The following is a 288358-nucleotide window of genomic DNA, read 5'->3' on the forward strand; positions in this document are numbered from 1 at the left end:
ATTCTATAGTGTGGGGTGATGTTCACCCTCTCCAATAATGAATGCAATTTGTTTGTTTCTAATTTTTAACATTATCAGCAATGTTGAAATAAGCAGTGTGTGTGCTATATACATATATGTGTGTATTATGTGTATATGTGTGTGTGTCTGTGTGTATATATATATATAGAGAGAGAGAGAGAGAGAGAGAGACAGAGACAGAGACAGAGACAGAGACAGAGAGAGAAAAAATTGGTTTCCTATTGCAAGTAACAATTTACCAAAAACTTGGAGGCTTACATTTTTTTTTCTCTTATGATTCGACAGATTAGAGGCAGTCTCTGCTGGGGCTGTAGGAGAGAAGCCATTCCCTTGTCTTTTTTAATTTGTTAAAATCTGCGTCCATTCCTTGGTTCATAGCCCTTCCTCACATCACTCCAGCCTCTTGCTTCCACCATCACATCTCCTGTTACTAATTCTGATCCTCCTGCCTGCCTTCTATAAGGACACTTGTGGGTTCACTGGGCCCACACAGATAATCCAGGATAATCTCCCCATCTCAAAAACCTCAATTTAAGCACATCTGCAAAGTTCCTTATACCATGTTAGGTAACATAGTCACAGGTTCCAGGGATTAGGATGTAGACATCTTGGGGCAGGGGAGTTATTCTGCCTTTCACATAGAAGGATGTTCATATTTAATTTCCAAAGGACAGATTCACTGGTGTCAAAATGCTGAGTTGAACAGTGTGGTAGATTCTCTCATTGCTCAGCAAATATTCACTCTCTTCCTTACCACACCTTAGGTTTAAGTGCACTTTTCCACCTCACCAGCTTTGGACTTGCAGTGATGTGACTTTAAGGGGTAAATTCTGGATACTTTCTTGAGTTTTTCTCTATATTATGAGAACAGACCCTCAATCACAGTTGCTTCTTGAGCCTGGTTCCGCAAAAGAGAAAACTCCAACCAAATCCAGCAGAGCTACAGGTGATCCCATAGACCTAGCAAATATGTGTTTGTTGTCTAAGTAACTGTGAGTTAAGAGTTCTTTGTTACTGCAAAAAAAGCTGACTGATACATAGAGTATGAATATATTAAACTATAATAGATATTGTTAAATTGCTCTGCCATAGTCCTGTAGCAATGCAAATTTATATAAACAACAAATAAAAGCATTTTTATCCTGCATCTCTACTAGAAAAAGGTATTATCACTCATTAAGTTTTGCCAATATAGATATAAAGGTGTACTCATTATATGTGGAAATTTTATTTTCTTGACCACAGGAAATATGAATATCTTTTTATATTTTCATTAGCTATCTAGATTTAATATTTATGAGTGTTTACATTTTTTTAGGTTTTTTCTTTAAATTTGCAATAGTTAAATTATGTCAAACTTTTTTTTCTGTCATTAGGTTGCTAAATATTTTATATTTTCCTAGTTCATTGGCTACTTCATATATATATACTTTATATATAATTTACTTATATATATAATTATATATATTTAGAATATGTATAGTCCAATTTTTATACAGATAAATTTTTCTTTTAATCTCATCTCTTTCCTTTTTGGTTTTGAAAGTTACTCATATGCTTAGAATGTTTTGTGATACTTTTGTTATATTTATTTAATCTTTTATTTTTGTATTTAAGCTTCTAAACCATCTGGAATTTATTTTTACTATGATGTGAGACAAGCTCCAACATAATTTTCTTCCAGATGGGTAGCCAGTTGTGCCAGCTCTATTTAGTTTAATCATCCTTTCCCCCACATTGAAATGCTGCTTTTATTACATTTTAAATTCTCATGTAAATATTGTGACCTCTTTCTGGATTCTGAATGTATACTTTCTGCCATGCAATTTTCCAAGTACTGGAGTTATAGCATGGAACAAAACAAAGTCCTCATTTTCCTGCAGTTTATATTCTAACAGAGGAGAATAGAAAATAACTAACTAACTAAATCAATCAATCAATCAATCAGCCAGGCAATCAACCAATCAATGTTTGAAGGTAATAAGGTAAGGCAGAAGATAGTGAAGAACGGTGCTCTTTTTGATAGAAGGCCCAAAGATTTCTTTCTTTATAAAATGGCACTTGAACAGAAACCTGAATGATGCTACAGAGCAATTATGTGTATATCTAATAACAGAGCATTTGAAGCAGAAGAAACAGCAAATGTAAAGACCCTTAAATAGCAGTGCACTTGGCATGTTCTGTCTGAAAAATAGCAAAACTAATGTGGCTGGATAACGTGCTAGAATAGTTAAGCTAGTATGAGCCTCCTCGTATACTGATATATTTTATATTCTTATTCCAATTCTACTGAGTTGAATACAGGGCTGTTATAGCATATTCAGATATCAGTAAGGCAACTCAATCTTCACTGTCCTACTTTTGACACTTTTTCTTGGATATTATTTAGGACTTTATATGAACTTAAAGATGATTTTAATGAGTTATCTTCTTTCCCCAGCAAAGAGTGGATAGATATAAATTTAGATAGATTAAACTTATATGTGGTTAGTCGAATTGGAATTGATGCAATTTTTATATTAATTACTGGAAAGTTGACTCTTTACAGTATTAAATCTCTTCAGCAGGTTTTATTTTGTATTTTTCAATAATATTGTATAGGATTGTATAAGATTGTACTCTGGTTCTTTAATGTTAAATTTATTTTTAAAATTTAAAATTTTGTGTCTACTTTGATTACTTCTCTATTTCTTTTTTCAACTATCTTTTGCTAGAATAGAGAGAATGTGTTTATTTTGTACATTTATTTTATATCCAGCCACCAACCAAATTCTTTTATTTTTGAGTCTTCTACCAGAGATACCAGGTTCTCTCTATATATAACCTTATTTTCAAAAAAGATGGTTTTAAATCTCTTCAAATACTTAACAAAAATTATTTAATCCTCCTGCTTTTAAACATTTGCTAGAATATCTAAGACATTTTTGAATACTAATGTAGACATCAGTCATTTCTTCCAGTTTCCTGATATTTATTGTATTAAAAATGTTTCTTCAATTCTTATTTAACTATATTTTCTTAAGAATTGGTTTTAAATTTATTAAATGCCTTTTTACAATTTTTTGATAGAGTCAACTAATTTTCCCCCTTAATATGGTGATGTAGAGAATTAGGTTGATATGTTCAAATGAACCTTATAGTCAAAGAATAAATCCTACATGGTAATGGTTTTCCAACTTTTTTCTATTATTTTTAAGTTGTTTCCTACTCTAACCATTTGTTTTTGTCCTTTTGAGACTTCTATTATTTGTGTACTCCTGTATTTTTTTATTTGTCACTTATAACTTCATCCTTTATCTTCATTATCTCATATATTATCTTTGTGCTTTGAGATATTTCTTTTCTACATGATCTCTTTTCTCTCTTTCTCTCTCTCTCCTTCCCTGCCTTCCTCCCTCTCTCATATCTCTTCCTCTCCTCTTTTTTTTTTAATTGATTACTGGAAAAGTGACCCTTTATAGTATTAAATTGTCCCATCCAATAAAATCTGGCAGGTTTTATTTTATATATTTCAATAAGATTGTAAATGGTTTACAATCTTAAAAGATTGTCGATTACAATCTTAAAAGAATATATATACACTTTAGTGATGTTTTAATTGTTTAGAGTGATCCCTTTCTCCTTCAACTCTCTATTTTGTTCTCTGTTATTCCTCTCTATCTATCTGCAAGCCCCATTGGGTGTCTTGTTATGGTCCTTTGACTGCTACCTGGGGCAAAGTCAAAACTTTTCAGTCAAGCTTCCAGAAAAACCTTGAGTACCTAAGTCTCATGAGAGATGGGAGGTGCAGCTGGTAGTCCATGCCCTAATGAGGCAGTAGGGTACAGCCCCTCTACTCCGTGGTCTCCTGTCTTTCCACTTCAACTCCTCCTGCCCATGAATGTCAGGAGATATGACATGCCTACTGTAAGCCATGTGAACCTTCTTCTCTGAAGGGTCACAGGTTTTGACAGGTCAGCCGTTTACCAGGATTCCCCACTAATCTCTAGGCTTTCTTTTGATTGAAGGCAAAAGCTGTTCTTCATATTCAATTTCATTAGGATTTCAACAGAAGCTGAGGTTTGACAGCACTCTTTAGCTCCTGCATATCTGCTTGTCCCAGCTCTGCTCAGCACAGTAGCATGTTGAAGAAACCATTTTTTGAGAATCCTCTCAAGGCTTAGTTTGACATCAGTGAGGCATGATGGAAACTAGACCATTTCTGGAAATAGAGTACCTGTGATCTCATCTTTGCCTACTCATGAGATATTGATCAAATTTATTACTGTTAAATATTCATATTTGTATCATCATTATATTGTTATTTAAATCTTGAAGCATCTTTCTCTTTCCCAAAGTTATGTATATCATTATGAACATTTCCAACCCATTCTTGAAAGAGAAAGAGACCCATTTATTAAGAGGGAAAAAAAAAGTGATGAATTACTTACTGCATGTATATTTGTCATTAACAATCATCCCTTTTCTTTACATTCTTTAAAATGTTTATAACTTTTAAGATTCACGATGTCAATTATCTTATTTGATCTCCATCATGATCCAGTAATATAAAGGCATACATTTTTTTAATAATTAACATTTGTGGAATGCTTATTACTTGGTAGACATTATATAAAAATTATCATGTTTAGACTTTACACTAACTCTTTGGAAAGGCAGTATTATTATTGACATTTTATATAGGATTATATTTTACTCTGAAGTCTCAAAATGAATAGTCTAATTGCAAAGGCATGTCTAATTAGTGGTGGAACTAGGAATTTGCACCCTTAAAATCAAATTTTAAATTGTGTACTCTTAACTACCATGTAATCATACAGGATAGATGTTACCATTAATATTTACTGGTCAAGAAGCTGGTTGAATAGGTTGACTTGCTTGTTCATAATCACTCAGCAAGTAAAAGGTGAAACAGAGACCAGAAATCATGTCTTCTCATTTTACATATGTGTTTCTTTCCAGAATATGACATGTAACTAATGTAACCTGTCCCATTGTAGAAACTGATCAGTTTGCAATCATGTGGACCCATGTGAAGATATTATAATACCATTTATTTTTAGCCATGAGTAAACCTAAGAGATTCATATACATGTTTCTTATGCATTTTACTGTATAACCATTTTTATTGTCACCACTGCTGCTATAGATTAATCTAATTATGGCCATTGCCTTTTAACTTCATTTTGAAATTTTGTTCTAATTTTTAATAAAAATTTTAACTAATAAAAGTAAATTCAGTGGCAAAGCTTTTATAAAATGCAAGCTGATTTCTGCTATTGTAAAGAATATGTTAACAGAAAGACAGTTATATAAATTGAGTCGTTTCAGAAATGTAAGTTCATTTGAGTCAATAAATATTCACTGAGTCCCTTATGACATGCTGGGCATGAAGCTAGGCACAGTGGGAGAGAGAGATGATAAAAGCAGTCCCTGCCTTTAGGAGGCTCTAATTCAATGGGAGAGATGGGCATGTACACAAACAGTCTTAATATTAGCCAGAATGTTATAAATGTTAGAACAAAGGGACTGAGAAAGTGCAATAGGAGTATAAAGGAAAGAGATATTAACTCCAACTGGGCGAACTTGAGTAAACAAATAAACTCCACAGCTGGTGCAATTAAATGTGATTTCAAGAAAAAAAATACTTTAGTTTTAATTGCCGTCAGTGTTATTAGGCAAGTTGCCAAGAAATGCTTTCTTCAATATCAAGTTGTATCTCAAGATTATCACTTTTAAAAGGAAAGAACATACCTTCATAGTTAAACTAGTCATTCTAGGATTTGAGAGTAAAATACCCACCCTGAAAAGTAGCTGAGTGGTTAGTTCTAAGAACCTATTTGTTTTTCAGTGATGCAAACTAAGTTTATAGACAAAGGAAGTAACTTTCCAAAGGTCCCATAGGATAAATCACTTAGTCGTTTAAATCAGGGCACAAATCACCGGACTTCCAGTTGAGCTGGTTTCCTATTTCACTGTGGCATTCCTAGCTTTTGTACCTTCGTGTATCCTTCCTTTCAAAAAATATTCATAAACCTTTTCTCTGTGTCATACAGTAGGTTCCTGCACTGTTAAGATCAAGTGGGGCTCTATTTTCTGAGATCATGAAGAACCACGTGAAAATGCAATCACTGGGAGTGATGTCAGCACCATGGCTGAATAAGATGTCCTAGCCCTGGCCACCCCTCAACAACAACAGTTTGGCATCCATCCAAGACAAAAGTGCCTTTGTGGGAGCTGTGGGATCCAGCACCACACACCAAGGAACCCGGAAAAACTCTGGCCCACCTGTGAGTCAGGTGACTGGACATACAGACCTAGGCCAGACTATGGATCCTGCAATGGCCCACGGACAGGCTCCAGTCCCTCTCGACTGTGGTCCTGGAGCCCCTGGAGCCCCTGGAGGTCACTGACTTAGATAATCATCCACAAATGAGAGAGCCTTTATGGAATCCAGTTTTCCAGCAGAGAAGTTCCAACACACCACTGAAGCCAAAAACCTGATTTGGGATGCATTGGAGAAGGTAAGAAAAACAATTTGACTTTATTCACTTCCCCCTTTCCCCAAGGCACACAGCTCAGTGTCAGGGAAGACCATTTTGGCCTGTGATTTCTCCCACAGGGGAAAGTGGGAGTGTGTGAGTGAACAGGGGCTTCCCCAGCTGTGGTGGAACATTGCCAAAAAGGCCCATTTTCCCCCCTCAATCCAGCCAGAGTACAGGATTGCCCTGCTGTGTAAAAGGAGAGTGTTCCTATGGAAATCTTTGTAAGCCAAAATGGTGTAAAATTAAAAATCAATTACAGTGGGCCCTCGGTATCCTCACAGGGATTGATTCTAGGACTCCCTCGGATGGATACCCAAATCCACAGATGCTCAAGTCCCTCATATACAAGGAAATATTTGCATATAGCCTGCATACATCCTACCCTATACTCATCAAATACGTTGTAAATACAGTGGACCCTTGAACAATAGGGGTTTGAACTGCATAGGACCACTTATAGGTAAATGTTTTTTCTCAGTAAATACTACCATTGGTTGTATCCTCAGATACGACAAACTGCGTTTCTAGGGCTGACTGTATGTTATATGCAGATTTTCAGCTGTTCAGAGGGTCGGTGTCCCTAACCTCCACGTTGTTCAACTTTTTTTTTTGTAAAGGTGAAAATTCTTTGACGATTTCTTTCAGTTAGCAAACACAGGTACTAATGTAGGTGGCCACTAAAGTAAGGTGGTGTAAGGCAAACTTTAGAAAAGTAGGGGATACCTGTGCTGAGTTGTGAACTGCATGAGTGTGAGGCAGGAAGAGGCTGGGAGAGTGGAAAATAAGACTCCGGGGAAGGCATTAGCTGGACATTGATCCTACCAATTGCATTCTGTGGACTCCTCAAGACTGTCCACAGGCCACTGGGGATACCTCACTCGTGGAATTCCCCCCTAATGGTCCAAGGTCACCCTCAGCTCTCTGCACACCTCATCCACACTCCCCCACCCCCTGTAGCTGGCTCTCTGTATGTGATTCCCAGTGGCAAATCAGGAAATTCTGCCATTTGTGACAATATCGATGGACCTTGAGGGCATTATGCTAAAAGAAATAAGTCACACAAAGAAAGACAAATACTATATGTTCTCACTTATATGTGAAATCTAAAAAATAAGCCAAACTCATAGAAACAGAGTAGAATAGTGGCTGTCAGGGGCGGGAAGGTGGGGGAAATGGGGAGATGCTGGTCAAAGTTATACAGTGGTCCAGTTATAAGTTGAGCAAGTTCTGGGGAATCTAAAGTATAGCATGGTGATTAGAATTAATAATACTCTATTATATACTTGGAAGTTGCTAAGAGGGTAGATCTTTAATGTCCTTACCATTAAAAAATAGTAATTCTGTGAGGTGATGGAGTTGTTAACTAATTCTATTGTGGTAATCATTTTGCAATATGTTAATGTATCAAGTCATCACACTTACACCTTAAACTTACACAATTGTATGTGCCAATTATGTCTCAGTAGAGCTGGAAAAAAATGCAGTTACTGTCCGTTCATTAGGACCATGAGGTCCTGTCTTTTGTATATTTATTTCTGCTCCATGAGATGTATTCTGTGGTGGTTACATAGGGGTACTGCAATCCCAGACAGACTGGGTTCAAATTACAGATACACCTCTAATTTTAGGCAAATTACCTAAAACTCTCCATGTGTCCATTTCTCTGTAAAATGCTGAGAATAATAGTGCCTGCCTCATAGTTTGTTTAAAGTTTAAGTGATCTGATAGATGTAAACCTTTCAGAACAGTGCTTTGACCATGTTTAAACATAGTAAGGATAATCTATTATTCATTCTATGCTTTGCCTTCCTCCACTTCAGAGGCAAATTGGTAGAAGATGGTACAAGATGACAATGAACATGCATTTGGGGGAGTTGGACGTCTCATTTGAACTTTAAGACCAAAAGTTAATAGCTTTGTTCATTGTTATCTTCTACCATTAGTGCCATTACCTTCCCTTGTTTTTTCCTTTTTTTTTTTTTGGCCACATGGCATGCGGGATCTGCGGGATTTTAGTTCCCGGACCAGGGATGGAAACTGTGCCCCCTGCAGTGAAAGCACTGAGTCTTCACCACTGGACTGCCAGGGAAGTCCCACCTTCACTTTTAAACAGATGAGGAAACTGAAACTCAGAGACATTACTTAACTTGTGTAAGATACACTGACAATTCAGTGGTATTTTTTTCAAGCTTTCTGCTGCTGGATATACACACATATGTCTTCTTGATTATATGTGTGTCACGTAAAATTAAGAAATTTCTAATTCCAGATTCTAGCATTCAATCTAGTGATCTTTTACCATATTGCCTCTAGAAAGATGGGTTGGATTAAGTGAATATTTTAGTATGTAAGAGATATAAACATATGGCTATCAGTTGCTTTCTGCATGGCCCCATTTCTTGCCTCTCCTCAATCTCTACATTTTAGCCATACTTTCTTTATTCCAAACCTTGTATTCAAGGTTTTTGCCATGATCTATCTGACCTTCTAGCTGTACACATCCTTACCTTCTGCCCTCTTCAGTCCTGCCCACTCTTCCACATACACAGAAATAAATCGTTTTCCCCCTCATTTGCCCAACTGGTTCCTATAGCTCGTTCTTTTTTTTTTTTTTGCGGTACGCGGGGCTCTCACTGTTGTGGCCTCTCCCGTTCCGGAGCACAGGCTCCAGACGCGCAGGCTCAGTGGCCATGGCTCACGGGCCCAGCCGCTCCGCGGCATGTGGGATCTTCCCGGACGGGGGCACGAACCCGCGTCCCCAGCATCGGCAGGCGGACTCTCAACCACTGCGCCACCAGAGAAGCCCCCTACAGCTCATTCTTAATTTTAACATCAAATTCTCTAGGACACTTTCCCTGTCCCCATCATCCTCAGTCTATTTAAATGCCCTTCCTTTTTCTTCCCGCATTTCTTTGTTTCCCTTCAGCATAGCATTTATCAAGTTGTATTGTAGTTGTCTAAATATCTGTATCTTATCCTGAAGTATAAGCTCCTTGAGAGGTAAGACTGAGCACATTGCATTTACTTTTCCAATTTTATGTCTAGTGCCATTGACACTAAGTTGTTCCTCAGTGAATATTTGATGAATGAAGAAATGAATGAGTGGGTAAATGAATGAAGGAATGAAAAACTATTGATACTTATTACACTTACATAAAAACAGCTACATCAAAATCCCCATTATTTGAAACAAGTAAAACAGATTTTAAAAGAGTTAAGAATTTATAGATTTGGGGACTTCCCTGGTGGCACAGTAGTTAAGAATCCGCCTGCCAATGCAGGGGACACGGGTTTGATCCCTGGTCCGGGAAGATCCCACATGCAGCAGAGAAACTAAGCCCGTGCGCCACAACTACTGAAGCCTGCGTGCCTAGAGCCCATGCCCTGCAGCAAGAGAAGCCACCGCAATGAAAAGCCCGTGCACTGCAATGAAGAGTAGCCCCCGCTCACCGCAACTAGAGAAAGCCTGCACGCAGCAACGAAGACCCAACGCGGCCAAAAATAAATTAATTAATTTAAAAAAAGATTTTATAGATTTAAAGATGAGTTAAAAAATAATAACTGACATCACGCTTAAAAAGCCTAGTCTCAAATATAAGCCCATTTGTAATGTTCAACATCCATTTTGCCCACATTCTGCTTACCTTGAACTAGAAAGGCACTGAGATGCCATGATTAGGACAGAGCTTGCATCCAGAGATTTGTACGTAATTCATAGTTTAAGTTCTGCAAGTCTGCATAATAAATACTGCATAAATAAATACTGCAGCAACAGAGCTGGAGAGGAAATTAGGATTTTGAATGAAAAAGTTAATTATATTTCCAAGGATTTTTTTTTTTGCAGTACATTAAAAACAAGCTTAGAAGAGTATAATTTAGGCTAAAAAGAGCTGGAAATGTGGGAGATTATGAGAGTGGTGATAACTGACAAGTTATCTTATTAAGTGGGGGTAATTAGAGTAAATTAAGTTTGAAATTGTAGCAGTGGATTCTAGATCAACAATAGCGTAAATAATTTACGAGGCCGATGATCTTGCAGCTGGAGTCATTTCTGTAGATAGACTCTGTTCTTAACATTATTAGCCATTTTCTCCGCTTCAACCGTTCTGTTCGGATAACTCAGGGGGATATAGTTTAAAACTGGAATCCCCACCCTTTTAACCAAGCTGCCAAAGCAAATAAAAGAACAAGAAATCCTCATCAAAGGAAGTAGCTTTTTATAAAAAGATATCATAGGATATTCCCACATACATTTGTATGTCTATTCATCCACCCATCCAAGATATGGATACGACTACTACTGCTGTTTCTAAATAGTACCAATAATTAATTAAGTTTTAGAACTTAATACGTGCATGGATACTGTGTTGAGCATTTCACATGCATTATCTTGTTTATTTTAAACAACAGCCCTGTGAAATGTGTACAGATATTAATCCCAAACTAAGAGCTCAGAGCGATGAAGCAACTTGCCCAAGAACACATAATTAATAAGATCTTTGGTCTGAACCCTAGCAGGGTGGCACGAGAGCCACACTCAAAACTACTACACTGTACCATGCATTTGCCCTGTGACAGTGTCAAGAACAGAAGCTCTCACTTGACGATTTTGTGATTTGAGTAGTAAACATAACAGGGAAAAAATCCAACGTTAAGAATGAATATTGGAGTGTAGTGAAGAAAGAAAGCATAAAGAGGCTGAGGGCTTGGGCTCCAGTCTTATTTAAATCTTGACATAGCTACTTAAACTTGAGTTCATTATATAACCTCTGTAATTATCATACCCCAATCTGCAAAATAAGGCAGGTAAGAAGGTATAAGTTAGTAACGAGGCATACCAATAATGATGACAGTTCATTCCATTCTAAAGGTGTGCTTCCTGATCTTTCTATGGAAATCTATCTCTGTCCACCCGCCTGCTGAAAGGGCATCCTCTTGACTTCCAGCATGGAAGTGGCTCACACAGCCCACCCCCATGCCTGGCTGCTACTGTTGCTCTGGATGGAGTGGCCAATTCATATACCAGCCAGTGGCGTGTGAGAGAACGTGGTAGGAAAAGCTCTACTCAGGGAATCTAACCCCCACTCTTGGAAATGTGTACTGGGAATTCAGATTAAACTAGGCAGGTGAAACCTTGATTTTTCTCCCACTATCGTCCCACAGCCAATTCATCACGAAAAGCTGGCAGTTCTTACTTCAAAACAGACTCCAAATCACCCACTTATCTCCTTTTCTGCTACTACCTTCATTGTAGCCATCAACTTCTCATTGGAATTATTCCACGGTCTTTTGCCCTTGTCTCATATAGATCTATTTGCAATGTAGCAGCCAGAACATCACTCCTCTGTTCAATAGCTCTCCATCCCACTCAAAGTAAACCAACTTTTTTTAGTCTGCACAGCCCTATACAGCTAGGGTCTCTGCCTTACCTTTTTAACTTTATTCCCTTCTACCACTGCCTTCCCTGTTCATCTCGTGCCAATCATTCAGCCTCCTTTTTCCCTTGATATCCCCAATACCTACTCCCATGTAACAGTCTTTACACTCACCCTTTTCTTTATAATGTTCTCGCAGGTGTCTGCATGATTCACTCATTACCTTGACTCCTAAAGGTCTTTGATCACATGTCATCTTCTCCGTGAGACTTGCTCTGAACACTGTTAAAAATGTCAAGGACCCACTACCACCCAGGTAACTTTTCATCCCCCATCCCTGCTTGATTTTCCTCCATCGCTTGGATCATCTTCTGTTCTAATAGGGTTTTTACTCTCTGCCTCTCCTAACTAGAGTGCAGAGTCTCCATGGGATGGGATTATTGTCTGCCTATGACAACACTGTATCACCAGTGTGGCAGACACTGTGTCGTGATAAATATGTGTTGAATATTGGTTGAGTAAGTGAATGAATACATGAATCGAAGGTACAATTGGAAGCAAAGAGACCAGCCATGAGAGGCCATTATCGAGGCATAGAGTTCAGTAAATAGAATCTAGCAGGTAGAAGCTATGGGTGCAGAGAATTCTGAAGAAGAGAATAAGGAAGTAGGTGAAAAACCTGCAGCAATCGTGTGTTTTGGAGGGAGGGACCACAGATTCTTGCTCTAAAATCCAAAGAACCACCTTATACTCAAATTTCCATGAGAGTCTCCTATTGTGGCACAACATTGAGACTTCAGCTCACTTACGGTTACTCTTGAAACCTATCATTTACCTCAGCAGCGTGCCTTAAACTCAGTCTTTGTTCCTTATATTCACAAAACTCAAACCAGCTACTGTTTTTCAACTCTACTGATTCCTTTCTATATGCCAGTTACTTATCTAGCATCTTCACATATATTACCTCATTGACTCTTCCTAGAAATTCTGCCTCATAAACACGGTTATGACCATTTTATAAGTAGCAGAATCTCCATGAAGACAAGTCATTTATCAGAGTCACACATGATGTTCGAGCAGACCTGGGCCTCAAATGCAGATCTTCTGACCCCAAGACCATTTATTTTTCCCACACCACACTGTCTTTTCAGGGTTTTGTAGGTGCCTTTCTGCTTTCGGAGCACAATCAGATAATTGCTTATGTGCGTACTGCCTGATTCTGACACCTTAAAATTCATGTGCCCTCATCCAGCACTACCTCCCAAGAACACTTAATTTTTGATGGCACCACAGAGCTAGGGAAGGATAAATATTTTTGTTCCTCCTTTTATTTTCTGAATGTGCCGCTTTGCTTGACTTGCACACCTCTTCCCTTCCTGGAAGTTACTAGCAGGCTCATAGCCACCAATATATCAGAACACTTAGGAGCCAATTACCCAGGGATGAAATAGAGATCTGACAGGCAAGAGCATCGTTCTGGGCTTGACGGACAGCTGATTGACAATTAAAGGGATGCTTTATGGCTTAAAGGAAAGACTAGCTACCTATCTCGAGAGCACAAACACATTTGTACATATAAAACATGACCTTTCAAAAGCCTTGGAGTCAACCAGAGTTGCCTTAGACTTTCTCATTCTTCCTACACAAATCAGAGAATATAAATGGCTTACCCAAGGGCACAGAGATAATCAAGATTCTAGGTTTCCTGACGTGCTCAGTTGTTCTTTCCCAGGCAGTATGTTGCCTCCCTGCCTTGGAGGATAGAATTCAAAATTGTTGGCTTCATTCCCAAGGCTTTCAGTGGTGTGAACATCTTCAGAGCCATCCTTCCTCTGCATCCCAGCTTAGAAGCCACTTTGTCCATGAAGTCTTTCACTCTCTCCAATCTTAGTTAATTCCTCCCTTTTATTAGCTTTTATTGCATTGCAATATCTCATTGCAGTAATTATCACAGTCTAGAGGATTGTATTTATGACAATGCTTCTCTGACTTCCTGACTCCTTGTAGAAGGAGTCAAGGCTACATGACAAGAGCATTCAACAGGAGGGACCAGAATCTAAGACTTTCCCTCTCTGACCAGTATTATTTCTATTACCCAGATTCTCCAAGTGTCCTGATCCTTTCAGGATACACTGAATATGAACCCAGGTAATAAGATTCCCACTAGCAATAATTTACCCTAACTCGCTTAACGTGGAATCAAAGCTAATCAGTAGAGTTAAGTGGAAACATAATCTCCCCTCAGACACTTTGAAGTGTTCATCCACCAAGCCCCAGGAGGTATTTCAACTGGAAAAGATTAAATAAACAACTACAGCAACAAAAAGCAGCAATCATACTTCAGGATTGAGAGAAGCCTTTCCAGTTGGTTATTCCAGCTCTAATTGTGTTCTCCTTGGTGAAACCTTCCAATTCTGACCTCTATTTGCCCCTGCCTTCAACAGCTTCACCCAGGAGTAAGGATTTGATGAGCGTTCAACCAGTGGTTTTACCACATAGGAGCCAGGAAGGGCAGGATAAGTCCTAAACAAGCAAATCTACAGTTTGGGCTTCAAGCCCTCCCCCATTTTTCCCCAGGCAAATGGGCTTAAAAATAATGATATTTTCCAAAGTCTGGGATCTTCTGTGAGTCCAAACATCCATAGTTTCTCTCTGTTACCTATAATATAGTAAACACTTACCGTGTGCCAGTGACACTGTGGGACTTTGATTTACATTATTTCATTTAACACCTATGCCAGTCAGGTAGAGATTGAGCAGGAAATTGTGAGTCCAACCTGTGAACTAGGCTGTCTGGCTGGAGTCCATGCTCTTGGGCACCAGGATTGGACCTTATCCGTGAACTCCAGCTGGCTTGGCTGAATCAGTGACTTCTGTGTTTGCTCTTTTTTTTTTTTTTTTTTTTTGCGGTACGCGGGCCTCCACCGCTGTGGCCTCTCCCGTTGCGGAGCACAGGCTCTGGACACGCAGGCTCAGCGGCCATGGCTCACGGGCCCAGCCACTCCGCGGCATGTGGGATCTTCCCGGACCGGGACACGAACCCGTGTCCCCTGCACCGGCAGGCGGACTCTCAACTACTGTGCCACCAGGGAAGCCCGATTTTCTTTTATTTTTAAAATACAGATTAACTATATGTGTACATACACTCAACTTATTATTTAGCTTATTTTTGAGCTTTCAATAAATGGTATTGTATTATAGGTAGTCTTCTGAAACTTGCTTTTATTTTGGTTCAATACGTTATGTTTAAAATTGACCTAAATCACTGAGTATACCTATAATTCGTTCATTTTTTGCTACTATATAATATTCCACTGTGTGGAACCATGTAAAAGAATATTCATGGCAACATGGTTAACAGCACAGATTCAATTCCATCAAATCATCCACATTTTTGCAATGACTCAAATCTAGTCACTTTTTTTGCTTCCAGGCTCCTCCACCTCTAAACCAACTCTTGTAATTGGCATGTGAGTTCTCAGCCTGAATTCAGATCTGAGACCCCTACTTTAATTAATACTTCCCCTACTTTAAGGGCTCCACGTTTTCCTTTCTGTTCCGAAGATAAAACCCAAGTTGCTGATCCTGCCATCCTGGCCCATCCAGCCCCACAGCAATACTCCCTCCCTTTTAGTCTCATTTCCAGCTATAAATTCTCCCCATCCCATCTCCTTCTGGTCTACTCTTTCTTTGCTAGACCAAACAGGAGAACCACCACTCCTCAAAATCACCTGTGTTTTTCTGTGCCTTTCCTCATGCAATTTCCTTGGCCAAGAGTTCTTTCTCTTTTCTTTATTGGAACAATAAATACAAGGTATCATTCAAGACCTTGCTTTAAAATCACCTCTTATGTGAAGTCCTAGATCTCTGAAAAAGGAAACTACAGTAATTATTCCCTACACTGAGCACCATAATGATTAGTGAGTTGTTTGTACTTATCCATTTCTTTTACATAACAGTGAATAAGCACATTACCTTTTTGGACAGAGAACTCCGTTAAATCGGGGACCATATGCTTTTTCCTGCTGTATCCTCCCACAACCCACCATCCCCATCCCCACCCCTGCCACGTGGCCCCCATCTCAGTAGCAAATTTAGGGCCTTATACACAGGAAGAGCCTAGTAGACTTTGGCCAACCTGAGTGGAGCAAAGAGCACGGAAACTGCTTCCCAAGGGCTGTGTTTAGAAACCGCTACAATCTTTTCTGATGACTGCATAGCAAATTGGATTTACCTTTTCAATTTTGCATTATTCTTGTGTTATTGGGATTATGACGAATAATAAGATAATAACAACAATTAGCCTCTGGATGACTAGTGGTCCCTTAAACTGATTTTGAACAATCAATTTGAACATCTTCCTGTGGCCAAATTAGAATAGGGCAGGCCACAGAGTGTTCCATAAACATTCCTGAGAATGAAGATGGTAAAATTACGTCCAATGAATACTGATGGTGGCGTAGAAACTCCCTAGGGTTTGGTAACAGGAGTGAGGGGCAATTTAACAAGTCCAGCTGTATTTCTGAAAAGCTGCAGCCTTATTCCAAAAGTTTGAAAGTTGGTTATTTAAATCTTAGCAGTTATTTTCAACATGGAACTCTTGAGCCTATAAATGGCCTGAAGTATACTTGACCTTGACCATAGTTTATTAGACAAAGTCATTGAGGAGAGATGCCTTCACATAAACATTGTCTCTGCCACACTGGACCCCACCCTGACTACATCATCATAAAAGTGGGTCTCACCTAACACCAAGCTGCTAGGGATGGAGTCTTTAGCTTTTGTCCAAGTTCCAATAAGATGGGATAGGAGGAGGAAAGAGGTAGAAAAGAGGGAAAGGAAGATGCTGCCATTTGGGTGCAAAGAGCTGTTATGAAGAGCCTGGCTTCCTGCTGGTAAAATCGCCAAGTTCCTCTTTGAGGCTCCCCTCTTTTTCGTTAGTCTTTCACTTTTTTCTGCAGACTTTGGAGATTTCTTCACACACTGTCACAGTTTCTATCATTCTGGTTATTATTATCATTATTTTTCTGGCTGTGTTGGGTCTTAGTTGTGGCATGCGGGATCTTTTGTTGCAGTGCTCGGGCTTCTCTGTAGTTGTGGTGTGCAGGTTTTCTCTCTCTAGCTGTGGCGCGCAGGCTTAGTTGCCCCATGACATGTGGGATCTTAGTTCCCTGACCAGGGACCTAACCCGCGTCCCCTGCATTGGAAGGCGGATTCTTTACCACTGGACCACCAGGGAAGTCCCTATCATTCTGGTTAGATTGACTTATTTTCCCAGTCCTGAACCAATGCAGGGGTATGTAACCTTTTATTAGGAAGTAAAGGAAAAGCATTTTAAGCAGTTTTAACTCATTGCACAGAACATAGGAGTAATAAAGTTCTAAAGAAATATGAACAAATAGGCATAGCATTGAGGAACTGATTAATGTGAGAGACAGGGACAAACAGCAAAATCCGTAATCACAGGTTCTGTAGAGGCAAAGTTGTGTAAGAGCCTCAAGAAGTAATTATTTTTTCTTGGATGGTATTGGAAGAAGAGTCCATAGGGAAGAAGGCATTTGATCTGGGAAGTGTCAAACCCAAATACTCACTGAGCATTCCTGATCCTTGAGATATATGTAAGACTGGTTTGGGTCCCAAATTTTGTGCCTTTTGGAAGTCAGAACCTCTCATGGCATTTTTGCAGGTTTCTGAGCAGGACTTCATTTATAGTTTGAACTCATATATTCCCCCTTTATGAGTCATCTCAGCATCACATGCATGGTGCCCCGTACCTGGAGACTGCTCGGAGCTGTGTGGACATTCATCTTTAGCCTTCTTTCATTTACACACACACACACACACACACACACACACACACACACACACTCACACACACACACCCCACACCATTCACATATATCCACTTTTAAGTACAGAATATTTATTGAAAAATTTGGGCCCTAAAGGGAGTTTTGTGTCACAGTAATACAAACCAATAATAACAAAATGAGTATTCGATGCTCTTGGTTATAAAAGCCTCTTTGCTGCTCAGCTGGGGATTATTCATGACTGCTTCATCTGACAATGTGTGCAAGCCTCTCACCACTTCTTCCCATGTCACTTCTTCCCTCATCCACATCTTCTCCAGACTCCATTCCTCCCAGATGCCTTCAGGAACCTCCAAATCACATTTATTCTATTTTGCAAGATAATTTAGCTCTTCTTAGCCTCCTACTCCTAGACTCATCTCCATGCCCACCTTTGGCTGCCCAAGTTCATTAAACAATATCTGTCCTGCTTGGAATACATTTATGATTTATAGAGTAATTACTATGTCATTGATTATCCTAGAGTAAAAGCTGTTCTAGGTAAAATGATGACTGGAAAATATTTTAAAGCATTAATTAATATGCTTTTTACCTACCCAGGAACTTATCAAATTTCTTCCCTTGGACCTTGAACCAGTCCTTTATCCAGCATACACTCCTCGACATAATCCCACTCATGCTTTTTTTTCTTTTTTTTTTTTTGTGGTGCACGGGCCTTTCACCGCTGTGGCCTCTCCGTTGTGGAGCACAGGCTCCGGGCACACAGGCTCAGCAGCCATGGCTCATGGGCCCAGCCGCTCCGCGGCATGCGGGATCCTCCCGGACCAGGGCACGAACGCATGTCCCCTGCATCAGCAGGCAGACTCTCAACCACTGCACCACCAGGGAAGCCCCCCACTCATGCTTTGGGTGACACTACAGTTATAGAATACAAAGGCATAAACTGAATCAGACCTAAAAATAAGATAAGATACATGCATGCATAATGGGTCCTCCCACACATACACAATCAACCAAGACTAGATAAGATTCTATGGACTCTTAGGGGCAAGAGGAGAGATGAGGAACCCTCAGGTAATGTCATCCAAAAAAAGATTTCCCTGTTTTGCCTGGGCACAGAGCTCCTGCCACCAGGGCAGGGAGATGGGCAGGCTAAAGACCGTCCCAGCTCTGTTCTAGTAGTGAGCCTACACTTCCCCTGCAGTGAGGAGCTCTACAGGAGGGCCTGTAATTGCCTTCGATAAATCTGGCATCATTGTCAAATGACCAGTGGACTGCAGCTTATGCCCTGATATTTTAACACCCCCAGCATAATTATCCTGCATGGACAACTATCTTCCAACAGCAGGATGGAACTTACAAACTTTGGAAACAGAGACTGAGACCCTGAACACCTAGGGTTGTGCTGGTGATGTGAAAGGAAAGAAGCTCCTAGCACCATCCTCTGACCTCAAACTACCCTTCCCTCCAACACACACAATTAAGACTGAACATAGATGAGCCAAGCCCAAGGATTGCATTAAGATACTGAGGAGATACCATCCCTTTGAGTGTGGGGAAGGGGTGTATGGGGGGTGGGAACAAAGCAGAAAGGGATCAGACAGGTACTGGCGGTTTCTAGACGTGTCATTGAGAAATTGATTTGTGAGCCCGATATCAGGGCCAAAGAGGAAGACCTAGCCTCCTGATGGAGTCAAGGACATGCAATACGGTGGGCTGCTGATAATCAGGTCAGGACTGTAGGATCTGTCAGCAGCAGTGGCAGAAAAAGGAAACAGCTGAAATATCCAAGGAGGAATGACCCTCTCTTCCTCCTTCACTTTCCTCTTGGCTTCCAGCATTCTTAGCAATCTGATCACATATGCATTTGCCTCACCAGATGCCACCTTTAAAATATTAATTTTAATGGCTGATTGGATGTCTACAATATCCTAGGATGTGCTATATGCTTTGGGTGCCTTCTCATATATCTTATTTGATCTTCACTTCAACAATAGGATGTTGATATTTTATTCCCATTTTGCAGATTAAAAAAAAAAACACAGATTAAAGATATGAATTGATTTGCTTAAGGTCACAGAAGTAATAAATGTCAGAACCAGGATTTAAACCTGGCTATCTGATCCCAAGTTCATGATTCTTTCCACAGCAGCAATATATTCCAAAAATATGAGATCCAAAATGGATGCTAGAGATTATTTCAACCAGGAATGACAGATACATTCTAAATGATATGCAAGCTCTAGTTGCTTTAGTGTACGTGGAGTGTGTGCTGAGAAGAACACGGGAACCCATCATAGGCTCAGTGGGAAAAGTACCATGATTGATTCTCGATGTCTACTAGAGGCCCGCAGGCCAGGTGCTTTCCAGTCTCAGCTTAGTTCTCTCCCCCCATTTTTACAGATGGGAAAATTGATGCTGGGAGATTTAAAAATAATTGCCCAGAGTCACGCAGCATGGTACTGGCAGAGCCACAGTAGTTTTCACCTCTCCTGACTCTGTACCCAGTGCCCTTGGCCTAGCCCTGGTCCTTCCCCTGGAGTTCTCACGGGAAACCTGCCAAGTCACTCATTCTCTCTGAATCTCTTTCTGACCTTGTTTTCCTGTCTCGTATCAGATATTCATATCATCTGAGTAAGTGTATTGAAGAGGAATCCAACACGAAATGCTAGTTTGCTATTGTCAATGATACTTCTCAGTCAAGGTTTCTGTTGAGGAATTGCTGAGAGGGACATGTTGCAAATGATGGATGGGCACCGAATTCAGTGTTGAGACCGGATGAGCAAAAGTAGGATGGTCAAGAAAGAACCAGAGCCAACTCAGCATTTAGGAACCGGCTGGTGCTAAATTTTCCTGAACAGTTTTGACCTGATCAGCTCAAAGCACTACGGAATGGTTCATTGGTGCAAGGAAAATGACTGCAGGACCGTGCTTAAATTTAGGAGAAACAACCTGAAGACCATAGTCATTCATTGAAATGAGATCTGTTTCATGACAAAGAGAAAGTGCATATATGCAAAATGAAGTGGAAATTTGAAAAATCTATTCCATATAATTCAAACAGAAAACTATTATACAGTAGCATCTAACTCATGAGTTGTTGGGAAATTAAATGAGACAATGCTCATACATTATTTAGCTAGTGCCTAGCAAACGATAACTGCTCAAAGAACAATAAACCACAATATTTTTTTAGTGAGAAAGGATTATAGGGGTGTGTGTGTGACTGTGAGTGCATGCATGCACCAATGCACGTGTCTGTGCGTTGCCCTCTTTGAATCACCTGCTTGACTAACTCAATTATCTTTGTCTTGTAGACACACTCCAATTCACTCTATGTCTGTAAATGAAGACCAAACCCACTTTGAACTGGAATGTCACGTATCGCTTTCTTCTCACCGAACACAGACATCTTATTAAATCTTCTGCTGATCACGAAATGTGACTAACGAGCATTATTAGACTAGAGTTGCTGTTCATGAAACTGAGTCCCAGAGCGGTTAAGTGATTAGCCCAAGTCGAACAGCTATTGAATGCCTGGGCAATGATGGGGAATGGAGTCTTTTCATTCTCATTTCAGAGTGTTGTGCATTACCTCTCCTTTATATTAGGACCAGAATTCTTCTACTTCTCCCACCTCCTTTTCCCCCCCTCTTCTCTTTTCCTTATGTTTTTTTTTTTTCTATTTCTCACTCGAATTCAAATCAATAACTACTTCTAAAATTTCTTCCGTGTGTCCACTCTTGATCAGTGGACGATGAATAAGGCTTGGACCATATCAATGGCAAATACTGGCAATTTCCTACTCCCTACTTTTCCTGTTGACGGATTTTCTTCAAATCACCACTGCTCCCTTGCATAACACAGGGGCGGATGACTCTGTCCGACTCCAGGAATAAATCCAGAATACCGAGAGCACTCATGGCCTTGCCAGGAATGCGCTTCGTGGGGATCATGTGATCCTCCTTTGGATAATAAGGGGATGTCTTCCCAAGCTTTCTGGGAAAGGTTTCTTGGCCAAGAAGAAGTTCAGTTTCTTCTATTGGGTGTTGGAGTATCTGGATGGGAAGCTAAAATCGCAGCTGCCTTTTTCCCAGAGGGAAGATAGTGTCTGGCATTCCAGGACTGGAAACTCCAGGCTTCCTGGTATGTAAAACAATTTCCCATTTGAGTTAGGATTTTCTCTAACTACTTGCATGAGGGATCTTACATGAAAAAGTGCCCTAAGGAATCTCTGACGTTCTTGTTATCGTGATATAGTCTGTGGTTACTAGCGCACCCTGTGGGTTCAAACTCAAAATGGAACATTGTTTCCGCCCCCTTGCTGGCTGTGCAGTGCTGGGCAATTACTTAATTTCTCTGTGTTTGGGGTGTCTCCTTTCTCCTTCCCTGCTTTGTTTTCCTGACAGCACACATCACCCTCCGACATACTATGCATTTTACTGTATATTCATCTATATTTATTGTCTGTCTTTCCCTTCTTTGATATAAGCTCCATGAAGGCAGGGATTTTTATCTATTTGTTTGCTTCTGAATTCACAGAGTCTGGCATGTTGTAGAGGATTAATAGTTTGCTTAATAAATAAACTAATTAATGAATGAATTAACAAGACGAGTGACAGTTATGTCATAGAATCGTGATGATAAATTTAGATAACATACATGAATATTTCTAAACTGCCTGGCATATTATTATTCTAATGAATAAAGACAACCACTTCTCTTAAGTATTGGCATGATATCTGTAACTAGTTCTAAAATAAATATTTATTGAAAGTCATCTGTCACCTCAGCTACCCTCCAGAGATAATAAATGTTAGTTGTTTTAAGCTGCTAAGTTTAGGGGCAATTAGTTATGTAGAATTAGGTAACTAATATACCTTCTGTACCCCCTACTTTCCCACCTTTTCTCTATGCACTGTGCTCTCTCTCATCATCCTTAGTTTTCCTTTACCCAAATTTTTATTTTCATTCAACAAACATTTATACATGCCAGCTACATGCAGGCATGGTGTTAGATATTGGCAGAACTGTCAGGACCCGTGAGATTTAAGTCACGTCAAACACCACGTGGTTCAGGATGCTTCTCTGGACTTCTGTGAGGTGCACTGGACTCTTGGATTCCCTCGGCACTCCCAGTATGAATTCTGCAGCTTGGCATTAAGTTTAAAGTTTTTCTTATCACATGCTGTTTCAACAATCAGGAATAGAAGTCCAAGCTTCTAATATCCATGTATTCCTTCAGATAGTGTGGAGTTTCCAAATTCACGTGGGTTGTATCTCCACATGACTCTGTGTGGTTATCTCCTAACTCATATTTCTCTTGCAACAATTTCATATACCAGTAATTACATGTTTTTCAATGTTTACTTTGTACTACAGTCTCACCTGTGTTAACTCATTTAACACATTATGACCCACTGTGGAAGATAGTATGATTATAACCCTTGGAAAGAAGGCAAAACAGAAACTTAAATAACCAGTGAAGGAATAGGTAGAACCAGAAACTGAACCCAAATAGTCAGATAGCAGTTTGTATGCCAACCTTTCCTCCATATTGTCACGTGCCCTCACACTCCCTGTGACAGAGATCGTTAGACAGTGAAAGAGGGGCAGCCTAGGAATGTAGAAATTGGGAGTTTAATTCTGGCTTCTTCCTCTAGTACTTGAGTGAGTTTGGCCAAATCACTTAATTGACTGAGTCTCAGTTACCTCATTTTTTAAATAGGAAAATGTCTAACCTTGTTTATTTCCTGGGATTGCTTTGAGAATCAACACAGGAAAATGCATGTGAAAAGACTTTGGAAACTACAGTTCATGACATGAGAGTGAACTCTTCATTCACACCATCAAAATCAAGGATAAGTCTTTCTACATGCTAGACACTGTTGCAAGAACTGGGGACACAAGGCTTAGAAATCGCCTGCCCTAATGGAGCTTCTCATCTGGTAGGGAGTGGGTAGATATGAATACATGAATAACAAATAGATGTCATGGTGTTCGAAAGTTGTTTGTACTATATCAACAGTGATGTATCAATATCAATGACAACAAAAGATTTATGGGGATTCATTTTCTAGGTTAAAAAAAAAATAAGGCAACACATTCAAATGTCCTGAGGTGAGAATGTGTTAGTGTGTTTCTAGAATAACACTAACAATAACAATGTGGCTGAATTACTGGAAGTAATACTAGAGTTCAAAGAAAAGTTGGAATAAGACCCTGTAAGTCACTGTAAGGACTTTGCTTCATGGGCATCCATTGAAGCGATATGGTCTGACTCACCTTTTGGAAGGAATTTTCTGGATTCTGTGTCAAAAGATGATGGTATCTTGAGGTAGGGTGGGAGCAGTGCATAGGTGAGGAGTGGTCAGGTTCTAGGCATACTTTGAAGGTAGAGTGACCAGGATTTGCTGACAAATGAGGTGTGGAGTACACAAGAGAGGGCTCAAGGGTAGCACAGTTTGTATGCTAAGCTGTCCTCCATATTGTCATGTCACTGGGACTGAGCAACTAACAGGATGGAGTCTGTACTACTCAAATATGAGTAAGATTTTGGGGAATAGGTCTGGTGGAGTTAAGATTGGGATATTGGTTTATTTGCTATGCCTGTGATGGAAGAAATTTTCACAATCTAAGGTATGGGGAAGTCATCCTGGATTATACTTGATTTGGCTTGAATTTTATGATAAATAGGACAGCTTGTTTTTGTGGTCTGTGAAACATGCATTGCATATCCTATTTAACCATTAAAGAAAAGAATGCATTTAAAAATCAAAATGGAGTAACTGTGGTTCAGGCATCCAAAATGGAGCCCCGTGGCCCTTCTGGATGTGGTTTCAGACACATTCCTGCATCACTGAGAACTTGAATTTCCTGAACTATATCAAACTCAAGGACACCACCAACCGTTCTCAGAATGGTATTTTTGCTAGCAGCTGCCAGCTGCAACCTTATGGTATCAAGGTCTCCCCTTGGAACTATGCAACCATTTCCGTTCCCAGTCCTTGCTTAACAAGTACCCTTACTTCTTGCCAGCTCAAATTATAATTCGTAATAAACAATTTATGGAATTTTTCAGTTTTTGCCTTTATAAACCTCTCGCATTTTGTAGTCTGGAAAAACACAATTCAAGTGCTTCTTGAATCTGTGTCTCCTGGGATATAGTCCTCAGTCTGGCTCAGATAAAACTCTTTTCTATTCCCTTTATAGATTGTTTATTGATTATTTGCATCAACATCTGTTACATATCCAAGTTGAGATAACTTGTATTGAATATAGCGATTTGCAGCTAGGAGAGACATCTTGGCTGAAGATGTATATTTAGAAGTCATTATTGTAAAACGGCATTTAAAGCCATGGACTGGATAAGATCACAAAAAGGGTGAGTTTAAACAGAGGAAAAAAAGGAGCCCTGGGACATCTAACGTTTAGAAAAGAGAAATAAAAAGATACCAGGGAAAAAATTAAGTGTTAAGTGATATAGGAACAAAAATAAAGGGTATGTATCTTAAAATTAAGTGAAGAAAACATGCTTCCACAATGAGGATGTGATAACTGAGTAACATGTTGCTATTGAGTCAATTAAGATGAAAATTACAAATGGAATATTAGATTTAGCAACAGAAGTTAAGGGAATCTTGAAAAGACTGGTGGTGTTTTCATTGTTATGAAACTTAGCAAGTGGAAAGAATGCTGAATTTGGATACACGGCACTTGGTTTCAAGTAAAAAAGAATAATAATAAAGGAAAGAGACAAAAACATGAATGCTTTCCTCCTAGGGTGATTATGACGATCGAATGATACAATGAAGCTAAACGTACTCTGTAGAACATGAAGGGAAATACCAATGTCAATTCAAAAACATCAAGGTCATGGGGCATGTGTTTTCATTAAGTATATGTAACTATGTACTTTTATGTTCTCAAAGACCAGTAAACCACACACCAGCCCCAACACACACACACACACACACACACACACACACACACACAGTGTACACAGATTCAGACTGAATACGTATCATGAAGCTCCAGAAGGTTTAAAAGTTAAGCCAGCCTGTTGCAGCTCTGGTGCTGCTGACATTACCAGACGGCATTAATTTAATTCCACTCAGTTATGCTTTTAAATTTGATTTGAGAAATGTGTCATAAAATGCTATTGAGAAGTGCAGTGCCGCATTCCTAAGCAGGCTGGGAGCCCGTGTCTGTGCTGGGAATCCTTGAGGGAAACAGATTGCATTCAGGTTGAGCCTCTGGACTTTAGGGAGTTTACTCTTTGCTGGGGTCTGGTGACAGAGGTTTGCTAATCCTGGATTGTTCACTGTTGAGAGGAGATCAGAAGCAAAGTATCAGTCTCTAGGAAATAAGAAAAGGGCTTGCAAAGACTAAGTGAAAGCATACAAAAAATTATAATTTTAACAAATGGGGTAGTTTATAATACTCTGCATATATACGTGAAACTGAGTTTATTTTAAGGCACTTGGGCTCTCTTATTATATTGGGTCATGAGTAGTGCTTTCTGATTTCTCATCTCTGGCCTCAGTTTCTGTGGACTTAAGCTGAAAGCAATAGACTAGATCAGTTGTCGTCAAACAGAGACAAAGCTTCCTCAAAGTGTATGCACAGTGATCCACTGGGGTGAGGAAAGAAAATTCTGGAACTTTTACTTTCATTTATTTCTAGTGCATCTTTTAAAACCTGTATGCTTTGTGTATCTTTTTGGAATGCACATAATATAAATAGCAAGTAAATACATACATAAGTCTATCGTATGTGTATCCTCCCTGTCTACATATGTCTTTTTATTAGTTGATTGGCTAATTGATTGATTTGTATATTCTGATAGAGACATGTAATCAAAATAATCTAGAGAATACTTGCCTGACAGAGCTTTTAAAGCTGTATATTTTTAATGATTTTATGGTCCTGTAACGAGTTTTTCTAATCATTGTGATTATCTTAAAGTAGTGAAATGGCTATTTGCCTATTGAATTGACTGCTCAGCTTTTGGATTTTCTGGAGATTAAAAAAAAAATCAACTCCTTTTATCTGGAATTTAGTGAAGGCTGTAAGCAGTAAGGGCTATCTTAGTTTCCACATGTCAAGAATATTTAAAGTGAAACCTTACATAAATTCCCTGAGTTGTGGCTGTTTGTCTCAGCTATCGTCCTAGCTCTGCCAGTGATTTGCTGTGGGAGCTTGGACTAGTCACTCCCCCATCCTGTTCCTCATGCTCCAGTCTGCGGACTGAAGTTTGGACTTCTGATGTAGATCTCAGCTCGCGAAGCTGGCTTCCTCAGCTAGATCTTCTCTTTCCTCTCCGTCTAATGGATGCTTCTTCCCCTGCCTACAGTAACTCTTACTTGTATGTATTATTTTACTTTCCTCATTAAACAATGACTGTCTAAAATAGTCTATTATTTTGTGCATGAGTTTATTGTCTGTCTTCTCTAACTAGAATGTGAGCTCCTTGGAAACAGCAGGGAGCAGAGGCAGATATGCTAGGAAGCAAATGAAGTTTAAGTTTCAGGTCCCCCGGGGGTTGCCTTAGCAATGTGATCATGTGTTTGGGTTTTTTTTCTTCAGATTTTTCAAAAGGAAAACATTCCATTATATAATTGGTCAAGACCACCATCTCTTTTTACTTTGACTCTCCCCTCATTAAACGTAACTTTTTGTCCAGCGGTGTGGGCCTTCTGGCACCCACATGAAGGGTATTTTAGTTGGGTGTATAACGTGTGAAGTTCAGTGGGGTATGTTTTTGTGTAGTTTGTCATCTCTTCTGTGGCTACTTGAGTTACTGTTAGCAAGATTTCACAGATTAGTAAGGGGCAGAGCTAAGATTCAAAGGGTCATTTGTCTGCTTCTAGTATTGGTGGTCTTGTATGGCACTTCATTGTTTTTTTGTAAGTTTAGTAGTAAATCAACAGGTGCCTGTTTCCAGACTTTAGAAGTATGATGATATGTCTCCAGCCGCTTGCCAATACTTAATACTTTTTCCACACCTACCTTCCTGGCTGCAAGATATGTTTCTAGTCTCATTACCCATTGCTGTCCAGCTTGCTTACTGCACTCTGTCTGAATTAACTTCTTAATTCTGTTGGACCGTACCTTCATCCATTTCTGTCATTGGTTAGAATTGCCTGTGGCCCAATCAAATTATTGTGTGGTCTCACTCAGTTCTTGCTGATTTGACATGAACTACAGACATCAACAAAGTTAGCATAAAAGTCATAATATACCAATCCAATATGGACCTCGCTCATAAACTGGTTAATGAGTATTATCAATGCAAACAGTATTTAAGATACATCACTGGGCAAGAAAACTTGAAATTCTCTGAAATTATAGTGCTCATATGTTAAAGAAATGTGCTACTAGTTTTCCCAAAATGACATCAGTGCTAAATATTAACATACAGATTTCCAGTAATGAGTTGTGAAAATGAATGGACTTTTTCAAAGTGCCAATTAAGAAAAAAATAGGGCTTCCCTGGTGGCGCAGTGGTTGAGAGTCTGCCTGCCGATGCAGGGGACGCGGGTCCGTGCCCCGGTCCGGGAAGATCCCACATGCCGCGGAGGGGCTGGGCCCGTGAGCCATGGCCGCTGAGCCTGCGCGTCCGGAGCCTGCGCTCCGCAACGGGAGAGGCCACAACAGTGAGAGGCCCGTGTACCGCAAAAAGAAAAAAGAAAAAAATAGCACTGGAGAAAAAGAAAACTGAATTAACTTTCTAATCTCTTTATAGAAAATAATATAAAAACAACATCATACGAAAATATCAAAAGTATACAGATAAAATGTAGACAATATTATAGAGATCTGGTATGCAGGTTAAAAAAAAACCATGTTGTTTTTCTGGCTTTTGTGAAATACATGGTAGCAACAGCATCGTCAGCTGATTAGCATTGTAATTTGTTCTGACTTCTTTTCTAATTGTAACCAAAGATTTACTTTTGTGTCTAAGTTTTTACTAGTTATTTCTGTATTCTTTTCCTAAGAGGGGCCTCCAAATTTTATAAGCTACAGACCCACCAAGCATGGGTCTGCCCTGGCTGGAAACTTGTGTTTTTCCCTAAAGCCTCTGTTCCCGGCTTTTAAAATCAGGAGAGCATCAACAAATGTTTAGAAGAATCACAAGATGTTCTCTAAGAGTCCCTTTTCAACTTGATTTGCTGTTTTTCTTGAGAACCATATGATAGAAACTCTGACCTTTATTTCTTAGAAGCCACGGAGAATTGCTCCAGGAAGATCTGCTCCTGGTGAGGATCATGGAACACTTTCAACAAGCACCCCAGTGCATTCATAGGCCCTACTCACTGATCCTCTGAAGGAGGCTCTGCAGACTCCACAGCCACGTCATGCACACTCAGAAAGCTTCTCCCGCCTGTTTGAGCTTCCTGGCTGAGGCATATTTAGGGCTTCCCTGTGGGTAGCATGTCCCAAAGGTCTTGGCTCCCAACAGAAAAGCAGGTTACATGCAGATTCCCTGTCATCATGCCACTGTCTCGTAACACTACACCCTGCCCTGAGTCTGGCTTGCCTCCTTTGCCCCATAAAACATAAATCACAAACTTCTTGTCCTGGGTTGATGCTCTTGATATGCTATACTGTATATTCTGCTCCAATATTTGTCAGTTCATTGGGGAGATCCATAAGGGCATATTACGGCATCCCTCTGTAGGAACAAAAACAACAAAAAGTAAAGCAAACCAAAATATTTTCTTTTCTTTTTCTCTTCATTCCTTGCTTGCAGAATAAATTTCATACACCTAGCATAAAAATCAATGTTCTTCCTCATCAGGCTTCAACTACCTGTCCTGCTGGATTTTAGGAAGATGTAATGCTGAGGATGGTACAGATATCTTGCCAATGTCTTGCCAGCATTATCATCATGTCAGGGACTGCTGGGCCCAAGAAATGTCCAGTCTACATTCATGTTAAGAACAACAGTCTTGTCTGATCATTCTCTAAGTTCCATGGACTGGAGATTTATATGTATTTTTTTCCCTTCCTCAGCATCCATGGTTATCTAAATATGTGTCATAATTTCCTTAGTGGCAAAGACAAAGTCGCCTTGACCTTTGTGTTAACTGCAGGGATTAGGAAAGGGCACTGTACACAGTGGCTATTCACTGAGAGCCTATTAACTTGAATCTGTGTTCACATAGGTACAGTCCAATCTTAGTCTGTCCAGACTTAGCCGAAACATTTTTGTACCTAATACAGTGCCTGGCATACAGTAGAATATATGGGAAAGGAGGGAATGGGTACCAATACTATATTAAGAAAAGTCATCATTATCTTCATCTTTGCCATTCAAGAATCTCCCAATCAGCATCATCACCACCACCATCATCATCGCAATAATAAATCTATAGAGTATTTTGTTTGAGGCATGGACTGTGCTGAACAATATTAAGGGTGTTATCTAATCTTAAAATGGTAGGTTATCTTATTGTCCCCATTTTACAGTTGATGAACTGATATTTAAAGAGGGTAGGTAAATCACTCAAAATCATACAAGCAATAAGGGGCAGAGCCAGTATTTGAACCCAATTTTGACTGACTCTAGAGCTGGTATGCCTTATAGCTATGTTATATCTTGCTTCTCATCTAATTAAGAAAGTCAGAGCAACATGTTTATTATCTGATTTGTATTTTCCTTCTCCTCTCAAAACATTCCCATCTTTGACCTTATGTGTACAACATATTGTCCCCGTCATACTATCTAAGAACTACTTGAGAATTCTTTGCAGTTTTTATTTCCTCTCTCTTTCTCTCCATCTCCATCCTTCTGACACCAGAGGAGTTACAACATCCTTACAGTTTCCAGTCCCAACCAGAACGGAATAAGGCTGTTGGCTCTGCAGGCCAACGCACTAACCTTGGCATAATGAATGACCTGCAGCTTCGGAATGCCTCTGGAATGCCAAATAACAAGAGCTGCACGCCTCTGGAATGTGGAATGGCCCCAGCATTAGTCAGGTGATCCACAGCTGCAGGCTGCTGGAATGAGAAATAGATTGTGACTCCTAGAATACCAAGTACCTGCTCAAGGAAAAAGCAATGGCTAAGCCTTCCTGCTGAGGAAGAAAAAAAGGTAGTTATTGACTTTGCTGCCAGGAGATAACTATCTGTTAATACTAAAAACACCTGAGCCTGAGTCGGGGCAACCTCTTTGAACTGCCTGCTGGAAAATTTCTGACCCTCCACAAGTCAGAGAAGCAGATCTCTTCCCATAGCTAGAAATGTGCTCCCCTCATCTCATGCCTCCTATGCTTTGCCGAAGAGAAGAAACGGAAATCTTGTTTCCAAAATTCATTTCCCAGTGCATTAATTTGGACTTAGAAATCTTTTGAAATCCCTTTAGACAGCATCGGCGTCTACAAAGTTCTATTCGGAGAATGCGATTCCCTGGTGAGGTAGCCTGAACCCTTCCTGGAAGTTGCCTGCAAAGGAGAAAAGTTATAAGGATATTTGCATCCATGATGCTCAGTATCTGGGATTTTAATGAATCACTCTCTCCCTTTTTTCTTTATTGCTTTTTTTCAGTGCCATTGCTCAGTGAATATTTCTTTTTTCCTCTTTCTTTTCCATTGCATTTCAATGCATTGGTTTTAAAAGGAGGGTTTGCAAACTGAGTTTTAAAACTCCAGGGCACTACATCTCCAAAATCTATTAGACCATAGGAAGGTAAGAGGCCAAACCCACTGAAAGTTTCCCTCCTGGTGTCTGTGGAACTCGCAGGCTGGTCTACAATACCCCTAAGCCAAAACAATATGCCCAGCAGCCTTACCCTCCCCCCGCCTGCCTAATGCAGGCAGATAAACTTAGCATTAAAATCCCCACACTTCGGCAAATGAGTACCCAGGAGGCTGCTGACTCAATCAGGGCTTGTTTTACTTACGCTGTAGTACTGAGAAAAGGCCGTAAACTCCAGCCTCACAGATCATAATGCTCATTTCAATATGCTTTCCCTGTGTGCGGGCTTGCTGATGAACTTTCATGTTCCATCAACAAAATACAACAAACATATTAACGACGTGTGGTAAATTGCCATTGCATATACTGGGTCCTGATGACGGAAATAGTTGTGGGTAAATGAGATTGACTGGCTGCCTGATACCACTTTGGGGGTACAAGATGATGTACTGTCCTGGGGGATGTGGGCAGAGGAGGAGGGGTCAGTCAGCTATAGAGGGACACAGATGCCCTTACCCAGGGTAGATGGGCCATTGGAAACCTAAGGCAACAGCATGTCAGAGACAGAAAAGACTATAGACAGTGAGTGTCTCGTTAAACTCATCATCTGATTTTTTTTTTTTTTTTTTTTTGCGGTACGCAGGCCTCTCACTGTTGTGGTCTCTCCCGTTGCGGAGCACAGGCTCCGGACGCGCAGGCTCAGCGGCCATGGCTCACGGGCCCAGCCCCTCCGCGGCATGTGGGATCCTCCCAGACCGGGGCACGAACCCGCGTCCCCTGCATCGGCAGGCGGACTCTCAACCACTGCACCACCAGGGAGGCCCTCGTCATCTGATTTTGATTAAAATCAAGACCCAAAGAGGTGATGCAAAGAGAAGCCCAAAGATGCACAGCTAGTATGAGATTCCTGAATCACAGTCCAGTGCTCTTGTGGTTGGTGGATTTGATTGGTACCTGAAGCTGTCTTAAAAGAGTGGTTGGATGGAAAGAATATAAGAAATGTCCCTGTGACTTTAGTTGGCCCTGCATCCCTGCACTCATCAGGAGTTAGATACACTGCTTGACTTGGCTTTCTCTTACTCTGCAGTGCTTGACCTTTCTTTTGGGTGCATTAAGGGACACTAAGGGGTAATTTAGGTGAGTATGAGGTAGTTTTACTCTACTGCAACCCCATAAGGGCAAGTATAGTTTCCCTATAATTGTCATTAATTTCTAATAACTCGTAATATTCTGACTCCAATTCCAAAGTGTGGATTTTTCCCTCTATGTCACCAAGCAATTCTCCAACACCAGCTGGGTGTCCTACAATTTAATTCTATTCTGACACTATCTACTTGGAGATAGCATCAGATTCCATAGAGTAAGGGCTAAGCTCCACAAGACTGCCCTCCATATCATATGTCAGTTGCAAATCCAGGTTGTTATGTGTGCTTCTGACCCACTGGTCACTTATTTCAGTATAATTTTAAGGTTTCAGGTTACCAAAAACATTCTGTAATCTATTTTTTAAAATAAATTTATTTATTTTATTTATTTATTTTTGGCTGCATTGGGTCTTCGCTGCTGCGTGCGGGCTTTCTCTAGTTGTGGAGAGCGGGGACTACTCTTTGTTGAAGTGCGCGGGCTTCTTATTGCGGTGGCTTCTCTTGCTGTGAAGCACGGGCTCTAGGTGCACGGGCTTCAGTAGTTGTGGCTCATGGGCTCTAGAGCGCAGGCTCAGTAGTGGTGACGCATGGGCTTACTTGTTCTGCAGCATGTGGGATCTTCCTGGACAAGAGCTCAAACCCGTGTCCCCTGCACTGGCAGGCGGATTCCCAACCACTGTGCCACCAGCGAAGCCCTGTAATCTATTTTTAAGTAGACATAACATATATCATAATTATTGCTGGAAAGTTTATTTATAAACTTTTATCTTACATCTATTTAATTCACTTGTTCTCAACAATTAGGTTTCAATTATTCATGAACATTTTACAAGACATTAAACAACTAACCATCATCTTAAGTTACAAATTCTGTAACAGAGATAACATGAGCTTATTTGACTTTTAGTAAACCTAGGTAAAATAATAAAAGTAGTATATTGGATGCTGATAACTCTAGAGACATACCCGTTTTAATTAAACCAACAAACTTAAACTAGCTTTTGTTTACCAAAGATTGTCCTAGATCATGTGAACTTGAAAAACATTTGGGTTAGTTTTTATATTTCCGGCACTATACTTGATTTATATAATGCTTGTTTGTCTTTAAGCCAATTAAATAGAGCTCTTTACAAATTAATTTTGGCAATACCATGTAGAGGTAAAAAAAAATCACATTTATAATGTACATACATAGATATACATAAACATACAAACAGATGTCGACAGAGATCCTATAACTTTTGTTACAAAATTTTAGCCACGAGACAGGTACAATAAAGCAAAACTCAGTAGTTTATAAAAGAACAGTTGGATCCAAATTGTGTTTCTGGCAGGTGGAATATAAGCTTAGCTGGAAACTTTTAAGATGTTTCACAGGCCTGGTTTTCAAAATAGCCTTTCCTTTTCATTTTTGCTGTTACTAATAAGGATTACGTTGGTTCCTGGAGAAGACCAGGTAGAATACTTACACCTTTAAAGGCACCTAGAAAGAATGCAAGTGTTAACAAGAAGGACTTTTGTTCCCTACGTCCAGATCTTTCACAATATCTGCAAGCCTTTTGAGATGAATAGGGGAGGTTTGGGGATTGGTAAAAAGGATAGGTGGACTTTGAATTGTTTCCAGAGCCACATCTCTGTTCTTGTAAAAACTCGATTTTTAAGACAAAGACAGTTGTTTTCAGTTCCACAAAGAATTGGGTTTGCAACCGGAATATCAAGAGGCTGACACATCCGACCAACTATATTATCTCCAATTTGCTTTTTTCTATCAGGAAGGAGATCGTCAACTAAGATGGAAACTAAGGAGATGTCAACTAAGATGGAAACTTTCTATCAGGAAGGAGATCGTCAACTAAGATCCTTATGTTCTAGATTTAGAGCTATGCACCTTTGGAATGATTTAGTAAATCCTTTCACAAAGGCTTCAGAATGTTCTTCTTTCCCTCTGGGTACAGAGTTTCATTCTGCAAAAAAAATTACTGTTAGGCTCTGAATATCAGCTTTCAATTTGTCCAACTTATGACCCTAGAGCTACTTTTAAAAAAAGAAGAAAAATCCTTTTCAATATCTTGTCACGTTTCAGCTGGGACAAACAGTAAATATTCCTGGCAGGATGCAACAACCCCATGGACACAAAAGGCATCCACAGAGATGGTATACAAAAGATACTACCCTCCCAAGATCCAGAGCTGCTCTGAAAGATAACCAAAAGAAAAACAGGCACAGATATTCCCTGAGAGGTGGCAGTAGTTGGTAGGACCCCAGCCACAAATGGAGAGCAACCCACATTTCTGTCCGGCCAAATTTTAGGGGCCCCTCCAATCTGACAGTTGCCAAGTCAAGTTCTCAGGACCCAAAACGAGACAAATAAGGAGGCAATAGCCATCATTGGGAGAGAAAGGAGAGGCAGCCAGTGGGTGCGTGAAAGCAGATTCACAAGTCACGATTCAGAGATCTAATTCCTACCATATTTTCCCTGCCATTTTAAATTTGGAAAGGAAGGGACAGCATGAAACTACTTCTTCTCTCAACCAGGCACCACAGATAGAGATCTGGGAGAGCTGACAGGAAGGAATTCTCACCCTTTGCCGGCTTCGGCCAGTTTTTCCAGGATGTCGTCGGCAGGCTCTGGAGTGAGTGGGGTGTCCCAGTGGGTCTCATCCTGGTCACCAGAAACCGTAGAGGAGGTAACGTAATTTTTCTTCTACCCTCTATGGGGAGTGCCTGGCTGAGACCCCTTTTCCTCTAGGGCACCTTGTAAGCGGATAAGCTTGTCTAAGATGCTTAAATTTTTTTTCACTGTGGTCACTGAAATTCAAGATTATCTTTGGTAAAGTTAACCTACTTGTTCAGCCTTTAAACAAAATTTTAGTCACCAAGACCTCAGACTGGACCCATCCAGCTTAAATCAGACTCCATCTGAACCCAGACCCAGTGCAGTTTTCAGTCCCAGATCCGACCCCTGACCGAGTCCCACCCCAAACACGGTCCAGTTTTTAAGTCGGAACCGCTCCAACTTCGCACCCGGTCCGTTTTTTAGGTCGGACCCAGTCTGGCTGGTTTCCGGACTCAGTCCAGGAAACGCCAACACTCCAGGAAAGGCTGAAAGCTCGTGAGGGAAAAGCTGTGGCCCTGGGGTCCGGACCCGAGAGGAGCTAACCCACCACGTCCAGAGGCAGCGGGGAAGCAGCCGGGAAGCCGGGAGTTCCAGGAGCCCAAAGGTATCTGTGCTTTGTTGCTTGTTACTTCCGGGAGCTGTTGGGACCTCCTTTGGTTCCCTTGTCTGTCACCGGAAGTGTTTAAAGGAAAACTAACGCGTAAATTCTTAAGAGTTTATTTGCTCAAAAATCAATTCGAATCAGGCAGCGTCCAATCTAACAGATAGAAAGGAGCTCCTAGGAGCTGTACAGAACGAAAGTATTTTATAAACAGTAATGAGGGGGAATGAAATTATACTAGGCAAAAAAGCGGGTTGGTTATTGCAAAGTTAGTTTCCTTTGGTGGATGGCAGGGGTCTCTCAGGGAGATGACCTCTCTGGTGCTGATAAGGTGATTCCTGATTGGTTTAAGATTCCGCTTCTGGAGGAGCTGAAGCTGTAACTAAAATCAGTCTCGGTTTGGTGACGTGCGGCTTGGCGTAAACAACTCCATTTGGGGCCTGTTGTCTTGATTTTAACCCTTCCTTCTTGCTTCCTTCCCCCTCTCCTCTCTTCATCAACTTTTACTTAGCATCAGGCACTCAAGAGCATAACAAAGCAGATGTGATTCCTAACCTTTTGTGCAATACACAATTAATTGTAACTCAGTGTGTCATATCCGGTGATGGAAAAGTAAAGTTTGATATGGGAGCCCAGCAGAAAGGCACATAGCATAGCCAGGTGGGGGGGAGATCAGAGAGAGTTCCTGAGGGGGTGACTTCTAAGCTGAAACTGGAAACATTGACAAGAGCAAACCAGACTGGAGGTGAGAGTGGCACTGGGGGAAATTCCAAGAAGGAAGGGCTAGAGATGAAATAGAAATTCAGTGTGGGGAACATCAATTGTGTGCTGTGAAATAAATTAAGATAAACCAGCTCAGAGGGTAGAAGGGAGCTATAAGATGAAGCCATATAATGGGTTTGAAATTTATTCTAAGGGCAAAGGCAATTGAAAGTCATTGAAGGGAGTGACATGGCTGATTTTGTCTTTGGGGGAGAAATTATATGGCTGCAGCAAATACAAGGGCCACTGATAATCACTATTTTATTGATCGCATTATGTTTTTAAAATAAATAAATAAATGTCTATAAATAAGTCAAACAGTGGGAAATGAAATTGCTTCAAGTATACTTTTTAAGAGTAAGTCTCAAAACCCAAAATGAATCATCTCAGTGACAACATAAGGAGAGTTGCCAATGTCTAGTGTAACAGAAGAAGATAGATTTCGATGGAAATTCAAAGCTTTGCAAGTAGTAGTTGCACAGTGTATATTTGGGATTATTAATATTCACTTTACACCAACTCAGCATCCTGTAAGTGTAGAACTTAGAGCTAGCCCCAATCTCTTACTTCATAAAGCTTTTATCCTGTAGGAAAGAAATAATTGGTAGCAACTGGAGAAAAAGAAGTATAAGTGATATAGAATTTCTGCACAGCCAAAATGGCTTAGAAATCTACAGAGACAAAGAGTACCCCGTTAATGTCTAAATTGTGAGTAATGTCAATCTTTTAAATAGCCAGAAAGGTTTGGATGGATGTGAAATCTCAGGACAAAATGAAAGAATTGGATCATTAACTGAGCTAGAAAGTATCCACTACACACTTAAGTACCAAGAAGGAGTGATCTATGATGCAATTCATTTAGAAGTAAGCATTTTATAAATGTTACAATTCTTCCAAAGTTTATCACTAGGCTGGCTAGCTTCATTGGATGGTATCAGTTCAGGTTTGAGCTTAGCTATAACATATGAACAAGGCTAATTAAAGAGTTGTAGAATTTGCATTGGATCAGAGGTGGGTAAAAAGGCACAAATGTAGCTGTTAAGGGATGAGACTGCAATGTCATAATAGGTGAGAGAGGATTTCTAGACAGAACTCACAGAAAGTCAGTTAGAAGCATATTTTATGGTTATGGGTTCACTGATCTATTTATCAATTATCGACTCAGCCATTAAAAGTCAATTAAATTTACTGACTGCCTACTATGTACCGGATACATAATTTTGGGCATGAAGATAAACAGTGTTCCTGCATTCATGGAATTTTCAGCCTATTGAGGGAGACAAATGATAAAAGAGTAAATAATAAAATTACAGATGCAGAAAACAAACTTATGGTTACCAGGGGAGAATGGGGGGGATAAATTCGGAGACTGGGATTGACATATACATACTACTGTGTATAAAATAGATAACTAATAAGGACCTACGGTATAGCACAGGAAACTCTACTCAATACTCTGTAATGACCTATATGGGAAAAGAATCTAAAAAAAGAGTGGACATATGTATATGTATAACTGATTTACTTTGCTATACACCAGAAAGTAACCCAACATTGTAAGTCAACCATACTCCAATAAAAATTATTTTAAAAATAATAAAAATTCACAGGGAGATCAGCTGGGTGCTTTGTGACCACCTAGAGGGGTGGGATAGGGAGGGTGGGAGAGAAACGCAAGAGGGAGGAGATATGGGGATATATGTATATGTATAGCTAATTCTCTTTGTTATAAAGCAGAAACTAACACACCATTGTAAAGCAATTATACTCCAATAAAGATGTTAAAAAAAATAATAATAAAAATAAAATTACATGCAGTTCAAGGAAGAAATTAAAATAGGAGAATAGGATGAAGATGGAAAATGCAAGGAAGAGGTATATGGCATCCATGAGAAAGCACCACTCATATCTCCAGATGTGTGCCATTGCTACCTCTAACATCCGTCACTGCATTTGCACTTAGGCCATGCTTCCCTGAGCCTACTCCCAGTAACTGACTGAACTTGGCAAGGATGCTAAGAATTGGGAGATGTTTGAATCCTCTAACACACAGCTTTGGCCCAAGGACTCCCCTATGGCCATTCCAAACTTCCTTTAGAATTCAGCACCTTAAGAGGCTTTTACCCAACCTTCTTTCCTTCCCTCTCTCCTTCATTCAGAGTCAGAACTGCGTTCCTGTGATAGCTCTTCCAGCTTTTCCTGGGAGGGTGCTTCCCCATTTTTTCTCACAAGCATATCCCTTGATAAATTTCTTGCATGTTTAATTCTGTCTTGGCATCAGTTTCTTCGAGGGCTCAGTCTAACAGTCCTTTAGTTAAAGTGCAGAGCAAGATCTCTAAGAGGAATTAGTATTAAAAAGAAAAAAACCTAAATGATGATAAGGATGTCGTATAAAGTTCTAGGAGGAAAATATTCCAAGCAGAGGGGAGTTAGTGCAAATGCCTTGAGAAAACATACTCAAGTTACAGAAAGGAGGCCAGTGTGACTGTAGCATAGTGGGAGTTGGGGAAGGTGTTACCAGCTCAAAGTAGTTCTAGGAAGTATATATGAGCAGAAGGTTGCAGCACCTTTTGCTATCTGAAAGCAACCTCTTGGCGCTCCTGATGGCAGCTGGAGGGAGTCCTAGGGTATTTTGCATTTATTGTTTCTCCTCTGATTATCCTCATCTCTCTGTACGTAAATTGTAGAGCAGAGTCCCACCTCTGGGGTTGCAGTTCTGGGGCTACGACCTGAGCGTAGTTGTCCCTCTCCATCTACCGCAGTCTCTCATTTAATCAGCCTTTGATTAATACCAGAGATTGGGGGCTAGCACAGTCATAAGATGAAGCTATAATTTCAGGACTCCATGTACATCACAAGGTAGACAAATAAGCAAAGGCTCTGCTTCCTCCTCTTCGTGTTCTGGACTTTAACTGATTGAGCATCAAAGGCAAATGCTGAAGGATCAGGCAGGGAAATGAAGTGTAATGGGGTGTGTGTCTGCAAATCTATATTTGCATATACTCATGTCTTTATATTTTTGCAGTAGGAGGACATCCTCCACTTATTATATTCAAGACTTGGTTTCCTCTTCTGTAAAACAAAGCAGTAATAATGCCAGACACGCTTGTCTCATAACAAAGTTGTTGGGGCATCTGATGGGGCCTAAATAAGAGATTAAATGGCAAATGCTTGTCATTTTCTTTTCCCTAACTCCAAAAGAAAAATATCTTTCTCTCTTCATTTTACTTAACATATTTCAACCCCTAAGGTGAATTTTGTCTTCATCAGCCCATTTTATGATATTAATCCTTGTATTACTCCTGGTATTATTTCCTGGTATTATGACGAATTTGGGTAGGAGTGAGCTAAAATTTACACAAGACAGGGGTAAAATAATGGAAGAAAATGGGGTAAGAAAGATAAGCCCTATACATCCTGGAAGAAAGAACATTCTTTGATCTTCTTTGAGGTCCTCCAGTAAATCTTTTAAATTGTATAATTATCTATTATTGCTGCACGATATATATTTCTTTGAATGTAATGCTATGTCAAGATCGTATCATGTAAATTCAAGTTTTATGAGTTACAAATAAAATTATAAAACAGATGGGAAATTATTTGAGTGTTACAAGAATGAGAGCCATTGCTATCTTGGGAGCTAGTATGTTTGATAGTAAATTTTAGACTTCAGATCAAATAACAAGTTCAACTCCTAGCCCTTCTACTTAATAGTTTTGGAGACTTGGCCACTATGAGGGGTTTCCATGAGGAATTTTAATCACCAGTTTTCTCACAAAAGAGCAAATAATATAAAAATTGCTTATTTCCCAAGTTTGTGATGAAGATCATAACTTAATATGTGTTGCTTTGAAACTATAACTCATTGTGCTGATGTGAGCTTTATGTATAGATGCATACATAAAACCCTTGAAATATTATTACTCTTGACACGTTCCTTAGGGTTAAATGATGTTTTGCATTTTTCAGTGCTAGTTTTATTTTTATTTCCTTATATTCTATATTCAAAACTATATATGATGTTGATAATAAATGGTCAGCATCTATATAAACACACACCACACATGTCTCTAGCTACACGTCTGAGATCTCTTATTTTGTAGTTAGGAGGGGACAAAGAAAAATTCAAGTGAAAAGGAGCTGAAGAGATCCATGGAAAAAAAATTAAAAACTTGGAACTTGATGGAAATATGGGTGTCGCCCAGAATTTGAGCTACCCTGAGCACAAAGCATTAATGTTTTGGATACCAGGTGCTAGAAATATTTGTGTCCCACCCCCAAATGCATTTGTTGAAATCCTAATGTCCAGTGAGATGGTATTAGGAGATGGGGCTTTTGGGAAGTGTTTAAGTCATGAAAGTGGAGCCCTTGTGAATGAAATTAGTGCTCTTATAAAAGAGACTCCACGGAGCTCTCTAGCCCCTTCCGCTATGTGAGGTTACAGCAAGAATTCTGTGATCCTAAAGAGGGCACCCTCAAGTTGAACTTCCAGTCTCCAGATCTACAAAAAAAAATTCTGTTATTTATAAGCCACCTGGTCTGTGGTATTTTATTATAACTGCCTGAACAGACTAAGACAGCAAAAGAAGCCAAAATTTGTTGCAGAACTTGAGAAGAAAGGCTCTCTCCTTCCATCCCTGTCTTTCAGTATCTGTTCTCCAGTCATTGTCATATAGAACCAACCTTCTCTCAGCAGCACAAGGATTGGTGGGTTTGGGAGTACGTGGAGACACTACCCTTGGCAAGAACATCTGCACTCCATTGGTGGAAAATAGCAGCAGAAAGCAGGACTTCTTCTAGTGCAGGTAAAGGTAGAGGCAACTTGAGAGTCTGAGCAGGAAAGAAAAACCATGGAAGGTAACACACGGGGGTGAGTGCATCTCCTGCACTTCTCTGTGTGCACATGTGAGGCACCGCTTTGAGGACCCATTTTGAGAGTGAGGTTTTAATACTAATGCTACTTGGGTGATACTTATTAGTTCCACAGAATTCCGGGCTACACTTCAGTATAATGCATGTGAGAAGAGATGAACATGATAGAGAGAAAGAGATAGAGGGGGGAGGAGAAGAGAGAAAGAGAAGAAACTATGGAAATTTAAAGGAGGGACTTCTCTGGTGGCACAGTGGTTAAGAATCTGCCTGCTAATGCAGGGGACACGAGTTTGATCCCTGGTCCGGGAAGAACCCACGTACTATGGAGCAACTAAGCCCGTGAGCCACAGCTACTGAGCCTGCGCTCAAGAGCCCGCAAGCCACAACTACTGAAGCCTGTGTACCTAGAGCCCATGCTGCACAACATGAGAAGCCACTACAATGAGAAACCTGCGTACAGCAACAAGGAGTAGCCCCTGCTCGCTGCCACTAGAGAAAGCCCATGCGCAGCAACGAAGACCCAATGCAGCCAAAATAAAAAAAAAAAGAGATTTGATCCCTGGTACGGGAGCTAAGATCCCACGTACCTCGCAGCCAAAAAATCAAAATGTAAAACAGAAGCAATATTGTAACGAATGCAATAAAGACTTTAAAAAATGATCCACATCAAAAAAATCTTAAAAAAAAAATTCAAAGGAATAAGAAATTAAAGGGCCATGACAATAGCATTGCATTTATTGTCAGGCACTGTCATGTATATATATATATATATGTATTAATATATATATAATATACAATTATAACATTGTACATATATATTATTATACTTATTGTATGTACATAAGCAGACATATATACGCATATAGACATACATACATAATCATTTATTTCTCACAACACCCTGAGGTGGGTAAATTAGTATCCACATGATATCCTGACTCTGGAAAACTGAGGCCAAGAGAGGCTAAGTAACTTGCCTGAAGTTATACTGTTAGTCCGGCAGCTGGGCTATGAATCCCAGAAGTCTGTCTCTTAGGCTCACACTGGAAATCTTTATATTCTGCTGCCTGGCCTCAAAGAAGAGCGTTGTTCTGTTTGTTTGTTTTTGTTTGTTTTGTTTGTTTTCAGCTAGATCTTAAAAAATGAGAAATGGAGTGGTGAGGGGCTCATCTAGCAGAAGAAAAGCCGTGAGCAGCGTTTGGCACATATAATAGAGTGGTGGAAGGTAATGCTAAGTGGCTGTTTGTAGGCTATGCAGGACAAGTGGTCTGAAAACTCAGGATTTTTTTTCGTATCCTGTCATCTAAGGCTTAAGGGATTATATCATAGGGTAGTAGAAATTCTAATGATGAAAGCTTCCATCAGTTCTTACTTTAATTACAAATGATGAGTTTGAGAGCCCTAGCGACTCACGATAGAAATAGTCATCTATGGTAGCTGTTGCTCTGATGTTTTATCTTCTCACATTTGAATTCCCCAGGGTGGTGGCTCTGGACAGAGTTAATGTGCCCAGACAGTGAAGGTACCTTCCAATGTCTAATATTTCCTGGGAGATCAAACTCCTGTCTCACATCACCTCTCTTCTGCCTGCTGCTCTGGGATTCCCTGCAACCATTTGTCCTTGATCAGAGGTTGGATCATCTTCTCTCTTATTCCCTAAGCACAGGGCCCAGGACTTTGAGGCAGTATGTCAACATGTGACTTGTCAAGGTTCCAAATAGCCCCTCTCTGTGGACTTATTTTCACACTTTCTGGGCTAGGAATGTTTCTCCTTTGCAAGGGCAGATGCCAAAGACTCAATTTCCTGCCAATTTAGTTAACAAGCACTTATTGATCACTTACTGAGTACAGACGCCAAATAAGTTGTATCAGAAGATGCAAAATAAAAAACAAACATGGTACCTGTGGAAGAATAGATACTAATGGGAACAGAAATCATCCCTGGAAGAAAAGTAAAATGGTTATAATTTAACAAGATACAAATGCAAAATGGCTTCTTATATTTCATTACTATTCTGCACCATTTCTTATGATGGGACCAAAGGGAATTGTGATAACTAATGGTCCTAAATGCTGCTCTTGGGATAGTAAACACTCAACACAGACCCACTAAAGCAAAGAGCATAATATGAAGTAAAACCAATGTAGCCTTGATCAAAGCAAACACATGTTTACTTCTCTGAACTGTGGAGACAGATAATCATTCCTGCATCACTTGTGGCTCAGATTTTAAGTTTAAAGACTCCTGATGCAAGTCTTCTAGGAGGAAAATCCACAATTTTATGATTTCAGGATTAAGGGAATTTTTAGTAAAAGTCTAAGATGTTTAGTGAAATGTTTGTGTAGAATGTGTATGTATGGAGCAATGCAGGATAAAAATGATTAGGGCAGTGTTGATCAAGGGCAGATTCTTGGAAAAAGTGTGTTTTGAGTTCCTTTCTGTAAGTAGTGAAAGGTGTACAATAACCCAAAGATGGGAGGACATTCCAGGAAACATTCCAGAAAATCTTGGATTCCCTACAGGCTGATTTGGCTACAGGGCAGGGTTAGAAGATTTAAATATGGAGGCAATAACAATTACCTACAAAAGATGTGTAATTGGCAGATGAAGGAAGGCATTAAATGTTTGGATGATATTTGTTAAGCATATTTACAAAACTAAATAGTTATTCAGAAATTAACACTGGTGCCAAAGTAATTTAGAATGACAGAGTGAGACATGTTTAATTAATAGATATGAAATTGTTCTGATCTCTTCTGAGAACAGAGGAGAGAGAGTTGAAGAACAAGACAGTTTTGTTAACTAATCAGAAAAAATTGATGTCTTTTGAAAGCGAGGAATTAGACCTCCAAGATAAAGGAGAAACAAGTGAGACAGTGGTGAGGGAGACAAATGGAAAAGGGAGAAAGAAAGGAGAAGTTTGAAAGATGGTATAAATGGAAAGAGGGAAAACACAGAAAAGGGTAAAATGGTACAGAGGTAATGACATGTTTAGAAATAAGCTTTGGGGACTTTTCCTCGTGGTCCAGTGGGTAAGACTCCACGCTCCCAATACCGGGGGCCTGGATTAGATCCCTGATTGGGGAACTAGATCCCCCGCACATGTGCCCCAACTAAGGCTCTACATGCTGCAACTAAAGTTCCTGTGTGCCGCAACTAAGACCCGGTGCAGCCAAGTAAATAAATAAATATTTTGAAATAAGCTTTGAAAAAGACCCTTGTTTCAAGAAGTTGTGAGCTAATCTGAGCTATCTGGTCTAGAGAAGCCACACGTGGCATTTTGGAGATGTTGGAAAGTAGCACAGAAGCTATGAAATGGAGAGCGTGTCTCAGCCATACATACTGTTTCTCCTTTCAAATTCACTATTGAGATTACCCATTCCTCCTTCTGTCGGGAGAGTGAGACGGGCTGAGAGAGAGATCAGAAGGTGGTACTAGTGGAAGCCCCTCCATGGAGAGATCCAAGACCAAGAACATGGAGACTCTTGCTTATGACTCTGTCTTGCTAAGGCATTCTCACTATGGGCTGATCACAGTCACTCACCATTTGCTCTGTTGGTTTGAGGTGGAAGGGAATGGGAACCAGGACCAAACACTAAGAAATTCAGGCATTATGGACTCGAGTGCGATAAGAAGTTAAAATAAAAGCTGGGATACAAGAAAATTTAATGTTGTCATCTTTCCAGTCCTAGGTTCATGCTCTTCTTTGTTCTTCTAGAAATTAGTCAGATGAAGTGCTTGCTGCAGTGTGCCCATCACTGAGCCGGGTTTATCAGGGGATTGACACTGAGACTAGGCGTCATCCTTGATTCCCTGCTCCCACATTCAGTCAGCCCCTAGGCTTATCCTACTTTCAAAATATTTGAACTTGTACAGTAATCTCCACCTTTAGTATCTATGTTTTTGTTACACTGTCTTTATTACTCACCTGATCACTGCAGATACCTCCCAAGTGGTCTTTTTATCTTTACTGTCAACTCCCATCCTTAATCTCATCTCTATAATCTGATCTTTCTGCAGCCAGGAGAATCTTCCAAAATACAAATCTGATCAGGTCCTCCCTCTGCTTCGCTAACCATCCAGTGGCTCTCCATTGCCCTCATGTACAAACTCCAGGTACCTTATAGTGGACCTACATAAACTGGCCCCCCTGGCCAACTGGCTAATTGATATATTTTTTTAACTCCAATAGCTTACCCTCCCCCTTGCAATCAGTACCCTAGCCATGTTCAACTTCTCTTGTTTCCTTGAATATGCAAGGTGTCGTTTCCCCTCTAGTCTTTTACCTCCTGTTCCCTCCTCGTGGAACACACCCCTCCATCTCCCTCCACCCTTGCCTAGGTCCTATTTAACTCAATCATTTCCTTCCAAAATTCTCCCTTGCCACAGGGCTCTGTTTAAGGCACCCCTATAACATTTTCACATTTTGCCCTGATGCTTCTTCTCTACTCGCTGTGTCTCCATCTTTCCTGCATGCACATATTCTTCAGCCAGTGACAAAGTAACAGACTATGTTTGGCCTGTTCATCATGTGTCAGAATTTAGCCCAGTGTCTAGCACAAAGCAAGAAATTAACACTTACACGTGGATTTAATACATTTCTACCGGGTATTTCACAAATCCTCTAATGTCTTGTAGATAAGCAAGGATTTTGTGTCTAGATGAATAGCTAGTTGAGTTGATATCCCCGAAGAAAAGAACCCTCCAGAAAAAAGGATATATATATATATATATACACATATATATACTCCCAAATGCCAAAGATCGTTGCAAGTGACTTTAAATATGTCCTGAATGTGGAATCACATTGTCTTATAGAGTTAATGAGCTGTGGTTTATGGCATCGTTACAATATCATGTTACTTGTGGGGGAGGGATGGGGTACCCATCATATAACAATATAGAAGCAAGTTTCATTTAATTCATTTATCTCATTACCACAAGAGTCAACTGGAATAAGTAGAAAATGGGAGGGCGGGCTCTGACTTTGGAGTCACTGAGACTGAGGTGCAGACCCTATGTTTGATACACTTCCCTTGAAAAGCCTCAGGTAAGTTGCTTAAACTTTCCCAGCCTCAGTTTCCTCATTTGTAACTAGAATGAAAATAATTCTTCAAAGAACTAGAGCAAATATGTCTGTATCACCTAATATAGCAGTTGACACATAGAATTTTTAAAGTTAATGAATATTCTAAATGAAACTGGAGTGAAGTGATGGAACATAGCTTATTTTTTATTCAACATGTTTTTATCAAGTTCGTATTGTGTGATAGGCACTTGACTAGACTGGAATACAAAAACAATTGTGTAATTCCATCCTTAGGAAGCACAGGCTAAAAAGAATGACAGAAATGGTGACTTGATAACATGAAGTACAGTGTGCTGTATGTGCCGTAATGTAGAAAGTGCATTGAAAAAAAATGGAAAACCTCAATAATGGCCAATGTTGAGAGGGTTATGAGGATATGATGCAATCATGCACTGTCGGCTGTAAACTAGATTGGTAAGGCATTCTTGCCCAAGAATATTCCAAGTTATACCTAATAGTCAAGTTAAGTTTGGGGATAGTCTTGTTCTGCAGGCCTTCTCTGGGTATATGTTCAAAAGGAATTTTCATTTGTGTTTATAAAGGGATGACTAAGAGGGTGTTCATTGCAGGGTTGGCTGGAAGGAGTGTAGGACCCTCTCTCTGGAGCACTAGGCAGGTAAAATGTGGCAGCCGCACATCTCAGGGTACCAAAAGGTCATGTGACACAGCATCCTAGTTGTACAGCAACAACATGGGTGGGTTTGGAATATAGAAGAACCAGAAGGAGAAGCATAAGTTTTCATTTACATACATTAAAAATATATTAACCACAAAGTAACAATAAACAAAAACTTGCAGAACAAAAGGGTAGTAGGTTAAACACATTAAACTAATCGCCTATAATATGGGGAAGGAAATGGGGATACAAGGGAATAAAATAAATAAAACAAGATTGGTCCTTGTAAGGACAAATCATAAACATTTGTTTTGAAGTGAGGAGTATGTTAGCCAACCCTATCCACTGAGGGGGAAAAAAGTGATAAAGAACACATAGTATTTCTTAGGATGAAGGGGAAAATGCCACAGAACAGCTTTCATTCTTTTAACAAATACTTTTTTTTGTGCCTAGCACTGTTCGCTAAGAAGAAACAAATTGCAAAATATTCCACATCCCTGAACCTAATGGAGCTTAGTTTTTTGGTTTTTTTTTTGTAGTGGGGAGACTATAAAGAGTCTTTATAGTCTATATAGTCTTTATAGAGCTTTTTTTTAGTGGGGAGTCTATAAAGAAGTACACAGATTAATACACACTATGATTTCATGGGTCAGAAATGCTATGAAAAAAAGATAAGGTAAAGAATTAGTGATTGTATGGAAGAGCAAAAGGCACACTCAAAATAAGGAGGCCAAGGAAGGTCTGTCTGAAAAGGTGACATTATGAGCAGAGATGTAAATGAAGTCTGAGAAAGACCCATCTGAGAATCCAGGTAGGGGAAAAAAGGCTTTCTGGTACCAATCCCAACATGGGGGAGGGGTTCCCTACCCCTACATGTAATGTTCAGACACCAGCTGGGTGTCCTACAATTCAACTCAATTCTGACGCTTCCCAAAGATAGCATCAGATCCCATAGGTAAAGGGCTCAGTCATACAAAAGTGTCCCCCTCACCCCCACTTCAGCCTCCAGTAGCAAATTCTGGTTGTTAATTGTACTTCTGACCAACTGGCTATAAATCAGAGTTTCCCACGACCCCCTCCTCAGGTTTGGTTAATTTGCTGGAGTGGCTCACAGAACTCAGAGAAATACTTTACTCACTAGATTAGCAGTTTATTATAAAAGAATATAACTCAGGAATGTCCAGATAGATGAGTTGCATAGGGCAAGGGCTGGGGAAAGGGATCGAAACTTCCATGCCCTCTCCAGGCACACCACTCTCCCCAAATTTCCATGTGTTCACCAACCACCGGGAAGCTCTCCAAAGCCAGCTCTTTTGGTTTTGTTTTTTTTGTTTGTTTGCTTTTGTTTTTTTATGGAGGGTTCATTACCTTGGCATGATTGATTAACTCATTGGCCATTGGAGATTATTTCAACCTTCAACCCCTCCAACCTCCTCGCAAGTTGGGGAGTGGGACTGAAAGTTCCAACACTTATCACAGGTTGGCTCCACTGGCAACCAGCCGCATCCTTATGGGCTTTCTAAAAGTTACCTTATTAACTTAACAAAAAAACACCTTTAGTGCTCTTATCACTTAGGAAATTCAAAGGGTTTTCTGAGCTCTATGCTCTGAGCTTCTTTGGGGACAGAGACCAATATTTCTTACTACTAATTGAAATATCACAGGAAATAAATACAAGTCTCCTAAGGCAATGATGGGTGAGCAGTGAATGAGCCCATGGTCTTAAGACAGAAAGAAGACCAGCATGGCTGGAGTGAAGGAACAAAAAGAGGCTGTGGAAGAAGAGTTCAAACAGACGGCATTACCCAGAACATGTAGGATCTCAGATGAAACGTAAGGGGTTTATATGTTATTCTGAGTATGATGAGAAGACGGTTATAGAGTCTGAGCTGGGCAGTGACAAGATTTGACCTTAAGAAAAATTCTCTTGGGTTGTGTTGGGAGCCCTTTGGGGAGAGCAGGGTCTAGAGGAAAAATAGAAACATCAGGCAAGAGACTGTTTTAATCATCCAGGCAGGAGATGATGGTAGTTTCCATTGGCGTGATCAGGGCTGCAATGGAATATTCACTTTTTTTTCAGCAGGCAAGCTCAGGAAAGGACATTTTAGGATGAGGAACATAATTAGAACTGAGTCAGAGATGTGGTCTTTCCAAGTGATTTAGGGCATAGAGTAAATGAGGGAGAGAGGAAAATACAGATGCAAGAAAGACTGAGGCCAAATTAGGAAGAGCTGCATTGATAAACTAAGGGGTCTGGACTCTTTCCTGCAGGAAATGAGACCACCAGGGGAATGGGCTGATGTAACATCAGCTTTTATAATTATAGGAGCCTTGCAAACAATGGTATAGAAGAGGCGGAAGGCAAGAGGTGAGGAAACAGAGTAAAATCGTAGCAGTTCACAAGAATAAGAAAAAACATGTTCATGTAATTAAGTATCTAAGGTACTTAAATGTTCTATGTAATGGGAATGATAATTATCCCTACTGCATTGATTTCTTGTAGTGTTAAATGAATTAGTGCGTGAAAATTGCTTAGAATGGAATCTGACACGTGTTAATCCCTCAATAAATATTAGCTACTATGTATATAACATAATAGTAACTAGTATTTCTAGGTACTTTTCTATGCACTAGTACCATTTCTATATACTTGGCCTGCAGGAGCTACACAGAGGAATACATAAACATTTGTCACTTGGTTGGGGCAGAAAGTACTATAGGAGCTGGGGTCCCAACTAACTAACTCACAGCAAACCTAAATGCCATAACAGTGATATATATATATATATATATATATATATGTATATCAATATATATATAGATAGATATACATATATGTATGCATATATATACATATATATGTATATATACTGTATGTGTGTGTATGTGTATATATGTATATATATATATACACACACACACACATACAGTATATATACATACATAGTGCTTTGGGAAGGTCTGGAGAGGAGAGAGTAATTTAGAATAGGTCAGGTGGAATGCATTTTGGTGGAGAGGAAGAGGATTTGAGAAGGAACTGGGTGAACATGAATGGGCAGGCACCTTGAGAGAACAAGATATGGTGTGGTATCAAGCTGAAAACAAGGTCTTTGAAATCTACTAGCTGTGACTGAATCCTGGCTGTGCCCTTTCCCGCTTCCTGATTTAGGGCAGCTCCCTCCGTCTAAACCTCAGTATCCTTATGTTGAAAATTGTATCAAAAATCTTATGTGTTGGGCTTCCCTGGTGGCGCAGTGGTTGAGAGTCCGCCTGCTGATGCAGGGGACACGGGTTCGTGCCCCGGTCTGGAAAGATCCCGCATGCCGCAGAGCAGCTGGGCCCGTGAGCCATGGCCGCTGAGCCTGCGCGTCCGGAGCCTGTGCTCCGCAACGGGAGGGGCTACAACAGTGAGAGGCCCGCGTACCGCAAAAAAAAAAAAATCGTATGTGTCTTATGAGAAATCATATATTTCATCTATGATGAGAAAATGAGTGCAGATGAAATGCTTAGCATGGGGCCTGGTACACCTTAAGAAAACAACCAATATTGCTATTATTTTGCTATTATATTTTGCTTCTTATTATGATTCAGCCAACTCAGTGCAGAGCATTACAAGTGTCCGCCCACTAATTTCTGTCTTCTTTTGAAGGCTAAGTCTTTCACTCTGTGTGAAGGGCAAATCCTGGCCTGACATTTGCATTTTGTTTCCTTGGTTTTCCCTGCCTTTGCCTCAGTATCAAGGAAATCTTCCTAACAAATTAAAAGATGATTTAAAGCATAGCTGCCCCCTCTTGCCTTAAGAGTGTGGCATTTTGATGCGATTTGCAGGCTTTCAGAATGGAAGATGCTCTATTGCATTAGCTCATGTGGCAATGAATCAGTGTCAGTATTCCAACCCACTAATGAGTCAGAACATCTGCATTATATGTGGGGATGTTAAGAAATTCTACTGCTGGGGGCTTCCCTGGTGGCACAGTGGTTAAGAATCCACCTGCCAATGCAGGGGACACGGGTTTGAGTCCTGGTCCAGGAAGATCCTGCATGCTGCGGGTCAACTAGGCCCATGCGCCACAACTACTGAGCCTGCGCTCTAGAGCCTGCGAGCCACAACTACTGAAGCCTGCACGCCTAGAGCCTGTACTCCACAACAAGAGAAGCCACTGCAGTGAGAAGCCCATGCACCAGAACAAAGAGTAGCCCCCGCTCGTCACAACTAGAGAAAGCCTGCATGCAGCAGTGAAGAAGCAACACAGCCAAAAATAAAATAATTTTTTTTTAATTATGAAAAGAAATTCTACTGCACAGGTATTTAAGAGTGACAAATGGTGAAGTGGAAACTTGTTTTTAAGGCAACAAAATCAGCTTCCCTGGTCTTCCTTTCCCACCCTTCTGTCTTCTCACCTTAAGACAAGTCAGCACATCTCTGCCCAAAGGCACATTTACATGTGACTATTAATGGGATGTTATAAACTATACTCACAGGGTTGGAGGGAGCTTTAAAATATGTAGTTCGACTCCTACACATTGTTGTGCAGAGTAAGCTTAAGTGAGCCCTGGAGTGAACAGCTTACTACTTTTCTAGGCTTCCCATCCCATTTTTGAACAGCTATGACTGCTCATATATTCTTTTATTTTTTTAATTTATTTATTTTTTTGCGGTACACGGGCCTCTCACTGCTGTGGCCTCTCCCGTTGCGGAGCACAGGCTCCGGACGCACAGGCTCAGCGGCCATGGCTCACGGGCCCAGCCACTCCGCGGCATGTGGGATCTTCCCAGACCGGGGCACGAACCCGTGTCCCCTGCATCGGCAGGCGGACTCTCAACCACTGCACCACCAGGGAAGCCCTATTCTTTTATTTTTATACTCATCTTAAACTGTATCTCCCTGTAGCCTATACCTACTTGGTGAAACTCAACCTTCTAGCCTTCTTTTAATTTGAGCCCCTCAAATATTTTAAAACCCTGAGCACATTGTCTTGAGTCTGTCTTGTCTCAGAATTCTTGCCTGGCTTCTCTTACTCAACCATCTTGTTGGTTCTAAATGTTCACTCACTGTATATTTGGGCACTTACTCTAAAATGTTCACTCACTGTATATTTGGGCACTTACTGTGGGCACCAAACTGAGTGATTTTCAGGTGCCATTCACTCACTTCTTTCAGTTACTCAGAGTAGATAAGGAAGTAAAGGCAGAGGCAGTTTAACCTGTGTAAGCTCATCTCGTAGAAGAGGATATGGAATTCCAATCCATGTCTGCTTGACCCCATAGTGCACAGTGCTGGCAAATATATTGTAATGCCTTCTCATCCCCCCATGATTGAAACTTCTTGTGCAAAATTCAAAACAGAATCAGTGTAATAGTAATAATACTAATCTTACTATTATGGCTTTTGCAAAATTGCTATGATTGATTGAGAGCTAACTGATCTAGTACCTTGACTGTTAACTCTTACCTTCTTCACAGCAACTTTGAAGTGAGTGCTCATTTTACAGATGAGAAAACCAAGGCACAGAAAGATTGAGTCACTTTCCCAGAGTTATGCAGCTGCTGAGTAACAGAACTAAGATTCAAAGCCTGAAAATCTGCCTCAAGAACCTTTACTCCAAAGCCTTATGCTGTAACCCCATATTCCCAAATCTTGATGTTATAAATCTAAATCAACATACATTTGCATCAGCAGTATCAGCACCTCCCTCGTGATGCCTGTTGAACTAGCAAGTGAAATGTGTGTGTGTGAGCGCTTTGATTTATAAGAAAATGTCTCATGCTGTTAAGCCGTGTCTTCCCCATACTGTAATTATCCAGTGGGAGTTTTCTGCATGCCAACCATTTATCCCTATTAAAGACCAGATTTAGGGATTCAACCCATTGGCCTCAGCCTGATGAGACTCCTTTCATTCCCTCGTTGATCATTCCATACCCATTTTCCAAACTTTGTGCCAATTACTAAAATAATAAACACATCTTTAAAGCCTTCATCTAAGTCATTAACAAAATCTTTTGCACAAGGTTGAATTAATACATTCTTAGGAAAAGGATCTTTAGACTTCTAGGAGGGTCTTTAGACTTTAAACATTTGACAGACTCTTATTAAGCAACCACTATGTGACAGGCATCTTAGTAGCCATGGTAAATGCAACTTTCTGCAAAAATAAACTATTTCCTCATGATGGTTTCAGCATACAAGTGAGACAAATACGTTAATCAGATAATATAAATTAATAACTATCCTGAAAAACTTATAAAGGGTCAATAAAAATTGTTTCTCTGAAGAAGTGATGGTTGCATTGTAATCTAAACAGCTGAACTAACTAGGTAAAAAGAGGAAAAAGGCTGGACAGTCTCTTTAATTAGCTCTGGTTATAGGTGAAATTAACTTGGTCAAGCCATTGTCCTCCTAGGATGCAAAATTGACAAAGACAGAGCATTAGTGTTAGAATAAACCTTAATATTCTAGCTGACAGTTGTCCAAACTTGGTGCTTTGTGTGATGCAGGGTTATATCATAAATTAATAGTGCCCTCTTTTAAAAAAGTTCCTGAAACTACGCTTAAGAAATTCTGAGTTAAAGTTAAACTATTTTCTTAACTGTAGAACTTTTCAGATCCTTTGTTGCATTTAAATATTTTGTGAATCTCTAAGAGGGAGTTACAGAATATGGTGTTTCCTAGATTTATTTGACTGATATTCTACTCTTCTATGCTTCAGCTCTTAATTTTTTTCCAGTTTCCAGAATATAGTTTGGGAAACAATGACCTATTTCAACCCAACCCCTCAACCCCCAGTGCTTGACGTCTTTCTAAAACATTCCTATGAAATTGTTACCTTTGTTGAACAGCCTTAATGAATGAGAAACATACCCAGTGATTTTTTTCAAATAAATGAAATACTTAGGACTCTGACTAATTATCTTAGTCCTATGAACTTATGTCGTTCCCTTTGCTTAGTCTATTGGTAGCAGAAGCACAGAAATGGTCATTATATTTTGTGACTCTTAGGAGAAGAACTGTTTATTCCGAAGTTGAACATTAGGTTGGGGCAGAACCATTAGAGCCTGGATTAGTCATATTTTATTTTTATAAGAAAGCCACTTGATGCTCTACAAGAACCACTTTCTAAACTTCATTAATAAATAAAAAATAAAGAGGCTGCATATGAATAAATGATGAAAGTGCCTCCCTTGGTAATTTTTTTAAGTTTCTGAAAATAGTTCCAATCTTCATCTACAAACTTAATGCAGTTAGAAGAGCCACTGAGAATGTCATTATGTTGCATGTTTGTCCGTAGACGTGGGGAGACAGAGGAAAACCTAACACTTGAGATATGTCATCTTTGAATGTGTAGAGCACTTATTCACTGCAAATTATTTACAGTATTTTTCTTGATTGCTGTGGATTGTGGATTGTCAAAAAGGGGCAGGATTTATAAATGAAAAGTGCAGAAGAATCAGATGGCCTACTGGAGTGGAGCTGATCACTTTAATATGCTAATATAGCATCACTGTTCCTAGGATATGCTTCTGTTATTACTCATATATTGCATTAACTTGTTTACATGTCTTTCTCAGTACTAGCCTGAGAGGTTTTTTAGGTCAGGGCCCTGTCTGGTTTTACTTTATAATCCTAATGCTTAGCCTACCTCCTGATATAAAGTAAAGGTTCAAGAATTGTTTGTTAATTTTATTGCAATGAATATCATATTCCTAGAATTGTACCTCTAAGACCCAGTTGAGTTTCAATCATGAAAGTTTAACAAAATCACCCTTCCTGGTGTTACAAGATCAGTGGATAGATTGAAATCAGCCTTTGTATGGGAGTATTTACGCCAGGGAGTTGCATAAGCAATACAAATGACCCCCGCACCCCACCAACCCTGTTGGAAGCTGGCTGCTAAACACAGCACAAACACAACGCTTCCTGTGCCTCCGGTATTTGCTCCCCAGTTCTCTTTCCTTTTCTCTTGCTCTCTGAGGCAAACGGTTGGAGGATCTTGTGTTTAGAGTTTGCCTCTTTAACCTTGACTGATTCTGTGTCTGACCCCAAAAAAAAAAAAATTCTTCCTGACTCTTTACACCTCTCTCTCTCTCCTCTCAAATTTAGGGGTAGCAAGGCTCATTCAGACATTGGCTTTGACTGAAGGAAATCTATTTTGGTTGGAATCTTGCCATTAAGGACCATAGCATGGGGCATAGGGAAAAGCATGGATTTCACAACTGGAGTCGAAATCCTCCCTCCACCTCTTCTCTCTGTGTCTTGGAAGGAGTTACTTAACCTCACTTATTCTCTGTCCTGTAACCTGTGAAGGAGACAATATAACAATTGTACAAATTTACCGGGAGGATTATATGAGATCACGCATCTGAAATCATTGAACAGAGTGCAGAATAAGTAGACGATAAACACAGCCATCTTATTATGCCATGTTTTCCTTTTAGGATTAGAACTGTATCCTTACTCCATCAACAGCACGTCTGTGTTTAAATATGACTTGGAGACAAAGGACCTAGAGCAGATGCCAGGCTTTGCCACCGAAGGGTAGTATGATCTGAGCAGAGCTCCCTGAATCTCAGTCTTCCCACTTGTGAAGGAGGATAACGATGTCTCACTTGCTGCCCTCACAGCACAATTGAGAGAATCAAATGATATAATAAATCTGAAAGAACTTGGAAAACAAATATGAGGACTCCTACCAAGGGGCAGCCTAAAAATGCATGTGTCATGAACAAACAATTCCATTTTTCAGGAATTTAACTAGAAGAAATTCTTAGAAAAAGAATACATACAGAATATTCATAAAGCAGATAATTGCAGTGGTGTTACTGATAAGAAAATTAAAAATAAGCTAAATACTCAATGAGAGTGAATTTTAAAAATAGATTAAAATACATTCATGTAGTGGAATGGTCTGCAATTACAGTCATTTTCTAATAAACTTGAAAGAATGGATACCACGCTGCTTTTAAAGAAGTTGTCACTGAGTGGTAGGATTCTCGGTGACTTTACTTTTCACTTCTTTGTATGTTCTAATCACTCTGTGATTAATATACACCACTTGTGTAATATTAACAATAATAATAATAGTAAATGTCTTAGAAGAATATTATTATCATTGTACGGAGTCCACAACATATTGTTAAGTAATAATAATGATGATAATAATAAAAAAAATTACAAAACAGTACCCAAAGTATGAAGAACATAGTAGCAGTGCCAGTGTGTGAATGGAGAGGGCCGTGAGTAAATGGTTTCATATCTTGTGCATTTTGGTCTCTTAAACATCCATGCATTGAGTATATATACTTGTGTAATTGAGGGAGAAGCACCACAATACATTAAAGAAATATGGGGGACTGATATTTAGATATTGTCATTTTATCATTCAATCAGCAATAGTCACCGTTTAGACAGAGATACTTTTCTGATCGGTTCCAGAAGAGCTGATATTCTAAAAGGATAGTCTAAAGTAGGGGTCCCCAACCCCCGGGAGCACGCAGCAGGAGGTGAGCGGCGCCCAAGCGAGCAAAGCTTGCATTACCACCTGAACCATCCTCCCCATTGCTCGCGTTACTGCCCAAATCATCCCCCCAACCCCGCCGCCCCCCCCTGCCCCCCGCTCCCCGTGGAAGAATTGTCTTCCATGAAACCAGTCCCTGGTGCCTAAAAGGTTGGGGACTGCTGCTCTAAAAGAATCTCTCTTGATCTTCAGTCTCGTATAGTTGTAAGGCCTTAGCCCACACCTTGAAAATTATCTGATATACTTAAGGGTTTCTCTTTTTTATATTAAATGGGGAGTTCTCTTTTCTTTATATTAACTGGAGAAAGGGGGAATAACTCAGTAAGAAATTGGACTTTTCAAGTCAGATCAACTCTTTTTTCCTCCCAGTTACAGAAAAAGAAACTTTCTTCCTTTGGGCACTGCTATTCTTATACATTAAATGTGGTAGTGAAGAAAACATGGCCATGATGGTGGGGAGAAGTGTGTGTGTGTTTGGGGGTGGGAGTAGGCAGCTGAAGTATGGGCCTTATATGAATGCCACTGAAAGGAAGCATTCCTTACATGATTCCCAGATGGGAATGCATTTAATAGAATGTCCTACTCATACTTTACTCTGGCATCCTTCTCAACATAGGGGGACTAGGCCCCAGAAGCTTAGGTTATACTAAGTAATCCTACTTCCCTGGCCCCAGCTTATGGACCATGATGGAGATACATGTCCTGGGATGACTCATATGCAAGTAAAATTCTCAAGACACAGGTTCTAGGCAAACTCTGAAATGTAGTCATAGTATTGGCAGTGTCCTAAGATTCAGGAGCTATCATGGTTGGCTCCTGGGAGGTCGCCTGACTTCTAACTCCTAAGGCCTGATTGTTTAACTCCATCTTCCCTTTTATGAACTATCCTGCCTTCCTTCTAATAAATTACCCCCCTTTTATTCTAAGGAACTGGGCAGAGTCAGTTTCTGTTGCTTATTCTGCAGCCGAAAGAATGTTAACTAATGACATATGTATCTATCCCCTGCACCCCACCCAAAAAGCCATCACTTGGATGAAGAGCATGAGATTCCTCATCTTAATATTAACTATATCATTGATAATGGATATCAATGCACTTGTCCTGAATCTACTTTTAGGAAACAGTACATAGAATGGACTTATACTAAATCTGTAGTTAAATGACCCAAAGTTGCCTGAGAGGGAATTGCTGGAATGGGGGTTATGTAGAAAAAGAAGAATCAACATGCATTAATTGGGAATCATGAATTGAAATGGGCTTGGAAGACAAAGGGGAAAATTGGTGGCTGTGAGAGATGTAGATAGATTAGGACCTGAAGTTTTGTATTTGAGCTGAGCAAGTAGGGAAAAGTGTTATGCTCTGCTACACTTTTTAAAGTGTAAAAAAATTTACTTAACATTGTTCTAATGTTTCCATGTCCTGCATGCATGTTATTTCTAGACCTAATCTAATGTCTGTATGTAGTCTCTCCATCCCTGATTTTCGATTAGGCCATGCCGTCTTCAATTATCTCAAAGTACACTGAAAATTTACCAAAGATTCTTGGGCTTCCCTGGTGGCACAGTGGTTAAGAATCCGCCTGCCAATGCAGGGGACACGGGTTCGATCCCTGGCCCGGGGAGATCCCACATTACGCGGAGCAACTAAGCCTGTGCGCCACAGCTACTGAGCCTGCACTCTAGAGCCCATGCTCTGCAACAAGAGAAGCCATGACAATGAGAAGCCCGCGCACCACAAGGAAGGGTAACCCCCACTTGATGCAACTAGAGAAAGCCCGTGAGCAGCAACGAGCCAAAGATAAAAACAAATAAATAAATTATTTTTTTAAAAAAGAAAATTTATCAAAGATTCTTGAAACAGAATTAAATGTCATACCTGCTAATTATAAAAATAAATGCAGGTAAGAGATAGTTTATGTCATGGAATTAAACTGATGGCTTTTAGATGCTGCACGTTCATGGAGGTTTGGAACTGCTGATTTGGGAACTGCAAGATAGAGCAAATATATCAAAAGATGCAGGCAGAGAAAGCTGTGCTTGTGATGAGGAAAGATTGAGAGCTGGTGACAAAAACTGTTGAGTTGAGAACACCTTGCCACTTACGATAGTTAAGATAGCTTCCTTGCCTTGGGCTCTTTATTTTAATGTAGATGTCTGAGAGTGCGTGGGTGATTGAGGGAAATGGAGAGAGGTTATATGTCTTCACAGGGCAAGATGGCAATTGAATGACTACCAAACCCATCCCCTGTGATGTTAATATATGCACTCATTGTTCCACCCTCTTTTCTAGTAACAGTAAACAACATTTGTCACTGGCAACAGACTACTTTTCACTTCCGAACTGATAGTGAACCAACGTTTGTATTTCAAGTACCAAAGTTCAGGCTGCAGAAGCAGGAGGCCCAGAAAAGATGTATGCGGTGGGTGGAGAGAGAGAACAGGACAAGGTTCACATGTGCAAATAGGCAGATTGTTCATAAGTCTGGCCTCCATGACAGGAGATGGCCTAATGCCTCATTCATTCCTGCAGAGATGACGATGATACATCACCCCTCTCAATCTGAAACTAAGTAATGCATTCCAAAAAAACCTAATTTGCACATGCTTAATGTGTTCATTAAGCTATTAGTCTTTCAACAAGAGATTTAATAGCAAATTAACATTTCTTTTAAATAATTTAAAAAAATCACCCCTTCCCCCAAGCCCCCAGTTAATACAATTATTTTGTGTTTTGAGTAAAATGGGCTACAGGAGAAAGCACTTGGCACTAGATTGGGGGTGAGAAAGACTATATTGGGTTCTTCTCATTTATACACAGTCACCCTGGGGCATTATTTTCTTTGAGTTACAAATATTTCTGGGGAATAAAAAGTCTATTGGAAGTAGATATGAGAAGGTCAAAGACAGAAAATCCGAAAGGGCTAGTTTTGTGAACTGAATCATGAAAAAAAAAAAACTGGCTTTCCCTTGGGCTTCCCTGGTGGCGCAGTGGTTGAGAGTCCGCCTGCCGATGCAGGGGACACGGGTTCGTGTCCCGGTCTGGGAAGATCCCGCATGCCGCGGAGCGGCTGGGCCCGTGAGCCATGGCCGCTGAGCCTGCACGTCCGGAGCCTGTGCTCTGCAACGGGAGAGGCCACAACAGGGAGAGGCCCACGTACTACAAAAAAAAAAAAAAAAAAAAAAAGGCTTTCCCTAATCATAAAGTTTGTGAAACAATAAAATTGACTTTTTTTGGTCAACATTCAAATATCAATATTTACCTAACATTCACTTAGCTCCTGTTACATGTTAGGCACTAGGCTAGGTGATGTAAGAGGCTTAACATATAGAAACAAATAACATGTATTCTTTCTCCCAGTAAGGTTTTGTTGAATATCTATTCGTGTGTCATGTTGAGCAAGATGAATAAATCATGGGCTCTCTTCTTGGGGGAAGTTCCAGATTGCCAACTGAAAAAAAAATTGCACAACCTAAAAGTTAAGAATTATGCTTTATTCGGTGGACAAAACTGAGAACTTAAGCCTGGAAGACAGCCTCTCAGCTCTGAGGGACTGCTTTGAAGAGGTAAGGGAGGAGCCAGGACATATAGGAGTTTTTGCAACAAAGACCAGGTAGTCGGAACATCAAAAGATGACTGTTAATTAAAGAAAACCAGACATCTCAAGTTAATGAATTGAGTGTTTTTTTTTTTTATTTATGAGAAGATACAAGAGTCTGGGCTCAGTGAAATCATTCCTTTGATAGGCACCTTAACTATCTAGGGCCAGTATGTTTTTCTCCATCCTGAATCCCCTCAGGGTACACAGGTGGGGGTGGCTGCAGTGGCTGAAAGCTTGATGGCCACAACATCCTTTGTCTCCTGATATGGCAGGTGACATTCTTAGTCCACAAGATGAATTTGAAAGATAAGCATGTAAGCAAAAAATTCATATCTAACTTGCTAAATCTTAAAAAATATAGGAATAGATAAAGTGCTTTGAGAGCAAAGATAAAGGAAATTCTAACTCTAGTGGGAAATTCAGAGAAAGCTTTATAAATAGAGTGCACTTTAGGCTGGAACTTAGAGATTGGCACGCACTAGACACAAAGAGAGGCGTGGAGAATGTACTCCAAATGCAGTGACGGCACGGGTAAAGGTACAAAAGAAAACGTATAATGCATAATTTTAAAAATGACTTGCCTCACATCCCCTCCGTTCCCTAATTAACAATTGCTTGAATCTGCCCATTGGAACTCAGGGAAGGTCATGGTGACCTAATGAAGCCTATTTCCTGTAATCAAGAAATGGGGGACACAGAAAGGCTTTTGTGCCCAGGATCCCCACAGAGCCTTGCTCGGTATCATTATCACATTGGAGGTTAGGATTTCAACATATAAATTTTATGGTGATGTAAACATTCAGTGTATAACAGCTACTCTACTGGACATTACTCCTATTCTTTCCTCCCTGGCTTTCAAAGCATTTTATTATACGAGTTTGAATCCACTTCTCTAGAAAAGCAGAGAAGACATGGAGAACATATTGATTAGTGTCCACAGATAAATTTATATTGCATTCTGAAAATGGGCTCTACCAAGAAATATAACTATTATGTTCCCGCTGAGAAGAAAGCCTTTTTCACTTTCAGTAATTAACTATCTCTGGGTAAAACAAATTCCTGTGTATTCCATTAAATAAATATGGGATTTTACAGCAGTTTCAACAAATATAGCTCAAGGACATTGCCTCATATCTTCTATTCCCACCCTCATAAAATTTCCTATTTGTTTGTATCATCCATGGAACATTATGCACTTTTTTAATAGACTATCGTATTGCATGTATTCTCTCCCTTAAGTATATGTCTTCAAAATGAACCCAATGAGATTCTCATTTTTACTTTAATGAATTATATTTAAAATTAAAATCTGGAGTAAAATGCACCATATTCCTCAGTCTGTTAATAGCAGCGTGCATTATTCTTCCGTCACTGTGTACATACTGCTTTGGTTTGAGGAAGATCCTTAAATTATTTCTGAGAAAAGACTATGCTGATTGACAACTACACAATACTAGTTATTAATATTATTCCACGTCTGACAGATTTCTTCCACCGTGATATACTTTGCAAGTTCCTGGGGTAAACTTTGATTTGTCACCTTGGGAACCAAAGAAAGAAGAAATGAATCTTGAAAAAGCTCAGAATCCATCTTTTTGGAAAAGAGTAAAGAATCAAATGAGTAAATAACATCAACATCAATATTTGATGTCTACATGCACACCCGAACTTTGAAGAACATCTATCTTCCTGCCACTAATGATTTTGTTCCAGATGTAATCCAAATATGTTTGCAAATGGGGAACAGAGGGGTTAGCACAATTTACTTTGTAAGCAGTTGGTGTTTATTATAGCTATTTTTGTTTCTTTTAAAACATATATACATTTCAAAGTGATATGGCACCCTGCACTATGTTTGAAATGACAGTAGAATAAATCTAAACTTGCCTTTGGCTTTGCTCTGCTGTTCATCTTCTTGAAAGAGAAACAATATGGTGTGATGGCAACAATGTGGGTTTTGGAGTCAAGACAAAGTATCACAAGTAGGGATATGAACAAACTCCCCATTTATGCCTCTGATTTCCTATATGACTTTGAAAAAGCCAATAATGGCAAGAATAGTAAGAATAACTGAGTATGATGTATTGCATATTAGGTGTTCTACTAAGTGATTTACATGAAATACCTCTTTTGTAGTCTTCATATCTTCTCTATAAACAGTGTGCTATTACTATTCCAATTTTAGAAGTGAGAAAACCAAGACATAGTGAGGTGAAATGATTTGCCCAAAGACCCAGAGCTAGAGAGTGAAAAGATAAAATTCAGAACCTCACCTCAAAGCGGTCACATTCTACGCTCTTTTCTTGAGCACTATGTCTGAGACATTACAAAGTACAGGTGACTAAACAATAACAATATCAGTAACAGTAATAATACAAACTGGTTAGGTGCTCACTGTGTGACTGCCACAGTCCTGAAAATGTAATAATTTTAATTTCATAAACTCTCACTGTAAGCCTGTGAGGTAGATCCTCTTATAGAAAAGAAAGGGAAGGCATGAGAAATTAAACCCTAGGTCATATAGTTAATAATGATTAGGAAAAGAATCTGAATCTAGGTATTCTGACTGCAGATGCTACTTTTTTTTTTTAACTGTTAAGGTCCATCTTAAATACTTGTTGAATGAATGAATAAATTTTCCCTTTCTTAGTCCTAATTCTTCATTACAAAATGGCTGTGAATGTAATGTAGCTCCCAATTACACTGGGAGCTACATTACATAGCTCCCAGTGTAATGAAATATATAGATCACAGTTTTGTGAAGGTAGGCATCATTATCATTCTCATTTGGTGAGGATCATATCAGCTTTTATGAGTCTGGAAAAAGGTTTGGCAGTGTTGTCAACTTTACTTATTCAGGAAAGGGTAGAGCAGAGACTTAAACCTGGCTTTCAGAGGCCAGATGCTTTGTTCCTCACCTTCTCCATGTTGCCTCATCTAAAGTGAATGGTCTTGTTGAAAGGTACTTATTTATTGGATGTTTTGTCATTGCAGACTTGTGCTGTTCCTTAGACCACCTGTTCCTTCATTTATTACAACTTGGAAATAACTATATCCAATTTAGTGTTAGGCAGTGGTAGCGGGTAGAGAGCTGAGTCACTGGGTTGTTCAAACGATTTCTAAAAGCCATTTGCAGCCTGAAACATGGAACGTTCAGCCAGAGAGACTTGACACACTGAAATTCAGATCTATCTTTCTGGCAGCAAACTATCACTGGGTCCTGGGAAGCCTGAGTCCGGGTGAGCTGAGGAGTAATGAAGCCCTGCTTTTCATGTCATTGACTCTGGTATTTCAAGCACCACATTCATAAGAGTAGACGCAAACTGCCAGGTCCCTCTCTACTTCACTAAACTGAAAGGGTTCCGCAGGGGAATATGGCAACAGGGATGAAAGAAAAATAACGTTCCATTTTCCACTGTACAAAAAGAAGGTGCTGACAATGTTTATTCAAAAGAGTAACCTCTGGAAATGGTGTTGGGACATGGTGACATTATGCCTAGCCATGCTTCAGTAAAGACATCCAGCATCCTTGGAGGGTGGAGAAAGAGTGTTGTTATTATGGTCTTTTATTTATTTATTTATTTATTTATTTTGAGTGTAAGCAGTGAAGAAATTCAGGACTAAGGAAGTTTTCCCATCTCACCTCAATTCCCTCTGTGTAGCAGCTTGGAGTTTCGGTTGCCATTAATAGAAACTCAGATGCAAATTAGCTTAGATTAAAAAGATTTAATGGATCCCATGATAGAAAATCCAAAGTTACCAGCTTCAGACATGCTGGATATAGGAGCACAAATAACATAATGAAGATCCATTATTTCCCTCCCAAGTGTGTTGTCTCAGCTTCCTCTATTTTGACTCTGTTCTCTTAGTTTTGTTGCACCATGGTTCCAATATTGCTTCCAGTATCTTTCAGGACTACTGCTTTCTTAGTCCCTGTCCAGCAGAGAAAAAAGGATCTCCTTTCTTAATAACATTTAAAAATGTCCCAGAATTGAGTCCCTTTGTCTCTCATTGGCTTTGCTTGGGCCATGTGTCTATACCTGAAACAATTTTGCTATTGAATTACAGTATTTGATTCCCCTAAGCCACCCTTAGAGTTACAGATGGACTCAAACTTCAATGGAACATTTAGACTCAGAATGGAGGAAAGCTATCCATTTCCAAATAAAATATGGGATTTTTACAAAGGGAGATGCAAGGGATGTTGGGTAATAAAACCAAACCATGGAAATAAAGACCAATTAATTTCTAATCAGTCACAGAACTAAAAGAACCTTTACATCTTATCTAGCCAAGAGATTGCAAATTCATGGCTCAAGGAGTCAATTTATCCCCAAAATGGGTTTTATATGACTTGTAAAGGTTGTTTTATTGTAATTTGAGTTAATACATAACATCTAAAAAACAAAAAAATCCAGATTTTCATGGTTTCTCCCATGAAACTGGAAGATTAAATACCTCTGAGCCAACATTCTGGCTTGGCAGTTGTCAGCTGAAGATGAGCAGTTGCTTTCTCCTTTAAGCCAAAGCCAGATGCTCCAGTTTACTGCAGTCTGTACTGTAGTCCAGTTTACTGTAACTATTCTATATCACCTCCTCAACACTGAAGCCTGGTCTGAGTATTCAGAATTGAACACATTTGCCCTGCTTGTATCCTTGAGGCAGAAATATGTTTCTCTATAAAAAGGCAGAGGGTAGCATGAGTGGTTCATGTGTATCAAGAACATGGGAGTAGACTTATAGTTTGGGAAAGCAAGGAATAGCCCTGACAGTTTAGTAAGCAAACACTTTGATACACACAATGTGCTTAGATTAGGAAAAGTAGGCTTAAAAAACCAAACAAACAAAAAAAACAAAAAACCTCATGGCAATTCTCTGAGGTAGGTATTTTTTTGCTTTTGTTTATTGGGCTTTGTTTTCTTTTTGTTTGTTTGTTTTTTGCCTGTGACACCGCACGGCTTGTGGGATCTTAGTTCCCCGACCAGGAATTGAACCCTGTGTCCTTGGCAGTGAAAGCTCAGAGTCCTAACCACTGGACCACCAGGGAAGTCCCGAAAAGTAGACTTTTGCATTTGGAACCCTGGGTCAGTTTCATTCACCATCATTTTACAGATGGTGAAGTTGAGACCAAAGATGACAGAATCTTACTAAGATGCTACAATAAGTAGTGGGTCCACACCTTCTGCCTCGGACCTTTACCTGACACATAAACACACACACACACACACACACACACATACACACTGTAGAAAATTGGGAAAATAGAGGGAAAAGCATTTTATTTATTTAAGTTGTAAAAGTAATGTAAATATTTACAGAAAAAAACTCACCCGTAATCCCACACACTAAAACCAGTAAATTATTTTTCTACCTTTTTTGCCAGTTTTAAGTTAATCCCCATTATTTTGCATTGTAATTATTATATACCTGCAACACTATGCTCTGCTTTGCTAAACATCTCAAGAGCATTTCTTTATTATATAGTGTTCATCATTGTTAAGTATGTAGATAATAGCCTAAGAACAAATGTGCTATAATTTTTGTAACCATTTGTCTTCTCTTTTTTTGGACATTCCTTAAACTATTCTTGTGTTTTTTATTCTGCATTCCGTTCCAATCTCCCAATCAAGTGCACATTGCTTCGCAGAACCCTGTCCTCTTTCCCAAGCATTCAGAGAAACAGTGAGTGGGCAAGCTTGAGGAAGATTTCATAATGGGTGGGAGATCTTAACCTAGGTTTTAGAAATTGGTAAATTAAGAAAAAAAAAAAGCCAAAGGTAAAGTTTCAGATTGGCCACAGGCAAAGAAGTATAAAGGAATAATGTTTCTTATTAGAAATAGCTCTACATGTTGAAGAGGAATTCAAACATATTAAGCCAGTTCCAAGATTCCCATAAATGAAAGTACAGAGGAAAGAGAGCAAGCATGTTCTGATCTAGGGCTCAAATAATTTGTCAATATGCTTGTTCTCACACCTTTTTTCTCTATTTATTGGCTCTTCTATATTATTAAGTGGGTTCCATCCATGGAGCCCTGGAGAGTGCTACTGACACCCTGATTTGCATTCTTCTGGTACCATGACAACCAAGGAAAGATAATATTTCCAGGCAGAAGAGTCCCAGGGACACAAGACTATTTTTGTTCATGTACCCATTCCCCAAATAATTATGGTGGTCAGACAGGTAAATATTCATTCATTCATTTAGTCACTTGTTTGTTTTGTTCAGTCTCGTGTTCCATGATCGCTTTTGTGATCTGAGAGCATGCAGTGAATTAGAAGAGGAAAGAGAAACAGAGAGAAGTACGAAGGCATCTGAAAATACTACCTACCAACTAGCTCAAACCTGAAGTGACAAGGAGTTAACTTTTGAGGGAGTAGGTGAAAGCAAAGGATTAGAAATGGGTAGACCATTCAACAAATGTTTATTGAGTCCTTAAAGTGTTCTAACTCCATTATATGAATTGAAAGAATATGCAAATGAATAAAATGTCATCCTGGCCCAGAGGGAACTGTTTGCTTTTGGAAGCAAGAGGAGAAATGCAGGTGCTACTAAATTGGGTCCTAAAGAGAATGGTGTCAGCTTTAAGTGCTATGAGAGGAAGTGCTGGAGGAATTCATCTTGGGCTGGAGATAGTCAGGAAAGCCTTATGGGAGAAATAAGCCTTTGAAGGATAAACAACTGAATATCAAATGGTAGTGATATGCACAGTGTGTGTTAAAGATGAGGAAGAGCCTTAAAGCTGGAATAGTGAAAAAGAGCAGGAAGTAAGTTTGGAAAAATGAGTAGGACCCATTGCAAGAGAGTCTCAAATGTGAGACCTAGGGCACTGAACTTGATTTTTTTTTTTTTTTTTTCATTATGAGATGCCTTCAAAAGATTTGACCCCAATGGCTTTGAATTGTTTTTTAATTGTGTTATGTGTGGAAGGTAAAATGTACCAGGATGAGAAAACCTAAAGGCATTATATATTCATCAAGAGTACCCTATAAATAACCACAGAAATATGAAAATAGGTTTAGCCATGCTAAAAATAAAAAGAGAGAGAGAAAGACACTTATCAAAAGATTCATAAGGCCAGGTGTTTATCAAGGATGTGGTCAAACAAACATCCTCATACACTTCTTTCTTTTCCTGAGTGTAATTCCCTAGAGGAAAATAAAGCAATACAGATTAACATTAAGTATGCATATTATTTAAATCAAGAATTTGAATTCTAGGAAACTATCCTAAGTATCTGGAGAGATCACTGGTTAAGTATGTTCAATACAACATTGTCTGAAATGAGAAAAAAATGAAAACAGGCAATATAACTAAAATTGGGTTATTAATTTAATAAATGATTTGAAAATCATTCCGTGGGATGCTATATAATATTGGAAAATAATGTGGTTATGTATAAAAATTAATATAATATATTGCATTTTAAAACACAAAGTTGGAAAGACTATACACCAAACTGAACAGTGAGTGTCTAAGGGGCTTGAGGAGTGAGAGCATAAAATAATTTGTATTTTACTTTATACAGAGCAGTAACTTTAAAATATCTTATAACAAGAATTAATTTCATTTAAAATCAGCAAAATATGCACATATGAATTTAGCTAAAAGAAAGGAAATTATGAAAGTATAAGTAAACCAGGCAGAAGCTGATTAAATGACTGACTAGAAAGAATCAGTGAAAAGAAGTAGGAAACAGCCTGGCTGTCTAAAGTCCAGCAGATATTGAGGCAATTAACTAATGAATTTGAACATCAATTTAGAGAACTGAAGTAAAGGTTCCACTTGACAAAATATGTCTGGCTGATCTGTTTGTCAGGTATCAACCTGCATATCACATTATCCTATGGAAGAAATAAAATAGAAATATTTGACTATGCAATAAAGGTAGGCTGAGTGTTAAGAATGCTGGAAAAATCAAAATCTGAGTTTGCAAAAAGTTAATTAAGCCATTAGAATTCATATCACAAAAGGCGCTTGCTATTTATGAAAAGAGTCACCCTGGGGAGCTTTGAAAAAGCACGTGTTTTTAATGCAATTAAGAAGCCACTACATTTATAAACCTTCTATTAACCCAAAGCTTGTCATGACCACTGCAGCTGCATGAGTAGGGTTCATCTGTAGTTTCCCCCTCCATGATACTTAACGTGGTTTCCACTTGGCTGTGGCCTTGTGGACCTGGTGGAAGTACAGTACTAAAAACTAAACTAAAAATGGAATGGTTGACATTTATATGATGAAATTGATCCATGTAGACAGACACTCTGAATAAATCAACCTTTAAAACTCATAAAATCTTGTTTTCTGTAATATTTTGTATACTTGGCAAAAGCATTTTTATAATGCACAGACTTTTAGAATTAAGAGAGCCTCTGACATCCATATAGTTCAATCTCCTCATTTTATATCTTTTTGTTTGTTTTTGGTTTTGTTTTTGCGGTACACGGACCTCTCACTGTTGTGGCCTCTCTAGTTGCGGAGCACAGGCTCCAGACGCGCAGGCTCAGTGGCTATGGCTCACGGGCCCAGCTGCTCCGCGGCATGCGGGATCTTCCCGGACCGGGGCACGAACCCACGTCCCCTGCATCGGCAGGCGGACTCTCAACCACTGCGCCACCAGGGAAGCCCTCATTTTATATCTTTAAGAGATAACCCAAAGGAGTTAGAAAGCTTGTCCCCGACCACCTTTCCCACTTGTGGAAGATGGAGAGCTAGAGAGATGTCCCCTAAGTCCAACTCCAAAATCTTTTCCCACCAAACTGTGTTAGTTACCTCATTCCTTTCTTAGGGTTACAGCTTTACTTTGACACAGGTAAGGCAGGGGTTGTTTTTACTCTAATATTACCACTAGCAACTACCAGTAATTACTAGTTACTCTGGTAAAGGGCTTAGTAAATCTTGCCCTGACCAGATACACACACACACACACACACACACACACACACACACACACCACAAAACAAACGTTGTATCCTGAAAGTTAAGTTCTCACTTTGATCTGGCTCCTTCTTTTCTTCTCTTTAGCCCTGTTACCTTCTTTAAAGAACTCACTCATTTCCACATCGTCAATAATTATCTGTTTCTATGTAGGTGATACTCAGATATTCATCTCCATCTCTGGAATCTCTCCTTAAAATTCAGTAATATATTTCTAATAGTCTTATGCTTCTTTCCCATTCTGGTGAAATACTGAAGCCAGCACAGAGAGAAAAATTTAGGTAACAGAAGGAAAGAGTATGAAGGGTATCTGACTTTCTGGACTTATACTTGAAATAAGCAAAAAGCTGTCCCTGCCCATTCTGTACTTCAGTACCTGAACCAGTACATACTATTTTTAATCATTAGTTAAAATTGAGCTTCTGCTACTTACATGATTGACTGTGATAGAGTATTGTCGAATCCATAAATTAAAAAGAAAAACTATCTATCTGATTCCAGCTAGATAAAGATAACAAAGATTTTCATTTTACAAAGATGGTCACAATGATATCTCCCATTCCACATGCTCTTCTGCAATATGACTTTGCAATGATTCCAACAAGAGATGGAGCCTGTCTCTTTACCTACTTGAATATGGGTGATTGTTTTGACAACTAGAATCCGGCGGAAATGATGCTATGCCAGTTCTTAGGGGGGACTTTAACTGTTTAGGTGACTTCTTTCTGCTTCTTAGAAGCCAGTCACTGTGTAAAAGTTATGACATCCCTGAGACTCCCTTGTTGTGAGTAGCCCAAACCAGTAAAGTTATCTTATATTAGAATGTTGAGATGACATATGGAGAGACAGAAACAGAGAGAAATGCCAAGAAGCTCTGAGGTTCCAGACAAGTGCAATCAGAAGCCATCATCTTGGAAGAGTACTGTCCAGCCATGTCCCACATGGATCCCATGTGGATCAGAGACAAGCTGCCCAAACAAGCCTTTCCAGGTTTCTGACCCCAAAGTCTTGAGAAAAGCCAAATGGCTGTTTTTTAGTACAAAAAGTTAGACAGTAATTTGTTACAGAGAAATAGGTAACTAGGACCAATTCTGTAGACAAAAACACAAAACTAAGAAATGACAAAAAATGTTCCAAAACTAGTGAGAGATCCTTTCATTTCAGTAAGAAATATGAAAATTATAGGAATCAGCCATGTAACAGGAATAGATTATAGGATGGGGTTGATCTGAGAGCTCTCCTAAAAAATAAAGTGGCATTGACTGTACTGTGCGCATAACTTAGATCCCCTGAACATCGTGATTATGGAGGTGATGAACACGATCTGAGCTGTGAGAGTTTAGCGTCCAGACTCCAGAGCCTGAGTCCCTAATGCTTGTCTCTAACCCTGCTCTGCCACCTACGGACTGCTGACCTTGGGAGAATTGCTTTGCCTCTCTGTTTCAGTGTATTTATCCATCCAATAGGTATAAAATATTACTTACATCATAAGGTATTAAGATTAAACGAGCTCTTATTTACGTAGTGCTTAGATCAGTGATCAGCATATAGATGCATTATCTTTGTGTTGGTTAAATTAAAAAAAATAAATTATGCAGATACCACTGGATGCATAGGTAGAATACATTCTCTTGTGGTTTTTTTAGGGTATTTTTTTGTAGTATAATATATACATCATATAACTTACCATTTTAAGCATTTTAAGTGTGATTTAGTGGCACTAAGTGCCTTGGCATTGTTCTCAACCATCATCACCATCCATCTAAAGAACTTTTCATCCTTACAAACTGAAACTCTGTATCCATTAAACAGTTACTCCTTATGCTGTCCACCCCTGACCTGACCAGTTCCTGGTAACCTCTATTCTACACTCTTTCTCTATGGATTTGGCTACTCTAAGTACCTCATGTAAGTGGAGTCATACAAGATTTGTTCTTTTGTATCTATCTTACTTGGCATAATGCTTCAAGTTTCATCCATGTTGTAGCATGTATCAGAATTTCATTCCTTTTAAATCTGAATACTATTCCAGTTTGTGCATGTGTATGTATATATGTCTATATGTGGCTGTGTATACATATATATTACATTATATATATATTCTATATATTATATATGACATTTTGTTTGTCCATTTGTCCACTGATAGTTGTGTATTATTTCCACCTTTTAGCTATTGAGAATAATGCTACTATGTACATTGTTATGTAAATATCTGTTTAAGTCCCTGCTTTTAATTCTTTTGTGTATATAACCAAAGTGGAATCATTGTATGATAAGGTAATTCTGTGTTTAAGTTTTTTGAGGAATGGCTTTACTGTTTTCCACAGTGGATGCATCATTTGACATCTCCACCAGCAATGAAAAAGAGTTCCAATTTCTTCTTGCCAACATCCTCACCAATACTTGTTATTTTCTTCCTTCCTCCTTTCCTTCCTTTCTTCCGTTTCTTCTTTCTTTCTTCTTTTTGACAATAACCATCCTAATGGGTGTGAAGTGAGGTTTCTCGTAATAGGTCATGACAAATTTGAGATCTTAAGAATAAGTAAACCTTAGCTAGGAAAAAACTAGGGGAGGGCATTGGGCATAAGTTAGCTCTGTTCTGGCCAGAGCTTATAGCCTGTGAAAGGCTCCAAGGCAGCAGAGAGGACACAATATAATCAACTTACTTTTAAAAGTTTCGTGTGGCCAGAACGGATAGTATGGAGACAGTTGAGAGACAGAGACTGAGATGTAAGTGGAGGAAATCCTAAAGAGCCGTGTTTTATGGGTTGAATTGTGTCCCCTTCCCCGCCCCCCAAAAAAGATAAGTTCAAGTCTTAAGCCCAGGTACCTCAGAATGTGACAGTATATGGAAGTATAGTGTGGATGTAATTAGTGAAGATGAAGACATAATGGGGTAGGGTGGGTTCCTAATCCAATATGTCTGATATCCTTATAAGAAGACAGCTGTGCAAAGACAGACATTGCAAAAATACCATGTGATGATGCGGGGTTGGAGTGATGCATCTGCAAGCCAAGGATCATCAAATATGATGGGAAATCACCAGAAGCTAGGAAGAGGACTGGGAGGATTCCTCTACAGGTTTCAGGAGGAGCATGGACGCTCTGCTGATATCTTTTTTTTTTTTTTTTTTTTTTTGGTACTCGGGCCTCTCACTGTTGTGGCTTCTCCCGTTGCGGAGCACAGGCTCGGGACGCGCAGGCTCAGCGGCCATGGCTCACGGGCCCAGCCGTTCCGCGGCATGCGGGATCCTCCCGGACCGGGGCACGAACCCGTGTCCCCTGCATTGGCAGGTGGACTCTCAACCACTGCGCCACCAGGGAAGCCCTCTGCTGATATCTTGATTTCATATGTCTAGCCTTCAGAACTGTGAGAAAATTAATTTATGTTGTTTAAGCCACTCAGTTTGTGGTACTTTGCTAAGGCAGCCCTAGGAAATTAATACGTCACGTAACAAAGGATGAGAGCTATCCTAGGAGAAATGGTGTGCCAGTGGAAAGCATCAGAGAGAAGAGAGAAAAGCTGGTGAGGCTAGTTGAGATGCTTCTGGCATGATTTATATAGGAGGGTTAAGAGGGTAGATTCAGATAGAGGTGAAGAATTGAAGAGTTGTTCAGAGGAACGAATACTAGGTCTCAGTCTGGATAATAATACAAAAAAATTTGATGACGATAATGAGAGAATAGGAACAAGTATTTACTTACTGCTTGCTCTTTGTCAAATCCTGAGGTGAAATACTTAATGGTGAATTATTTCATTTATTTCATAAAACATACCCATAATGTAACTACTATTTTTCATGTACTATTATTATAATGAAAGGAGTCTTGAAGAAGAGAACTGTCCAAGGACAGAGATTAAATGTTCAAAACGGGATTCTAACTGATACAATTTTTTTCCCAGAGCCTGTGGTCTGAGCCACTCGGCTGTACTTATCTTGATCAGAAGGAACAGAGTGAGAGAGGGAACATGGAACAAGGGAAACATTTCTATGGAGAAATAAAAAAATGCTTAAACCCTAGATGATCAGGTGAAGGAGAAACAGATGCTATAATTCACACAAAGAGGAATGTTGAAGCTTGGAGCCCCTGCGGGCCAATGAAGAAGGAAAACTGAGTTCCTTTTCGTCAAGGACAGAAAATTGCATCATGTCACCAGGACTGAATGAGCCTGGTCATTTCCTCTGAATGCTACCCCCGATCCAGTCTCAGCCACTCCATGAATGACATGCAGCTGCACCCTCTCCCCTGTGTTCCAGGAAGGCATCTAGAAATAAACAGCACTTAGCCCTGCTGCTGAGACAAAGGCATTGTTTCTTTAATAACATGTCTCTTTGGAAACCGTCTCCAGACCTACTTCAGAAGCTAGGCTGTGCTGACCCTGACATGATGTAGTTCGCTCAGTTCTGCTGGGCGAAGGACTATGTGGGAGCTGTTGTGGGCACCTAAAGAGAACGGAAAATGTGACTTAGTGATGACTTCTGTGAGAGCCCCTTAAATTGCAACAGGCAGGCACTCATTTAAGAATGCAGATGGTGGGACCCTCCGTTTATTTAAATTGGGTGTGTGTTTGTGTGTGTGTGTGTTTGTGTGCGTGTGCACAGGTCATTGGACTAGAGCAGGATTGACTGCTGTCAGCAGTGTGTCTGTGTCAGCAAGCATGCTGTCCGGAAACCCAGCAGAAGTGAAGCTCCACCCCAACCAGTGTAATAATGAGAGCGTGTTCTGAATTGACACCTGCTGATATTTACATCACACAGGTGGCGGTGGTACGGGGAGGAGCTACCGTTTGTTGAACACAGAGTATATGCTCAGCACACTGTTATCTGACTTCAAGCATATGCGTCAATTAGTTGCTGTATATGCAACAGTTACAAAACTGTTGTGAAACAATCAACCACAAACCTTCAGTGATATACAAAATAAACATTACTTTTTGTTGATGAGTCTAGAGCCAGTTGGTCAGTTCTGCTGTCCTGAACTAGACTTGATGGGGCTCACACGGTGTCTCTGGTCAGCACAGTGTTGGCTAGACAACTCTCTAGATCTTAGGAGGACTTCCTCACATGTCTGGAGGCTTGGCTGGGACACCTGGACTGACTGAGCTCTGTTCCACCTGCTTCCTTCTCCAGTAGACTATCCCAGGCGTGTTCTCCTGGGGAAGCCTGCGAGGTAAGAGAGGAAGCTGAAGCACATAAGCACATTTGGGAGTCTCTGCTTGTGTCACATTTTTTACCTCTTTATTGACCAAGGAAAATCACAAGGTCAAGTCACAAGTCAGGGCTGGACAAAAGAGTCACAGGGTGGGAAGGGACAGCAAAGTGTGGAATACAGGAATAGCTTTAATAGGTCCATTGATGCAACTGATGTAGCACAGCATACTTTTCCATTTAATCCTCATAAGAATTCTATGACCATTTTAGAAATGAAGGAGCTTAGGAACCATTTAATGTCACATCTTATTTAATATCACACAGCTATGAAGTTATGAAGCCAGGATTTGAAGTCAAGAGAACTTTATTTATTTATTTATTTTTTTTTGCGGTACACGGGCCTCTCACTGTTGTGGCCTCTCCCGTTGCGGAGCACAGGCTCCGGACGCGCAGGCTCAGCGGCCATGGCTCACGGGCCCAGCCACTCCGCGGCATGTGGGATCTTCCCGGACCGGGGTGGGACCCGTGTCCCCTGCATCGGCAGGCGGACTCTCAACCACTGCGCCACCAGGGAAGCCCCAAGATAACTCTTGTCAGTCTATTTGTTTGTGTTGGTTTGTTTGTTTCCATTACATCAGGGGAACTAGACTCCAACAGAATGAGAGCAGGGAACTCATGAAAGTGAGGAATGCCATGGCAATCCAATGAACTGTAATTCAGGGAATGGCCAGTTAAGAGGCCATACCAGGAATGAGTCAGCTTTGGGTACAAGAAAAATATGAGTTTCAGCTGGACAGTCAGCAAGAACCTATCTAGAGTATTCTTATGAAGGAAGAAACATCAAGAGGAGTTTGCAGGATCTAGGCAGATACAGGAAACACAGCCAAGCAGTTGGGGATCAGGGCTGAGTTTCAAGTCAAGGAAATAATTAAGCACTAGGCAGGGAAAAATCCAGTTTAAAACTAGTCCTTGGGGCTTCCCTGGTGGCTCAGTGGTTGAGAGTCCACCTGCCGATGCTGGGGACGCGGGTTCGTGTCCCGGTCCGGGAAGATCCCACATGCCGCAGAGCGGCTGGGCCCGTGAGCCATGGCCACTGAGCCTGCGTGTCCACAGCCTGTGCTCCGCAACAGAAGAGGCCACAACAGTGAGAGGCCCGCGTACTGCAAAAAAACAAAACAAAAAACCTAATCCTTGACTTCCCCTTGCCTTTTGTATGGAATTGAACATCCTTAAAATGGCCTCTGATACGTTACTTGGGTTGACGTCATATTGGACCATTCTTCCACATATTATCCTTTCCCAGCTTAATGTCAAATGTACCATTTCCTTTCTCATTTTCTGGCATTCACACATAATCTCCCTTTTATCTGGGACACTTTCTCCTAACTTCTCACACTTTCTCTATTTGGCTAACTCTTAATGCATCCTTTCGTTTTGGATTATTTCAGATTAGTTAAATGTTATCCTCTCACTCTAAGACACTTCCAGAGCACCCTGTACTTCTTAATATTTGCACATATTTGTTTCATTCCTTGTCTTTCCTCTAGAGCAAGTGTTAACAAACCTCTTCTGTAAAGAGCCAGATAATATGTATTATATCCTTTGTGGGCTACATAGTCTCCAATGTTTCTACTCCACTCTGCTGTTATAGCATGAAAGTAGCATTAAGGATATGCAAGTGAATGGGCACATCTGCGTTCCAAGAAAGCTTTATTTATAAAAACAGGTAGTGGACTGGATTTGATCCATGGGCTGTGGTTTGCTGTTTCTTGCTCTGGAGTATAAACTCCGTGAGAGCTGGGAGTTAGTCTATGTTGTTCATCACTGGGTCCCAGTAACCAGAGCAGAAATGGTACACAGTACGTATAAAAAACATGTTTGTTGAATGAATTAAGAAGTATAGTCTTGCATTCCGGGCCATGGGAAGAATGGCTATATGGGATGTCTGTGAAGTAGAAAGCTCGACACCTGAGCTCAAGACTAGAACCGCAGCCTCACCAGACTGTGGAGCCCAGGCTGCAGGATCACTCTCCAGATACATTTGTTTCAGAAAGTGGAGTGTATCTCGTCCTCTAGGTAATGCCCATCAAAAGTAAAGGCAAAGACATCTAGGGAGGGTCTGGTTGGTGGAATCAAGTACAAACCTTGACTGGTACAAATGTCGAAATAGTTATGTTTATTAGACTTGCATAACTGTCATAAAAATTACCTCAAACTTGACTTAAAACAATAAAAATATATTATCTTACAGTTCTGTAGGTCAGAAGTCTGACACACAGTCTCACTGGGTTAAAATCAAGGTGTTGGCTATGCTGTATTCCTTTCTAGACGCTCTAGGGCAGGGGTCCCCGGCCCCAGGGCCGCGGGCCAGCAGCTGTCCGAGGCCTGGCAGGCCCTGGGCTGCACAGCACGAGGTGAGCGGCAGGCGGACAGGCGAAGCTGCGCTTGCCGCTCCCCGCCGCTCCCCGCCGCTCCCCGTCGCTCCCCGCCGCTCCCCGCCGCTCCCCGCCGCTCCCCGCCGCTCCCCGTCGCTCCCCGTCGCTCCCCGTCGCTCGCATCACCGCCTGAGCCATCCCCCCCGCTCCCCTGCCCCCCATCCACGGAAAAATTGTCTTCCACGAAACTGGCCCCTGGTGCCAAAAAGTTGGGACCGCTGCTCTAGGGAAGCATTTGTTTCAAGGTCACCTATGTTCCTTGGTTCATGGTGCCCTTTCTTGATCTTCACAGTCAACAGTGTTGCATCTCTCTGACCACTTTCCATCTTCACATCTCTCTCTCTTACCACTGTCAGGAAATATTCTTTACTTTTAAGGACATATGTAATTAGATTAGACCCAGATAAAAATGTGATATTTAACTAGAGAATGGACTTGAGGATATGGGGAGGGGGAAAGGTAAGCTGTGATAAAGTGAGAGAGTGGCATGGACTTATATACGCTACCAAACGTAAAATAGATAGCTAGTGGGAAGCAGCCGCATAGCACAGGGAGATCAGCTCGGTGCTTTGTGACCACCTAGAGGGGTGGGATAGGGAGGATGGGAGGGAGGGAGACGCAAGAGGGAAGAGATATGGGAGCATATGTATATGTATAACTGATTCACTTTGTTATAAAGCAGAAACTAACACACCATTGTAAAGCAATTATACTCCAGTAAAGATGTAAAAAAAAATGTGATATTTAATAATCAAAGGGCATGATTTAAAAGTTTGCATAAATATCTAATTACTACAAAATATCTTTTCAAACAGTCAGTTTTACAAAATTGGCTGAAATGAGCAATTGAATGAGGACCCACTATGTTCTTGATACATTACACATGGTTCTGAATATTTTCCATCTTTATTAAGATATCACTGACGTATAACATTATATAATTTCAAGGGGTACAACCTGTTGATTTGATACACTTATGTATTGCAAAATAATTGCCACTGTAGCCTTAGATAACACCTCCATTCTTTCATAAATTACCGTTTCGTTTATGTTGTGAGAACATTTAAAATCTACTCTCAACAATTTTCAAGTATATAATACAGTATTATTAACTATAATCACCGTGTTATACATTAGATCTCTAGGACTTATTCACCTTATATCTGGAAGTTTGTACCCTTTGGCCAACAGCTTCCCATTTCCTCCACCCTCTAGCCTCTGGTAAACACAAAAGGCAACATTTCCTTCTTTCTCATGGCTGAATAATATTCCTCTGTGTATGTATGTGTGTGTGTGTGTGTGTGTGTGTCCATCCATTCATCCATTGGCAGACACTTAGATTTTGTATTAGATTTTGTATCCATTCATCCATTGGCTGACACTTAGATTTTTTCCATATTTTAGCTGTTATGAATAATGCTGCGACGAACATGAGAGTGCACATATCTCTTTGAAATCCTGTTTTTATTTCCTTTGGATATATACCCAGAAGTGGGATTGTTGTATCATATGGTAGTTCTCTTTTTAATTTTTTTCAGGAATCATCATACCATTTCCCGTAGAAGCTGTATCAATTTATATTCCCACCAACAATGCACAGGGGTTCCCTTTTCTCCACATCCTCACCAACACTTGTTTCTTGTCTTTTTGATAATAGCCATGTGTGTGGCTGAACCACACTAACTCCATTTTTTCAGCTCCATCTTAGGCCCTCAGTCCTATCCCCTCCCTCCCCTTTCTGCATGACTGAGCTTTAGCCTTATCACAAGGAATGTGCCCAAACAAGATAAGTTCTCTATCAGTGTCTCCCCTTGCCTTCATCTGATATGAAACCTGGAAGAATGCCTTTTGCTGAGGACGATGGTTAAGTCATAAGATCCTTGGAGGGGAGGAAAAACCCTTGTTTGCCATTGGTGCAGACATGCTTCTCCAACATCATTCTAAAAGGTGTAAGATAATATCTCAGTGTGGTTTTAATTTGCATTTTCCTAACGATTACTGAGAGAGTACATTTTATCTTGAGAATCCACTCCAGTTGATTGGTGGTGATTTCCTGGAAAGACGTATTGTGAAATCTTCTAAGACCTCATGAGAATATACTCTACTTGATTATAAATATCTGGGCACAGAAAGAGGCATTCTGCATGACATGATTTTACCATTCTTGACTTATTAGGAAATTATATTAAAAAGAAGAAACATGAATTGCCTAAATTCTGGAATTTAATTTCTAAGAAAGCTGGAATACCTTTTTTTTTTTCTTTGCGGTACGTGGGCCTCTCACTGTTGTGGCCTCTCCTGTTGTGGGGCACAGGCTCCGGACGCGCAGGCTCAGCGGCCATGGCTCCTGGACCCAGCCGCTCCGTGGCATGTGGGATCTTCCTGGACCGGGGCACGAACCCTTGTCCCCTGCATCGGCAGGTGGACTCTCAACCACTGCACCACCAGGGAAGGCCTGGAATACTTTTTAACCAGGAAAAGCTGGGTTCAAATCTCAGTTTCTACCTTTGTTATGACCAAGGCTTTATTATCATTACTGACTTCTGTGGACCTCAGTTCTTTCAATTAGAAACTGAGAATGATACTACTAATCCTTACCTCACAGTTCTGTTATAAAAATTTAATAAGGTCATATCTTTTAAGTATTTAGCATCAAATAGTTATTCAATAAATATTGGTTATTCCAATTATATACTAATTGAAAGGCTCAGAGCACCAAGATAACAGAGGAGGCATCCAATTCAGACATTCTGTTTTCTCAGGGGTAGCTTGAAGGTATTTACATTACAAAAGTAAACCACAGAAGGAAAATGCTAAGAAAGTGAAGTAAGCACATTGATAAATAGTTCTAAGTAAAAGCAATTTCAGCCTGAAACCCTAAGGCTGTCTTCTCTCTCTCTCTGGGTGACTCTCAAACCCCAGAGATATGGCTTCTTATAGCAACAGACATAGAGACAAATTATGCTCTGGATAGGTAGGGTTTCCTTTAACTACACTTGAAGTCCAGGTGGCTCGACTTACTGTCAGAATAAAATACAAGAAATCTTGATGGATTTAAAGCAGAAGACAAATTAAGGTGTGAGTGTGTGTGTGCACTTTTTGGCACAAATGCATGCACATATGTGTGTGCGTAGTCCAAGTAAAACAGGTTTATTTTTGGAAGATAAATCCTGCCCTATCTTTCCCTGCTAGTATTTATGAAGTCAACCAGGCACTTTTCCAATTCACTTCATTCTCCATTGCCCATTTATTTCATTTATTGAATCCTTGGGGGATCTCCAGAGAGCACCCACCAGTTGTGCCGATCATGCCTAGGGCTGCAAAACTGTCTATTAAAAACTTGATAGCATAAGCTCCTTTCAAATCCATTATGAAATAGTTCTTTCTTTCCAATGACTTCTGGTGGCAACTGGCTTGAAAGAACAGCTTAGGAGAGGTATTAGTCAATTTCTGAGATTTGAATTTGAAATAAAAGAAAACAGAAAAGCCCCTATTTCTGAGATTAATATTACGCTTTTGATGTACACTCTAACAGTTTATCAAATCAATTAACACTTTGTTGTTTGTAGTAGGTCTCTGGATTTCATGCTGTTTCCCTCACATACATAAAACCAAAGTAAGGAACACAATAACCCTGATTCTAGGTAGAACAGATTCTACAGAAAATTTAATGAAAGAAAAAAGTTTATAACAACATCTATCTGAATATCCAGACAGTACTTTCTACTGACTTCCTTCCTTTCTAAACTTACCCCCACTATATGTGACTCCCTTGCAACCAAGACAGCTTAAGAATTGAATACAGGGTACTTGGGTTTTAACCACACTCCTGGAGTTTACTTCATTAGTTAATTTGAATAAATCACTGCAAGTAGGGATTATCAGTGGTTTTAAATTTAGGATATTAAAGCTTTCCTGAGTGCATATGGAAATGCGTAGGGGTACACATTTCTATATGAACATGTAGTAGTTAACAGGAAATTAGGGCCTGGGGGCTAGGGTTGCTAAACACCTGCAATGTAGGGATAGTACAGTACAAGCAGGAATTACTCTGCCAAGTTTGCCAAAATCATGTTTCTTGAGAGTCACTCAAGAATTTGAAAAAGGTGCTTTGGACTACTGATATATGGTTCTTTAACTTGAGCACTCACTCTCAGTTACAGAGAAGGGTCATTCAGATAAAAACGTAGCCCAGAAGATAAAAGAAAAGGTCAGACTGTAAAGTCCAAAGAAAATACATACTCAGACTAACTCCTTGTTGAAGATGTTAATTGTAAAGTTCACAGAGGTCACCCCTCACATATTAACACTGGTAACTGCTTAATTAGCACATTCTGATTTTAATGACTATTCCTGGCAATGTTACTTTGGGTTTTGTTAGTTTGGTAGAGCGTGTGTGTGTGTGTGTGTGTGTGTGTATTTAGAAATTAAAGGTTAGTGAAATAGCTGGAGGGAAGGAGAGTTTATTCAAATCCTTACAAATGTACCTATGGTAACATATCATGGGGGCTTTCTGTGGTTATGGTGTCCTGGAGGAACAAAGTACTGTGGTCTCCATGGTGCGAGGGCAATGAATTGAAAGAATGATTTAGATCCTGTTAACATAAATGAGGGGAGACAAGCTGGACCTATGTGCAACAGCCTCTCCACAAAGTATAGACAAGGCAAAGATGTTTCTCTTCTCTCACTCATTCTCTCTCTGCAGCCAGCAGGTGAGCATTTCATAGTGGAGTAATTCAAAGTGAAAGAACCCATGGGTAAGGCAGCAACAGTCATCCAACATTCCTTAAGCCATTTGATCTCACTGGAGCATCCACATGCCGTATCTGCCTTTTTGCAGACAAATTCCATGCATTCAATTGGATTTAAACCTTTCTCCTCATTCTGCCTTTCTCCTGTCCCTAGATCCTGATACGATTATCTAGCATTGGGCCAATCACTAGCATAAGTTTTAAAATAGACCCATTCATAGTCTGCATCCGTGTCTCAGTCAGAACCCGATTAGTCCCTTACTCAGAATTCCATATCCCTTTATTTACCTTTGCCTAAGTAGTTGTAGAGTTAAGGATCTTGCAGTCCCGTGCTTTCTCCACAAAAGTATAAGTTTTTTTTAAAAATTAGTATTGACATTTATTGTAACTTTTAAATGTGTGTTCCCAGCAATATATAAGTTGGTACACATATTAGGTCCTCAACAAATGCCTTTGCCATAAGAAAAATCTCTTTGAATGTATGCTTTATTTGACAAGGAAGTCTTAAAAGCTCAGGAACTAAACTTGGAGCTTAATTAATAGGGGAACATTTAATACTTATAAAGCCCAAATGATGGAAATCAAACATTGTATCTGTTGCATTACCTAAATCCAATTATAGAGGAAAAAAACAATGAATAAAACTGTCACATACATCTCAATGCTATAAAATGGCATATACTCTACTCTTAATCTTTGGATGCATTCATTTTTTTTTTTTTTTCTGTTATATATTCCTGACTGGTTCATGTGGTTTGTAGGAATCAAATTCCGTTTGGATTCTTGGACAAGCAATTAATGCCTTGCCATACCCATAGAAAATCACATTCAATACCAGGGACAGAGCAAAATTACTCCTTTCTGAACTACAGCTGTTTCCAGAATTATTTTCCCCTACTAATACATCCAGACACACGTCTGTCTCTTAATTGCAGGAGGAGTTGTTACTAGACATCTTGAATTTTAACAACCTATTTTAAGATGAAGGAAATGGACTAAAAGCAGACTAGGGAAAACTTTAAGTATTTTTGTAGGATCCGAAAATTAACACCCCAGAAGTATGGAAAGGCAAACATTGGTATTATACAGCTGAACAAAATGGGTGAGGGGAGAAAGTACCCATCATTAACAAATAGAAGATATTAGAGGATGTACACAGACAACTATCAGAGAATGGGAGAATGAGCTGGACATTGTCACCATTGTAAATGCATCAAGACATAGTAGAGGAATTGAAATTTACATTTGGGGTAGAAAAAAGGGTTTTGAGAATTTGGTCTTATGGATGGAAAAAGAAGTCCCAATATTTTCTAATAAAGAAGTAACAAATAATACCAGAACTGTGATTAGCTCATCTTTTTTGAAGAAACAGGGAATTTAAAGCAACCACACAGTGCTGTTTTCATAAAGCCTTAGAATTATAAAATATTACAGATTAGTCTGTGACCAACATGTGAATTGATTATCAAAATGTATAATTTTCACCTGTGCTGTGCATTTCCTATGGAGAAGGCAGTCACTTATCTTTAGACTTCTGCTCATCTCTTTATGAATTCTTGTGTTTGTTAAATATTTATTAAATACCACTATGTTTTAAGAATTTTGATAGGCAGTAAGTCTACAAGAGTGGCCAAGACACAGTGCATATCCCATAGGAACTCACAGCTGCTGAAACATGAAGACTGTTATTTTGATCTAGAGCAGGGCATGCCATGTGGAAAGGAGGTGAATAAATACTGGCTTTCTTCTGCTTTTGGTTGGTATGTTTTAGGTACAATACAAAATGCATATTTAATCTATTTTCACTGGGTTCTACCATCTCCATTTGCACACTTGAGTAGCCTTCTAATGTTTGCATAAATATCCTGCTCCAATGAAAATAGAATTTCTTTCTCTTAGAGTCCAGCTTTCAGATAAAAAGAGTATATGTGTATGATCATCTATTTCATGTTTAATATGTTTATCTGTGTTTTAGTTATGATGTTAATGACAGTGGATTATTATGAAAAATATCAGTTGAGGCAGCAGCTCATTTTATTAAAATATGAAATACTCTGTTCATCTGTTTTTATGGCTACTTAGGTTGTTTCTATATCTTGGCTATTGTGAGTAATATAGCTGGATCATATGGTAGTTCTATTCTTAAATTTTTGAGGAATCTCCATACTATTTTGCATAGTGGCTGCACCAACTTACAGTCCCATCAGCAATGTATGAGGGTTCCCTTTTCTCCACATCTTTCCCAATACTTGTTAGTCCTTGTTTTTTTGATAATAGCCATTCTGATTGGCATGAGTTGATATATCATTGCAGTTTTGATTTGCATTTTCCTACTAATTAGTGACGTTGAACATCTTTTTATGCGTCTGTTGGCCTTCTGTATGCCTTCTTAGGAAAAATGTTCATTCAGCTCCTAGAAGATGTGATACACATGCACACACATGCACACGCACACACACACAATGGAATACTTCTCAGCCATAAAAAAGAAAAAAACATGGAATCTTGCTATTTGTGACAACATGGATAGACCTTGAAGACATTATGCTAAGTGAAATAAGTCAGACATAGAAAGACAAATATCATGTGATTTCACTCATACATGGCATATTAAAAACAAACAAAAAAACAAATAAATTTAAAAAAACAAACCAAGCAAAAACAAACACATAGATACAGAAAACAAAGTAGTCATTACTAGGGGGTTGGGGGGAAGGACAAAACAGGTAAAGAGGGTCAACAGTATGGTTACTCATGAAGACTAAACCTTTGGTGGTGAGCATGTTGTAGTGTATACAGAAGTCACCATATGTTGTATACATGAAACTTATCTAATGTTATAAACCAATGCAAATAATAGAAAGTTAAAAATAAATTAAAAACATGAAATACTACAAATTAAAAATGTGTGTTTGTTCAGTGATTTCTTCTAGATAGCTTATGCTTTTCATGATGCCCAAAACCCTCAAATTCAAAGAAATATTGTGATTTTATAAAGATTTATATTACCACTATTGATAGTAGTTATAATAACAAATAATAGAAAACACTGTTTGACCACTATGTATAAGATATAGTACTATGTGCTTTCCTTGGTTTATCTCATTCAATTTTTATTTAATCATCATACTTGGTGAGGTATATATATATATATATATATATTTTTTTTTTTTTTTTTTTTTTCTATACGTCATAGATCTGACAACTGAGACTTGGAAAGGTAATATAACTTGTCCAAAGTCAAGCAGTTGTTATGTGTGTATGTTTTTGTGTACTTTAACAGATACTTTTGTTACATTTACTATTTGCCAAGGATTGTTTTAAACAAATTACAAGAATAAAATTATTTTGTTAGTATTATTATTATATCCACTTTATAGATGTGGAAATGGAAGTTTCATGAGGCAACGTTAACGTACCTAAGACTACACCTTACAAAGTGATGAAATCAAGATTGGAACCCAGACAGGCTGACTTCCAAGTCCACACTCTTAACTAACATCCTAATCCTTTTGCAAATGGTGCTTTAATCCCTTAAACTGTACTTCTTAACTAACTATTAAGTGCTTACATCCATCCTGAATATCCCTTTTAATGTAGGGGACTTTGAACCATCACTTTATCATTTTGTATAATCATTTTTTTTTTGTTACATCCACTTCCCATTTCTTTAGAGACTTGGAAAGCCATTTCTTTACTTCCAGAAGCACTTGGAATATCCATTCATTTGTTCTGAAATCTAAAGGATAATCATCACAGTTTTGCTCTCAGCATGGACATCCTTGCCTACCATCAAAATTCAAGCCCTTTCACCCACTCTTCCCCTGCCACACACATACAGTTCCATATCTTACCATGTACTTTTGTTTATAATAATCTGTGCCTCCTGCTTTCTGAAATATTGATATCTCTTGACTCTTACTTCTGTGCCAGTTATAACCTCAGCTCCATTATAAATGTCTCCTTTATGTCAGAAAACATTCTCAGAGAATGTTCCCTCACCTTCTTTTGTTTCTGAAACCAACTCTCCCCTGACAACACTTCTTCTCTGAAGCTGGTTTATTATTTCTCACCTTACGGTCTCTGAGGTGATGTCACGACTCTGTAGCTTGTTTTTGCTTCTATTACAAATCTTTCTTATGCTCTCTTATAAAAAGCACTCCTTTGTGTCTCACAGTCTCCAACTGTACATTTTATTGATTTATGGACTCCTTTTAGTATCTTATATAAGTGACCCGTTCCTCCCCAAAATGCTCAAATGTTTTTAAAACAATATTTAAGTTCCTAGTTATAAATGTGGAAGTCTCACAGTATCTGCATGGACCCTTTGACCAGAACTCCTGTTTCTAAGCACCCCTTACTACTCATTAATGTCATATATTGAACATTGCTTCATTGCAAAACACCATTTAGGACCTAGGTTCTTGTCTTCCTCTGAACTCTACTTTTCTCCTTCAATACTGAGCTAGATCATCAATACAGCCATACTGCACTCAACATTTCTCAATCTCTTTAAATCAAACAACCTTCAAAGTCACTTCTTTAAGGAACTCACATTAGAGTGTACTATTTTCCAACAATACCAGCATCAAATATTTTTGATCTTCAATTATATATGAGAGATACAATAAAATAATTTATTGATGTAATATGATAGACAATTTACCGAGCAGCTACATCTATCAACTCTTAATCCTCATCATGAGCTCTATTAATATTTCCATTTTTTTTAATGAAGAAAGGAAGCCAAGACTGGTTAAATTACCTGTGCAATTTTTACACCTATATATAGGATGGAAGCTGGGACTTAAACCCAGAAAAATGTGGCCATAGGGCTCATGTTCTCAACTATATGACTATTGTGCAAGCTTTGTGGTCTAATGAGAAATTCACATAAGTAGAGAAGTCAATTGTGTTAGATAAATAAACAACTTAATTGCCATTGGAGGTAGCTGTAGTTATAACACAAAGCCTGAAATATAGAAGGCAATCATAAATATTAGCTACCTTTCTTTCCCCATTCTTCAGACTAGCTTCACATAAGGATTATTCAGGACAAAGAGGAGCTAGCAGCAACTATTTAGACACTGAAGAATAGATTTTAAGTGTTTGAAGATTTTAGATGTGCATAATTTAGATCTTCAAATCTACGTGCAGAGATTTATACACACTACATCGTATCTATGCCAGATGGAAATTTCTCATCCAAGCTCCATTTGTTGAGAACCTGAAATCCAGAGAATGTTTCCTTTGACAAGATCCCAACAGCTCTTAAATCACGTATCTTCAAGGAAAGTAAAAGAGAAGGGACACATTGGAGGCATGAAGGAGAAATATCATTTTGAGAGACAGAATCCCCAGGGAAATTGGGCTGTTCAACTAAAATGAATTTATTGGTCCCTCATGATGCCCCCACCTTACTAACACCATGTATTGTTTACTCTGTTCTTTTATTCCTTGTCCCTGGGAGGAAACTTGGTATTGCACTTGCCTTTTAAATGATTTCAGAACTTCTATTCGCTACTTAACTCTTAACCGTTCTGCTTTCTACTGCCTGATCTGCTATCTCTAAGCACCACTTTATGCTGGCACCTTTTCTTCCCCACAAAGTCTCTCACATAGCCCAGAATACCTACAGAAAACAAAGTTTCTTAGCCTGCCGTTTAAAGCCCTGAAAATCATAAGATTTCAAACATTTTCCATTTTGTTTCACTAGTACCGAATATAAATTTACCATTGAAATAAGACTTACTTATTCATTTGTTTCTTTCTTTACATTGTTTAATCAAATTACCAAAGCAGAAAGGCTTTTCTTTTTCCTGCTTAGATTCTCTTTGTACAGAGATATGAAATCTCCTGACCATCTAAACTGTGATGGCTTACAATTTGACATCTTCAGGCTAGAACTATATTCTGAATTACAGATTCATCTATATACCTGCCTTATTTGTATATCCACTTCCATGATACTTGGCTGTTTCACCTGAGATAGGTTACTTTGACTCTCTTTACTTTGACTTCCTCCTTTGTCAAATGAGGAGAGGGGTCACATCTCTCCCACAGGATTGTCCTGAAGATTACAACACCCAAAGGCTATAAAAGGCATCAAAGAGTGTGCGATATATACTGAGTGCTATGTAAGCTATTGCTGTTTTCATGCTTAATGTTGCAGTTGTACTGTGTCCAGCCTGTAGTCCTCAGCCATCACCAACAACACACACAAGCATCTTTTTTACCTCAATCTTCCCTATTTAAACAATATAGTACTTCCTACACTCAATTCCTGTGGCCAAACTTGGATATTATCTTGAGTTTTCATTTTCCCTCACCTTGCAAATTTAATTTATCACAAACTCCTGTCTATCACAACTCAGAAAAACCTCTCAAGTCCATTTACTTCTCTTGTTTTCGACTTCTGCCACCATATGGACATCATCTTCACCTCTCACATGGACCACTGCTCTAGCTTACTAACAGGCTTCTGTTCCACTCTTTTCCATTTCTCTTCATGAAACAGCCAGAGCGATGATTTAAAATATAAATTTAAATTTAGAAAATTCATCCACTGTTTTTAGAATAAAAATCCATACATTTTGCCATGGCTTAGAGAATGTTCATGATTTGCTTCTGTGTTTCTCCAGCTTTGTTTGGTTGCCATTTTTCCTGAATCTCACTGGATTCTAGACTCACTGACCTCTTCTCTGTCCCTCTAACATGCAAGGTCTCTCCTACATCTGAGACCTTGCATATTGTGTTTCATTTGTTTGGAAAGTGATTTTATACAGTTTTTTATATATCTGCCCACTTTTCGTAATAGCTCATAATTACGGAAGCTCACAATTATACCCTAATTTCATATAAAATGCCACCTCAGAGAGGATTTGTCTGATCATTCTATCTAGAGTGGACACTCCACATTATGCTTTATCTCATCCTCTTACTTACTGTTTTCGTAACACATAGCTCAGTTGTAATGATCTTGTTGATTTTTTGTATACCTTCCCGTCTAGAATATAAGTTCCATTAAGGCAGGAGTCTTGTCTGTCTTACTCACTGCTACATCCCTACCATCCTGTCTTCAATGAATACTTATTGAGTAAACGAAAGACTCATGTGCCTTTTTTTAAAAAAAACATCCTTTATGCCATTCAACTGACAAAATAATTTCTTACAATGTGTGATGCATTAAAATTTCCCTCAGTTTTAACTTACAATTTACTTTCTTATTCCTCTTCTAGATTCTAAGGCTCCTGATAGCATAGGCTGTTCAGACTTACCATTATATTACCAGTGAGAAACACATGGTCTCATATATCATGATGCTTACTAAGGGACGAATCAGCAAGCGAATGGCCTGTGTTAGGAGTATGGTGTATGTCATCATCCAACTACTCATTTAATCAATATCCATTAAACACAACCCGTGTTAAACAAACTTTAGATCCTGGAGAAACAGAAATGTTTAAGACAGGCATAGTTTCTGCCTGTGCCATGAAGCTTATAGTCTATGGCAGGGTGTCTCAACTACTGCCATTTGGAGCTGGGTAATTCTTTGTTGCGGAGAACTGTCTTGTGCACTGCAGGTTGTTTGGCAGCATCCCTGGCCTCTACCCACTACATGCCTGTAGTATGCCTCCACCCCTCCCAGGTTTCACAACCAAAAGTATCTTCAGACATTACCAAATGTCCCTTGGAGGGCAAAATCACCTCTGGTTGATAACCATTGGTCTAGTAAAAGAGACATACGTTGCTATGTAGGCTGATACGTGTGTAACTACAAATTGTAATCAACGCTATGGAAAAAAGTAAAAAAATAAAGACTGAAATGTTAGAATATAACTGGGGAGACATTTAAATTGGTGGGTGCAGGTTGTCAATGGAGTCAATGTTACTGATGATAAAGTGATGTTTAGGCTTTGGCCTGTGGGATGAGTAGGATGACAGGTAAAGAGTTGGAAGAAGAAGGTTTCAGGCAGAAGGAATAGCATGAGTGGAGGTCCTTCCTGAAGCCTGACAAAGCTTGGGTTATGTGGAGAACTGGTGCATGCTGACCGAGGTGCACAGTGTAATGTGAGGGAGCTGGGAAGGTGGGCAGAGGCAAGGTTGTGCAGAGTACTGGGAGCCATTAGGAATTTAGGATTCTATCATTAAGATTAACGGAAAAAAGCTAAAGTTCTAAGCAGCAGTGGTGAAATAGGGGGATCCAAACTAGAACTGGATTTCTCCAAACCAAATTTTGTGATTGCATAATGGAGAAGGAGGCTATTACTGGAATTAGGGTGAGAGATGGTGCTGATTTAATCTGGAGGAATAGTGTTGGACATTGAGAAATGTGGATGGCTGATAAAATCACCTTGCTTGTAAGGATGAAGAGAGGGGTGGATTCATATGCTTCCCAAGGGGAAATATCCTCTAATGGGAAGGTATTCTGTGTTGGGAACACCAAGGTGATGTTTCCTTAGGAAGCTTTGGAGCATATTTATCTACTTCTTTCCCACTCAGTCCAGCTCCTGCGTCAGTCTAAAGGTTTCTCTCTTGCAAACATCACAGATGGTTCCCACTCTTTCTCCCCTCTGGAGAGGCCACTCCTTCTTCTGCCTGAGGTGTGAGCATGTGGGTATGTGCTCAGTGTGGAAAGTGGGTGGGGCAAGGCAAGCAGACTGAGTTCCAGAGTCCAGACACCTGAAGTACAAATGATCACAAGGAAAATTGTGGGTTGTTTCCTTGTTTCCTCCGCCGGGCTGTTCACCTGCTTTGAGTGGTGCAGTTAATTAGCAATGCGGGCGCAAGCTGACAGCTTCAGAAGGGAGGAATAATGCAGTGGGAGGGGAGGGAAGACAGTCTTGCTGGGGAAGTTGTTTCTGATTTATAAATACACCTGATTATTACGGCGCCACCTGTTTGTGATTTCATAGTTAAGGGTCTGTCCATTGTCCTCATTCAAACCCCTTGTTTTCACAGACTTCTAACACAATGAACAAAATTCACTCCAGCTTCATACACAGCATACAAACCAAGTCTTGTTTTCAAACATTTTAAAAAAATTGATTAGATTCTCATTCACAAGGAAATAAGGACAGTTGACTGAATTAGCTCAGCTACAGATTATTTATAATGCTTTTGTTTGTTTTTAAGCACAGACCACATAGTGTCTTTATTGGAATGGACACTAACAATCACATGCTTCAGCCCTCTTGTTAAAAGATGGGTACACTGAGGCTCACTGCTGAGATTTTAGAAAATGCTCTCATTGATGTTTACATCCATCCAACAGGCATTTTTTTGGGACAGTTGTTTAGCTTTGGGAATTGGGCCAGGAAAGGAGCAGGCAGAAAAAAAGAGTATGCCTTGGAGTAACTTAAAATTTTGAAGAATACAAATTGAATCATTACAACCACGGTAAAAACCCCAAACAAACACACCAAACCCAAATACAGAGATGTGTATAAAGTATTGTGAGAGTGTCAGAGAGAAAAGTAATGGGCATCCAAGAAAGGAAAAAGTAAAAAGAAAAACCCACAAAACAAAGATTTGAAGGAAGAAAAGAAAGAAGAAAGGGAAAGTGAGAGTAATCCATTTCTGTTTCTATAGTATTGAACCCAAAGTAGTAATAGTGAGGAAGAATTTGAATTTTCAGCCTGTTTTGATGAAGAAACTTAACTATTTCATAGAAGTCATGGGGGATTGGAAATGAGCAGGGAACTTACCCAGGACAGAATTCAGGTCTCCCTCCTTCCCTCTCCCCAAGAAGCACAGATCAAACTTTTTTTTTTTTCCTTTAGTGTAACCCAGCCAACCCCTGGAAGAAGAGGGAAACCACTTTAGTTGTTACTAATTATTTGAACTTAGTTTATATCCAGCATCATTCTCATATTCCACCAAGGGCAATTTTGAGAAGAAAAAATAAGGTTTTTTTTAAATTAAGAGTGTTATAGCCAAGAAGCCTGGTGAGGCTAGAGAGGGATATTTTAAAAGTCTGAATATCAGGGAGGTGTTCAGAACTGAGAAAATAGCCCCCAGCTGGGATGGCTGTCCACAAAGAAATGAGCATAGAAGTGGGCACAGGAATGTCTGGAAAGTCTGTGATTTGTGCTTAGCATCTTTGTTGGCTCCACATCCTTGACAGCTGGTGGCTCCCCTCTTATGAAACTAGGATGTTTGCAACTCAGAAACCTGCTTCTTTTTCTAGTTAGATATTTAGACTTCCCATATGAACACCTTATTCAATTAACATCAATCACCTTTACTATCCAAAAGCCAAGAAGGAAAATGATACCCAGTCCATGAGCTTTACTCTGGTAGCCTTGGTCTATCTTGTACAGAAGTCTCCTTATAATACCCCTAAAGATGACAACAGATTAAAGGGAAACCTTGGACATCATGTGGCGAAGAGCTCCCTCACTTGAACTTAGAGACAGGAGGCTGAACTGAGAATGCCAGAGTACCTGAGACAGTGGGGAAAGTTAGAATTATTGCAACTATTACCATCAATCAAGCTCTTATTATGTGCAAGGCACTGTGTTCGTCATTACAAGCATTATCTTATTCAATAGTCTTAAATTCCTTTTTTATCCTAATCATATACTTAAGAAAACTGAGATGCACAGAGAATAATAAATTTTCTGAAGGTCATATGCCTACTTAGTGGTAGATAATTCAAACTGACTGTTCAACTTCAACATCCGTATTTTTTTCATTTTCTTTGCTGTAACTTATTCTTCCAGTATCATTATATTTACTTTGTAAAATGAGAAAATCGAGTATGCTTGTGTCTTATTTCTTAGTCTTTGTTATAAGGGCTTCTCTTTTCCTAGAGCAGTGATTTCCCAAAGTGTTTTCCTTAGAACATTTGTTCAAAAGGATATTAATAACCATTCCATTTGTAGTTGGAGTAGGTGAAAAGGTATCTGTGATCAAAAAAGCTTAAAACATGGTAGAGTAAGGAATCACATTTTTGTAACTAAAGGATTCCTCAGAACATTTAAAATTCTAAAGTGAACGGAACATCTATAGAAGAGATAGAGGCTGAGAATGTAAAATGTAACATTAGCAAACATATTTGAGTCCACAGAATCATTTTTAAAAATCATTTCGTGTACTTATGACATTTATTTGCTGTGGAATACATTTAGGGACAAACTGGCACAAAGGATCGAGTCCACATTTATTAGCCCAGTCTATCACTACTTTTCCTTCAAACTCCAGCCCTTGCCCACCTCTCTTCCCCAAACCTTCCCTTGGCACACACAAATACACCTTGACATAGCCCTCCTTCTTTTATTCCCAACTCTCCCCAGCACAAACCACACAGGACCTCTGAGTTCCTTGAAAACACTGGACTCTTTATCATGCCCAAGTGTTTTCACAGAATGCAACTTCTTCCTAGACTGCCTTTTAAAACTTACATTACCATCTCTGTAACAAGTGTGGATTCAGCTATCCATGTCTCTACTCAAATGCCACCTCCTCTTGAACCCAGTTTTGAGAAAAGTTTATAACACTATCTCAACCCTTCCCTTTCCCCAGTGTGCATTTCTTTACATCTCAGTAACACACCAATGAAGACCTTAACTCTGCTGGGAATTAAGGGCTTGGATTAATAGCTGACCTATTGGGGGCTACTGGTCCAGATCCCACATACATTCTGGAAAGCAGTTTCTGCATATAAAAGCATTAGAGACTAAAATCCTGCAGCCTGTGGAACAAAAACCACATTCACAGAAAGACAGACAAGATGAAAAGGGAGAAAGCTATGTACTGGTGAAGGAACAAGATAAACCCACAGAGCAACAACTAAATGAAGTGGAGATAGACAACCTTCCAGAAAAAAGAATTCAGAATAATGATAGTGAAGATGATACAGGACCTCAGAAAAAGAATGGAGGCAAAGATCGAGAAGATGCAAGAAATGTTTAACAAAGACCTAGAAGAATTAAAGAAGAAACAAACAGAGATGAACAATACAATAACTGAAATGAAAACTACACTAGAAGGAATCAATAGCAGAATAACTCAGGCAGAAGAATGGTTAAGTGACCTGGAAGACAGAACGGTGGAATTCACTGCTGTGGAACAGACTAAAGAAAAAAGAATGAAAAGAAATGAAGACAGCCTAAGAGACTTCTGGGACAACACTAAACGCAACAACATTCACATTATAGGGGTCCCAGAAGGAGAAGAGAGAAAAAGGAACTGAGAAATTATTTGAAGAGATAATAGTCGAAAATTTCCCTAACATGGGAAAGGAAATAGCCACCCAAGTCCAGGAAGCGCAGAGAGTCCCATACAGGATAAACCCAAGGAGAAACATGCTGAGACACATAGCAATCAAACTGGCAAAAATTAAAGACAAAGAAAAATTATTGAAAGCAGCAAGGGAAAAACAAAAAACAACATACAAGGGAACTCCCATAAGGTTAACAGCTGATTTCTCAGCAGAAACTCTACAAGCCAGAAGGGAGTGGCATGATATACTTAAAGTGATGAAAGGGACAAACCTACAACCAAGATTACTCTACCTGGCAAGGATCTCATTCAGATTCGATGGAGAAATCAAAAGCTTTACAGACAAGCAAATGCTAGAACTCAGCACCACCAAACCAGCTCTCCAAGAAATGCTAAAGGAACTTCTCTAAGTGGGAAACACAAGAGAAGAAAAGGACCTACAAAAGCAAATGCAAAGCAATTAAGAAAATGGTCATAGGAACATACATATCGATAATTACCTTAAACGTGAATGCATTAAATGCTCCAACCAAAAGACACAGGCTTGCTAAATGGATACAAAAACAAGACCCATCTCTATGCTGTCTACAAGAGACCCACTTCAGACCTAGGGACACATATAGAGAGAAAGTGAGGGGATGGAAAAAGATATTCCATGTAAATGGAAATCAAAAGAAAGCTGGAGTAGCAATACTCATATCACATAAAATAGACTTCAGAATAAAGAATGTTACAAGAGACAAGGAAGGACACTACATAATGATCAAGGGCTCAATTGAAGAAGGTATAACAATTATAAATATACGTGCACCCAACATAGGAGCACCTCAGTACATAAGGCAACTGCTAACAGCTATAAAAGAGAAAATCAACAGTAACACAATAATAGTGGGGGACTTTAACACCTCACTTACACCAGTGGACAGATCATCTAAAATGAAAATAAATAAGGAAACAGAAGCATTCAATGACACAATACACCAGGTAGATTTAATTGATATTTATAGGACATTCCATCCAAAAATAGCAGATTACACTTTCTTCTCAAATGTGCACGGAACATTCTCTAGGATAGATCACATCTTGGGTCACAAATCAAGCCTCAGTAAATTTAAGAAAATTGAAATCATATCATGCATCTTTTCTGACCACAATGCTATGAGATTAGAAATGAATTACAGGGGAAAAAAACGTAAAAAACACAAACACATGGAGGCTAACCTATATGTTACTAAATAAACAGGAGATTACTGAAGAAATCAAAGAGGAAATCAAAAAATACCTAGAGACAAATGACAATGAAAACACGACGAGCCAAAACATATGGGATGCAACAAAAGCAGTTCTAAGAGGAAAGTTTATAGCTATACAAGCCTACCTCAAGAAATAAGAAAAATCTCAAATAAACAATCTAACCTTACACCTAAGGGAACTAGAGAAAGAAGAACAAACAAAACCCAAAGTTAGCAGGAGGAAAGAAATCATAAAGATCAGAGCAGAAATAAATGAAATAGAAACAAAGAAAACAATAGCAAAGATCAATAAAACTAAAAGCTGCTTCTTTGAGAAGATAAACAAAATGGATAAACCATTAGCCAGACTCATCAAGAAAAAGAGGGAGAGGACTCAAATCAATAAAATTAGAAATGAAAAAGGAGAAGTTACAACAGACACCACAGAAATACAAAGCATCCTAAGAGACTACTACAAGCAACTCTATGGCAATAAAATGGACAACCTGGAAGAAATGGACAAATTCTTAGAAAGGTATAACCTTCCAAGACTGAACCAGGAAGAAATAGAAGATATGAACAGACCAATCACAAGTAATGAAATTGAAACTGTGATTAAAAATCTCCAACAAACAAAAGTCCAGAAGCAGATGGCTTCACAAGTGAATTCTATCAAACATTTAGAGAAGAGCTACCACCCATCCTTTTCAAACTTTTCCAAAAAATTGCAGAGGAAGGAACATTCCCAAACTCATTTTATGAGGCCACCATCACCCCGATACCAAAAGCAGACAAAGATACTACAAAAAAGGAAAATTACAGACCAATATCAATCATGAATATAGATGCAAACATCCTCAACAAAATACTAGCAAACAGAATCCAACAACACACTAAAAGGATCATACACCATGATCAAGTGGGATTTACCCCAGGGATGCAAGGATTCTTCAATATATGCAAATCAATCAATGTGATACACCATATTAACAAATTGAAGAATAAAAACCATATGATCTTCTCAATAGATGCAGAAAAAGCTTTTGACAAAATTCAACACCCATTTATGATAAAAAAAAAAACTCTCCAGAAAGTGGGCATAGAGGGAACTTACCTCAACATAATAAAGGCCATATACGACAAACCCACAGCAAACATCATTCTCAATGGTGAAAAGCTGAAAGCATTTCCTCTAAGATCAGAAACAAGACAAGGATGTCCACTCTCACCACTCTTATTCAACATAGTTTTGGAAGTCCTAGCCACAGCAATCAGAGAAGAAAAAGAAATAAAAGGAATACAAATTGGAAAAGAAGAAGTAAAACTGTCACTGTTTGCAGATGCCATGACACTATATATAGAGAATCCTAAAGATGCCACCAGAAAACGACTAGAGCTAATCAATGAATTTGGTAAAGTAGCAGGATACAAAATTAATGCACAGAAATCTCTTGCATTCCTATACACTAATGATGAAAAATCTGAAAGAGAAATTAAGGAAACACTCCCATTTACCACTGCAACAAAAAGAATAAAATACCTAGGAATAAACCTACCTAGGGAGACAAAAGACATCTATGCAGAAAACTATAAGACAGTGATGAAGGAAATTAAAGGTGATACCAACAGGTGGAGAGATATACCATGTTCTTGGGTTGAAAGAATCAATATCGTGAAAATGACTATACTACCCAAAGCAATCTACACATTCAGTGCAATCCCTATGAAGTTACCAGTGGCGTTTTTTATGGAACTAGGACAAAAAAAATCTTAAAATTTGTATGGAGACACAAAAGACCCTGAATAGCCAAAGCAGTGTTGAGGGAAAAAAGCAGAGCTGGAGGAATCAGACTCCTTGACTTCAGACTATACTACAAAGCTACAGTAATCCAGACAATATGGTACTGGCACAAAAACAAAAACATAGATCAATGGAACAGGACAGAAAGCCCAGAGATAAACCCACGCACCTATGGTCAACTAATCTATGACAAAGGAGGCAAGGATATACAATGGAGAAAAGACTGTCTCTTCAATAAGTGGTGCTGGGAAAACTGGACAGCTCCATGTAAAAGAATGAAATTGGAACACTCCCTAACACCATACACAAAAATAAACTCCAAATGGATTAGAGACCGAAATGTAAGACTAGACAGTATAAAACTCTTACAGGAAAACATAGGAAGAACACTCTTTGACATAAATCACAGCAAGATCTTTTCTGATCCACCTCCTAGTGTAATGGAAATAAAAACAAAAATAAACAAATGGAACCTAATGAAACTTCAAAGCTTTTGCACAGCAAAGGAAACCATAAACAAGACGTAAAGACAACCCTCAGAATGGGAGAAAGTATTTGCAAATGAATCAGCGGACAAAGGATTAATCTCCAAAATATATAAACAGCTCATGCAGCTCAATATTAAAAAAACAACCCAATCCAAAAATGGGCAGGAGACCTAAATAGACGTTTCTCCAAAGAAGACATATAGATGGCCAAGAAGCACATGAAAAGCTGCTCAGCATCACTAGTTATTAGAGAAATGCAAATCAAAAGTACAATGAGGTATCACCTCACACCAGTTAGAATGGGCATCATCAGAAAACCTACAAACAACAACTGCTGGAGAGGGTGTGGAGAAAAGGGAACCCTCTTGCCCTGTTGGGAATGTAAATTGATACAGCCACTCTGGAGAACAGTATGGAGGTTCCTTAAAAAACTACAAATAGAATTACTATATGATCCAGCAATCCCACTACTGGGCATATACCCAGAGAAAACCATAATTCAAAAAGACACATGCACCCTAATATTCATTGCAGCACTATTTACAATAGCCAGGTCATGGAAGCAACCTAAGTGTCCATAGGCAGATGAATAGATAAAGACGATGTGGTACATTTATATGATGGAATATTACTCAGCCATAAACAGGAACGAAACTGGGTCATTTGTTGAGATGCGGATGGATCTAGAGACTGTCATACAGAGTGAAAGTAAGTCAGAAAGAGAAAAACAAATATTGTATATTAATGCCTATATGTGGAACCTAGAAAAATGGTACAGATGAACTGGTTTGCAAGGCAGAAGTTGAGACACAGATGTAGAGAACAAACATATGGACACCAAGCGGGGAAAGGGGCAGGGGGTGGGTATGGTGGTGTGATGAATTGGGCGATTTGGATTGACATGTATACATTGATGTGTATAAAATGGATGACTAATAAGGACCTGCTGTATAAAAAAAAAATAAAATTAAATTTTTAAAAAAACCTTAGAGTATTAGAAGTGCTAAGGATGCAAGTGAAGTCTAATTAGATTCTCGTTTTCTCATTGCCATCAAACACAGGACACTTTTCATAACCCTATAACCCACCTATTATGATCATAGCTGACCTCTTCTCCAAATTTAATCCTATCCACATAACCTTGTCCGCAGACTAATGCTAAACTAGACATTATATCACCAAACCAATCCCAGCCTCATAACTCATTGGCCCATTAAATACTTCTAATCATTCCTTTATAAAACATAACCCACCCATACAACCCTATAACCTTTCTAATGGATTCAGAGCCAGCCAATTACCAAACTTGATCTCATCTGCATAGTTCCTCTCACCTCTTAATGAGCTCTAACTGGCCCTGTAAGTTTGAGCATTAACAAAAGCTATTTCATTCAATTTGTGGCCTTTTGTTTGATTTTTTTAAACATCAAGTACGGTACTGTTTTTTAAGTCCATTTTTTTCCAACTCATCCAACTCTCTTTTTTCCTGCTTGAGAAAATTAGAATATTCCTTGCCATTATAGTTCATTATCTTTTCCAAAAGAATTTGAGAGAAGTAATATAAAATAAATATTTTTTTGTGTTCTACCACTACATTTTCATTCTCAATTGGATTTAATGGAGGCATTTTCATGTGTGACTGAGGACAGGCCCTGAATTATTTATTTTAGTGGATTTATAAGGAACCGATTTTAGGGTTGCACATAGACCCACAGGTCTTTCCATATGGGATTAGATGGAACTGAACTCAGAGTATTCCTTGAGAAATATTCCTTCCACTAAGTTATCATAACAAACCTGATAGAGCTAAGAAAAAGGAAAAGAAGAAAAAGCAGATGGCAAGTTAGTATCCTTGTTGAAAACTCTATTTTCCTAGAATTTGCATTAAAACTATGGATTTCCACTTAGGAGGATGGGGGTTGCCATGGGCTCTTTTTGTTCATTTATTCATGTGACAAACGTTCACTGAGTGCTAGCCTTCTGTTAATGGGGCTGTGTGAGCTTGGGGCAAAGGATTCTCACTCAGCTAAATCCATAGCACATCCTTATTACTTGACCATGTTTTTTATCTTCTCTGGATTTCATGGGGGGTTATGTGCATAGATGTAAATATTTGATTATTTGATTATGCACATATTGGTGTATAGTAAATTAACATATATAAAATTCAGCCATGCAGCAAGTATTCATCAAGGGCTCTTGCCAGCTAACATACCCAATACCCTGAAGAGAAGGTAGCATCTTCAGCTGAGGGAAGTAGTTCTAAGAGAGCTCAGTAAACTTGCTCAAGGTTTCACAAGTGGCTGTGGTAGAATTTGAATCCAGGTCTCTCCGACTTAAAAGGCCAAGTTCCTTCTCTCATATCATACTACCTGTCACGCAGAGTTGCCTCAGAGACATTTGTCTATCTGTTCCAAATCCCTTATATTATAACTGAGGAAACTAAGGCTAGAGAAGAGAGGTCATTTGCTCTAGGCTTCATAGCTACCACTGTACAAAATCTAGAGAAATATGGAGAAGATAGTTGCCCTATATACACAGCATCCTAGCAATTCAGATTGGCTCTGTCCCTGAGCACAACAAGAAGGGAGAATAAGTACCCCATCACCCAGCCCCAGCAAATGGCCCTTCTGGCATTGATTCACTGCGGCATAGGCCTCCTGAGGGAAGAATGCGTTGTTCATCCTGCTGGCCCAGCCACATTATGCTTATGGATATGAAGACCCACACATCAAAATTAGCATTTGTGCAAATGAGCACGCAATCCCTTCAGGCCTGCTGTGTCCCTTTAATAGTCCCATCTTTCAATTATGAAGTGACGATCAGTCAGTGTTCTTCCATTATCTCATTATTTTTGTTTTGTTGGCAGTATAGAAGGTTTTTTTTTTTCCTTCCACTTGAAGCCAGGACCATCAACATGAGATGGTTATTGAACCAACAGAGGGATAAAAGGACATTTTAAAGTCTTACTTATCCCTAGAATAGGAACATCTTTGATATATTCATGAGTAAGAATAAAAAAATCCATATTTAAGACTCCACCTTCTTGAGTAGAATCTCAAGGAGCTACTGATTGAACTAATTAATTCCACCTTTCATTGCTCAAGGGATTATAGATGTTAAGTATTTCAGTTTGAGATTTTAGATATCGGGTAACTTACCCTTTCCCCCCACATCATTTACCTCTTCTGCCACATCCTTAACAGGTCATCACACAGACTTGGCTTGATCAGATCTAGCTTTGGGGAACTCACTACCTCACAAGGCAGTGCCTTTCTTCAGCAGCATTCATCATAAGGTTATTACTTCTCAAATCAAAATTGGAACCTTAATCTTCCAACAGTTGGTTTCTCTTCTGTGCCTGCAGAAATAAATGCAACCACTCTTCCATTAAAAAGTACTTAAAATATTTAAAGATGTAACCATAACCTCATTTTCAATGCATATTAGGCAACTTTAATGATTTTTTCCTCTTTATTAAATGCCCAGTACACTCAATACAATGTGGTATGGCTCACTAATATTTATTCATATAAAATCAAGCAAATTACCAAAGTATCTTGTGCATGAGAATGGGCTTGTGTACATGTACAGTCTGGGAGAGCTAGTCAGCTCTCAACTGCCCCCATTCTGTAACTAGATGCCATCAAGCCATGCTCTAGTTGACTTGGGATTACTAGAGAAAGTATCTGTGTAACTTGCCCTCTATTTAAGAACATTTTTAAGAAGTAGTTTCAAACTTACAGAAATTTGCAACAATAGTAGAAAGATTATTTTTTAACTCCCTGCAGCACTTGAGAGGGAGTTGTGAACATAGTGTCCCATCACCCTGAAAACATCAGTGAGTAAGTCCTATGAACATGAACTTTATCCAGCGTCACTGCAATACAACCTCCAAAATGAAGAAATTAATACTGGTGCATTACTAACACCTAATTTAAAAAACCCTTTCCAAGTATCTCTAATTTCCGTAAATGTCCTTTATAGCAAAAAGGTCCATTCCAGAATCACATGTCACATTTAATTGTCATACATTTTCTGTATCCTTTAATCAGGACGGGTTCCTCAGCTGTCCTAGTCTTCAACAACTTGGATACTTTCTAATATCACAGGCCAATTGATTTGTGGAATGTCATTCAATATTAATGTTTGGCATTTCTTCATGGTCAGGTTTAAATTATAGATTTTCTGGCAAAAACATAAAATTGGAGACAGTGTTTTTCGCATTGTATCCTATCAAGTGGCACACAGTTTCAGTTTGTCCCCCTACGGGTGATGTAAACTTTGATCACCTGATTAGGGTTGTGTCTACAAGGTTTCTCCACTGTACAGTTAGTTCTGTAATTAATAAGTATTATGTGAGGAGTTATTTTGAAACTAGGTGAATATTCTATTCCTTATCAAACTCCCACCCACTAGTTTCAGCACCATTAATGTTGATTGGAGATATTAATTACTATGTTTACCCAATGGTGATTTTCTCTCACCATTGTTCCTTCTCCATTTATTAGGTGGCATTCTAGTACAAGGAAAAGTGTTTTATTCTCCCCATTTGTTTATTTCTGTATATTAGAATGGACTCATGGGTCCCTACTTTATTCAATGGGTTATAATACATCGCAACTTCTAACTGAATTGGAAGCCTAGCTCATTCCAGTGGGAGGTCCTTCTGGCTGGTTTCTGTGCCTTTTTTACCCGTCCACATTATGCTTCGTATTCACCTTCTTTCCGGTGCACCAAGCTGTATCAGGCTCATCTCGAACTTTAGTCCCCACAACCCTGAAATCAGCAATTTCTCTCAGGATTCCTGGTTCCTTTTAGTGGAGAATATTTTGTAGACAAAGATCTGGGTGTCAGATGTGTTCATTGTTGTGAGGTGCCACTGTTCCCAGGCCCTCTCAGTGGACAGCCTCACCCATTCAGGCTTCAGTAGGAGCCTCTTAGGCATTGACCTCCTTCTCTGAGGGATGCAAACCTTGATACAGCTCACCTAATGGCTTTTGCATTAAGTGATTTAGGAGGGAGTGGATGAAGGAAAATAGAAGGAAGGAAAGAAGGCAGTGAAGGGAAGGAGGAAGGGAAGGGGGGAAGAAGGAAGGAAGGAAAGCTCTCCTATTCAAGTTTAATTTTACTACAATTTCTGCATGAAACAGACAGTGTGAATAGTTTTTGACAAAGAAAAAGTAGGGATGAATCAGTCAATAGTCTCATGCTGAACATAGGGGTCTTAAGTTAACCATTATTACTGTTTATAGTAAACTTTTGGCTGCCATTGTGTTTGTTTCAAAATGTGTGACCTCATCTCAAAGGAATATTTCCCCCCTTGATGCCCTGGTGTCCGGCGGATAACTGCCAGGACGTGTCAAAAAATAAATAAACCTGGCATCGCCATGAACTTTGCTCTTGCTGAACTTAGTCTTGGAAATACTTGTTTGCCAATGGCACTCTTAAAATGTGGCATTATAAACTGCACGTATGTGTGTGTTTCTCTAAGAATAATATGATGGTATTATGACTACACTACAGGGAATGCTGCCCTTCCTAACAACATGGCCAAGTACTATATTAGCAGCTTTCTATATGTAACAGAATGTTAGAATGGAAATTTGGACTGAGGCATATTCTAAAATGAGATTCTAGACCAAGAAGCAAACATGTCAAAATAGTGGATAATAACCTGACACCTTTTCAACCCTTATCTCTCATCAGGGGTACAAGACAGTAATCAATTGGAGAGTGAAGAAGGAATTCTGGAAACAGCACTGCATATGCTTTAAGGGTACAATTGGGGAGGGTGTCCCTGTTCACATCACATCAAGACATGGACTTTAGGGAAACCATTTGAAGAGCTTATTGAATATTCCTCTTGCATTCTACTGTCTGAGTCATGGCTGAGAAATATAAAAGTCAAAAGCCTGGATAAAGTGATCAGGGACAATTGTGGTTTTAGAAATAACTATCCTTCCTGTTTGACAGAGCAAAGTATGTATGGCCTTTACCCTAAACCAGATATAAGCCATGCAATAAAGAACACTGGTTTAGAGTTATCTAGAATTGTTTAAGAGGTTTGCATGGATGGGCATGAGGACCACGGTATAGCTGAAGACAGTGGGCTGAATAGCAAGAAGTGGGTTGGCATAGAGACGCATCACAAAAATTCAGGTGAGAGATACTCAGGAGTTGGGGGTGGTAGTGCCAGAAGGACCCACGATGGACATGGATAGCATGAAACATCTTTCAGGCACAAAGAGCACTGAAGCTACGTCCCCAGCCAGTGTCAGTCAAGGAGGAACTTACCTACTGACTCCCTTTCCTCCCCTCTGACCCTTACTCTGATCATAGATCCCAGGGTCTTTGGAATGAATGAAGCAGATGCTGTCAACGTACACTTTTGCCTCTATAGGGTGTGAGACTGAAGCATGCCTAGAGGGAAGGGGTGGGGGAGAAGCTTTAGTTTTATATCAAGTTCCACGTTGTGAGGATTATATGGGACAGGGCATATTAATTATTACATTGAGACAGAGTTTTATAACTTAGTTACCTTAAAACTTTTTCTGTGGTGACCAGAGTAGATGAGGTGCCTGTCTGAGAGCACGGAAGCACCTCATGTACTAGAATGGATTGTAAATTGCTTTACGGTCACATCTCACAAGACATACTTGATCAATGAAATATAAAACATCGTGTCACTGAGTCTGCACAGAGACATCCCAATTTTCTAGATGAGGCAAACAACTCTCAGAAAGGCAAATAGCTTTTATTCAGAATTGCACAGCTCTTTAGGCAGAAAAAGGATTTGAATTTATGTTTAACTAGAACTTAAATCCAAGTTCCTAACTATCGGGAGCCTTGTGAATTTGTGTCATCTATGCACAAATACGTGGACACTTCATCAAGTTTTGCTGTGAGGATTTGAGACAGAAATCCATGAGACACAAGCCCTTTAGAAGCTGAGAAAGCCCTCTCTTCCTATGAACAGAAAACAAACAACAAAAACAAACAAGAGCCATCTTGTTTAAGGAGCTCTTAGCCCTACTTAATAAGGAAATGTTCAACAGATTAGGAACTCTAAAGCTACTATATTTATATGTAACATTCCGATTTTTAAATTTAGATGTCCTTTAAAAAAATGCATCATTGCAATCCGCGTGCACCACCTCCTTGTTGCTCCCCAATCAATCAGTAAACCCGATTATATTAACAACAACCACGAAAAACAACTGAGCATTCATCCTCTTACTCAAATGAGACTCAGGTTTTCAGTATCCTGTACTCTCCATCTAATTTCCACCTTCACAGCTTGCTTTCTCTTCCTTCCTCCTTCCTCCCTCCTTTCCTCTCTCCCTCCATCTTTCCTTTCCTGCCCTCACCTTTTTCTTCCTTTCATTTTTTCCATCCCCATGCCATGCAAACATAAGAATTTTTTTTGGAGAAAGACAGAGAAAGCTCTTTTATTCCACTTGGAAAATAATGTTAATAGTGATTATTCAGTAATATTTATAAAGTACCTACTTAGGTGATGGCAAAAATCTCTAAATATTGTCCCTACTTTCAAAACACAAGCCTTTAGGGAATTCCCTGGTGGCGCAGTGGTTAAGAATCCGCCTGCCAATGCAGGGGACAAAAATTTGGTCCCTGGTCCGAGAAGATCCCACATGCCATGGAGCAACAAAGCCTCTGTGCCACAACTACTGAGCCTGCGCTCTACAGCCCGTGAGCCACAACTACTGAGCCCATGTGCCACAACTACTGAAGCCCGTGCACCTAGAGCCCATGCTCCGCAACAGGAGAGACCCGCGCACCGCAGCGAAGAGTAGCCCCGGCTCACCACAACTAGAGAAAGCCCGCGCGCAGCAACGAAGACCCAACGCAGTCAAAAATTAATTAATTAATTAAAAACAAAACACAAGCCTTTATAGATACTAAATGGTGTAACGTGTGTACCTGGTACACGTAGTATTGGAAAACATGGAGACTCCTCTCCACATATGCATATGAACTTATATTTCTATCACACCCATCCTTCAGTGGCAAGTTTGTCTCCTGTTCTCCCTGAGACCTTCTCTAGTAAGTAAGTACTGCCCACAGAAATTAGTCTCCCTCTTGATGTTCCTTCTCATTCTTTTTAATTAGCATTTAGTTATTTTTGAAAAATAGGCTTTCTTCTGCATTGTATTATTTTAAAGATTCACAGGAACTTATACAGCATTTTATTCAACTCCTCGATTTAACCGTTTAGGACCTCAGGCCAAAGGAATTAAGAAACTTTCCCCAAATCACAGTACATTAGAGACAAAACAGTTGCCCTAATCCATCATTAGTCTTTAATTATTTTACTGAAAGCTCCACAAGGGCTAGAATTATGCTACATTCTTTCATGATCTTTACTCCCTGAGGCTAACAGCAGTGGTAGGATCACCAAGTGGGCACTCAGTACATTCTTGCCGTGTTAAATTTGACTGATTCTTGCGTACACAAGGGTTTTTCAAATACAGCTGTGCACAAGACTCACCGGGGCCTTGTTGAAGTAAATCCTGTTCCTCTACCCGGAGACCGTGGCTCTGGAGGTCTGAGGTGTGTGTGTCCCAGGAATCCGTATTTGTAAGAGAGACTCCAAGCGACTTGACCTTAATGGTCTAAGAAGTAGTGCTTGGGAACTACTGGCAAGCATAGACACCCTATTCTGGAATATTTCCAGGGGAAAAGTCTCTAATTTTGCTTAGTATCGTATTTTGGTGTCTAAGAGACCTTATAGCTAAAGGAAAAAAATAAGTTCTTCATAATGCTGTAACTAAATTCTCACTACTGCATTTTCCTCCCTACTATCCTGGGTGGAAATGGATAACAGCTGGTCTTTAAATAATCCTTGCAGATTATTAAGTTACTCATCCACCTTCCCTTCTCCCAGCTAAACAGTCCCAACCTTTCTAAGCTATCCTGTAGGCCCTATTTCCCAAACCCTCCTTCTCTCCCATAGTTGCCTAACTTTCGAAGCAAGACTAACAGTCTGTTATTGTGCTGTGTTACATGAGGTGTAATGAAAAGCCATTTAAACATTTTGAGAAGAAGCCCCATGCAAGTGGTAGGCTTTGGATTCGAGAGTAATATTCTTGTATGTCTTGTCGGCCCGTGTTTATTGGAATTTGCCATCTCTAGGCAGATAGAGGGGCAGTACAGTGCCAGGGGTAGAATCCCACACAGCCAGGCAGAGCACCGTGGATTGCGTGGCCAGTGCTTCCTACTCACTGCGTAGCGGAGCAAGCCGTTTTCTCTTTCTGTTGTTTACTTCCTTATAAGCAAGACTATATATATTCTTCCTAAACTCCAACAGTCGTTATAAAGCTCCAACCAGTGTAGTCCATGAAACTTTGGAAAGTATGAAGTTCATTCTATAGGTAGACTTCAGGGTTTTATACATAGGAGGCTGGTTTGGTGGAAAGTGACAGAGCATCAGTAGGGCACCAGTAGCTTGGGGATAAAAATTGTAAGATTACAAAGTCCAATGTCTTAGACACAAGTAGAACAAACCAGCAGGGACATTCACAGCAAACTGAACCAAATGTCAAATGGAATGCTCCTCATCCAGGAAAACAACCAGTGATTTTCTTGGAAGGCAGGTGCTTCTCTGAGTTCTGATACCTGTCTCTGACCACCCTGCACCTGATTTCTCAGCACGATCTTCCTCATGATGCCCAGCTATTCTGTCATTCCTGTTGTGGTATCTCCACTGCAGTCCTGCCAAAGCCATCATATTTTATACCATGATGGTTTAGACATAGATTCATGGCATAGCCATACCCACAGTCAAAGAGGAAATTGGATGTAGGGTATCCGCTGTAGGAGAAAGACTGATAAACCATCATCATCACCAACCACATAGGTTGATTATTTATTCAGTAATAACTATAGCATTTATTGAGCATTACTGAGTAACTGATTGACCTTGGTACTAGGTGATGATGATGCCAGGCTCTGTTCTAAATGATGCAATGTATTATCTCATTTAATCATTATGTACTACTACTATGAGTTAGAGATCATAATAGTCTCATTTTACAGATGAAGAAACTGAAGTAGAAAGAGGTGAAAAAACTCGCTTGAGTTTCTACAGTAACATGAGCCTCAAAGCAGACCACTGAACATCAGAACCAATGTCTTTGAACACACACTATGCACATTTAAGGTTAGAGGTGGAACTGTGCCCTGATGAAAAGAAATGATGACATTTCCCTCCTGTGCCAGAAAACCATCAATGCCAACTTTATAACTGAAGATTGAAGTCCTAACTTATTGGCTTAGCAGCTAAGACTTTTAAGGTCTGGAATCAAAGTTTTCTCAGTTTTATCTCTAACAATCCCTGTCTCCACACACCATAATCAAAGACAAATGCAACAGCCCCCTGTTTGTTGCTTGTGCTCCAAGCTTTCCCACTTCCTCACCTTTGTTCTCACTGTTCCTCCTGCCTATAACAGTCTTTACAAAATTAGCATGGCCAAACTCTAACCTTTATCAATAAATAATTTAAATGTTCCCACTTAATTTCCTAATTCCTGATCCAAGCAAAGAGATGTCATTTTTGAGCTCCAAGACCATCTCAAAAGCTATCTTTTTACTCCTAGAATTTTCTCTTATAATGTTATGTGACAATATCTTATCACTCTTAAAAATCAGTGATGTTTGGGGCACATACAATGTGCTAGAGATGATGTCATATGGTTTCCTAACCCTAACTGAACCCATGTCAGTCTGATAGTGTTGACATTAAAACTTCCATTTTACAAGGCAGGAACTGAGATTCATATAGGCCACTCAAGGTCATACCACTGGATTTTACATCCACATTTTTCTAAATGCAAAACCTCTATTCTTAATAACCAAACTATACCACTTTATTAGTCTGTGAACTTCTTGAAAGCAATGTTTGCATCTTATATTTGATTTCTAAACACATTGCAGATGGTAGTCATCATGGATCCTTTTTTCCTTTTTCTTAATTTCTTTGCAAATTGATTTAAGCTGAATTCTGTCTTAGATACTGGCTTTTGTGAAGTGGCACACTAGCTCCAAACAACACAACCTGAAACTTTCTTTCCCTTTGTTCATTGTTGATGAGCGTTTTGCTTATTCTCCGTACGTTACTCTTTTATTCACTCTTTGCTTTAAGCTGGCTTTCATGTTCTTGCCGCCGAGCTGACAGTTCCTCATTTCAGCTGTTTGACAACTTGCATGCTCTGCCTGCTGGCATCAGTATTTACTAATGGACCCTTTCTCTGACAAAAGCTGTTTGCAATAAGGAAAGATAATGAAGAAATTACTTGACCCCAGACACGCATCTAGCAGTAACAATGGCCTGTGTCAGTGGGCCTCTCTGCCATCTGTGTCCAAGCAAGGGGGCAGGGCAGGGAAAAGATGGAGAGGCTGAGATGGTGGAGGAGAACTCCAAGGAGAGAGAAGGTTGATGATTCAGAAGCTGAAAGGGAACAAACTTTTGTAAGCCTGCTTCTATGGCCCAGGCATTTTACATGCACAGTCCCATTCAATTCTCAAAACAATGTGCTAAGATCATTGTGGCTGATACTTTTGAATTGTTCTTAAAAAAAACAACAACTGAGAGTCAAAGAAAGTAAGGGAAGAGAGGCAGAAAGTAAAGGAAACGATGCATTATACCAGTTTAAGTCTGAAATTTGGGATTGTCCAAGAATGTATTTGAATCTAGTCTTCTGCAATAGAAATTGTGTGACCTTGAGCAAAGGCTGTGTGTGTGTGTGTGTGTGTGTGTATGCACACAAAGTGCCTGGCAGATTCTCAATATTCATTTTCCATGAGTAGAATGAGAATAATAGCAGGATAAACCTTGATGTGTTACTCTAAAAGTTAAGTGAGATAATGGACATAAAGTTCTTAGCCCAGGCACAAAATGACTGCTATATACATGATAAGCTTTCTAGTTTTGTTCTTCTTGTTAGTACTCCAGTAAAATGATAAAATGGTGGGTCCAGCACTCAAATGCAAGCCTGTTTCCTTCTGAATTCTATGCTCTTTCCCCTCCAGGACAAGGCTCAACAAGTCAATAGTAAAAGCAAGTAGAAGGGGCAAGAATAAAGTATTGAATGGTTCTCTTTGTCATTGTAATACACCTCTTTATGTTGATGGGGGTAGAGCCCTCTGGCCCAGATTTGTAATTTCAAATTTTTAGAGCCTACAGAGGTTAGCCATCTTTCTGGGTGGAATAATGATAACTTACTGTCATGCTCAAGTTGATGCCTTTATATTCATACCACAGATTTGTAGTAAAATTAAATATTTATCAGTACATAAGATTTATCACAAAAATGGCAGAATACAGCATACTTCAGTGAGAGAAAAGAAGCTCTTTTTTCATACTACTATGAATTCGCAGATTCCTCCATTTTTATAGTCTTCATATGAAAGAGAATGGGTGTGATCTGGCTGAGAAGCTGGAAGAAAGCAAATGAGGTAGGGGAGCCTCAGTGGATTGGTCATGAGAGATCACAGCACAGTGGAAAGCTCTCTGCACCACTCTTGCAGAGTTCTATGACCTTGATAGGCACTAATTGTCTACAAGAACCAAATGTGCTATTCTCCATCTTCTCATTGGCAATTTCCCCTGAAACACCACCTCTCCTCCCTCTCTCCAAGTCATGTACTTTCATGGATCAGAGACTCTGAACCTAGGCTCCAGCTCTTTCTCTATATTGAATTTCAGGATCTTTTTAATGGCCTCTCTCCCAGATGAGATGGTTTCACAGATGAGACGGAATCTCTGAATTGCTGTAGGGACCAGTTAAGAGTCATAGAGTCATTAGTGGAAGAATATGCTGGTTTTCTTCTGGGTCTTTTCTTGACCATCCCTCAGGAATAATTTCCCGCCCTCTTGTGTATTACTTCATGGCCCCCACTGGACTTCATGACCTTTATTCCTGTAAACACCTGCCTCCCCTACTCTACAACCTGGACCAGATGGACAGACTTCTAACTGTATGCAAAGCATGATGCTGAAGGTCTGGCATATAGTTGCAACTACAAAATAAATGAAGAATGAATACAGGAAAAGATGAAAAACTGAATAAATATATGCACATATACCTTATACCATGCTTAGAATACAGAAAAAGCTTGGTAAATAACACTTCCACAAAGAGGTCTACCTTTACCATATAATGTAGCATTCACAGGAGATTATAGTTGTATTTTTGTGTTTATTCATTTGTTTAATAAGTTTCTCTATTGTAAACTACACAAAGGAGGTTCATTGCTGGAACAAGCCCAGTACCTGAAACAAATGTCAATCCTCAACATACACGAATAGAACAAATGAGTCTGTCATCTCTCCTTCCTTTCTTCCCTTCCTACTTTATTTTCTTCTCCATCTTTTCATTTGTGCTTACAGTATTTCTCTTACTTTAGTTCTCATACTTATCGCTTCTCTTTCTTCTTCACTCATTTATTTTTCTTTTTTAAGCTTCCTTTCTTCTTCTCTGCAACAAAAAGACAAGAATACATTTGATGATGACGATGATGCTATTCATAGTAATCACTTTTGGAGGGCATGTTATTTGCCAGACACTGTTCTAAGCACTTAACCTAAATTACTTAATGGCTCCCCTAAATCTTATGAAACAGATGCTACTCTAATCCCCAGTTTGCAGAAGTGGAAACAGTTCTTGAGGAATGAACTTGCTATTACAGGTCATGGAGCCAGTAAGTGACAGAGATGGCTGCAAACCAGAGGCTCTGACTCCAGACATCATGGTCTTTAACTTCTGAAATGCACTGCCTCCCCAAAGCCTCAAGAGCCTCAAGGTATATATTATAGGAATCTTTGGAGAGCTTTGGATTTAAAGACTGATATAGGGGGCTTCCCTGGTGGCGCAGTGGTTGGGAATCCGCCTTCCAATTCAGGGGACACGGGTTCAAGCCCTGGTCCGGGAAGATCCCACATGCTTCAGAGCAACTAGGCCCGTGAGCCACAACTACTGAGCCTGCGCTCTAGAGCCTGTGAGCCACAACTACTGAGCCCACACGCCGCAACTACTGAAGCCCGCGTGCCTAGAGCCCATGCTCCGTGACGGGAGAGGCCACCGCAATGGAGAGGGGTCCGCACACCACAATGAAGAGTGGCCCCCGCTCGCCGCAACTAGAGAAAGCCCACGCACAACAATGAAGACCCAATGCAGCCAAAAACAAATAAATAAAAATAATTTTTTTAAAAAAACAAAACACTGATATAGGATTGGATGGTTCTTGAATTTTCTCTGTTACTCTTTCACCAGTTTCTTGGAAAATTCACTTCAAATTATCAACCTGAAAATGGATCTGACTGGGTTGAAAGTCTGAACCATTCTGGCCTCCCCTGCTGTCACAGACAACCTGACAGCCTCCATAGTTCTTGATCTGGGGAATTACGGGAGAATCTTGAACCTGTCAGGATGCTTGACCAGGCCCTTGTCCTGTGGGTGAAAGACAGCAGCACCGCTTCTATCTCTATGTGATTTTCTCTCTGGGAGTAGCCAATTCTTAGAGCTCTACGCAGAATATATGCAAGTGAGGCCCCCGTTAAAATACTTATGTCGTGAAAACATAGGGTCAGAAAGAGGGCACTGGCTGGGAGTCAGCATACCAGAGTTACCTGAGTTACAATCCTTCCTCGAGATCCCCAGCTGGTATGGGGCAAGTCACTTACGATTTCTAGACCTCCATTTTTCTAACTGTTGTCTAAAGGGATTGAGCTAGTATGTCGTTTAAGGTCCCACTCAGCTGTAAAATTCTCTGAAGCTCATGTAAAACAACACACAAAAGAAGGAAAGCAAAATAATGAGTTGCCAGTTCAGGTAGTTTGACTCCAAGGTGGACAGCTGCACCTCTGCAACTTAAATAAAAGCCCAGAGGAGACTATCTCCGCCCCCTCTCCAAAGGCTGCCCCTACTGAGTATTAGAATATGAGAAAGAATAATAAGCTCTGGCTTATTCAGGTCAGTAAGACAAATGAACATGAGCTGTGAAGAAGGTGAGTCCGGGCTGCCAGGCGCTAGAGATCTGTAGGGAGTGAGGATTTAAGTAAGAACAATGAAGAGGGAAAAAATGGGCCTGATGTGATCTGAGAGCTTGATCCAGTCTTTGTGCCGAGAGCAGGTAGTGAGTAGAGCAGAACTTACTTAAGTCTGAGGCTGGATGTGCTTTTGCATGTGGCTTTTAGTAACAGAATTCCTCTCCAGCTGACCTAAAGGGCAAAGGAGACACAGGAGCTCATAAAGTGGAAATCCAGAAGTGGGAAGCTCTAAGAGCATCTTCTTCCATCTGTCTGTCCTCTTCGGCGACAGTTTCAGCTTCCTTGTAAGGCTGGTTTCACTCGTGGGGTCAAAATTATTCAGCTATTTCTTATACCAATTGCCCAGGAAGAGCTAGAGGGATGGTTTGGGGTAGCTGTCCCAGAAGAGCAGGGAAGTATTTCTGAAAAGCCCTCAGAAAATCTACTTTCATGACTACTGATCCAACTTCAGTCACATGTCTTTTCCTAAATTAATGTCCCTGGTCATGGTTGCGGAATGCCTCTGTTACCCAAATAAGTAACTATAGCAATGGTGTGGTGGTCTCTTACTGGGTTAGATAAATTATGAATAGCACAAAAGCTGGGGTGCTTAATCTCCCCTAAACTCATGGCTTCTCAACAATGGAGGAGAGGAAACATGGATGTTGAGAGTCAACAGCTATGCCCGTACTGTGAAAAGAACAGAGGAGGTAGCAATACATTTTTAAAAATAAGAGATATAATTGACATATAAGATTATATTAGTTTCAGATGGACAACATTATGATTCAATATTTGTATTTACTTCAAAATGATCACCCAATAAGTTTAGTTAACATCCATCACCATCACAGTTAGAAAATTTTTCGTCCTTGTGATAAAAACTGTTAAGAGCTACCCTCTTGGCAACTTTCGAACGTACAATACAGTATTATAGTCACCATGACTTATTATATTATATCCCCATGACTTATTTATTTAATAACTGAAAGTTTGTACCTTTTGACCGCCTTCATCCGCTTTGCCCATCCCTCCCGTCCCCGCCTCTGGCAATCACCAATCTATTCTCTGTATTATGAGCTCATTTTGTTTTGTTTTGTTCATTTTTAGATTCCACATATAAGTGAAATCATGTGGTATTTTTCTTTCTCTAACTCATTTCACTTAGTGTAATGTGCTCCGCTTCCATCCATGTTTTCTTCCTTTTTCATGGCTGCATAACACTCCACTCGTGTGTGTGTGTGTGTGTGTGTGTGTGTGTGTGTGTGTGTGTGTGTGTGTGTGTAGTTGGGGAAGGGGACATTTCCCCCCAGCCCTTTTGAGTTATTTTGGCTGGTCTAATAATTAAATTGACATAAGAAAGATTAACAGGAGGAAAAAATAATTCATATGCACAGAGATATCATAAATGGTAGCCCTGAAGTGACCAGAGCAGGCTGTTTATATATCATGTTTAGACAAAGAAGCAGTTATTTGTGAAGATTTAACAAGGGGGCTTGTGCTTGGAGTAGCAGACTAATGAAGAAGTAACAAAGTTTGTTTACACAGCTTTCTTAGCCTTGAATTTCCTCATTCTGTTGATAAGGATGCTTTCTATCTCCCTGGTATAAGAAGGATACTTTTGCACGGTTGATTTATTTTCCACTTTCAAGGGAAAAGAGGGGGATCAGAGTATTTTTTAATATCAATTTTTTATTTTACCAGCTGTTTCTCAAGTAATTTTCATCCAAATAATCAACATGCCATTGTGGCAGCCTGCTTGGGGCCCCAGCCACCGTTTCTTTATCCATTCACCCACCAATAGACACTTAAGATTGTTTCCCTATTTTGGCTATTGTAAATAATGCTACAGTGCACATGGGGGTGCATATACCTCTTTGAGTTATTGTTTTTTTTATTTTCTTCAGATAAATACCCAGAAGTGGAATTGCTATATCATATGGCAGTTGTATTTTAAAATTTTTGAGAAACCTCCATATTGTTTTCCATAATGACTATACCAATTTTCATGCCCAGCAACAGCGCACAAGTGTTCCCTTCTCTGCAACCTTGCCAACACTTGTTACTTCTTGTTTTGTTTGTTTGTTTTTGTTTTTTGATAGTAGTCATACTAACAGGGTGAGTTGATAGCTCATTGTGGTTATGATATGCATTTTCCTGGTGATTGGTGAGGGAGCACATTTTATCTTGGGAATCTACTCCAATTGATTGATGATGGTCTCCTGGAAAGATGTGTTGAGAAGTCTTCTAAGACCTCCTGGGAACATGCTATATTTGATTACAGATATCTGCTCTGGGCACTGAAAGAGGCTATCTGCATGACATGGTTTTCCCATGTCATCTTGATTTATCCGAATGTTATATTAAAAAGAAGACACATGTGTTGCTTAAATTCTGGAGTCTAGTTCATTCCGAATCCAGAAGAGATGAAGGTATCACCAGGTAGCACTTAGTCCTATATCTTGTACCATGGACCCTGGCACTACTAAAAGTTAGGATCACTGAATGAGCTTTTCAAATTCTGAACACTTGCCTGTAGACACACTAGAATGAATGAAAATAAAATATATTTAACACAGCAAATGAAGTGAGGCAGAGCTAAATTTAATGCATAAAATCTTTATTGCAGCTGGGAAGTAACAATGTTACAGAGCAAGCTGCTTAGAAGATGGGCTACAGACCATGATCAACACAGCTCTCTCATCTGGTCATTGGTACCTCTATGTCTATACAACCTTGGAGAATAGGTGGGGACATTGCTCACCCAACCATCTAGGCTTAGATCTAACCTCCAAAGTGGGACGACGCACGTGATAGTAGGAATGGGGGAAGTTGATAAATCACTGTGCTCAAAATATTGAATTCAATAAAAATGTGTCTAGTACTAACTGAATGCTTACTTTTCTATAAGGAAATCTGGAAGGCATAGACATAATCTCTACTTACAATAATTTGCAGTCTATCTAGGATGTGGCTGGAGTGGGCTATACCAATCAGGGTCTAACCTAGAAAACAGAAACCACTCTGAGAGGAAGCAGGGAGCAGGGCATTTATTCCATAGATGATGGAAGAGCTTAGTAGCCAAAGAAATAAGTGAGGCAACCCAAGATTAGCAACAGTTGAAATCCACTACCATTTCTAAGCTTTTGTGGGAAAGGGAGAGAAGTCATGCTACCAGAAACCTGGGCCGGGATCACAAGGAACCACAGAAAATCTTTCCTGAGAACAGAGGAATATAGTAGGAACTAGAGGAACATAGGAGACCCAGTCACTACTGTTGACACCAGCGTGAGGTGGAGGTAGAGGCGGGGGTGGAGGTTGAGTGGGGGAGATACCTTGCTTTCTCCTTATCACTCTTCCAATCAAATCTCCTTATCTCCTCATCACCCTTTAAATTCTCCTATTGGCTGAACACATCTGTCTATCAGTACATATGGGAATCGGGAGTATGCAGAATGCAGGGCTCTGTCTCACAGAGGAGGGACAAAAATGGACCCCAGGAACAACAGGTCAGGACCAGCATAGAGACTGTCGTAATAGCTACTATTTATACTACATGCAAACTATACTAAATAATTTGCATCCTCTGTGTTACCTAATCTTTCCTATAGACCCCTGAGGTAAATCCTATTACCATCCCCATCTTTTAAAATGAGGAAATAGGCTTGGAGCCGTTAAGGAACTTCCTCAACTCATATAGCTTGTAAGAGGCCGAGCCAAGACACAAACCCATGTCTGTTTGCTTCTCTGTCAAGTCTGGGTTCTCCACCACGTTGATAGGACATTGACTGCCAGAAAGCAGTATATTAGAAGTGTTGCAAAGTGCCCATGCCATTCAGGCCCAGTGGCAAGGGTTCTCAGTGGGCATTTCTAAGAAATAGTCATGGAGGTTGGGGCACTGGGATTATTCCTTCAAAGATGAGAGCACAGAAATGACCCTGGCTGAAGGAGAAATGGTGATTAGGAGAGGAGGCGGGTGGTTACTGGAGATACTAGTGCAGAAGGGAGGGACAGAATAGGAACAAACAATGACAGGAAAATTAGGGCATTTTAAAGGAAGGGTGTATGTCTAATCTAGCTTAGCTCTTGTACAGAAAACTTCCAAAATAGAATTTAGAATGTGAGGTTAGAGGGCCTCTGATTTAGCTTAGAGATCTATTTCAGAAGAAATACTTTAAATACACATCTTTTCCATAGCACTCTTTAGACATGCATGCTTTTGGAGTTCGCATAGTATGATCTGAGGAAACAGGATGAGAGTGGTGGTAATTTTCCAGGAAGGTATACTCTTATCCACATAATGGACACATGAAGCAGAAATAAAGGCTCTGCACATATCTGTATTAACCAGGATAGAGTTTAGAATTCTGAGTGTCAGAGCCAGAAGCAATGACAGGGATACCTTGGCCTTGTACCATCGAGATAACTGAGGTCAAGTGTAGGAGAGACTTGCTGGGAATCAACCTGCAGAATGGCAGGGTATCCCGTAAACCTCACTGTCTCCCTTTGGTTCACAGGCTGGTTGCCTATTGTGTTGAAATGAAGCATTTGGGAGGACTCAATGAAAACATCTTTGGAAATTTCCAGCTGGGTTGCACCCTCCTAATACCAGGTTTAAAAGCTTGGAGTGGGTATAAAGAGCATTTCCAAAGGGCAGGCTCTGGGGGTGGTAAAGTTTGGGGTGGAGAGGGGAGACATGCAAAGAAAAGCTTTTTGTGATGAGACTTGCACTGGGAGCCAAACTCATCCACTGGGGGAAGTTTGTTTGATGTATATTTAATTATGGATTTCTCTTTGAGCTGGGAGTGGTGAGTTCATGGGGTGGGCTGCTTCCCCTGGGAGATGGTTCAACCTTTTCCTTCTCTTTCCCTCGGCAGGAACTAAGAGGAAGGGAGGGCGTGGAGATGGATGTGTGAGGTTGAATGCAGTTGTGAAGTCAGCTAGGATACAGATCTTGGTGCTGAGCAAATCATGGCCTTTCCCGAGCACCAGTCTAGGCGAGTTGGCCTGAATAAGGAGGAAAGCTGTACCCTTGCATGTGAGTAAGTGTGCAAGGAACACTTATTGAGAGAGAGAAGGCAGGGCAGGGTAGCTAATCTAAAAAGGCTGATCTCGACTTGTACTAAGAAAGTGATGGACCCATCTATTAAAATATTAATAGTAAGCCAGCAGACATGGACAGAGCCTATGTGCCAGGCACTGTACCTGACACTTAACCTCAGTTATCTCATTCAGTCTTCACATCAACCTTATCTATGAGAGTAAGTGGTATTATCCCTGTGATAAAGATACATGGGACCAGGGACTTCCCTGGTGGTCCAGTGGTAAAGAATCTGCCTTACAATACAGGGGACGTGGGTTCGATCTCTGGCCAGGGAACTAAGATCCCACATGCCGTGGGGCAACTAAGCCCACGTGCCACAACTACTGAGCTCACACGCCTTAACTGGAGCCCGTGTGCCACAAACTAGAGAGCCCATGCGCCCTAGAACCCACACATCAGAAGTAGAGAGAAGCCACGCGCCACAACAAAGAGCCTGCATGCCTCAACGAAGATCCCGCCTGCCTCAGCTAAGACCCGAAGTAGCCAAAAATAAATAAAATAATTAATTAATTAAAAAAAAAATACACAGGACCAGAGAAGTTAGGAGATGGCCAAGTTCACAAAAGTGGTAACAAGAGAAATGGGATTGTGGCCCAAGTTAATCTATTCCAAGGCCTGTACCGGCTAATAAGGAAAGGTAATTTTACAGTGTTCTTGCATAACAGAAACAGTTTGATTGTTTTTTAGAACAAGATTCCAAGTCCCCTCTGACTCCTGAATCTGTGCTTCTAACCACTATGCCACATGGTTTCTTTCTAAACCCCTGGCCATCCCAAAGTGCCTGATAAAATAGATCCGCAAACGGGAATCGGGCAGGGTTGGATAAATAGCAAAGTCTGGTGAGACAGGAGGGATCAAACAAAGTGGTTAGGAAAGAACAAAACAGTGCCGAGAAGCAAAGCAGGCAAGCTGAGAATAAAAGGCTCGTGTTTATGACAAATCATTCCCTTTAACAGGCTTGTCTTTCCATTTTCTCCCCCCCATCTCATCTGATGACACTCTAATTGCAACTGAATTCTCTTGTGGCGTACATCTCTGTTTTTTCCATCTCATTTTCTCTCACCTGTTCTATTTCCATTCCATTAAACCATGCCTCCTCTTCCTTCTGGACGACTCCATTTTCTGCCTGGCCTCCAATTGCTCCCCAAGCACCAGGCTCCCTCAAACTGCTTGTCTTCCTCCTCTGCTGAGTGACTAATAGCTTTTTCCTCATCTGCTGGTCATCGAGGGGGTGGAGCAGCCTCTACCCCACACTGGACTCTGGGAGGGGATCCAGAGTAGGGGGCATGAGAGGACAGAAAGGAGGAAGAAGAGGCAAAGGAAGAAAGACCAGGGATGTAATAGGGAGATGACAGAAAGAAAACAAAACGAGAGGAAACTAGAATGGAAGGGATGAAAAGAATAAAGAATGCAAGCTTTTAATCCAAGAAATGAAGGAAGGGCTGTAAGACAGAAAAGGATGAGAGGGGAGCAAGTAAGAAGAGACAGGTGCTAAAGAGAAATAGAAGGGGAGAGATAAAAAATAAAGAAAAAATAAGGCAGAGGAGAGAGGCAAAAAAATATTGAGAAAATAGTAAAGGCAAGGGCCTGGGGTGGGAAGGAATGAAGTTAGGCTGAAGGGGGTGAAAAAGCAAAACAAAGTAATCAAGCAAGTTGGGAAAGCAGTGAGAGACATAGATAGCCAGCAGAAAGGAACATGGAGAGGCAAGGAAAACAAACCCAGCAGGAAGTAGATAGATGTAAGCAAAACAAGATTGAGAGAGATTCTTGGATAAAATGGAAAGATTCTTTTTTTTCAAGTTTATCTTTCCCCTTGCCTCAGCAAACACACCATTTTATTTAACAGCAAATGAGCACATTAAACTAGCTAAAAAACAAGTAAAGCCATGGAGCTGTGCATACAGGGAACATTGTTGGGTCAGTGATGTCTCCCAGGAGATCTCAGGGCTTCATTCAGGCTTTGGGAAATATGCACTCATCATCATAACAGCGAATATTAACTGAAAGTCTACTGTGTGCTAGCACTGTACTTAGCACTGTGCATATACTGCGTGTAATGCTCTCAACAGGCCTGCAATGCAGTTACTATTCTTAGCTCTGAGACAAGGGTAGGGAGAGGGTTAAAGTAACTAGCCCACGGTTGCCTAAGGTTGCCCAGCTTGACATGGTAGGCCCAGCATCAAACTCAGGCAATCTAAATCCAGAGCCCATGCTCTCAACCACCACAGTCCAGAAAAGGAAGCATGGTAGCTAAAAGTAGGGCTTGTAATAGCCTATAATGGAATATAATCTGAAAAATATATATTTATAACAAACACTTTGCTGTATACCTGAAACAAACACAATAGTTTGAATCAACTATACTTCAATTAAAAATATATATAAAATAAATAAAATCAGAGCTTGGAACTTGACAGACATAGTTGACTGAGCCCATGTTGTGTACCTGGCACCATCTTGGTGGCCAGGAGATAATCAGAGATAAATGAGACAGAAGCTTGGCTCCCAAGAAGGTAATGGGATAGCAGTGAGAAGAAGATATATATAAATGCACAGTTCACATTAGGTGGGAGATAAGAACTTTATGTTGAAGGGGTAGAGATGTAGAATGCCCCTCCATGGGCAGGATTCGAAGGAAGGGTAGAGGTTCCTGGCAGATGTTTTCTGTAAAAAGACTGGTAATAAATACTGTAGGCTTTGTGGGCCACAGGTCACTGTGACAACTACTCAGCTCTGCCTTGATAGCACAAATGCAGCCATCAAGAACATGTAAATGAATAAGCAAGTGTGGATGTGTTCCAGAAAGACTTGTTTTGATGACAATTAAATTTGAATTTCATATCATTTTCATGTGTCACAGAATATTATCTTTTTAAAAAAAATTGTTTCAGTCATTTAAAAATGTAAGATACATCCTTAGCTCTTGGGTGGTAGGATAGATTGGCTGAGGGCTGTGGTTGACCAACTCCTGCTCTAGGTAAAAAAGTGGGAAAGTATTTCCAGTAGAAAGAGGCATGTACAAAATCAGAGTGGCATAAAAGGACTTGGGGTTTCCTAAGTATAATTGAATCTTGAACAATTCAGGTTTGAACTGTGTGGGTCCACTTATATACCAATTGTTTTCAACAGTAGATAATACTATAGTACACAGCCTACAGTTGGTTGAATCATAGATGCAGAGGAACTGCTGTATCAGAGGACCAAGTGTAAGTTATGCATGGATTTTCCACTGAGCAGAGGGTAGGGGGCCCCTAACTTCGCGTTGTTCAAGGGTCAGCTGTATTTCTATTGTCTGCCTCAAGTGCCAAGTATAGCCTAGGGCCTGATTGAGGTAGGGTTAGAGATGTGGGATGGGGTTGAATTATGAAGCATGCAGAATTTCTCATAAGGAGCTTGGATTTTATGACCACTGGGAGTCCTTGAAATACGTTTTATATAGGATTTACCAATCCCAATTTAGTTTTAGATGTAAACAACAAATGGGGTAGATCGAGACTCTAGCAGTATTTGAGCCATGTGTGGATAAAGACCCCAACTAAAGCAGGACCAGCTGATGTGGAAGCAGGGCCATTCCAAATATTCTTTAGGAGGGGAAATTGACTGGTTTGGTGGCTGAAGAGTTGAGAAAGGAAGGAAGCAAGAGTCTGAGATGCCAAGCGTGTCTTGCTTGACGATTGTGCTTGTAACGTGAACCAAAAGCGTTAAGTGTCATAGGGATAATGAGCTACTTTACAAAACCAAACAAAAATGTGTGTGTGTGTGTGTGTGTGTGTGTGAAGTTCTCTGATTACAATGTTAATATATGCTTATTCAGGTTAGATACTATCACACATTTTCACTAACTACCAAACACCTCTTGTACATCACTGCAAATCCTTTGGACCTCACCTCTTACATCAGCATGTCAGTGATGAATGGCTTAATTCAGATGTAACCTAGCAGTTTCTTGTCCCAGACATGCATTAGGCACCTCTATCTTTTTGCCCCAGGGCTTCTGTGACTACACATCAAGGGACACCTACATGAAATATTTTGCACGCCATCTTATGCAAGCTGGAAACCAGAGTTTAATGCCCAAAGATCAACTCTTGACCAGTGGGAGCTGGGAGAAGATATAGGAAGGCCTCTCCTCTATCATAGGTAGATAGTTCTGAGATGAACGTGGTAACATATGCTTTCTCAGAAGGCCTGGTGGAATGAAGCACCAGCTGTCTGCCATGATGGGCAAATCAATAATGCATCTTTGTATTCCCTTTTCCTCTTTCTCTGACTCAATTCGCTGACCTCTCAATCTTACTCCCTGGATCAACTCTGTAAAAACTACCTGTCGGGAAATCTTTTTTTTTTTAAGGTTAATTTCTTAGGAGGATTCAGGGAAAGGAAGATGATTAACAATAGAAGCTTATTTTTTGCCTAGATAATCTGCAAACATGTTCCTGTTTGGCAGGCAGGTGGTAATTTAGAGACATGGTTCTTTTCCTTGTGTGTCTCTGACATCTTTTAGGACGTCAGAATCCGCTCTGAGGGAAATAATGCGTGGAAAATTCATACCTGCTTCTCTACCTTGGGACTCATGTGACACGTGTCCCATCCTCTTGAAGTCCATAAACAAGCAGGGAGTTATATGGTCCTACCCAGCTACACAGGGCTTCAAAAATGTAATTCCTGTTCAGTAGCCATTCCTTAGCAAGCTGCACTCTGGAAGGAGAGCATATATTTTGGTGAACAGCTGGCCACTTCCATCTCAATGTTCAACGTACAAATTTTGGACAATAAAGAAAAGTATAAAAAATAAGTTGAAGTCACTATGACTTTACTCACCAGAAAGAGCCACTATTTTATTTTATTTTGAAGTATTTCTATTTGGACTTTTTTCTGTATAGTTAGTCATATCTTAGAAATATATATATATACACACATATAGAGACACACAGTTATTTTATTACAAGTTTACATCCTACTCATTTCACTTAACGTTTTATTCTATTACTATTATAATATTAATTAGTTTATATTATAATATTAATGTTGATATGATAGTTAATGAAAAATTTCTCATTTCATTTGTATTCCTCTTAAGATGTCAGGAAGGCTGAATCAGAGCTAAGTGATCATGTGCAAAGTGGAGGCAAACCTCAACAGGCACAGATGCAGCTCACAGTCTCGGAGAAGATAAGACTTGGACACAAATAAACATATGTTCTGTTATGTTAGGAGTCAACACGTGAATTGGTGGGCTGCTGAAATGAGGCCATTTAAGACTTTACGTGTCCTAACTTTAGCCAGTTAATCTTTTTATTTTTCCTTTGAGAGCTTAGTGAAAATAATGAAATACTTTGTTGACATTGGATGTTATAGAAATGAAAGACTTAATTTTTAATTAATGAGCATGCCAACTATTATTGCTACCAGGCCAAAGTCTATATAGTGTAGCTCCACAGAGACTAGGAAAAGGGAATGGGACGCAAGAGTAATGTCCCCATGTGAACACGTGGGTGTCATCTGAAGTCAAACATTCAAGCAGGTGCAGGATTTAGGAGGATAAGTGGTTGTCCTCCCTGGGCTAGGGATAGGGTACAGAGGAGCATATCTATAACTAGCAATGATCAAATTCCTAATGATGAATAAACTATTTTGCTTGGGGCAATCGTTTCTTCTTCCCTCTAACACTCTTACTACCTATGCAGTTTAAATGTTAATACTCCTCCCAGTAAATTACATATCAGACTCAAGCAGAGCTGACCCAACTCTAGGGGGGGTTATCTTATGAATCCTATTTATCCAAAGGTCTCATGTAAATAAACATTTCCACACTTCATTCTGTGAACAAGTGGCCCCAAAGAGATTTTCGACTTTTATTCCTCAAGAGAGCAATATAGATAAAGAGTCAGGTGAGTCCCAAGAAGGAACCTGTGGCTTCCGTTAGGGATAAAAGAATGTGGAAGTGTTGATGACTAGCTTCCTGGAGGAAATGGACTCTACTCTACAGGGTTTCAAGTTCCAATTAAGGTTTAATTACCTACAAAACAATATATGGCTAAGAGCTTGCTCTAAATAAAGTTGAACTGACTGGGTTGAATCCCAAGTGTGATGCATTCTAAAAAAGTGACCTTGGCAAAGTCCCTTCACTTTTCTATATGTCCTTGATAAAACCAGGCTAATAGCATGCAGTCATCATGGAGTTTCTGTGAAAAATACATGCAATAAAGCATGAAAACATTTCGCACAGTGTCCGGCCCATGGCAAGTGCCTCCTACACGTTATCCCATTTTGCCAAGCACTTGAGATGCTGCATGGCATTTGCAAAGTTGTCTCCAATCCTGAAACACCAGGAAAGTTTAACATTTACTTTAACATTTTTGTAGGCTGACAAATTTTCTAAAATGCACACGGGAAAATAAAAATCTCACAGAGACCTAAGTGAATTTTGCAAAAGAAGAGCAAAGGGGGTGTTATTCTTATCAGACATGAAGACAAAATCATAGTAATAAAAGTGATGGATTTAAATAGCGATGGTCAAACAGACTAAAGGGAAATAGTTCAAAGATTCTTGATAAAGTGCATAAAGAGTTTAAAACCTGTCCCATCTATATGTAGCAACTTAGTATATGATGGAGATGGTACTACAAACCAGTGGAAAAAAACAAATTATTTATAGATGGTGCTGGGAAAACTGGATCACAATATGGGGAAAAATAATGTTAAAGTTCTGCCTTTCACAGGATGGATCAAGGACTTACATATAAAAGAAAAAATATTGTATAACCAATAGGTCACAGTAGCAGAGAATTATGACCTTGTGGCAGAAATATGACCCCAAATATATAAACTATAAGATTTTGGGGAAAAGGATGAAATTTTATATCAAAATTATAGATTTTCATTGAAAAACTGATACCACAGACAAGGTCAACAGATGAACTATATTTGGGGATATAGTGGTACTTGCACTAAATATGACAACATCCTTGCTTTGTTCTGATCTTAGCGGAAAGTGTTCAGTTTTTGATCATTTAGTATGATTTGAGGCTTGGCTGTTTTGTTTTGTTTCTGTAGATATTCTTTAACTAGTTGAAGAATCTCCCTTCTCTAATAATCTCAGTTTGCAGAGAGTTTTTACCATCATGAGGTGTTGGATTTTTTCAGATGATTTTTCTGCATTAATCAATGCAGTCATGTGACTTTTCTTCTTTGCTTGCTGGTTAGTGGATTACATTGATTGGTTTTGTGACCAGCCTTGCATACCTGGGATAAATCCTACGTGGTGGTATAATTTCAGTTTTCATATACATTGCTCAATTTTGTTCGGTATTTTTTGTTGAGGATTTTTTCATTTATGTTCATGAGGGATATTGTATTGTAGTTTTCCTTTCTTATAATGTCTTACCTGGTTTTCTTATTAGGATAATGCTAATCTCATAGAATGAGTTAAAAAATGTTCCCTCTGCTTCTATTTTCGACAAGAGATTTTGTGTGTGTGTGTGTGTGTGTGTGTGTGTGTGTGTGTGTGTGTATTAATGTTTGGTAGAATTCATCTGTAAAACCAGCTTGGACTGGTGATGTTTTTTGAATATCTATTAATTACTGATTGAATTTTTAAATATATGTAGTTATATTCACATTATTAATCTTTCTTTAATCAAATGAAAACAAACATGTAGATACAGAGAACAGAGTAGTGGTTACCAGGGGGGAAGGAGTAGGGGGGAGGGCAAATTGATAAAGGGAAATCAAACATATGGTGATTGACTGGAAAAAAAAATTTGGTGATGAGCATGTTGTAGGGTATACAGAGGTAGAAATAAAGTGTTGTACATGTGAAACTTATATAATGTTGTAAATCAATGTTACCTCAATTAAAAAAAAAAACTTTTGGTATTTTGAGTCTTTCAAGGACATGGTCACTTTCATCTATGCCCAAATTTGTGGGCATATGGTTTTTCAATTCCTTTATTATTCTTTCAATGTCCAAGGTATCAGTAGTACAAGATATCAGTACTCCACTTATATTTCTGATCTGTTCATAATTTGTGCCTTCTGTTTTTCAGAGTTAGCCTGTCCAGATTTTTATCAGTTTTGTTGATCTTTTCAAATAGATAGTTTCTGGTTACATTGATTTTCTCTATTGTTTTCCTGTTCTTAAATTCATAGATTTCTGGTCTGGTTTTTATTCATATTTTATTCTTCTTGTTTTAGACTTAATTTGCTCTTCTCTACTTTCCTGAGGTGGAAGCTATGTTAATAATCTTACACCTTTCTTCTTTTCTAGAATATATATTTAGTGCTAGAAATTTCACTCTTAACATGGTTTTCACTGTATCCCACAAATTTTAATCAGTTGTATTTCAATTTTTATTTAGTTCAAAATATGTTTTAAATTTTCTCTCGTGACTTTGACCAATGTACTGTTTAGAAGAATGCTGTTTAAACTCAAAATATCTGGGCATATCTCATCTGTCTTTCAGTTACTGATTTTTTATTTAAATCCACTGTCATCTGAGAGCATGCTTTGTATGGTTTCTATTCTTAAAAAAATTGCTTGATGTGTGTTGTATGACCTAGAATGTGGTCTATCTTGGGCACAGAGGGAACCTACCTCAACATAATAAAGGCAGTATATGACAAACCCACGGCAAACATCATTCTCAATGGTGAAAAACTGAAAGCATTTCCTCTAAGATCAGGAACAAGACAAGGATGTCCACTCTCACCACTATTATTCAACATAGTTTTGGAAGTCCTAGCCACAGCAATCAGAGAAAATAAAAGGAATACAAATTGGAAAAGAAGAAGTAAGACTGTCACTGTTTGCAGATGACATGACACTATATATAGAGAATCCTAAAGATGCCTCCAGAAAACTACTAGAGCTAATCAATGAATTTGGTAAAGTAGCAGGATACAAAATTAATGCACAGAAATCTCTTGCATTCCTATACACTAATGATGAAAAATCTGAAAGAGAAATTAAGGAAGCACTCCCATTTACCACTGCAACAAAAAGAATAAAATACCTAGGAATAAACCTACCTAGGGAGACAAAAGACATCTATGCAGAAACCTATAAGACAGTGATGAAGGAAATTAAAGATGCTACCAACAGATGGAGAGATATACCATGTTCTTGGATTGGAAGAATCAATATTGTGAAAATGACTATACTACCCAAAGCAATCTACAGATTCAATGCAATCCCTATCAAATTACCAATGGCGTTTTTTATGGAACTAGAACAAAAAATCTTAAAATTTGTATGGAGACACAAAGGACCCCGAATAGCCCAAGCAGTCTTGAGGGGAAAAAATGGAGCTGGAGGAATCAGGCTCCCTGGCTTCAGACTATACTACAAAGCTACAGTAATCCAGACAATATGGTACTAGCACAAAAACAGAAACACAGATCAATGGAACAGGATAGAAAGCCCAGAGATAAACCCACGCACCTATGGTCAACTAATCTATGACAAAGGAGGCAAGGATATACAGTGGAGAAAAGACAGTCTCTTCAATAAGTGGTGCTGGGAAAACTGGACAACTACATGTAAAAGAATGAAATTAGAACACTCCCTAACACCATACACAAAAGTAAACTCCAAATGGAGACCTAAATGTAAGACTGGACACTCTAAAACTCTTACAGGAAAACAGAGGGACAACACTGTTTCACATAAATCACAGGAAGATCTTTTTTGATCCACCTCCTAGAGTAATGGAAATAAAAACAAAAATAAACAAATGGGACCTAATGAAACTTAAAAGCTTTTGCACAGCAAAGGAAATGATAAACAAGATGAACAGACAGCCCTCAGAATGGGAGAAATTATTTGCAAATGAATCAACAAAGGATTAATCTCCAAAATATATAAACAGTTCATGCAGCTCAATATTAAAAAAACAAACAACCCAATCCAAAAATGGGTAGAAGACCTAAATAGACATTTCTCCGAAGAAGACATACAGATGGCCAAGAGGCACATGAAAAGCTGCTCAACATCACTAGTTATTAGAGAAATGCAAATCAAAACTACAATGAGGTATCACTTTATACCAGTTAGAGTGGGCATCATCAGAAAATCTACAAACAACAAATGCTGGAGAGGGTGTGGAGAAAAGGGAACCCTCCTGCACTGTTGGTGGGAATGTAAACTGATACAGCCACTACGGAGAACAGTATGGAGGTTCCTTAAAAAACTACAATTAGAATTACCATATGATCCAGCAATCCCACTACTGGGTATATATCCAGAGAAAACCATAATTCAAAAAGACACATGCACCCCAATGTTCATTGCAGCACTATTTATAATAGCCAGGTCATGGAAGCAACCTAAATGCCCATCGACAGATGAATGGATAAAGAAAATGTGGTACATATATACGTATATACATTGGAATATTACTTGATGAAAAAAATTGATGATGAAGATTTTAATTTGTTTGGATCTGAATTTGCATTTGTAGAAAAAAAGACTGGATTCAGACTGTGAATGGACTGATTTACCAATTTAAAGAATCTAGAATTTACCCCACAAGAAAGTCAAGCGTTTAAGTTCATTATTGTGTTGGTTTTCCTATAACAATATATGGACATAATGTTTGTACCATGAAGAGAGATCTGTTAAAGTTCTCTACTTTCAGTTGTAGGCTATGCTGAGTGTGTCTTTTGGAATTTTGATTGGGTTGAAATAAACAGAAGGGGAGATCTGAAAACAATGTAAATGAGGCTCCTTAAGAGTGTTCATGTATCAGATAAACGTCAAATGCTCCATGTTGGGCTTCTTGATTCTGAGGTGTTCAGTGCATACACTTGGTGGTGGTTTCTGATCCAAAATGGGAATCTTGCCTGAGCATAGCCCTTATAGAAGGAGGGTAACAGGAACTCAACTATGGCCTTTGAATCCTTTGCTATGAGGCAGCCTTTGGTCTTTGCTACATTGTGCCTTTTTCCTGCAATAACATCAGATTTTTAAGCATTGTCACTTTAGATCCTATATGTCTTTTTTAACAATTGAACTCTGTCTGACATCTTTAAAGCAAGTATGAATTTTTCAAAAGAATAGTCCCTTTCAAAATTATTTCTATATGTGTCGGTTTTAATCTGGGCCTCAGAATATGAACTTACAATATTACATTTACCAAAAGTAAAATTAAAATGTGTTTTCTTTGAAAATTAATAGAAATTTGACCTTAGAGTTCACGTTGAATAGTATGGTGAGAACTTGGAGTATAAGAATTCAAATTTATGAATGGCACATTTATTTATATTTACAAATATATAATTCCTAAAACCTTATTATAAACATTAAGTCTCCTATCAGTTACAGAAACAAATATTGAATCAGCAATTATCAAACTTTCATTAATGGTGAACTGAGTTATTCCATAATGCAAAGTAAAAAAACTTTTTCCAGGAAAATATTCAGGACCATATTAAAACATAGATTAACATTTATGTTGCTCACTGGAATATTATTGTAATGGATGTCTTGCACAATGTGTATTTGCTTAAAGATATATCTTAGTCTAGATAGCTTTGAGGGGCATTTGATGAAAGGTATAAAATCACTGTCAAAAATAATGACAGGGGCTTCCCTGGTGGCGCAGTGGTTGAGAGTCCGCCTGCCGATGCAGGGGACACGGGTTCGTGCCCCGGTCTGGGAGGATCCCACATGCCGCGGAGCAGCTGGGCCTGTGAACCATGGCCGCTGAGCCTGCGCGTCCGGAGCCTGTGCTCCGCAATGGGAGAGGCCACAACAGTGAGAGGCCCGCGTACCGCAAAAAAAAAAAAAAAAAAAAAAAAAATAATGACAGCATCAAACTGGATTTGAGTTCAATTTATCTTTTCATGATGGCTATAAATAAAGTAATTATTTGATTTGAATTTAAGCTAGCAAAGCTTATTGGGGGATGCATATCACATTTTTTATCTTTTAAACTCTGATATTGAATACTGAGGAAAATAAGGTACACAAAGTGTGTAGAGTGAAAAGTATCTTGCATAGCAGTTTTTGGTAACAGAGCCTTTACGAAATTCTCCAATGATCAAGAGAAGTTGAGCAGTGAGCACTACAAAATTTCACTGATCAAATGTTTATATTGTTTATGGTAGTATTCATAGCTGTAACTAACTCCAAATCTTTAGAGAATTTATTTCTCACTCAAGTTAAGACTTACAATTCAGAGGTTAAGACTTTGTCATATTCTAGGGTCCCAGAGGCCTTCCCTTTCAGCCAAGTGATTGGGAAAGAAAATGTGGAGAAAGGATACTTATTAACCACTTTTTCATGGATAAGATACACATCTCTTCTGCTTATACACTAATTGCAAGAACTTGTACTATGACTCCAACTAAGGGAGCTAAAAATGTAATCTCTAGTCAGGTCAATTTTTCCCTTTCCACTGCACTGTCAAATGGGATCTGGCGCAGAATCGATCATCCCTTGGCATCCATTTTAGCTGCTATATGGCACTAGAAGACTAATAGTGATATTTGGTACCATTGCTATATAGTGTTTTCCACAGTTCCAATCTGTTGAAATATTATGTAATATTATTTTGCATAATAAATATGAAATATTGAAATAATTGAAATAATATGCAATCTGTTGAAATATTTCATGAATAAAAATAATTTCAATATTTTTTGGAATAAATATTAAATAATAATTTCAATAATAAATAAAAAATAATAAAAATAATGAATAAAAATAATTTCAATATTGTTTGGAAAATAATCTATGTAATAGTCATCTGCTTAAAGATTTGCTATTCATATTGATACATATCAACTCTAAAAATACATAGCATGGGCTTCCCTGGTGGCGCAGTGGTTGAGAGTCCACCTGCCGATGCAGGGGACTTGGGTTCGTGCCCCGGTCCAGGAGGATACCGCATGCTGTGGAGTGGCTAGGCCTGTGGGCCATGGCCACTGAGCCTGCACGTCTGGAGCCTGTGCTCCGCAGCGGGAGAGGCCACAGCGGTGAGAGGCCTGCGTACCGCAAAAAAAAAAAAAAAAAAAATAGCATTTCCAAAACATATAAGCTCTAAAAATTCCCACAAAGAAAAACCTGTTGAACTTTAAATTTCTATTTTCAAAAAATTATTGCATGTTTATTGATATATAATTATATAAAATAAAATTGCATATAGTTAAATGGTTTGTTCTGAAAATTTAGACATAGGCATATACCTGTGAAACCATCGCCACAGTCAAGATAGTGTGCATATCTCTCTTCTCCCCAAAAGTTTCTTCATGCCTCTTTGTAATACCTTCTTCTCTGAACAACTACTGATTAAATTTCTGGCAATATAAATTAATTTGCATGTAAAAGAGTTCAATATAAATGGAATCATATAATAAAAGCAAAAAACATTGCTTGATCTGTGTTTTATGGCCTAGAATGTGGTCTATCTTGGTGAATATTCCTTGTGAGCTTGAGAAGAATATGTAGTCTGCTCTTGTTAAAGGAATATTCTATAAATGTCAGTTAGATAAAGTTGATGGATATTGCTGTCCAGGTCAACTATATCCTTACTGATTTTCTACCTACTTGATCTACCAATTACTGAAAAAAAAACAGTATTGAATTTTCAGTACAGAATTTTTCAATAATAATAGTGGATATGCCTCTTATTCCTTTCAATTATATCAGTTTTTGCCTCATGTATTTTGACTCTTATTTGTACTTGGCTCTGTTAGATGCATACACTTTAAGGATTGTTATTTCTTCTTGAGGAATTGACTTCTTTATCATTATGTAATATCACTCTTTATCCATGATAATTTTCCTTTGTTTTGAAATCCACAAATCTGTATTTTCTTTAATCTGATGTTCAGAATGTTTCAATGTTACCATACGGGTCTCTGATCTTTTGCTCCTTGAATCTGACCTCCATTTCTTTATCCTGTTGCCCTCCTTCCCCTGCTGAACTCCAGAATTCTCCCTCGGAGTTTCCACTGAAGGGCTTTGTGAGTGTCTTCATCTTTCTCCAGTAACCACAGCCAGCCCCTGGCTATGCTTCATTTCCTACAGAAATTCAGCTGCTTGGGTACTTATTAGGAGCAGCTGTTAGACAATCTGGAGGGCAAGCCAATGATGCTTTACTTGGGGCAGGATTGCTGATGGAGAGGAAAAGCAGAGGCATGAGAGGCATCCAGAGGCCTTGGATGGAGGGTCTCAAGGGGGATATCAGAGAGGAAAAAGACATGACCAGAAGTCTCGTTGTCTGGTGCCTCCTCCCCTTGGGATAAGGGTACTGTGTGGGTTGTTCAGGCATAAAGGCCAGAGGCAGTGAGGGTCAGTGAGTTGGTAGTAGACACCAGTCATTGGAGCCACACCTGTGAGAGCTACTTGCCTCCAGGAAGAGCTGGTACTTCCTGCTAAGCTGGAGACACATTTCCACTCCCTAGTCCCCCCTCTTCTCACCTTGAGAATGGTCTTCAGGCCCCAGAGGTGGGATGAAAGCAGAAGTATTTAAAGCTGTTCACGCAATCCCTGGAGACCTGCAGTGTGACGAGCAGCACACTGCTGAAAGCAGTAAATGCTTGTTTTGGCGCAGACACTGTGTTCGGAGCTTTTTGCTCTTTCATTTAAATCTCACAACTTGGTCTGAGGTGTGTGTGTGTGTGTGTGTGTGTGTGTGTGTGTGTGTGTACACGCATGCATATCCCTGTTGTAAAACTGATAAAACTGAGTGAGCTATTTTTTACATCACACACACCTCAGAGAATAGAGGATGCATTTGTTTTAACCAATGTCCCTTGGACCAAACTCCTAGCCCCTAACTCATAACTGCCACAGGATAGGGCAAGAGTCTCCAAGTCCTTTCACAGTATTTAGAGGTGCTGTTTAGAGAGCACCTCTAAATTTAGAGAGCAGGTTTTTATCTAGCAGGAGAGCCAAGACCTATGGGTGAAAGTGATATGGTGACCGAATTCCCCTGATATAATTCTGAACTTCTTCACAAATGAAGATTCAAGACAATTGGATGGGCTGCCTCACTAGAGTAGTTTCTTCCCGATTGATTGGAGGCATTGAAACAGAAGCAAGGCAAATATTCACCTGGAGTGTCCTTATGGTCATTGATGCACAATACAGAATGGGCTAGATGATCACCAAGGTCCTTTGCAACACGAAGGGTTTCTGATTCTCTGACTGCCAAGTTTTAGCTTGTTTCAACAGTTGGTGCTCTTAAGACTTCACAAAGCATGCAGTATTTCTCTAGATTATGATTGCTTGATATCACATCCCTCAAACCCTAAGAGAAACATGATAAATTAAATAAGTAAGTAAAACAAAAACATACCATTTAATGATCCCTCATGTAATTCCAGGCACTAAATGCTTTGTGTACTTTATTCCTCACAACTCCTTGGGAAGTCTATGTTGTAATCATTTTATAAAGAGAAAGGGGAACCTGAGATTTGGAGAGGTTTATATAGTTTCCTCAAGTTCAAGGATAATAGGTAGCGGAAGAGGAAATGGTACCCAAGCCTGTCGGCTGCTATAGCTTTGTTCCTTATCATTTTATTATACCAGTTCTTTCCAAATGTTAAAATTTTCTTCTTCTTAATAATAGTAATATATCTGAGGCTTAGATTAAAAGGCAGCTCTCATGGACTAATGGTTTCCTAGGTGCCCTGTGCTCTCACTAGACCTAAAAAAATTCATTTAATACAATGATCCTCTAAAGTCATTATTATTATTCTTATTTTATAAATACAAAACAAAGAGAAATGAAGACATTTCTCTTTGCCACTCATGTGATAATTGGCAGAACCATAACAAACCTGGATGTCTGCAGTGAACCACTCTGACTTGGCACATAGGACTGGAAAAGTACACGGTTATAAGGCAAAGTGACTTGCTTGGACCCTCAGTACTTGGCAAATCTGAACCTAGAATCCATGTTTTTAAGCTTTAGTTAATTTTTTTTCCACACCAGCAATGTTGATCATAAAAAGTCAATAAGACAGTGTGGCTCTGTTTATTATAACTAACACTTCAAATCTCATTTTCTCGTTCATTCGTACTGTCTATACAAATGTAATAAGTATTTGCTGTGTGTGTTATACAAGTTGCTAACATCAAGCAATTTTGGGTGAATCTGTCTAAGAGAAAAGACAACCTATGCCTGAGCTCTGATACAAGAATCAAATCCAGAGAAGGTCCCGTCCCACCAACAGAGACGTTGATAGTAAAGGATGGCTTTTTCCCTCTGAGTTCAGACTTACCTCTTAAACTCAGCAAAAGAGAACAAGGGAATGAAATGACTCTGAAGCACATTTTGAAAGGGGAGCAATGTTTCTCTCTCTGGATTTTTTGAAGCAATGAAAAGATTTGTAGACATATAGGGGAGACAGGGTCGATCTGTGGAACTCCAATGATTTGCTTCAGTCTTCTGCACAACTCGTAAGTAGAGTTTCTCTCAGAAACTATGTAGAATGCAAAGCAAACTCAGCAGTCCAATGAGCTGTCATAGGTGAGTTGGATTCATCCTCATGGGCTAGAGACTGGTGAGGCTCTTTCCCACCACTATATTGTGAGGGAAGCTGAGGGTCAGGACATCTGGGTGATTTTCATATTCTAACACAGTGCTTCCCAAAAGGTGAATTTGTACCTTCGGTGTCTTCTGAATGTTTGTATGTAATACTTAGGATGATTGAAAATGTTCTCAATTATGATTATACGTGGTACATAAACCCAGCCCTAAGAAAAAATGAATCACATGATGAGAAAATTATTTTCGTTTTAATTCTCTTCCAATCCTTCAGATGAAGTCAAGGAGAAACCACCATTTTGGGGCTAATAGGTCTTTAACACCTGATTTCACCCTCCTTTTTTTTTTAACGAAGGAAAAGCAAACCTCATACTGAGAGTCTGGGACCAAAAAGAATATCTATCTGAGATGCAATCAAATGTAATTGTTTTCATTGGATTTAATGTTAAAGCAATAGTCGGTCCTCATTATTTGCAGAATTCACATTTATGAATTCACCTAGTCACTAAAATTTATTTGCAACCCACAAATCAATAGTTGCAGCATTTTTGCTGTCATTTGTGGACACGTGCAGAGGGGTGGAAAAAACTGAGTCATCCCACGTAGATGTTCTCAGCTAAGGTTGAACAAGGTGACACTCTGCCTTCTTGTCTCAGATCTCATACTGCAAACAAGTATTCTTTATCATCGTCTATTTAGTGCCACATTTTTCTCATTCTTGTGAGGGGTTTTTTGTTAGCGATTTTTCTGTTTAAAATGGACCCTAAGCATAGTGCTGAAGTGGTATCTAGTGTTCCTAAGGCACGAGAATGTGTCTTAGGAAAATGCAAGTGTTAGATAAGCTTCATTCAGACATGAATTACAGTGTTGTTAGCTGTGAATTCAATAGTAATGAATCAATAATGTATGTTAAATCAAGTATATATTACATAAGGTGTCTTTAAACAGAAACTCACAGATACAGAGGTTATGCACTGATTGGTTGATGTGTGACCAGAGGCTCTCAGAAACATAACCCTGTATTCCCCTTAGGTGCAATGGTTCAACATTTGCTAATCTGTGTTTGTGGAGACTATACAACATTACTACCATGAATAATGAGGACTACTATACTACTTCCATTTTAGGCAAGGGATTTGGACCTTCCATTTATGATGGTGCTATTTAAAGTATCCTTTAAAATAAATTTCTTTAAGTAAAAAAGCATTATAAAATAAATAGTGCATGTTTTTGCTGTTATAGCCAAACTTGAAAGCACTGAGAAAAAGTCTGAAGTTTTCAAGTCACTGCTTTTTTGGGTAACCCGCCAACATACTGAATTAATCATTGAGCTTCTGTGCCCTTATCTCTAAAATGACAATACCTTTTCACATAGTGAGGTGCTTCTGAGGAAATAAATAGAGGAGCACTTTGAAGCCTATAAACAACCTTCCCAATATGAATGAGGCATGTTGCAATCATTGTTACTGCCTGTTGCTGACAAACTGTGAGGATTACCAGCTACTCTGAGCTCCTCTGCTACTGCAGTTCCATTTGTCAGAAGAGAGAGAGAGGAAAAAAAAAAAAAAGACCCACACCTTCATTACCCACTAATAATGAAAAAATAATGACCTTTTTCCCCATGTTGGTGAAAATTTTTCCTGTCAACTCTGATATGCTCATAATGTGGGCAGACAGATTATTTATGACCAGGGAAATTAAATATTATTTCATTTCTCCTAATACAATCTGTGGCGTCTCCCAGCTCCCAATTCCTTCCCATTAAGGTTATTGTCTTTTCTGCTCCAATTGGCCGCATGCTGTTGGGTTGTAACGGCACTGGCAGGATGCTCGGAGCATAATGGAGGTGGGAGAAATGGTGTAATTTGCAAGGCTGCCTTTCCTGTCTCTTCTAAATGAAGACATTTTGTCCCTGCAAGTCAAAACCCATTTTGATGAGTCTAGTTGCATTTGGACTAATGGAAAAGGATAGCGACAGCCATAATGGGTTTCATGAACTGGGTTTTCTTACTCCGAATCGGGAGGGTCATTTAAGACCATCTGTTTCAAGTCTCTAGTTTTGCACACGAGGAAGCTGAGAGCAGGGGACTCATGTAATGAAGTCTGGTGAGAGAGCACAGTTTTCCATTGCCAAATCCCATTCTAATACTTATTCTGGATTTTGACTTATATCTATTTCAGGGGCCCATGCATTTTCTAAGCACCTGGAGATATGATGACATTGTGTAAGGTCCAGAGACAGGAATGTTTCCTTCATGACTCTGCGCCTTTGCTTATGCTATTCCTTCAGGTAGTTAGGTGACAACGCTCCTCATGGGATGGGCTGCGGTTTTGTTGGGCTCGCACGGCAGCTTGCCTTTTCCCTCTGCCCCCTCTGGCTTTCCTCCCCTCCTTTCATAGGTGTTGATTTCTAATATAAGACCCCATCTCAATGCCTGCTCCAGGGGAACTTAACCTGTGGCCCAGAGGAGATGACATGTAAGGTCCTTCCTTCCCTATTCTTGTATTTGTTTCACACCTCCGGTGTTCCAAAACTGATGAAGGTCTAGTATGTAAGATACAGTCCCTGACAACTTAGAGATCCTACCGTGAGGGTAGAGATGGACGAGTAGGTACAGTTATGTTGAGCCAAGATTTAATCCAGACCACTCTTACCTTTATTTATTTATTTATTTTTTGTGTGTGATACGCGGGCCTCTCACTGTTGTGGCCTCTCCCATTGCGGAGCACAGGCTCCGGACGCGCAGGCTCAGCGGCCACGGCTCACGGGCCCAGCTGCTCCGCGGCACGCGGGATCCTCCCAGACCGGGGCACGAACCCGCGTCCCCTGCATCGACAGGCGGACTCCCAACCACTGCGCCACCAGGGAAGCCCCACTCTTACCTTTTGACTGGACTATGGCAATATGGCCCTTGCCTGATCCCGTTTCTCATCTTGTTCCCACTTATTTACCCAAGTCAAAACCCAGGTTTGATTATGTCAGTTCTCGGCTTAAAATCTCTCAGTGAAGCACCATTGCAGTTCAAGTAAAGCCCCGGTTTCTCATTTAGCCCTGCCTATTTCCCCAATATCATTTCTTTCTAATTTATTATTCCTTATTAACACTGACCTGTTTTCAGTTTCTCAAACCCGTATGTTCTTCCCCATCTCAAAGTTGCCATACCTGCTTTTTCTTCCATCCAGAACATTCTTCCTCTGCCTTCTCTGAGTGACTGACACACTCCCATTCTTGACACCTTGTTTTCTTTGCCATCTCCTCAAGGCTTCCACATAGAGTTTTGCAGGTTCTATACTACAAATCCTAGGGGATGCCGCTCACATTGCTAGTCACTGTTGATTTGTATATTTATTATAATTATTAGATGGTATTTGTCAATAAAGACCTTGAACAAGAGATAGCTTTTACTGATTTGCCAGAAGTCCCAAATAGTCACGATAAGTGGAGGGGGAGTTCATCTCCTTAGCTTCCTTCTTTGACCACTGGATACAATTTATTCCCTTTATTGTCATTTTAATTGTTTATTCATTTGCTTGCTTACTTTAGTGTTTTTCCACTGCATTAATTATAAGCACTTCATGGTTAGGAAGATAATTTTTTTCACCCACAAGTATACTGTCTGCCTTGCAAAGCACCTGCCATATAAAAAGTGCTCAATAAATGTTTGTTGCAAAAAATTGTTATTGAGTAAGTTAAGGAAGGTGAATGGGGGTGGGAAGGGGGGCATTTGGGCTGAAGTATGAAGTGAGCATAGGATTTAAGTACTGCTCCAAGAAAGAGAGGCATTTTTGGTGGTGGTGGAGAGCAGCCCCATATCTGTGAAATGGGACAAAAACACCTGTGTTAAAGGAATATGCTTGGGCTTCCCTGGTGGTGCAGTGGTTAAAAATCCGCCTGCCAATGCAGGGTACGTGGGTTCGAGCCCTGGTCTGGTAAGATCCCACATGCTGTGGAGCAACTAAGCCTGTGTGCCACAACCACTGAGCCTGTGCTCTAGAGCCCGCGAGCCACAGCTACTGAAGCCCGCACACCTAGAGCCCATGCTTCACGACAAGAGAAGCCACCGCAATGAGAAGCCTGCACACCGCAGCAAAGAGTAGCCCCTGCTCACCGCAACTAGAGAAAGCCCGCGCGCAGCAACGAAGACCCAAATGCAGCCAAAAATAAATAAGTTTATTTAAAAAAAGGAATATGCTCACAAATGTAAAGTGCTAGCAAAATACTTGACATGGCAACACTTAAAAGACATTTCTGTTAGCATTATTCTCTACTATGGTTAATGTATAATAGAAACATTACTTTCATCAATTGATTTTTAAGTACACAATTTAAAAAATACAAAAATCAAAAGTTTATAATTACCTTGTCTGGTTTGGAGACTTCTCTGGAAGAATTTAGATTTTATAACTTTTGGGTTATGTAACCACCTTGCAATTTATATTGAAACAGTGAAAAAAAAAAATAGACTTTACAGAAAATTACACACATACATAGCCCAGGATGCTGGGAGAGTGATTGAAGAGAGTACCAATGTTTTTCTTTCTTATGGAATTTTGCTCTCCCCACCATTGCCATGATCTGCTGAACCAATGCCCCTGGGAGGCCAAAGGAAGTTAGACAAAGTCTACATCACCAGCATCAGGGCTCTCCTTAAACTGCACAACCAAAGGAAGGACGTTCAACGGCAAGTTTTCAGCAATTCCCTTTTATATCTCCAGACCTAGGAAGACATTGGTACCTCAAAAACACTTTTGAAACATCTTCTGTATTAAGAAGAAAAACATTACCAACTTCAAAATTCCCAAGTTCATGGTGAGGACTAAGTTGAGGTCACTTGCTCTTTTCTTCCAAGTAGCTGATCATCCTTCCATTTCTCACTCTTTCTTTATAGGTCAGTGGATTTTTTTTTCATATTAAATATATTCTATAATACATTGTACTTTCCAAAAAGCCAAAAGCGCACACATACAAAAGAAAAATCAACCGAGATCTTAACAACTTCCATCTTTCCACAAGAAAATAAAATGCTATTGGCAAAGCTTTGGGTTGCTAAATGATTTGGGTATTAGAGAAAACGTGGGTGGCAGAATGAAAATCAAACAGAAATTTAAAAGTTATTAAATCACCTCCCCCTTGCATCAGATGGTATTTAGCTATTTTCTTTTGATTAGGCTAAATTTCATTGTAAATGGTAAACATAAGAATTTTACTTTTTCACTAAGGCAAAATTCTGTGACATGGTTGATTAAGCTTTTACCCATAGGTAGCTTTCTATCTTTGTATTCTGGCAGATCTTCAGGATCCTAACAACAAATCATTCTACCTGGAGGCACAATGCTATCTGTAGCAACACTGGTGCTGCAAGGTCATAAGTGCCAATTAAGATGCTATTCTCCTTATGGCCCAAATCATCCTTCTCTTCTTCCAGAGACCACACAAAGTGAGCCTAATTCACCTACTAAATGAGTCAGGGAAACATCCCTAAAAGCAGTCAGTTTTTTAATTCAACATCCCAAGAGGTTGATGAAGCATCTTGCCTTTTTCTGTGGTGTAAAGTACAAGGAATCCTAACCAGATCTTTACTCTGGAGGAGATATCCCCAGAACTCTAGAAACTATGCTGAGGTCCATTTTTTCTCAGAGTTTATTGTGCACCTGCTGACATGCACGTCTCTTATGGTGACAAAGTGGTACCTGCTACTTTCTCCTCAGCAAATCATATTAGCATAATGTCATCAATGTGATAACCATAGCAATGGCCGTTGTAGTTCTGGCTACTATCTGTTGAGTGGTTACTATGTTCCAGGCACTGTTCTAATAACCTTACATATATTAGCTAATTTAAAAGTCTCTGTGCCTCCATGAGGTAGATACTATTAGCATTTCCACTTTATAGGTGAGGAAATTGAGGCAACAGGATACTAAGTTACTTGCTTAAATTCACACACCCGTCACACGGTGGAGTTGAGATATGATGGTAGGTAGTTACTCTCTGACTTGCCCAAGGTAAGAGAGCAAATAAGAACAGAGACCATTTAAAACAAATCAATGCCTAGTTTTCACATAAGAGAACTATTGAGATGTTCATTCTGATGCTATAATTTGACATGTCATCACATTGGCTATTTGGTTGTCGTTGACTTTAGTTTTATGGCTGCAGAAGAGAAAAGTTTTCTTTGTTTTGTCTTTGGTTTTTTGTGTTCCTTAATTCATAGAAAATCCCTAGATTTCAGTCCATGTTTTGAGCTAAGAACTTAGGGATTTGTGCACTCCATTATCTTTTCTTATGGTTTTAAATTGTGATTAGGAGTAAACACCTCACCCTGCTGCTCCTGTGTCCTTCCTACTATTTTATGCCCATGAAAGTGCAGCTCCCAAAGCTCTGGCTTTTTTTTTTTAATGGGTACTTCATTCTAGGAACACACAGATGATACTTTAATTAGCTGTTCCACTGCTTCCTGCCATGGGCATCCAAATTCCCTTTCCTGAATTCTAACAGAATTACTACTGCCTTCAGCTCCAACTAGGTCAGGTAATCTATCACAAATTTCTCCTTTTTTCTTGTGGACCATTGCCTGTAACCCACTCCCTGGGTTGTAACTCCACCTCTGTGTTACTCGTGGTTTTTGGTTGCTAACAACAGAAAGAGAATGGATACTTTGGTGATAAAAACAATTTATTGGAAGGATACTGGGTAGCTTACAAAATTAACCATAGACTAATCAATCAGGGTTCTAAAACATACAGCAACCTAGAGAAGCTAGGCAGCAGGAGATACAACTGTGGGCTGTGCACAATAGAAGCTCCTTGCTGCAGCCAGTGGGGGGATTATGGATGTCGCCATTTGTCACTGGACCCTCACACCACCGCTATCACAGGATTCTTGGTGCTGCTGCCAGCCTGAATAATCCTTTTCCCATCCCTGCATCTCTGCGTGTTTGCATCAGTCCCTGAAGAGTCAAAGTCATGGGTGGGGCCGTCTGATTGCCTATCCTAGGGTCCTATCCCAGCAGGGGCAGGGGACCTCTCCCTGTTTTTTTCCAAATGAGCAATAGATTTGAATATGAGAGAGTTAAATAAATGGCAAATTTTAGTGGTAGAAAGTAAGTAATAAGTAAAATTTTAAAGCTTGTTCACGTGTTTTAATCAAGGGAAAATGAGAGTTGAGTAAAGGGAGAAGTTCTTCTAAGAGATGAAGTAAATGAAGGTCATATGGCCCCCATCCCAGAAAACTTCACACAGAATCTCTCACAATCCATCATAAACCACAGTTGTATCCAAGGTGGGACTCTTATTCATTCATTGCAAAAGTACTTACTAAGGACTTATTTTCTAAGCAATGCTGTGTTAGGCACTGTGAGCTCAGCTCCTAACCTCAAGGAATTGACCATATAGTTCATTACTTTTGGTGAGCCAACAGAATGAAATCGTTGACTGTCTTCAGTTTTATATACATAAAATTGAAACTCATTATGTCTTTTTCTGCTATTACATCGGCAAGGGAAATTTATTTATCCTGTACACTTCAATACCAATAGGAAAGGCTTTGAGCAAGAAAGGCCAGCCAAAAAAGAAAAGAAAAGTGGTTGGAAGATTGGTATTGGGTGTAAAGTTAGAGACTGGGGTGTTAGATCTGCTCTTAGACCACGGAGAGTCCTTCAGTAGATTAACGAATCTCAGCTTCAGCCTCTTGATGTGTTAAATGGGGTAACACTTGAATCTACTTGTCTTATCTATTTGCCGAAATAAGATAGGATTCTACCTGGGCTGGGCTTAACTTTGGTTCTTCATAGTAAACAAAGGGACCTACTTTTAAGAGCATCAAGTGACAGATACTGACAAAGTATTTTGCAATCACACTTCATTCTCTACTCTAAGCTATCAGAAAACATCTAGATATCACTTCATTTGTTCAAGTGGTTTCATTCTCTACCTTTTTTTTTAAAATTAAAAACCCAAGTCTTACAATCATTCCCACTGTCCATACACACACATTTTTTTAAAGTGTTAAGTGGTCAGTCACAAAGCTTCTGTTGCAGTTGGATACTTAATTGAAAACTGAGAAGTTTTTCCTCCTATTTTATTATCTCTTCTGTAGACAATGAACAGTGGGTTCTGATTAGAGCTAATTTTAATTTTCTCTGCTAAGGAAGAATACAAATCCCCTATTGATTATCCTTTTGTACAAGATAAAAATTTCTTTTCCTGGGGAACAAAATTTGGAAAATGTTTCTTATTCCTCTGGACCCTTCTTCTCTCATTATCAAGAGAGGGTAGATTTCTACCAATTCTAATTGGTGGAATTAAGAGAAGGAATTCAGCATGATCAGCTCAGAACCTTTGTGGATCTCCCTTCAGAGTGTCAAGACACAGGCTTCTTTGTTCACTTGTGTCGTAAACTTACAGGAGATTGGGTGATGGATAGAGTAGATCCTGAACTTCCAAGGGGCTGATATGCATTTTAGAGACTAAATTCTCAGGAAACCGAACTGTGGTTGCAGATGAGGTTACCAATTCTAATGCAACTTTATCTCTAATAAGATGAACATTTTGCCGTCTGTTTGATGGCTTTGTGTATTGCTTAACGTGGCCACACTCAGGAAGTAGCAGGATGTTACTTATGGGATCTCTGAAGACTCTTAACGTATTCCTTCTGTGGCAGCAGTTTCATTGAGCAAGTCCTAATCTACTCTAATAGCCATATTATCAGCACACGCTAAGCATAATTTCTAGAGAGACAGAGGCCTCACAGGAGCGTGGTAAGCATTACAGAGTCTTTGTTTTTAAATACATGCAATTTATTTCTTTTTGGACGACAAATCTTTCTGCCTTCTTTTTTTTTTTTTTTTTTTTTTGCGGTACGCGGGCCTCTCACTGTTGTGGCCTCTCCTGTTGCGGAGCACAGGCTCCGGACGCGCAGGCTCAGCGGCCATGGCTCACGAGCCCAGCCGCTCCGCGGCACGTGGGATCTTCCCGGACCGGGGCATGAACGCGTGTCCCCTGCACCGGCAGGCAGACTCTCAACCACTGCACCACCAGGGAAGCCCTGCCTTCTTAATAAGTATACTTTGCTCATCTCACCTGATTTTTTCCCTCTAAAGAGAGGAAACCGGCTTTAATTTTATGGCAAGTATCAGTGAGCTCTTTTAAGGGAGACATACAGAGGATTTAACTAAAATTCCCCCAGAACCCTTGTTTGGGTTTTTTTGAGGAGTAAATTAGACATACTAAGATACTAGATTGTATTGATAGAGGTCCTCAGGATAGGCCTTCATCCGTGGTCAATCAAATGACACCTTGAAAGGAGGCTTTTCCCCTGTGATCATTAGATGATTCCCTAACATATATGTAGCCTGCAGACACTAGATTATACACAATATGATGTGATTTTGCCATAGCACGGTAGTTTGGATTTCACAGCATATGCTATGCTTGAATAATAAGAGGGAAATTGGTTTTTAGTGATGTTACTTAAGAAGATTGATGGACTATTTGTGCAGGGACAGACTGGTCCTTTAATCCCAGGTCCTTCTTGCTAAGAGCCCAAACCACATCAAATTAACCTAATTCATTCATTCATTTGTTTATCGTCCATCCATCCACTCATTCATTTAAAAAAATATCGTTAGTTGACCGATTTCAGGCATTTTTTCAAAGTACTAGAAATAAACAAGTCAACAAAACAGATAGGAATCTTGAATTCTAGTGGGAAAGGCTGGCAATAAACAAAATACATAAGTAAATTTCAGAGAGAAAAAAATAAAAACAAGAAAAAGGTGTGTCCGATGAACAGGGGCAGAAAAGGTGTTTCATTTTTAAATGGAGTGGTCAGGCAAGGCCATATAGAGAATAAAGCATCTGAGCAAAGCCTGGAGAAGGAAAGGAGGGGGACAAGAATATATGCAGGAAAGGGCATTCCAAAGAGGAAAAACAGTCTCTAAGGCTCTAAGGCTCAGCCTGGAGCACTTCTGCAGGGGCAAAGATACAGTCAGAGGCTGGCGTGATTGGAGTCGAGTGAGTAGAGAGACGTTTAGGAAGAAATAAAGTCAGAGAGAGAATGCGAGGCCAGGGTACATGGAACTTTAGGGCCATTGTCTTTGAAATTACAAAACTGATACACTATTGATACTATGTATAAAATAGATCACTAATGAGAACCTACTGTATAGCACAGGGAACTCTACTCAATGCTCTGTGGTGACCTAAATGAGAAGGAAATCCAAAAAAGGAGGTATATGTATATGTATAGCTGATTCACTTTGCTGTACAGTATAAACTAACACAATATTGTAAAGCAGCTCTACTCCAATAAAATAAACTGAGATGAGAAGACACTATAGATTCTGGGCTTTACCTTTGGTTAATGTGAAGGAATAGATGGAGAGGCGTGAGTTCAATCAAGGATAGAAATAGGTAGACCACTTAGGAGGCTAATGCAATAGTGCAAATATGTTGGCTTGAATCAGATTGGTACCAATGGATATGGTAAGATGCAGTCTGGATATATTTGGAAGATCAAGACAACAAAGTTTTCTATAAAAAGTGAAATAGAGGCATGTTTGGACTGTAAGATTAGGAGTTTTGCTCTAGACGTGGTAAATTAGAGATACCAAATATACAGTTGACTATAGAATGTTTGATTCCAGGAAAAAGTTCCAGGTTGTGGAAACACTCTTGAGAATATCCAGCCTATAGGTGGAATTAAAACGAAGATACTGAATGTGATCACCCAGTGAGTTGGTTTAGATAGAGAGGAGAAGAAAACCAAGGATATTACCCTGGGGTACTGGAAGATTAAGAGCTCAGAGAGATAAGGAAGAACTCACAAGTGAAAGTGAGAAGAAAAAGCCCATAGTTTAAGAGAAAAAGTCTGGAGTGTGCTCACTTGGAATTAAAGAATAGATAAGGGGGTTGGGAGAAAATAGAGTATGTCACACAATGCTCATAGATCCACTGAGATGAGTTCCAAGACTGGGCGTTGGATTTAGAGATGTGGAAGTTGCTTGTGACCTTGACAGGAGCAGTTGTTGCTGAAGTTGTTCCTGAAAGTCTTATCAGATTGGGCACAACAGAACAGTGGTAGATAAACTGGAGACCATGACTATACAGCTCCCTCTGGCCCCCTTTCCTTGAAAGCCTGATGTTTCAGTAGTAGGCATCACTGCCACTCACCAATAATTCTCACGAAATCCCCCTTTAAGCACCCAAGAGGCTCACCTCTCCTCTCTGTCTTGAAATTAGTTATGACTGTTTGTCTGGCTTTGGCAAATAAATTGTCAGCAAGTGACATGTATCCGTTCTGAGCAGAAGCATCAAGATCCAGTGTGTGATTGTCCATCGCTTTCTTCTTTCTGCTGTTGCCAGTGATATTCAGTAAGGTGGAGACTTCATCAGCCTTGGTCAAATCTGAACAGTAACCCTCCACAAATGTATGATGTTCATATGGTGTAATTGAAGAATAAACTGTGTTGTTTCAAACCACTGAACTTCGGGGGTCTGGTTACTGCAGCCTGACCTAGCCTAACGTGACTAATAAAGCAGCATGTGCCCAGCTCTGCCTCTGTTGTGCCTGATGAAACTGTACCTATACTGACGGACTGACCACAACCTGCTCAACACTTACAGGGACCTCACAAGCTCTCTGAAAGATGAGCATTTCTCATCAGTATCAGCAAACTCAGAATAGTAATAAGCAGCCCTTATCCTACCCTAGACATAGAGCCCTCCTCTTCTCCCCAGGGAGGTGGCGGGAGACGGCAACGAAGCATGCTTTAGTTCAATGTAGCTGTGGGAAGAATAGGATAGGACCTGTACATTCAATGTAAGAGTCCACTGGATTAGAAAGAAAAAAATCTGCTTTCATTTTACATTGGAGTTAGGAAATTCATTTTATGCAGAAAAAGTACCCATAAACAATGTGTTTGGTAATTATTAGCTATTATTTTTGTTGCAACTAGTGCTCTAATATTGCCATTATTGTTGTTGCTTTTATTATTATTATATGTAGGTGGTCATGATGACACTGAATGTCAAAGTAAAATTTTATTTAGCACAAAAATTTATTTTCCACCATTCCCTGTATACCAGGGGTTACATGAAAAACAAAACCTGAATTCATTCAATATTTGTTAGATGTCTGCTGCATACTGGGCTTGTACTCAGAAGATGAATGTTGGCCAAGCCATGGTCAGGTTCATTCTTCCACTTCAGCTCCTTGGGGATTGGAGTCATTCACACAGGAAAGGAAAGCTCTCCATCAACCCCATTTATCTTGAGAGGGGAATGCAATAGAAGGCCATATATTCCCATTTCGGCACACTGATGGTGCTTTTTCCATAAGATTATGGCTCCCTAACCACCAACCTGCAAGTTGGAAGATTGGACTCAATCGGATTAGGTGATTTGTAAAGGCTGAAATGTTACGTGACAGAGAGAGATAGAGAGAAAGATACAGAGAGACAGAGTGAGTAGAGAAAAAAAGAAGAAAATGAATACCTATGTTCTAAAAAATGAGTTTATTTCCCATTAAGTATTTTTTTTCATTGTCCAAGAGAATGTAAGTTTCTTATAATACATTGAATTTAAACAATGGCAGTTATGCAAGGAAATTGTAGCTGGTGGAAACCCGGAACAGTATGCCAAATGACTCTGCGTTCATTTTTTTTTTTTTTAACATCTTTATTGGAGTATAATTGCTTTACAATGGTGTGTTAGTTTCTGCTTTATAACAAAGTGAATCAGTTATATGTATACCTACGTTCCCATATCTCTTCCCTCTTGCGTCTCCCTCCCTCCCACCCTCCCTATCCCACCCCTCTAGGTGGTCACAAAGCACTGAGCTGATCTCCCTGTGCTATGCTGGCTGCTTCCCACTAGCTATCTATTTTACGTTTGGTAGTGTATATATGTCCGTGCCACTCTCTCGCTTTGTCACAGCTTACCCTTCCCCCTCCCCACATCCTCAAGTCCATTCTCTAGTAGGTCTGTGTCTTTATTCCTGTCTTACCCCTAGGTTCTTCATGACATTTTCTTTTACTCTTAAATTCCATATATATGTGTTAGCATATGGTATTTGTCTTTCTATTTCTGACTTACTTCACTCTGTATGACAGACTCTAGGTCCATCCACCTCATTACAAATAGCTCAATTTCGTTTCTTTTTATGGCTGAGTAATATTCCATTGTATATATGTGCCACATCTTCTTTATCCATTCATCCGATGATGGGACACTTAGGTTGTTTCCATCTCTGGGCTATTGTAAATAGAGCTGCAATGAATATTTTGGTATATGACTCTTTTTGAATGATGGTTTTCTCAGGGTATATGCCCAGTAGTGGGATTGCTGGGTCATGTGGTAGTTCTATTTGTAGTTTTTTAAGGAACCTCCATACTGTTCTCCATAGTAGCTGTACCAATTCACATTCCCACCAGCAGTGCAAGAGTGTTCCCTTTTCTCCACACCCTCTCCAGCATTTATTGTTTCTAGATTTTTTGATGATGGCCATTCTGACTGGTGTGAGATGATATCTCATTGTAGTTTTGATTTGCATTTCTCTAATGATTAGTGATGTTGAGCATTCTTTCATGTGTTTGTTGGCAATCTGTATAGCTTCTTTGGAGAAATGTCTATTTAGGTCTTCTGCCCATTTTTGGATTGGGTTGTTTGTTTTTTTGTTATTGAGATGCATGAGCTGCTTGTATATTTTGGAGATTAATCCTTTGTCAGTTGCTTCATTTGCAAATATTTTCTCCCATTCTGAGGGTTGTCTTTTGGTCTTGTTTATGGTTTCCTTTGCTGTTCTGCATTCATTCTTGTCCACCTTTTTCTTCCATAAACTGCACCCAGACAGACCATTCAACTCCACAAGCCATTGAGGACTGTGAGATATTATGTCATTATACTGCTGATCAAACTCATGATCATCAAAAATTACTCAGCTCCCAAAATTGATGCGGCACAGTAAAATCTGGGTGAGACTGGTACCCAGCCTCAGGCCTGTCAGATTTGTTAATGTACTGAGCCAAAGGGTTAGTGGAACCAGCATTTATGGAACCTTAGATTCTTCATCTATAAATTGAGGATAGCAATCCTACCCTACAAGGTGTCTAAAGGATGAATTCATTAAAAAAATAAAATATTTTATTTACAATGTTAGGTCTCACTAGATACATGAGGCTGGCAAAGATTTAATTTTTTTAATCAACAAGCATACACTGAAGAACTGTACGCCATAATCCCTGCCCTCTGAGAGTTTTCAATCCAGTGCAGGAGACCACCGAGAAAATCACAGCTGAACACTTCAGTGTAAGTCCTGTAACAGATCAGAAAACTTGCTCTGATAAAATCAGGAAAAGAGAACAAACCTGGTCTGAGGCTCTCCTAGAAGGTTTCTCTGAATCCTGAAATATGTTTAGAAAATTTCCATGTCTTCACTAAGGGAACAGTTTATTCAAAGTCATGGATCATTGAAAGGGATTGAATTAATTTCCTAGAGTTGCCATAACACTGTTATAAACGGGTGGCTTAAAACAACAAAAATTTATTGTGTCATAGCTCAGGAGGCTGGATTCCAAAATCAAGGTTTTGTCAGAGCCATGCTCCCTCCAAAAACTTAGGAGAGACTCCTTCTTCACCTCTTCCAACTTCTGGAAGCCCCAGGCACTCCTCAGCTGTGGCAACATCACTCTAATCTTTGCCTCTGTCTTCACACCTCTCTCTTCTCCTGATGTGTCTCTGTCCTCACGTGGCATTCTACTCTGAGTCTATGTCTATGTCCAAGTTTTCCTTGTCTTACAAGGACACCAGTCCTATTGAATTAGGGCCCGTGATTATGACCTCACCTTAACTTGATTACATCAACAAGGACCTTATTTCTAGGTCACATTCACAGGTACTGGGAGTTAGGACTTCAGCTTCTTCTTTTGGACAGGGACATAAATCAACCCATTAAATTCATGGAAAGTTAAATGTGGCATACAGGGAACATGTTGGGAAAAGAGAGGAGAAGGCTGGAGCCAGATGGTGAGGAACACAAAATGCCACGTGGAGGAGCCCTTAGGCATGTTTCAGTTGGAGAAGGAATAGAGCAGCTTTCTCTTTATAAAGATAACTCTTAGGGAAATGAAAAAATAGATCAAATGGGAAGTGACAGTCTTGTGTGAAGGCCATAGAGGTTGTCCAGATGAATAGTAGGGAACCACAAGTGAGGCCGGAGCTAAGGGGAGTTTCTCAGATGAGATGACAACTGATCCTATTGTGGGAGAATCAAGAGAGGAAAGAATAAAGAATGACCCAGGTTTCTAACTTTGGGCACTGGGTAGTTGGTGAAGCCGTTAACCAAGAGATGAGTCGTGTGCAGTAAACCCAGCTGGGAATTAGAATATGGAGGAGGCAGCTGAAAAGTTTAATTTAGTATATGTTGAGTTGGTCTGGAAAAAAAAATTAAGCAAAATTTTGAGGAATACAAATGATGAGTTAATTTTGCATTGGGCTAGTTCTTCTACATTTCAAAACTTTGAAGGGGTTGTATTCTTGACTCCTTAATTAATTAATTAATTAATTTAAATTGAAGTACAGTTGATTTACAATATTATATTAGTTTCAGGTTTACAACGTAGTGATTCAAAATTTTTAGAGATTATACTCCATTTAAAGTTATTACAAAATAATGGCTATATTTCCCTGTGCTATACAATATATCCTTATTGCTTATTTATTTTATTGACTCTTCTAATAGTGAGGCCACCAGGGTGACACATTATCCAAGGTATGTGAGTTTTCTATTGCTGCATAATAAATTACCACAAACTCAGTATAACTTAGGACACTCTTATTATCTCACAGCTTACATGATTCAGAAGTCTGGGCATGAGTTAGCTGGTCCTTTGTTCAGGATCCACCAGGCTAAAATCAAGTCAGGACTGTAATGTCTTCTTAATCTCAGTGTCCTCTTCTATATTTACTGGTTGTTGGCAGAATTCAGTTCCTTGTGGATGTAGGACTGAAGCCCTCAGTCTTCTCACAATTATGTGCCCTGTGGCCCTCTCTATTACAAGGTACTTTGCTACCCTAAGGCCAGAAGGAGAGCATCTTTGCTGCTTTGAATCACTTTCACTTCTAGACCAACATTTAAAGTACTCAACTGACTAGAGCAGACCCACCCAGAATCATCTCCCTTTGATTAACTTAAGGTCAGCTGCTTATATCTGAAAATTCCTTTCACCTTTGCTGTATAATGCAACCTAATCATGGGAATGATATCTCATAGTCACAAGTCCCTCCCACACACAGTGAGGTAGGGAATTACACAGGATGTTTATACTACCTGGTGGAAAACTTGAGAGCCATCCTAGAATTCTGTGTATAACACAAGGTAACACATTGAGTGTTGGTAGAGCAAGGACTATACTTCCTATCTTCTGCCTCCAATTTTTTAAAATTAATTTTATTTATTTGGTTGCACCGGGTTTTAATTGTAGCACGTGTGCTCCTTAGTTGTGGCTTGCGGGCTCCCTAGTTGTGGCACGTGGGATCCTCCCGGACTGGGGCATGAACCCATGTTCCCCGCATCAGCAGGCGGACTCCCAACCACTGCGCCACCAGGGAAGCCCTGTCTGGCTCCAATTTTAATGTTATTTTCCAATTTGTTATTTTGCCCCTAGTGATGATACACATCTGATTCTCTTTGAGTGCGTAGGGTCATGATGCTGGACTCAGCAACTATCAGCTGGACTCTTGCATAAAACTTATTGACCTTCTTAACCACGATCATGAGTTTTTGCACATGCGTACCACCAGGAATAAAGATTCACTTTGTACTACCCAGAATAAACTAACAAAACAAGAAAGTTGGCAAATATTTTAGAAATGTTTAATGAATTTAAATTTTCTAGGTATCCCCGATACTTCCCAATGTCACGACTGTAGCAATTAATAATAACAGTGATGATGATTACTCATAATTTGCACTCATCCATTTTCTCAAGTCAGCCTCATTACAACCCTGTGGATTCTATTAAATAAACAGTAATTTATCCTCACCTATGTGTATTTCAGTAGGCTCTATGTGTACAAAAATAAGTTAACTACAATGTTTATCCTGATCTAGCTCAAAGTCTAGTTGTGTGAAATATACAGATCATGCTATTTCATTTAAGAAAGGAAACAAGGTTCATAGAGGGAAATTACTAAGTAGAAACTACACAGTTTATTAAACAGAAGAGATCACGTATTCTGACTTATAGCCAACATTCTTCCTCCTGCCTCTATCATTGTTTTAGTGATGTAATATTCAGATAATTCACATACATCTATTTATCCTTTAGAGTAACACTTTTAGATAGATGTAAGTAGTGGAAAGAGAGATAGCACTGAATAAAAAATGCACTTGATTTCTTCATAGACGCTGCTTTTTCTAAGTGCCTGAAACTCAACACACCTTAGCAAGGAAACATCTGACTTTGGCCAATAGGTTGTGTGGCTGTCTTTGTTGTTTCAAAGTGTTTGGAGCAATCTCTGACAATGAGACAAGAGTAACCTTCTCTCTAGTTCCGTGGACTGGATTGTTCCTGAAGGTCAGAAGAAATTTCCCAGGGAATCACAGCTGGAAGGAGGGCAAGTTTACCTAATTGCTTTGCTAATACAGAGGGGAAACAAACAAGCGAATGAACAAACAAGCAAACACATTCTGGAATCAGTGAAAGACAAGTGATTTTGAGGCCAGGGCAATCAAAGTAGGAATCCAGATTCTTCAGGGAGATCTCCTCAAGAATAATGCTGGGACTTCCCTGGTGGCGCAGTGGTTGGGAGTCCGCCTGCCGGTGCGGGGGACACGGGTTCGGGCCCTGGTCCGGGAGGATCTCACGTGCCGCGGAGCGGCTGGGCCCGTGTGCCACGGCTACTGAGCCTGCGCTCTAGAGCCCGCGAGCCACAACTACTGAAGCCTGCGCGCCCTAGAGCCCGTGCTCCGCAACGGGAGAGGCCGCCGCAGTGAGAAGCCCGCGCACCGCAACGAAGAGTAGCCCCCGCTCCCCGCAACTAGAGAAAGTCCGCGTGCAGCAACAAAGACCCAACGGAGCCAAAGATAAATAAATTAAAAAAAAAAAAAAAAAAAAAAGAATAATGCTACCTAAACAGATGCTGCAGAAAGGGCTAAATTGTTTTCAAAATTGCTTACCTCATATTCAGAGGAGAAAACAATACTCAGAAGTGAATGAAATAGCTTTGTGCCCAAACAACTGTATTGTTCTAGATAAGATCCTTGTTATTCCTTATTTAGAACTACTTTTAAAATTCCCATTGAATCCCATTGTATTTTTATGTCTGACCTCTAATTTGCTTGGGCTTCCGTCACCTGGGTCCTCCATCACAGTAAGCTAAGAAGCTTTAAAAAAAAAAAAAAAACGCCGAAGTTTTCTATTCTGTACACAGCATTTGAGAAAGTTTCTTTTTTTCTTTTCATCAAGTTATTCAAATTCGCTAATGATTAGACAAAGGGAGTAAATTGTCTGCTAATTAAATCTGCAGATGGTATTCAATAGTGAAGGTACATGAGGATAAAGGAATAATGTAAGAGGCCTCAAACACTTTGCATTCTATATGTGACAGAATGGAAGGGCATGAGTCAGTGTATGCAATTACATCTGTCAGATAAAAAAAAAAAGCAGAAGGGAGGCTACTAGGAAAAAGAGCTATTCTATAGCAATGAGAAGACATTTGTAGGAGAAGCAAAAGAGGACTCTAATAGCTGTGAGATAACAGTGAACAATGATTCCTGTCTGGGTTAGCTCCTGGATTTGTTTATAGGAGACTTCCCATGTATATAATTCTAGAGAGAAAACCCCAAAGCCTTGTCCCCCAGAGAGTTTCTGATATTTGGCAGACAACCAAGTCCACATACTATCTCTGGCCACAACATGGCTGCTGAATTAGCTTTTGGGGTTTCCTTCAATGTCAAAGTAGAATAAGCTTATTGGCTATATAGTATATGGCCACATGCTAGGAAGTGTGCAAAACCAGGTGATATGGATGGCATATATTTCTTAATTATTCATTTTGCTCATGGCAACTAAGGTAGACTTGTTTTTATATTAAAACAAAAACAGGTACTAGTGTGGCAAAGAATAGACAATTTGCATGGATTTTGAGCTATAACTCAAGACTTGAAGGAGATTAATGCCAGCTTGACCTACATCTCCAGATCTTCCAGGGTCACTGTTCTTCAGTGTTACGTGTACTTAGGTAGAAAAAGTTAAGAAACTTGATACGTTCCAAATATGTGCATATCATGGTATGAAACAATTATTTATTTTTAAAATGGATTACTGTATTCCGTATTTTTTAAAATTCATTTTATTCAAGGATAGTTGGTTTACAATGTTGTGTTAATTTCTGCTGGACAGCAAAGTGACTCAGTTATACATATATATATTCTTTTTCATATTCTTTTCCATTATGGTTTATCACAGGATATTGACTATAGTTCCCTGTGCAATACAGTAGGACCTCGTTGTTTATCCATCCTATATATAATAGTTCGCATCTGCTAATCCCAAACTCCCAATCCATCCCTCACCCACCCCCTCTTGTCAACCACAATGTATTAAGTATTAATAGAGAGCCTACTCTGTACCAGATACTTCTATTGGAATGAAAAGAGGTACACTACACTAGTAGGGACTACAAGTCCCTACTCTCAGTAACTTGTATTCAAAGTCTATATTATATTTATGAAGTCCTTCACCTATGGTAATTTAACGTAATAATGTGTAATGTATTAGTAATTGCTATTCATTTATTAGTTTACTTTGTACACATTTCGGGGGTATTGCATGTGCTAAGCATATTCCAGTCCTGTCCTTTGCCCTAAAACAGCATGAATTCTAGCAAGGAAGTCCGTCAATTAAGCAATGAGTTCTAATGCTATGTGGTCACTTTTTTTTTTTTTTTTTTTTGCTGTACGCGGGCCTCTCACTGTTGTGGCCTCTCCCGTTGCAGAGCACAGGCTCCGGACGCGCAGGCTCAGAGGCCATGGCTCACGGGCCCAGCCGCTCTGCGGCATGTGGGATCTTCCCGGACCGGGGCACGAACCCGTGTCCCCTGCATCGGCAGGCGGGCTCTCAACCACTGCGCCACCAGGGAAGCCCTGTGGTCACTTTTATGTAAGAGAAATAGAACTTGGGAAAGGATGCTTCAGCAAGGGTGTTTCATCACACTGGAATACATAAAAGTCCTCTAGAAGGAAATATGTTTAGACCTAAACCGGACAGATGGACAGAGTGGAAAACCCTGTATTTCAGGTAGAGGAGTAGCATGAGAGAGGCGGAGAGTTGAGCAGGAACCGCACTTACGCTAGGCCGCACATAATGGCTAGAACGCATCATGAAGAGAATGTGAAAAGATGAGGCTGCAGGCGTAGACCTAATCATGGAGATCCTCACAGGTCATGCTAATGGATTTTTGTGCATTATCCTAAGGACGACTGAAAGATCATGAAGGGTTTTAAGTGAGGGTAAGACATAACCAAAATTGTGGTTTTTATTTTATTTTTAAATTAAAAAAAATTTATTTATTTGGCTGCGTTGGGTCTTCGTTGTGGTGTGCGGGCTTCTCATTGCAGTGGCCTCTCGTTTCAGAGCACGGGCTCTAGGCATGCGGGCTTCAGTAGCGCAGCATGAAGGCTCAGTAGTTGTGGCTCGTGGGCTCTAGAGCACAGGCTCAGTAGTTGTGGCTCGTGGGCTTAGTTGCTCCACGGCATGTGGGATCCTCCCCGACCAGGGCTTGAACCCATGTCTCCTGCTTTGGCAGGTGGATTCCTAACCACTGCGCCACCGGGGAAGTACAAAGTTGTGGTTTTTAAATGGTCACTTTGCCTTTAGTGTGGAGAATGGATTTGAAAGGGCAGAGTGGAAGCAGGGAAACCATTTAGGAGTTCATTGTAAAATCCAGGCAAGCGAAGATGGACTAAAGTGATATTTAGGAGGTGAGTCCAGAGGATTTGTTGCTTGGTTAGAGATGGGTCCAAGGTGAGGGGGTGGAAGGTGACTCTTGGGTCTGGGATGGTTAACGATTTGCATGTGGTCACCACAGTAATTTGGGGAAGAGAAGGATATGGTTGCTTTGGGATATTTTGTGAAATCACTTGAAACATCTAAGTAGAGATAATCAGTGAAGAGAGAACAGGAGCCCAGAAAGCAGGAACAGACTAGACCTTGAGTTTTTTCAAACAGGGTCTTGTTGACTTTGATGGTAACTTCTGTGGTTGGCAAAGCAATACCCTATTATATTCCGCCTGTTGGGCTAGATTTCCTACCAGGAGCTGACGCCGAGACTCTTCCCATTAAATCAGGGTGGGGGGCCGGAATCTACTCTGTCTTGTCATCAGGGAATAAGTCCAACCTTATCCTGAGATGTGTCTAAAGTGACGTGCAAGGGCTTGCAGCCCACCGGTGGAGAGTGGAGACCTACATGGAGGCCTGAGCCTGGGTCTGTATGCTGCCAATCTAGCATGCTTTTCTTTATCCCACCCCCAGTCCATGAAAGCCCACCCTATCCTCAGAGTCAGTGGTGAGTCTCTATGTCTTGTTCTACCTTCAACCGTGAAGAGTACCCACGTGTTTTCCCCTGGGTAATGCTACAGGCCCCCACGCGGGAGCCCCTTCTCCCTGCTAAAGGAAGCCAAAGGCCCCTTTGAACAAGAGTCCAGTCTCTCCCCTCCCAACCGTCACTGTCACACACTGGCCAGTCCGGCAGTGTGGCCAACCGCGAGTGGACAGGCTGACGGACAGGAAGCAGGGATCTGCCGCTCACGTGCACCCTGGCAGCCCAGGGATGGAAAAGAGGTGTGCTGGGCCTGTTGGCCCTGACGGCTTGGGCCACAGCGACACATCCATCAGCACCATGTTGTGCCAGCCCTCATGTCACTCAGAAGTAGTTCGGCACCAGCTCCAGGGGTGGCCTCCAGAGAGCCAGCGAGTGCCTGGGCTCCCGCGGAGAGAAGCGTTACCAGGTCTATCGCAGCATCCGCCACACCTCCTTCTCTTGCCAGATAGTTAGGACACAGTCCAGTTGGGTGACTTTGTCCTGCCTGAGGAAGTGACAGCTAATACAGGGCTGGCAGAGGGGAGCATTCTGCGGTTCATAATGACTATCCAAACAGGCAGAAGCTGTCTGAAGCACCTAAGGAAAGTTGAGTTTGGCGTTTTTTTTTTGGGGGGGTGGAGGTGGGTGAATAGCAAGGCCAGGTGTGCTTTGAAATGCCAATCTAACTATATGGACACATGTACACTTATTCACAGGGATACACACACTTGCACAAACACCTAGACACAAACCTGCCTATTCGTATATAGGCTAACTTTGCACAGACCACAAGCACGCAAACTGGTATATGTGCATGGAAAACATGCATGCTAATATGCATGCTTATAAACACACTCGTGCAAACTTGCATTAGGATGCATGCTCGAAAAACACAGATGCATAAGTGCATTTGCTGCGTACGTGGGTGCGCAGAAGCACACAGACATTGACGTACAAAGGCATATGTACAGTCAGACTGACGAACTCATATAAACACAGGCAAATACAGGTATGAATATGTGAAAGGACACTTGTAAAACACATGCACTTGCGTCCACGCCCGCACGCGCTGTTATCTCAGGGAAGAATTTAAAAAGAAAGGGAGAAAGGATGAAGAACATTTATGTATTGGATTTTCTACCTGTCATCACTCACATCATTTTCAAGTGTGTAAAGCAGGAGAGGAAAAAATCAATTCTTGATAGGAGAGGTTCAAGGAGGTGTGAAATCAATTATATTTTATTTTCAGATATCATTCAGAGAAGTTTACACTCTTTTAGAAAAGTCTAGTCTCACCGGGGGGCAAAGAACCAGCTGGAAATGGTAATGTGAAAGGCACTGCAAAGTTCAAAGCAAAGGCCAGTGCTGAGGTCAGAAATGACACTTTCATCTTCTCTGGCTGGAGAAGGAGGTTGGGAGGTTTTCAAGTGCCCGATTCAAATAATGGCCACAAGGACTATCTGATGTGACACCGGTCACCTCATTGATTGCTAAGTTTGACTTGGTCAATTCACATTAAAAAATAAATGTTCGTGAGATCTGAAGAGAGCCTTGGAAAACTCCTTTTTTTCTTCTCCCTTTTTTAATACAAAGAGACACAGGGGCTGGAAGAAGAGGCGTGGCTTGCCCAACATCATCCAGGAAGAGGGTGCAGATTCTGGGGCTGAGCCCAGCCAGCTGATTTCCCAGCTCCAAACTTCCTGCTTCTCCCATCAGACATCTGCCTTCAGAGCACCCTCCCTACCAGGAAGAACTTTGATTCCTCAAAGACCTTTATAAACATGCAACAAATGAACTCATGTAGTGTTGGGGGCATTTAATTACCAGACACCAGGCTGAGGGGTGGTGGCTGGCCAGAGGTATCAGCAGGGCCCAACGCAGGTGGCATGTGTCTAAGACTAGCACAGCCCAGGCTCTTTTCTATGTGAATACCTCCCTGCCTGTGGGATCACTTTTATTCCTAAAATATGCTAAAGTTGCTTGGGCCTTGATGACCAGGGCTGGGTTCCAGAATATAGTGCGGGATGGTGTAGTGAAAAAAATTAAATTAAATTAAAAAGCCCAGCATACTTTGTAATGCAGAAACCTTAAGCAGATCAGCTCAGCAAAAAGTGAAAGGATCGGAGGGAAAGTGGCAGAGAAGGCGACATTGGCCAAGTCAGATGTTACCATTATAAGTTTCAGATTTCTCATTGAAGCTGAACAAAAAGCTAAATCTGGGTTGCCAGGGGGGTGAAATTAGAGAATGTATCTGAAAACGCCTTGTAAATGTATTGGACAAATGTCAGGTGTGTCACTGTCTACACTCTCAGTGAAGGAAAACATAATCCCAGAGCGTTTCTTTTTGTTTGTTTGTTTTTGTTTTTGTTTTTGTTTTGCGGTACGCGGGCCTCTCACTGCTGTGGCCTCTCCCGTTGCGGAGCACAGGCTCCGGACGCACAGGCTCAGCGGCCATGGCTCACGGGCCCAGCTGCTCCACGGCATGTGGGATCTTCCCGGACCAGGGCATGAACCCGTGTCCCCTGCATCGGCAGGCAGACTCAGAGCGTTTCTTTATTTTGTTACCCCCACTGCGAACGACCTTATTGTTCACAGAATCGGACTTGAATCGTCCTTTAAAGATTGGCCAAGTGAGCTGACCTGAGCCGCCATCTCTCAAGACCATGATTTCTGGCATTTTCCACACTGCTTCCAGAACACATGAAGGGATGTTACTCGGTGCCATGTAACAGTAGGTCTTACAATAAAATAATTTTACGAAGTGCTATAAATAAGATTTCCCTCTTGCAATGTCACAGAACACAGAAGCATCGTCAGAAGCATCTTCAAAGTTCTGAGAGGTCTTTTGGGAAACAAACCTGCTCAATTTGGTTAAACCTGTTTCTAAAACATTTGCGGATGTTTTCATCTTGGGCCAGCCCTGCCTCCCTCACAAATACCTTAAAAAAAAAAAAAAGTTGCATACCTGTTAATATCCTAAAGAGGGATTTTCCACAGAACGCAATTTTGGGATGTGCTCATCTGGTTCAGTGTTCTCATTTTAGATAGGAAACATCTGATGAGGGAAGTAGGTTGGCCAAGATCACGTAGCAAATGATGAAGGATAGACCTATAATCCCTGATGTTCTTACTCTTCTTAGAATCCATATTGGGTATAATTTAGTACCTGGCTATACCCTGTCTTATTGTGTTATCCTTTATTTATAAATTTGTGCATATTTTAAAATGATGTACGTGTAAGATCACTCACCATAGTTTCTGGAACATTTCAATGACTCAGTGAATGTGGACTCAATACATCTACGTGTGCGGCTTGCCCAGGTAGACCGTGAGGTCCTGGGAGGGGCCGTGCCTCCTACACTTCTGGGTGTTCCCACGGCTCCTGCAGTCCTTCCAGGCATACCGAGGCCCTCCGTAACTGCTGTCTCACCTACTGATGGCGAATCGGAGGCAGCCCTACTTTTATGCCCATTGGAGGGAAAGGAGAAAGCAGGACCTTAAAGCAATAAAATGAACCGTTTCCCCTACAGAGTTAGTCTAACATTAATAAAAGCTGCATGTCACACTATTATCCTCTCTTATTATTTTCATGTATTTCATGCTGGATATAAATGTCAGAACACTTTATCTGTCCTCATTTCCATGGGATTTATTGCCACTGAAGGAACACGTGTGGCGACTTCTGGCAAGGGAAGCCTTGTCCTCAGTGGCCTTCCCTCCCCAGCCCTGTCCAAGGTCCCTCAGTGACTGCAGAGCTGTAGAAACTGGTCCGGGAGCGCTGTGTCTGTTGTCATAAGCCAGTATGCACAACCACTTTTCCTGTTTTCCAGTTCGGAGGCTTGGGGCAACTTGCTTTCACTCTCTGGACTTCGCTGATGGGAAGCAGGAATGGTGGTTTTGAAGCATTCGTTTCCCCTCACCACACCCAACTCTCCTTAATAGAACCATGATTGTGTTCAGATCTGTATCCATCCTTCTCAGGATCAGATGATTCATGAGAAGTTATGCTTACCCCAGAACCAGGGATATATTCTGATTAATCTGAACCAGTGATACTTCAATCTGCCGTGCACCAAAATCATCTGGAGGGCTTTTTACAACACAGATTGCTGGGCTTCAGCCACAGAGTCTCTAGTCCCATAGGCCTGGGGAGAGACTGTGGAATGTGCATTTCTAATGAGTTCCCAGGTGAGGCTGATGTTGGAGATGGGCCCACGCTTTTTAAACTACCCCTCTAAGCCACATGGGGTTTTCCCATTCTCCAGTTGGTCTGGCTGTGGTGTTTTAAGTTGTTTCAACTCATTCGCCTCAAGAACAGAATCCAAGACAAGGATCCGGGCTCATGTAAGTTTTTGTTTTTTGTGTTTTTTTTCCCCAAAGTAAACAAGGGGATATCCCAAATTTATTTTTTGAGACAAACATAATCCTGGGGCTTCCCTGGTGGCACAGTGGTTGAGAGTCCGCCTGCCGATGCAGGGGACACGGGTTCGTGCCCCGGTCCGGGAAGATCCCACATGCCGCGGAGCGGCTGGGCCCGTGAGCCATGGCCACTGAGCCTGCGCGTCCGGAGCCTGTGCTCCGCAACGGGAGAGGCCACAACAGGGAGAGGCCCGCGTACCGCAAAAAAACGAAAAAACAAAACAAAACAAAGAAACAAACAAAAAATAATCCTGATACCTAAATCTGGCAAGAACATTACAAGAAAACAAAATTATAAGTCAATCTCACTCATGAACATAGATCTAAAAAACCTTAACCAAAATATTTTGGCTCAAGTAGTTGATTGGGACTTGATCCTAGGAATCACTGTGAAGGAATCAGGATGTGAGAGGGAGAAGCATGGAAAGCCATCAAGGGGAAATCGTGGGTCAGTGTCCTGTGTTTGCCGTCGGGAGTTACTGCTGTTGCAGACCTTCTGTAAGTCTCAGAATTTACCCCCTAAGGAAGGAGGAGGCCAGGATTTTCGTTCCTGTTTCTCACTTATTTAAGTTTTCTCCTTAGGACTTTGACTCTCTAGCATTTCCAGCCTGGCCCATGAGGATGCTGAGCACAGGCCAGTGATGGCCCTCAGGCTCAGAGATGCAGTTTCCTGAGGAAAAATCAGGACATAGATGGGATTTGCCCAATAAATTTCAGGTGATCTGGGCACGGGCTGAGGGGCATAAGGTGCTGTACTTACAGCGTCTGCTACTGATGAACATATGATGTGGTTCTGGCCAATAACATGTGAGGAATATCTGCTGGGGGACTGTGGTCAAGGTTTCTTTGTTCTTAAAAGGACAACAGTAGAAGAGAGAGAGTTTCTTCCGGATGTTGTCATAGTCTGACTTGGACACTGAAATCCCTATATCCATATCACGGACAGGGGGAGTAGCCTTTGGATGAAGGTGCTGCTGAGGAGAGCAGAGTGGGGAGATGGAAGCACCTTGGGTCTTTGATGAATTTGCTGAGATCCTGACGTATTATAGCTGGAGCCATCTTACTTCTGGGTCTCTTGTATGAGAGGTAGCAAATGGTGTCATTATTTAAGACATTAATCTATTGTTGGATTTGGGCTTTTCTATTACTAGTTGCTGAAACACCTGCTATGCTGATTCCCTGAAATGCAAAATTGAAATGGCGCTTACCACCCTTGCTGCTTCAAGTGTGGTCTGAGATTTAGAAGCATCACTGGGGACCAGAATTTCAGGTCCCACTCATACCTCCGAATGAATCAGGATTTGCATTCACCAGGTCCCTAGGTAACTCATTTGCATATTAGAGTATCAGGAGCCCTGCCTTACAGAGCTGGTGATGATTAAAAGAGATGATGGACAGGAATCAGACTACCCATGTTGAATTTGGTTATTGTGCTGTATTGACCTTCATACCTCCTAGTCATTTTATTCATCATTCCTTATTCTAAAATATTATATCAACCTATGCAAATATATACAAATGTGAATTTCATTGCTGGTTAACTAGTCTGGAAGGTAATTTCTTTTTTAACGTAGGAGTTAGTTTTCCTAAATATTAATGAGCAATTGGAATTCCATGCTGAAAATAGAAGACATTGTGAGTTGAGGGTGGGTAGAGGGAGGTGAGGAATAACAGGATGCACAAGTAAACATGGTTATATATTGGGTTTACTTCATGGCCTTGTACTTTTCTAAGCCTGACACCTGGCAATTCGAATGAAAGTAGACCAGCTAGCATCAGGGTGACCCTCATAAACAAATGAATCATCTACTGGACAAAAAAGGAACAAATCAAGCAAATAGCAAGTGTCGCTATCATTTTAGAAGGGCTTGAAATGTGACTTCAGCTGGAGATAGCCTAAAGCATCATTTCTTACAGTGCATTCCTCAGGATTTCGTGGAGTAAAATAGGTATCACTTAAATAATGACTGTGTTCAAACGAATTTAGAAAATGTTGGGAAACGATGATAAAGAGGTGGGCAGTTTGTTTACTAGATTGTTTATTACAATAGGTCCCTATTCAAGAGACTATTTTCCCTCTTCCAGAACTTCGCCAAAATGTTCCTAACAGGTTCCTGTGTTTGCACACTTACCCCCAAAAATATTGTCTACGCGGAGCTGCCATCGTACTGTTCTCAAAATGCTAATGACTTGGATCATTCTTCTGCTCAAAATGCATCAATGCATTCTATCTTCATATTTGTATTTTTTTTCCCTCTAACATTGCCGACAAATTCTTTCCTTAGCTGTTACGTGTTTTTCTCAGGGTCACGGCTGACATCCTCTCGCCTTCTTCCATTTTGTTGAATATGCCAGGACGTTTCATTTTTTTTTTTTTTTTTTTTTTTTTCCTGTGGTACGCGGGCCTCTCACTACTGTGGCCTCTCCCGCTGCGGAGCACAGGCTCCAGACGCGCAGACCCAGCGGCCATGGCTCACGGGTCCAGCCGCTCCGCAGCATGTGGGATCTTTCCGGACCAGGGCACGAACCCGTGTCGCCTGCGTCGGCAGGCGGACTCCCAACCACCGCGCCACCAGGGAAGCCTGCCAGGACGTTTCTTACCTGAGCTTTCTTACGTACTTAAATATCGTTTCCTCAGACAGGCCATTTCTTATGCTCTCCCCTTCTCTTAGAACACCCAGTAAATTTCTTTCAGAGCAACTTATAATTCATAATAATCTTTCTATTTGAGTAGTTAGTTATTTTTTATTTATTTATTTATTTTTGCAGTATGCGGGCCTCTCACTGTTGTGGCCTCTCCCATTGCGGAGCACAGACTCCGGACATGCAGGCTCAGCGGCCGTGACTCACGGGCCGAGCCGCTCCGCGGCACGTGGGATCTTCCCGGAACGGGGCATGAACCCGCGTCCCTTGCATCGGTAGGCGGACTCTCAACCTCTGCGCCACCAGGGAAGCCCGAGTAGTTAGTTATTTAATATTTTTCTCTTCCCCTAAAAGGAAACCTATAAGAGACTTATTTCACTATCATATCCTTGTGCCTGGCACAGTGTCTAATGCATAGGGGACAATAAGTGAATATTTATTTAATAACTGAATAAATTGTGAATTGCTAACAGCAATGCATGGGGTTTTTCAAATACTTTTGAACGTGGGGATTTTTTTTTTTCCTTTCCCAGCCTAGAAGTAATATTCATGGAATATATTTTGAGAAGTGCTTTTCTGAAGTCAAATCTACTCTTCCTAAGTGTGAAAAGGGGAATATAAGTTATAACTACATTTCAAGCTCTGACTAGCTGTGTGATCATGGGCAAAGTTGTTTCAAGCTTGAGACTCACTTGTGCAATGATGAGGCTAGATGAGATAATCTCTACAATCCTTTACAGCTCCCAGATCCTGAAGTTCTAATCACACAGAATCTTGCTTTCTCTTTGGTCCTGGGGTGAGCTCTCCAAGAGTAAGTCAAATCAGACTGACCTCATTTCACTCTAGAGTATTTATAGCCTGGGATGGAAGAACAGAGAAAGGAAGTCGATACAGCATATCTGGCTTTTCCAGAAGTCATTTCACAAAGTCTTCCTTGATGTCTTTGTAGAAAGGAGTGAGGAATGGGGGCTTGATGGAGGTGTGATGGACTGGTTTTGTAACTGGTTGAAAGATGGTCCCCAGGAGTGCTAATTAATGGATCAATGCCAACCTTGGGGACAGGGACTGGAGACAGCCTGCAAGCTCTGTCCTTTGTCCAGTCCTGTTCAACATTTCTGTCAATGTCTTGGATAAAGAGTGAGAGCTCATAATCATCAAATGCGTAGGTGACATGACAGTAGGAATATGTTGAATGATGGACTCAGAATTCACAGTGATCTGAACAGCCCAGAGAAATGATCTGTATCTAACACAGAAATGTAGTAGCATAAAAGCAAAGTCCTAGAAATAGAAGCAATTGCAAACATTCATAATTACAAAAATGTGTGTATTTGTGTGTATGTGTGTTTGCACTTAGGTGTTGTATGTATATGTGCCTGGGGAACCTTTGGGGATTTTAGTTGATGGCAAAATCGAAATAATGGCTAGACATATTGTGGTGATCATTTTGCAATATATGCAAATATTGGATCTTTATGTTGTATACCTGAAACTAATATAATGTTATATATCAATTATAACTCAATGGAAGTTAATTTAAAAATCAGAATAATAAAATAATGAAAGAGGACTATTCAACATGAATGTTTGCTCTAAACTGAAACTTCAAAAATAGAAATCTAGCATGTAAAGAGTCAGATGATAAATAACCCTAACCCCTATTCAGATGGGGCTCACAGTACCATTTCCAATTTTTAAGAAGGGAAGACAAATTAGAACATGATCAAAGAAAAGAGACTAAGATAGAGAAAGAATTGAAGGAATTGAGATTTAATTCAAAGAAAAGACAACATAATTTGGAGGCCACGGTTATGCTACCTCCGCCAGTCAGTGATATATGTCTCTGTGACGTAACTTTTCAGTACCTGAAACTCTCTCATCATTCACTCATCAAGTTTTGTTTTCATTGCTTACATATGTCCTTCGTGAGGCCAAAGGTTCTATAAGGGCAGGGTTTGGATCTGTTTGATCACCACCAAACACCCAATGATTACTTCAGAATCTGGAGCTTGAAATCAATGAGTTGATGAATAAATAGTTATTTTCCTTAAATATCTTTAATATTGTAAGGAAGAACCATTTATGTTTATGCTCTTTAATTCAATGGAAGAGCAAAAGTATCAAGGGCAGGTAAAATTTTATTCCATGTAATAATCATAGGTTTCTAAACACGCCATAGACTATTGGGACAAATAGTGAGTGTCGTATCACTGGTGGCAATCAAGCCAAATATGGAATTTGGAGGACCATTTGACTGAGCCACTATAGACAGGACTCAAACCACACATTCTATTACAAGTCACCCACACATGGGTGACTTTTATGTCCCTTAAAACTTGATTTTGATTCAGAGATTTGTTGTTCCATAAAATATGTTCTGATCTAACAGAATGACAGGTTATTTCCTAAATGACCAAAACTAATCCCTTCCTCCTCTTCATTTCTGTAGAACCATCCCTCTCTTACATCCTGATCATTTTCTGCCATATAGAGTTAGCTGTTCTGCCATATAGAGTTCTAACTTACTACCAATTCAAAATAGAGGGACATTTCCATGTGCAGAATTCATATATCCATCAATAAAAGGCTTTCCCTTTTGTGCCACATTTTTGCTAAAACCTCTTAATTAAAATTGCAAGATTAGATCAGCTACTCAGATCTTTTAAATATGCATTTTTCTGCCTATGAACACCAGAACGCCTCCTGGTATTTCTTTTTTCTTACTATACAAATATGTGTAGAAATAAGTGTCAGACCTGTGTTTCTTTGCTGTGCAATTGGAGACTGAAATCTACTTACCCTCAAGGTGTTGTTGAAATAGAGGTGAAAAAATAAAACACAGACCACAGGAAAGGAAATGAAAAACAGGGAAGGTGATTAAAATATGCATTAAGACTCCAGAGTGGCAGAAAGAAATCAGGATGATAATATGTCACTGTCACTTCATTTTGGTTGACAAGTTTGTTTACCAACATGCAGCTTCTTGTCTGGCAGGAAAAAAAGGTGTTCAAGAAATTCTGTTGGTATTCTTTCATATTTCTCTTTGGGCATCAAACAGTTTCATCCAAAAATATTTGGATGATTTAAGAATAAATGAAAAGCATATGGATTAAAGTCCCCTTGGAATGTTCTTTGATTTTAGAAGAGAGGGCAAAAGTTCCTAGTGGAAGTCTCTTCCAGGTATGTGCTTGATTTGGGAACAGCGCACATCATCTAGGAATCTCTAGGAATCTCTCTTACTGTGGGTCCACCTACCCCATACTCCCACCACTGGCTCTTTTTTAATTTAACAGTGTTTGGTAGTAATTACTTTGCCTACAGCACTGGGCTTTGTGCCACAGAGAACCAGATGGATTTCCTATCCTTAGAAAACTAATATTTATTAAATATCATAAATAAAAGTCAGTGTCAGGGTTCTAAGCTCTTTGTAGGTATCACTGTATTTAATATTTACAATGACCTGATGAGAAAGGTACCCTGATATTCCCATTTTCCCTCATGATATTCCGATTTCGCAGATGAAGAAACTAAGGCAGAGAGGTGTTAAGGAATTCATTCAACATTAGAGAGCTGGCAGATGTGTCAACTGGGAATTGAACCCAGGCAGTCTGGCTCCAGCAATCTTACGTTTAACTTCTACACATCTGTTTGTCTACGCGACTGCTACAAAACACATCCTTTTAGCCAAGAGTTAATATACTGGCTTGTTTTATTCTCAAGTCTACCCTGCAAGGTAGATATTCTTCCAGTAGTTTTATAGGTGATACAACTGGTCTCAGAGGCAGTTTGAAAAAAATGTATCAAATTCACAGAACTCGTGAATGGCAGGACCCAGAATTTGAATTCAGATTTCATCTAACACCTGCCTCAGGCTCTTCTGTGCTCCAAGACTGGCCCCTAAATTAACCGCATCAGAATTGCCTAGGGTGGGGTGGTGGGTTTGTGTTGGTTAAAAAAAGGTCCAGATTTCAGACGATCTTTGTAACCACTCATCTCTGAAGTAGGGCCTCAGGGTCTTCATTTTAAAAAAGTGATCAGGTGATTTTTAAAAATTTTTTATTTATTTTACTTTTTTTGGCTGCGTTGGGTCTTCGTTGCTGTGCACGGGCTTTCTGTAGTTGCGGTGAGCGGGGGCTACTCTTCGTTTCAGTGCGCGGGCTTTTCATTGCAGTGGCTTCTCTTGTTGTGGAGCACAGGCTCTGGGAATGCGGGCTTCAGTAGTTGTGGCTCGTGGGCCCTAGAGCGCAGGCTCAGTAGTTGTGGTGCACGGGCTTATTAGCTTCTCTGCGGCATGTGGGATCTTCCCGGACCAGGGCTCAAACCCGTGTCCCCTGCCTTGGCAGGCGGATTCTTAACCACTGCGCCACCAAGGAAGCCCAATCAGGTGATTTTTGACTCACAAAATTGAATTCCTCATGCTGCCACCAACAGCCTCTCATGAGGAAGAGACACCCACCAACCAGTGTTATTAGGGAATTTAAAAGGAGATAGAAGACGAGCATGTATTGATTGTGGGCTGACAAAGGAATGAAATAGCTTCAAAAATACAAATTGGAAAATCAGCTAATTCTGTAAATAGTCCATTTCTAGATTCACTGCAGAGCTATGGTTGGTTATCAATTCTGGAGGCTTCTCGGGGTTTGGGGGCATGGAAAACAGGAGAGAGGTCAGCATGGTAGGAACAAAGAACATAGCGCTGGAGTCAGTCCCTACCTATCACTCTTATTTGGCCTTGACTCTGGGTGGATTATGGATTCTCTGCATTTTAAATTCTTGATCTGTAAGATATTTGCCTCCTTGATTATTTTATATGCAAATTAAGTGAGCTACACGTCTAAAGCAGTTGACACACAGCAAGTATTCAGTAGGCTCTTATTTATTTTCTGTCTTCTTATGATGCTTCACAACCAGTCACATTTCTGAGGCAGATTCAATTGTCAACTGTCTTCCTACCCACACCTGCATTAAGCTAGCCATAATGAATTTCCAGTTTGTCAATTATTTCCATTCCCTTAGACCATAAAACTGTCTCTTTAAGAAAGCATTGGTTTGTTAATGTGAAGTTCGTTGTTAATGGTAGGTGATGACTTATCATCAACGTGCACTTTCATTAGAGAAAGATGAAGGCATGCAGGATTATACCAAAGGAATGAATGTCTAATGGGAAAAAAAAAATCAGAGACATACGTTTGTAATAGGAATATTTGGGGGCAAAGTTTCTTCAAGGATATCATTTAAATCCTAAATTCTATTACCTTCTCTATTTGAAATATCAGTTCAAAAATCACATCTTTCTTTTTTTTTTTTTTTTTTTTTGGTGGAAACAAAATTGTCAAGTTGCAAATTTAGAGGTCATTTAGAAAAACTCTTAGGCAGTGCTTCTCCTTGGAGTAAAGAAAGCAACTTGCTCATGTTATGTACGCAGAACACTGCGGTTCTCATGTGTTACTCAATAAACCCGATGAGATAGAAAGCCAGGCACCATTTTGCAGATGAGAAAAGCAAGGCTGAGAAAGACACAGATGTTTGCCAAGGTTACCCAGATTACCCAAGACCAAGACTTGAATCCAAACACTAGACTCCTTCTCATTTACTCCCCTCCCTAAGCTATAGTACTTCCCGATTCCAGGCAGGCAAATTATTACGAATGAATTCCTTTCTCTATCTTTTTCAATCTCTCTTTTTAGAAACTTTTAATTAGTCCCCGACTCTCTGCCATTATTAGTATTTGTTATTAAGTATTAAGAGCCATCCTTGTTCCTTTCTCCTCTCCTATTCCCCTCCCCAAGCTTCCTACTCTGAGGCTTCTGGTTTTAATTGTTATATTTTTTCACCAGTGATCAGTGGAGCTTCCCTAATGATCTCAACTCATTTGGAGGGTTTATAGCTCCAGCACAGAACTCCAATAAAAGGAAAAGAGAAGCTTCGCTGGAATCCCCTGAGGCTTTGCTTCTGCCGAGAACAAAATCCTTTGCTGCTCACTACTCCGCCTAAGCCTTTGTCTTGGGTAGCAAGACTTCCATCTCCTACTTGGGGGGGCTGTTCTCCTTTCCACCCTCCTGTCTTTGACCCCTCTTCCTCCTCATTCTCCCAAGGTATCTGTTTGAGATTCCTGCACACGGTAGGCAGGCACATGATTACTGTTTGTTGAAAGATGCAATAAATCAGGGCATTAATGAGGGAAGAAGGGAGGATGAAAGGAAGATTTATGGGCCACTTAGCTTTGCCAGGGATTATGCAAAGTTCTTAGATAACACTACAGTTTACAACCATGTGGAAGTAGTTTTATATATAAGGAGACAGGCACAGAGCACTGTTAATATACTCTTAATGGCCAGACACATAGTGGGACTCATAACAGCTGACATTACTGAGCATTTACTATGTGCCAAGCACTTTATATGTATTCACTCTTTTAAGTGTCACTGCAACGCTGTTATGCACTTGTCTTATTATCCTCATTTTGCAGATGGGGAAAATAAGTGGGCAAGCCAGTGTTCTTATCTAGGTGCTTCAGATCCAGAGTGTGGGTCCTTAATTTTTACATCATAGTAATACTGTGATATTAGGACATATCTCCCAAGGACTAAGCATGATTATTATGCATTTAAACCTTTCAAAGGCTTTGTCAATCTGTTATCTAATTTAATCGTTATAAAAATGATCAATGATGTGGCAGAAAAATAATACTCTTATTCATCTTTGATTTTGGGAAGAATTGAGGGCAAGAGAGGATTATGGCCCTTCCCCACATCTAAAACCCTCCAAGGATAGATGCAGGGCCACAACTCAAGTCCATAACAGTGAAAGGTGATAGACAAAGTGACCGTAGAGTTTAGTAATGTCATTCCACCCCTGGCAGTTCCATGTGCTTATCATTTTACAAGGTTTAGGCTGTTTAGCTTCTGCAAGCCCTGGTTTTTCTTATCTGCAAAATAAAGATGAGAATGCCTATCTCATAGGATTTGGGTGAGAATGTTATTAGATATTTTTATCTGCTAGAATATGGTAGACATATTATGCATTTGATTTTCCTTGCCAGGCTCATCATAGATATTTTGTGTCAAAATGAACCCCTCAAATACTCTGGGCAGGAAGGTCCTCAGCTCATACATATGAGACTAAGCCTTCTTATCTTACTGTTCCATGTTGTTCATCCACCAAGGAGAGAAATGAGAAAAACCATCATATATATGTACGAATTGACTTCTCTTTGCTGACTCATGGTTGTCCTAACTCTCTTGCTCCTGGATAAAAAAATGAGGTGCATATCAAGACAGTGACCAAAATAATTCAGACTCCTAGAAACTCAAGGTTGGGAAGAGGTAAGATTTAAGTCCCTCATCTTAAAGAGAAGGAAAAATGGATATATCAGGGAAGAAGAATCACCTATGCTCACATGGTCTGAAATGGCAGAACTGGGACTAAAACTCAGGTCTGGCTAAAATCATACTTTTCAATCTTATGCTGCTGTAGTAAGATTACCTGGAGAATAGAGCTTGGCATGGTTTCTAAGTCAGGGAGACCAAAACAAGGAACTCTGAAAGTATATTTCCCCAGTGAAATTGTTCACACCAGGAGCAAAGGCTTCCAAAGCTGTCCAGGGAGTCACACCAGCTGACAGTGATGGAGCCCATCAGTCCCCTGTCTGATTAATGAAGAACATCTAATAAACACGAGGAGAAAGGCCAAGGATTCTAATGTTTAATTATCTGCGCAATGATTGAAAGTCTAATTTCATTTGCTTGTGCTTGTTTGTGCAGGCTCCTATATTTGCCAGGAAGGGAAGAACTTCAGAGTGCAGGGATTTAATGCAGATGAATTCATTAAGGTGCTTATTAATCTACACATCCTAGTAGCTTAATATTCAATCAGTTATCAACTCCTTTCAATTCTGGACATGGAACCAGAAAACTGGGAAAACAATATTATGAAATTTTCATTTCAATCCAAACTTAACAATGTATTTATTGATCATCGATTCTAATCCAAAGAATTTATTAATTTATTTTGTTTAATTGTTTTGTTTTATTTTGGAATTGGATACAATTATGCTATAGTTCACATGGAGCTGCAAAAGGCCAAAGACATATATTTTTGGCAATATGGCACACTAGAGGGCAACAGAAGCCTCAGTCAGTACACAAAATTTAGTATACTGAATTTAAATAAACAAATATTAACTCTTTTAATTTTTTATGCACCTTAAAAAAATCAGAGGAAAAAAAATGAAGCCAAAGACTACATGAAAGTGTTAACACAAGTGGATAAATGAGAGCCTTCTAGACAATTTTCTGCTGAAAGCATCTGCCAGTCACTTGGGGCCTACACCCAGAGTTTTAAGGACACTTTTGAGCCAAATGAAAGGAGAAAGGAACCTTGTACCTTGTACTGTGAGTTCAAGCAGATCATCTACATTAAACCAAGACCCCGAATGGCAACACTATCACTAGATGAACTAGGAGGAAAAATGCCCACAGGGGTCTCTGTGAGGTTTGGAGACACAAGACCTACATTGATGTCTCAATCCTATTCATCAAAAGTTCATAAATCAGAAGGGACGTGACCAAAATTAAGTTTTATAAGTGTGCTTCAGGGATTTTATTTTATTTTTTATGGAGAGGTGAATAGATTGATTAATTTTATATGTTATTAACTTAAATATGTATGTTATAATTTCTCAGGTAATCATTAAAAGAACAGTAGAGTGTATAACTTCCAAATTAGTTAAGAAGAAATATTAAGTCATTCTGAAAGAAAGGAGAAAAAAAAAAGTAATAAAAGTAAATTATAAAAAACCGGAATAGAAAGAAAACACATAATAAAAAAAGGCTCAAACCCAACCATATCAGTAATCATAATCAATGCAAATAGATTACTCTTTGCATTTAAAAGATTAAAATGTATTTTAAAAATCCACCTATAGACTATTTACCAGAGAACACCTAAACACAAATGTAAAGATTGAAAAACCAATAGAAAAATATAACAGCAAAATACTTAACAGACTTAGACCTGGCTTTGTTGTTCAAACTTCAGATCATCTGGAGACTAAGGATAAAAAAAGATCTTTAGAAGAGGGTTGTTCTGTAGAGAAAATGAATTCAGTTTGCTAAGAATGTGTCAAAATTTTAAACTTGTAATCACCTAATAATACAGTTTGTAACTGCAAAGTAAAGGATTACGGACCTTCAAGCAAAAGATAACAAGTCCACATCATAGAGAGAAACTGTAATACATTTCTCAGTAATTAATAGAGAATATAGATAACTCAAACAACATACATAACAAGCTCGATTAGTGGGGTGCTGCCCCCAACAATATACTGCGAACAATTTAAATTAATTGATCATTTTCTATGTCAAAAACATTTCTCAATTAAGTTTCACAAAATTAATATTAGATCACTAAATTTTCTGACCAAAATGAAATAGTTCGATGTCAGTATAAAAAGAACAGAAGTAAATATAAATAGATGAATATATATGGATGTGTACTCAGGCACACACATATCAGAAATAATCCCATTTATACATCTATTCAGAAATTTAAAATGACATCCTAAATTACCCACGGGTCAGATAAGAAATTATAATGGGCATTAGAAAATATTTAGATCTGTTTAAGTAGGGAAATCCTATCTATCAATGTTTGTGCTGCAGCTAAAATGATACTTAAAAGAAGTTTATAGTTCCAAAATTTTTATATTCTAAAGCAAAAGAGGTAAAATGTAAATTAATTAAAAATTTTAGTAAAAGAGCGGCAGGAAAGTACCTAAAGAAATGAGGATTTAATAATAAAGGTAAAGATGTGTGTGTGTGTGAGAGAGAGAGAGAATGAGAGAAAAAAAGCATAGACCACAATGTTAAGAAAGGGAGACATAACTATAGTTTCAAAAATGATTAATCGAAATAATAGGCAGTATGTGTAATAAACATTCTAATAAATGGAAAATTATTTACGTATATCAAATGTTCAAAAATATGGTTTACTAAATTTTACACCCTTACAACCAAAACCACAAGAAAGAGTATATGATAGGAACACAATAGACCACTGCCACTCATGAGCACACGAAAGTTCTAAATAAAATTTTAGCAAACAGCATTCAACACTAAATTAAAAAAATGATGTATCATGGTTAATATGAGATTGTTCTAGGAGTGATTAATATTAGAAAATCTATAAATTTATTTAGTTGTATTAACTGACGAATTAAGAAAAATAAATCTGAATGGTTACAATAAAAACTTTCAATAAAACTTGGCAATCATTCATAATGAAAACTCTTATTGAACTATGAATAAACAGGAACTTCCTTACCTGGATAAAGGACAGCTTAAAAAAGTCTACCAGAGAAACAGAATAGAAAGAAACCTACACATATAAGGAAATATACTATATTTTAAAAAAAAAACTGGCAAAACAGATTAGTAGGAAAATTATAGTCTATTTAATAAGTGGTGCTGCTGTGAAAAGCAGTTCTCCCCATGGGAAAAAATGAAAAGGGATGCTCATCCTGCATCATAAACAAAAATCATTTCCAGGTAATTTAAAGACCTAAGTATGATAACTAAGTCAATAAAATTTTCAAAGAAAAAAGGATAATACTTTTATGTTTTCTGATGAGGGAAAGATTTCTTAAACAAAACCCAAAAGAACAAAGCATAAATAAAATCATCAATTTGACTTCTGTTATATTAGGGACATCTATTCATTGTTAGACCCAATAAAGAGATGAAAAGACAAGCCACAAACTGAGAGAAAACATTTGTGACCACATAAATGACAAAGATTTACCTCGCAGAATGTATAAATATGTTTAATAAATCAATAAGAAAACTCAGCACAAATTAAAAAGGGGAAAAATGGGAAAAGATACGATCCTGCTTTTCATTACAAAGGAAATGTAAGTGGCCCTTGACATTTGAAAAGATATTCACCATATAAGGAATAGGATGCATGTACAATGAGCTGCTTTTTCATAGCTACAAGATTAACAAAATCTAAGACGTTTATCAATACCAAATATTAGCAAGGATGCAGAACAAAAATAGTTCTCATGCTCTACAGTATTTTATGAAAGCAATATAGAAACAGGTATTAACATTTAAAATACACTTAACCTTTGACCCAGCATTTCTTACCTGGCCTCTTTCCCACAGAAATAAAGACTCAGGATACAGACATCTATGGCTACAGATGTTTATTGGAGCATTATTCATAAAGGCAGAAAGTAGCAACAAAGTGACAAATAGGGGAAATGATGAAATAAATTATAGTACATTTACACCAAGGGTCTATGGTACAGCTATTAAAAATAATGCATTAGAGCTGTGCTACCTGACAAAGAGAATTCTATAGGGAATTCTTGATTAGAAGCTTAGAAGTGGGAAATATGTATAATAAGAAAAATAATGTGTGAGATAAGGTCCCATTTTGGAAAGTAAAATTGGCAAAAATCCCCATTCGGTCTTGCATACACACAGACACACAGATGTGTATTAGTATGTGTATATTGGTGCCCTGTACATAAACATAGACAAAATATGAAGGATACCTCCCATGTTGTTACGGATGCGATCTTGTGAGAGGAAATGGAGTGGAGGGGGGGAAGCAAAGACAGACAAAGGAAAAAAGACTGCACAAAAATGCCTGATGGGGGCTTCCCTGGTGGCGCAGTGGTTGAGAGTCCACCTGCCGATGCAGGGACACGGGTTCGTGGCCCAGTCCGGGAAGATCCCACATGCCGCGGAACGGCTGGGCCCGTGAGCCATGGCCACTGAGCCTGTGCGTCCGGAGCCTGTGCTCCACAACGGGAGAGGCCACAGCAGTGTAAGACCCGCATGCCGCAAAAAAAAAAAAAATGCCTGATGTAATTCTCCTAATGTAAAATAATAGCCGTGTGTATGTACAGATGAAGTAATTACAAAAAAACCTACAATAGTATAGATTTATACTGAGTGACTGTACCATTTTGTGATGGCTTCCAAGGGGGGAAAATCAAGTTGCAGACTAACACATAGTAGCATTCTGTGTGTGAAGCAAATTTCCGTATATATATACTTTTAAATACATATGTTTAAAGGAGAAAGGCATATTAGGATATATATCAGGCTGTAAATGTTGGTTACCTAGGGCAGTAGAGGTGAAGATGGTGGTGGTGAAGAGCAGAGGTGCGTAGAAGGAAGATGATTCCATTTGTCTTCATCTATGCACTATATTGCATCACTTCTCACAACAAGCACTTCTGTATCCGTTATCTACTGCTGTGTAATGAACCACCCCAGATCTAAGTGGTTTAAAACAAGAAACATTTATTCTTTTTATGATTTTGTGGGTTTGCTGGTGGCTCTTCTGATCTGGACTGTCTCAGTTGGCTCAACTGGAGAATCACTCACGTGTCTTATGAGTTGGTGTCACTTGGTGTCACTGATGTGATGGAGATCAATTGGCTATGTGTGGATCACCACTTAGCAGGCTAGTTTAGATCGACGTCATCATAGTCACAGGTCTCCCAAAGCAACAAGGTAAGCTCCAATGTGGAAGCACTTCATAAGTCTCTGCTTGTGACATATATCCATATCATATTGCCTAAAGCAAGTCACAGAGTCCAGGGAGGAGTCCTAACAAAGGGCACAGATAGAAAAATAATAATTTGTAGGCATTTTTACAACCTATCACAATGTATTTGCAAACTTATTTTCATTTCCATTTTACTCATTTCTGTTCTTTCCCACTGAAAGCATCCTGATTCAGGCACTCATTATCTTTTTTTTTTTTTTTGCCACACCCTGCGGCCTGCAGGATCTTAGTTCCCCGCAGTGAAAGGGTGGAGTGCAAACTACTAGACCGCCAGGGAATTCCTGAGGCACTCATTATCTTTTAAGGATAGACTTTCTTATAGGGATCCCTCATGAATTGATTTTTATTCTCTTCTATGCTGTACTGCATCACTCATTTTGTATTCCCCCTTTTCACCATTGGAGTGTGGTCAAGGAATCTATAATTCCTAGTTTACATGAGATGGCCCTGGTTTATGTTTGTTGCCTTGTTTCCCCATCAGGTTAGGGTTAGGATTATTACTTATTTTTGCAATAAAACAAGCCAGAATAGGTTTGAGAGACATCTATTTTGCACTTACTGTTTCTGTTATGGTTTCATCTAATAGCCTGTGAGATGCATGTCCGGAAGCAAATTTTCACCTTAGCAAATGCCTATACATGGAGAATGACCAGAAATAACCTACCTCTCTTTTACAGATCATTTCTACGTGTTATACTATAATAGATCTCTCTTCAGAGCCTTGAGGCACTTAGATTTAGTGTTAGTGTGGTGGAAGAAGTATCCCTGCTGCCCCTGCTGTCCATTTGCTGTACTAGCTGCTTGTGCTGTACCCCATACCATGGCACGGAATTAAAATGCCTGGGGCCGAGCATCCAGGGTCAGTGGACAGTCTGGGAAATTGCAAGTTACGTATACATGAAATACATCAGGAAATAGTGACTGACCATTCTCTCTGTCTGACCACAATCACGACATCGACTCTTCTCAAATAACTTAATGTCTGGTAATCACTTTGTTTCTTATTGACGAATCTTGTTGGACACAATGAGATTTAAAAAGTGAATGCTTAATTAAAAATTAATACTGAATCCTAGTTACTAAAGAAGGTTGATGATGAATGCTATCTTCAAAAAACGTTTGTCAGCATTTACCATCCACCATGAAAAGCACAGCAAATCACTGACCATGGAAAAATGGAATACACAAATATGCTGGAGAAAAGTCAGAGTTGCTTCAAGTTAGCAGTTAATTTATGAAGAATGTTTCCACAAACAAATCGGTAACTCAGGAGACTGCAGCAGCAAATGTTTCCTTATCTGTCTGCAAAGCATGACTTTCCATTGAAATCCCATGCTGATTCTATTTTCTCTCATTTTTTTTTGGAGTTTTCTCCTGCAAATATAAAACATGAAGTGATAGTTGTTAACATGTTGGTTCCATTAGTATAAGAAAACTTCACACACATGTAAATTAAGCAAGTTTTATATTGGTAGCACCTTATGCTATAAATAGAAAACTAGTTAATTCTAATAATGATTTGATTTTTTAAAAATTCTTCGTAAAATTAAAAGAAATCTTTTGGAAGTTCATTAGTCAAATGCTAAACATCTGACATTTGGGGGAATGACGTAAATTCAGGTGAAAGTACAACATTGAAAATGAAATTAGTTGTTTTCATTGTGATAATATGAATACAAACTATGATGGAGCAGATGATGATAAAACCTATGTTTTTACTAAATTTATGGAGAGGAAGTGTGCATGGAATTGTTATTGGTGCCCTTTATAGTCCATAATTATGTTCATTCAAGCAGTTAAAAAAATTCACTAGACTAGCAATGCCTGCTTTCTTCTTGCTGCTCATCATAAATCAGATTTTAGAAATATTTCAGCTTTGGAAGAACTATTTTGTAAATCAGTCTGAGTGTTTTAAAATGATAGTAAGCTATTTTATTTTTCAAATGTGTCTTCTAAATTTTGGCTGCATATTGTTAAAAATCGTTAACAATGTATTCAATGATATGAGTGCCAAAAAGTCTTCAGATTTGTAACTTTTAGAAAATTGAATATGTACTCTGTACTGGAATGCGATGACATTGAGAAAGTCCTCTAATTTGCAGCAATTTGATTCAGTGAAATGTTAAAAAAGAATCATATAGAGCAACATCTTTGACAGGTTTTTGTCTTGTAAAAATATTTATCATAGTAAGATTCTCTAAATGGAGGGGAAAAGACAATAGCGGTGAAAATATTTAGCTGAAATATTTATTCATCTTTATATACAAAATATAAGAGTATACTCCATTAGCAGAATTTGCCCTTAGTTTAAAGTTATCTCGCATCCACAGAGAGAATATTTCCTCAACTGAAATGATAAAGTATAGAGATCAGAGTCCATAGGTGATATCAACAACTTTAAATATGCTAGCCATAGCATAAAAAGATTGGAAATAATTTCATGAATAAAATAGTAAGACCACAGTGAAAAAAGTGCATTCTCCAGGGGGAAAAAGTCCCAAACAAACAACAGCAACACAGTATTAGAAAGAGGTATTGCTAAGAAACTGATTAGAGTACATGAATATAGGCCAAAAATAAACATTCTACTTATTAAATTTTAATGTTCAGATAATTAAATATAGCATGATTTTATGATAAAGTTATTTTATATTTTGAAATTAGTTTTAAATCAACTCAGTTATTTGTACACTAATGTAATAAAACTGGTCAGTCAATAAACATCTCTAAACTTCATATGAAATTTTAAATTAATAAACTTTATTTTTTAGAGTAATTTTAGGTTCACAGCAAAAGAACAGAGAGTTCTCAGATATCCCCCTATTCCCAGACATGCATAACCTCCCCCATTATTAACATCCCCCACCAGAGTGGTACCTTTGTTATAATCGATGAACCTACACTGACACATCACTGTCACTGAAGGTCCATAGTTTACATCAGAGTTCATTATTGGTGTTGTACATTCTGTGAGTTTGGACAAATACATCATGACATGTATCCATCCACCATTACAGTATCATACAGAATTGCTTCACTGCCCTAGAATCCTGTGTTTGGCTCTTCATTTCCCCTCTCCAAACCCTGACAACTATTGATCTTTTTACTGTCTTCATAGTTTTTGCCTTTTCCTTAATGTCATATAGTTGGAATCGCATAGTAAGTGGCCTTTTCAGATTGATTTTTTTCATTTAGTAATATGTTTTAAGGTTTCTTCATCTTTTGATGGCTTGTGAGTTCATTTCTTTTTAGCACTGAATAATGTTCCATTGTCTGGATATACCACGGTTTATGTATCCAGTCACCTACTGGAGAACATCTTGGTTACTTCTAATTTTTGGCAATCATAACTAAAGCTGCTTTAAATTATCTGTGTACAGGTTTTTGTGTTATGTTTCAACAAACATCAATTCATTTGGATAAATACCAAAAAACAAGATTGATGGGTTGTATGGTAAGAGTATGTTTAGTTTTATAAGGAACTACTAAACTGTTTTCCAAAGTTGCAATCCTACCAACAATGAATGAGACTTCCTGTTGCTCAACATCCTTGTCAGCATTCGGTGTTGTCAGTGTTTTGCATTTTGGTAATTTTAATAGGTATGTAGTGGTATCTCATTGCTGTTTTAATTTGCATTTCCCTGGTGACATGTGATGTGGACCATCTTTTCTTATTTGCCATCTGTGTATCTTTTTTGATAAGGCATTTGTTTAGGTCTTTTGTCCATTTTTAAATGGAGTTTTTATGGTTGAGTTTTAAAAGTTCATTGCATATTTTGAATAACAGTCCTTTATTTTTTCCCAGTCTGAGGCTTGTGTTCTCATCATCTCTGCATTGTCTTTTGCAGAGCAGACAATTTTTAGTTTTAATTATGTCCAGCTAATCAATTATTTCTTTCATAAACTATGCCTCTGGTGTTGTGTCTAAAAAGTCATCACCATACACAGGGTCATCTAGGTTTCTCCTATGTTACTTTCTAGGAGTATTTATAGTTTTGCATTTTAGATCTATGATCCATTGGGTGTTAGTTTTGTGAATTGGTCTAAGGTCTCTGTCTAGATTCAGTTGTTTGTATGTGAACATCAATTGTTCCAGCACCATTTATGGAAAAGACTATCTTTGCTACATTGTATAGTCTTGCTCCTTTGTCAAAGATCAGTTGACTATATTTATATGGTTCTATTTCTAGGCTCTCTATTATGTTCCACTGAACTATTTGTCTGTTCTTTTCAATAACACACTATCTTGATTACTGTAGCTTTATAGCAAGACTTAAGTTGGTTTGGCAGACCTCTGACTTTGTTCTCCTTCAATACTGAGTTGGCTATTCTGGGACTTTTGCTTTTCCATATAAACTTTAGAATCATTTTGTCCATATCCACAAAATAACTTGCTGGGATTTTGATTCAAGAAATTATACTTTTGCTCTTGAAGGCTCATTATTTTCACTGGCAAAATTTCAGTCATTTAATAGTCAACCACTTATTGCCTATTAGATGACAGATGCTGTTCTAGGTGGTGAAGATAAACAATAGTTAAGACAGACAAAAATCCCTGTCCTCATGAAGCTAAAATTCTAGAGGAGTGAGAACAAGCAATAAACATATTAATAATATAAAATATGTACGTTATAGCATTAAATAGCAAAGGCAAATTAATCAGTGAAAAATATGGGAGATTTGGGGGGTAAGGAAGTTTGCAATTTTAGGAAGGGTGACCAGGGAAACACTTGATTCTTCAGATTATAATTTGAGTGTAAATACGAGGATGTGAAGGAGCAACACATGTGGATGTCTGGGAACTCAAAGATTTCCAATAAGGAGCAACCAGGCAAGGGCTTTGAGGCAGGAACTTATCCATTCTCTTGGAAGGAGAACAAGAGAGCCAGTGTGGCTGGAGCTGAATGAAAGGAAGGACAGTAGGACATGAGATCAGAAAGGAAGTTAGAAGGCTATGATCTTGTAGAGTCTTGGAGGTTATGGTAAATATTTTGGTTTTTACTCTGTGAGATGAATATGGAAGTGACATGATCTGACTTATACTTTCACAGATTCATCCAGCCCCTTTGTTAAAACAGACTAAAGATAGCAAGCATGGAACAGAAAGACCATTTATTATCTTAAGAGAGATGATGGTGCCTTGGGCCATATTAGCAAGAGTACTGGTGGTGAGAAGGGGATGGATTCTGGGTAATTTTGGTGACAGCACCAAAAGGATTAGCTGTTCCATTTAGAAGAGTCAAGGATAACTCCAAGTTTTTCCTCTGAACAAATCAAAGGATAAAGCTAGAGAGTGGCATGGACATATATACACTACCAAGTGTAAAACAGATAGCTAGTGGGAAGCAGCCACATAGCACAGGGAGATCAGCTGGGTGCTTTTTGATCACCTAGAGGGGTGGGATAGGGAGGGTGGGAGGGAGACGCAAGAGGGAGGGGATATGGGGATATATGTATACGTATAGCTGATTCACTTTGTTATACAGCAGAAAATTACACAACACTGTAAAGCAATTATACTCCAATAAAGTTGTTAAAAAAAAAACAACTAGTAACACTTATTGCACAGGGTTATGGAGATTGAGTGAGAAGATGTAGATAAAGGGCTTGATTTTTCCTTTTTCCCTTCTCCCAAAACCATTAAGATGTGTGTATTATTTGTGCTAGTTTTTGACTATGTAAGGAAATTTAAAAGATTACACCACTGGTCTTGATTTGCTTTTAAGCCTTTTGTGGAAGAAAGAAATGGACTACCAGGTAGGTGGAGTTTGATGAGGGCTGAATTTGAGGAAGGATCTTGAGTTCAAGGTTCAGATTTAGCAGATGTATGCTGACTGCCTACTTGAGTCCAGAATGGTACTAGACATGTAGACATATTATCATTTAATCCTCATAAAAATCCCCACTTAAAAATTTGAGGTTTCATACCAAAACCCTTTGAGCTTTGCGTTATAATCCCCACTTCATAGGTAAGAAACTGAGACTTAACAAAGTTACATGGTTTTTCCAATGTCTCAGTAAAACAGAACTATGATTTAAACAAAGTAATGCTTTATTCCACCACCTGTCTTTGTGGAAACTAAATCTTCATCAGAATCTGTTCATCTCTCAACTCATTTTAAGAAACATAGATTGATTGGTGTGGGGAAGCACTTTTGTTCTACATTTTCCATCTGGGTTACTTCTTTACCATTTTTATGTCATAACAATGCTGAACCAGTTGTGTATTTTTTAAACTTTTATGCCACCCCTGATCTTTTATGTATCTTGTTTCTTCTCTGTGAAATGCCCTCTCTTTACACATCAGGAAAATTTCTGCTTAACAGAAGCTTAAGGAATATATTTTTCTGTAAATTCTCTCATTTCCCCAAGTGGAATTAAGGTTGTGTATACCTCGTTTTCTGTTTCATCCTACAGAGGAGCGATTGCCATATTGTACTGTGAAGGAGTACTTGTCTCCCGGACAAAGATATAAGCTTGCTGGGCACAGGAATTTTGTCTTATTTGTCTCTGAATTCAAGCCTGACTTACTTCCAAGAACACAGAACTACAGTAAGGGCATGCTGATGTACAAATGAAAGAACTGCTCAAAATTCACATGGTGTGCATGAAACGACATCAGGAAAGCTTTCCTTGAACCTTAAGGCTAGGCAAGAAAAAAAAATCTTGGGGCCTGATGTTGCCTGTCTCTGCCAAGTAGAGTCATTCTGAAATAGCTGAATCTAGACTTCAAGGTCTTCTTTGAAGGGGTCATTGCTCTCTCCCAGGGATTAGGAAACCTTAGAACACATTAAAGGAAATGACTCTGATCCCACACCCTCACCCACACTCAGTCCATTTGGAGATTTCCCCTCTGCACCGTGGGCTGGCATCATGAGAAGCCAGGTGCCCTCTGCTCTGAGAACTCAGTCTGTGCTGAGGCAGTCCTCCAATGAGCGCTGCCCTTTGCTATACTATCCCAGGGTTGCATCTGACAGTAAATACTTCTGATATTTCAAAACCCACTCACTGCAGTGACAGATTTGCTACAGGGAACTTCACTGTAAAGAGCTGCTCCTTTTTTTTTTTTTTTTTTTTTGACAAATGTATAGAGTATATTAGCTTTTCCTGCTCTAATTTATGGTGTAATAAAACCTACTGTGTCCCAGCCCCATTAGAACAGTAGAAATAAAGGGCTCCTCTTGCTGGCTATTGATAAATCCCACCAATTCTTACCATGAGCAGAAAGGATGATTGAAATTTAAAAGAGCAGAGTGGAAGAAAGGACACCCAGTTCAGGATGGTGAGAGGTGAGAGAGACAACTCCTGAGAGGTGATGCAAAGCCCTGGCCCACCCCATATTTCTCCAGTTGCACTTTATGCCTTTGGGATGTCACTTCATCGTGGCTAACATTTGGTTTGTCATGCACGCATGCAAACCCGCAGGTGACAGGTGCTCCAGTCTGAGGCCTGAAGGACATCCAAGGGACATAATTTTGCCTCTGACTCTGCCTCTATATCCCCAGTGAAAATTTACATGTAGGAAATGAAGAAAGGGATATCTACAGTTTGGGGCTTTGAGGGAAGAAAATCAATACTGGGCAAATTTGTCTGTGGGCTGACTTATTTGTCTGTGGGCTGACCAAGGACTTATTTGCAAGGGTATGTTAAAGGATGTCTCCCAGTACCTGAAAAAAAAAAAAAAAATCTCCCTTAGAATCAAAGCAGATTTCTTCCTCGCGGCAAACATCAAATCCACTCAGATGCTTAATAACTACTTTTGAATTAATTAGAAAATCATATCATTGTTAATTTAAAAACAAAACAATAATAGCTAACATTTATGAAACAATGGGACACTTTTCAATTGCCAAGTACTTCATATTAGTTAAGTACTTGGATGCACTCAGACTAATTAAGGTCATTTTATATCTTACCTTCATCAATCCTGACCATAAGACTATATGGTAGTGTTTACTTCTCATTTTATAGGGGTGAAAACTGAAACTCAGAGAGGTAAAATTATTTTCTAAAAGCCACACAGTGGGAAAAAGAGTAGGCAATCAGAGTACCCTGACTTCAAGTCAATTTCAGTCACTGACAGCTTGTTCGAATCCAGAAATATTGTCAAGAAATTATGTAGTTATCTAATAATTTAAAATGTTTAAATAAGTTTATTAAAGATAATTAATATGTGGTTATTATAAATAGTCAAACCACTTACATAAACAAAGAAAGAAATTAATATCATCTGAAATCTGCCATCGAGAGATAACCAGTTAATGTTTAGGTGAGCAGTCCATCAAGCATTTCTCTATGGATATGTACAGAAATATGCACAAGATTTTATATAAATGGAATAATATTGAACATACTGTTCTAAAACCTGTTTTATTTTTCACTTGGCAATATGTCATGGGCATCTTTCCATGTCAGTAAATATAGATTTACATTATCATTTTTAATTTCAGCATAATTAGAAATCACAATATTTTAGAGAGGAAAGAAATGTCAAAAACTGTCTACTCCAACCTTTTGTCCAGTGTAGAAATACTCTATATAACTTCCCTGGCTGAAAATCATGCAGAGTTTGCTACATATTTTAATTCAAAAATGATCATTTTAATGGTAAGAGAATTAAGCCAAACTTTCCCTCTCGGTACCTTTCACATGCTAAAATGAAGGCCTATATTATTAAACCCAGCTATCATCCCTGCTGTTTCCTTTCCCAATCAAGTCTTCCCTATATTAAATATCCCTAACTCTTTCTTCTTCATGAGTCAGAATTTCCAGACTTTTACCAACCTGAACCCCCTCCCCCCAGAACTCAAATGAGTTACTGATCAGAGCGCAGTTCATCATTTGTGGTATGACCAGAACATAGTGATGCTTCACGTTCCAGTGATGTGGACACTTTTCCCAATAGAGTCTAATGCTGAATGCTTTGGAGAGATGAAAAAACAGATGGGGGTCGTGTAGAACTGGGGTCAGTACTACAGACGTGCATGGAATCTTTGTTTCCAAATCTTTCTTTCAGGAGGCCTTCAAGAATGACTAAAAAGTGATCTTTTTAAAAAAATTGTTCAGATATGTAAAGACAGTGAGGTGGAACAAAGACATTTAAATGTTCTTACTCATTGAAAAACCAATGCTCTGAAGTAAAGAAAAAACCTACAGATATTATGGAAACTTCCATGAAAGTTGACCAGATAGTATTCGATACCACCTTACTCAACATTTTTAAAATTTATTTTTCATAATTGGCTGGAGGCCCAAATGTTTGCAGAGGCTTGCTCAATGTCATATGGTAGGGAAGAGGGAAGATTGTATTTCCTGGAACACGTATGCAAAATGGTGCTACCAGCAAGTTAATAAAGTGATGAAAGCTTTCATTGAACTCTTGGTAACATAGCTGATATGGAGGGAGATTGACTAAACTTGACGGACTGTACTTCAAAGTCAGGGGCCAAGTTCCCGTTTCAGAACTATATGAAAAGTTGCCGTTGGGTTTTGTTGTTATCTTGAAGACAGCTGAGAGTCTGGCTTGAGTAATTAAAATGCTAATTGGAAATTCACCATTCATCAGAGGAAATCACAATGAGTCAATGTTCTTTTCTTTCTTTCTCTTTTTTTCCTAAGTGTTTTCTCTGGTGATGGCAGACGTTGTGGTTGTGAATTCGTTGTGTGTCCTAGATGTAGAGAAATCTTCTATTCAAGCTGAGTTTTTTTCTCCTGTATTTTTGTTGATTGTCTACTTAAATTAACCTTCCCTAATGAGATGGAGATTCGTTGGGTATGTCTATAATTTACTGGCTGTGAAATTAGTTAGTCCGGATAATTCATCCCGTGGGTGAAAAGGGTGAGATCACAGATTGAACGGCCAGGTGAGAATGGAGGATGTAAAAATGGCCCTTCTGCTATTGCATCCACCATCTGCATGTGGAAGCTATTAGGAGAATATATATGATAAGCCCAGCCTCTAGATAACCCGTTTATCACCAGCCCACCCTCATGCCCAACACACTCCATTGGGAGCCTAGCTGGGACAGACTGGCCACTTAGAGTGTAAAACCACCAGATGGCAGTATTGGCGCACAGTAACTGTAATAAAACTTCCTTCTCGGCCAAACCACAAAACCGAGCTTAGAGAAAGCTGTAGACAAGCAATGGAAAAGTAGAGTATTCGAATTGTTAAACATTTATTTTTGCTGAGTAGGGGCTGACTTATTCCAGAAGACTATCGTCTTAACTTCTTCCCGGAATCTCTGTATAAGACTTCTGAGATTGCATTATTACTAAATTTGCCAAGTTTTTTTTTTTTTTTTCCCCTAAGTTCTAAATAAATAGTCTTTGAGGTGTGAGAAAGAAGAGATAAAATTCGGTAAGCAAGTACATTTGCACAATGCTACATATAATTATATATGTACCACACAGATTCTTAGAATTGATAATGCATTTATGTCTTACAAGTCTTCAAGATAGGAGAAAGGTATACATTGCTGTCAACATTAGTTGGCCATGTTATTAAAAGAAAAAAATTCCCAGAGTATTCTTTGTAAATATTGACTGCTAGGATCTTCTTCTTTTGCACATAATGAGCTCAAGGTTATATGACCAACTGACAAGCTCAGTACTGCCTTCAAATTAAAGGCCCAATTTTGTCCAATTTCCCCACCCATATGCTCTTATGAAATATCTGTACAGTATCTGTATGCAACATTCAAAAAGCTAAGACTGTGGCTAGAAATGGAAACTGGGTTAAAATAAAATGTCTGGAGGCCACTGAAGGACTGACACTAAGGTGCTCGTCTTTGTTGTGCTTAACATGAAACTCAGGCCAGAAAAGTGTGAACATTGCCAGAAAATGCTGCAAGGTGAACTCACAACCAACAGGTTCCTGGGCAGAAAAATTCTGATAGAGACAAATGATAGACTGCCCAATGCCCAGAAAGAAAACCTGGAGGAGATTTTTGGGAAATTAAGACATTTAATGATACCCATCCCTATGGAGGGATGTAGAAAGCCACATGCATCTCCAGGACAACATGCATGCTCAAAGACCTGAGAAGAGCCTGAGATTTCAGCTTAGACTGATCCCTAGGCTAAGTGCAAGCCACTGGCTATTCGTGCCCCAGGAGAACCAATTAGCAAAGGTTTTTGGTTTTGTTTATTTTGTGTATGTATGCTTCTTTTTTGTTTTTGATTTTTTTAAACTCCTGGCTTTCAAGGAAATCCCTGTCAAATTAATAGCTGAACATGAACTAAAGAAATAGAGACTTAAATGACCACACATGACAAGGAATACAGTCTTTGTAAGAATAGTTTGGAAAAGTCACTAAATAATGGATTGTTATAGACTTTCACAGCCAACAAAGAAAAATAAAAACAGGAAACTCAGGAAAATGGCATCTGATTTTCAGAGTTGCCACATTATAATATTCAAATGTTCAGTTTTCAAAAAATCCAAAGGCATGTAGAAAAAAACAAAAACAGGAGAGTATAGCCCATTGAAAGAAACAAAATAAATTTGCTGAAACCATTGCTGAGGAAGCCCAGACATAGGATTTACTAAACAAAGAAACAGTTATCTAAATATGCTCAAAGATCTAAGGGAAAACATAGACAAAGAAATAAAGAAAATTAGGAAAATTGTGTATAAAAATAAAAATATGTATAAAGAGATACTAACCTATAGGATTCAGCAAATGCAGTGCTCAGAGCAAAATGTATACCTATAAATACTTATTTTAAAAAAGAAAAAAAAATATCAGAATCAATGACCTAAATTTACACTTTGAGGAACTAGCAAAAGAAAAGCAAACTAAACCTAAAGCTAGTAGAAGGAAGAAAATAATAAATATTATAGCAGAGATAAATAAAATAGAGAATAGAAAAACAATAATACCAAAATTTGGTTCTTTGAAAAGATCAACAAAATTGGCAAAGTTTTACTTAGACTGACAGAGATAGACAGAGAGCGTGTGTGTGCACGAGAGAGAGAGAGAGAGAGAGAGAGAGAGAGAGAGGGAGAGAAAGGCAAATAACTAAAATCAGAATAAAAGTGGGATATTATTACAAACCATAAGTAAATAAAAGGGATTATAAGACAATACCATGAGCAATTATATGCCAACAAATCAGATACCCTAGATGAAACAGACAGATTTCTAGAAATATGCAAATGACCTAAATGGATTAAGAAAGATATAGAAAATCCCAACAGATTTATAACACCTAAAGAGATTGAATCAGTATTCAAAACTTTGGAACAAAGTCCAGGATCCAATGGCTTAAATGATGAATTCTACCAAACATTTAAATAATTAATACCGGTCCTTCACATACTCTTCCAAAAGCAGGAAAAGAAAGAGGAGGGAAAACTTCCTAACTCATTATAAGATGAGCATTACTATGATACCAAAGCTAGATAAAGATATCACAAGAAAAGGTAAGTACAGACCAATATTTCTTATTACTATAGATATAAAATACTCACAAAATACTAGCAAATCAAATCCAACAGCTTATCAAAAAGATTATGACCAAGATGGGATTTATTTCAGTAATGCAAAAGTGGTTCAATATAAGAAAATAAATCAATGTAATATATCACATTATTAGAAAGAGAGGAAAATATGATTATCTCAATTGAAACAGAAAAGGCATTTGACAAAATCTAACATTTTCTCGTAATAAAAACACTCTGAAAACTAGGAATATAAGGGGACTTCCTCAACAGGATAAAGGCATTTTTACAAACCACAGCTAACATCATACTTAATGATGAAAGATTGAAAACATTCCCCCTAAGATCAGGAACAAGACAAGGATACCCACTTTACCACTTCTATATAACATTATATTGGAAGTTCTAGGCAGAGCAGTTAGGCAAGAAATAAATAAATAAACCAAAGGCATTCATATTGGAAAGAAAAAAGTAAAACTATCTCTATTCACAGATGACATGATCCTATAGTTGAAAAATACCAAAGAATTCATAAGGAAACTCCTAGAACTATGTAACTACTATAAACAATTTCAGCGAAGTTACAGAGTACAAGATCAACATGCAAAAATCAATTGTGTTTCTGAACATCAGGAATGAGCAATTCAAAGAAGAAATTAAGTAACTAATTTCATTTATAATAACATCTAAAAGAATAAAATGCCTGGGAATAAATTTAACCAAAAAGGTGAAAGACTTCTATACTGAAAGCTACAAAACCTTGCTGAAGGAAATTAAACAAAACCCAAATGAATGTAAATATAACTGTGTTCACGTGTAAGAAGACTGAATATTGTTAACAGCTCAGTATTACCCAAAGTGGTCTACAGATTTGATGCCATTCATGTGAAAATTTCAACAGCCCTTTATGAAGAAATGGAAAAGCTGATCTTCAAATTTATATAGAAATACAAGGGGCCCACAACAACCACAAAAACCTTGAAGAAGAAGAAAAATATTGAAGGACTCACAGTTCCCAATTTCAAACTTACTACAAAGTTATAGTAATCAATCATAATAGTAATAGTATCTCCCATACGCCCACAGATGTGTATGTGCATTTATTTTATGTATTTTACAAATATTAGATTATTTAAAGTAATGGCCTTAATCATTTAAGGGTTATAGAACCATTTAAGACTCTAAAACTCATAGTATAAATATAAGTACGTATGTATATGTATACACACACATATAGAGAGATATAGACGTTTTATATACATAGTCTATATATTCAACATATACTCAATATCTTTCAGTGATTTAATCCATGAAAAGAGCTTGGTACATAGTAAGTATATTATAAATTTTATCTAATTTTATTATCTATTATATAACAGGGCTCAGTTCAAGTCTCCTAAATATTTTGATCCATGTTCTCTAGTCAGATTCTAGATTGTTTCTCTCTTAAATATGATGTACAGAAATAAATGCAGGTGTGGTCTGAGAAGTCAGAATAGAGGAGCTATATCACTTTCTCATTCTTTACATACACACACACACTCCATAGCTTTATATATGTAAATATGTATCTATATCTTTTCTTCTATCTATCCTGTATATAATACATTCATACATATGTATACACATATGTATACATATATGTATAGATGAATGTATATGTAATGTGGCATGTAATATTTCATTAAAAGGTCTAAGGGGTCTGTGGTACTCAGATTAATAGCCCTTGACTAATAGAGAATAGCTTCATCCCTTGAAGGGTGATGAATCTCCAGTCACTGAAGGTGTTCACGTGTCAATGTGACAACTAATTGGTGAGGATACTGTAGAGAATAAATTCACCGTCCTGGACTCATTGAAGCTGCGATGTCCTGTAAGATGTTACTGGAGTTTCTGGAGCTATTTCCTGCATCCAAGCACACAAACAAACAATAGCAGTGGAAATTCTTCATTTACTCAGTTTAAGAGTATACAGGTTATACAAATAGTTTGGGGATTTCTGGGATCTATAGGTTCTCAAAGGTCATCCTTAATGGTAAAAGTTGTACGTAGTATTTCTTTTATTTATTTATTTTAAATTTATTTATTTTATTTTTGGCTGTGTTTGGTCTTCGCTGCTGCACGGGCTTTCTCTAGTTGCAGCGAGCGGGAGCTACTCTTCGTTGGGGTGCGTGGGCTTCTCATTGTGGCGGCTTCTCTTGTTGCGGAGCACGGGCTCTAGACACACAGGCTTCAGTAGTTGCGGCACATGGGCTCAGTAGTTGTGGCTCGGGGGCTCTAGAGCACAGGCTCAGTAGTTGTGGCATACGGGCTTTGCTGCCCCGTGGCATGTGGGATCTTCCCGGACCAGGGCTCGAACCCGTGACCCCTGCATTGGCAGGCAGATTCTTAACCACTGCACCACCAGGGAAGCCCTGTAGGTAATACTTCTGTAAAGAAATTCAAATGCAATTTGAAAATCAAAAAAAAAAAGAATAAGATTCCTTCTGATTCTAGTATTCTGTGATTCTATGGTGCAGAATTTATTGGGATGTTAAAAAAAAGCTTAAGCAAAATTTTACTGATCACACCTATAGGGGTCATGCTTTGTGTGAGACAGAGACGTGATTGTATAGACTGTATATTATTGGGCCCAAACTACTTTTATAATCTATGCCTGAAAAATGCTGCTGCAGATTACAATGGTGGTAATCAACACAATTGAACATTTACTCTATCCCACACAGTATTTTAACAGTTTGCTTATATAATTTTCATTTGAACTCTAAATATAGATTTAATCATTATTCTCATTATAGAAATAACAAAAAATTGTGGCTTTAGATATTAAGTCATTTAACCAAGATAGAGTGGACAAGTTGTGGAGGAGAGATTTGAACCCGGACAGTCTGCCTTTGAACGTGCATTCACAAATATCACATTGACCATATTTCAAAAATCTATAAGACTTTAGAGAAGAGATTTAGTAGCATGAGCAGTCAGAGGACACGTGTCAAGTTAAATGGAATAAGGCATCTTGAGCCATAAGTATATGGTAATTATATAACAGTGACAAATTATCAATAGTTTGTTATAGTAGTCTAAAGCTTTCCATTGACTTTTACATTCATTATCTTGATGAACTATTACAATATTTATAAATAAGTCATGATCATTCCCATTTCATAGATGAGGAATCTAAGACAGATAAAGTAACTATTAATGTTGATTCTCAGTGGCAGAACCAAGACTTAAATTCATGTCTAAGGCTTTTTTATTTTTATTGTACCACAATGCTTCTTATAAAAGATATTGTGAATATAATGTGATAAGACAAAGAACTGATTTTTATAGAGCCCTCTATCATTCACTGCATCTCCACTGAGCTCTGTGTCCTTTGTAATGTTCAGAGATCTCATCTATAAAATGGAGATAATACAGTGGCATCAATCTCAAGGGTTATTGTTATCAATTGCATAATTCATAGACAGTGCATTGTCATATATTGAGTACCTATTAAGCATTTTATTAAAGGTGAACTCATTGTTACATTATTCTGTTTTCAACGGTGAAATCAGAACCAAGCATGACTTTGGCAGCTACTGTGAAAATCCACACTGCTGTTCCTTAGTCAAGGGTTTTGGGAAGACAAAACAAAACACAATGAAAACTGACTTGGTTTGGGCACATGCTCTGTGGGATACCAGCATGTCGAACCATTATTACTGAACCTAGAGGATCATGGACTTAGGGGATCGTATATATTTTGGAATCAAAGACTAGCAGACTTATAAACTATTAAGTTACACCTTCACTGAATAGCACTAAGAATCAACTCTTGAAATCACCAAGTTCCTGCTGAATATATCTGGTAAAAGACCCCTCATCTCTTGGAGCATCCAATTTATGTCCTGGATAGCTATGAAAGCTAGAAAATCACACATATGTCAATGTAAAATAAGTCCCCTTAAACCGCCCCGGACCCTAGTTCAGTCTCTTGGGGCTATATAAGAGACAACCAGTCATCTTTGAATGATGAAAGAATGCACAGGGGACATGTGCTTACTCTCTTTTACCTTGGCTTTTAACCTGTTAATGTGGACTTAACGTCTTTTCTTCTCCTCCTTGTATCTCCTTCACTTCCTGCCCCCAACTTTCCTTTCCTCTCCTGTTTCTTCTTTAAGCACTTGAGTCCTTAGTTAGCACATGCAGTTTCAAGTTATTAGGACATAACAGAAGTTAGAAAATGTCAAGTCACTCCTCCACATTGTACAGATGAGGATAGTAAGGTCTAGAGAGGCTAAGTGATTTGTTCATGGTCAAACAGCTTGCTCAGCCTGAAAGCACACAATCCAGTAGGTAAGCACATGGCAAACGTGGAGTTCTGGGAACTGTCTGTTAGTATTTTTAAGTTTCACTTCATGTGATAAGACTACATTTAAACTTATCAGACAGAAAGGACCCTGAAGAACTCTGTCGACTTTGTGATTTTTATTCCCAGGGAATGAAAGGATGATTTTTCATTTTGTCTCTGAAAAGGTATGCATGGCGGAAGTGCCTTTTTTTCCCCGTCCTTGTCATTTTGTCCAGATAGTTCCCACTTTCCATTCTAAATTCAGGGCATGTTGCCGCCTTGTGCCTTTGGAGGGATAAAGCTTAAAAAAATGCAGTGGAGCAGTGAAGCAGAGAGAGAGACTCTGGTATCAGTTGGAATGGTCTGTTCATGGGAGACCAGCAGGAAGATGTTGGGCAAAGAAAGAAGTGGGTGTTTTTAAAAGGAGAGATACTTATTAAAAATTCTATCAGCTAGATACCTAAGGAGCTTCCCTCTAGGGGAAAATGGAGAACTCACTTATGGAAGTCAGTTCAACTTTATTACTAGTCCCAGTAGAGGCAGATGGAAGAGTAAGGCAGTAGAGTCAGATGGGTAAGATTTATAGTGAAAAATCTGGGAGGCAATGGTGTAAGTCATGAGAAACAGGTTCTTATCCTGCCTGTTGAATTGAAATATCTGAGCGACCTTGGGCAAGTTACTTTCCCTCTCTGTACCTAATTTTTTTCTGCATATCAAATGACTAGACAATTTCAAACAGCACCATTGATTTTAACATTCCTTGATTATAGATTTCCTAGACATAAAGGTATGTGAAAGAAACCCTGCAATGGTAAAATTTGATCTCTCAGTTTTACAGCAAACTTTTGGAAAGTACTTCAGATATTTCTGGGACATGCCATTCTCCCAGTTACCTGAGTTCAGAGATGCATGACGCTCCCTTTAGTCACTGACTGACATTAATCATGTCAGCTCCTTTTTCTACAAGAATGACTGCTTTAATGGGAAACTCCAGCCACTGTCAACATGCCAGGGGGTGTGAAGAAGGAAGGGTAGATGAATGGGAGGGTGTTATTAAAAAGGAAATGATGGATGAGGAAATCAACCTCCTGTATGCTGAAAGGGGGATGGGGTTGGTATGGAAGTTGAAGCATGGCTTGAAGTAGCCTGACCCATTGTCTCTGGATAATACTTTAAAATGTTCAGCAGAAAATTGAGGCTTCTTTGTTCTACTTACCTTCATGCACACCTCCCCATGCAATGAAGGCTGTAGAGTATAACGGTTAAGAGTGCCGGCTATGCACTTGGCTCGGTTTAGAATCTTGTCTTTACTACTTTCTAACTATACTAACTCAATTTTCTCAACTAAAAATTGGAGATAATACCAGTGCCTATTCCACAGGACCATTAGGATGATTTAACAAGATAATGCTCGTAAAGTGATTAACACAGGTTCTGGTAATATTACGCCTTTATAAAGGTAGTTGTTATTGCCACACTTTAATTCTGTTAATTTACAGGTCTCATTTACACCATGTCATTCGATCCTCACAAAACTCACTAATGTAGGGTAGGAATTATCACCATGCTGTGTGCATGAGGAGACCAGAGTTCAGTAGTATTGGGACTCAGATCAGTTCTGAAGTTGGGGCGAGAACCAAAGATCATCTGTCTCACAGGTCAGCATGTGAGCACACATATATTAAACACCAACAGTATGCCATATAGTCTGTTTTGTGCTTTAGTAGAGACTCTCAGCCCTCAAGACAGCTTGATGATATAGTCTTGCTTGTATGAAGATATCTGAGGTTTAGGGAAAGCAAAAGATTTCCTTAACAATGCAGGTCAGCTAGGGAAAGAACCAGAGCTTGAATCAGATTCTGGGACACTAAGTTTAGTTTTCTTTCCATCTTAATCTGAGTGCTTCCCTCATCATACAATTAATCTATTACCTGGTGTTTGGTGACAATACAGACAAATTTAAAGGGTGCTTTGTAAGGTGAGTCCCTTATAGCTTTAATAATGCATCCAAATCACATAGCTAGTATCTCCAGCAGTGATTCTCAAAGGTGGTTTTCTCCATAACGACTAAGAATTGGTCAAACAAGTTGTCCTATAGGGTATCCTACCAGAAAAGAAGCATGAGAATATGCTCATGGCATATACCATGAGGCCTGAAGGCAGACACACAGACCTGAGATCATATTCCATGACATTTACCACTTCTGTGTCTTGGGAAAAATTACCTTAAATTTTTTTTTTAATCTGTGAAAGACAAACAATTCTACCTCTCAGGATCATTGTGAGGATTAATTATATAATGGGAAGTAAACAGTGCTTACTCATTAAACGCGGCTCTAACAAAGAAAAGTGTGCTTTACATTGCAGGTTTGAACTTACTCAGAAATGCCTGTGTGTATAGTCTTATATATAGAAATGTTTCCTATGCAGATAGTTATGATCAATATTTAAATCAATAAGGAAAAATTAATTCAGTAAATATGTATTGTTCTTTTACCTCTAGTAATTTTGATTGGCATTTTCCTTACACTGTGGGGAAGTTCCCATGGAGGTTTCACTTCCGACTCTAACAGCATGAGTCTATAGCAGAAAGACACACGACGCATTACAAACCATATGGTATACATGAAGCCTAAAACTAGCTTTTATCCCTATGTACTTTCAAAAGGCAAAATGTTAGCCTTGGACAAAAATTGTCCCAGGGCATGTCAAATTTTAATGCAGCCTGTGCATAAGCTAAAGGACTTTTAAGTTTCTCTTAACATCAGTTATCACCCTCAATTAATTTTTGTTGAGTATTCACTAAGTCATGGAAATATATGAACATAAGAATAACTGCAGAGGCCCATTGGCATTTCTATGGTGTCCAATAGAACTTTCCCTGATGCTGGAAATGTCCTCTGTGCTATCTCATATTGAACATAATCTGTATGACTGAAAAACTAAATTTAAAAATTTTATTTGATTGTAATTAAGTTTAAATAGCTACATGTGGCTAGTGGGCATTGTATTGAACAGCACAGGTAACAAGGAGAGGGCATTGTTCTCAGAGTCAGATGACTTGGACTTGAGTCTTGACCATACCACTAGTATGGATATATATAAAACACTTCAATTGAAATGTCTGCTCTTTTGCTCTGTCTGCGGTTAAGTATCCCTATTCATAGAATGAAAGTGTTACAGTAAGTCCGGGACTGCAGATCCATGGGCACTGAAGCCACCAGTGCTGATTACTGTGCTCATGGCAGGCATCACTAATCAATCATCACACTTCTTTGCACTGAGCCAGAGGTGGCATTAATATCCTCCATATGATGCTCCAGCAAGCACTTGCCCATACAGTGCAGTTGGTATGTGAGAATGAGCTTATGTGCATTTTCTGTATTAAATGCCCTCTATGATCCCTTCTAATTCCAAATTATTTAGTTGAGTACAAATTTTCTTGCATCTTAAGAGGAATAGAATCTTATTTAAAAAAGGATATTGTTGTCCTTCTTGAAGTCAAGCTGAAAGATAATGACTATGATTCTATCATCTGAATTTACCTAAGTAGTTTTGAACCTATTCGTCTACCATGTGGTAGAGGGAACCGTGGAGTTAAACTCAGAACAACTGAGTACTAGTCCTGACTCCTTTAGTTATTTGCTGTGCAAAATCAGCAGCAGTTCAAGGTATCTGAGCCTCAAATGCTCCATCTGTAAAATAGGGAGAATTAAATGATCTGTTGTATCAATTGCACTGGCAATGAGTTAATGGCAGTAAAGTACTTAACTAAGTACTTAACTTAACTAACAATGAGTTAATGGCAGTAAAGTACTTAACTAAGGGGAAAAACCCCTCTATTGATTTGCTGGTGGTGAAGTGTGGCCACACAGTATTTTTAGTTAGTATAGGTGATCTTTTGCCAAAGAGTACAGCAAACATTTATTTGAATTAAAATTATGGCTGTTTTATTTTCAAAAGATGGTGTGGATAAGGGTTATCTGTGATGATTGTTATGTATACATGCACACACATATATACACACACACACATACACACACACACACACTTAAACATGTACTTGCTGTGGGAGATTTTACATTAAGACCAGAGATAGAGGCATGGGATTATGAAATGTGTTAAATGGAAGAGAGCCTGAAGGTAATCTGTTACAGGTTGTGTTCCCCAGGGAGCAGACTCTGAGATGGAGATTAGCATGGACAAGGTTAATTAGAAAGTCTCCTGGTATCAGCAACTGTGGAAGACAAGAAAAGGCAATAGGCTTGGGATTGGGAAGAGGGGAAAGTCAACCCATGGTTCAGTCTCAATGGGACACCTTAGCCAACACCGTGGGACATTCTAACGATAGTATGAACTTTAGATCTGTCTTGAGTTGGAGCAAGAGAGCCAGGACTTTCCACTCCTATGAGTCAGTCAGTCATTGGCTGTAGGCTATTCCAGGAAGCGAGTGCAGCCTTCAGGGAGGAAGCTGTCTTCAGCTGAGGTAATTCCCAAAGGTCCTGGGAGCTGAGGACTGTCTTCTGTCCTCCGGAAGATGGAGAATAAGTCCTTTATTTCTGTTGTAGGAGGGATCTGGATAGCTCTTTGCATCACCCATCAAATCATCCAATTCACCACACTCATCTTTTAAAGTATTGAAAAAGAAGGCTGAGTTATAAATTGACAATACAATTCTGAATTCAGCAAACAGAATTCTTGGGTCTACTCGGACTAGAACTCAAATCTTCACAGTCCCGGATAAGTGCTTACCCATCTACTCACACTTCTGACTTCACTCTACAGGGTACTTAAAGGCAACACTAATTCTGGTCACATGTGCTGAGTCCTCAGCATTGATTGTACATTTAGTATGGTTAATGAATCACAACTTGACACCATTAGGTGGACCCAGATGAATATACTGAGCTAACTAGGCCCTCTGCCCGCTGCTGTCACTTCAACTACTTACCCCTTATTGACACTGTGGTTCATTTTCTTTCTTTCTTTCTCTTTTTTTTTAACATCTTTATTGGAGTATAATTGCTTTACAATGGTGTGTTAGCTTCTGCTCTATAACAAAGTGAAAATCAGCCATACATATACCTACATCCCCATGTCTCCTCCCTCTTGCGTCTCCCTCCCACTCTCCCTATCCCATCCCTCTAGGCGGTCACAAAGAACCGAGATGACCTCCCTGTGCCATGTGGCTGTTTCCCACTAACTATCTATTTTACATTTGGTAGTGTATATATGTCCATGCCACTCTCTTCATCCCAGCTTACCCTAGGTCCTCCAGAAACTTTTTTTTTTTTTTTTTAGTTTCCATATATATGTGTTAGCATACGGTATTTGTTTTTCTTTCTGGCTTACCTCACTCTGTATGGCAGACTCTAGGTCCATCCACCTCACTACAGATAACTCAATTTTGTTCCTATTTATGGCTGAGTAATATTCCATTGTATATATGTGCCACATCTTTTTTATCCATTCATCTGTTGATGGACACTTAGGTTGCTTCCATGTCCTGGTTATTGTAAATAGAGCTGCAATGAACATTGTGGCACATGACTCTTTTTGAATGATGGTTTTCTCAGGGTATATGCCCAGTAGGGGGATTGCTGGGTTGTATGGTAGTTCTGTTTTTAGTTTTTTAAGGAACCTCCATACTGTTCTCTATAGTGGCTGTATCAATTTACATTCCCACCAACAGTGTGTGGTTCATTTTCTTAAACCGTTATTCCAAATAGTTTCTCTGTTCCACAACTGCCAGTCCCTCTTATCCTGTCCATTTCAGCAACCCCACTCCAAAAAGTAAGTCATAAATATTAGCCTTATACAAAAAGGTCAGAATGTACTTTCAGAAGTTGTCTCATCCATGATAGTTACTACTAGAAAAAATTTAGAGCAGATTTTTTAAAACCTTGGCGTTATTTTGGGCTGGATAATTGTTTTCTATGTGGAACTGTGTTTTGCACTGTAGGCTGTTTATCAGCATCCCTGGCCTCTATCAACAAGGTGACAATAACATGTCCCTCTAGTCACGACAATAAAAAATGTCTCCAGGGGCTTCCCTGGTGGCGCAGTGGTTGAGAGTCCGCCTGCCGATGCAGGGGACACAGGTTCGTGCCCCGGTCCGGGAAGATCCCACGTGCCGCGGAGCGGCTAGGCCTGTGAGCCATGGCTGCTGAGTCTGCGTGTCCGGAGCCTGTGCTACGCAACGGGAGAGGCCACAACAGTGAGAGGCCCGCGTACCGCAAAAAAAAAAAAATGTCTCCAGATATTACAAAGTGTCTCCAGATATCGCTAAAATGTCTCCTGATATTTCTAAATCACCTCTGGTTGAGAACCACTCTTATAGGTATCTTTAGACTTAATATTTCTTATTGCAGGGAAAGACCTCTCTTCTCTTTTCCAAAGCTCTCTACACCATTCTCTCCCGGGGTTGGGGTTAGGGTTAGGGTTAGGGACCCTTTTTAAGAAAAGATCCTACATCCATTTGAAATTCCCTTCATTACCTTCTTCCATCTCATTTTCTTCTCTTCTTCTTCAGAGTTCAACCTTAATTTGAATGTATATGTTTTCTTCATGCACATGGTTTTACATTTTTACTACATATGTGTCTAACAATGGATAGTGTGCTTTACATGTTTTGATAAGTGCTAATGAATTATATACATATCACACTGAATAATGCCTGTGTCTCATTCAACTTTATATACTGAGAGTTCCCTTTCCTGTTGTGATACATGAAGGTCCATTTTATTCATTAAAACACACCAAAATTTACGAATTCATTCCCTTCTTGATGAGTAATTAGTTTTCCTTTTTTCACCTTTACAAACAGTATTTCAGTGAGCATTCTTGTATATCTGTCTTTTGGATATAAATGAGATAATTTCTCTAAGGGGTGTTACCTAGAGAAGTTGAAGAGAAATCTTCAGCTTTACTATGCAACTAACCAGCTAAATGACTGAACAAATTCAAGCTTTAATTCAGAAGTTAAAGTGACTGTTTTCCCAAATTTTGGCAACATAAGTTAATGTCAGAAAACATTTTGCCTGTTGATGACTGCTTTTTTTATTAAATTGAGGGGTAACATGCATAGAATGTAGGCATAAGGGTCACTGATCATACTTACACAGCTTAAGGTTTTTTTACATTGAGGTATACCTGTATGACCATCCACTATCAAAATAGAATTTGCAACACATGGTTCCTTTGTGACCCTTTCTGGTCTATTTGGTATCTTATTGCTGCAATTAAAAAATTAGCTCAAACTTAGTGACTTAAACAATGTACAGTTACTGTTTTAGTCAGAAGTTCAACAATAGTCTCACCAGACTAAGCTCAACGTGTCCGCAGAGGCCTTTGTGGTGAATCTGCTTCTTTGCTTTTTCCAGGTTCTAGAAGCTGCCATGTGCCTCGGGGCATGGCCTCCTTCTATCTTAAAGCCAGCTACATCTCATTTCTCTGGCAGTGCCTCCATTGTCACAGCTCTTTCTCTGAATCTCTTCTGCCTCCCTCTTCCATTTATAGGGACCTTTGTGGTTACATCGGGCCTATCCGGATAATCCAGGGTAATCTCCTTATTTTAAGATCAGTTGATTATTGACCATAATTCCATCAGTGACTTTAACTCTCCTTTGCTTTGTAACCTGACACATTCACAGATTCTGGGATTAGTATGTGAATATTGTTGGAGAGTCCTTGTTCTGCCTACCATAAGAGGTAGCCACTATTTTAACTTCTAACTTAATTGTAAATAAATTATTTCTGTCCTCAATTTGATTTCTTTTCTAAAGTCACATGAAATCTACATTATATGTGCTATTCTTTTGTCTGTCTTCTTCCACTCAACATGTTTTTGGGTTTTTATCTCTGTTACCAACAGTTTGTTTTATTGCTTTCCCTATATATTTATTCATATAAGTATATGACAATTCATATACTTACATGAATTATCAAATTCATTTATTCGTTCTGCTGTTAAAGGGCATTTGGGTTTTTTAAAGATTTTGTTTGTTATGAATAAACCTACAAACATTTTTGCACAATCTTGTGTGGACACCTGCACTCATTTCTGTAGGGTATATACCGGAGTGGAAGTACTTAGGTATAAGGGACATTTGTGTTTAACTTTAGTAGAAACTGCCGTCAGTTTTCAGAAGTAGTTTTACCATTTACACTCCCACCAGCAATATGAGAGTCCTAGTTGTTTCTCATCCTAACCCACACTTCATATTGCCCATTTTTTAAAAATTAGTCATTACCCCTGATAAGAGGTATCTTTCTGATGGTAAAGAGGTATCTCATTGTGGATTGATTTGCACTTTCCTGTTAGCTAATGATCATAAATCCCTTTGCATGTTTATCGACTTTCATATATCTTGTTTTGTGTAGTGCTTTTTCGAGTCATTTGTTTATTTTTTTAATTGGATTTTTAGCTTTATTCTTGATTTGTAGGAGTCTGTTACATAACAGGTATGAATCCTTTGTTAGATATATGTATTGCAAATATTTACTTCTAGTCTGTGACTTGTCTTTTTACTTGCTTAAGGATGTTGTTTGATAAACAGATATTTTTTTTTTTTTTTTAAACATCTTTATTGGGGTATAATTGCTTTACAATGGTGTGTTAGTTTCTGCTTTACAACAAAGTGAATCAGCTATACATATACATATGTTCCTATATGTCTTCCCTCTTGCGTCTCCCTCCCTCCCACTCTCCCCATCCCACCCTTCCAGGCTGTCACAAAGCACCGAGCTAATATCCCTGTGCCTTGCGGCTGCTTCCCCCCAGCTATCTACCTTACTACGTTTGTTAGTGTGTATATGTCCATGACTCTCTCTCGCTCTGTCAAAACTCACCCTTCCCCCTCCCCATATCCTTAAGTCCGTTCTCCAGTAGGTCTGCGTCTTTATTCCTATCTTACCCCTAGGTTCTTCATGACATTTTTTTCCCTTAAATTCCATATATATGTGTTAGCATACGGTATTTGTCTTTTTCTTTCTGACTTACTTCACTCTGTATGACAGATTCTAGGTCTATCCATCTCATTACAAATAGCTCAATTTCATTTCTTTTTAAGGCTGAGTAATATTCCATTGTGTATATGTGCCACATCTTCTTTATCCATTCATCCGATGATGGGCGCTTAGGTTGTTTCCATGTCCTGGCTATTGTAAATAGAGCTGCAATGAACATTTTGGTACATGACTCTCTTTGAATTTTGGTTTTCTCAGGGTATATGCCAAGTAGTGGGATTGCTGGGTCATATGGTAATTCTATTTGTAGTTTTTTAAGGAACCTCCATACTGTTCTCCACAGTGGCTGAACCAATTCACATTCCCACCAGCAGTGCAAGAGTGTCCCCTTTTCTCCACACCCTCTCCAGCATTTATTGTTTCTAGATTTTTTGATGATGGCCATTCTGACTGGTGTGAGATGATATCTCATTGTAGTTTTGATTTGCATTTCTCTAATGATTAATGATGTTGAGCATTCTTTCATGTGTTTGTTGGCATTCTGTATATCTTCTTTGGAGAAATGTCTATTTAGGTCTTCTGCCCATTTTTGGATGGGGTTGTTTGTTTTTTTGTTATTGAGCTGCATGAGCTGCTTGTAAATTTTGGAGATTAATCCTTTGTCAGTTGTTTCATTTGCAAATGTTTTCTCCCATTCTGAGGGTTGTCTTTTGGTCTTGGTTATGGTTTCCTTTGCTGTGCAAAAGCTTTGAAGTTTCATTAGGTCCCATTTGTTTATTTTTGTTTTTATTTCCATTACTCTAGGAGGTGGGTCAGAAAGGATCTTGCTGTGATTTATGTCACAGAGTGTTCTTCCTATGTTTTCTTCTAAGAGTTTGATAGTTTCTGGCCTTACATTTAGGTCTTTAATCCATTTTGAGCTTATTTTTGTGTATGGTGTTAGGGAGTGATCTAATCTCATACTTTTACATGTAGCTGTCCAGTTTTCCCAGCACCATTTATTGAAGAGGCTGTCCTTTCTCCACTGTACATTCCTGCCTCCTTTATCAAAGATAAGGTGTCCATATGTGCGTGGGTTTATCTCTGGGATTTCTATCCTGTTCCACTGATCTATCTTTCTGTTTTTGTGCCAGTACCATACTGTCTTGATTACTATAAACAGATATTTTTAATCTTGAAAATATTTTTCTTTTTTCTTTTATGGTCAGTCATTCTTGAGTCCTATTTAGGACATTTCTGCCCACTCAATATTGATTTTAAAAATATCCTACATCTTTTTCTAGAATCTTATGCCTTTCACATTTAGGTCTAGGATTTATGTCAAATTAATTTTGTACATAATAGAGGTAGAGGTCAAGGTCCATTTATTTCTCTATAGATATCTAATTCCTCACCTACCCCTTTTTAAAAAATGTATTTATTTTATTTCTGGCTGCGTTGGGTCTTCGTTGCTGTGTGCAGGCTTTCTCTAACTGCGGAGAGTGTGGGTACTCTGTCACGGTGCACATGCTTCTCATTGTGGTGGCTTCTCTTGTTGCAGAGCACGGGCTCTAGGCACGCGGGCTTCAGTAGTTGTGGCACATGCGCTCAGTAGTTGTGGTTGCGGGCTTAGTTGCTCCGCGGCATGTGAGATCTTCGCAGACCAGGGATTGAACCAGTGTCCCCTGCATTGGCAGGTGGATTCTTAACCGCTGTGCCACCAGGGAAGTCCCACCTACCACTTTTTTTTTGCTGTACGCGGGCCTCTCACTGCTGTGGCCTCTCCCGCTGCAGAGCACAGGCTACGGACACGGCAGGCCCAGCGGCCATGGCTCACGGGCCCAGCCACTCCGCAGCATGTGGGATCCTCCCAGACCAGGGCACGAACCTGTGTCCCCTGCATTGGCAGGCGGACCCTCAACCACTGCGCCACCAGGGAAGCCCCCACCTACCACTATTTTGAAAGACCACATTCCCTAAATTGAATTGCAGTGTGCCATATTTTGAAAAAATCAAGTGACCATATACTTATGAGTGAAATGGTTGCTTCATATATACTTTCCAGGTAACATAATTGATCAATTTATGACATCACTGCATTAGTCTTTCTCCTGTCTGTTAGTCCTGGTTCGAATCCTGCAACGATTAATAATTCTAATGAGATTTTTCCCCCATTGATGGTATGCATTTAAACACAATCATTTTATATTTATGGAGACCATGAAAACATGGCTCTGGGTTCCTTGCTGTAAACCTTTTCCTACACATTTTAATAGATTTATTTTTTACTTTGCTATACTTATGACATGAATTTTCTAATAATAAACATGTAACAAACTAGCATTTCCTGAGTGTTCATTGTGTTCAAACACCTGGTATTCACGGTGAGTCAGAGCTCCCTCCAGCACAAGCCAATCATTAAATACATATGAATACTTAATAATCATTGCCCATGTACTTATTTAAACAATCCTAGACTCAGGTACTAATATTATTCCCATTTTACAGATGAATGATTAGTCTCAGGAAGGTAAAATTGCTTTCCTAAGTTCATATAGCATTAAATGATGCTAAGTTATGTGTTTTAAGTCATAACATCTTTAGATTTTAGGCTTGGAAGGAGCCTTAATACCTATTTTCTTTCCTCATTTTCAGTCATCCATGCCATCCTAGGTGGTCAAGAGGTTTTTGAAAACTGTACTCCAAAACCTGAGTGACATGTTGCTCATCTTTCCAAATGAGAATGCGTAAATTGGAAATTAAGAGCTTGATAAGTTAAGGTAACTGTGAACGCTGGCTCTGTGATAATTAGCTCTGTGTCACTGAGAAAGCTACATAGCATCTCTGAATCTCAGTTTCCTCCCTGGTTTTAGTGAGAAAAATAATGCCTATCTCACAGGGTTATTTTGAGGATCAAATGATATAATGCCAACCTCTTACCCAGCAGAGATCTTGGCATGTAGTCATTCTAGTCATATACTAGTATTATTGTTATTTCATCTTTGGACAGCTCTAACTTAAAAAAGAAAATTTGAATTAAAATTCATAGGCTTGTATGCCTATGGGACATTCCAAAAACAGCAGTATCCTCCCTTGAATTATTTGAAGCTAATCACTTGCTCCTGAGCCTTCTTGTACATAAGCTTAACTTCCACTTCATTCAAACTCAATTCAAGTGTTATACTTTTAAGATTATTAGTTATTTGTGTCAAATATTTAATGTTTTTTTTTCTACATAACTTTAAAAGTGAAGAGCACAGAATAGGTAACTGAAAAACATTTGTTGAATGAATGAATGGAGTCCTCATATACTCTTGGTCATTATCATTTATTATTATATTGTCTATCCATTTAAGTTTAAGGCCATCATATCTTTTTTATAAAATAATTTAGTACTTACTCATTATAGATAAATTATATAGATAACATCTACTACTCCACTCCCTTAAAGAGCATATAGTAGTATTTTTATACATGTTTCAAATGTGTGTATTATCTCAGGTAATCCTCACAGCCCCTCAATTAATTTTTTTTTAATTAAAAAAATTTTTTTTGGCTGTGTTGGATGTTTGTTGCTGAGCGTGGGCTTTCTCTAGTTGTGGTGAGCGGGGCCTACTCTTCATTGCAGTGCACGGGCTTCTCATTGCAGTGGCTTCTCTTGTTGCAGAGCATGGGCTGTAGGCGTGCGGGCCTCAGTAGTTGCAGCACATGGGCTCAGTAGTTGCGGCACACTAGCCCTAGAGCACGCAGGCTTCAGTAGTTGCAGCTCGTGGGCTCAGTAGTTGTGGCTGCAGGCTTAGTTGCTCTGTGGCATGTGGCATCTTCCCGGACCAGGGATCGAACCTGTGTCCCCTGCATTGGCAGGCGGATTCTTAACCACTGAGCCAGCAGAGAATTCCCTACAGCCTTTCAATTAAACATCATTCTTTCTACCTTAAAGAAAAAGAAACTGATGCTTTTAGAAACGCTAAGTAGTTTACACAGGATCTGAACCCACTTATGTGTGGTTTCATAGTTCAACTTCTCAAATACAGAACATTATTAACTCTAAGATGAATTGCTAGTGAGAAAGTAATGCTAGTCACCTCTCTTATGATTATAGTGGAGAATTGTTCTGTTCCCTTGGCTGATTTCTCATTTCTTTTCTAGTATTCCTTTTCTCTTCTCATTTCTCTCTCCTGATATGTCCCCCTACACTCTTGACAGGTTGTTATTAGAAACATTTTTGCATATTAACTTGAATTAACTTACCTCTACCTCAGAAACCAACATGTGAGTGACAGGTCCTTCAATACACTTGGACACATGAGATGCATCTTATCTCTACCAGTTTATGTGGGTCTGTCATACTCCATCTCACTATAATCCCAGATCCTTCTTTTTTTCTCTCTAGGGGCTGAATATCAACTCAGCTAGCACTTTCAAGACTGTCTTTGCTCCACATATGAAAAAAATCATTGGCATAATCTCAAAGAGAGCTCAAATGCATTATTCCAATTTCTAGTTGGATATTTCTGGGTTAAATCTTCAAAGGAGTCAGACATCTGATGAGGAATAGTGGAGTATGTATGTGAGAATGGGCACTGAGTCTGGGCTTAGGAGAACTTGATATGAATCCAAGTTCAGTCTTTTGTCACTGTGGGCTCCTGAGTAAGTTCTGTCACTTTTATGAATCTCAGATTTCATATCTCCAAGAAAATTAAAGATCAAATGGGGTAAGTAATGTAAAAGTATTCTGTTTTAAAAAGCATGCTAACAAGAAATGTTGTCATGAGAGGCATGAAAATATGTTGTTATTTGGGTAGATCATCATTCAATTTCTTCAATAGAGCTTAAGATAATTCTCTTATTATTTGATTTAGATTCATTCATTAATTTATTCCAAAATTAATAAATGGTAATATATCAGTAAACTATATTAATAAACTATATACATTTAAATTTACATATAGAATCAATCATTCATATGTAAAAGTAATAAAGAGAAAATAAAATTGAAGAAAGGAACACATAATTGTGATAGGCACATATGAGCACTGAAAGATATAAGAATAAATATAACAAGAAAAAAGCAGATACTCTAAAATAATATTAAGAGCCAGAGGAAAAACAAAAAACCTAAAAGATAGGGCTTCACTGGTGGCGCAGTGGTTGAGAGTCTGCCTGCTGATGCAGGGGACACGGGTTCGTGCCCCAGTCCGGGAAGATCCCACATGCTGCGGAGTGGCTGGGCCCATGAGCCAAGGCCGCTGAGCCTGCGTGTCCGGAGCCTGTGCTCTGCAATGGGAGAGGCCACAACAGTGAGAGGACAGCATACAGCAAAAAAAAAAAAAAAAAACCTAACAGATAAAAAAATTTTAATGGAAAAATATTTTAATGTTTCAAAGCTGTCAAGTCTTTCTTAAATTTTAGAAACAAGGATTTCTACTATAGATTCCAAAGGAAATAGGTGAAGACCTTAGAACTATTCTAAAATTCATCTGGAAGATTAATTATGCAATACTGATTATGTTATTTTTAAAAAGAAGAATTAGAAAGGAATTACATCTCATGGATATTAAAAATATTTCAGAGCTATAGTATGTAAAATGATGTGTTTTTAGTATTAGAATATAGACAGAAAGAGAATGGAATATAAAAATTACAAAATCAGACCCTGATGTGTACCATGGCTTAGGAAATACCAAAAGTATTTACATCAGTGGTAAAAAAAAAAAAAAGAAAGAAAAAAGAAAAGTGTCATTCAATATATGGTGCTAGAGCCATGTTTTCCATTTGGAAGAAAAAAAATATTTACATAGAGGCATCATTTAGTCTCTTGTGGATAGTAAGACATGCCTGCAAAATGTAACACTCCAAAAGCCTAAAGAATGAATGGGTGCTGTAAGTTGAAAAGGTTCCAGAGTTGACAAAAGGATGGGAGATATTCAAGTTCTAGTCAGCCAGAATGAAGAAAACGTACTGAACATGTGTGCTTTTAGTGAATAATCCAGACAGATAATATATTAACAATATTAAAAATATATTATCTGTCTGGATTAATATTAATGGATAATAACTAGCCCTAGAATTACTCTATCCCCAAATTCAAAATTATTTTTTAAAAAATGATTCACTTGAAGATCAATCTATTCCACAAGTGATAAAGTCCAACACTCTTTAAAAGAACCCTATAAAATCCATCACTTTATGATGTAAAGTTCACCATGTCCAAATCCATTGAAAATTTGCTATCATCTCAAGAAGCAAGAAAATGTAACACAAAAGCTGAAGGAAGATAAGTAAATAGGAACAAACCCAGAAATTAGTGAAATGATTAAATTTACAGACCAGGATTTGACAATAGCTCTTATAAATCCATTCTGTGTGCTCTGTAACTTCCCAGACAACATGGGTATGATATTGAGGGAAATGCAAGATATAGACAAAGAAACAAATGGGAATTCTAGAGATGAAAAATAAAGCATCATGAATACTAAAACAAAAAAAAATTCCCTGTTGGAATTAGTAATAGATTAAATACCATGGGAGTGGGGAGAGGAAAAAAAAGATCAAAGAACTTGAATTCAAGGAATAGATACTATCAAACTTAAGCACAGAGAGGAAAACAAAAGAAAACAAAATGCACAGTGACAAAGTGACCTGTTGGACCACATCTAACTGTTTAACATACAAATCTTAAGATGAGAATAGAGAAAGATACAGAAAAATTATTTGAAGAAATAATGGCTGAAGGTTAAAAAAATTTTTTTTAACTATGAACAGACATATCCAAGAAGATGAAAAAACTTAAGAAGTTTAAACACAAAGAAAACCACACCAAAGCACATCACAATCAAATTCCTAAAAGCCAATGATGAAGGTAAAATTCTTAAGTTCAACCAGAGAAAAAGACACATTACATTGAGAGGAATGAACATAAGAATGTCCACCAACTTGTCTAAAGATTTGCGATCCAGACCATAATGAAACCACGTCTCTGAAGTGCTGAAAGAAAATAGTTTTGTCGACTGAAAATTCAATACCCAGTGAAGACATCTTTGAAAATAAAGATGAACTACATTTACAAACAAGGAAAGCTGAGAGCATTCTAGCTCAACTGCTTTAAAAGAAATATTAAAGATGTTTTTAGTCAGAATGAAAATGATATGACAAAAGCATGAGTCCACGGAAAAGAATGAAGCTTACCAGAAATACAAATAAATGGTAAATATTGGGAACAGACAAACTTGGATCCTGTTTTCTAGTAATGATAGAGTACCTTGTATAAGACCAAATGTCCAGATGATAACAGTGATGAAAACTAGAAAACAATGATTTTGAAACACTAGAAAGTGGTCAAAAGTGGGAAGAAACTGCATAGGATTTGGCTCTCAAAGAAAGGAACAAAATCTTAAAAGCCAGAAAAAAAACCAGGACATTATATACAAGAGAATAATAATAACAATTTAGGCTGGCATTTGATCATACAAAAGTGAGTTTAAAAGAGAATGGATTGACACCTTAAAAATTCTGAGAGAAAAAAATAAAACATTGTCAGTCTAGCATTTCATACATATAATAATATATTTCAAAAGTGAAGACAAAATAAAGACATTTTCAGATAAACAAGAACAAAAAAATTTTTGTAGCAGAGAAACACTACAAGAAGACCTGAAATTCTTCAGACTTAAGGGATATAACGCAATATGGTAATTTGGAGCTATAGGGAAAATTGAAGAGAACCAGAAATAATAAATATATGAGTTAATATAAAAGTGTTAATTTCTTTTAAAGTCAATTCATTAAAGTGAAAATAATGTATGACAATAATAACAAATGAATGGAAGTCATAAATGAAATTATACTGCTACAAGGTTATTATATGTGAAGTCACATATAATTAATTCAAGTTAAACTGTGAAACGTGAAAATACATATTATAATACCAAAAAAATCAACAAAAGAGATATATATATACACATACATACACATACAGAGTTTTAGTTTGAAAAGATGAAACAAATTCTGGAAATGGATGGTGGTGATGGTTGCACAGCAATGTGAAAGCACTTGAGACCACTGAATCACACACTTAAAAACTTATGGGATATGTAGGAAGATAGGAAAAACAAAAAGAGGGTGCTAGAGAATATAAACAGAAAGGTGGTAGACCTAAACATGTATATATAGTCAGATGGCCAAGAGGCACATGAAAAGATGCTCAACATTGCTAATTATTAGAAAAATGCAAATAAAACTACAATGAGATATCATCTCATACCAGTCAGAATGGCCATCATCAAAAAGTCTACAAACCATAAATGCTGGCGAGGGTGTGGAGAAAAGGGAACCCTCCTACACAGCTGGTGGGAATGTAAATTGGTACAGCCACTATGGAGAACGGTATGGAGGTGCCTTAAGAAACTAAAAATAGAACTACCATATGATCTAGCAATCCCACTCCTGGGCATATATCCAGAGAAAAACATGGTTCAAAAGGATACATGCACTCCAATGTTCATTGTAGCACTGTTTACAATAGCTAAGACATAGAGGCAACCTAAATGTCCATTAACAGAAGAATTGATATAGAAGATGTGGTACCTGTATACACTGGAATATTACTTAGCCATAAAAAAGAATGAAAGAATGCCATTTGCAGGAACATGGATGGACCTGGAGATTGTCATACTAAGTGAAGTAAGTCAGAGAAAGACAAATATCATATGATATCATTTATATGTGGAATCTTTAAAAAAATTATACAAATGAACTTATTTACAAAACAGAAGCAGACCTACAGACTTCAAGAACAAACTTACAGTTACCAGGGGGGAGGGTGTGGGGGAGGGAAAGATTGGGAGTTTGGGATTGACATGTACACACTGATAACCAGCAAGGACCTACTGTATAGCACAGGGAACTCTGCTCAATACTCCCTGTAATAATCTAAATGTGAAAATAATTTGAAAAAGAATAGATACAGGTATATGTATAACTGAATCACTTTATTGTATACCTGAAAGTAATACAACATTGTTAATCAACTCTACTCCAATATAAAATAAAAATTAAAAAAAGGACATAAAAAATAAATAAACATGTGTATAGTAATTTAATTTTATATTAAATATAATGGAACTAAACACTCCAAGCAAAAAGCAGCAGTTGCTAGACTGGAGATGACTCTAGGCTGTTAATGACAGACACATTCAACCCATGAAGACTCAGACAGGTGGAAAACAAATGGATTTAAATGATGCAAATATATGCATATGGAAACTGGTGTGGCTATGTTAATATCAGAACAAAATAAAATTCAAGATAAAAAGTACTACCAGAGATAAGGTAGATCACTTTACAATGTTAGGTGTTAATTCATCCTAAACATGAAAGCAGCTAATAACAGATTCAATATGCATGAAGAAAAATTTGGCAGAAGTACGGGAGAAATACCCTAAAACTTAGTCATAGTTGGGGATTTCAATATTTTTCTTTTAGTAATTGATAGGAAAATCAGACAAATTTCAGTAAATACTAGAGATGATTTGAACAACATATGAATGATTCTGACATAATTGACATTTAAACAAGCAACACTAATCCAATAACTGCAGGATGTATATGTTTCTCAAGTGCACTGGAAGAGTCTCAGTGCTCAATGATAGACTCAATGCTGAGCCATAAAATGAGTATCTGAATTTCAAAGGGTTGAAGTAATACAGAGTGTGTTTCCTGACCACAATAGTTTTAAATCATAAATTAAAAAACAGTAAGACATCCAGAAAACGTTACAAATATTTTCAAAGTAGCAACTCATTTCTTTATATATTAAAGAGGAAAACACAAAGCAAATAGAAATTATTTTCAACTAAATGTTAATAAAAACACAACATATCAACAATTTAGGGATATAACTAATGCAGTCCTTAAAGGGGCATTTATACTTTTTAATACCAGTTAAAAAGAGAAATGTTTAAATAATAAAAGTATTTTTGCTCACTAAGGATATGATATTAATGTAGAATATTTTAAGGAATTTATAAATAAGCTCCCAGAACTAATATGTGAGTTAGGCAATTTTGCGGGGTTCAAGTTTAGTATACAAAAGAATACATTTCTTGGGCTTCCCTGGTGGCGCAGTGGTTGAGAGTCCGCCTGCCGTTGCAGGGAACACAGGTTCCTGCCATCCAGGAAGATGTGGGTCTGGGAAGATCCCACATGCTGCGGAGCGGCTGGGCCCGTGAGCCATAGCCGCTGAGCCTGCGCGTCCGGAGCCTATGCTCCACAACGGGACAGGCCACAACAGTGAGAGGCCTGCGTACTGCAAAAAAAAAAAAAAAAAGAATACATTTCTAAATATTAGCAACAAATAACTGGGGAAGTGAATTTTTAAAATTTATTTATTTATTAATATCTTTTTTGGAGTATAGTTGCTTTACAATGGTGTGTTAGTTTCTGCTTTATAACAAAGTGAATCAGCTGTACACATACATATATCCCCATATCCCCTCCCTCTTGCGTCTCTCTCCCACTGTCCCTATGCCAACCCTCTAGGTGGTCACAGGGCACCAAGCTGATCTCCCTGTGCTATGCAGCTGCTTCCCACTAGCTATGTATTTTACATTTGGTAGTATATATATGTCCATGCCACTCTCTCAGTTTGTCCCAGCTTACCTTTCCCACTCCTCGTGTCCTCAAGTCCATTCTCTACATCTGTGTCTTTATTCCTGTCCTGCCCCTAGGTTCTTCAGAACTTTTAATTTTTTTTTAGATTCCATATATATGTGTTAGCATACAGTATTTGTTTTTCTCTTTCTGACTTACTTCACTCTGTATGACAGTCTCTAGGTCCATCCACCTCACTGCAAATAACTCAATTTCATTTCTTTTTATGGCTGAGTAATATTCCATTGTATATATGTGCTACATCTTCTTTATCCATTCATCTGTCAGTGGACCCTTAGGTTGCTTCCATGTCCTGGCTACTGTAAATACTGCTGCAATGAACATTGTGGTACATGACTGTTTTTGAATTATGGTTTTCTCAGGGTATATTCCCAGTAGTGGGATTGCTGGGTCATATGGTAGTTCTATTTTTAGTTTTTTAAAGAACCTCCATACTGTTCTCCATAGTGGCTGTATCAATTTACATTCCCACCAACAATATTACTTATAATTAGCATCAAAATATAAAATAGTTTGCAATAAATGTAATGGGAACTGTGGAAAACCTCCACATTGAAAATCAAAACAGAGAGAAATTATGAACAATCTAATGAATGAAGAGATATACCATGATCATTAAAGATTTAATATTAAGACATCCATTCTCCTTAAACAAATCTATAGATTTAATGCCATACAAGTCCCATTTCCAGTAGCTGTTCATAGTAGAAATGGACAAGATCATTCTAAAATTTAGAAAGATGAATTCCCTGGTGGTCCAGTGGTTAGGATTCTGTGCTCTCACTTCCAGGGTTCCACCCCTGGTCGGGGAACTAAGATCCTGCAAGCCATGCAGTGTGGCAAAAAAAAAAAAAGAAAAAAATAGTTAGATGGCATAGCCTCACAGAATAGGGGGTTTGTAAGAGGGTGAAGGTGCAATGGGGTGGACATGGCAATGAGAAACAGGGAGGACAACCCACCCACCACAACACGAGACTTAAGACAAGAACAGCTTGTAACAGAAAGCCTACCGAGGGATGCTTTGTTCTCAAGAGGTAATCAGATTTCAATTAAATGAGAAAGTGGAGGAGCTATTCCAAGAAGAAGTTGAGTATGTAGGATAGTTTGCTGATCACCAACATGAGTGAAAGTCTCTAGGAGAAAGGCGATCAAAGGCAGCCTGGCTCAGATGGGATAGATAGAGCAGTGGGTGTAAAGGTTTCAGTAAAAGTAACCAGGGAGGGTTGTACTACGATTTGAATCATGTTAAGATTCATCCTGTTCATTTTCTAAAGAGGCAGGAATTTGCTTCACTGTGTTTGGGTACAAGAAATATAATATTTATTTTATTTTTCTCTATTAAATTGTACTTGGCTCTGAAAAAATAAAAAAAGTTAGAACTTCTTGATCCCAGCGCCTAAAATTTAGAAAGACAATGTAGAATAGCCAATCTATCTATCTTAAAGAACAGATTTGGAGGACTTATAGTCACTGATTTTAAGTTTTACTGTAAATCTACAGTAGTCAAGATGTTGTTTTATTAGGAATAGATAAATAAATTGATAAAACAAAAGGGAGAGTCTAGACTTAAATATGTACATATCTGGTCAATTGATATTTTAGAAAGACTAAGCATCAAGGTCACTTAGGTAATTCGGTAGGAATACATGGTTTCTTCAAAAATGGTACTGGAACAGTAGTATGTTAATCTGGAAGAAAAATGAGCCTTGCCTCCTACCTCATACCACATACAAATATTATTTTGAGATGAATCGTAGGTATAGGTATAAAAGCTAGAACAGTGTCCATCATTGGATGAATGGATAAAGAAGATGTGGCACATATATACAATGGAATATTACTCAGCCATAAAAAGAAACGAAATTGAGCTATTTGTAATGAGGTGGATAGACCTAGAGTCTGTCATACAGAGTGAAGTAAGTCAGAAAGTGAAAGACAAATACCGTATGCTAACACATATATATGAAATTTAAGAAAAAACAATGTCATGAAGAACCTAGGGGTTAGACAGGAATAAAGACACAGACCTACTAGAGCATGGACTTGAGGATATGGGGAGCGGGAAGGGTAAGCTGTGACAAAGTGAGAGAGTGGCATGGACATATATACACTACCAAACGTAAGGTAGATAGCTAGTGGGAAGCAGCCGCATAGCACAGGGAGATCAGCTCGGTGCTTTGTGACCACCTGGAGGGGTGGGATAGGGAGGGTGGGAGGGAGGGAGACGCAAGAAGGAAGAGATATGGGAACATATGTATATGTATAACTGATTCACTTTGTTATAAAGCAGAAACTAACACACCATTGTAAAGCAATTATACTCCAATAAAGATGTAAAAAAAATACATCAAATTTCATTAACTTAAAAACCCTTTGTTCTTAAAAGAAATTATTTTAAAAAATGAAAGTGCAAGCCACAAACTGGGAGAAAATGTTTACTTTAAAAGACTTATATCCAGAATCTATAAAGAGCTCCTTTAGCACAATAATAAGATATAAATAACTCAGTAAAATGGGTACAGGACTTTATCATTAAAAATGAAGTGAAAATATTTTCAACCGCATCACTAAGACACCCCTATATATCCACTAAAATGGCTAAAGTCAAAATGACTGGCACTATGAAATGTAAATAGCAATGTGGTATTACTGGACTCCTCATGGGTGGAGTGTAAAATGGTTTTAACCACTTGGGAAAATGGCAGTTCCTTACAAATTTAAGTACGCACTTACCTAGTGGTTTCATTCCTTGGCATTTAACCAAGATAAATGAAATTGTACACCTACAAAACCATGTAACAATATTCAGAGAAGATTCATTCATTAGAGCAAATGACAACCCAAATGCCTATCAACAGGAATCACAAATTGTGATTTATTCACACAATGGAATAGTGTGCAGCAATAAAACAAAGAAAACAATCAATGCAAGCCAAAAAAAAGTGAAAAAAGTATAAATAGCATTATCTTAAATTAAAAAAAGAGAAAGCCAGATGCCAAAGAATGCATGCTGTATGATGCCATATGTTATGAAGTTAAAAATAGGCAAACTTTTCTATGGTAATAGAAGTCAGTTGTATGTATTGAGTGGAGATGACTCCAAATGAGTATGAGAGAACTTTTGGGGTGGTGCTAAGAAAAGAGTATATTTTTGTCAAAACTCATTGAATTATACATTTGTTCATTTTATGTAAAATGTATCTCAGTTATAAAAAGAACAAAAATTGTATTACTTATGTTTTTTTAAGAAAAAAAGAGCCAAGATTATATTTCCCATAAACCTTTCTACAACTTACCTTAGAAAAGGTTTACTAAATCCTGTCATCTGTATCAAGTTTGGAGATTTCCACCCAGGAGAATCACTCCTGTTTCCCAAAGCCCTGGTGTTTCTGAAATCCTGAAGATTATGAATTCAACCTTAAGCATGGTACTGATATGATTCTGTATATAATATTGAGTACACCAGCTGTATAATTTGGGGGGACAATGATTTAATCTGAATATAGACATGACATTTGATGATAATTAGAATTTTTAAAATTTTATTGGCTGTGATAATGGTATTCAAATTTTATAGAAAAATGATCATTTTTTAAGAAGAAAGGTCTCTTCCTCTCCAACTCTGTTCTACTACTTATGAACGTCCTTTAGATGCTTAGATAAATGCTTGGGTGATCAATTTCTTTCCAAATTTAAAGCAGCATAAATGTAAATTTAAAATTCTCATTATTATATATCATATATTGAGTTTCCCTTTTTACCATTACCTCTAGGAAGCTCAAAACTAGGCACTGTGTATTATTTCAGTACCCTTACCTTAGCTCACTGCTCTTCATGGAGACAAAGATTAGAATCATTCTGAAGTGTCTAAATTATTCTTTCCCTCAATTATTCTGTTAAAATTCTCAGCCAAGGAATGTTCTTTCCTTGACAGAGAAACATGTATCTTTAGAAAATGACTTCCCAGTTGATTCTAGTATGCCAGCTCCATTTTTCCTGGTCAAGAATTTAGCAAGTCTTGTATTTTCTGGACCTATATCCTGTATTTACTGACTCTTGTATTTGTTTCCTTTTGAAATCTGATTTTCTTAAGTGTAGGATGTTGTAAGCTGCCTCGAGTTTCTTTAGAAATGAGTGGTATGATGAAAAAATACATGCATTAATGATTCAATGAGTCAATGAATTAATGACTAAGTGAGCAGGTCTGTGGTTTTTCTGTCTCTTGTTAGCTGCTGCAAAAAGTTATCCCTGTTATCTATACGAAATGAAGAATTTTGACCAGCATATTTTAGAAGACCTTGTACATGAAAAGGAATCACTACTCTAAAGTAACTTTATTTTATACCACCTATACCAGTATGAGGCTCAGAAAATTATTTCTCCCAAATAACTTAATACTATGCCTGGTTTTCTTTTTCATTAGCTGCCCTGTATTCTTGGTGAAACATTTTCCTGGTTTCTGCAACAACGAGAGCTGTTTTCCACACCAGGCTGTCTGGGCTCCTCCGAAAGGTACATCAGCTTCTTTTTCTCCCATAGGGTGTTTAACGGCAGTGAGAGTGTGCTGGTCTGGCTGATGCTGGGCAGCACTTTTGTTTGTAGTCAATGTTAGAACCAGGAAGGCTGACCAATGCATGTACTCTGCGGCACTGACCATCCTCTCCAAAGCCAGTGATCAGGAGTAGAGCCATTTCTCTGGACAACCAAGATATCCATGGATTGCTTTATTTGTAGGTGTACTTGATATTGTGCCAGCGATGGGGCTATTGGCAGATGGATAAGAATTTTGATCTACTGTGATCTTTTCTCTAGCAGAAGGAATACATTTGTTTTTTTGCATTTCTTCTTCAATGGTAACCATCAGACAGGACGTATGGAGATGGTGGTGGTCTGGGAATCACCTTGGGGAGTGCAAAGAGCAAACATGATTTGGGGATGTCATGAGGCAAACATCAATCTGTGTAGTGGAGAAAACCGTATCCTAAACTTTGACCAAGATCATTTCATCAGATAAAGATGGTCCAGTATTCTACCCAGATACTGCCAAAAGGGACAGTGAAGGTTGGCTATTGAAAGCACTGATTCTGAAGTCAGACAGAATTGGATCTAAATCCTGATCTGTCATTATTGACTATAAAAGCAGCTTTCCCTCACTGAGTCCCAGGTTCCTCATGTATAAAAAGGGGATAATCATGCCTACCTGTGATAGAAATGCATGAAAAATACTAGCAAAGCGCCTGATATTTTAATGATATAAAACTTAATAAATAGGAATAATGGTAATAGTGATATTAAATTATTAGATAATTATATACTAGTAATTAATGACTTATAGAACAATAGTAATAATAATTCTAAACATTTATTGAGTCCTATTTTGGCCATGTTGAAGGTATAAAAATGAATTTTACACCTACCCTATATTCATAGAACTACTGTCTAAATAAGATAAAGCATGTGATATCTGCCTTCTAAGGTGGTTGAGGGTTAAATGAGAAAATGTATGTCAAACTCAGCACAGTGGCTGACAGCTATTCCTATGATACATAACTATGACACAAGTTGGGAAATGTTAATTTCAAGATGTTCCAATAACATGGCTTGGGAAATCAGAAGGCACTCAAAACTTCCCACTTAGAAGATTAAGGGATGAGTGGAATATGATAGACCCAGGGGAGGAAGACATGGAGAGATAGACCTTATTATATGTGGAAATGCAGAATGAAGAGAGTTAGAGTTGCAGAGAGGAGCAACAGGCGTGTGGGGATGGAGTTTTCATGGCAAAGACCAGGTGTTTGAAAGACAAAGCCCTCTAGGTTTAAGAACATTCTTCTTTCCTTATATTTGAATAGGTATTTAAAGTTCACAAGGATCTTGCGCTCTTCCATTGCTTATCAAATAAATGCTCACAATGTGAAGGAGTTCATGGTCCCCGTTTTCAGGTGAAGAAACAAAGACCTGTGACTTTGAGGGCTTTGTACAAATTCACCAGACTCAGAATGACTGAGCCATGCCTTTGCCTTCCGGTGCAGGGCTGGTCCAGAATGATTCCTCACACCTGGCCACCTTCCTCAAACATGCTAAGTAGAAATGACAGCCAGCATTGATACTAATCTTTCAGTGATGGCAGGATAGCTGTATGTGCTGGTATCTCCAAGATGAAATATTAGCTGAGCCATGGGCTTTCTGTTTAAGGACTGCCTGGAACCACAGGCAGTACAGAGACTGAAGACAGCAAATTGAAGACAAATTCTGTGGCTCTTTCCATGAGTTTGCAAAAGTCATCTATACATGGGGAGTGAGTAATAAGTTTTATACTGTCTGTTAGCAATGACACGTCACAGCACTGAGTGGCAGACACTCCATTTCACTTTGAAATCCGCTTTAATTTGTATTTGGAGCCAGCTCTAATACCTTTCACACTTAGAATTAACCTGTGGACACACATCTGTTGGAACTTTCTGCCTTTTACCTTTAAGGGAACTTCAGTTTCTATCTTACTAACCATAAGATTGGATCACATATTCTTTAAAGACCTTTCCTTCTGTGCCGGTTACATTCTAAGTCTTTATCCTTAGAAAATCGTTAAATTTTATAACCTGGGATACTATTTTTTTCACAGTTGAGATGAGATCTCTTTGCCTTTTGAAAAGTTGTTCAAAACACCCTGCTATATACTATGGAAATTGAAAGGCCTCGTCAGGTTTTCTGCAAATTCTAAGGAGGATGGAGCGAGGGGAGAGCTTTGTTCTCATGACCATTTGTATACCCTCATTAAATTTATGACTTGCCTTGCTATCCTGAACTTGGGGAGTCTGGTTCATCCTGAATTGCTGCAGACCAAAAATGATATAGCCATCTTTTTTCAAACTCCACACTGAAGGCCACTGGCCCAAGGTGCTTACCTTTCCGAGCATTTCTATTTCTACTGCAGAGGAATTTACTCACCTCTTCTGTTAACCTTGCATCTTGATGGTGCATGTCTTCACAGTCTTACTGTCACCCCAAGAAATTTGCCAGGCATATTTCTTTAAAAAAGTATTCCCTCCTTTAGGGAAATTCTACAGCAAATTTTAAAGATATTAACCTATCCCTTCAATACAAATCCATTTAGTACTTAACAAGAAGCATGGACCCTGACAGCTCGTTGTTGAACAGATAAAACTTTCCGTGAACATTTTCCGTGTCATTAAGTGTTCTTCCACAGAATCATTTTTAATGGCCATGGGGCATTTAAACATATGCATGCCCTGTAATTTATTTAACCGATCCTCGATTGTTGGGCAATTAGATTGGTTTTAAAAGCACTTGCCAATTTGATACGAGAAAAAAAATGCCATTTCAGTGTTGTTTTATTTATCTGAATGTCTTTTTCTTTACCAGTAAATATAAACACCTTTCTCATTGATTGGTCATTTACATTTTATTCCTTCAGCCCATCAGACAATCGTGTTGGCTCTGATTCCAACATACGTACTAAATGTCTCTACTTCTGTAGCTCTTCACTGCTATCACCCTAATCTGAACCACTATTTCACTGCTGAGTTCTCCTTCTAACTGGGTTACCTGCATCCACACTTGTCTTCCGGCAAGGGGTTCTCTTCTTCAAAGACAATTGGATCATGCACATCCTGCTTAATACAGTTGAATGACTCCTTATTCCACTTCCACACAGTCCAAGCTCCTGACATGGACCTTCAAGGTTCTAAGTGAGCTGGCCCCTACCTTACGCTCTCATCCGTGACCTCATCTTGTATTGCTCTGCCCCTTCATTCACTATCCTTCTGCTACACAGCTGTCTTTCTGTTAAAAAGAAAAGAACCTTCAACATTACTCCGGATTCATTGCCTTTATACTTTCTTTCCTTTGGATCTGGGTTTTGCACCCCACCCCCACTTACAGGTCTTCATGTGGCTGGCTTCATCTTGTCCTTTGCATCTCTGCTCCAGTATTGCCTTCTCACAGAGAGATTTCTCCAACCACCTAATGGAAATGAGCCTTTTCTACTTTGTGGGAGCTGGAGCAACATGGGCAAAGATGTTAAGACATGTACATTTTTTGTGTTTTTTTAGTTTGGTGAGCAAGAGAGGATGGAGGAATAATAAGTGATTGGACTGGAGAACTAGTTAGAGGCCAGATAATACAGGGACTCGGAGATCAGCTAACTAGCTTATACTTCATTCTTTAGGAGCCTAGGTTATAGTTTCATTCAACCATAATTTATTCATTTATTGATCGCTCGTTTAAAGCCCACTATCTACCAGCCCCTGATAGATACTAGGCATGTGGAATTGTCTTTGCCTTTAAGGGGTTTGCAGTTACAATTGGAGACCCGAGAGCACATGCAAGAATCCTGAGCTACGTGTTCCCCCAAACCCTGGTAGACAGTGATCCATTAAGGAGACATCTCCTAAATAAAACAGTTAAGATACATCAGATTCTTGTGACTGCAAGTCTCCTAACCTAAGGAGTTCTGCTATTCTCACATGCTAACAATTCCCCTAGCCATCTGTATCACATGCTGTAGATGGATATGATAAAGCCCTTGGCTAAAGACTTAGATAAAAATCCCACCTAAAGATTCTGTGGACACAGACTTCAAGTATTTCCACCCAAAGGCTTCTTCCACCTCCAACAGTGGTGGAAAGAGGTGAGGAATTAGTGAGGGGAGTTCTGTCAGGTTTCATCTTTCTTCCTCTGATAGGGGAAGAGGCCTTGCACATCAATGAGCAGGCTGTCTTATTGACTGTATATCTACTCTGGGTGTCCCGGCGATGGAAAGTGTCAGTTCCCATCTCTTTGATCCATCACTGCAGCATGTTTGAGAAGAGATACAGGGCCTCTTCACATTTCTTTCTCATCTCCTCTAATTATATTCAACAGAGAAAGACAAGTCTTATCTCCCCATAAGCAAGATGCTTTCACCGTTACAAAACTGTTTGCTTGCTCTTCTGGTTGGGGGGCAAAGCTCAGTTCTGTCATTTTTTGACCCATCAAGGTTAAGTAGAATGTTTTTCTTCTTTCTTCATTCCTTCTTTCCTTCCTTCCTTCCTTCCTTCCTTCCTTCCTTCCTTCCTCCTTCCTTCCTTCCTTCCTTCCTTTCTTTCTTTCGTTCTTTCTTTCTTTCCTCTTTCTTTCCTTTTTTCATTCTTTCTTTCTTCTAACCGTTAGTGGAGCAATACAGCTCGGAAAATCTATATGTAATGGCTCAGTATAGATTGGCTTCTGGCTACTGGCTACCTTGGATACCCTCCAAAGTTAATATTAATTAGGAACACTCATCTTTCTTATTGATTGCACTCTTTACTTAAGCATGTATTCTAGAGCAGGTGTTCTTAATGTTTTTTATGCCACAAACATCTTTGACAGTCTAGTAAAGCCTATGGAATCCTTCTGTAGCAGATTAAAGATGGCCACAATCTTTGATTTTTCTTCCAATAAAACCAGGGAAATATTTTGCCTTTCCTAGAAATTAGGCTGGCCTTACTGGTTCACATTAACCAAGAGAAAGGAGTGGAGGTGACGCTGCATGACATGTGAAGCAAGTCAGAAGCCTTGTTTCTTTTGCCTTGATCTCTTGGAACACTCTCCTCTTGAATACTACCTTTAGAGATGCTCCCTCTCAGAACTCAGCTATTATGATGTGAGAAGCCCATGTTACAAGGTGAGATTGATGGATAGACAACCCCATCTGAACTCCCAGCCATTTCAGATGTCTAGCACCGTTGAGCCTTTGGTGACTGCAACCCTAGCCAATGATTGAACTACAATGACATAAGAGATCACATATGACAACCACTTACCTGGACCCTTCTCAAATTCTTGATCCACAAAATCATGAGAAAATACAGTGGTTATTTTGAGTTGATAAATTTCAGGATGATTTGTTACCCAACAGAAGCTAACCAGAACACTTTCTAGGAATAATCTTTTTAAATGCATGAAATAAAACTTATAAAATTAAAAAGAAAATGAATTATATTAAAAGTTATAAAATACTTAAAATTTTGATTTTAAATATATACAGATGGCAAATAGGCACATGAAAAGATGCCAACATCACTAATCATCAGGGAAATGCAAATCAAAACCACAATAAGATATCACCTCATACCTGTCGGAATAACTATTATCAAAAAAAAAAAAAAGAAAGAAACAATGTCTTGGCAAAGATGTGGAAAAACAGGAACCTTTGTGCACTGTTGGGGGGGACTGTAAATTGGTGCAGCCACTATGGAAAACAGTATGGAGGTGACTCAAAAAATGGAAAATAGAACTACCATACAATTCAGCAATTCCACTTATGATATTTTTTCAAAGAAAATGAAAACATTAATATGAAAATATATATGCACCTCTATGTTCATTACAGAGTTATTTACAATAACCAAGATATGGGAGCAGCCCAAGTGTCCACTGATAGATGAGTACATAAAGAAAATGAGTTGCCTGCGTACACACACACACACACACACACACACACACAATGGGATATTAGTCATAAAAAGGAATGAAATCTTGCCATTTGTGACAACATGGATGGACCTTGAGGGTATTATGCTAATTGAAATAAGGCAGAGATAAACAAGTACCATATGGTCTCACTTATGTGTGGAATCTAAAAAACAAAATAAACAAACAGCTAAAACAAATCCATACCAGACATATAGATACAGAGAACAGACTAGAAGTTTCCAGAGTGATGTTGGGTGGGGGGCTTGAAATGGATGGGGAGATCAGGAGGTACAGACTTCTAATTATGAAGTGAGTAGGTCTTAAGGATATAACTAACAGCATGGGGAATACAGTCAATGGTATTGTATTAACTTTGCATTGTGATGGATGATAACTAGACTTATAGTGGTGATCATTTCATAATGTACATAGCCATCGAATCACTGTGTTGTACACTTCAATAAACTAATATAAGCTGTATTAGTTTACTGAACTGAATTATACTTTAATAAAATAAAATAAAGCAAGATAAAAAATGATTTTAACTCATTAAACTTTATTATTAACTCATTAAATAAGAGGCGCTATTAATGGATCTATGGCTACTATAATTTTGAATTCGTGATGAGCAAAAAAAAAAATGGGAGTATAAAATATCTGCTAAAATCTTAATCAAATATAAAAATACCTAATTTCTTATGGTGACATGTTTACAGGTATTACTAAATCCAGTGTTGTTTGTAGTCAAATTGAAGGACTTACTAAATTTCCATTAGATATTATTAAAAATAAAGAAATATTTCTGGTCTCTTTGGCCGGATTCAGAAATCCTGCTCCAGATTTTCCTCCTTCAGGTATTTTGCTTTTATGTTCTTATATTCACCTGGAATCAACTTCCTCCTCTGAATATTCTAAGTAAATCCATCATTGACTTTACTCAGACATTGTCTCCTCAACCAAGTCTTTGCTAACTCCATACCACCTCCAGTTCTAACACTCCCTCTAAGCTCTCAAATGACTTTTGGTCATTTATGGCTATTTATTTATAAGCTATATATTCCCTAATAGCTAAATTTCTTAAGGAAAGGATAAATGTTTTGTGAGTATGTGTCTCAAAAACTAGCAAATTCTATCTCTCAGAAACTAGCAAAAAAAAAAAAAATAGTGTACTTAATAAGTTCACAGTAAAGTTATACCAGATTGATTAGTGACTCCTAAAACTGGCTGATCATCAGTGTTACCAACGGGATTTTTAATAAGTATAGATTTCCATGTTCCAACCCAATCTATTGAACTGCAGGGCACAGGAATTAGTATTATAGTAAGCAAAACCCCTCTCCCGCAAATAATTTTCATGTCTGCAGCCTGACACTGGCCTGACTTTTAAAACCACTGGGAAAAATAATTTAAAAAAATAATGTTAATAATAATAATAATAAATAGATCAAGTAAGGCCCTTTTATCTGAACATTAAGCATCCTTCAAGATCTGTACTCATCTGATCTCTCCTACTTTATCCACACCAGCAGCTGCCTGGACATATCTTAGGCAAAGTTTTGGCCATCTGTTTGATGATTTAATGTAGATTATTAGTATTACTTCCCAGTTTACAGTGATTTTTCTCATGTGTGAAAATCAGAGGCATCAGCTGTCATGTCTATGTTAGGTGACCCTGCTCCTCTGGCCACAGATAATTAGTCCAGTTACCTGAGCCAAGTAGACCAGTCGGAGGCATTCCCTAGGAGAATCTGACTTGGAAATAAAGGAAGAGAGCCAGTCCTTTTCTGGTAGTGAGACAAGGAATGTGAGGCTTGGAAGCTGCTGCTAGCCGTGTTTCCTGCTGAGTAGTGGAAGGGATATGCAGAGAAGGTATAAAGAAGATACACAGAGAAAACAGACCAAACATTCTGGTGGTGACTTGGTTCCTGATTCTAATCGTTCCCGAGGTCATCAGCACTCTACACTTTCCCTAATCATATGGCATGTCCTTTGTCATTCCGCTAAATTCCCCTTTCTACTGAAGCACATTCACATGGGTTCTGTCTCTGGCGACCCAGAATATTCTGATAACTAAAATCTTCCTTTTTCCCACACTTCAATTCAAAGTGATAATCCCTTAAAATACCCTTCTCTCTTCTCCCTTGCCTACTGGTCCAGTCTGTTCTAACAGCTTCGGCCTACACTGAAATCTAGTCTGCCTGACCTTTCCTAGCACTGATCATCTGTACCCCTACAAACTGGCACATGTAGTATCCTGTTCTGTATCTTGCATTGACTAATTATTGTCTCAAATTCAGCTAATGATATTTTTTAGGTGTTACTTAACTGTACCATTTTATACCTAGAAAGAACATTAGAGATTTCTTTTTTTATATGTATTTTTTTTTAATTTTTATTTATTTATTATTTATGGCTGCATTGGGTCTTCGTTGCTGTGTGCGGGCTTTCTCTAGTTGCGGCGAGTGGGAGCTACTCTTCGTTGCTGTGCACAGGCTTCTCATTGTGGTGGCTTCTCTTGTTGCGGAGCATGGGCTCTAGGCGCTCAGGCTTCAGTGGTTGTGGCTCGGAGGTTCTAGAGTGCAGGCTCAGTAGTTGTGGAACACGGGCTTAGTTGCTCCGCGGCATCTTTCCAGACCACGGCTCGAACCCGTGTCCCCTGCATTGGCAGGCAGATTCTTAACCACTGCACCACAGTGCGCAACCACTGAAGTCCAAGAACATTAGAGATTTCTAATCCAACCCCCTCATTTGTGCAGAAGGAGAAAATGACACTAAGTGAGAAGTGACTTCCCAAAAGTCATATAGCATTTCCCCAGATAAGTTCTGCTTGGGCATGACAATGCTGACAAATTAAAAGGTGCTCATGCTGAAAGCTGGTTACAAACAGGTGCATCTTCTATATCTTTTAACAAATTATGTTGCATATAAACATAGCTAAGTTTCTGAGAAATCCTGCAGAAAAAGAAAAGTTGTTTAAATGGTTTCAACCCCATTCTCTGGAAATTTAAGGGTAGACATTTCACCAAACACCTGTTGGTTTTCTGTTGAACTAGTGTTCCTTGGAATATGCTTTTTATTTCACATTGTAGTATAGCTGATTGACAATGTTGTGACAGTTTCAGGTGCACAGCAAAGCGACTCAGCCATACATATACATGTATCCATTCTCCGCCAGACTCCCCTCCCATCCAGGATGCCACATAACACTGAGCAGAGTTCCCTGTGCTATATAGTACATGCTTGTGGGTTATACTTTTTAAATATAGCAGTGTGTACATGTCAATCCCAAACTCCCTAACTATCCCTTCCCTCCACCCTTCCCCCCAAGTAACCATAAGTTCATTCTCTAGGTCTGTGAGTATATTTCTGTTTTGTAAATATGTTCATTTATATCATTTCCTTTTAGATTCCCCATATGAGATATCATACGATATTTCTCTCTCTCTGTCTGACTTACTTCACTCAGTATGACAACTCTGAGTCCATCCATGCTGTTGCAAATGGCCTTATTTCATTCTTTTATATGGCTGAGTAATATTCCATTGTACATATGTACCACATCTTTATCCACTCCTCTGTCGATGGACATTTGCTTTGGTAAACTTTTTTTTGTCTCCTTGTCCCAAACCTAACAACACCTCAAGGAGAAATCTGATCATTCTTTCCTGCCACAATTAGATAAGTAAAACTACAACCTTTCTCCATTTTTTCTTAATTCAGAAGATTTTAACTATTTCTCCTTCTAGTTTTAACTTTCTACTCTCCCCCCCTCAAGAAAAGCATATTCTGATATCTATCTGTAATTAAAATATAGTCACTCCAAATCCATGATCTAATTCTGGGGGAACAGTCTATCTTTCCATCTCTGTTCTAGCAGTGGGAAGGAGACAAACCTTGGATTCTGGACTAGAGTCTTGGCTGACAGCTTAGTGAGGGTAGAAAGCATGTACATAATCTTAAAGGTGAAAGGGATCTTAGAAATGACATAGTTAAACATCTCTATCTTGCAGAAGCAGAGATTGAGTTCCAGGATATTGAGGTGACTTCTCCAAGGTCATACAGAGATTTTTGCTTAGCGGCAAGATTCTAAGCTGGGCCTTTAGCTTCCCATTCCTGCGTCCTTTCAACTAAATTCCATCACATTCACAGTTTGTTCAAGGGCTGCGGGTAGACTATCTGGGCTCTTCCACTTCTTTTTCCTCTTCCCCATTCCTTTCTTCTCTTCTCCTCCTTCTCCCCCTTTTCCCCTTCTCCTTTCTTTTCCTCCTCTACCTCTTCCTCCTCTTCTTCCCCATCCTTCTTCATCCCTTTCTCTCTTTCTCCTCCTTCTTTTGTTGCTTTTATGTGACAACAATCCCCGTTAAACATTGAACAAAATTAAGATTTCTCCATTACTCTGAAAATCTTCATGCACTTAAAAAGCAACTGAGTTCTGGTTCTTAGATATTTTCTGCTTCCAAGACCTCTCTGAGAGCATATGAGTGCAATAGGCCTGCTAGCCAGGAAGCGCACTTCTATGAACATACCAGCAGGGCTCAGTACACACTTCTAGGGGTTCATTTAGGGCATCCATGTGGTATACACAAGTGCCTCCTTTCTCCTGCATACTAACTACTCAAGAATCTTGTCAACATGAACATATTGTAATTCAGTAGACCAGAGGTGGGGTTTGAGAAGCTACATCACTAGGAAACCACTGATGGTATCAAAATCCACAGGCTACACTCTGAGCTGTTAGAGTGTAGACCAAAATCACCATTTGCCATTGGTTCAGCCTCTGGTCTATATAAAATAATCATGTATATTAACTGTCTCTCAAAATATTAAGAATTATTAATAGTTACAACAATGTTATAAGGTAATAAGATGGAATGTACATAACTTAAAATAAATTAAATCCACCTACCTTGTCATCTCCACCCAAAAAGGAGTATGAAGATAAGAGTAATCCAAGTAATTACTAAAACGGTAAATCTAGTAAGGTGTAGATCTAGATCTTCAGATTCTCAAGTAATGTCCTTTCAATTATATTACATAGTCACATGGTTAGAAAGTCTCTCTCTCTCTCTTGCTTTCTCTCTCAAACACACGCATACACACACATAGTACACACCACACACATGTGCATGCATATATATATATATATATATATATAGAAAAAAAATGTCCAAAGCATTGATAAAAGCTTTGCAATGATAAGGAAATAAAAAGACAAATTCTTTAATACTAATTTTTAAAAATAATTTTTTGTTTACACTGATTGAAGTTGATACTCTGGATTTGTAGGAACATGATTCTGCCACAGATTTGGTATATTTTCTTTGACAAATTACTTGACATCACAGAGCTCCAGATTCTATTTTTGTTAAATAATTACTTATAGAGACAGAAAATTTAGAATTTTTTCCAGAATGCCTGTGTATCTTGGAATCATGGATGACATGGGTACAAACTGGAAAACACAATCACTCTCATCATTCTTCAGATCCTTGGTGATTCCCTCTGCTTCCTCCTTCCCTTCTGTTTTTTGTTTTTTTTTTTTTTTAATCTCTGGGCTTGTGGGAAGATGGGATTTGAGCCTCTACAATGTGCCTGTTCTTACTTGTGGAGCCAGGAAGTCACATCACATAAAGCAGATAGATAGAAACAGAAGGGGATACAATTAAAGGTCTGTGGAATTCCATACATTGCCACTCCTCCTTGCAATCGGGTTAATCTCCAGTCTGGGATGGGAAAACACCATCCCAATCTTTAAAAAGGAGAACTTTGGAGGAGCTTCAAGATGGTGGAAGAGTAAGACGCGATGACCTTCCTCCCCACAAATACATCAGAAATACATCTCCATGTGGAACAGCTCCTACAGAACACCTACTGAACGCTGGCAGAAGACCTCAGACCTGCCAAAAGGCAAGAAACTCCCTACGTACCTGGGTAGGGCAAAAGAAAACACAGAGGCAAAAGAATAGGGACGGGACCTGCACCAGTGGGAGGGAGCTGTGAAGGAGGAAAGGTTTCCACACACTAGGAAGCCCCTTCGCGGGTGGAGACTGCGGGTGGCGGGGGGGGGGGAAGCTTCGGAGCCGTGGAGGAGAGCACAGCAACAGGGGTGCGGAGGGCAAAGCAGAGAGATGCCCACACAGAGGATCGGTGCCGACCAGCACTCACCAGCCCGAAAGACTTGTCTGCTCACCCGCCGGGGTGAGCGGGGGCTGGGAGCTGAGGCTCCGGCTTCGGTTGGAGCGCAGGGAGAGGACTGGGGCTGGCTGCGTGAACACAGCCTGAAGAGGGCTAGTGCACCACAGCTAGCCGGGAGGGAGTCCAGGAAAAAGTCTGGACCTGCCGAAGAGGCAAGAGGCCATTGTTTCGGGGTGCGCAAGGAGAGGGGTTCAGAGTACCACCTAAATGAGCTCCAGAGACGGGCGCGAGCCGTGGCTATCAGCACAGACCCCAGAGACGGGCATGAGACGCTAAGGCTGCTGCTGCCGCCACCAAGAAGCCTGTGTGCAAGCACAGGTCACTATCCACACCTCCCCTCCCGGGAGCCGGTGCAGCCCGCCACTGCCAGGGTCCCGTGATCCAGGGACAACTCCCCCGGGAGAACGCACGGCGCGCCTCAGGCTGGTGCAATGTCACGCCGGCCTCTGCTGCCGCAGGCTCGCCCCGCACTCCGTGCCCCTCCCTCCCCCCGGCCTGAGTGAGCCACAGCCCCCGAATCAGCGGCTCCTGTAACCCCGTCCTGTCTGAGCGAAGAACAGACGCCCTCAGGCAACCTACACGCAGAGGTGGGACCAAATGCAAAGCTGAGCCCCGGGAGCTGTGCGAACAAAGAAGAGAAAGGGAAATCTCTCCCAGCAGCCTCAGGAGCAGCGGATTAAATCTCCACAGTCAACTTGATGTACCCTGCATTTGTGGAATACCTGAATAGACAATGAATCATCCCAAACTGAGGAGGTGACTTTGGGAGCAACGATATATATATTTTTTCCCTTTTTCTCTTTTTGTGAGTGTGTATGCATATGCTTCTGTGTGTGATTTTGTCTGTATAGCTTTGCTTTTACCATTTGTCCTAGGGTTCTATCGGGTTTTGGGGGGTTTTTTTGTTTGTTTTTTTAACTATAGTTTTCGGCGCTTGTAATTGGTGGATTTGATTTTTGGTTTGGTTGTTCTTTCTTTCTTTCTGTCTTTTTAATTACTTAAAATCTGTTTCAACAATTATTTTTTTATTTATTTTAATAACTTTTATTTTATTTTATTTATTTATTTATTTCCTCTTTCTTTCTTTCTCCTTTTCATTATGAGCCATGTGGATGACAGGCTTTTGGTGCTCCAGCCAGGCGTCAGGTCTGTGCCTCTGAGGTGGGAGACCAAGTTCAGGACATTGGTCCAACAGAGACCTCCCAGCTCCATATATTATCAAATGGCAAAAATCTCCCAGAGATCTCCATCTCAACTGCAAGACCCAGCTCCACTCAACGACCAGCAAGCTACAGTGTTGGACACCCTATGCCAAACAACTAGCAAGGCAGGAACACAACCCCACCCATTAGCAGAGAGGCTGCCTAAAATCATAATAAGGTCACAGACACCCCCAAACACACCACCAGACGTGGACCTGCCCACCAGAAAGACAAGATCCAGCCTCATCCACCAGAACACAGGCACCAGTCCCTTCCACCAGGAAGCCTACACAACCCACTGAACCAACCTTAGCCACTGGGGGCAGACACCAAAAACAATGGGAACAATGAACCTGCAGCCTGGGAAAAGGAGACCCCAAACATAGTAAGATAAGCAAAATGAGAAGACAGAAAAACACAGCAGATGAAGGAGCAAGGCAAAAACCCACCAGACCCAACAAATGAACAGGAAATAGGCAGTCTACCTGAAAAAGAATTCAGAATAATGATAGTGAAGATGATCCAAAATCTTGGAAATAGAATGGAGAAAATAAAAGAAACGTTTAACAAGGACCTAGAAGAACTAAAGAGCAAACAAGCAATGATGAACAACACAATAAATGGAATTAAAAATTCTCTAGAAGGGATCAAGAGCAGAATAACTGAGGCAGAAGAACAGATAAGTGACCTGGAAGATAAAATAGTGGAAATAACTACCACAGAGCAGAATAAAGAAAAAAGAATGAAAAGAATTGAGGACACACTCAGAGACCTCTGGGACAACATAAAACACACCAACATTCGAATTACAGGGGTCCCAGAATAAGAAGAGAAAAAGAAAGGGACTGAGGAAATATTTGAAAAGATTATAGTTGAAAACTTCCCTAATATGGGAAAGGAAATAGTTAATCAAGTCCAGGAAGCACAGAGAATCCCACACAGGATAAATCCAAGGGGAAATACGCCAAGACACATGTTAATCAAACTATCAAAAATTAAACGCAAAATATTAAAAGCAGCAAGGGAAAAATAACATCCAAGGGAATCCCCATAAGGTTAACAGCTGATCTTTCAGCAGAAACTCTGCAAGCCAGAAGGGTGTGGCAGGACATATTTAAAGTGATGAAAGGGAAAAACCTGCAACCAAGATTACTCTACCCAGCAAGGGTCTCATTCAAATTTGACAGAGAAATTAAAACCTTTACAGACAAGCAAAAGCTGAGAGAATTCAGCACCACCAAACCAGCTTTACAACAAATGCTAAAGGAACTTCTCTAGGCAGGAAATACAAGAGAAGGAAAAGACCTACAATAACAAACCCAAAACAATTAAGAAAATGGGAATAGGAACATATGTATCGATAATTACCTTAAATGTAAATGGATTAAATACTCCAACCAAAAGACATAGAATGGCTGAATGGATACAAAGACAAGACCCGTATATATGCTGTGTACTAGAGACCCACTTCAGACCTAGGGACACATACAGACTGAAAGTGAGGGGATGGAAAAAGATATTCCATACAAATGGAAATCAAAAGAAAGCTGGAGTAGCAATTCTCATATCAGACAAAATAGACCTTAAAACAAAGACTATTACAAGAGACAAAGAAGGACACTACATAATGATCAAGGGATCAATCCAAGAAGATATAACATTTTTAAATATTTATGCACCCAACATAGGAGCACCTCAATACATAAGGCAAATACTAACAGCCATAAAAGAGGAAATTGACAGTAACACAATCATAGTAACACGTATATATGGAATCTAAAAAAACACATATATATGGAATCTAAAAAAAAAAAAAAAAATTGTCATGAAGATGACCCAGGCAAGATGGAAATAAAGATGCAGACCTACTAAAGAATGGACTTGAGGACATGGGGAGGGGGAAGGATAAGCTGGGACAAAGTGAGAGAGCGGCAGATTATATATGGACAGATATACACTACCAAATTTAAAATAAATAGCTAGTGGGAGGCAGCCGCATAGCACAGGGAGATCAGCTCAGTGCTTTGTGACCTGATAGGTCACAAAGGGAGGTCACAATAGGGAGGGTGGGAGGGAGGGAGACGCAAGAGGGAAGAGATATGGGGATATATGTATATGTATAACTGATTCACTTTGTTATAAAGCAGAAACCAGCACACCATTGTAAAGCAATTATACTGCAGTAAAAATATTAGAAAAGAATAAAAGGACAACTTTTCTTCTTCTAGAAACTTATCAATTTGGCTAGATTCATAAGAGTGGTCATAGAACTTAACAATTTGAGAAGGATATTGATAACTTTAGAAACACCTAGAGAAGTTTTATCTTGCTTGGTGTATAAATCATTAAGGTGAATAAAATTGCAATAAAGAAAAAATGCACCTTATCATATCAATATCCATAAGAACATCATTCTTCTATTGTCTTTAAAGTATGATCCTTATAGATACTGATAACCAATACATATTGGCCACTTACCCTGGGCAGTTCACTGGGATTAAAAGTATAATTCATTTGGCATTATCTCATGTAGTGTTCCATGTTAGCCCCATATGACCAGTACTAGTATGACTACCATTTTTAGACCAGGAAATTGAGAATTAGAGAGGATAAGTAAGAGCTAATGAATGGTAAAGAAAACCAATTTAATTTTTTTATTTTCTTTTTTTAAAATTAATTTTAATGAAGTATAGTTGATTTACAATGTGTTAATTTCTGCTATGCAACAAAGTGATTCATTAATACATATATATACATTCTTTTTCATGTTCTTTTCCATAATGGTTTATTACAGGATATTGAATATAGTTCCCTGTGCTATACATTAGGACTCTGTTGTTTATCCATTCTATATATAATAGTTTGCATCTGCTAATCCCCAACTCCCAGTCCATCTCTCCCCCACCCACCCTTGGCAACCAGAAGTCTGTTCTCTATGTCTGTGAATCTGAAGAAAACCAATTTAAGCTGTAAGGCTTCAAATACTGTGCATGTAACCTTGCATATTCTGCTTCAGTTGTTCTCAATCGTATAGCTCGTGTTAGAGTGCATACATAAAGGTATGCATTCAGTTATTTCATAATTCAGTTGATACGTACTTTGGCTCAGTCTAACTTTCTGTTTGTGGCATATAGAAATGTTTTACCAGAATGATCTTCATGAGCACTTAGTTAAGACTCAAGAAATTCAACCCAGGTGTGGTAGGTTGTTTGCAAAAAGACTAATTTTTTCTTACCCACTTCCTTGCCACCTTGCCGCGTGATTTTGCAGCTTTTCCCATCAAGAAGTGGAGTCTATTTGCACTCCCCTTGAATTTGAGCTGGCTTTGTGACTTTATGTGGACAATTAATGTATCAGAAATTATGTTGTACCAGTTCTGAGGCTAAGCATCAAGAGACCTTGCACACTTCCACTTTCCTTTAGTCCTGTGCCTCTGCCCCATGAACAACCTGGGCTAGCCTGCAGGATAAGAGTCATGTGGCCCCCTCACCCTTGTAGCACAAGCCAACAGTCAGTCACTTTCAAATGTGAACATGAGGCCTTAGGCCAGTGCCTGTCTACCCAAGCTGCGGTTGACCACAGAGACATGAGTAAACCCAACTGAAACCAGTCAAGCTTAACTAGATCAACAGAACCGCCTAATTAATCCATAGACTCATGAGCAGTATTAAATGGTTGTAGCTTGTTTTCAGCCATCAGTTTTCTTAGAATGGCTTTTTGTGCAATAATACATAAGTTAGCTATAAAGAGCAATAGGAAAAACATTTTTTTATGCTGCCTATTTCATTTTTGCATCATTCATTCATTCAACAATCATATGATAAATGCCTACTCTGAGTCTGCATCTGTAATGGACCAAGCAAGAGGTAATAATTTGGGACTTTAAATATGATCTATTATAATAAGGCATCTGTTTACTTTAGAATCAGCTAGAGAAAGCGGGGCACAGTGGTGTTTTCTTTAGCATAAAGCACCTTTGTCATCTGGCATTAAAAGACTTGCTGACTTTATCAAGTCGTGGCTGTTCTGACCAAAACCCTGCTCACCCATTCAATACCTGTGTTTCTTCATCATTGGTCCAGCTGTAATTTGGTTTATTTTGCTGCATCTCTTGCACATTTCCTAGTGCCTGTTTCTGTCCTCTTAGGCTTTGATCAATACAGAGACCTTTTTTTCTTTTTTTTTTTTGTTTTTTTTTTTTTTTTTGCTGTACGCGGGCCTCACTATTGTGGCCTCTGCCGTTGCGGAGCACAGGCTCCGGACGCGCAGGCTCAGCGGCCATGGCTCACGGGCACAGCCGCTCCGCGGCATGCGGGATCTTCCCGGACCGGGGCACGAACCCGTGTCCCCTACATCGGCAGGCAAACTCTCAACCACTGCGCCACCAGGGAAGCCCCCTTTTTTTCTTTTTTTACTTCTCTTCCATTTGACCTACTTTATTTTGTCTTAGTCCTTAATTCAGAATCTCCCTGCAGACTGTCTTATCACTACTTAAATGCCTCAGTTTACCCATAGACAAAGTTCTCACATGATGAATGACATCCACCTCTCACTGCCTGCCGGAATACTTTCCTTGTAGTGTCTTTGAAACATAAAACACTAAAAATGGCGATGGCGAAGAACTTGGCAGATATAGAAGAGCTATAAATATACATGCTAACTTATAAATCAATACCAATAATAAATTGCATTCAAGTGCTATTTAATTCTTTGTGATCATCAATCAAGATATAAAAAGTTCATCCTCAACACCCTCTCTGTTGTTACTCTCTCAGCACCTCCCAATCGTTGTCTGCACGATTAGTCATCATGCTGTTTACCGTCTCCCTGATGGACTGCTTCAGCTTGCTTCATCTCACCCTGGAAGCAGCTTACTATGGAATATCATTTTGAGGGTGGTGAACAGGAGAGGTTGCTTTTCCTCTTAAAACCAGTTAGAAAATTTGTAGATCAAAACTTGTGCTAGGGATGTACAAACCCAGTGTGTCTTCCTGTTTCCTGACCATTAATCCTCCACTCACCAGGGAGCCTGTGGTTAGTTCTGGTGGGAGTTGAGCAGGAAGCAGACCACCCACTAAAGCCTACCCTACGCCCTTCCTTTCCACTCTCACTCCAGTGCCCATTTTCTCCCCAACACCACTTCCTTGGTTCATCGTTAGACTCCGCAACCTCCGGGCCTCTTCTGAAAAGTGATGATCTACTAAAAATACAGCCCTGTGGCAGCACGTTTGACTTCTATTTCTGTTATTTTTTAACACCAGTTTCAGATGAACAAAGCAGTGAAACAAAGGGAGAGAGAAAGTGCTGTGAATGTGAAGATGGAACATTGTCATATACTTTGTTCATTTTAATTATACACAGTCATCATTTAACAGGAGCCCAAGGATATTGTTAAAGAAAAGCTTTCACAGATCTCCCTTCTTTTGATATTTCCCATTTAAAGCCTCTTCCAGTGACCCTGAACATAAATATCTTTTTTTTATAATCCTGAAAACCCCTACATCTCTGTATAGCCCATGAAACAGGCTGCTTTTATGTGTGGGGAAGGATGGACATAATTGGACTGTTCTGCTAATGAGACCTACTTCCATCACTCCACTGACTGTCTCATGGCATTTAAGATGGGCCTCTTAAAACTGAGTTATGGAAGTGAGGGTGGGACAGGAGGAGGGCTATGTGGAGGACTCCCACGTACACTCAGAGTTCTCAGTCTTAAGTAGATAAACAAAGCTAGAACACATATGTGAAGAGAAAAAACAAAAGCCTTGCTTGTGTGAAAAACGAAAATCTAGATTTTTCTACTCCTCACCCACATGCGTGATATTTAGCAACTACTATTTTAAAATCTGTCTTGTGATAATGCATAAATGGTTCTTTTTCTTTGGTCATATTAGGTACCATTTATTTAATGTGTATTTTATGTCAAATATACTGATAAAATCACGTATTGAATAGCTTATTTAATCTGCTTAAAAGAATTATGAGGTGGTGCTATTTTCCCCTGCTTTATACATAAAAAATACTGAGGCTTGCATTGGTTCAATAATACAGTAAAGGTCATACAACTAGTACATGGATGAGTCCAGATTTGAACCTAGGATGCCTCAGTTGAAAGCCTGAGCCCTTAGCCACATCATGCCCACCTGAGGACCTGAACATAGGAAGGCTGAGTCAATTTCACAATTCATTCATTTAATGAACATTTACATAACTTCTAATATATGAACAGTCCAATGCTAGACAGTAAGGATGCTTAACAGGTGAAGCAGTCACAATATCCCTTGAAATTGTTGACAGTCTAGAGTTGGAGAAACATTTACACAAAGTTTCTTCTTATGGTAAAATATGTTAATAATTGTTAGGATTATGTTACTCAGAAGAGGGAGTTACAGGAGCCAAGGATGGCTTCAGGGTGGAATTCTACAATATCACAGTCTGTGTCTTTACACTTTTCACTACATCCCTAGTACTTGTACACCGTATACATTGGTGCCTCATATGTAGTTGGTGTTCAATAAACATTAGTTCAATGAATGAAGGGATAAATGATGGAATGAACATGTGACTGAGTGAGTACATAAATATAATTTTCAAGTGGAAACCTGAAAGAAGCTTAGATAATTGTCCTGTGGACAAGAGAGAGATGAAGCTTCCAAAATCAAGGAATTGAGAAACAGTACGGCTAGTTTAGAGAAAAGAAATAATTAAGAGATCTAGGGGCTTCCCTGGTGGCGCAGTGGTTAAGAATCCACCTGCCAATGCAGGGGACACGGGTTCGAGCCCTGGTCTGGGAAGATCCCACATGCCGCGGAGCAACAATGCCCATGCGCCACAACTACTGAGCCTGCACTTTAGAGCCCGCAAGCCACAACTACTGAAGCCCGCACGCCTAGAGCCCGTGCTCCACAACAAGAGAAGCCACCGCAATGAGAAGCCCATGCACCACAACGAAGAGTAGCCCCTGCTCGCCGCAACTAGAGAAAGCCCATGTGCAGCAACAAAGACCCAATGCAGCCAAAAATAAAAATAAATAAAACAAATTTTAAAAAAAGAGAGAGAGATCTAAATGCCCTGCTAGGAAAATTGAACTGTTAATCTCTAGAAAATTAATTGGAAGCCACTGAATATTTTTAACCAGTGAGGAGAAATGATCAGATAGGCATTTTTGAAAGATCACTATGGCAATAGAGAATGTATGGAAGGGAAGGTAAAGAGATGATAGCAAGTCGGTCAGTCTCTGTAAAATTTTAGATGAATTGCCTTTCATTAAATTGAACTGATAGGAAACAAAGTGTAGAAAAACACTGTTTTGAGGACATATAGTCTAATGTCCCAATAAACTCTTTTTTTCTAGTACTTAATTGTACCACCTAGACTAACTAAAGCAGCTTGTTGTGTGGATCAGTTATTTCCATAAATGTAGTGCTGTGATCTTGGCTGTGTCAATTAGGCTCATTTTTCTTCTGATCTGTAAAATGGGTATAATGATCTCAACATGGCACAGTAGTGAGCATTAAAGTGCAACTTACGAAAGTACTTGATAACCTCTGGAGTGATGATTTTAGTTATTGTCATCATGATTACTATAATTAATACAGATGCCAGTATGGGTAATAAAGTTGGGGGATCTCTAACACTAGCACTGGTATCCCAGATTTCTGTGTTGGCAGTCTACCACAAAATAGAGGTCATCATCTTCAAGTCTGAAAGAAAAGAGCCAAGATTGATTTGTTACCCTTGAGGCTGAACAGTGTTCAGCACAGAGTGAATGCCAAATACTTTACTCAGGTCCTTGATATCCGAAATCACCTCTCTTCTTGTCCAAAGAATGCCTCAACCTTACAGCTTGACTTTGCCCCACTCCCAATTTCCACCCTGCCATTCTCCCACACACATGAACAAAGATGTAGGAACTCTTTGAAGAATCCTTTTCATGTTGGATAAATGTCAAAATAGGGACCTAATTAAAAAGCAGTTAACTATATGTTTTTAAACTATGTGTTTATGTATATATACCCACATATATATGCCAAAGAATAAGCTAAGAGAAAATTCATTGCTACACATTGTTGGCTGAGTTTCGCGTCAGATTTCATTTATCTCTGATAATTTCTTCATCTGAAGTGAAAGAATTTATTTATTTCTGTCCATTCTCTGGCACAGCCTACTGAATTCCATCATCCACCCGGTCACAGATTGATTAGGTTATATCAAGCCACTGCAATTAATTTATGTGGGCCTTTATATTTTACCTCTCAGTCCCTGGTGACACATAAAGATACATCAGCCCTTTCACATCCTCACTGGCACTTGCGTTCTCCCTGGCTCTCTTTTGGTTGCAAGAATGATTGTATCTGTTCATAAGCCTACAAAATGGATATTTGATTTGATTTAGATGGAGACTCACTGAGCTAATTTATTTATGATTAACTGAGTTTTGTACTTTTTGTGGTTCTGAAACACCATAATCCAGTTTTTCAGTGAACAGAGTCTCCAGCCACATCAGCAGGTCATTTTTGGTAAGGAAGGTAATGGAAAGTTTGCTCCAGGCATACTTGTATGCCTACTCTGCACACAACAGTACCAGGGATAGAAATATGAGAAAGATATGGGCTTTTTCATTAAAAAGCTCTCCATTCTATGGACTTCCCTGGTGGTGCAGTATTTAAGAATCCGCCTGCCAATGTGGGGGACGTGGGTTCGATCCCTGGTCCGGTAAGATCCCACATGCTGCAGAGCAACTAAGCCCATGTGCCATAACTACTGAGCCTGCCCTCTAGAGCCCACAAGCCACAACTACTGAAGCCCACGCACCTAGAGCCCAAGAGAAGCTACCACAATGAGAAGCCCATGCACCGCAACAAAGAGTAGCCCCCGCTCGCTGCAACTAGAGAAAGCCCACGTGCAGCGATGAAGACACAACGCAGCAAAAAATGAATACTAATTAATTAATTTTTTTTAAAAAAGCTCTCCATTCTAAAGGGAAGACTGCAGTGTGGAAGGTTATGTATACAACAATAGTACGAATAAGGATTCACAGAGAAGAAATTCATTCATTCATTCATTTGTTCATTCACCACATATTTCATGAGTGCTAACTATGTGTCAAACAAAATGATGTTTTGCCCAGATGTGGGACCAGGAAAGATTTTGAAGACAGAAGCGCAACTGAGCAGTGTTTTAAAGGGTGAAGAGAACTTTACTAGTTGGACTCTGGTAGATAATTGGTGAAGATGTCTGCAGTTGTTCCTTTCTTTGTATCTGAGACTCTGAAATTAATTCTGTATCTCTTCTCGTGAAGAAGTAAAGTCTACATTTTTTCCTACCTTGCTCTTCCCTCCATGGATCTGGGATGGCCACCAGATCTTGCTTTGGCCAAGTGACTACAGAAGAAGTAATGTTGTATCAGTTCTAAGTTTCAACCTCAAGAGGACTTGCATGCTTCCACTCTCTCTTTGGAATCCTAAGACAACCGTACAAACAAGTGTAGGCTTGTCTGCTGGATGACAAAAGCCATGTGGCTCAACCACTCCCGATAATAGCCACCCACCTCCAGAAGCAGAGAGACTAGCTGCAGAACTGCATCAATGATCCCAGCCGAGACCAGAAGAGCCATCCAGGTGAGCTCATTCCAAATTTCTACACAGAATCCTGAAGCAAATAAATGAGTGCTGTTTCAAGCTGCGAAATATTGGAAGGGGTAGTTATGTGGCAAAAACTTAGTAACTAAACATCACCTTCTAGAGGGTAGAAATAACATATGCAAGAGCACTGAGGCAAGAATCATCAACAGAGCTTCAAGGATCTATGAGAGGTTCAATGTCCTCATTAGCGCCGTTCAAGCTACAAATGCTGGGAGTCCATTTTAAGCCAGTTTGAGCCAATAAAGGAAATTTATTGGTTCTCATAGCTGGGAATTGCAAGGGGGTGGATCCAGCTTAAAATAATTGGATATAGGTGTCTAAGTGATGCCATCAAGGCCTTGTTTTACACTCCATGCTGTTTTCATCTTGTCAACTAAATGATTATTAGATTCTCTTTTTTTTAAAATCTTTATTGGAGTATAATTGCTTTACAATGGTGTGTTAATTTCTGCTTTACAACAAAGTGAATCAGTTACATATATACATATGGTCCCATATCTCTTGCCTCTTGCGTCTCCCTCCCTCCCACCCTCCCTATCCTACCCCTCCAGGCGGTCACAAAGCACCGAGCTGATCTCCCTGTGCTATGCGGCTGCTTCCCACTAGCTATCTACCTTACGTTTGGTAGTGTATATATGTCCATGCCTCTCTCTCGCTTTGTCACAGCTTACCGTTCCCCCTCCCCATATCCTCAAGTCCATTCTCTAGTAGGTCTGTGTCTTTATTCCTGTTTTACCCCTATGTTCTTCATGACATTTTTTTCCTTAAATTCCATATATATGTGTTAGCATACGGTATTTGTCTCTCTCTTTCTGACTTATTTCACTCTGTATGACAGACTCTAGGTCTATCCACCTCATTACAAATAGCTCAATTTCATTTCTTTTTATGGCTGAGTAATATTCCATTGTATATATGTGCCACATCTTCTTTATCCATTCATCCGATGATGGACACTTAGGTTGTTTCCATCTCCGGGCTATTGTAAATAGAGCTGCAATGAACATTTTGGTACATGACTCTTTTTGAATTATGGTTTTCTCAGGGTATATGCCCAGTAGTGGGATTGTTGGGTCATATGGTAGTTCTATTTGTAGTTTTTTAAGGAACCTCCATACTGTTCTCCACAGTGTCTGTATCAATTTACATTCCCACCAACAATACAAGAGGGTTCCCTTTTCTCCACATCCTCTCCAGCATTTATTGTGTCTAGATTTTTTGATGATGGCCATTCTGACTGGTGTGAGATAATATCTCATTGTAGTTTTGATTTGCATTTCTCTAATGATTAGTGATGTTGTGCATTCTTTCATGTGTTTGTTGGCAGTCTGTATAGGTTCTTTGGAGATATGTCTATATAGGTTTTCTGCCCACTTTTGGATTGGGTTGTTTGTTTTTTTGTTATTAAGCTGCATGAGCTGCTTATAAATTTTGGAGATTAATCTTTTGTCAGTTGCTTCATTTGCAAATATTTTCTCCCATTCTGAGGGTTGTCTTTTGGTCTTGTTTATGGTTTCCTTTGCTGTGCAAAAGCTTTGAAGTTTCATTAGGTCCCATTTGTTTATTTTTGTTTTTATTTCCATTTCTGTAGGAGGTGGGTCAAAAAGGATCTTGCTGTGATTTATGTCATAGAGTGTTCTGCCTATGTTTTCCTCTAAGAGTTTGATAGTTTCTGGCCTTACATTTAGGTCCTTCATCCATGTTGAGCTTATTTTTGTGTATGGTGTTAGGGAGTGATCTAATCTCATACTTTTACATGTACCTGTCCAGTTTTCCCAGCACCACTTATTGAAGAGGCTGTCCTTTCTACACTGTACATTTCTGCCTCCTTTGTCAAGGATAAGGTGACCATATGTGCATGGGTTTATCGCTGGGCTTTCTATCCTATTCCATTGATCTATCTTTCTGTTTTTCTGCCAGTACCATACTGTGTTGATTACTGTAGCATTGGAATATAGTCTGAAGTCAGGGAGCCTGATTCCTCCAGCTCCATTTTTCGTTCTCAAGATTGCTTTGGCTATTCGGGGTCTTTTGTGTTTCCATACAAATTGTGAAATTTTTTGTTCTAGTTCTGTGAAAAATGCCAGTGGTAGTTTGATAGGGATTGCATTGAATCTGTAGATTGCTTTGGGTAGTAGAGTCATTTCCACAATGTTGATTCTTGAAATCCAAGAACATGGTATAATCTCTCCATCTATTTGTATCATCTTTAATTTCTTTCATCAGTGTCTTATAATTTTCTGCACACAGGTCTTTTGTTTCCTTAGGTAGGTTTATTCCTAGATATTTTATTCTTTTTGTTGCAGTGGTAAATGGGAGTGTTTTCTTGATTTCACTTTCAGATTTTTCATCATTAGTGTATAGGAATGCCAGAGATTTCTGTGCATTCATTTTGTATCCTGCTACTTTACCAAATTCATTGATTAGCTCTAGTAGTTTTCTGTTAGCATCTTTAGGATTCTCTATGTATAGGATCATGTCATCTGCAAACAGTGACAGCTTTACTTCTTCTTTTCCGGTTTGGATTCCTTTTATTTCCTTTTCTTCTCTGATTGCTGTGGCTAAAACTTCCAAAACTATGTTGAATAAGAGTGGTGAGAGTGGGCAACCTTGTCTTGTTCCTGATCTTAGTGGAAATGCTTTCAGTTTTTCACCATTGAGGATGATGTTGGCTGTAGGTTTGTCATATATGGCCTTTATTAAGTTGAGGAAAGTTCCCTCTATGCCTAGTTTCTGCAGGGTTTTTATCATAAATGGGTGTTGAATTTTGTCAAAAGCTTTCTCTGCATCTATTGAGATGACCATATGGTTTTTCTCCTTCAATCTGTTAATATGGTTTATCACGGAGATTGATTTGCATATATTGAAGAATCCTTGCATTCCTGGGGTAAACCCCACTTGATCATGGTGTATGATCCGTTTAATGTGCTGTTGGATTCTGTTTGCTAGTATTTTATTGAGGATTTTTGCATCTATATTCATCAGTGATATTGGCCTGTAGTTTTCTTTCTTTGTGACATCCTTGTCTGGTTTTGGTATCAGGGTGATGGTGGCCTCGTAGAATGAGTTTGGGAGTCTTCCTCCCTCTGCTATATTTTGGAAGAGTTTGAGAAGGATAGGTGTTAGCTCTTTTCTAAATGTTTGATAGAATTCGCCTGTGAAGCCATCTGGTCCTGGGCTTTTGTTTGTTGGAAGATTTTTAATCACAGTTTCAATTTCAGTGCTTGTGATTGGTCTGCTCATATTTTCTATTTCTTCCTGATTCAGTCTTGGCAGGTTGTACATTTCTAAGAATTTGTCCATTTCTTCCAGGTTGTCCATTTTATTGGCATTGAGTTTCTTGTAGTGATCTGTCATGATCTTTTGTATTTCTGCAGTGTCAGTTGTTACTTCTCCTTTTTCATTTCTAATTCTATTGATTTGAGTCTTCTCCCTTTTTTTCTTGATGAGTCTGGCTAATGGTTTATCAATTTTGTTTATCTTCTCAAAGAACCAGCTTTTAGTTTTATTGATCTTTGCTATTGTTCCCTTCATTTCTTTTTCATTTATTTCTGATCTGATTTTTATGATTTCTTTCCTTCTGCTAACTTTGGGGTTTTTTTGTTCTTCTTTCTCTAATTGCTTTAGCTGCAAGGTTAGGGTGTTTATTCGAGATGTTTCCTGTTTCTTAAGGTAGGATTGTATTGCTATAAACTTCCCTCTTAGAACTGCTTTTGCTGCACCCCATAGATTTTGGGTCGTTGCGTCTCCATTGTCATTTGTTTCTAGGTATTTTTTTATTTCCTCTTTGATTTCTTCAGTGATCACTTCATTATTAACTAGTGTATTGTTTAGCCTCCACGTGATTGTATTTTTTACAGATCTTTTCCTGTAATTCATATCTAGTCTCATAGCATTGTGGTCAGAAAAGATACTTGATACAATTTCAATTTTCTTAAATTTACCAAGGCTTGATTTGTGACCCAAGATATGATCTATCCTGGAGAATGTTCCAAGAGCACTAGAGAAAAATGTGTATTCTGTTGTTTTTGGTTGGAATGTCCTATAAATATCAATTAAGTCCATCTTGTTTAATGTATCATTTAAAGCTTGTGTTTCCTTATTTATTTTCATTTTGGATGATCTGTCCATTGGTGAAAGTGGGGTGTTAAAGTCCCCTACTATGATTGTGTTACTGTCGGTTTCCCCTTTTATGGCTGTTAGTATTTGCCTTATGTATTGAGGTGCTCCTATGTTGGGTGCATTTACAATTGTTATATCTTCTTGGATCATTCCCTTGATCATTATGTAGTGTCCTTCTCTGTCTCTTGTAATAGTCTTTATTTTAAAGTCTATTTTGTCTGATATGAGAATTGCTACTCCAGCTTTCTTTTGGTTTCCATTTGCATGAAATATCTTTTTCCATCCCCTTACTTTCAGTCTGTGTGTGTCTCTAGGTCTGAAGTGGGTCTCTTGTAGACAGCAAATATATGGATCTTGTTTTTGTATCCATTCAGCCAGTCTGTGTCTTTTGGTGGGAGCATTTAGTCCATTTACATTTAAGGTAATTATCGATATGTATGTTCCTATTCCCATTTTCTTAATTGTTTTGGGTTCATTATTGTAGGTCTTTTCCTTCTTTTGTGTTTCTTGCCTAGAGAAGTTCCTTTAGCAGTTGTACAGCTGGTTTGGTGGTGCTGAACTCTCTCAGCTTTTGCTTGTCCGTAAAGGTTTTAATTTCTCCATCAAATCTGAATGAGATCCTTGCTGGGTAGAGTAATCTTGGTTGCAGGTTTTTTTCCTTCATCACTTTAAATATGTCCTGCCACACCCTTCTGGCTTGCAGAGTTTCTGCTGAAGATCAGCTGTTAACCTTATGGGGATTCCCTTGTGTGTTATTTGTTGTTTTTCCCTTGCTGCTTTTAATATGTTTTCTTTGTATTTAATTTTTGACAGTTTGATTAATATGTGTCTTGACGTGTTTCTCCTTGGATTTGTCCTGTATGGGACTCTCTGTGCTTCCTGGACTTGATTAACTAATTCCTTTCCCATATTAGGGAAGTTATCAACTATAACCTCTTCAAATATTTTCTCAGTCCCTTTCTTTTTCTCTTCTTATTCTGGGACCCCTATAAGTCAAATGTTCATGTGTTTTATGTTGTCCCAGAGGTCTCTGAGACTGTCCTCAATTCTTTTCATTCTTTTTTCTTTATTCTGTTCTGTGGTAGTTACTTCCACTATTTCCAGGTCACTTATCCGTTCTTCTGCCTCAGTTATTCTGCTATTGATCCCTTCTAGAGAATTTTTAAATTTCAATTATTGTGTTGTTCATCATTGCTTGTTTGCTCTTTAGTTCTTCTAGGTCCTTGTTAAACGTTTCTTTTATTTTCTCCATTCTATTTCCAAGATTTTGGATCATCTTTACTATCATTATTCTGAACTCTTTTTCAGGTAGACTGCCTATTTCCTGTTCATTTGTTAGGTCTGGTGTGTTTTTACCTTGCTCCTTCATCTGCTGTGTGTTTCTCTGTCTTCTCATTTTGCTTAACTTACTGTGTTTGGGGTCTCCTTTTCACAGGCTGCAGGGCTGTAGTTTCTGTTATTTTTGGTTTCTGTCCCCAGTTGCTAAGGTTGGTTCAGTGGGTTGTGTAGGCTTCCTGGTGGAGGGGACTAGTGCCTGTGTTCTGGTGGATGAGGCTGGATATTGTCTTTCTGGTGGGCAGGTCCACGTCTGGTGGTGTGTTTTGGGGTGTCTGTGACCTTATGATTTTAGGCAGCCTCTTTGCTAATGGATGGGGTGTGTTTCTGTCTTGCTAGTTGTTTGGCATAGGGTGTCCTGCACTGTAGCTTGCTGGTCATTGAGTGGAGCTGGTTCTTGGCATTGGGATGGAGATCTCTGGGAGATTTTCACCTTTTGATATTACATGGAGCTGGGAGGTCTCTTGTGGATCAGTGTCCTGAACTTGGCTCTCCCACCTCAGTGGCACAGCCCTGACGCCTGACTGGAGCACCAAGAACCTGTCCTCCACATGGCTCAGAACAAAAGGGGGAAAAAACAGAAAGAAAGAAGAAGATAAAATAAAATAAAATAAAGTTATTAAAATAAAAAATAGTTTTTAAGAAAAAATTCTTTTTTACATAATAAAAAAAAACAAACCCAAAACGGATAGACAGAACCATAGGACAAATGGTAAAAGCAAAGCAATACAGACAAAATCACACACGGAAGCAAACGCATACACACTCACAAAAAGAGAAAAAAGGGAAAAAATATATATATCGTTGCTCCCAAAGTCCACCCCCTCAATTTGGGATGATTCGTTTTCTAGTCAGGTATTCCACAGATGCAGGGTACATAGAGTTGATTGTGGAGATTTAATCCACTGCTCCTGAGGCTGCTGGGAGAAATTTCCCTTTCTCTTGTTCTCACAGCTCCCGAGATTCAGCTTTGGATTTGGATGTGCCTCTGCGTGTAGGTTGCCTGTTCTTTGCTCAGACAGGGTGGGGTTAAAGGAGCAGCTGATTCGGGGGCTCTGGCTCACTCAGGCCCGGGGGGAGGGAGGGGTGTGGAGTGCAGGGCGAGCCTGTGGCTGCAGAGGCCGTCGTGATGTTGCACCAGCCTGAGGCATGCCGTGTGTTCTCCGGGGTAAGTTGTCCCTGGATCACGGGACCCTGGCAGTGGCGGGCTGTACAGGCTCCCGAGAGGGAAATCGTGGAGAGTGACCTATACTCCCACACAGGCTTCTTGGTGGCAACAGTAGCAGCCTTAGCATCTCATGCCCGTCTCTGAGGTCCGTGCTGATATCCGTGGCTGGCACCCGTCTCTGGAGCTCCTTTAAGTGGCGCTCTTAATCCCCTCTCCTATCGCACCAGGAAACAAAGAGGCAAGAAAAAGTCTCTTGTCTCTTCGGCAGCTCCAGACTATTTCCCAGACTCCCTCCCAGCTAGCCATGGCGCACTAGCCCCCTTCAGGCTGTGTTCACCCAGCCAACCCCAGTCCTCTCCCTGGAATCCGACCTCCAAAGCCCAAGCCTCAGCTCCCAGCCCCCCTCCTGCCCCGGCGGGTGAGCAGACAAGCCCCTCGGGCTGGTGAGTGCCGGTCGGCACCAATCCTCTGTGCGGGAATCTCTCCGCTTTGCCCTTCGCACCCCTGTTGCTGCGCACTCCTCCTTGGCTCCGAAGCTTCCTCCCTCCGCCACCCGCGGTCTCTGATAGTGAAGAGGCTTCCTAGTGTGTGGAAAACTTTTCTCCTTCACAGCTCCCTCCCACTGGTGCAGGTCCGGTCCCTATTCTTTTGTCTCTGCTTTTTCTTTCTTTTTTTTTTTTTTTTTTGCCATACCCAGGTACGTGGGGAGTTTCTTTCCTTTTGGGAGCTCTGAGGCCTTCTGCCAGCGTTCAGTAGGCGTTCTGTAGGAGTTGTTCCACATGTAGGTGTATTTCTAATGTATTTGTGGGGAGGAAGGTGATCTCCGTGTCTTACTCTTCCACCAGCTTGAAGCTCCTCCTGGATGTTAAATTTTGTCAAATGTTTTTTCTGCATCTATCGAGATGATCATGAGATTTTTATCCTTTGTTTTGTTAATGCGATGTGTCACATTGATTGATTTGCAGATATTGACCCATTCTTGCATGCCTGGAATGAATCCCACTTGATCATGGTGTATGATCCTTTTTTTATATATTATTGAATTTTGTTTGCTAATATTTAGTTGGTGATCTTTTCATTATATTCATCAGGAATATTGGCCTGTATCTTTTTTTGTAGTGTGCTTTTCTGGATTTGGTATCAGGGTAATGTTGGCCTCATAGAATGAGTTTGGGAGTGTTCCCTCCTCTTCAATTTTTTGAAATAGTTTGAGAAGTATAGGTATTAACTCTTCTTCTTTGGTAGAATTCCCCTGTAAAGCTGTCTAGTCCTAGACTTTTGTTTGTTAGGAGTTTTTTGATTACTTATTAAATTTCAATACAAGTAATTGGTCTGTTCATATTATCTATTTCTTCCTGATTCAGTCTAGAACAATAGAATGTTTCTACAAATGTATCCATTTCTTCTATGTTAACCATTTGTTGACATGTAACTGTTTGTAGTAGTCTTATTATTTTTTGTTTCTCCGTGATACCTGTTGTAATTTCTCATCTTTCATTTGTTTGTTTATTTGGGTTCTCTCTCTCTCTCTCTCTCTCTCTCTCTTTAATGAGCTTAGCTAAAAGCTCATCAATTTTTGTTTATCTTTTCAAAAGTCAGCTGTTGGTTTCATTGATATTTCCTTTTTTTTTGCCTCTATTTTATTTATTTTCTCTCTGATCTTTATTATATCCTTCTTTCTGCTGACTTTTGGCCTTGTTTTTTCTTCTTTTTCTAGTTCCTTTAGATGGTAGGTTATGTTGTTTATTTGAGACTTTTATTGTTTCTTAAGGAAGGCTTGTGTCACTATAAACTTCCCTCTTAGAACCTGTTTTGCTGTGTTCTGTAGATTTTGGAAAGTTGTGTTTCTATTTTCACTTGTCTTGATATATTTTCTGATTTCCTCTTTGATTTCTTTGTTGACTCATAGGTTTTTAGTAGCCTGTTGTTTAGTCTCCATGTGTTTGTGCTTTCCCATTTTTCTTTCTGTAATTGATGTCTGGTTGCATTCTGTTGTGGTCGGAAAATACGCTTGATGTAACTCCTATCCTCTTAAAATTGTTGAGACTTGTTTTGTGTTCTAGCATATGATCTGTCCTGAAAAACACTCCATGTGCATTTGAAAAGAATGTGTATTCTGCTGTTTTGGGGTGTGATGTCCTGTAGATATATGTTAAGTCCACCCGATTTAATGTGACATTTAAGACCACTGTTTCCTTATTGATTTTCTGTCTGGATGGTGTGCCCATTGATGTAAGTAGGGTGTTAAAGTTCCCTACTATTATTGTATTATTGTCAAATTTTCCCTTTATGTCTGTTAATATTTATTTTACATATTTAGGTGCTCCTATATTAGGTACACATATGTTTATAAATGTTATATCCTCTTCTTGTATTGATTCCTTTATCATTGTATAATGCCCTCCTTTTTCTTTTATTATAGACTTTGTGTTAAAGTCTACTTTGTCTGATATGAGTATTGCTACCCTACCTTTCTTTTCATTTCCATTTTCATGGAATATCTTTTTCCATTCCCTCATTTTCAATCTGTGTATGTCTTCAGGTCTGAAGTCTGTTGTAGGCAGCATCTAGGTAGGTCTCATTTCTTTATCCATTTAGCCGCTGTATGTCTTTTGATGGAAGATTTTAGTCCTTTGATATTTAAACTGATTATTGAGTGGTATGTACTTGTTGCCATTTTGTTATTTGTTTTATGGTTGTTTTTGTAGTTCTTCTTTATTCTGTTCTTGTTCTTTTAGTCTCTTTCCTTGTGGTTTGATGTGGTTTCTTTGTGTTATGTTTGTGTTTCTTTCTCCCTAGTTTTTGTGTATATATTGTAGGGTTTTCATTTGTGGCTCCCATGGGGTTCATAAATGTTGACCTATATCTACTTGTTTTAAACTGATAGTCATTTAAGTTCAAACACATTCTCAAAGCTCTATATTTTGCACTCCTCCCCCCATGTTTTGTGTTTTTGATGTCATATTTTACATCTTTATGTTTATCCCTTAACTACTGTAGTTATAGTTGATTTTACAAATTTTGACTTTTTAACCTTTGTATTAGCTTATTTAAATGGTTGAACCACAGCCTTTATTATATATTTGCCTTAACCAGTGAGATTTTTCACTTCCAATAATTGCCTATTTCTTGTTGTAGCCTTTTCTTTTCCCCTTAGTAAGGTCCTTAACACTTCTTGTAAGGTTGGTTTAATATTGATGGGCTCTTAGTTTTTGCTTGTCTGAGAAGCTCTTTATCTCTTCCTCAATTCTGAATGATAACCTTGTTGGGTAGAATTGTCTAGGTTGTAGGGGTTTTTCCCTTTCAGCACTGTAAATATATCATGGCAATCCTTTCTGGATTGGAAAGTTTCTGCTGAAAAATCAGCAGATAGCCTTATGTGGGTTCTCTTGTATATGACTCTTTGCTTTTCTCTTGCTGCCTTTAGAATTCTCTCTTTATTTTTAACTTTTTCCATTTGAATTATGACATGTCTTGGTGTGGGTCTCTTTGGGTTCATCTTGTTTGAGACTCTCTTTGCTTCCTACACCTGGACATCTGTTTCCTTTTTCAGGTTTTGGGAAGTTTCCAGCCATAGTTTTATCAGCTGCATTTTCTACCCTTTCTCTCTCTCTCTTTCCTCTGGCACCCACTATAATGTGAATGTTAGTGTGCTCAGTGTTGTCCAAGAGGTCCCTTAAACTATTCTCACTTTTTAGAATTTGTTTTTCTTTTTGCTGTTCTGATTGGGTGACTTCCATTATTTTCTCTTGCAGATTACTTATGCATTCCTCTGCATCACCTAATTTGCTGTTAGTTCCCTCTAGCATACTTTTCAATTCAGTTATTATATTCTTCAGCTCTGACTGTTTTTTTTTTTTTATTTTCTAGTTCCTTGCTAAAATTCTTACTGTGCTCATCTTTTCTTTTCTCAAGTTCAGTTAGTGTTCTTATTACTGTTGCTTTGAATTCTTTATCAGGTAAACTATCTCCATTTTATTAGGTTTTTTTCAGGATTATTAGGTTTTTTTCAGGATTTAAAAAAAATTATTTTTCATATTGGAGTATAGTTGATTAACAACGTTGTGTTAGTTTCAGGTGTACAGCAAAGTGATTCAGTTATACATATATCTATTCTTTTTCAAATTCTTTTCCCATTTAGGTTATTACAGAGTACTGAGCAGAGTTTCCTGTACTATACAGTAGGTCCTTGTTGGTTACCTGTTATAAATATAGCAGTGTGTACATGTCAATCCCAAACTCCCAATCTATCCCTGCCCCCACATCCCCCCATTAACCATAAATTAATTTTCTAAGTCTGTGACTCTATTTCTGTTTTGTAAATAAGTTCATCTGTACCATTTTTTTAGATTCCACATATAAGCCATATCATATGATATTTGTCTTTGACTGACTTACCTCACTTAGTATGACAATCTCCAGGTCCATCCATGTTGCAGCAAATGGCATTATTTCAGGACCATTTTTCTTGTTCTTTTGTTTGAAACATATCCCCCTGTCTTCTCATTTTGTTTAACTTTCTCTGTCTCTATGAAATTAGGTGAAACAGTTACCTATTGACATCTTGAAGGGTTGTCCTTGTGTGGGAGTGTCCCTATGTCATCTGCATGTGCCAGTGGCTTTGGTGGGAGAGCTGTATCTGAAGTGAGCATGGGCTGCATGTTCCTCCAGGGTGTGCTGGCAGCCACAACCTTAGTAGGAGGTAGGGCTGGAGTTGAAGGAGCTGGAGCCAGAGCCAGGTTAAAGTCGGGCTTCTCCTATGCTCAGTAGCCATCACTGCCCTATCAGGGGTTGGGTCAGGGCCTGAGGGGCTAGAGCAGGGGCCCTGAGGGAGTTGAGTTTCTCCTGGGTGTGATGACAGTCTCCACCTTGATTTGGGATGTGGCCGGGGCCTTGGGGCTGCATTTCTGTGCTGGTTCTACTTTTTCTTCTGGAGTGTGTGCCTTAGGCTGGATTGGGGCCAGAGGAGTTGGTGCCGCACCACTGAGCTGACCTTGCCCCCACCCAAGTGCACACTGATGATGCCCTGGAGTGTGTGCAGGGACACATGAGCTGACAAGGGCTGCCTCTGTCCTGGTCAGATGCAGGGCCGGAGTCTGAGCTGCCTCCGTTCCCTCCTAGTGTGCGTACCCTCATTGGCACAGGCAACCTCAGCCTTAGTGGGGAGCAGTGCCAGAGCAAGAGGTGATGAAGCGGTGGTGGAGTACGTTGGTGGGCATGCTACCTGGCAAGCCAGTCAGAGGCCTAGGCAGTTTCAATCTGCTGCCTCCACACTGTGATGGGAGCAAGCAAGTCTTCTGTGTGTGTGCTCTTTAAGGGTACAGTCTCAGTTTCTTAGGGCCCGGTGGTAAGGCCCACTGGCTTTCAGATTAGTCAAGGGTGCTTGTCCTCTGGGGTGAGACCCCAGGGTCAGGGTGCCTAATATGTGGCTCAAACCCCTTGCTTCCCCAGGTAGGATCTCTAAGCCTGTGCTATTCCCCTCCTTTTGTGTTTCCCCCACTAGGGGTGCTGGTCCCAGCCAGATCACTTCTTTCCTATCAGACTCCACGTGGGTCTTTCCTTACAGCCTTGGTTACAGAAGAACTATTTTCCTTTCCCCAGGTCAATTTCAGTGAGTCGTTCTATATGCCGTTGTAGTTTTGATGTGTTTGTGAGGGGAGGAGAGCCTAGCCGCCTCCTCCTCCACTGTCTTGATCTTACCAGAGAATTTTTTATATTTGCTTATCTATGTTGTATAAATGGAGCCAAAAGAAAGGGTTTGTGACTTCCTAACAAACATAATTGTGGTGGTGTCCGATTTAGGGTGATAACACCATCATTTAAACCATTCCTCTTCACCTGGTCTTTCCAGGACTGAAATGACAGCATCTGTGCATCGTTTTAATATGGGAGATTGTTCTTTTCAAGGTGTTTGTGAATTAGAAATAATGACATTAATAATAACAACAATAATAATCACAATCAGATACCACTTCTCGCAAATGAGAGTGGCTGTCGTCCAAAAACCAGAAAATAATAAGCATTGGTGAAGAGCTGAAGAAATCAAAAGCTGTGTGCATTGCTGGTGGGAGTGAAAAATAGTGTATCCACTGTGGAAGAGAGTATGACAGTTCCTGAAAGAGTTAAACCTAGAATTACCTTATGATTCAGTGATTCCTTTTCTAGGAGTGAAATGAAAACATGGATTTGAACAGGTATTTGTACACCCATATTCGTAGCAGCATTTTTCACAATAGCCAAAAGGTAAAAACAACTGAAATGTTCCCTGATAGATGAATGAATAAACAAAAATGTGGAATATTATTTGGCCTTAAAATTACTAAATTCTGATACATCCTACAATGTGGAGACATTATGCTAATTGAAGTAAGCCACACAGAAAAGGATGAATAATATATAATTCCATTTAGATGAGGTACCTAGAATATTCAAATTCATGGAGAAATAATGTAGAATAGTAGTTACCAGGAGCTGTGGGAAGGGGTGAATGAAGAGTTATTTTTGAATGGGTACAAAGTTTCCGTTTGGGAAGATGAAAAGTTCTTGAGATGGATAATGACGGTAGCTCTACAACAATGTCAATCATTATTGTCACTTAATTGTACACTCAAAAGTGCTTAAAATGGTGAAGCTTGTGTTCTGTATATTTTATCATAATAAAAAGCAAGCCAACATAAATAATAAAAAATAGCAATAATACAACCTGTTTGGTAAGTCACTCTTACAAGATGAGCATTGCATTCAGTGCCTTATGAATATGGCATCTCACATATACCACAATCCTACAAGGTGGTATATCAGTCATGGTCCAATCAGGAGATAGAAACTGCACCAGTGACTTAAAAAGAGAGAATTTAATATGAAAAATTGTTAATCATATTATGGAGAACTGAAAAGGAGAAAAGAGGATAAAAAAATAAAATAAGATTGAGGTTTCTCTCCTACAGCAAGGGCAAAAGGAAAGAGGTCAGAATTATTAAAGCTGAGAAGCTTGGAGTATGGGCTCCACAGAGCTGGGATCCAGGCCTTTGAGAAGGAACCGTTGACCGGCAATGGCTGGAATCTCTGAGAGTGAATGTAAGGCTGTTTCTGAGAGTATGGGAAAAACAGCAGTCAGCTGCTGCTATGTGAACAAACTGCTCCAGCCAGGGTTGAATACATGTTGCTGAGTTACACTAAAAGGAATAAGAACAAAATAGGATGCACCGTGTCTTTTCTTCCATCTCTTGTCATGGTGCCTCCCTCCAGTATTCCCACCCCCGGATGGCAAAGAAGACACATATTTTGCACAGTATAGAATAGTAGGTTCCAAACTGAGAGACAATAGCTTAATAACTAGTATAGTGTGTATATTTATCCTTATTTCACAAATGATAAAGCTATGATCTGGAGAGAACTGGTAGCTTCATAGGTCACACAGTCAGTCGGTAGAAGAGCCAGTGTGTGAATTCAGTGTTTCTTTAGTGAAAAGGGTGTCTTCTCCAATGCACCGTCTTGTTTTATTGGTTAATTTGTTCATTTCTTTAGTTATTAAAAAAAATTCCATTCTCGGGAGTCTCTCCAGTGTCAAACACTGTGCTTGGTGCTAGTAAGGCAAAGACTAATAAAATATGGAAGAGTCCCAGCTTACAGTCAAATCAGGGATGCATAAAGAAGCTAGATGGTCACAGCCAAACAGCAAGTGTAAAGCAGAGGTATAAAATTTGCTAAGGAGGACAGAGCACGTTACCTAGGAAGGTCAGGGTAGATGCCAAGGAGAGCATGCTGAGTTGGTGACACCATCGCTGTGGTCCTGGCTGTGTGCTGTGGCAACTGAGGAAAAGTGGGCATTTCTTTAGCGAGGTTGGTAGCATGATGACAGGTCTTTAAGAAACCCCAGTTCCTGTACTCTTCAAAGATGAAGCCTAGTAACTCAGCACAGCGCAGGCACCAATCTATGAAGCTTCCCTGCAAGACTGGATGTACTTCGTTTGCCACAAGCCAGAGAAAGGTTGACCTTTCTACAGAAAGGGACAAAGATTGGAGGTCAGGGATTTTGTTTAAGTGGGACACCTTTGAAGTCCTTAAGTTTCAGGAGATGAAAAGAGGAGCTCAGAGGCCTATCTTCCGGGCCTTGCCTTTGATTCCCAGACAAGAGTATAAGAAATAAGATCACTGTGTCGGAACAAAAATTCTTATTTCCAGGAACTTCCTAGGAGACTGATTTCTCCTTATACTTTAAGGCAAAGCAGAGGAACTTAACCTTTTTCTGTCCTCTGCTTATTTGTAACGTTGATTGACAGCAACTCAAAGGATTGTCTCCATCTTCTTTTTTTCTCTTTTCACTTTGGCCTGTTAAAATGAAGTGCTAGTTACTTAATACTGACTGTGTGAGATTCTTTGCCAAGAACTTTATACATATTAGCTCTTTTAACTCTCACAATGCAATAAGGAAGAAAATAAGGCTCAGAGAAGATGAGTAACTTGACCAAAGTCCCACAGCTAAGAAAACCCAGGTCTGATAACAGTGCTCAAGCCTAACTAGTGGGATAGACGGCCTCTCACAGAAATGAATCCCTTCTCCTACCCCCAAGATAATTATAAGTGAATAGTTTGCCACCAAAATAATGCTATTTGAGGAATAAAAACATTCAGACACAGACATGTTTACCATCAGTCTCTGCTTTTTCCTCAAGTTCCAATGATCTTAAGCAATTCAGTCAGCACATACTCTGTGTCTGTTGTCTGTGTGGCATTGTTCTTAGCATTAGCGGTACCAAATAAATCAGTTAAATATCATGATGGTCACAGTCCAACTCACCAGTCATTTTGACCCTCAGAGCAAACCAGAGGGATGTGTCCATGACTTGAATTCCAGACGTCCCATGGAAAAATAATTCTTTTCTTAGACTAAAAGGAGCAAACTTTGATGAGAAAGGGAAAGGATCTTAAAATTTTTCTTTCTTCTTCCCCATGGGCTTATTTTTCTCTCTCTCCATCCTGATACAATGGGAGATTAGGTGCAGGTGTGGCTTCTCTTAGGGTGATGTTTTAGCTTTGGTGAGGTGCAAGTATTAAGTCAGGACCCATGGGAAGAACATGTAAGAGTTGATTTGTGTAGCTTATCTGGGAGAAGAAAAAGAAGAAGAAAGAGAACTCTTTTATATGTTTATGGCATACTAACTATCTCACCAGCAAAGGATTAATTATTTGAATCAGCAGCTACTTAACCAGCAATAAAAAATAAGGCTGTTCTAGTGTCTCAGTGCCCTATCCCTGGGATCCCCACCCTAGGAGAGAGGCATGCTGATGGCCCCCAGTTATAGACAACACAAGGACACCCTCACATTCCTTTCAATCTGCATTCTCCATATAAGGAGTTTGAGATCCAAAGAAATTAAGAAAGACTCAAAGATTATAGGCAACACAGGATGAAACCCCATGTTTTTCATGCCCAAAAGCAGCGTTCCCTCCTTTACAACACTCTAACACAAGGGACCATTCCTCAGGACCCCCCTTGACACAGAAACCCCCTTGACACAGAAGGTGCTTTTATATAAACATGAAAAAGTGGTATCTGCAGAGGCCACACCAATCCACCTTTTAAATCTGACTTTTCATGGCGTTATTATGGGAGCACGCTTCATGAAGGGTTCTCTGTAGATGCTATTACCCTGCCCGGCGGCTTTGGAAAGTGGGCTGAAGAAGCTGTGAGTTTGTGCAACAGCACATGTTAACATGAGTTATAATATGTCAGGGGCCCTGTGTTAACAATCAGAGAACCTATTCAGCTCCTTTAAGGTTAATCAACTCAGCATTTGTGCCAGGTGTAATGTCTAATTAAAATGATGGACGGGCGGAGAAAGCCTCCAGGCAGAGGGAGGAGATGGCATAAAGAGGGAGCACCCGTGCCATATTGGTTTGGAAGAATCAATAAGAGGAGCTCATTTTATCCCAGGGTTATCTGTGCATTTGCCATTCAGTGGCTCATTTGAAAAAGTGCCAACTGGCTGAGGAGTCAGCTCAGCCGTGCTGTGTTTTTCAGCACTTAAGGATTCTCTGGTTGGAGGAAGCTCAGCGGTGGCCCAGGATGTCTTTGGAGGGGACCAGAGAGAGGAGGTAGGGCCAAGGGGATTCGGCAAGGCATCCTGGGTTCCACTTTGAATCACTAAGTCGGAGATGTGGGAGGAAGCTAGTGAAAAGAGCTACCAAAAGAAGACTAGGAAAATCTGAGTTTGAGTCTCAGCTCTGTCACTAAATAGATTCTTCAACCTGGGGAATTATCTTGAGCTCTCAATTTTATATCTGCAAATGTACATAATCATAACATTAGCTGCATTGTTACGTATCTAAGGTTGCTGTAAGGATTAGAAGAATTTTTAGCGTGTAAATTAGTTAATAATATATATATTTAAATATGTACCTGTATTTATTTTTATAACTATATTTATTAATTTGTTTACTATATTTTTTGGAAAATCTATTATGTGCTGAGCACTAGTCTAGCACTAAAGAAGCAAGAACAGACAATGTGACTGCTCTGAGAAAGAAGAATGTATAAAGGGGGATAAAGTAGCTCATAGATACTGATTATGGTCTATTTATGTTTGGCCCAATCCCTTTTTTCCTTTTCTTAGAAAAACCAACTCCAGGCAGGAACCAACTGGAAGGTCAGTTGAATAGAGAATAGGTAGGCGATCAAGGAGTATGAAAGGGAGGGTTATTAGAAACCAGATCTTCCAAGAGGTAAATGGGTGATCTTAGTTGAACCACAATTAATGCATGACTCAATATATGGTGGTACAATATATGCCACTGCACTATATAAAGATAGCTAAATAACAACTCACAGTAAGCTAAACTCAGAATTACCCATACTTAATGGTAAACATAGCAGCAGTTGAAAGCCACACCTGATTTAAGATAACACCAATGACACAATGATATCTCTTTCAAAACTCTGGAGACTCTAGCTCTCCAGGTGTGCTTATGTGCCTGGGAGATATTCAACATTGCAAGGGGTCACATGACACCAGACATCTTTATAGAGCAATAAAGTAGAGTCCTCAGTAAATTTTAGCTAGGTACTAATTTTTAATTTACCAAGATCAAATATTGGTGACCATCATTGCACCTCTCAGAAGATAATTCATAAATCAACCTTAAAAAGTGTGAAATTGTTTATCTTTCACCTTGAAGTAGTAAATGAAAATGATTTTTCATTTTAGTTCACAACCCACCAAAAGTACTTCTGTAGCCCACCAATGAGTTGTGTACCATAATTTGAGAATGACAGATACAATGGGATTATCTGGGCTTTTTGGGAAATGGTTTTGTAATCTTAACTTGAACACTTCTCATGAGAGATCATTAAGTCATGGAATTACCTACACCACTGCTGGAGAACCTACAGCTTGTTGAATATCCTGTTTGTAATTTATATATAATTTCATTATGAGACTCTTACTAGATGCCTACTATTTATCAATTGTTTGTTGTTGATTATTAGAGATAAACATTAATCAGGAAGATGCCTTCATTTGGCATATGGGTGTCCATAGAACAAAACTATTTTCAGTATCATATGGCAGACTCTTAACTTGTTTGTCTTGTAGTTGGGGGTAAATGACACCTGACATTTTGGCAAGGGGAAGTGAGTTAGAAGTAGATACTCACAAATGGATGGTTCTCAAAAGAAACCACTTATAGAGTCCCTGGAAATTCATGGGTCATAATAAACACCAGAGTAAGTTTCCAGTCCTCTTTATCTTAACCTAAACTTTGCTCATGACACTGCAGTTATTGTATAAAATTGACAGCTATTGTAAAGAAAAAAAAAAAAGAGAGAGAGAAGTGACTCATTTTAAGAAAGCATGCCATTAGTCTTAAATAGAAAGGAATAAAAAATAAGTCCAGAGGGCTTCCCTGGTGGCACAGTGGAGAAAATGGTATAGACAGAGGTTAGAATGTGCATTCTTAGGGAAGACAGATAAAACTACACAAGAGATACTAAGTTAATTTAAAAACTTTTTAAGCCATAGAGTGGTCTGCCTGTTTTCCTCTAAGAGTTTTATAGTGTCTGGCCTTACATTTAGGTCTTTAATCCATTTTTTTTAAGATGTTGGGGGTAGGAGTTTATTAATTTATTTTGGCTGTGTTGGGTCTTCGTTTCTGTGCGAGGGCTTTCTCTAGTTGTGGCTAGCGGCGGCCGCTCTTCATCGCGGTGCACGGGCCTCTCACTATCGTGGCATCTCTCGTTGCGGAGCACAGGCTCCAGACGTGCAGGCTCAGTAGTTGTGGCTCCCGGGCCTAGTTGCTCCGCGGCATGTGGGATCCTCCCAGACCAGGGCTCGAACCTGTGTCCCCTGCATTAGCAGGCAGATTCTCAACCACTGTGCCACCAGGGAAGCCCCTTTAATCCATTTTGAGTTTATTTTTGCGTATGGTGTTAGGGAATGTTCTAGTTTCACTCTGTGACATAAATCCGAGCAAGATCCTTTTTGACCCACCTCCTAGAAGAATGGAAATAAAAACAAAAATAAACAAATGGGACCTAATGAAGTTTAAAAGCTTTTACACAGCAAAGGAAAACATAAACAAGATTAAAAGACAATCTTCAGAATGGGAGAAAATCTTTGCAAATGAATCAATTGACAAAGGATTAATTTACAAGCAGCTCATGCAGCTCAATATCAAAAAAACAAGCAACCCAATCCAGAAATGGGAAGAAGACCTAAATAGACATTTCTCCAAAGAAGATCTAGATTGCCAACAAACACATGAAAGGGTGCTCAACATCACTAATCATTAGAGAAATGCAAATCAAAACTACAATGAGGTATCACCTCACACCAGTCAGAATGGCTATCATCAAAAAAATCTACAAACAATAAATGCTGGAGAGAGTGTGGAGAAAAGGGAACACTCTTGCACTATTGGTGGGAATGTAAATTGATACAGCCACTATGGAGAACAGTATGGAGGTTCCTTAAAAAACTAAAAATAGAACTACCATACGACCCAGCAATCCCACTACTGGGCATATACCCTGAGAAAACCATCATTTAAAAAGAGTCATGTACCACAATGTTCGTTGCAGCTCTATTTACAATAGCCAGGACATGGAAGCAACCTAAGTGTCCATCGACAGATGAATGGATAAAGAAGACATGGCACATATATACAATGGAATATTACTCAGCCATAAAAAGAGATGAAATTGAGTTACTTGTAGTGAGGTGGATGGACCTAGAGTCTGTCATACAGAGTGAAGTAAGTCAGAAAGAGTAAAACAAATACCGTATGCTAATACACATACATGAAATATATAAAAAAAAGTTTATGAAGAACCTAGGGACAGGACAGGAATAAAGATGCAGATGTAGAGAATGGACTTGAGGACACAGGGAGGGGGAAGGGTAAGCTGTAACAACGTGAGAGAGTGGCATGGACATATATGCACTACCAAACGTAAAATAGATAGCTAGTGGGAAGCAGCCGCATAGCACAGGGAGATCAGCTCGGTGTTTTGTGACCACCTAGAGGGGTGGGATAGGGAGGGAGGGTGGGAGGGAGACGCAAGAGGGAGGAGATATGGGGACATATGTATGTGTATAACTGATTCACTTTGTTATAAAGCAGAAACTAACATACCATTGTAAAGCAATTATACTCCAGTAAAGATGTTTAAAAAAAAGTCTTTTTGTGTGTGATGGGTTTATATAGGGAAGGAAGAAGAACCCAGCGTGATTATACATTGGGTGAACAAGCAATATGTAATCAAAAAATGTGTAACTGTCTCTTGTACCTTGAACCTTGCTGACTTTGAGGGCTTGTGTATGTTTTTTTTAAAAAAGCAAGTATTGAAGAATGGCTATAGGAATGATTTTAGTAAAAGAGGCAGAATCTAACCAATTGGATATTAAAGTTTCTAAAGCTCTAAATATACTGGATAGTGCCTATTATGAGATGGGGTAGGTGGGAAACTCAGGTAAAAGTTGACTAAGAATTTTTTGAGTATCTGATCGAACGCCTCACTCTGTCTTTGATGCTACAGTCCTTAACTAGGAAAGTATATTATCTAGTTGGGTTTTAAGAAATGAAAGTATAAAGATAGAGAAGGAAAAGAAGAAGAAAAAAGAGGTAGGGACAACCACCACCATCATTACTATAACAAATAAAATCACTGAAACTAAGTGATAAGTTTATCAAGTGCCCACTGGGTGTCAAGCTCCAAAAAAGTATTTTACCAATGTCATCCCAGTTGATTCTCAAGAAGTCTTTATGATGAGGGATTCTACATTGCATAGATGAGAGCTTACACTGCCCCACTTGTCTAGTGTGGTATCACAGCAATGACTATCACAACATTTGGAAATGTATGTTGAAAATCGGAAGGATGACTTGGCATCTGTTGACCTCTGAATGTTCTGTGAGAAAGAAATAACTTATCTAAACCTCTGTATTTTGGGATACCTTTGCTTCTGAATAATCCTAAACAGTACAGTGGATATTAGAACATTAGAACTGTGGTTCTCAGACCTGATTCTAAGCATTTGAGAGGACTTCACTCATCTTAAATGATCCATTTAATTTTACCATATAATTATCTCTGTTCTTAAATAAACGCATGCCAACTCTTACTTCAAGAAAATGGAAGTGTTGCAGACATACAAAAGATGAAATGTGCCCTATTACATAACAAAAGACCTCTTGAACTTTCTGAGTAACGGAACTGGAAAAGACCTGATGAAAGATAAGCAGAGGCCCAAATCTGTGGTGTCATTGGTATTCACATCTTCAACTTCCTACAGTGTGTAGAGGACAGAGTACTAGCATCTTGGCATCAAACAGACTTAATTGTTATTTTACCATATTGCCCATAAACTATGCAAATTGGGGTGGTTTATAACACTACTTGGAGACTCCTATATCTTCATTTTTAAATTGGAATAAATCATAGCTGACCTGGTGTGTTATAGAGTTTCTGAAAGAATCAAATGAAGCAAAAGGTGTACCAAAGACCTCTGTTAGCAGGAAAACTTGTTGAGCTTTCCAGCCGGGAAGTGTCCAAGAAAAGAATCAAAAATGACAAGGTACCACCATTGCCTTCAATTTCTTAGCAGCCAAGATTAATAATACTAACAATAAATTGGAAGGCGTCTGCAATAACTTTTGAACTTTGAGAGTGCAGAGAAGGCAATGATTAACACCAACAGGTATACCAGAGGTTGCTTCAGATAAAATACATCATCTTGATGTGGCCAAGGTTGAAAACTAAGCAGGAGCCCAGTATAGATTTGTGAGTCAAACAATAAAAGCAAGATATCAAGAGTGGAGACTCTCACAGAATTAGCCAAAGCTCCCCTTCTCTTGTGAAGATTTGATTATTATACATGGCACAATTATGATATGACTGGGAAAGTGCATGGCATTTTACAAATTTGAGATTAGATTGAAATTAATGAGGCACTACCTCTTTATTCTGGGGTCATCTTGGCCCTGAGACCTACTAATAAGGACATGGTGTTTAGAAGTGATCATGGCAGAGATCTTTATACTCTTGCCACTCTGTTTTCAAAATTGGAGAAAATAGCAGCGATTCTGATTGTGCTTTATCTGAGGCAAAAGTCAAGGCAGGGCTTCCCTGGTGGCGCAGTGGTTGAGAGTCCGCCTGCCGATGCAGGGGACACGGGTTCATGCCCCGGTCCGGGAAGATCCCACATGCCGTGGAGTGGCTGGGCCCGTGAGCCATGACCGCTGAGCCTGTGCGTCCAGAGCCTGTGCTCCGCAGCGGGAGAGGCCACAACAGTGAGAGGCCCACGTAACGTGAAAAAAAAAAAAAAAAAAAGAAAGTCAGGGCAGTGAATAGAGAAGTAGCATCCTTCCTTCTAATTGTAGATTTCTGTTAATGCTTCAAAGCAGATGAGGTGAAAAGTGCTCTTCAATGGTGATGAGCAGATTTTCCCATTTGTAAGTGACGACCACATGCATCCATAGCAAGATTATCCTTTATTTATGCTCGGCTGAGCTCTGCAGATAGAGAAACTGGCTAATTATCTACAAATTTTCATTCTTTATTGCCATAGAACTTTAATGAACAGGAGTTGCCATTAACTCACTCATATTTGTGAAGAGGAAGCAACCGCTCCCTTTGGTGATCTCTTTCTGTCTCTCTGTAGTTCTCAGACCTGCCAGTAGCAGGAGAAATAGAATTCTGGCTGGTCACCTGCTCATCATTTACCAGTCCTCACTGGGTTCTACTCCACACAAAGTAATCACATCAAATCAGCCAATACCCACTGAGGACAACTATTACAAGGCAAAGAGCTTGACAATATAGCACTTTACTAACTTCTGGCCTGAATTTTACAGACCCTAGAAGCATCTGGCACAGGGGTGCAACCTCTCTGCTGCTAAGTGATCATCACCATTACCAGTAAGAAGAGTTTGTTATTGCACCAAAATGTCTCTAGAGTCTCTGGTCTACTTCTTCATTCCAACTGCTCCTATCTTGATTCAGGCCCTGTGTTATCTGGTCTACTTCTCCATTCCAACTGCTCCTATCTTGATTCAGGCCCTGTATTATCTGGCCCAGATAATACAGTTACTTCTATCTGGTCTCCCTGTCCCCCTTAGTTCTCCTTCAATCTGTCATCCCAATGATGGTTGAAATATTTATTTTTAAGCACAGATTTTATTTTACCCTCTTCTCCACCAAAAATTGTTCAGTGGTTTCCTTTATTAAATGTAAATTAAAGTAATATGTACTTCTCATTGAAAGAGTAAAGAATATTTTTATCGACCACCCATGAATGCTTCAGTTATTTTCATCATAATGCTAGTCGAGCATAAATCTAGGCATATACTTTTTAAAATAATAGTGCTTTTACCTATTTACTACCAAATCATATTTATATATGAAACCCAAACAACATGGTAAAACCAAAAGGAAAAAAATGTCAACATGATTATTGTTTCTTCTGAAATCTGTTACCAACATAGGATTTACCAGTAGAAAGAAGTGTTTGTGTGATAAGTTCTACTTTATCATACAGATTTTATTTTTTGGATTTTGCTATGATAGATCATCATTTGAGTCTTTGTTGTTAGCTTTTTTCTTTTAAATTCTAGTATTATTTTTTATCGATGTATAGTTGATTTGCACTATTATATTAGTTTCAGGTATATAGCATAGGAATTCAATACTTTTATAGATTTACTGCATTTAGAGTTATTACAAAATAATGGCAATATTTCCATGTGCTATACACTGTATCTTTGTTGCCTGTCTATTTTATACGTAGTAGTTTGTATCTCTTAATCCCACACCCCTATCTTGCCCCTCCCCTCTTCCTTTTCCCCACAGGTAACCACTAGTTTGTTTTCTATATGTGTGAGTCTGTTTCCATTATGTTGTATACATTTGTTTGTTTTAATTTTTAGTTTCCACATATAAGTGATAATATACAGTATTTGTCTGTCTCTGACTTATTTTACTAAGCATAATACTCTCTAGGTCCATCTATGTTGTTGAAAATGGCAGAATTTCATTCTTTTTTATGGCTAAGTAATATTCCAGTGTGTGTGTGTGTGTGTGTGTGTGTGTGTGTGTGTGTGTGTGTGTGTATCTGTCTGTCTGTCTGTCTGTCTGTGTATTTATCTATCTATCATATCTGCTTTATCCATTTATCTCTTCATGGACACTTGGGTTGCTTCCATATCTTGGTTACTGTAAAAATGCTTCATGTATCTTCAGGGGTTGTTTTGAATATAGAGGCAGAAGTGGAATTGCTGGATCATATGGTAGTTCTATTTTTAGTTTTTTGAGAGACCGCCATACTGTTCTCCATAGTGGCTACACCAATTTACATTCCCACCAACAGTGTACAAGGGCTCCCTTTTCTTCACATCCTCTCCCCGATCACTGCAGCCTTCGCTCCTGTGCAGAGCTGCGGCATGAAGTAAGTGGGCCTGGAGCATTTGCTCTGCTCAGGCTGGGGCACATGCTGAGTTGGTCACAGGAAACAGGGCAGCCACTGTAGCAGTCCTCCGTCCACCCTCTCTTCCCCGCCATGGGAGCAAGCCAGAGCATGTGCACCTCATGTGTAGAGTCCAGGCTTCCCACAGCGCTCCTTTTAGTCCCAGTAGCACTCCAGCAAGCCAAGGCGGCTCATCTTCCCAGTGTTGGACACCAGGACTGGGGCACCCAATATGTGGTCTGAACCGCTCACTCCCCAGGGCGGATCTCCAACCATGTAATCTTCCTTTCCCTCTGAGACTCTTCCCAGGGGCATAGGTCCTGACCTGATTGCTTCTCTTATGTTCTTACCCAGTTCCATATGGATCTTTCTTACAGTCTCGTAAGACTGTAAGACTTACGGGAGTCTTTCTACCAGGTTCCAGTTGGTTTTCAATGAGAATTGTTACACATGTAGGTGAATATTTTCTGTGTTCATGGGGGAAGGTGAGTACCATGTCCTCCTACTCTGGCATCTTGATCGAAATATAATATTATCTTTAATATCCAATCATATAGAAGGACCAAATCAAAATAATAAAATTCCCACAAAGTTAAAAAGAAATTAATTATGCTTAAAGAAAATAATCTTATTTCACTTTTACTACTTAACTTCCTTCTAATGAAATACTGATGCATATAAAGAGGTTTTGATTATATGTAGATTTAAAATGTGACCATCATTCTGACTAAACCTTTGGGCTCATTATGACTCTACTTGCACAATAGGATAACTCAATTTTACCTTGCCTGTTTTTCTTTTTAAAATATCAAAAATTCCTGTTTTCTACAGCATGTCACATCAGCATTCACCACCAACTTGGCATAAACAGGATGATAAAATAAAAGAATTGAAATAGTGTGGGGATGCTTGATTATTTGATGATTATATAAATGATCCAAAAGGTATTTATCATTGAATTGCACACAGATGTTTTTCAAATATTTTTAAAAGAATTCTCATAGGTAAGTCATATAACTTCATGAAAGCGTTAATGACATTTCATTTCCTAGTAAAGTCCCAAATCCCTAACCAACCCACATTCTTGTCCCCTCTGTACTGTTTCCCATATATGCCTTAGTATCTCTGCTCACCCTTGTCTCCCTGTCTAGAATGTTCTCCTACACATCTCACACCCTCATCAGTCTCTCAAAGAATTGAAGGAATATTCCAGCCTCTATGAAAACACTCTGCACAGATTGATCACTTCTTCCACTATATTTCTCTATTTTTTAAATATCCACTCAAAAGACTTTTGAAATTGTGGAAAGGACCCACAATTCTATCTTGGTCAAAACTCTATCCTCAACATTCCACATAGTGCCTGTCATATAGTAGATAATAAATAGTGCTTGAAGCTTAAAGTAGGGTGACTCTGGTTGAGACTGAAGTGGGAAACTTCAGCCACTCACCCCTATTTTCTTTCTTCAGGGGCCCCTGGAGTGGCTCAGCACAGTGTCTAATGTTTGACAGAGTATATTTTTGAAAAAAAAAAAAAAGCCAATGGTCTCAATTTTCTCGTTCTTTTATTTGTTTATTTTTTGGCCACACCACATGGCATGCGGGATCTTAGTTCCCTGATCAAAGATCGAACCCGTGCCCCCTGCAGTAGAAGCACAGTGTCTTAAGCACTGGACTGCCAGGGAAGTCCCTCAATTTTCTTATGCTTTATTGGCAAAGTGGAGATGATGATAAGCAACCAGCAAGGTTGTGAGAATGAACTAAGATAAGATAATGCATGTGAACAGGTTTTAAATTCCAAAAATTGTTAGCAGCCCTTACCATATACAGAAATGTAGAATATGGCCATCACCCAAACACACATTAGAAGGCTGGCTTAGAATTCTGAACTTACTGGTCTGAGCCAAATGTAAATGCTGTATATTATTCATTAAAAACCTTAATGGACTCTCCAGTGGACTCTGGTTCAGTAAAACCAGCCATGTCTAGATAGATCCAAAACAAATGACCCCCAAACCACCATATACTATTTAAATTTCCCTTTTTGAAGCTCTCATCTCCACTTTCCATAAATCTCCCCAGCCCCACCAGCTCCAGAGAAATAGATTCCATCCCACACATCCTTATTTACAGGTCCTTGAGAGAAATTATGCATGTGCCCAACACTTTTGAGTTGGAAGCATATCTAGAAATAGTTTGAAAATGCTTACTCTGGAATCTCCAGATAGTAGGTGTATGCAGGGGGTGGAATGGTGCCAAGGTTGAGGAGAAAAAGGAGACAAAGCATTAGAAAGACAAAATTTATTTTTAAAGGCTTAAGAACAACTATTCTAAATCTCCTCCCTCTCCATGGCTTTTGTGTGAATAAATGCTGCAATTAAGCAAGATGCTATATAGCCAGGGCTTTAAAATCCCCAGGCCCTGCTCTAGACAGACCTGAGTCCCAAAACTAGCTTCAACACTTCCTGTGTATATTCTTATACAAGTGACTCAATCCTCTAAGCAGCAGTTTCCTTACAGGCAAAATGCAGGTATTATTAATACCCACCTCCCGGGGTTGTCATGAGGATTAAATCATGCAGTTCCTCCCCTGCAGTTGTTAGAGGCCTGCATAGAGTTTTGCATTGCTGTATGGCCAGACCCCAGAAGTTCCCAATCCGTACTTTTTAAATTATAATTACACTCCTGTACTTCTTGGCCATGAACTGGATACCAGTGTTTATATATGGGGATTACACACCATTTATTAGTATCTAATAAGTAGCATACCATCTCCTTTCTCTGCCCCATCAAAGCAGTGTAGCAAAATGATTAAGAGATCAGACCCTGGATCCAGAATGCATTGTTTTCAATCCTGGCTCCACTACTTACTGTATGTATCGTGTTGAGCGAGTTAAATAATCCCTCTGACCTCCTCTATTTACTCATTTGTAAATGAATACAATAGTGATACCCTCATTGTAGGGTTTTAGTAACATTTTAATAAGTTATTATATGTAAATTCTTAGAGATGTCTCCAACACAAGGAACACAATATGTGTATTAAATATTACTATTAATAATTTTCTTATCATTTTATTCTTTAATAACATAGATCATAAAATATATGTGCTATCAGTATTTCTAAATATGTCAAGTTCATTGATTACATATATCATGTCATTTATCATCCTCATCAACAGTGAAATGTAGGAGGTATTTTTCCTATTATAGAGTTGAGAAAATTAAGGTTCACACATATAATTAACTCGTCAAGATCCCACATAGTTAGTATGTGGCAGAAATGGGGATTAAGCCTGATCTGAGAAACTCCAAACTTCACACCAGTAACCCACTAAAGAACATGGAAGATTGTCTATATTTACAGGTCACTTGGAAGACTTTTTTACACTACATTCCTGACCCTCCTCCACTCATGGTGGGGAATAAAAGAAGCATTACTTAATGATCCTATGTGCTTCCACATGTTTCTGCCTGTTTCACAGTCCCTGGCTCACAGTAGACTCTCAAGTGACAGACCTATAAAGGAAATACTTCTAATTGTAACTATACTTTGTGGGATATTTATGACATTCCAGGCTCAGTAATTAGCATTTTACATCCTTTCTTTCATCCAGTCCACAAGATGATTCTGAAAGACGGGTACAATTATGGCATTTTTAACAGGTAAAATTCCAGAACTTAAGTATTTTTCCCCAGGCATCCCAGCCCAGCTGATATCTAGCAGAACTGGGATTTAAACAGATCTAGTGACCTAACACTTGACTCTTTATTTTACTGTATGGAAACAAACAAACAATTTCAGGCCTGACATTGAAACTTTAGTCTGCTTCGTCAAAGATTTAGGAGAAAATGTAACACTCAACAAACCAGCAGGTGGGTGATCAAACTGGATAGCATCTTTCTCTTGATCTCTCTCCCTCCCTCCCTCCCTCCCTCCCTGTTCCCTCTCTCGTTCCTTTTCTATCTCTCTTGCTGACTCCAGCTTGCCATGGACAAAGAGAAATAATTAAGTGTCAATAACTAAAGTTTATTCCTGGCAAACAGCTGATGAGTATTTTCAGAGGCTCCTGTTTTTTGACCTTTACTGCCCTAGACAATGACGGAATCTTGTTGAGAGCTCTTTAAGCTGAAATTAATTTATGCTCGACAGTGATTAAAAGAGAAAGTGAGAAGGGGATGGAAATTAACAAATCCATCTTTATTGCTGAGATCCCATTATGATTATAAGGAGAGGGAAAAATCAACGTGGCGGGTGCCAGCTGCAATCTGGTAAGGAGTTTAAACAGCCCGTCCCGCTTGGGAAATGTCCTCGGGTGGACAGATTTATCTGTCGCTGAGGCTATCAGAGAGAGGGGCTTATTTATCAAAGACTGGAATGCTGAGGTCCTTGGACTTGCCTTTGGAATAAGTTTCAAGAGAGACAGCTTCCAGAGGGACAGGCCAGGGATCTTGACAGATGAGGCCTCTTAAAATGTTGATTCTGGGTACTTCCCTGGTGGCGCAGTGGTTAAGAATCTGCCTGCCAGTGTAGAGGACATGGGTTCAAGCCCTGGTCTGGGAAGATCCAACATGCAGCAGAGCAACTAAGCCAGTGTGCCACAGCTACTGAGCCTGCATGCCACAACTACTGAGCCAGCGTGCTGCAACTACTGAAGCCCGCGCACCTAGAGCCTGTGCTCCGCAACAAGAAAAGCCACCGCAATGAGAAGCCCGCGCACCACGACAAAGAGTAGCCCCTGCTCACCGCAACTAGAGAAAGCCCGCATGCAGCAACAAAGACCCAACGCAGCCCAAAATAAATAAATAAATTTATTTATTTTTTTTTTTAAAAAAAGGTGATTCTGCAGGTGCTTCCAAGAACAGAGATGGCTGAATTGTCATGCTCTGGGTTCCTGTTGGGCCACCCCTTTGGCATATGCCTTTGAATGCTGATATAATTGTACCTGCAATTCATCACAAGCTCCCTGGGAGTGCTTTGAGGTCAAGGACCTTGTCTGAGGCCTTTTTATTTTTATCCACATAGCTCTTTGAACAACACATCATAATATGAATAAGACTAAGCAGGCATTGAAGAAGATATTACCACCATTTCTCCCATTCAGTCTTCAAAAATACTATGTGCTAAGTACTCTCTATATGCCATGCTCAGTACCTGGCAATGGAGATATTTTTAAAATTTTTATTTTATTGACGTATAGTTGATTTACAATGTGTTAATTTCTGCTATACAGCAAAGTGATTCCATTATACACATATAGACATTCTTTTTCATGTTCTTTTCCATTATGCTTTATCACAGGATATTGACTATAGTTCCCTGTGCTATACAGTAGGACCTTATTGTTTATCCATTTTGTATATAAGAGTTTGCATCTGCTAATCCCAAACTCCCAATCCATCCCTCCTCCACCCCACCTCCCCCTTGGCAACTGCAAGTCTGTTCTCTATGTCTGTGAATCTATTTCTGTTTTGTAGATAAGTTCATTTGTGATGTATTTTAGATTCCACATATGAGCAACATCATATGGTATTTGTCTTTCTCTTTCTGATTTACTTCACTTACTATGATCATCTCTAGGTCCATTCATGTTGCTGCAAATGGCATGATTTCATTGTTTTTTTATGGCTGAGTAGTATTCTATTGTATACATGAACCATGTCTTCTTTATCCATTCACGACAAAGATTTTAAGCAACATAATACCTCTGTCTTTCTCGAGCCAACCAGAATGAGGCTCATTTCCCCTTAAAAGTAAAATCAGAATTCTTCCAAAGACAACATTTCAAGAGAACTATATGTGCTGAGAACATTCTATAGGCCAAACATTTGGCCATATGATGTCTCATTTAATGCTGGAAACAATGGAAGTGAGTATTCTTTTTTTCTGATTTTAAAGTTGAGTGAATAGAGGTTCAGAGAGGTAAAGTGACTTCCCCAAGGGCACAGAGGTAGTAGAGCTGGAGCCAGAGAATCTACCATCAGACCTGATTGTACACCAAAGGCTGGACTCAGCTATGATGGTGAAGGAAGAGCATGAATCTAAGAAGAAGCCTGAGTGTAGGTTTTTCTCAGCCTCTTACTGGCTTCGTGACCTTGGGAAAATCATTGTATCTCCCCATATATTGACCTTTTCATCTGCAGGTATAGGATGATTCCCTGCCCTTTCTCTTTCACAGGTTAATCTGAGGTTCAGAGGAGACAATGTATGCAAAAAATGATTTGCAAACATAAGCTATTATCATTATGTAGTCCAGCTTCTGCTAATACATGGATCTTTTCCATAATTGGGCTTAATGTATCTCATAATCATTTATACTTAAAAAGAATGAAACTGACAATGTTATATTGCCTCATGTAAAAGTGTAACAAAGAGGACAGATGTGTAAGCTATGACTCCTCCAATTTGCTTTAATTATCATTGGACATATACTCAGGAGGAAAGCTGCTTTATTTGAAAGCAGGCAAAACATAGTGAGTTGCATATCTGAAAATGTTACTGATAAAGACAATAAAATTCTTTCATATTTGATTCTTACTGTAAGCTTGGGGAAATGAGTATCGATAAAAAGAGGAAATTGACAGTTTGCTGAGTCCTTGAGGGGGTGTTGTGTCACCGTGACCATGTACAAAGTTAAGTGGTTGCCTCAGACGAAACTTTAGGGGACAAGTGTTGGGATGATGGAATTCAGCAGCTTAGCTTACCCAATGCCTTTAGAAAAGTCATTTTACCTCTTTGGACCTCACCTAGGAAGTAATTCCTACTCCTACCTGTTCCCCTTCCTTCAAAATACGATTGTGGAATTGAAATTGTCAGAAATTCTTGTAATTCTGACCTAGTATGAGAGAGAGACAGAGAGAGGGAGAGAGAGAGAACGAGAGCGCTTGGCCACTTGACCTAAAAGCCAAGCTCCTCTAGAGCTGTAATGTAGAAAGCAAGAACTCTACTGGATAAGACCATTATGTGAATATAGAGTGAACCTTCCTACAAGTGAGCATGGGTCAATCAAGGTTTTGAACTCTGAATCAGATTAGCAACTCCCCCTTCCTTAGAGAGACGTTGGCGAGTTAGAATGCCTAAGAGATGTATTGATAATATATAGAATATTCAGACATATTTAACAACAATAAAAAAGATCATTTAGGGTGAAGCATTTCTATGATGAGTGTTATGGCAAATGCACTTTTGAAAATGCCAATTTAAAACATAAGCTCTCAAGCTAGATGTACCTCCTTCGTTACCAACGCTATAGCTCAATGGTTGATTTCTCACGCAAGAAAGTTCTTGTTTGGTGGGCTCTCGCAGGAATCTCAACAGTCTGTGAGCTCAGGGAATCAGGTTCCTTTTATCCAGTGGCTGTGCTATCTCAGAGACCTTCCCTTCTAGCCAGTGAGAGGAGGACCATAGCTGGAAAATCACCCGAGCCATCTCGTGAATGGATCTAGAAGGGGCACGTATCACTTCTTTCCACATTCCACTGGCCAGAACTCTGTCATGTTATCCTATCCAGACACAAAGAGGGCTGGGAAATGTGGTTTTTCTTCATGCCTAAGAGAAAAGGGAAACGTATGTACCACTGTTTCACCCATACTAGTCACTGTGAAGATCTCTGCGCTTTGTCCCCCATATTACCTGACATGCTCCAACTGAACACAGTTTATGTTCTATCACCCTCTTAGCTCCTTGAAGTTCAGTATTGGTTTTTTGCATACATTTATTTATTTATTTATTTTCGGCTATGTTGGGTCTTCGTTGCTGTGCGCAGGATTTCTGTAGCTGCAGTGAGCAGGGGCTACTCTTCATTGCGGTGCACGGGCTGTAGGCACGCAGGCTTTGGTAGTTGTGGCACATGGGCTCAGCAGTTGTAGCTTCTGGGCTCTAGAGCTCAGGCTCAGTAGTTGTGGCTCATGGGCTTAGTTGCTCCGCGGCATGTGGGATCTTCCCGGGCCAGGGCTCGAACCCGTGTCCCCTGCATTGGCAGGTGGATCCTTAACCACTGCGCCACCAGGGGAGCCCTTCAGTATTGTTAATTTTGCAGTTGGTACCTCTTCCTTAATCTTTCTCCTTTCTTTCTTCCCTGTGTCTGAGAGGAAATCCCACCCAACCTAAAATGCTCCATTATAATGTCATTTCTTCCATTATGCTCTGTCTGGTGTATTCCAGAAAGCAGTGTTCTCTCCATCCTATATGACATTATCACTCTATTATATATCAGGTACTGATTAGTATTCATTGGAGACTCTTAATTGTATTCATATATAAGCTGGTGGGCTGTGTCATGTTGTAGAAAGAAGAGCAAGGTCTTGAGAACAAGACAGATCTGAGTCTGAATCCAGGCTTTTAATTTACTGTGTGTATTACCTTGGGCAGGTCACATTGCCACTCTGCAGTACTTCCTCACTTGAAAACTGTGGAGTTAAAACCTTTCTACGTAGGGTTGTAGGGAAGTTAAAAATGACATAATGCACAAAGGCCCTTAACATGATGTACCTGCCACATAGGAAGTCATCTATGAATGTTAACTGTTATCATTGTTGTCATTTCTGTCATTGTTACTTGAAGCCAGACAGACCCGCTTTTCAATCCCGACCTTGTCACTTATTGGCAGGTCTGACTTAGGAAAATTACTTTCTACGTCTAAGTCTCAGCTTCTTCATTTGTGAAAAAGGAGATAACCCTTCTTTTCTGAGTGAATAGCAAGAAAAATGCCTATCGTAGTGTGTCACAATGACTGGCACAGAATAGAGGTACAAGTAATTCATGAAGTAGTTACAAAATACCAGTACCCCCAACACCAGGCATAAGAACAGCTGTTCACTTAATGACTGTCTAGGAGGGAAAAAAGACAGCCTCCTCCATCTAGTTTGCTTTTGTGCCTCAGGACCTGTAGCCAGGCAGGTATTCGTTAATTCCCCTCTAAGTCCTCGAAGCTATAATCTAAGCCCAGTTTTTCTTTTCTGATGTGAACTTGGTCACCTTCCTTCTTATACAATCTTCTTAGGTACTTGAAGACTGTGAAGCCAGCCCCTCATCTTTCTCTTCTCCAGGCTGAATTCCTTTAATCTCCCATCCCAAGTTCCATTTTCCAGTCCTTTAATTATTTCCTATTGCACTGCCCTTCCATTTCTGAACAGTGCAGAGGCATAGGACACAAAACGTCCTAAAATAATGTGTGGAAATAGCAAGAACTTACTACAGACCAACTACTAAAGAATAGTGTGCACATATAGGGACACTTAGAAACATCAACTCCAAGAAATTTCACGCCACTGACTACTACCTTTGCACCTCCCAAGATATTCAGGTGCAACAGCAGGTGGTATTTTGCAGGTATCCCTTCCTCTATGCATACAAAACATTTAGCCATTTATGTCCAGATGTTATACTCACTCAGTTTAACATCAAGGACCTACCGTATGCCAAGAATTGTTCTATAGGCAGAGAGCATTCTGGATGAATTCCTCTCTCTATGAATACAAAATAAGTGAGTGAACAAGTAACGTATAATTATATGATGGCTATTGATATAAATATTAGAGAAAACTGTCATGTACGGAAAAAACAAACAGCCTTTAGTCTCAGATAGAACATGGATCTCTCACTTACTAGCTGTGGGTACTGCATGAGTGAACCCTTTCTTTAAGCTTCAGTTTTATCACTTGGGGATAAAACCAGCAACCCTTCAGGACTCTATTGAAAATTAAATAAATGAACACAACAAGCATCGAGCTCTATGTCTGATACTCAGCCCTCAAAAAAAAAAAAACAACTTTGGTTTCTTGTCTTTGTTTTGCAAGGACAAAGAAAAAATATTACGTAAAGAAATCACAGTGGCAGAAAGCCTTCTCCAAACAGGGTACCCACATTTGAGTTTGTTAATAAACATTTATTTGTAATGTTTTTCTTCTTTTTTTTTTAAAGGAATGAATATTAGTCTAAAGGCAACTTGTGCAGGCCCGACACTTTAATCAAAATCCCTATCTTTCACAGCCTCCTCTGCTCGTCTATCTTTGTTCCAGGCAACCTTCCCTTTCCCTTTGTTCAGAATGATCTGTGAACCTCGCCCTCACTCATTTTCCTTTAGTGGTCTATTTCTACCATTTTCCTCATTTCCTTTCTGGTCCCCTGAATCAGTTCTTCTCTCTCCGTAACAAAGAGTGAGCTTGAAAGAAGTAGGCAAACATGTGGTTAGACTTGATGATGATACATCCCTGTGGTCAGGGTCATGAGCTTTGGGGTCAGCGAGTTCTGGGTTTCAATCCAGGTTCTCTCATTTGTTAGCCAAATAACTACGGCAATGTTACTTAACCTTTATAAGGCCAGGTTTTTTTCATCATCAAAGTCAGCATAATAAGAGTTCTTCCTTCCTAAGGTTTTATTTCATATAAAATAAAATTGTGCGTGCAAAGCCTTCAACCATCAACACTATTATTTCCTGTACTATCTATTCAATTCAGAGACAGTTATTCTGTTAAGTGCCAAGCACTGTGCTGGGCACCATACAGGATGGAAAGATAATAAAGGCAGGATCTCTATCCTCAAAGAGTTAACAGTTCATTGGAGAAGGAAACATGCCTATAAAGAAACATAACCATAATGGAAACCAAAGAGCAAGATTTTCTGTCAAGTGAATGTGTTAGATGAAAGATCACAAATAAGGTTGCGTTTTAAAAGCTAACTCTTAATATATTGGTTTTGGCTGCCTGGAAAGTCATACTAGGAAGAATTCTGAGTACAATAACAGATGGGTAGAAAATAAAATGTCATAACTGATTAACAATGTCTGCCAAGGATACAGAAGGAGAGATTGTCCATCTTTGGTACAGGGAGTGTTTTAGGAGGCATGTTGAAAGAAAGAGTGAAATGTATTTTTGAGTACTTTTTATGAGACCTATATTTTACTTGTGTTACTCAATATATGGCATGGATATTGCTATCTTTATTACAACTGAAACTGAAGCTCAGAGAAGTTAAGTAATCTGTCCAGGTCACACAGCTAGAAAAGTGGCTTGGCACAAATCTAGTACAGACTGAATTAAACACTCACACTCTCTCTAATTCAACACTGCCCGCAGGATGAAGAATGGATTACCTCTGGCAAGAGTGGTGTAGCAGAGACTGTGTAGATACTTAACAGTGCCTTTCATTTTTCTGGGCCCATAGGAAGACTATAATTTCTAGTCTCCACTGCAGTCAGGTCAAGACTAATTCTAAATAATGGCATATGGGGGAAACATATATGTCACTCTCAATTATGGCCGCTACCATTTCCCATGAGATTCTTGGCTCATGTATTATTTTATTTTTTCTAGCCTGATGTAGAGGATCCAGTGGGAAATATCAAGAAGGCCCTAAGGGACAGTGGACACATAAGAGTTCTGTAAGGGGCTTGGAGACCTGTTATACCTCTTCAAGGGGAGGCACTCCAGGGAAAAATCAGGTCCACATCAGTTTGTGACATGAGAGAGAAAAAGCCTTTGTTGTGCTATGTCACTGAGATATTTGTGCTCTATGTTAGAATAGACAACATTTCTCTTCCTGACTGATAGAGGGCATCAAAAAATACTCAGTGAAGAAATGAGCTTTCCATAGGGAAAGGAAGATATGCAGATGGACCTTCCAGATAGAAGACCCTTCTCTGGAGAAGCACAAAGCATGCAAAGTATTCAGAGAAATTAGGTTGGAAAATGTAGATAGTGGCTAATATTGGAATCTCAATTTTCCATTCTTGTGGTTCCCATTTTGGCAGTAGGAATTTAACTGGTGTTCCAGTTATCCATTGCTGTGTTACAAACTATTCAAAACAGAATGGCTTAAACCATCAGCCCTTTTATTATGTCATATATTTTTGTGAGCCAGGAATCTGATCAGGGCTTTGTTGGTTGAGACTTCTGTTCCATGTGGCATCAACAAAGGTTACTTGGTTGTAGTTGGTTGGCAGATGGGTTGTTATGAAAGATCCAAGATGGCTTTACTCCTACATCAGTGGTAAGTGTGGGCTCAGCTGGGACTGTCAGTTGGGGTGTACACACATGATGTCTCTAAGGTCAGGATTCTAAGGGACAAGGTGGAAGGTGCCAGTCCTCTTAAAGGCTGGTCCTGGACCTGGCGAAATGTTACTTCCTCCATTCTCAGTTGGTCAAACAAATCATTAAATCTATCAGACTCCACCTCACAATGGGATGACTAGCAAAGATTTGCACCCATCTTTGATGTACTCTGTCTGGGAGCTCTGGAGTCAGGTCTTCAAAGGCAGGGAGCAGGCTGTATGCATCTCTGCTTCCCAAGAACTTACCACTTACCATACTGCCTGGGGTTCAATCTACACGCTGGTAGAATTACAATCACACCCTAAGCACACATCAAAAGAGATGGAAAAGGGAACTAAATTTTACAGAATACCAACTCTTATTTCAAATGTCTTACCTTAACGTATTTTCAAAATGACTCAATTTAGTGATGTAGGTTTTATTTCTCCCATATATTACTTAAGACACAACCAAGGTTCACTGAGAAAGAAAGTTCTTAAGGTCAATCAAGGCAATACATACCAGAAGCAGTGCTCTTTTCATAACACAATGCTTCCTCCCATGAGTATGGCTTAAATGTCCCCTGCTCAAAATGCAGACTGTTCAAGTGCTAGAGTCTCACTGTGGCCCCTAGTCCACTGACAGAAACTGGATCAAAGACTTTAATTTGTCTGGGCCCATTCATCTCATTAGAACCAGAGGAAGTCCCTGTCTATTCCTTTCCCACCACGAGATTATGAGGGATTGCCAATAAAAATGAACCCTAAACTTCCTGGGAATATAAATGCTAGATAATAAGATGAAAAACGAGGGCGATAATATTTCTTCGCATGATGTTTAAGAGCCCGGGATGAAAGGCGTTGTGAGAACTGCTATTACCTCTGCATATTCAAGTCTCCATCCTTCCTCCTCTGTTTTATCCTTTGTCTCTGAAATGTTTGATTAAGGCTGTTTTACGGTTTATTTTACTTTGTCTTTTTTTCCTGCTTTGAGAAATACTTAACTATATCACTGGGGACAATTTACCCTTTGTTCCATTCGAAGAGAGAAAGTAATGTAGGGTTACTTCAAAGAGGAACCAACCAAAATCCACTGGGGACCTGGTAATGAAGAAACCTCACTTTGTTTTCAAGCAGGGATACAAAATTACATGATAAATTATACAAGGCATGGGGTGTGAGAAACTAGAGATGTATGCTCGTACAAAATATTGGTCCCATGGCTGGTGTTTCAGGCTACAACTCAAGAGATTCATGGAACGAGAAGATTTTAGAGTGGAAAGGACTTTACAGAACCTTTAATCCCACCTCCTCCTCCAGGCTGGCATAATTTTGTGGTGGCTCCTAAGTGATCCCGCGTCTTAGAGTTCACTACCTTGGTATTAGCCTACACTGATGCTGAGCTCAGAGTGGGATGTCTGTTCTTACTTGGACTTGAAGTCATATTCTTTGCTTTTTTATTTACAGTTTCTGGTTCTTTCTTTGTGGACTTCACAGAGCACCCTTGCTCCCCCTTTTTAGGGATATTGAAGAGCTGGGATTGCATTAGCATGTGCTAACACCCTCAACTTCTACAATGGTTCCTTGAATGATTTTTGATGCGATTAATTCAGTCTCCCGGGAGCCTGTAAAAGGACCGGAGAAAACAGTTACAGAAAAACATAGGTGGAAAGAAATTTGATTTTTTTCTGACCAAAAGTGATAAACACCTTAGCGGTGGAGAACAGCTAAGAGGTTGGAGAATGGTTTGTAAGCAGCAGACATGGCCTGGCCACGAACACGAAGGAAGAGAGAGGCGGGCGGGCTTAGGGACAGTGTGGGAAGGCGCCCTAAAATTGCTACCCAGATCATGTAGGCTGAAGGTCTCTACACTGGACTGCAGAAGGGGTGATTAAAGCAATGGGGCAGAAGGAGGGGATTGCCTTAATTATGTGGGTGGAGACAGCTTAGTGGAATAACAGAGAGGGAGGATACAGGGTAGCACTGCAGCTCTGTAAGAAGCTGAGATAGAGGGGTGAGAGAAAGGCAACAGGAGAAGGTTATGGGAGAGCAGAGGCAGAAAAGAGCTTCCTGTGAAGCTTGGAAATTAAATTCATTATTCCAAAGCATGTGTGTGTGTTGTGTGACAGTTTCCAGGAAAATCTTCTCCCCTTCCACTCTCTATACTTTCTGTATTGGATGTAATTTCAATAGGTTTATGTGGGTTATTTTTTTCATATATATATCTGTACACCAAGGCTACTTTTCTTTCACAACTACCTTATTTAGCTACTGGTCCTCAGGTTTCCAAGAATATGCGACACACGGGAGAGAAGGCTCTTCTAGGGGTGTGATAGCAAATGTTTAACAACTGGCTAACTCTCCAGGAAAAGAAAAGGCATTGACTTAAGCATTGGCCAATCTCTATGGTATAAGTACTCTCTTAACCAGCTGGCGACAAGGCGTCATGGAATGCAGAAACGGGAAGAAGTGCACAATGGCACGCTGTTATATGGTATGGGCACCACACCACATGGATACAATAGACACAAATCATGTCATGAATACAGATGATAGCAAAATGTAGAAAAAAATAATAATTAGGAAGTGTTGAGGTTTGAGGATTTATTAGCTTTGCTTTTAATATAATTTATTTAATTGTCAGTTTATATAATTTAATTTTTACTAATGGTTCTGTTTACCAAGTGGCTTGCAAAGTTCTGGAAATTTTATGATTCTGCTTATGAGTTGGTTTAAGCTGACCACGGCAAACCACTGGGTCCTTCTCCTTTCTCTCTTCAGTGGTGACGATGTGTGTTGGCTCACTATGTTGGTGGGCAAAAAATAGGGACAATTTATAGATAGGGTAGTCTCAAAAGATAAACGGAGATTATCCATTTATTTTAACTCAGAAGCATTAAGAGCATTACTCTACATATACATATGTCTGTTATGTGTGTGTATTCTAATTCCAAATCATTCTTACATAATCATAAAATAGGTACTCTAAAGCTTAGACCTTAACACTTAACCAAGTTAAAGCATCTCTTTGTATATTTCATCTGTGTATCTGTTTACAAAATCTGATATGTAAGTGTATCTATGTATATGGCTTATGCACAAATATGTATTGCATTTATTTAATACATAACTGTAATTTATAGATATGTTACTGAATATACATACGATTGATATAGATATAACGGTACCACATACATGTACACACATTTCCTGCATATCCTACGTAAAATATGCAATGTTTATTATGTCAAGAAAGTGCATTGCCTACAGGAAGTAAACTGGAGCAGAGTCAAGAAATATTTGTCAACCATGTGCTCCAGGCTAGGAACTACGGAAACAAAAGAAGACCCCAAATCGGAAGAAACTTGTTCTTCCCTCTAAGAGCTTACAATGTATCCAAACAAACAAAGTTTATTCTATAGAAAATCAACAAGTACATGATAAGCGCTAATAATGGTTATCATATACTGAGACTGTGGTCCATGCCATGCGTGATCTCAGGTGACTCTCACAAAAACCTTCTGGAGAGGAACTCTTACTATTTCCATTTTAAGATGGGGTCACTGATTCTGAGAGAATTTCATTAGCTTGTATAGCATCAAACAGGTAGTATATGACCGAAAGGGATTTCACCAAAGGTCTGACTCCAGGACCAGATCTGGATCCATTATTTCTTTCTGTAAACTGAGCTATATGATTCAGACTATGAGTGCTTCTGTGGCTTCAAAGAAGAAAGACCCTCATGAGCATCACAGAGGAATAGACATTTGGCAGCCTTGAAGCAAATTTGCAGAGATACAGAAAAGGAGTAAGAGTTAATAATAGAGACTCTGGTAACAATAAATATATATGTTGTCTCTGATAGTCTGATGTACTTAGTGGAATGTGGAGGCTTTTGGAAAAGCTTAAACCTGACTATAATTATTTCAGGAATAACTCGTGATCATTTGAACACAGAAGGTCTGATATAAAAATCTTGAGAAGTTTAGAATTTTCTAATCAAATTAATTAGCCATAACAATAGGGTTATATGAGTGTTTAGACTATCTAAGAGAACAGTAGTTTAAAGAACACTCAAGAAATTTAGATGGGCCCATTTTCATGCCTGCAATTTCTAGGCTAATTGCAAATTATTCTTATCTAATCAGTGAAGCCTTAATGACCTCTCCTAGGCAACAGTTGGTTAGCATATGTAGAGATTATACATAAATTTGATAATAAGGGTTTAAAGAGAATCATTTTAAGTGTTCACTAATTTGGTAATTTTACTACAGTTGTAAGGTGTGTGTGTGTGTGTGTGATTGTGTGTGTGTGTTTGTCTGAGAGATCAAATACATCTTTATACATAGCTATAGATTTAGTTTTGAAATGGAAATCAGTTTTTATACTTGTAACTTAAATGAACACAATATCACTTTTTCTTTTTGACACTTTCATATGGAAGCCTCGGCTTGGTCCAAATAGTGGACAATCCCCTACATCTCTAATGACAGAACTAACATTTATTGTTACTTATTCTGTGCTGGACTCTTCTAAGTACTTCACATAAATTAACACATCTGTCACAATTATTTTATGAGAAAGGCATAAGTAATATCCCCATTTTACCTATGTGGAAACTGAGTTGCAGAGGTTAAGTGACTTGCCAAAAGTCACACAGCTGTTAACTGACAAAATCATGTAATGGCTTTCCAAAGTTCATATATATATATATTTTTTTTTTTACCAACACACAATCCCACCTTCTTCAGCTGTGATTACTATCATTACCGCAGGTCATAGTTGGTAAAAAAAAAATATTCTGTTCACTTGAATGCAAATCCCCACTAACTGTCGGAAGTTAGAAAAGTGGGCTGTGCGATTTGAATGTGTCTTTCTCCTAAATCTTCATGTCAACTCAGTACCACCTTCTCTAAAATTACTATGGATACCTATCTCAACCACTTGTTAATATTCCCATTCTTTTCAAGTCTCACATCAAATATTTTTTTATTTTTGTGGTACGCAGGCCTCTCACTGTCGTGGCCTCTCACTGTCGTGGCCTCTCCTGTTGCGGAGCACAGGCTCCAGACGCACAGGCTTAGCAGCCATGGCTCACGGGCCTAGCCGCTCCGCGGCATGTGGGATCTTCCCGGACCGGGGCACGAACCCGTGTCCCCTGCGTCGGCAGGCGGACTCTCAACCACTGCGCCACCAGGGAAACCCCCTCACATCAAATTCTCGCTCTCCATTTCCTTCTATTCATTTTTCAGATGGCCTCAGGATTCTCCGTTCTCAACCGTGAACATCCCTATTTACTCATGACATTTACTTTTATTTGTCCTTTTCAGATTTTAACACTACTGGGCTGTTTCAAGTCTATCCCAGACATTTACCATTTTCCAAATCTTGCTGAAAATTTGCCTTCTTTAACTTAGATTTACCTGTTTCATTTGGGAATTACATATCATATTCTATCCTAAACTTTTCATCCATTGGTAAGTGCATTTTTTTAACAACATGAATTGAATTCCAACTATATGCCAGACAGAATGTAGAACATCTGAGATACAAGTATTAAAAATAGAACATCCTGGGCTTTGAGGAGTGAGTCTCCAACTTGACTGCACATTAGAATCATTGGGAGGTTTAAAAAAAATGTCTGGTGCCCAGGCCATACTCCAAACCAGTTAAATCAGAATTTCTGAATAAGGGACCCAGGAATTTGTTTTTATGTGTTTGTTTGTTTTTAAACTTTCCAAGTGATTCCAACATGCAGCCAAGTTGGAGAACCACTATGTTAAAGGACACAAGTATGGAAAGAAATGATTAATAAAAGAAATGTACACAAGATACAATGGTATCAGAGACAAAGTAATGATGAACTCTCCTTTTGAAGAGGATCTCATAGGATTTCTTGGGAGAGGAGCTAAGTTTGATTTAATGAGGAAGAAGTTGGAGAGTATCTCAAGAACACTAAACAAACCATGTTGTCTGAACATAAAGTAGGGAATGGAAGGTGTCAGGTGAGGAAAGTGGAGAGATAGTCAAGGTGAGAGGTTATGAATACCCATATATGCCATTTTAAGGAGCTTGAACTTGTGTTCTGGGTAATGGGTGGCTTTTAAATGATATCAAGCAAAGGGAAGACCCAGTCATGCCTAGATTGAGTTGAAGTAGACAGTGGGTGGAAAGAGTATGGTTAAGAAGTGGGAGAGCAGTTAAAAAGTGTTGCAGCATTCCAGTGAGGGTTCATGAGGATAGTGGCAGTGAAGGTTAAAAAAAATTAATAGATTCAGTATTCGTTTGGAAGAGATTCTACTTTCACTGATGGATTAATAGTGGGTTGGGTATGAGTGATAAGCAAGAAAGAGAAAAATAAATGGAGAGCGAGAGAAGAGAATTAGAATAAAAGAGATTCTGTTTCTGGCTTGAGAATCCAGGTCTATATTGGACTCATTTACCAAAAGAGAGGATCGTTGAGGGAAAAAAAAGTATTAAGTTTTCCTCCCAAACTTGTTCAATTCAGTGTTTTTCACCTTAAGCTTGAGCTGCCTGTGGAAATGGAGGGAGGAGAATATGTATAAAAGAGAGAGTTGCTGACTGTGTTAAAAGGGGCTGTGGAGGACGAGGACAAAATATATCCATTGGTTCTGAACTTGGAGGTTATTGGTGACTTTGACCATATATATTCTAGCATCATGGTGATAGAAACCTAAATGGAATGGATTGAAGAATGAATGAAAGATGAGGGAGTTGAGGTAGCAAGTAAATAATGTTGGGGAATGGAAGAGAGAAATGAAACTGTAGCTGGAGGAGAACGTGAGGTCAAGAGAGGGTTTCTTTTACCTAATAGGTGTTGCTGTATAATGTACACTGATGGAAATGATTCAGTAGAGAGGAAGAGTGGTGTTACAGAAGAGAGGCAAAAGGGAATATGTATAGAGGAAAAGCCCTTGAACAGATGAGAAGGGATAACATCTAGAGCTCCCATAGAGGGTCTGATTTTCGATAGAAGATGGGTACCAAAGGAGGTGTGCTGTGGATTTGTTATTGAGAAATGAAGAAGCTCCTTTCTAATGGCTTCTGTTTTCTCAAGGGACGGCTTCCCTGTTGGTATCTCTCTTGCCAGTCTCTTCTGTGATGTTATTAAGCAGTAGGCTACTTGCCTCCTTACTACTTTCAGAAAAGAGGACTCAGGAAAATTAGCAGTAGACATGGGGGAGAATAATAATGATCATCTATTTCACCACTAGAACAATTACTTTTATCTCTGTTGCTATTGTCATCACCACTGGTATTTCAACCTTTGTTTTTTAAATATTGCTATGTGCCAGCAACAGTGCCAACTTCTTACATTACATTGTATACCTATGATACATACTATTTCCCCACATTTTACAAATGAGAAAAATGAGGCACATAAAGCCAGAAGGAGAAGGGTATTTCTGAAGGTAAGAGAAAGATTCCAAGCTGGGTATAATTAATTGCACCAAGTACTGATGTATGAACGAGAAACATTTTATTTGGATTTTGTTCTTCCACAAGCTCCAGCAGCCTTTCACTGAGTGGGTACCATGAATGAATAAAAGAATGATCAGAAATTTGCTACTAGATGCACAGTGCTAATGGATCTGTCTCTTTATCCTTGTTCTCTGGTTATGTGCTGTGAGTGATACTGTGCTTGGCTGTTGACCCAAGGGGCTTGGATTTTTTGATAGTGACCGAGGGAAATGGTCATGGGAGACAAGCTGAACTGGTCCATTCTGCCATCTAGTAAGAGAGTGGCAACTTGAAGTTGTCCACAGCTCCTGAAAGCTTCACACGGAAGCACAATGGTAGAAAATGGTAGAAAACATTTTGACAACTGGATAAAATTCAAACAGAACAACAAACGCATTTGTGTTCTTCTTTCTTTCTAGCCATGCATGTGACTGATACGAAAAGGAAGTGAGGTATATAGAAAAAACCAGACCAAACAAAATGTGTGCCCATTGTATTTGTAGTATACTAAAAAAAATGTTGACAGATTTTTTGTTTGTTTGTTTGTTTTGTTTTGCATTATTTTGCATTTGACTCTAGAAAGATATTATCTCTCCCTTTTTCTGGGAGAAAAATTGTTTCAAGTCCTAAAGCTGGCTAGTGGCAGAATAAGAATTGACATCCAGGACCTAAAGATTCTACTTTTCACTCTTTCTCATTGTGGTTCTAGAAATCTAGTGCATACTCCCCTTCTTCATCTTCACCGTCTGCACAATGATGACATGCCAGGACCTAGATCTTAATTCCAGAGTCTTTTGGACCAAACTCTTGGCACTGAACACCAGGCACATTTAACTTCTTCCTTCTTTCCCTGAGGAGTGCTCTGTCTGCATTCCTTCCCATCTGTGCCGAGTTCTTCCCATATTCCTTACCCACATTATTCCCATTTTCTATCCCTCTATACTCCCTTACTTGAATGACACAGTTTTCAACCTCCCACAATTTTTAGAGAACTCAACTCATAAATCACTGGTCATAAGGAGTGACCATATTTTCCCCTTGACTTGGCCTTGAGATTAAAATCACCTTTTATTTTATTTCCTTTTTAAAAAACAAAACAAAATAAGTCCTTAATTGGGTTTCCACACTGGGCCAGGATCTTGGGCAGACACACAGACAGAAAGAAAAGAAAAAGGAGCCAGCCCTTACTAAGTGGCTATAATATTTTCAGTATTATAGATATGTAACCTCTTTTCTTCACAGCCCTATAAAATAGGCATTGCTATCCACATTACATAGAGGTAGAGATTGATTTTCAGAGACATTCAGTAATAAATGAGCTAGAATTTCAGTCAGGTCTGTGTAAGTCTAAAATAAGTGCTCTCCCCACTACACTACCCTACCTTCTTCAGAAGACTAGGAAAATATATCTGCCAAATCAAATATATACAAGCCTAGTGGTAAAGTGAGTCTACATATGTGAGTATCCATTATGCAAGGATGTAGGATGATGGTCAAGGATAATTGTTAATTGTACCTGTGCCGAAGTCAGGAGGATCAGAACATTCATTCTGTTCTCTGCCACCTTTCGGCACGTACTAAAAAGTGTTCTAAATGTCTCAGAGTCCCAGCGTTCTCATCTTTAGATGGGAATAAAACGAATTTAATACTAGGTGAATTAAGTTAGAAAGCTCATGTAAGATGTTCAGCCTAGTTCCTTACACGTTAAGCATTCAATAAATGGTGACTCTTTGTTATTACTAGTACTAATGGTACAGAAAGGGTGATATAAAGTCCTAGAGAAACTGAGAGCCCAGGGCCACTGACTTTCCCTAGGAAACTGCAGGGAAATACTTCACCAAAAAGGATTACATTTGAATTAGCTATGAAGAATAAAGAAGGAGGTCTCCAGTGGGAAAGGGCACATCAGGGAAAAGGTAGAGCGTATGAAGAGTCACGATGGCCAGGTGGGGCTGGAGAGTGGCCAGCACACTAGAGCCTTAAATATCTTGCACAAGTGTCTGGACTTCATTGCATGAAGCATGAAGCACCTCACCAAAAGAAACCCTCAGAAATCTTTAAGTGAGGGAGTGATGTGAAGCTACTGGTCTTAACATCACTATGGCTACCGTGTGATGCATGGTCTGGAAGCCCCGAGAGAATCTTCTCTCCTTCTTCATTCCCTGTGCATAGTCACACCACTGGGTCCTGGACATATCAGGCTATGAAATCACATTTAGAGGGCATGAGGGTGGGGTGGGGAGGGAGAAAGAGAGAAAGCAAAACAACCAGAGGCAAAAAGCCGGTCCCGGGAGATCCAACAATATGCCCTCACTGTTCTAACATGGAGAAAATGAGAAAGACAAGCTGCACATTACAAACAGGAACATGTGTATGCATTTATTAATATTTCCAAAGTGGATTTAATTTTCGGTGTGCATCCCGCCTCCACAAAACCCGGTGCGTTTCATCTAACCTCTCGTTAAGTTGCGTGGGAGCCATTTTTTAACGTGTCCTCTGGGGGAATCTTCAAACGGATTCTATAATCTCGCTTATAAATGGCTCTATTTCAAAATGCTGTTTACATTTATTCTTTTACCAGCTCGTCCACCACGCCCCAGTGCTATGTGAACCCCTTGCCTTTAAGAGCAGGAAATGGATTTCCAGCACCTTGGTAGAGTTGAAGCAGAGTCTGTGGGCTTTGGGATCAGACACACCTGCTTTAGTTCCTGGCTCCACCACTAACTTAACAGGGTGTGTCTCTCTGAGGCAAGAGGTCATCATTTGTAAAATTTGGACGGTGATAGAAACTACCTCATTTTGTCGTTTCCGGTTAACTGAGATGGTGTCTGCAGAACTTTTAGCACATGACTGGGCACATACTGAGCACTCAAATCGTGTGGTTATTCTCAATTCTTCCTTCATCATACTTACTGTCAACCTCTAGAACTGAGTGCAAACACTGGTTCGACCATTTGTTAACTACATTCCTTAATGTGTCCGAGTTTGGGTTCTATTATTTGTAAATCGTATTCATATGTAAACATTTAACTCACAAAGTTGCATCAGGACAAAAGAACACTAGCTAATATTTATTTAGTGTTTTTTATATGCCCAGCACCAATTTCAAGCAATTTACGTGGTTTACTTCCTTTACTACTTTTAGCTACTAATGAAGTAGGCATTATTATTGTCCTCATTTTACAGATGGGAAGAGTGAGGTACAGACAGTTTAAATAAGGTGACAAGGCTGCACAGCTAATAGTGCTTGGATTACCATTCAAACCCAGGCAGTGAGGTTCCAAAGCTTGTTTTCATCATCCCATTCCACTTGCACCAAGAAATAGCTTGACTGCAAGCATTTTACATGGTTCACTAGGCCTAGCTGATTGGTAATATTAATTTCTTTCACTCTTTTTTATCCCTCCCTCCCTGATCAAGAAAGCAAATCTGACCGCTGCACTTTGAGCAAAGCAAGGGAAGGATAAAAGTTAAATTAATAGGACAATGCAAGGTGTGAATAAGGTGGCTATAATTATCATCACCAGAGAACCATCAAAGGAGGAGAAGAACCAACTACCAAAGGAGTAAAAGTTAACAACCAGCTCTCTGCCTTCAAAGAACTTTAAATCTAGTAAAGGAACTGGCATGCACGTCATTACCAACGATATGGTGCATCTTTACAGACGAATCTTAAGAGGCACTATTGACCTAGAAGAAATGATGTTTATTTCCACATGGCAGCAAATGTACAACGATCACAGAACACTGCTAGAAGCAGGGAAAATCTAAGCTCTACCAGAAAATATACATAGAATCTATTCTCTAATATTCCCCATTCCTAGCCCACTCCCCACTTAAAAATGAATGAGAACGTTGGGAGGAGATCGTAGGACATATGTGTGCATTTACACTTTACACAGGTGGAAGAAAATATCTGCATGTCCTCCAAGCCAGTTATGTAAATAGCACATCTAAAGTCATATCAGCCCACACAAAGCATTTACATAGATGATGAAAAACAAAGTGGAAGTCAGGCTAACTGCTCAACCAACAAAAGAACTGACCCTTAAGCCATCCCTTGAATAAAAATATCTGTCCAAAGGGATAACAGGTCACATGAAGAATAAGTCTGATGGTTGTAAAATTCCAGGTTTTTTAAGGAGTTTCAGGTAAGATAGGTGATGGTGTGGTTGCTTAGACAATATAAACCCAGCAAGGGCATATATAAAAGGGATTGTTATTGCCTCTGCTCTGTCAACCTCATTCAGTCCAAACGTTGGCTCCTGAAACTGTCAAGAGCCATAAGCTCAAACAGACCCGAAGAAATTGTTGATATCATAAACAGTTTGTTTTATAAGGTTCTAGTGGCGCATCCTGGGAGACAGAATTCCCTGAGGGCTAAGTGGAAGGGGAGAAGCATACAATCAGGTCAGGCTGCAGATTTGGGGCGAAGTTGCCCCAAACGATGCTGCCTGGATGACGTCTCTCAGTTGTCCTGTAATCCTTGCTCCCCTTTGGGTAAAAATGAAAATCTTATCATCTTCATTCGTATCATTTCAAGTTTCAAAGCAAATAATTCCACTTACAGAAAAGCATGAAAAGAACTAAAATCTAACAGAGACACTATAAATAAACCATAAAAAATGGCAGTTTTGTGTACTCTTTTTCAAACTATACACACAGTCTCTCTCTCTCTCTCTCCATCACACACACGCACGCGCGCGCACACACACACACACACACACATATACACACTCCCCTCTGGGGAATATCTCCTCCCCCTCCCACTCCTGGCCCTGAGGAGGATCTATGGAGAGTTTGTCAAGTATAGAAACTAAGGCAAACAAAGTGGAAATTGACAAAAGAACTTAAACAGATCAGTCTGAAGCTAGTCATTGTAGGAATAAATACTTTTTCACAGACTGGTGAGTCTTGAGATCTTTGCTGAATCATACCAGTGCTCATGACTGTCAGATGCTAAGGTGCAGTTACATCCAAAGCACTCTGCTTAAGAAAGGAGTGATGGTAAGAGTGGCAGCAGCTGGACTAGACCTGAGATCGCTAGAGTCCCAAATAGTCCCTGTAATCCCTTGTCTGCCTGCAAAGTGTATTCATTCACTTACTCATCTTGGATTCTAATTTCCTAATTTATACTTTTCTTTGCACATTTTCCCCAGTTAGGGTGTGTGTGTGTGTGTGCGTGTGTGTGTGTGTGTG

The sequence above is a fragment of the Phocoena phocoena genome, chromosome 6 (assembly GCF_963924675.1).
Source record: "Phocoena phocoena chromosome 6, mPhoPho1.1, whole genome shotgun sequence".
In the NCBI taxonomy this organism is placed as follows: domain Eukaryota; kingdom Metazoa; phylum Chordata; class Mammalia; order Artiodactyla; family Phocoenidae; genus Phocoena; species Phocoena phocoena.